The 214,875-nt window shown below is 41.2% G+C and overlaps 16 protein-coding genes and 2 non-coding genes across 22 annotated transcripts; 2 read left to right on the top strand and 16 right to left on the bottom strand.

Moving 5' to 3' along the window:
• Positions 1–14,450: 14,450 nt before the first annotated feature.
• Positions 14,451–25,179, bottom strand: atp6ap1lb (ATPase H+ transporting accessory protein 1 like b). The gene is made up of 8 exons (XM_054608705.1): positions 25,046–25,179; positions 24,625–24,711; positions 17,989–18,026; positions 17,356–17,438; positions 15,848–16,086; positions 15,410–15,460; positions 15,041–15,284; positions 14,451–14,687 (listed from the first exon to the last, which is right to left on the bottom strand). The coding sequence occupies exons 1-8, from the start codon at positions 25,177–25,179 to the stop codon at positions 14,451–14,453; spliced, it is 1,113 nt and encodes a 370-aa protein (XP_054464680.1).
• Positions 25,180–28,558: 3,379 nt separating this feature from the next.
• On the bottom strand, positions 28,559–35,277 carry b4galt3 (UDP-Gal:betaGlcNAc beta 1,4- galactosyltransferase, polypeptide 3). 2 transcript variants are annotated; one of them, XM_054609163.1, is made up of 7 exons: positions 34,995–35,277; positions 34,621–34,856; positions 33,789–33,979; positions 33,560–33,682; positions 32,608–32,712; positions 31,522–31,856; positions 28,559–31,121 (listed from the first exon to the last, which is right to left on the bottom strand). In XM_054609163.1, exons 1-7 carry the CDS (start codon positions 35,275–35,277, stop codon positions 30,955–30,957), a joined length of 1,440 nt encoding a protein of 479 aa, XP_054465138.1. In that variant the 3' UTR covers positions 28,559–30,954. The 2 variants fall into 2 exon arrangements, with proteins under 2 accessions (XP_054465138.1, XP_054465139.1); XM_054609164.1 differs by having other exon boundaries at positions 31,037–31,856.
• A 2,379-nt stretch (positions 35,278–37,656) lies between these two features.
• bgnb (biglycan b) lies at positions 37,657–52,002 on the bottom strand. Its single transcript, XM_054609628.1, has 8 exons — positions 51,762–52,002; positions 44,979–45,243; positions 42,127–42,239; positions 41,178–41,391; positions 40,936–41,046; positions 40,208–40,301; positions 39,508–39,646; positions 37,657–39,411 (listed from the first exon to the last, which is right to left on the bottom strand). Exons 2-8 carry the CDS (start codon positions 45,226–45,228, stop codon positions 39,214–39,216), a joined length of 1,119 nt encoding a protein of 372 aa, XP_054465603.1. The 5' UTR covers positions 45,229–45,243; positions 51,762–52,002; the 3' UTR covers positions 37,657–39,213.
• Positions 52,003–54,938: 2,936 nt separating this feature from the next.
• On the bottom strand, positions 54,939–67,285 carry si:dkey-32e6.6 (extracellular matrix protein 2). The gene is made up of 9 exons (XM_054608695.1): positions 67,199–67,285; positions 66,760–66,999; positions 66,441–66,657; positions 65,806–65,921; positions 63,378–63,510; positions 63,146–63,303; positions 62,821–62,960; positions 57,458–57,784; positions 54,939–56,600 (listed from the first exon to the last, which is right to left on the bottom strand). The coding sequence occupies exons 1-9, from the start codon at positions 67,283–67,285 to the stop codon at positions 56,423–56,425; spliced, it is 1,596 nt and encodes a 531-aa protein (XP_054464670.1). The 3' UTR covers positions 54,939–56,422.
• Positions 67,286–69,966: 2,681 nt separating this feature from the next.
• Positions 69,967–78,311, bottom strand: tktb (transketolase b). Its single transcript, XM_054608491.1, has 14 exons — positions 78,049–78,311; positions 75,480–75,597; positions 75,265–75,378; positions 75,053–75,150; positions 73,457–73,648; positions 73,164–73,291; positions 72,876–73,072; positions 72,448–72,612; positions 72,108–72,264; positions 71,854–71,984; positions 71,656–71,739; positions 71,428–71,524; positions 71,129–71,248; positions 69,967–70,849 (listed from the first exon to the last, which is right to left on the bottom strand). The coding sequence occupies exons 1-14, from the start codon at positions 78,153–78,155 to the stop codon at positions 70,677–70,679; spliced, it is 1,881 nt and encodes a 626-aa protein (XP_054464466.1). The 5' UTR covers positions 78,156–78,311; the 3' UTR covers positions 69,967–70,676.
• A 744-nt stretch (positions 78,312–79,055) lies between these two features.
• Positions 79,056–82,428, bottom strand: lrrc23 (leucine rich repeat containing 23). The gene is made up of 8 exons (XM_054608505.1): positions 82,269–82,428; positions 80,872–80,981; positions 80,640–80,760; positions 80,393–80,534; positions 79,955–80,085; positions 79,687–79,823; positions 79,368–79,572; positions 79,056–79,273 (listed from the first exon to the last, which is right to left on the bottom strand). Exons 1-8 carry the CDS (start codon positions 82,353–82,355, stop codon positions 79,247–79,249), a joined length of 960 nt encoding a protein of 319 aa, XP_054464480.1. The 5' UTR covers positions 82,356–82,428; the 3' UTR covers positions 79,056–79,246.
• A 105-nt stretch (positions 82,429–82,533) lies between these two features.
• On the bottom strand, positions 82,534–92,681 carry rbm10 (RNA binding motif protein 10). Of its 2 annotated transcripts, none has more exons than XM_054608485.1 (23): positions 92,591–92,681; positions 91,875–91,954; positions 91,259–91,790; positions 91,011–91,172; positions 90,832–90,901; positions 89,402–89,475; positions 88,382–88,468; positions 88,193–88,253; positions 87,924–88,082; positions 87,212–87,372; positions 86,894–86,991; positions 86,616–86,703; positions 86,281–86,482; positions 86,074–86,168; positions 85,911–85,992; positions 85,648–85,739; positions 85,332–85,526; positions 84,679–84,873; positions 84,394–84,450; positions 84,042–84,236; positions 83,806–83,853; positions 83,622–83,677; positions 82,534–83,339 (listed from the first exon to the last, which is right to left on the bottom strand). In XM_054608485.1, exons 2-23 carry the CDS (start codon positions 91,889–91,891, stop codon positions 83,261–83,263), a joined length of 2,805 nt encoding a protein of 934 aa, XP_054464460.1. In that variant the 5' UTR covers positions 91,892–91,954; positions 92,591–92,681; the 3' UTR covers positions 82,534–83,260. The 2 variants fall into 2 exon arrangements, with proteins under 2 accessions (XP_054464460.1, XP_054464461.1); XM_054608486.1 differs by having other exon boundaries at positions 82,535–83,339; positions 91,259–91,787.
• Positions 92,682–94,122: 1,441 nt separating this feature from the next.
• LOC129099319 (rho-related GTP-binding protein RhoA-C-like) lies at positions 94,123–97,414 on the bottom strand. Its single transcript, XM_054608518.1, has 5 exons — positions 97,335–97,414; positions 96,779–96,934; positions 96,159–96,279; positions 95,930–96,060; positions 94,123–95,783 (listed from the first exon to the last, which is right to left on the bottom strand). The coding sequence occupies exons 2-5, from the start codon at positions 96,932–96,934 to the stop codon at positions 95,610–95,612; spliced, it is 582 nt and encodes a 193-aa protein (XP_054464493.1). The 5' UTR covers positions 97,335–97,414; the 3' UTR covers positions 94,123–95,609.
• A 563-nt stretch (positions 97,415–97,977) lies between these two features.
• Positions 97,978–102,230, bottom strand: usp21 (ubiquitin specific peptidase 21). The gene is made up of 11 exons (XM_054608694.1): positions 102,075–102,230; positions 101,560–101,616; positions 101,324–101,441; positions 101,128–101,242; positions 100,759–100,878; positions 100,601–100,665; positions 100,314–100,501; positions 99,377–99,455; positions 99,188–99,295; positions 98,828–98,942; positions 97,978–98,679 (listed from the first exon to the last, which is right to left on the bottom strand). The coding sequence occupies exons 1-11, from the start codon at positions 102,228–102,230 to the stop codon at positions 98,586–98,588; spliced, it is 1,215 nt and encodes a 404-aa protein (XP_054464669.1). The 3' UTR covers positions 97,978–98,585.
• Positions 102,231–103,184: 954 nt separating this feature from the next.
• Positions 103,185–109,160, bottom strand: arhgef3l (Rho guanine nucleotide exchange factor (GEF) 3, like). Of its 2 annotated transcripts, none has more exons than XM_054608495.1 (13): positions 108,978–109,160; positions 108,568–108,616; positions 108,399–108,443; positions 107,774–107,830; positions 107,517–107,624; positions 107,275–107,433; positions 106,855–106,917; positions 106,606–106,702; positions 106,078–106,154; positions 105,619–105,876; positions 104,715–104,885; positions 104,029–104,221; positions 103,185–103,679 (listed from the first exon to the last, which is right to left on the bottom strand). In XM_054608495.1, the coding sequence occupies exons 1-13, from the start codon at positions 109,013–109,015 to the stop codon at positions 103,432–103,434; spliced, it is 1,563 nt and encodes a 520-aa protein (XP_054464470.1). In that variant the 5' UTR covers positions 109,016–109,160; the 3' UTR covers positions 103,185–103,431. The 2 variants fall into 2 exon arrangements, with proteins under 2 accessions (XP_054464470.1, XP_054464471.1); XM_054608496.1 differs by having other exon boundaries at positions 108,399–108,440.
• A 462-nt stretch (positions 109,161–109,622) lies between these two features.
• Positions 109,623–125,254, bottom strand: uba1 (ubiquitin-like modifier activating enzyme 1). 2 transcript variants are annotated; one of them, XM_054608482.1, is made up of 26 exons: positions 125,039–125,254; positions 122,014–122,130; positions 121,874–121,932; positions 121,592–121,760; positions 120,171–120,305; positions 119,971–120,077; positions 119,786–119,876; positions 119,522–119,654; positions 119,335–119,432; positions 118,930–119,076; positions 118,418–118,594; positions 117,846–117,953; positions 117,662–117,742; positions 116,888–117,040; positions 116,103–116,268; positions 115,775–115,971; positions 114,626–114,690; positions 113,840–114,035; positions 113,188–113,262; positions 112,891–113,080; positions 112,704–112,789; positions 112,481–112,573; positions 111,582–111,773; positions 111,103–111,204; positions 110,910–111,010; positions 109,623–110,810 (listed from the first exon to the last, which is right to left on the bottom strand). In XM_054608482.1, the coding sequence occupies exons 2-26, from the start codon at positions 122,128–122,130 to the stop codon at positions 110,675–110,677; spliced, it is 3,174 nt and encodes a 1,057-aa protein (XP_054464457.1). In that variant the 5' UTR covers positions 125,039–125,254; the 3' UTR covers positions 109,623–110,674. The 2 variants fall into 2 exon arrangements, with proteins under 2 accessions (XP_054464457.1, XP_054464458.1); XM_054608483.1 differs by lacking the exon at positions 125,039–125,254 and adding an exon at positions 123,533–123,800.
• LOC129100432 (small nucleolar RNA U6-53/MBII-28) lies at positions 111,323–111,443 on the bottom strand. Its single transcript, XR_008531666.1, has one exon. It is a non-coding gene; the product is annotated as a small nucleolar RNA U6-53/MBII-28 (small nucleolar RNA).
• LOC129100433 (small nucleolar RNA U6-53/MBII-28) lies at positions 111,946–112,066 on the bottom strand. Its single transcript, XR_008531667.1, has one exon. It is a non-coding gene; the product is annotated as a small nucleolar RNA U6-53/MBII-28 (small nucleolar RNA).
• Positions 125,255–125,754: 500 nt separating the features above from the next.
• On the bottom strand, positions 125,755–135,658 carry camkvl (CaM kinase-like vesicle-associated, like). Its single transcript, XM_054608487.1, has 10 exons — positions 135,556–135,658; positions 134,128–134,259; positions 133,722–133,796; positions 132,765–132,903; positions 131,382–131,502; positions 130,638–130,713; positions 130,328–130,464; positions 129,970–130,048; positions 129,788–129,875; positions 125,755–128,329 (listed from the first exon to the last, which is right to left on the bottom strand). Exons 1-10 carry the CDS (start codon positions 135,648–135,650, stop codon positions 126,851–126,853), a joined length of 2,421 nt encoding a protein of 806 aa, XP_054464462.1. The 5' UTR covers positions 135,651–135,658; the 3' UTR covers positions 125,755–126,850.
• A 40,206-nt stretch (positions 135,659–175,864) lies between these two features.
• Positions 175,865–176,912, top strand: LOC129099323 (thyrotropin subunit beta-like). Its single transcript, XM_054608521.1, has 2 exons — positions 175,865–176,040; positions 176,643–176,912. The coding sequence occupies exons 1-2, from the start codon at positions 175,879–175,881 to the stop codon at positions 176,910–176,912; spliced, it is 432 nt and encodes a 143-aa protein (XP_054464496.1). The 5' UTR covers positions 175,865–175,878.
• A 677-nt stretch (positions 176,913–177,589) lies between these two features.
• LOC129099307 (mitochondrial glutamate carrier 1-like) lies at positions 177,590–181,667 on the top strand. The gene is made up of 10 exons (XM_054608506.1): positions 177,590–177,659; positions 178,699–178,805; positions 179,162–179,287; positions 179,523–179,578; positions 180,003–180,093; positions 180,195–180,313; positions 180,422–180,617; positions 181,073–181,230; positions 181,327–181,402; positions 181,508–181,667. Exons 2-10 carry the CDS (start codon positions 178,783–178,785, stop codon positions 181,665–181,667), a joined length of 1,005 nt encoding a protein of 334 aa, XP_054464481.1. The 5' UTR covers positions 177,590–177,659; positions 178,699–178,782.
• A 2,948-nt stretch (positions 181,668–184,615) lies between these two features.
• On the bottom strand, positions 184,616–196,406 carry LOC129099315 (CD9 antigen-like). Its single transcript, XM_054608514.1, has 8 exons — positions 196,092–196,406; positions 190,375–190,477; positions 187,736–187,833; positions 187,512–187,586; positions 187,345–187,428; positions 187,185–187,241; positions 186,974–187,057; positions 184,616–186,879 (listed from the first exon to the last, which is right to left on the bottom strand). The coding sequence occupies exons 1-8, from the start codon at positions 196,158–196,160 to the stop codon at positions 186,814–186,816; spliced, it is 636 nt and encodes a 211-aa protein (XP_054464489.1). The 5' UTR covers positions 196,161–196,406; the 3' UTR covers positions 184,616–186,813.
• Positions 196,407–201,247: 4,841 nt separating this feature from the next.
• ngfa (nerve growth factor a (beta polypeptide)) lies at positions 201,248–204,003 on the bottom strand. The gene is made up of 2 exons (XM_054608507.1): positions 203,916–204,003; positions 201,248–202,313 (listed from the first exon to the last, which is right to left on the bottom strand). Exon 2 carries the CDS (start codon positions 202,300–202,302, stop codon positions 201,430–201,432), a length of 873 nt encoding a protein of 290 aa, XP_054464482.1. The 5' UTR covers positions 202,303–202,313; positions 203,916–204,003; the 3' UTR covers positions 201,248–201,429.
• Between the last annotated feature and the right edge of the window lie 10,872 nt (positions 204,004–214,875).

The following is a 214,875-nucleotide window of genomic DNA, read 5'->3' as shown; positions in this document are numbered from 1 at the left end:
AAAAAAAAAAAAACACAGAAGGTAGTGGGGATGTGGAGACTCTTGGTGGAAGAGGAAAAGTCCAAATGATAAGTCAGTTATGCTGCATAAAAGCTTGTCAATTACATGCACTTTGCAGCAGTGAGGATGCACTGGCAGTGTGTGGGCATATGGGCTGTGAAAGAGGATGAGAGCCCCCAGGCAAGGACCCCATGCGACGGATTGCATTTCACATAGAGTTGGAAACGACTCTGGCAAAGCATTGGAAGGGGATCAACACTGACTTAACAGCCTATCTCTACCACTGCAGAAGTGGTGCCCTGTTTATTACAGGCCTACCCTCGTCAACTAGTAGGGTCACATTTGACTTGCGTGGGTCAAACTAAGTAGAGTCAACATCGCATTTAGACTTTTCTAATATAAAACAAAACTGTGCATCGATTCTGCAAAATACGGTAGAACAATTATTTTTTGGGGGGATTATGTCTGCCAAACCTCTAGTGGCATATAATCATACAGGAATACATGGGATATTATGTATTCCATTTGTGATGTAAAATAGATTTAAATAGATAAAAGCAAAGCTTCTATTGAACCAATCACGAATCACCAATCTTTCATCTAACCATTGGCAATATACCATACACTAGTAATTTTCTTTTAACCCAACAACTGAGCATGTTTTAAATTGATTTAAACTGATGTTGGCCTTATTCAACTTAGGTTTGACTGTCTGTATGTCTGTGTGTGTGTGTGTGTGTGTGTGTGTGTGTGTGTGTGTGTGTGTGTGTGTGTGTGTGTGTGTGTGTGTGTGTGTGTGTGTGTGTGTGTGTGTGTGTGTGTGTGTCTGTATAAATATATATAATATGGAATATTTGGATAGGTCTATGCTGCAGAAGTGACGCTAAATGTGGGACACAAAGCACTAAATTGATGTATTTCCAATTATTTCTTTCCATACATATGTAATTGGGAAAATTCTCAACTCATGTTCATGTTCTGTTTTTCATGCACACGTTGTGAGAAACTTTGAGGTTGAATGTCCATTTTTATGGTGTTTACCTTCTTTATTCGGAGCATCATCTCTTCCTTTTGTTTCCGTCTCTACATGATCATACTGTATCCGGTTTTGCCTGGTGGACAGAGATTGAGGATGTGACATATGGCATACAGCGTTAAAGACAGGTTTCCTTATCCCTGCAAAAATGCTAAAATAAACACAAATATCAGCTATTGTAGTTGGACTGATTTTTCTTTACTCAATGGGAGTTTTTATCCACAAGGAAAAAGTCCACCCTGAGAGTTCCTGGGAGAGAAGTGTTATTGTGTAAAGGAATATCACTGAGCAAGTCCAAGGCCATTTCACTTGACACTACTATGTGTTCAGAATAATAGCAGCTACAGCAAAAGGATTGAATGGTCAAATAAAAAACTACTTAAAGTACAGGAAACATAAAGTAAGAAACACATATTTGCAGTTCAGTTCAAGGGAGTCCTTGGTATCAGGACCAAAGGGTGAACAGGATAAGTAATTTACGTCTTCCCAGGTTTTTATGTTATTTCCATCCCATCCTGGTCCTTTGGCTGTTGTCCCCTCCGGATCTCTTTCCTCCTCATCTTGTCTCAATGACAGGTAATTATCAAGCATTTGGAGAGTTCACACCAAAGGTCGGTCTGAATATAAGGTATCATTTTAAATGGAATGGAATAAGCCTTTATATATAGTTGATTTTTTAATTTAGGTTGAGCAAATTAAACAGCTCTTAAGTTAACAAAAGTCAGATGATAAGGTTATTTAACATAAATTCCTTGTCTCTTAACAATTCCCATGGCACCTTTTATTTCTGTCTCACCTCCTTTGAGAAAACACAATGTAATACCATTCCTGTCCCATGGGACCCCATACACCATCCCATTAGTCCCTCTTGGTTCCCAATCCATTGTAATAATAGCTTCTAGACGTGACCCAAAAGACACAATTAGTTTATAGAAAGATTAACATTGTGCCTGTGATAATATTCATTAACGTAAAAAAAAAAAAGAAATAAGTTCCAGTAAGAGCTAGGAGAGGGCTGCACGGTGGTGTAGTGGTGTAGTGGCAGTCGCCTCACAGCAAGAGGGGCCCGGGTTCAATTCCCGGGCTAGACGGCCTTCTGTGTGGAGTTTGCATGTTCTCCCCGTGTTAGCGTGGGTTCTCTCCGGGTTCTCCGGCTTCCTCCCACAGTCCAAAGACATGCAGCTTAGGTTAATTGAAGACTCTAAATTGCCCGTAGGTGTGGATGTGAGTGTGAGTGGTTGTCTGTCTCTATATGTCAGCCCTGCGACAGACTGGAGACCTGTCCAGGGTGAACCCTGCCTTCACCCAATGACAGCTGAGATCGGCTCCAGCACCCCTGCGACCCTTAAGTGGATAAGCAGGTTACGGAAAATTAATGAATGAAGAGCTAGGAGATGACATCTTTTCCACGTACTACCTAATGATAGATGCATGCACGTGAGCTATAGAGGCATGTCTCAGGAGATCTTCTGGATGGAAGGGGGGTTGAGGTAGGAGGCTAAAGTCTGGATTAGCAAGGGATTCTTTTACACACTATAGTCAACCTTGAAACCAGTGCGTATCATGCAGTCGCCATGGGGAGGTTTTTTTTGACGTGGTGAGCAAGATCTGACATTATTAGAGGACATAAAGAAAATAATACATTGATAGATTGATTTATTAATGTATTCATAGGTAATATAGTCCTGCACGTACACACTTTATGGAAAAATTTGCAGAGGGATAAGTCACGGGTCACATCAGAGGAAAAAACATCAAAGACTAATGACCCAGTCCTCCTTTCCATCTTCACACGCCCACAACCCCTCTTGTTTCTCCTCTAACCCTCCAGTTCCTCAGTTCTGAACGCTGTATTCGCACCTCATTTTGGAGAGCAGAGTGTACCCAAGCTGATGGTAACTCGGCTGTACCTGGCATTTCAGAGGCCAGAGAAACATTCTGACATTTTTGATAGTGCGCTTCCTTTTCCATCCAATAGTGATGGCTTTAAATCCCCCCATATGGCCCTTCCCCATGAAACAAGTCTAGGAAAGAATATTATACAAGCTACATGAGACTATAGTACGAGAGCTTCATCAGTATGGACATGTTTCTTTTTCTGATGTGCTTAGTTTGACCTAAGGCCTACCAGCTATCCTGTATCTCTGGCAGTTCATTAGCAACAAGGTCAATTTTGCATACCCCTAAAGATTAAAGGATCAGTGGAAAAGGGTAGGCGTCCTACCATGATTTAACTGGATACGCTGATACTTCAATGAGCATACAGGATTTTCCTTTTTTTAATCATGCTCCCCAAATATGCAGGTTTTTAACTGGATTTCTTTCAACAATCCTTTACCCTAAATTTTTGCATAATACCTAAATTTTTGTGGGATTTCAGCACCAGAGTGACAGGCCTTGATGATACAACACAGGGCTTTTTAGGAGAATTGCACTGGTCAAACTGAGCTTTTCCCAACTGTGGTCACCGTAACCAAAAGGATGCCACAGTTCCATCCTTCAGGTCTACAAACAGTACCTATTAGACATCTAGTTACTTATCGTCTATTCTAGCCGTTAAATCGTGGGAGGACGTTGTTGTATTTAATAGCTATTGCTGAGCCAAAGCATCTCTATCCAGGCTGGTTTGTATTTACACTAGAGGGCGGGAGTTTGTGTCTGAGCGTGAGCATTGATGTTCTTATCTGTATAGACAGTGATGGGCTCAGTCCCATTAGTGCCTGGGAATTTCACAGCACGCCATAAATAATTCTTTGTTTCCAGGCTGAGAACTCACCTTGCTCCCGAAATACTTCCCTTAATTCAATTAATAATGAGATCCCACAGTCTTTTCTCCATCAGCACTAGCAAAAAAAAACAGACGACTGTATTTGATGAGATGGAACACAGCTGCCTGTGGAATATGCACTGTCATGGATCAAAATAGCCACCGCATGCAAGATTCATGGGCCTCGGAAAACAAGGACAAAATGCAGCCGAGCTCCGCCATGATGAACGGCATGGGGCGGTGGCAACCCCAATGTGAGAGAGGTGAGTTTATGCCTGGTGTGTCATCTGTGAAAGCAGGACAGGGAGGTAAATTCTTTAAAAAGGAATGTTCGAGAAGATCGAAAGTGAATGAACGCATTTTGGAAAAATCATTCTCAATAGTGGATGTCAACGTGCAGTACACTCGGTTGAATATAGATGATTAAAAAGCTTTTGCACGGAGATTAACTTGGGTTCCTCAGATGCCGATGAAAGGTAGCCTAATTTCCAGGCTGGCATCTTTTCTTAAGAAAATTGCTGTGTGCCATTTTAACACATTTAGAAAGGGTGTGGAAGGTTTTCCCTGCATGTTACCATTCAGTCATATTTTGGGAGCTTCTCTTTATTTACTATATAAAATCTAAAATCTAAATTTTAGTTATTAAATAACCCTAATCCAGACTACAACATGTTCTATGTAAATGCATATGATACGTATATTTTAGTTTGTAAAATGAGAAGCAGTAGTGAGTGGCAAAAGTTCAGCAATTCCTCCTGGGATAAATGGTGCAAGAGACTCTCTATCATGGCTGATGTTCATATTTTCTCTAGAACTTTCACCTGAGGATATGTGCAAATCTGGCTTTAGGCTAAAGCAGAGTACAGTTAGCAGCTGCTTAATGCCCCAAAGCATCCAGGAGCGAGATATAAACCCGAAGTCCTCCATTCAGTTATTTTAATAATTTAGGCATTTCCGCTTCTTTTTTTTTTTACTGTTTATGTGTGCACTTCAGTGAACTTTACTGAACAGATATAATTCAGTCAAATCATCCGCTGCTTAGGAACCAAATGGCTTTGGTCATGTTTGGATTGGAAGTCTTTTCATGAAACACTCATATTCAACCTAACGTCTTCAAGCCTTGTAGATGTAAAAGAAGCTTTAACTCAAAAAGTCTGTATATCTTAAACCTTTAAAGTTCATAATATTCTAAATCTTCTTCTCAGGACATCTAAAAATATATATATATATATGTTGTATGTTATTATATGATTACATATTTGATAAAGGACTGAGAGGGGACACAGACCTGCAGAGTGTACTTACTGCATCGGGTGTCTTTGGACAAGTAGTCAATAGTGAAAGAAAGAAACAGCTTGTTCAGCAAAAGAAAAGAGTCGGAAATGAAGAGGGGGAGACATCCAGTGAAAAGCAGGAGGAGAAGAGAGTCAAACGAGTGCTTCAGGCTTTCTTTAAGGACACCAAATATTAACTTGTCATTGAAAAAATCTACAGAATGGGACGCATATTAGTGAACCTAATTGTGTTTAAAAGCAATTATACAGCAGAGATCCTTTTGTCAGAGATAAGAATCAGAACATTGAGCCATTTATGAAAGACAAATTACTGCACTATGCAGAAGTTGACAAAGAACATCCTGAGCCATAAAATACTGGCTTATTATTTTGTTAAGAATTGGTATAATCTATTTGATTCAAGGCTAATTTTTCTTGTGTTTAGAAAGTAATTGTACCTGTGAACCATGCTGAGCAGAGAAAAAGGATGCTTGGCAAACAGTCACACTGACCATGACCTTCACGTACATCATAGAGGCGACCAGATATAGTTCCCCACCACCAAACTGTGTGGCAGCTACAAGAACCTCAATTAGCCAAGTAATTAGCTCATATATCAAAACAATGAAACGCCTGGGTGAGGAGGGACAGAGATGGTCGTAGAGGAGATGGAAGAAGCACAAGAGGACGAGGTTAGATGGAGTTTAACGTGGAAAGGGGAAAACAAGGACGTATGGGGAGACGGAAAAAGGACGGAGTTGGAAAATAACTGGAAGGGAAGACACTGAGAGAGAGTGGAAGAGACAGGAGGGAACCATCTGCTTGTAAAAGGCTGAAGCATAAATGAGAGAAACAAGAAGGTGCTACAGGAAGACAGGCCAGGAAATTGAAAGCAACTGGAGCATGGTATGACAGAGGTAGAAAAAGAGGAAGATTTATCGGGACATATAATCTGTTTAGAGTGTGTCCTTTTGGAAATCAGTGAGTGTCATCCTGGTGACAAATCAGCATTGCTCTCCACACTTCTGGTTTGTGAGGGAAATGCAAAAGCCAAGCTGACTTCTGGGCCACCCCATGTGCACACTGATATCCACGTTTAATTTTTTAAATGTCTCACTACTCCTCTGTTTTTCTCATCATTAAAACATGAAGCAAGGAATCAATGACTTAATAATTTAAAGAATCTGATGCACATTCAGTACATTTTACTGTATAACATTTTTTTGACTACTTTATAACAAAAGGTATGTATGCCTGAATACACGCATGATCATTCATCCAGTCTGTCTCCTCTTCCCTTTTTCTAAACTGTCATGTCTGCACTGTCAGTCTGCTGAAGGCCAAAGCATCTCATAGCCCACACTTTACATGGTCCCAACATAAGGGTTGTGTTCAGATGCAGTATGTAAACAAACAAATAAAAACAGGGATTATGCGAGAAATACACACGCACACACACGCATATCTTAAACGACAGTGATACTGAAAGCACTATGACAACATGCATAATTAAAGGCACTCCCTAAAAATAGAAGGGTGGAAAAGAGAGATGAGTAAGAAACGAGAGAAAGACAGGACAGTGAGGGGGAAAGGAGAGCTGGTGGATGTCCAAGGCAATAGAGAGGTGAAGTCCCGCCCCTTCCAGTCGACCACCATGGGACTTTTTTTAAGGAACAAAATATATAAAGCAGCCAATGGCAACAGAAAAGTTATTGGTTGATCCCTTTTGAATTCTGTCATGAATTACACATATGATGTTTGTCAATTTAAAAGATGATTTTACAAGTCAAGAAAGTCGCATTTTGCTGTAAAATATTATATATAAGTATAAGACTGAAAATATGTAATTAGAAAGACTACACACCTTTGAGTCGCTTAAGTGACGTCTCTCGCTGAAGCTAGGAGTTTTCATACCGGGATGTACTCACACGAGCAACGGGTCTACGGGATAAAAACACACTCAGGATAAACACAAAAGGTAAGTTAACGGTACATTTGTGTGTGGAACATGGATGGCTAAGGTAACAGCCATGTTAGTGTTGGTGACGTACATTCAGCAAGACAAGATATATAGTTCACAGATCGGTTTCACACAAAACTGAATACTAAAAAAATCTATGACAAAATGCAACTTGACAGGAAATCATATTTGTAATTCATGGCACAAATCAGAAAGGATCAAAGAAATATTTGTCTTTGCCGTTGACTACTGTGCATATTCTACTCCGAAATAAGGCCACCTAAAGGGGCAGGAATTCACTTCTCTATAACAAGGAATAAAAAGAAAATCCAAAGCACAAACTGTGTTGATAGTCTGACTTTTGTCTTTGGGAGTAAACTTGCCAATTTCCTTTTCCATCATCAAACAAACAGTGTGAAATGACTCAAGCAGCTGTCTGATTGCTTGAAAGAAAAGACTTGATGGGAGAAGTGGCTTCATTATGTGGAGAAATAACAGGCAGCCGGCGAAGACGTCTGCGATATTTGCATTATTTTGTGTAGCAGATTATAACTGGTGTTAAAGTGCTCTACATTCACAACATGTTCATGGTTGATTTGCCCAAAGCATGCCATTCCATTTTACATCCCCCAGCCACTTCAATTAAAGAAAAAAACACCTTTCTGTTACAAGTCCTTTCCTTACCCCCATTATTTTCTGTCTCTCCTTTATTTCACCCTCCCTCCCATCGTTTATTTCAGATATGCAATCTCCTTTTTATCTTTTTTTTTGTGTCTTGTTGGCTGTGCCTCAGTGCACCTTATTAAAATGTATATTTCCAAATCATTCTTCAAAGGCAAAATGTTTGCATAGAAAACCAGGGTCCTGCCCCATGTTCCAGGAAATTACAGTGAGACTGAGCAGATAGCCCACCTCTTTCTTACTGCTTTCTCTGTATTGGTTTGCCAACATTGTGCTACACAGCTGCAAATCATGTGACAATAAAGCCTATTCAGTTATTATATTAGCCTAATATTGTTTCTTCAGATTCAAAAATGCAGCCCAAGCACTTGGGACAACTGTCGACCTATTTTCAGCAAACACGTTTCTCTACAGCACTCAATATGTATCCAAAAACCAAAACAAAATACACATATTCATAAAACAAGCCAGCACATCTTTAAACAAAATGACTGAACTTCTGTAGAGCGGCAATACAGTGAAACTCCTCTGATCCACCCTTGGGCTGTTTATTTGTTTAAGCCCCACAGCCTAGGCTGTCTTGTTGATAACCAACTCATTTGCAATGATAACATGCCCAAGAGGCTGAAGTGAGACAGTTCACTGCGGCTGTGCTGATAGAGGATGAGGAACTCTGTGATTGGCTTTACTGTGATGTTCAATTAATAGTCAACTCACTGAGTCCTAACGCGCATCAAAGTGCCCCCAAATCAATGATTGACACTGCAGAATAATCCCTGGCACCGAAGGGCTGAGCAATATTATCTTTAACTATTTACCACAGTGGACACACCAAACAAGAAATCGAAAAAAAGAGAAACAGAAGAACTTTGAATTGAATATTGAACAATAACTGAAGAAGCTTCATAGCGTAGTCTAGTCTCTATCAGTATATTTTGTACCAGGATGCTGCCATCCAGGTCCCATCCTGTAAAAAGCAAATGAACACAGATTCCTAAAAAGGTCGAACTTTACCCATATGCCATCCTTAGAATCCTTGCCATCTCTTGTGCTCGCAGAATGCAAAGCAGCTTAAACAGTGGGACCCCGTCGCAGTTTGGCCTCAACAAAGGAGTTGTGCGGAGTACCCTGTGGGCCTTGTGCTTTCTGGCTGGCAGCTTTACATATAAAACAGGCAGGCCTATCTGTCTCTGCACAGGCTGCGGCCACAAAGTCCGAATCCCCAGCTTGGAGTACTCTGAGGATCCCCGCTCTGGAGTTCTGCACAGGGAGAGATTAGCAACAAACACTAAACATGACTCTTCTGTTTATGTCCCAGAGAAAATGATGGATCACTGAGGGAAGTGTGGTCAAATAAAAGTCTCTGGCTTCACTGTCAACACAAAAACAATCGCTGCCCCTGTTGTTCAAAGCTGTTAATGAAACTTCTGTTGATTATTTTTGTACACTATTTGTTCAATTTAGTATGAAGCTTTGGCACTGTCATTGGCTTCTGGCATTCAACTAGATATGATGTTTTAGTGAAGTTATTGGGGCTTGACCAACTCTGCAGTAAAAAAAAGAAACATTTGAATATGTCTTTACTTTTGCTCTCATAATTGGCCACAGTAGGTGCAAATCCTAATGCATCATAATTCATGTATTTGGCATACAATATATCCAGAGGTGGCCAACGGTGACTGTGACACAAGCAAATACTGCCATCTAGAGCCTGTTATATGAAGTTACACTTTACTAAGATGTGAAGCACATTCAAATATAACTATTTGAGGAACATTTAGAGCAAAACAGATAAGGCTACATTTTTAACAATGACTGGTTGAGAAAAAAAATCAAATTTTAATTTTCTCATCATTAAATTAGACTCTTCAGTTGTGTCTGATAATATAGCCCAAATCTATCTGGTCAATAAGTAGAGGACTTTGACAAACCTTTGAAAATAACCTTCCACGCAATATTTAAAAATAACACACACCAGGTCCCTCTGTTTCTGTGGGACTTATGTACTATACCTTATGGACTCAGAAATGATAAAATAGACAACTTACAAAAACTTGCTTTTTATTGCAACTTTTAATGAAATGTGTTGTAATTTGTCAGACAATCTTGATCTGCAGTTGAAAATTCTGATAAAGTACAACACATAAAAAACACCATAAAGCACCGGGGCCCCATAAACAACATGGGAGAAATGTACATTTTGTGTCTCGTAATACAGAATGTTGTTCATTGCAGCACACAATAATTAATAGCTATCCTGACCTCTAGTGGATGTATCTAAAAAAAAACATGCTCAATGCATTTATTTGAGTCTCACAAGCGGTCATAATCCTTCTCAATCTGTACCACTGTCAGGCCTGCTGTCAGGATTGACCCTTAAATGAGGTCAAGTACAACAGTTTACTTACTGACCTACATCACTGATAATACACATGTTTATGTATGTACAGTACCAGTCAAAAGTTTGGACACACCTTCTCATTCAACTACTTTGAAGAATCTAAAATATAAAACATATTCTGGTTTGTTGAGCATTTGTTTGTTTACCACATAATTCCATATGTGTTCCTTCATAGTTTGGATGTCTTCAATATTAATCTACAATGTAGAAAAAAAAAAAAAAAATAAAGAAAAACCATTGAATGAGAAGGTGTGTCCAAACTTTTGAATGGTGCTGTATATGTTATATAAATGTATTGTTATCATTAAACCACATTTCAACTTGTCATCTGAAACTCAACCCCAGACCCAGAACAGACATGTTAAGTAAACTGCAGCCTCAGTTAAGCAAAAAAATACCTCACAAAAACCAGGGGCTCATGAGAGAAAGCCAGGGTACCAAAAGAACAAGAAAATGATAAGAGCAGAAAGGCAATGGACAATTTTCTGGCCAAAAAACATGTCCACTGTAAGTCAGCTCCAAAGCTAGAGTGAAGATAATGGTATCATATAAAACTAGACCACCCGGAGTGGGTGTGACTGAGGGGCCCAATTTTGAAAATGTTGTCCCCCCTGTCCATAATTCCTAATAGTTGACCTGGCAACTGAATCAGTGAGCAACTTAACATGTTTGATGTAGATCTAAAGCTCTGCAATTGATTTGTGTTCTTCACAGTCTCATTGTTTGCCCAATTAACCAATGGGCATTAGGACTATTTGATGTCTGGCTGTGTATATGTACAGTACTTGTGTTCACGGCATCCCAATAACTAATGCACTGACCAAGTCAAATGCAGTACAGATTTTCAAAGTCACTCAAGGATCAAACCAATTTAGGTGACCCCTTGACCAAAATACCATGGGTAACAAAAGCATTTATCATAGCACTTATCATATTGTACACTCCATAAGCTTCCCTCCGGCCCTACATTGAGCCCCCTGTGCACAATCTATTGAACATTTATGACCTAATCTCCATGAATTTGCAGGATATTCAAAAACACCACTTAGGTCTACACCTAACAATGATGCTGCTCCTTATTACAATGCATAGACAACAACCACACATCTGACCACCTATGAGCAGTGTTTTGGATGTAGGGACATCTAGGCCCAGAAAACTATCAACGGTTGTGTGAGCTGTAAGATTCTATGAGGGGGATTTTATTGAAAAGATCCACGTGGTGTTAGTTTATGATCAGGCATTGCATAGGTTTAGGGCTGTTATTATATCATTATAATTATTGGGAATGCTTATGTGACTGATTTTTTACAAAACTCGGGTGATTTGATTCTCACCAGCAGCGGAGAGAACACGAGACAACTTACCTGTAAACGGTTTTTTTGCCGCCTTCACGCACTTCCGGCGTCCCCTGTCGACAGAACGTTGAGAGGAGACAGTGACGTAACGCTACGTAAACCACGAATCCAACGGCTGCAAACAAACCGACCCCAGAAATATCGAAATAACAAATAACTCGAATAACCGTTAAGTCATTCATAATTTCGAAAAACCCGCACTTATTTTACTCTAATTGTTACTAAAACAAATAATCACGTTACTAAAACAAGTGACTACTTCCTGGTTACCAGGTATCACAGTCAGGCGCTGGTTGCTAGGACCAGTTGTAGCCACTAGATGTCGCAGCATAACACAAGCATGTCTTCACAAAATGACACTTTACTGGGATAACATGGGTGTTTAGATTCCGCCTATGAATTTAGTATTCAGTCCAACTACTAAATTGCAGCTGAAAACAGTATTTGAGGATTCAAATTTCAGTGGCTCATTGTTTTAGGTAGCATAACTGCAGAATCCCAAAATATCAGTAGGCTATGCTATTTATTTCCAACTTTTTTTTTTAGTTATTGCCAAACCTTAATAGGTCCCCAAAATAGGGCAAACCCTGTATGACACTTTATTTGGGTAAGGCTAGTAATTTCACTATTTGAGAAAACAATGTGCAAATAAAATACTTTTACAACTGTGCAGGGCCTTGGATATATATTATATGACAGCATCATGACCAGCAGAAGAGGAATGACACTGTGGCTCTGGTTATGAGATAACATTGCATATTGCCTATGAAGTATGCATGATAGTGTCTGATTGGACAGGAGCCTGCAGGTAAACTGTCCTAACATTTTAGGTCAGAGAGAATGTGAGAGGAGAGAGCAGATGGCACTCAGGAGGGGAGACAGAGCTGGCATAAGACCTGGACTCTGGGTTGGAGAGCTGCGGGTGAAGTCACAATTAACAATATGATCAACATTTTTGGAAATAGGCCTACTTCATGCAATTAAGATAGATTTGGTATCAATTTCATCACCGAAAGAACAACCTTAGAAAATAATATGTGATTTGTTTGTGATCCTGTATGCAGTACAACACAATTTAACATTTACACGCAGCACACTTTTCCTCTGAATATCATTTATTGTTCAATCTACATCAGTTGGTCCTTAGACAAACCACCTCTGCTCACTCCATAGTTTGTAGGATACATTTATGACCAAAGAACACATTTCACACTGCTACAGATTGACAGAACTGCCATATCGAATGTTAAGATATCTATTTACTGTCATGCTGTGTGGTTTTTTTTTATCTGTAGTAATGACTTACTGATGCTGTTACTGCTGCTAGTGTGGCTTCTGGCATAATAATGGCATCTATAAGTCCTGGTGGGTGGACGGCATTCCATAGTATCGTCCTCCTATGGTAGGAATTTGTACTGTAATTTACAGTTAGATGAAACTGGACCTTGCAGTGTCTGGTCCAGCTTAAAACAAATTGACAGTGTAATATGTTAATACCTTGTAGAAAAAATCATATGCATTGAAACTGTCACCAATCCTCATAGCACAATGTCCTACTTGTACCTATTTTTTATTAGTTGTGCAATATTTGAAGATAGTAAACAGCTATGATCGTATAGAGATCTTAATGTATCTACAGCTTTGTATATCCTTTTGGTTATGAGGATTAGCATAGTCATCCTGTACCTAATAGTATTTCATGATTACATTGTATATAAAAAAAAGACCTCCGCAGAGTGACACTTCTGTACATGTATGTGTTTTAGTTTTGTACATAGCTGTAACGGTTAGCTTCTATTTTCACATTGTCTCCCTCCGTCTCTCACCATATTTCATGGCAACTCCTATATAGCTTCACTTTGGCAGTCAAACCCAGTGGTGTGGATTGGAGGACCCATGGCCTCCCTTGTCCAAACGCTTGACTCTCAGAGAGTCATCGCAAGACCCGCTTTCCTGCCTTGCCCTCAGACAGGCAGTCTTGTGCAGCATAGTTCCTTGTATATAGTCTTTGATAGTTTTTTGTTAGCGCATTCGCAGCTAACCAATGTTGTGCTAGTTTGTAGGACCCCCTTTATCTGTCCTGTGGTCTGTAAAAAGCAATTTCACAGTTAAGTCCCAAGCAGCAGTCTTTGTTCAGGGGTGGGGTGAGAGACTCCAGAGGCTCTGAAGGGCCAGTGTTGCTGGACCATTCCCTCCAGCCAGATGCTAGACCAGTGGTTCCCGATACTTCTCTTCGCTTTCACTCAAAAGCTTTTCAAGCTCCTTCTACTTTGTGCCATATTTGATTATTTTAAGCTGCAACCCATGCAAGACTCTCTGTAATCCTTATTATTAGGAAACACTGTGCTAGCCAAGAGAGACCAGCCTTTTATGGCATGCAGCTAATACGGCTATTTCAGCTATAAAAAACTGACTGTTTGAAGTATATAATTCTTGCAGCGGTATCAGACAAAGTACACTGTAATGAAAGCTGGAAAGACAATGTGTGTGATGGAAGCTTGTAATATGACACTTGTGAGCCATGTAATACATACGTACAATGAGCATCTGATGTTAGCTGTATTAGCTACAGTTGCAAGCCTTTTGTGGTTTTAATGGCTGACTGGGGTAAAGGCCTGTATATGCTCTTGCCCCTCAGGGCCCCGGGACTGTCCTTGACCTTTGACATCAGGATCATGAACTACCTCTCAGGGAGAGGCTGGAACATCCAAAGGCCTTATTCAAAATCTGGATGCCAAGATGCAGGTCAAAGAAAAAAGAAGAAAAAGTATCCAACCACGGTCTGCGTTTACTTAAAGTAGTTAAGATGTACAAGGTTTTTCATATGAACAGGCAAAGTTGTCATTTTGTTGAACAAATATTCTGTGGAGGATACTTTTTCACTCTTGTATTCACTTGCACTCCCCTCTGCCTCGCTTCCCAGCTTCCCAGCTTTCCCCCTCTCCTGTCGTTCTCCAGCCCTCCTTTTTTCCTTCACAGGCTGTTCTTGTCTGGCAACTCGGCTTCTGGACTACGGGGAAAGTAGACGGTGGCTTTGTGCTCCTCGTAGCGGTCGATGTGCTTGAGGTGTACCACCATGTGCAGGGCATAGGCTAAGACGAGGAGAAGAATCAAAGACGTCACCAAGCCCATCAGGATGGCGGGCGTCAGGAAAGTGGCACAGTCACTGGCTGACGCAAACTTGTCCGACTGCACATTGAAGGCCTGTATCTGGAAGAGCACAGAGGGAAAGGTGGAAAGACGATATTAAGGCTAAACTATTGAGGACAACTGGCTCTTACTTGGCTTACCGGGCACAGAGACACTGGGCAGACGGACAGGTTGAGACAGCCTAGCAGATGGCTAAACAGACAGTGTACAGACAGATTGACAAACTGCCAAACAGACGGTAAACAGTCTGACCACGGACTGACAGCCAAACAGGCGGAACACAAAAGGAAATGGCTGGCCAACATACAGACACATGCTCACAAGTAGGAAACAGGGGAAAAACTATGACACAACAGTAAATGTGCAGACATTACTAGCACAGCAATGGTCGTGCCCCTTGTGCGACAGTGTACCTGGAAATCAGTGAAAGTGATGTGCCAGTTAGCGGATGTGTCAGTGTGAGAGCTGGGCACTAGCAGGGTGTCGTATTTGTGCAGGCTGCTGACGTGCTGGCAATGGTAGGATGAAGTGGCCGGGGCGTAGACCTCGCTGGCGTTAAACGTGGCCTCCTGGGTCCAGTTGTAGTGGATGTGAACACTGTCTAGTGTGAACCAGTTTTGACCAGCTGCTTCATAAAAAGTGTTTGACATTTGAAGCCTGACGGAAGAAACAATGTAGTTAGTTGCATGAACAGTCCACACGTATGCACTTACAATAATGGCTCAGTGTGATAAATTAGTGTTGGTCAGTGAAAATATTTGAAATAAGCATCTGCACTTTACCTGATTACCAGACCTCGCAGGTCCTCCACATCACCAAACCTTAATGAAAGCCTGCGGTAAAACAAAACCACACATTTTAAAACATCTAATTTCGCACAGTAACTCAGATAAAACCTCAACTGACCACAATGAATATGAAACTTATTACTGTCTTCTCAATACAGTACTTTCACACATTTTCTTAGATAATTGAATTTATATTTCTATATCTAATAGTTATAGCAAGTAATCGTCCTCGTCACATTTATGCCAATAAAGTATATTGAATTGAAGTAGTATCAAAGTTATGCTGATGCCTTTGCTGAAGATAAGTGAGCTTTTGCTATATTTGACCATATGTGTCAATTCTGTCTTGTGCAACAATTCACGAAAAAACTAAACAAATTCCTGGAACACATGTTTTACTTCTGACCCTGTCTGTCCACGGGGTCGACTTACGTAGCCTTCTCCTTGGTGCAGATGGAGCCTTTAGTGTCCACGGGTGAGTTGGTGTTGAAGACCTTCTCAGTCAGGTCAATAAAGGTATGGTTCCTGTAGCGGATTGCCATGCGCTTTGCCTTGAACAGAATGCAGGTCTTCCCATTGTAAGACACGCTCAGTGGGCCATAAGGCCCCATCAGAGACTGGAGCAGCTTCCTCTTACTGTGAGACATCCCTGGCTGATGCCAGTTAAAAGGCTGCAAACATATGAAGAGTAAGCGCAGGAGAAATAAAGAAACAGTAAACTGGAAACTAGCAGCACCTGCAACAGCAGTTTTGCATTCTTTGACTGTCCTCTACAGGGTGATCGGATTTGTATTCAGAGACATACTCATAAGCTTTGCCCCAGTTCAGGATCTGGATGTGGCCCACAAAATGTGCGTGCACTAAAGTTTTTGCTGATCATGCTCGCCCTTGAATATAAGCATCTAGCATCAAGAAACCCCCCAAAAAATCTAGCTGTTGAATAAATAATTTCTAAGTTTTTAACCAGTAAGTTAACCCCAAATTTGTAAAACCAGTCGTAAATTGACAAAGGTGGCAAACTAGTAGGAATTCAGCCTAGAAATGCAGATGTTGGAGGATCCAGCCAATGAACAGGGACACAGCAATAGAGTCCATACAATCAAGTTATCCTATTCCTCAATATATGTAGCCATTTCAGTCAAATTGTTGTTCTGTACCACTGATCCAAACCAAGCGTGGTTGGTATCTCTACCTCCCTTTTATGGAAGCCCAATTTTAAAAAGGGCAATTTAAGCCTGTCATTCTGACCTTAAAATGTTCAGTTTTCCAACCACCACTAAATCTCAAATGAGCATGGAGCCATGTCGTCTTCTCTGTTGATAACAGGAGCTTTCCGAATTTGCATATAATAGTGTGGTAGCTGTTAGACTGCATTTCTGCACTGTGCAGATAGAAACTGCCCCCTCTAGCTTTTTAATCTCTTTGCTCAAAGGCCACATCTCATTGGAGGGCATTTGGGCTAATCCAGCACTATTTTATAAGACATGCAAAGTGGCAGTCACAGTGTCTATGAAGTGATAATATGTTTGTTTGTTTGTTTGTTGGTTCATTGTAAAGTATTTGGATAAAAAATGGAAATGTGAGAGATGGAACTAAACATTTGAAAAGCTGCAATACTGAATACTGGTAGTTTAGCAGAGGTTACTGCAAGGAATCGGTTAATCCATATTTTGCCTGAATGCATCAGCTGAGGCAGCATATGGTTTCATTGCGTTTTCAGTTAGAGTGGTCTTATGTGTGTGGGTGGCAAGTCTAACCTCTGGTGAATGTGAGACCAACACCATTCCTACATCCAAGGTCAAACAGTGTGGCTGAGTGAGTATGCTCTGTTTTGTTTGTGTGCATCCCGCTGTGTGTGTCTGCGTGTGCATTTGTATGTGCAGATAGAGAGAGAGGGCTGATGGTGGAGATAGTGAGGGGAGAAGAGAGAGTGTGTGTACCTGCAGTATTCTCCTGAGTGGGTTTTCATCTTCAGGCGTCAAAATAACCTCTTCACTTTGCAAGCCGTACCCACCATCTTGACCTGAAAACACGTACACACATTACTGCACCGTGAAAGATTCTATCAGTACACACATTAAGCTGATTGCAATGCTGCAATGCAGATTGCAACATAATCATAAAAGTTCAGCCGATTTCACACACACCGCAGACTCACACACATAAGCAGAGAGAGATCCTGCGTACACCTCGGTGCCCGGGCTCCTATCTATTTCCAGCAGCTTTGCGTCATCACAGTGACTCATCAGCAGTTTATTTCAGTTACGGTGGTATTGTTCAGTGTTTACAAATACTGTTCCAGAAACATATGATTTGGAATCACATTATTTAAAGGAATGTCTCCATCTTTTTTTCTTACTGCATTTTTTCAATGAGCCTGAATAAAACACATCTGATTTGCTACTGAGGTGTTTGGATCACACACAAGCCACACTTCAAAATCCGTTGGAGCAAAGATGTCTCAGCATTAAAAATGCTTTTGTCAGAACTATCTATCCAACACATCAGCGTCAAAATTAACATGGCAGGCATGATTGAATAAGGCCTTGTGTCACACCAGATTTGTTACTTACTTGATGTGACTCTTGTTGCTTGTTTGGGGTTCTCTTTGCTGTGGAAAAGACAGAAGACACAATGAGGTCTGGGGATCACAAGATGCAAGGAAATGTTGGAGGTTTTTTCTTTTTTTTTGATAATAATAATGTAATGTACAGGATGCTTATTTAGCATTTTTCTTGAACAGGAATGTTTATTGTCTACTGATGCAGCTGCAGCAAACACAGGGACAAAAACAGCTTTAGAGGCTGGTCTGTATACAAAAAACACCTCTATGAATATTATATGTTGTAAAATGAATGTTGCAAACTTATATATATTATGTGGTTTTGAGTATGGCATGGCATTTATAAAATTTTGTTTTCCACTAAACATGGCATATATAACTTAGGATACTGTTCTAGTGAATATCTATGAAAGTGACCATAATGAAAAGATAAATAAACAAACTTTTGATTTGATTAACTCACTTATTAAATTAAACATTTTGCAACATAAACTGTATGATAAATAAAGGGATTATTTTAAAGCTGCAGAGCACTCAGTATAAAGTCACAGGACTTGCAGTCTTTTGTGTGGTCTGTTGCTTTTACTAAATGACCGATCTTTGATGTGCAACTGACCTACATTGTGCACAAGTGAAAGAGCAAGGATAATTTCCTCTTCCTTCACGTGTTTGCTTTAGCTGTGCACCTATCAGTCAAACTAAACCCTGTATAGCTGTGGACTGCTTGAAGTTAATCCTGATCCTTTTAACTGTCTAATTAAAGACGTCATACGCCACCAATGGGTTTATTGGGCGGCGCTGACATGGCCAGTTTTGTTTGTTGTGGTGTTCCACCCAATTCTCTGACTATGTGGTCTGCCCCAGCCTGTCCCCATTGGAAATCTGGCATGCTAATCTCCTCACAATAGCCAATTATACAAGATTTATAAAAGGTAAACCCTAAAACTTGGTGTGTCTGTTGTTTCATGACATCAGGATTGACTTCATTCTGTTTGTTCATCAGCTCTGGTCATTAGTATGTCAGATTATTTTATGAATTGCAGCACAACAAAGGCAATGTCTCCATAGATCTTTATCTTTGTTATCTTTAGTTGAATAGTAACGCTGTGATCTGGGAGGGAGGGCTTTTATAGTAGATGCATAAGATAGACTGAGGATGACCTGAATATTTATCAAACATACAAAAGCAAGTCAATAGCTGTGACTACTGTTTTCAAGAATTGCTCACATTTCGTTTCTCTGAACCACAGGACGGCTGAGCTGCACCATATACTGTACTGTAGTTAATGATCTATGAACTCCAACCTACATTTTGTTATAAAAAGGGAAATGGACAAAAATCTCTATTTTTACTACATTATTTGTTAGCTCAACAAGCCAGAAAGTACAGCCACGTGACATGTGAAGGTAGTCACATTTAATCTCAGTTTTTATCAGGCTTTGTTGTTGTTAATGGCAAAGAAAATTACCTTCTCATTAAGATTAAGTTTTTCTCATATTTTTCTTTCCATAATGTGAAGGGAGTATGGGGCTTTGTATCTTACAACATTTATGTTTTTCTCTAGCCTTTCATGCTCAAATTCCCAAACTGTTGGACTGGATTTGGGCCAGATTCAAGGAAATGCTGGATCTTTCTCTGACATTTTCATTGATTGGCTTACGGGCCGAATTGTAGACTCAGTCATCCGTTGATGCAAGGCACAATATCTTAGACCTAACTGTCATTCTCATATTTAAAAAAAAAAATCTTATTTTTCTGTGACAGGGCAGTGTAATCAAAACAAGGTTTACAGGCTTTGGCAGAAGCCAGTTAGCTAGTTAAAAGGTACTAGTGTGTCTGATAGGACTGGAAGTTACAGATTTTGGGTAGGTTGTCAGACAGCTCCAGAAGCGGAGAGGTTATCAACCCATCTGGTTCAGTTTCCACCTTGGACAATATTGTATAGTTTAATGCCAGATGGATTTGGATTAGTGGTAAGTACAGACCGGGTCTACTTGATCCCAAATATGGAGAGACACAGGTCCTGAACAAGATGAAGAGATTAAGGCATGATGTCACAGTCTGTGGTATTTTGGACTGTTCAATTACTAATTAAAACATCTGCAGTGACTTCCAAAATCGTGACTTACTGTTCACCCGTCCAGCAAATTTGAACTTTGACGGTGACTACTGTTATTAAGCTAATTTCAAATAGAGCAGTTTTAGGTTATTTACTTAAAGTTGTGTAACTGGTATCCCCTCGCCATATGTACTTTAAAAGCAGAGCATGTATTAGAGAAACAGACAGCTTGATAAAATGGATCAAATTCTGCAGTAAGACAAGCTCATGGTATGCAACGTGCTCTTTCATTGTTCTACATTGATTTTGTTTTTGTTTCAGGTCACCTATCACACAGCTGTAGAGTAATGTGGGTTTTTCTCAATAAATCAAACTGAAATTACTTAAGCTTCAGTCCAGTTCAACTGATAATGGGGGCTGTAGGTCTATAGAAAATATGGAAATATAGAGTGAATAAGTGATCAGCAGGGAGGTACTTTGCTGTCATTTCCTGTAAACCAGCTCTTCAACCTGGGCACTCCCCGATATATTTGTGTGCTGTGTGTTTATGTTTGTGTAAGCACATGCTGGCACACTCTTTATCTACTATTTCATGGGTAACACTATGACAGCTTACTTATATGGTAAATCCAAATATTTACATTTGCCAAGCTGAATGCTGGGTAAGTATTTTTGTATATGAAAGAGCTGCCAAAAGCACTATGCCTTTGGCAACTGGCAGTTGTGACTGATACCTCAGTGGCATGGTTGTTACTCGGACACTACTCACTTATCACCTGCACTTATATGTGAAACCTTAAAAATCTTATGACAAAGTAAAGATTTAAAAATCCCCCAAGACACCTCAATCTGATATCTGATTTACATATTAATGAACGTATGTAACCACTGCACAGCTACAGTTGTGCAATAACAACTGTTTGTGTCATTGTAAACACGCTGCATATGCCCCCCCTCTCTCACCGCAGCCCATCCCAAACACAAGTGAATAAGCACTCCTTTCCTCTGCACCTCGGCCCCAGCTGGCTAGAAGGAGCCAAAGGAGTCTGTGCGAGCATGAGTGCTAACTAAAGCCCAGCCGTTTGTTCCTGTGCCAGTTTCGCGAGGTCAGCAACCCAGGACTGCTGCGGCCCCGTCATTGGCTCAGCCTGTCACACGGTGCCTGGGTGCTGAACAGGCCCTTTATATAATCAAAGCCATGCCAGAGCCACTCCTTGGCTCACCTCGCTCCATTCTGTATATATCCCTAAATATGTGTGCACAAACATGCACATACACTTAGCATATGTCCAAATTACAAGTAAAAGATTGAACACACTATGATGATCATAAGTCTGTGACGATTGCAGTTAATTTTAGGTAAGTAAGTGTGAGGCTTTTAAATATTAACGGCAATGAGAATCATTTATGCCACTGGCGGTACCTCAGTCAGTACAGTATGTTCACTGGACGTCCTTATTCAAGCTAGTAGATGGATGGCTGATAACCATCCTTCATCTGTGCCTCTGCTGTGTGCTGCTGAGCAGAGAGAAGGTGTGGTGCCTGCTCAACAAACTTGTAAACAAATCCTCTTCTCTTCTGCTACCCTGGAGTGCTGAGCCACTGAGACTCTCTGTAAACCAGGATCAGCCCAACCGAGCCTCTACGTCTTACAACAGGGATTCAGTGCAAGGGAGTAATAGCTCGTTTTGTTGAGTACAGTAGTCATCTAACTCGTTATAAACTTCTATTTTCATTAGAAATATTAGAACAGCACTAAAGGTATTATTTAGCAATACAATGTGGACCTTTAACCATTAGATTTGGGCTTCTGAGGCCTAGAACCATTGTGAGTATCAATAGTGTATCACACTACAGTGACCTGTTTTTGTGCTCATATTTCCTCATATTTTGCCGACATGAAATTTCAAACCGATCTATGATAGTATTTCACAATGTAGCCTGCACGGTAAACTACTTTTGCAAAGTTATGTTGATCTCAGAGACAGTAATATTTTAGGGGTATATGTAAAATATATTCTAATAAAATTCATAAAAAAGTCCTTAATGTTTGGGGTTAACTATTGTGTCCCTGACATGGCAGGAATTTGTGTCTTAATCCCAGACGGTGCAGGTACTGGCCTATTAATAGATTTATTAGTGCAGATTAAGCTTTAAGCGTTTACTAAAACGCCTCCCACAGCCGTGCTGCCATTTTAGTGTAGAGTTAAATGCAGCTTCAAATTTGACCTCGGGTCAATTGCTAGAGTTATGTAAATCTTCCTACGCCTCCGAGATCAAATACCACGGTGCTGGTGTGAACAGTCTAACATCATGACTGCATTCAAAACGGGGAGTCACAAACATATTTCTACTCATGAATACTCGCCTTTGACTTGATCTTTTCTCACTTACTAATATGTGAATATTGTTAAAATTAGCTTGTGGTGTTTTTAACCCTTTAATCTTTCCTTAAAGGGGGTTCACTGATCAATCTGCTAATGGAAATCCAATAATTTGACCTCTAATCTGTCTATATTTGGGTCGGTTTGTCAGTGTTTAACAGCTTTAAAATAAGTTTAAGCACATGTTGACCATACACTGCGACGGATAAACCTTTGACCAAACAAATGACATATTCCTTAAACTTGAGACTGTGTTAATTTGCACTGCAGATCAACAAACAGGAGCAAATATGCATGACTAAATTGTGTAATGTAGTTTGTGTCTTTTAAGCATCTTTTACTTGTAAAGTGATTTTATTTCCAGAATTTCACAATAGTTCTGTAGCTTGAGAGTTATTATAGAAACCCTGTGGCTGACCCCATTCAGTCTTTGTAAATGTGTCCGGGGCCATTTTCATTAGATAGTGTGAATGATATAATGTAATTTGAGTCTGTTATAGCAGGCTCCAGCAATTGGGTTGGATCTAATTGACTTGCGTAACTGTTTGAGAAATTTACTGGGCCAGGTTGACTTAACGCTGGTTTCACTGGTAATTGAACAGGGATTTTAATGTAATTAAAATGTGTGCCTTGTGTATATAAAACTTTTTTATGTATTAGCGAAAACTCATTACAACATATGTGATCAGCTTTGTGTGACATCCATTTTATTTTCCGCTCTCTTCATAGCAACAAAAAAAGCTTACAACAGCATAATTAGTTTTCCATCAGCTAACAACTATAAACTACATCTGAGAAAAATTATCATTCAGTATTTTATCCTCATATGCTATATTTGCCTGCACTGTTGATAGACTGTTGATAGATGATTGAAGAAGTAATAAAAAAAAATTACAACTTTGTCTGCTTTTCAGCAGAAATGTAGAATGCTTGGATTATTTTACAAGTGTTGCTACAATAGACATTATCACCGTTGAATCATTTATGACCTCTTGAACTGCAATTATTTTGTTTCAAACAGGGAAAGTAAAAGACGTCACTGTTTCTAAACTGTACTTTTAACATACTTTCCTAGAAAGTATTTTTATGATGATGAATGGGGTTTTTCAGGCAGATATAAGGATACAGTCGGTCATCTCCGGCTAGTATTTTTTTAATAAATGTGTCATGTTCATGGCTATCAATCAAAGTCCAGTTGAATATTTGTCATAGTACCGCACATGTCAGTTACCACAAAAAATTAGGCTTACTAAGCATTTTCTTTTCACGTCCTTCTGCAGCCCCATGTCTATCAGCACTAGAGGCTATTAACTCTCTGTCCCTTTCCTTCTGCATTTCCAACCTATGTATTGCACCCTACAAGGCCTCTGAAATGAAAGGCTGATTTAATAGAATAGCATCTTGGAGTGTGTCAGAGCTGTGACCAGGGACTGCAACTGTTACGTTAGAGAGTTACGTACAAAGTTTGATCCGGGGAATAAGCTCGAAACCCCAGGAGAAATCAATGTAGCCATTCTCCGTCGGAGAGACTGCGGTGAAAAGTTAAGATAGGGATCTGTCAAGGGTTTCACGAACACCAGATTAAGCTGGAATGAGAGCAATCCCAGGAGACGTTGTATATTGAATTGTAAATCCAAGTTATCTGTGCCCTGCTCTTGCAAACATGTGTACAGATAATGTTGTTTGTGCAATAAATGAAAGCATGGCAGTCATAATCTCTCACTCTCCGAAGTGTATTACTCTCCTGAAATTTTATGAACGAGGCAAGTCATGAACAATGAAAAAAGAGCACTGTGTCAGAAACTGCAGCATATTATGGCTTTGAAGCATTTGCGCTATGGATAGTGTGATCCATGCGTGGCATAGTTTCAAGAGCCTTACATGGTTTTGCCTTGATGCCTCTATAAGCAGGCAGGAACTGGTGCTAGCAAAGGCCCTGTCTGATGCCCATTCAGTCTCGTCCCTGTGACACTGTTGTGAGAGCCTCCAGGTTGGAGCTCTGAATATTTTATCCAGATTTGACCTGCAGGACTGCATGTGCATTATGCAGACATGGTCGGCTAGAATTCCTTTCTTATCCCTCTCTCTCTCTCTCTCTCTCTCTCTCTCCCTCTCTCTCTCAATGACTGCATCAGTAAACAGACCCCAGCAGACCATCCCTGATGCATCCTCTCCTCTCCTCCCTGTCCCATCGTTGTTTACCTTCCCTCCGTGCTGCTCCCCCTCTTCTCCCCTCCGTCCTTGCCTCTCTCCTGAAGGCCCACGGCCCCAGCCTTATCTAGCTCCCGTCTGCCAGACCAACACCACTGTACAGAGACAACAGCCCCATCCGTGATCGATGAGCAGCGTCTGATGCAGTCCCCGAGACTGAGACAAACAAAGACTCGCAGCTCAGCGCTCTCTGATACACCAATACAACCTGCATTCACTATTTGTGATTCAACCAAGGTGGCATTTGGGGGAGAAGGGAAGGTAGGGGGGAAGCAGAGAGAAAGAAAGACCCCAATAGAACACATCAGCATCCCAGCATCTCTGCATGCATCTCCCCCCCCCCCCCCCCCCCCCACCCCACCACCTCCTCTACCCCCTCCTCTGTTCACAGCCATAGAGAAGATGGATTTACCTTCTGTCAAGAATTTTAGGCACTTCTTCATAGATGAGCCCAGGCTGAAACTCTTCCTCAGAGAAGGAGAGCCCAGGCCGGCTGAGAGCGGACAGCAAGGCGAGGGAGCAGAGGAGGAATGCGTGTGCAGCCATTGAGACAATGAAAGGAGACTGCCGCTGGTTGAGCTCCGCTTCATAATCTGCTCTCCTAGCAGTGCCTGACTCCCAGGCTCCTCTGACTGGCAGCCACCACGGCCAATCAGCAGCGGGCAGAGACGCTTAGCTTGCGTCACATTCCCCCTCACTGCACCCTCCCTCCTCCTCTCCCTCCAACCCTACTCCCTTCTCTGTCATCCTCCCTCTGCCTCTCACACTCTGCTCCCCCCCCACCACCACCACCACCATCCACTCCTGTGCTCTCTATCTTCTCTTTCTCTGTTTCATGCACACATAGCCGCAGGCAAGCCCTATGTATAGACAACGGCTCATTCATTTTCATAGCACATCTCATAATACCTATGCTACCTACCAATGAAAACATCCATACACATGTAGGCACACTCACACATCCATGTTGGCACATGAGCCAGCACACACACACACACACACACACAAACACACTCAGTAACAGCAGCTGGCTCACACACACACACCTCTGTGGAAAATCACCTGGGGATGTCAAGGTCAGATTGTGCAGGAGGATAGGAGGATGTTGACATGACTTTAGGGGGCCACAAAAGAAAAAAACGAGCCATGACTGCATGACCTAGATCTCCAGAACGCTGCCACAAAAGCAGAATTAATTCACTTGATCTATGTGTTGTTGTGAGCGCTGAGAGGGCCCGCGGCTGAGAAAATTGTCCACTGAGGCTGCAAATATGGATGACAGGAGCAGCTGAGCAGCCGTGAGATGAGACGGGACTGAGGGTCCAACCCTGACGACCCTGACGGCCGATCCAGTTTTCCTCCTCATTATTTAGCCCCCAATGCATGTGATGCCTCAGGATCTTGATACATCCTCTCACATCTTTTATTTTCGTATCCGATGATATGATGATTTTTAGAGCAGAACATTTAGAGTGGTTATATAACCAAATGTTGTGACCTATTATCATGTTAGATTTCCACATTGATGCTTGGCAGTGATTCACACTAAAAGAGTGACTATAGAACAATTTGTTTTAGCTTTTATACACAATTATATAAACATAGAATATAGCCATTGCCTGATTGTTCCAATGATTATTGGAAGTAATACCATAGCTAATATTGAGTTAAATATCAAAACCCAAAACATAATGTTGTTAGTAATTTGGGTTTATGCGTTACCCTGTAATTCAGCATACAGCAGCCTGTGGGTCTGGTACAATTATGTGGATAATGTATTGTGAAATACACTAACAACACTTTTGTTTGTTGCGCAACTAATATGCCACACAGTTATGAGGATCCATGTGTAATGTATTGTAGGATCACACTGTATATATCATTTTGTTTGCATGTGTTTGTGTGTGTGTGTGTGTGTGTGTGTGTGTGTGTGTGTGTGTGTGTGTGTGTGTGCTAAGAGGGTATTGCTGAGTGTTTGAGAGGTCAGCTATGTCTCCTAGGCCATACAGTAACAGGAGGTGACTAAAGGCTGTCTCAGCCCTCTGCATCTGCCTGCCACAGTCACTTCAACGGGTCAGTGTGTCAGTCTACTGGAGGGAAAATGCAAACTACACTGTCACTGCTGCCATCACACAGTGACTGCATCACAGAACATCCTGCGTAAAGATGTCCAGGTGTGACGACTTTAAAAGACGATATAACGCCATGATGTCTCATAACATTACGTCCTACATTACATACTGGATACACAGACAGTTTATCTCACTATCACCATGTATAAAACATGTGTATTGTATTACATGCTGTTTAACAACATGATTTAACTGTTATTCAGGTCAACATGTTACGACACCAGAAATATGGTTGGTTACAATGATTTAGCTAGAGGTGTGCCTCAATATTAATTAAAGTGAGATTTTGTAACTTTGAAAAGATTACATACCACAAAATGTATCTAATAAATGATAAGTTAAGTTCATAAGCATCCAAATATTCTCTACAGCCACTTCATCTGGTATGACTTCTGGTGGCTAATGTTAGCTAAAATATATTGCTGTGTTAGTAGACTATTGTCAAATACAATAGACCCGCAGTGTCAACAGTATACTACATTTGTGAAGCTTGAATAGAATGTCGCTGTAAATTAGTTTGCATTTTGGGTTTTTTATTAATATAAATCAAACATCCACTCAGGGAAACACAAGCAGTTAAAGACAGTGAAGCTTTTTTTCCTCTGCTTTTTTTCTTTTTCTTCTCCACTACAGCAAAAACTTAATGAAACACTTCAAATTTGTGATTAAAAAATCATGTTACAAAAAAAAAAAAACATTCCTTGCAAGTTTGATGAGGGAGGTTCTTGAGAGTAATTATTGTGAGGGGGGAGGGGGGGAGGAAAAACACACAATACAAAATAAAGTGAATTTAGTGCTGATGGGTTTGTATCACATGTATCTCACATTTTTCAGAAGTGAAGTCAACTCTGGAAAAATCTTGAAGATATTTTGAAGTTTTTACATGTCTTTAAAAAGGGTCTAAATGAGATAACAGACTTTATTGGAGACTTTTGTGTCATCACGCCGATAGTGTGCCTTTAAAGCCTTGTTGTTTTTATACTGCCTTATGAGACCAGAGGCTACTTTGTTTCTAGCCTAATGTTATTACTTTTTGCTATTTACTTCTGCCAAATGCATTTACACTTCAAAAATCATAAAAGTAGTGTTCGTTTGTGAAGTATCATTTACTCTCGTTTGCCACAGATCTGCTTTTCTGAAATAATCCATTATTGTTCAGGGTCAAAAACTAATCTATACTAAGGTTTTGTTGATACTATCACATGTGATATAACCACTCTGATTGAGGCAGTAGTCCGTGTTGGCTTTGCATTGGGATTGGTTGTAAGGTGCTCTTTTTGTCGACCCAGTTTTGTGATTTGCCCTGTCTCGGTGACTCATACAGCATTTTTAGATTATGAAACAGATCGAACATACAGAGTTTGGGGTTACTGTCTATTTATAGCTATGATCTCATATGCAACTTTTTAATCTTGCTCTTTATGCCCACATGGAGCACAGAGGCCCACACTACACAGGGTGATGTAACAGGTTAGTGCAGTTTTAGATTGCTCTACAGCATGTGTTGATGATGATATATGACTGCTAATCTACCAGCTAACACAAGCATCTGATCTCTGCTGTTAGAGCTGTAGCAGCATTAATCAAAATGCTAAAGCCTGTTTATTAAGAGGCCTTGAGTCTTGTGGGAGGGTAATTGTATCACTGCAAGTATTTATGTATATTTATAGTACAGCGTGTATATAAGTGTGGGTAGCTCCACATTTATGACATTGCATGAATGTGTTTGATAAAAGATGTAGAAGGAGGCACATTTTGATTATGTGTTTTTATTGGTATACATATTTGCTTTCTCTCACAACACTGTCCATCATATAGTTCACTGCCTCTGCCTTTTTTTATGACCTTACTCTCTACACAATCATACACATGAACACCCACTCACACGAACACAAACACACAATCACACACATGAACACATACACTCACAATCTAAGGTCAATAAATAAAGCAACGTAAGAGGATGACATGTATCATTGTATGATGCAAATATCATGGTTCTTAATTATAAGTGATGTTTTAATTATGCTTCATTTATCATGAATACATAAACATCCTATCCTTCTAATCAGGTGCTTCTCAACATTACATTGACACTCCTCAAATGTGTGTTAAATGACAGCATATTAACTCTTTAAATAAAAGAAATGTTGCCATGAAGTCCAAATCCCAGTTACCAATTTCAACAAACAAACACAGTATATATTTCCAACACTTGATGTGAAAACATCCTTTATAAAAACTAGCCTATTTATTAAATATAGAACAATCTCCAGGTAAGCACACAGTATGCTGATTAATCTGATGAGATTACTTAACGTCCTTAAAAGCTTTCAGTGTGTCACTGCTTCATGTCATACAGGCATTGTCCAAGGAAATATGATATATGGTGGATATATTATCTATTGATATGCAACTAAACTACTATCTAGTACAAAGCTAAGAAATTGGGCCTTATTATCTCCCAATGTACTCTGTCAAGACAATCGGTTCGCACAGCACTCTTTGTTTATAACCGGTAATATTTTATCATAAATAAACACGGATTCCTTCTATAAAACTATATCCATTCATAAACACTCACCATGTAGTTTTTGGTTATGTAAACCAGTAAAATACAGACAGTTCCAGTCTCTACACCTTTAAGCTGGCAGGATCAATCATGTGATATTACGCAATCGAGAAACCGTCCACACAGAGCAATGCAAAGATTTGATTGGCTGAAGCCTGTGAATGGCCAACATTTGTGATTAGCATTCATGTCACAACAATGCAGTTTCATTCAGTACTTGGTTCTTCTTGACTGACACAATGCCACCCTATACCACTAGAGGGCGCTCACATATAGCCCAGCAGTAAGAATTCAGTCCTTCAGTAATGGTCTCATTTCATGAGGCACAATGTTAACTTAAGAAACGTGGCGTATATAACATGGTATAAAAGGAACATAATCTGCTATACGATGGAAAAGGTCATTTCGACCCCTAAAACACAGCATTGAGTCCATCAGTCACTTAATAAATAAATTAATAAATTAAATACATTCAAATTAGCAGAACTAATACATTACTTGTTAGTGTGATAAAACTCAACTCCACACCAGAAAATGTGTGTAACAAAATGTCATTTTTCAAGCTTATTAATTACACAGTTCACCGTTTCCCTATTGAAATAGCAGCAAGAAATCCTACGTGTGATCAGATCAGATCAAACTAAGCTCAACTGATAAACTCCCCCTTTACAAAAGGTAAACTCATAATAATACATTCTGAATAGATGACATGGAAACAAAAACTGAAAATCTGTAAGCCGTGAAGTAGATGATAATTGATCAGCATAAATGACCTACATGCATGTCCTAATTTGTTAGCCCTCAGAATGAAATTATGACATTTTCTCTCTAATATGTCCTTCTTCCTTGTCTCCTTTCCTTTAAGATACAAAAGTGACATACAAGTAGAGACATACACTCATTTATAGCTTTTAGTTACATCAGGGTCTTTCTTATTATACTGAGACCCTCTGTGAAGACGTCAGGACTTCTAGTAAAAAGCTGACCTAGATCTATACACAGTGCTTTTTCGTTGCTATGACCTTTTCTATAATTAAAATACAATCTGAAACAGGCAGATGTGTAGTCACGTGCCTACAATATTGTCTGCAAGTTTGCTTTTTGTCCCATACCTGACTAATCTAAAAGAAAAATAATAAAATCACAGAGTACAAGCATTGGTCTATCCATGTATCAAGAGTATAGTCAAACTAGACAACAACTATCATGCCAAGTCTATGTTTATCTGCCAGGTGTAAAGATACTCATCATGATAATATTTCATCACATTGGTATGTGGTTGGATACAGAGTTATCTTCTTCCAATATGATTTGATTGTCTAGTAACTAAATTTCAGAAAGAGAGAGGCACCAGACCGTAAGGAAGGACGAGTTAAACATCTTGGAAAACAAATAAAGAAGTCTCTATATAAATATAAACTCTAGAATTGTCTGATAACTATTGGCGCTTTACTATGGGCACTATGCGCATTACTCAGCGCTTGACCAATGCACACATATATAAAACGGCAGTCCAGGAACAAATCATTTGTCCTGATCAAGGATCAGCTTTAGCCTCCCTGCCTTCCAACATTTGCCTGCGAGGCAGGAGTGGTAAAACTTACCCCAGGTCAGCGTCTAAGAGCAGCTACCCCTGTCTATAAAATGCGCATAAAAGAGAGAAGGCACAGAAACACAAACCCACCGTGCAGTGGGACGGACTGACAGCAGCAGTTTTTTGGGAACAAACTGGATGAAGCTGCAGGTCTGCTGGCAGCAGATGGGTTGCTTACGACTTGCGATGTCTGGAAAAGAGCAGAGATTTACATAGTTGCTGTCTCATTCTCTTTTAGTTTGTTTAGGACCTCTACGTGGATACAACTGAGTCGTTTATCATTCTTCTCCTGGCCCGATATAAGTCATGAGCCTCAGACTTGTGTCAATTACTAGAGCCAGAGTCACATATCAGTGGATGATAAACCAAGAGGTGACTCTATAGTGTTCCTGAATGCACCCCTGTGGACAAAAAGGGCTCGTTCAACCGATCCATTGCATAACTATCCCTAGCCTGCACAGAAAGCTGGTGTACTTTATGTCCCACAACAGAACACATTTACACAGCTTTCCTCCATTTTGTGTTTAAGCTCCAAATGAAGGGGGCAGCCACTTATGCTACAGATGAGATGCAGTCCTATTTCACCACACCTGTCTTCTCCTGTGTTGTTTGATTTGCTGCCTTTAACTGGGCAGATTCTGTCTTTCCCCCCGCCGGCTTAGCCACAGTCATGTTTGCCCCGTTGCTCCCTTGTCCTTTCTCCTGTTTGTTTGTGCCAACGGTCCTGCTGATGCTACGTTGGTGGACAGGGGTTGCTGTTTTCACGGGGATGGGTGCTTTCCCGTGGGGCAAACGGGGGTCTTCGCCAATGTCGACGGTGAGGTTTGTGTAGAGAGGCTCCAGCTCTCTGGAAAGGAGCTCATAGCTCAGAGAGTTGAGGCCGTCAGAGCGCCAGTTGAGTCTGGTCCTTTTCAGAAGGTCAAATCTAGAAAGACGTACGCAATATCACAGGTTTGTGTGTATGTGTGTATGCATTTCAGGGGCAAACTTTAAAGGTTTGACATTATGGGAAATTTGTTAATTTGCTTTCTTGCATATAATTAGCCACTCTCATGTCTGTGTGCTAAATATGATGCTACAGCCAGGAGACCGTTTGTTTAGCTTAGCATAAAGACTGGAGGCAGGTCCAAAAGTTAAACAATCTGTTATTGTACAGATTAAATTTAAGAGATAACACGTGTTAGGGAGCTCTAGAGATGCTAGTTGGAGGGCTTTGTTATCTTTGGACAGAGCCAGCTAGCTGTCTCCCCTGGTTTCCAACCTTTATGCTAAGCTAACAGCATCCTGGATGTAGCTTCATATATAACGGACAGACATAAGAGAGGCATCGATCTTCTCATCCAATTACCTGCAGAAAAGTCAATAACCACATCCTTTCCAAAATGTAAAATGTTATTTTAACAACACCATTAGATATTTCCACATGTTAATGTGACTTTTTACGCCAAGGCTGATTACAGGAGCTTGTTTTCATTTCAAGGAAATCTGCCCGAAGCATTATGGGCAAGAAAATTTTTGTGAAAAATAGAATGTAATAGAAAAATGTCACATCCATTATTGTTAACACATATTATTCTAATCCAAGTACCCAGTCAGAAACATCCAAATTGCCCCAACAAAATTAGATCAAAGGGTAAAATATCTCTTCTTAATTCTTGTGTGTGTCCATCTGGTACCTGCGTGGGTTTTGTTCATTGCCTCTGTCTCCTTTGTGCTTGATCATCTTGTAATGACCAATGGCCACTGGAGGGCGCATGATCTTCATGCCAGATAGACGTACTCTGGACAGGAAGCACACAAAAGTCAAAAGGAACAGCACATTCTCATAGTCAGAAAATTTAAAATAAACTAAACCTGGCACTTAAGTGGTCATGCTATTTTCGGAAACACAAAGCAACACTCAAACATTTAAAAGCAGAAAAAAAGCAAACACAGAATTGTGGGTGACATATGAGAATAACATACTTTTATGGTCTATAGGCGGTGGAAAACACTGTGGTTCCCTTTTTTCCATCTCTGGTTCTTGCGTACTACCCCAGTTATCTAAGTCAATCAAAACATGGCGTAATTTATGTCGTGAATGTCCAGTACGTGATACATTTTAAGTTGCAAACATCATGCACAAAAGGCAAAGTAGGGGAGAATTGTTCTCGTAGTTTTACTTCATGTAATAATTAGTGCAAGCTTTTTTTATTTTTACTTTTTATTTTTTCACTGTCAGATTAGCAAATGGTAGAAGAGCCAGAAAGTGGACAGAAGGGACCACAGCATAGAAATTAGATGAAAACTGCCTGACAACTTTTAAGCACGCAGCCCAGGCCAAATCTCCGAGCTAGTCCATGCAAACATACTCACTGAGCCCACTCCAAGAGACACACAGCAAAGCCACAGCAATGGGAGGAGACGTGAAGATGATAGATGATGTTAAAACAGATGAAATAAAAAACATGTGGTACAGTGGTTGTAAACATGAGAAAAGTAAGAAATGCGTAGCTCAAAAGAGATTAAAAAAGTACAAGAAGCGGAGAGGCTTAAATGGTTTTGCATGCAGTTCTGATCTGAACACCCGTGCACAGTTTTACAGTGCACTCTGTCATGCAGGACCTCTGCCCTTTTATCCCTCCTCACCTAGCAGCAATGTCATCATCCTCTCCGCCCCAGCCCCAGTACTGGTTAGGGAAGCCGTTCATCTTCATGTATTGGTCTGGGCTCACTGCAGACACCCCACCAAAATACTGTGGGTACGGCAGCCTGGGAGGGTCACATCACCGAAGTACAATCTTGAAAATAATGTCTCAGCACAATACACTATACGTGTAGAAGTCCATCAACTCACACATACACACTTTGCTTCTACCTGTATCTGAACTTGTCCATGGCCACAGACATGTGTGTTGGGAACTGTTTGTGACAGGTGTAGGTGTTGTGGTCGTTCTCGGGCAGCAGGTCAACATCGTGCAGGAAGATGCAGCTCCAGTCTTCATCTCTGAGGGCCTCCCGCACCCCGACATTCAGCAGCTTGGCTCGGTTAAAAGTACTGTTACCCCACTGAAGTCAGAAACAGAGACAGAGGGTAACACACAGCTAAAACAAATAGAGCATGAGAGAGCACAATGTGTGAGTAAATAGTGCGTTGCTATGGTTACAGTTTTGGTACATTGTAGCCTGAGAAGTTACAGACATCATGACTTATAAAAGACCTTAACAATATCATTTTTAATATCCAGTTAATCCAAAATTACGTAAAAAAACAACAAATTTTCTTATTTGGGCTATCTCTAAAAGCATCTACTGGAGCCTTGTAAGTAATTTGGGTTTTATTTGCTAAGGTTTTTCAGACACTTGTATCGGAGACTCACTTTTTCATAAATAGGAGGAAACTCCACGGAAAACTGTCATCATCATGCAATAATAATACATTGTAGTAATACAATAGTAATATATCACAGTGTTATTATTACATTATTGTTACATTAGTAACACCAATATTACAAAATTCTACTATTATGTCAGGAATTTTTACTTAAAGTATGACACTAATAATGTACTGACATCACACCAGCACAGCAGTATGCATTTCTCATGACAGGGACAATGCAAGCTATTGAATAACACTCTGAACACACATATAGATAATACATTTTTAAACCTGCATGCACACACAAACACACACTCATAGATAACCTTACCTGCTGTACTATATAGATGCTGTAGTGGATCTGCTGTCGTTGCAGGAAGGGGTGGAGGTGATAAAGGAGCGCACGGAGGTGGGTCTGCCGGTTCCGGTATGGTACCACTATTGCTGTGTGGTGGCGCGGCTCACAGTCAGGAGGCCGGTAGTGTCCGCCTCGCGACACTAACGGGTTCCTCTGTCTGATCTCCTCAAGGGACAGAGGAGAGGAGAGAGTGACAGACACAGGTCCGACTGGAGGAAAGGAAAAAAAGTGTTAGAAGGGATATAGATTGTCAGCTTTGAATGCCACACTATCAATCACTTTGCATTTTTCTGTGTGTGCATGTATTACAAACGACAACACACATTCAGCCCCTCTCGCTCTCTCACCCAGCAGTGGGGAAGGGATCTGGCAGTCTCTCAGCGGTGGTCCTGTAGGAGGGGGTCCAGTGCCAGCGTTGCGAGGCGGGGGAGGCGGCACTCCCAAATGACTGAGGTTGGTATAGACGTCGTGAGGTCGAGAGTAATCAAACTCTGGCTCTGTGGTGTGCACCAGGACAGACACCAGGCCTCGGAAGCCCCCAAGGGAGAAATAGAGAACAAAGGCAAACTGGAAGCCCACCAGCAAGGCCAGTGTACACGGGGAGTCCAGAGAGCGTCCGTACCAAGCCATAATAAAGTAAGATTGTAAAGGTACAGTGAAATGGAGAGATGGGAAGGAGCAAGTGGTAGCTGGATGAGGATGGTGGAGGGAGAGGTGGGAAATGAGTAAGGGGAGGCAGAAGGAGAAGAGGGGAAGGAGGCAGCGCTCAATAGAGACTCAGGCGTGCAGGAGGGGAGTGTCCATCTGTAGGAACGGGTAGTAGTGGTGGTGAAGCTCAGTCAGCACTGCCATCACCTCCTGACCACAGACGTCACTGCGAAGGAAGAAGGAACATTTTAGTTAATTGGATTTATTGCTTATTATCGTTTTTATAACCATTTCATTACATCAATCTAGTACCTGCTATTCCGACGGGTCTAATTAAAACCTGTCCTGGGCCAGGATGGGCTCACTCCACCTCTCTCCTCCTCTTCCTCCTTTCATTATCAAGCTTTCTGTAATCAAAAAGAGTGAGTAACAATGCAGCAGCAGATTTGTCTCAGTCTAGTCCCCAGCTTATTTTAGTAAGCTAAAATAAGCTGGGGAACGTCAAGCAGCTACAAACAAATGTCATGTTTGCTTCTTTATTTAGAATGGCTTATTTTCAGCAGTGACATTTCCATTGGGGCTCATATGGAAGAAATGCTGATGCCTGCTGCAGATCAAATTAATCCCACATCACAGTTCCCTGTTCGTCCAAACAATGACATGCTTTAGCAAGAGCCTTGTGGCAAGAATCACTGGAGGGAACAAAAATCCATTGCTATGAAAAATAGATCACTGTAGAGCAGAAGCAGCGCCATGGTTATCAGTACAGATCAAACTAGGTGATTAGCCTATCAACACCAGCCGTCCGGCCTGTGCAGGCTATTATGTACAGTATTTATGGTGAGTAAGGTGAAAATGTGTCAATAACATATATTTGGCTATAACGGCTGCTTCTGAAATGAAGGATATTTATTATAGGCTTCACACAAGCTCTGCAGCACAAGCCGACTCACCAGCACATCCCTGCGACATTTCAAATCCAGCCCCCGGCTTCCTCTGAGGATCGACGGGCCGTTCCCCCGAGTGGACGCGATGGACCAAAATAAAGCGGGTTTTTTTTCTCATGCGGTTTTTTTCTTCCTCCTCCTCCTCCTCCTTCTCCTCCTAATCTCTCATCCGAGGCGAAATGTCCCCGTAGCTGCTTAGAGAGCGCTGCAAACGCTTTGACACGCAAGAGCATCGCCGCGTCAACACAGGCAAGTGCGCTCTGCCTCATCCACACACGGACGGATCTTTGTGTCACTGAATCCGCCGGGCCGGGGCACCACCGCGGTGACGACGCACCGAGCGGCATATTTGAAAATGAAAATTATATTATGATATTGCAGCTAATGGTTAATTGATAAATGGATATATGTTTGACCATTCATCATTGGTTGACGTTATGCAGGAAAAAATGTATTTTCATTCATGCACCAAACATTTCCAAATATAACAGAACCTGCTTGGATAGGTAACATTGGAGAAACCAGCAAGTGTAAATTAGATTCAAACAATTATCCAAATGAAAAACCCAGTCCAGTGTTCCCAACTGTTTTTCCAATGAAAGCAGCAGTGAAAGCTCCAAAAGTCCCCCAAACAGGAGAATTTGTCAGAGAATTTGATTTATTGATTGCAATCGGGATGTAAAGATAATTTCAACAAATATACAGTACCAGTCAAAAGTTTGGACACACCTTCTCATTCAATAGTACTTTGAAGAATCTAAAATATAAAACATATTCTGGTTTGTTGAGCATTTGTTTGTTTACCACATAATTCCATATGTGTTCCTTCATAGTTTGGATGTCTTCAATATTAATCTACAATGTAGAAAAAAATAAAAATAAAGAAAAACCATTGAGTGAGAAGGTGTGTCCAAACTTTTGACTGGTACTGTATATATTTAAAAAATCTAAAATTCATCACCACTTTCAAAAGTTAAATTATAGAATTTCAATGGAGCTGATGCTGATCATGATTTTAATCAGAATTATGATGGAATGGAAATGGAATCAGAATTAAAATAAGAATGTCACCCTACATTTTAGTCTGCATGTTGTCATGCTTAAGTGAATATAATTTTGTCTGTGCGAAAATGTAGAAAACTTTATTAAAATGTCTATCAGTACGCAGGACTTTTCACTTTTTCTGCAAATTCCTGTTTACCCTGCTCTGCTTTGTTCTGTGTGTTACTGCTGAAGATGTGAAAGCACCACACATAAGACCTCTGGAGAAGAGCATGAAATTGTGGAAATTATTTTCACAATGCAGGAGGAATGTGACAAGAAATTGTGGTACAACCAGTCAAGAGAGTTGTTGTGGCAAAAAACTGTTGTGATGCACACAAAAAATCTAATTAAACAATTTTTATTCTTTTCATCGGTTAAAAAAAGACTCTAGTTCGGTGAAAAATAAGTGTTCTTAAGTTAAATGTTGCGATGTCATATTGACCCTGAATGACAAAGTTACTATTTTGACTTTATTTTCCATTTAAAGATGTCTGATGAAATGCTCATCAAAATTTGGGTATGGTTTCAAATTGAAGACAATTTATAACATCAAGCCATATTGATTAAAATATCACAGAACTCTCGCTCTCATAGGATTGAATCCCACGAATGTCCCAAGAATAAGTTATTGTCACGTATGTGACCGTGTTGTACATGTTAAGTGTGGACTCAGAATGTCTTTGCTTAGACTCAAATGTTTTCCACTCTTGATATTTCTTCTTTATTTCTCACACAGCATCCAACCCAGGGGCATCAGTTGTTCTCTGGCTTTATGCAGCAGGCTAAAAATGTCTTTATTCACATGCAGCAGTAGTTTATCAGATTACAGAACAGAGTAAGGACAGAATACTAATGGATAAAGTAGTTCCACATAGATCTATAATTGTAAACAGGCTAACCCTCCAAGCCCTGAAGCAGATAAAGCATAACAGAAAAAAACTGTGCAAAAAATGCATCAACACTACTATTGTTTGTAGCACTATGTGAAAACACTGTCTTCATTGTCTCAAAGCAAAGCGGATGTGTGTTTTCTCTAAATGGGGCAAAATCCCCACTACCACTGTATTTAAGTATCATACAGACAGCATAACATTTAGTAAAGGCACAGAATAGACTCCTTACACAGGCAGGCTGGTGGTTCCGTTACCTCGGACCAATAAGAAAAGATGGTTAGCACGAATGAGGCTGATTTTAAACTGTACTTATTGCCCTTTTTATCAGTCAAATGTTGTGATATGTACAAAAATGAATTTGAATTGGTAAACTTGAATAATAGTTTCTACACCATGTGCAGTTGTTTTTGTTTCTGTAATTGGTGTTAATTGCCTCAAATCTGTGACTACAGATGATTTAACACAGTATCATGTAATCACAGAGTTGAGGGCCAGCTGGCTTCAGACCAGTTTAACAAGGGCAACGTGATTTATCTCCCAAATCAACACACACACAAAGTCATACAGAGCACCTTTTTATGTATATAAAAAAAAAAACTATAATGCATTGCTTTTCTATTTTTATTTTACTTCTTAACCAAGTTGTTAATATAAAAGAGGCATCTATCACAATAAGCACTATTGTGTAAAAGTTCTCATTTTTATCGATTAGGGCCAGGGGAAAAAATCTTCTCAGACATTCTCCTCTGTTTTATCCATTTCAAACGGCAAAACCTTCAAAACCTTAAGTGAAGTACTGCCAGCACTTTGTTTTCCACTCCCTTCAAGTTATGTGATTGTATTTTTCACTTCTCTTTCTATTTCATCAGTTTATTGCCCATCCTCTCTCCCAAAACAATAATAATAAAGATAATGATCTCAAATATAAACTCCTGTCCCTCCAAATCCCTCAAGTGTTTTTCATTATTTAAATTATCTGCTTCTCCGCCTTTACCTTCCTCTCACTCTCTCTATCTCTCTGTATCCCCCTGTCTTTACTTTTTGTAGTTGCCAAACTGAATAGCATGACGATTGCTGACACAGCGAAACGTTGCAGGCTGCACCTCCCAGTAGTTGACGGGGTTAGCAAACAAGCTGATGCCATTATAGAAAGTCCTCTTCATCCCAAATCCTCGGGGGCAGAAGTCATTCACACCCACCTGGTCAATGTTGTTGGAATGGAGGTACACCACCTAGAAAGCAGGAGCGGCAAAGTAGAGGGTGAGTAAAACTTCTCGTGAACCATCCAATCTCAGATGGCAAACTAAATGTGTGCATGCTGGACTCACCTGAAGGTATTTCATATCTGGGAGGCCCCTGGGAACACGAGTGAGGCGGTTGTTGTCCAGATGCAGCTCTCTCAGCCTGGGGAGGAAGGACAGACTGCCGTTCTCTATGTTACGGATGTGGTTATATCCAAGGCCCAACCTGGAAAACATGAGACAAAGGTGGAAATGTAAAAAAGGCAGAAAACAGGCCACTGCACGGTCCATTTAGCTAAACTGTTTTACTGATGATCTGGAGTAACAGCACATTCCCTGATGAGTATCATTGCAAGAAAGGAATAATAAGCCAGGTGATAATTAGGGCCACAGCCTTAAATAGTCCCATTAGAGATAAGGAGTGTGTATGTAGGTTACAGAAAACTGGAGTGTAACAGAGCAACAATGTAGAGAGGAACACCTGCAGCTTTACTCCTGCTACGTTTTAGTTGCATGTCAATGTAGTTCATAATATTACCCCTGAGGGGCACTGCTGACCGGGGATGTTTTCTTTTTAATCCACAGTAATTCTTCAGCGATATACAAGAAAATCCCTCAAGGTGCAAGAAATCAGTTTAGAAATAAGTATAGTGTTGAAGTGTTTGTATGTGTGTGTGTGTGTGTGTGTGTGTGTGTGTGTGTGTGTGTGTGTGTGTGTGTGTGTGTGTGTGTGTGTGTGTGTGTGTGTGTGTGTGTGTGTGTGTGTGTGTGTGTGTGTGTGTGATACCTGAACAGGTTTTTGTAGCGCCTCAGGTCCTCCAGTTCCACAGCCTGGATCTGGTTTTGGTCCAGATGAAGCTCATGGAGAGTCTCTGGAAGATCTGAAAGACAGACACCAGAACACGTAAATCTCAATTTAGGCTGAGATTTGATTTCGTCTTAAAGGAATAGTTTGATATTTTGTGACAAGTTGCTTTTTCTGACTTAGATGAGAAGATTAATACCACTTATATGTCATCTATACAAGAAGCTACAAATTGCAGCTGATGTTCCTATTTTAGGAGAAAGATTGGATACAGGGGGAAATAGCAAACTTGGCTCTGTCCACGGGTAAACAAATCAGTCTACTAGAACTTCTAAAACTTTCTAATTAACATATTATATGTTGTTTGTTTAATGCATTCAAAAATCAAAGTAAGAGTTAAAATTAAATTTGTGGTTTTACAGGGGATTTTGGGTGGCCTTTTTCTCCTGGTCAGGTGCAGTAATTTACACCATTGTCTGGATTAAAGAAATGCAGATTCTTATACCTTTGGAAAGAGCCAGGTTAGCTGATTTCCCCTTGTTTCTAATCTTTGTGCTAAACTAATCAGCTGATCAGCTTCATATTTAGTATAGTACCAGAGTGGTATCAATAATGTAATGGCCCTATTTCCCAAAATGCTGAGCTATCCTTTGTAAAGATGAATTCATTGCAAATATGGTAGCATTTTAGCCACATGGATGAGTTGTTACCTTTTGGCACCCCAGTTAATTTGGACTCTGATATACGCAGATAGTTCAGTTTCAGTCCCTTGAAGGCTCCAGGCTCAAAACCGCTGTTGTGGATGGGGTTTGCTCCCATTTCTGCAAGATGAAGGGAATATTTGTGGCATGAAATAAAACACTGTCTCTTTAATTTTCTATACAGTGGCAAAGGCAGTGGTGAGCACCACAGGGTATAGCCTGGATTTGTTGAAGTCATCTGCATTTCTGACCTATGCAGTTCATGTTGGCCAGTCCTGCAAAGGCTCCAGCTTCCACCTTCTTGATGCGGTTCTCGTGGATCCTCATCTCAACCAGAGAGGCCGGCAAGTTCTTGGGAACAGTGGTCAGCAGATTCTTGGAGAAATAGAGCTTCTGCATGTGCTTCAGAGGCACAAATGTTCTGGGGTGGACTTTGGAAATAAGGTTATTCCTCAGAGACAGACCCTGGAAAAAACAGTAACCATGGAAAGATAAATTAAACACTTTAGCGCTCAGACAGTCAGAAAATGAAAAGTAAGTAAGCTTAAATAATACGCAGAAAGCATCCTCTGTCTCTACTGAATGTGTTTAAGTGAATTAAAACAGTCACAGTAGTCGATCTCGTCATAGCCGACTGTCTCTCCACCTGCGCTGGCTAAAAGATGGAGACGTAGGCTGGGACAAACAGACCCTTTATAGAGATGTTATTGTATAATGTCATGTTGCGAGTTTCCTACGCTGCCAGATTCAATATTGCTCTTGGTCCGTGCTCTTCAATGCGGGTCAGTAGTGAGCAAAGCCTTTCTGCTTAGAGAGGCAAGGATGTGAGCTTGAATACTTCCATTTGGCTTCAGGCTCGAATTTAATACAATTAAAGCTCTCAGAGCGAAGGGTGGTGGAGGTCGAAAAAGAAAGGAAATTAACCTCTAAATCCTCAAGGAAAAGGAGAGACATAATGATATTTCACACTACTGAAGCCAATACAAGCTGAGCTGAGCTGTTTACTCATCCTTGAGAGGTGCTGATCTAATGCTGAGAGGGATATTATGAATGTGACCAGACTGTGTGTGTTTCTGTGTGTGTTGTGTGTGTGTGTGTGTGTGTGTGTGTGTGTGTGTGTGTGTGTGTGTGTGTGTGTGTGTGTGTGTGTGTGTGTGTGTGTGTGTGTGTGTGTGTGTGTGTGTGTGTGTGTGTGTTTACATATAAGTTAGTAAGGCCTTTGAAGTCATTCTCTTTAAGCTCAGTGATACGGTTGTTCTGCAGGTCCAGGAACTTGGTGTCCGAAGGAATATTCTTTGGCACCTCAGTCAGACCTAAAGACGAGACCAATAAAAACACAGAAGGGAATCATGCTCCATTAAATGCTTCCATGGGAGAACCAACACCCTAAAGAACCAGATTGTTTTCAATGGGCAAGCTCTTAGGATATCTTAGTCAGACACAGACCGTGGAAAATAACTGTGTGTTTTAAAACCTCCATCGGGCCTAAACATGAACCCAATCACACTCCCACACAATCTCAAATGAGCACTTGTGATCTCCTCGTCTATTATTTTAATGAGAGGTGGACGTAGACACAACCATGGAGGTCACACAGGGACGTCAAATCGGCTCATAACTAACATTACGGGTTTGTCACTTACAAAGACATGCCAGATGGGGACACCAGATGTTTTCCATCTGGTTTTCATTCGACAGAAGTCCCAAAGGACGCGACTTAAATAACCATATGCAAAATTACACATCAAATAAAAGGGAGACGGGCACAACCCTGACACATCCACACAGAGAAATACAAGCTGTGTGTTAATGTGTAAGTGGTGAAGCTGCCGTGCCAAGTGTCTTAATTTTGGTTTCTCTGTGACAGGAACACCTGCTAAGAAGTCACGTAGAAGTAGAGAAAATGTGCAGTTAACATCATGACAAGCATAAACACCAAAAGCTGTTATGGTTGGGGTTGCGCTTGTCAACAGTTTACCAAGCAATACATTTCATAAAGGCTCTGAATGGCTTAAAATAGCTGACGGTGTTAAGAAACACACCTGCATTATTCAGTTCAGGGATCTTTCTGGAAAAATGACTCAGCACACGCACAAACACAGCAACCAGTGATCATTAACTAGACCACATCAGAGAGGACACGTGGATGAGAGTGTGTCAGATGTGGTCAGCGGCGCAGACAGGCCACTGTAAGCGAATCCCGACCAGGGCAGAACTCATCTGGATGAGGACCATGGTGCAACCAGACCTGATGGTGAGAGAGGACGCCAGCTGTCCCACTGGGATCCAGTTTGCCACCAACCACATCTGTCTCACAGGACTCTACCCAGAGCTGTCCATGTAGAGTTAAGTTTAGATATATGGCTTTGGCTGCACTGTGCCACACCCTCCATGTCACCACACAGGATCAAACCCTCAGCAGTTCTCTGACATTCTGTACAAACCACGTCCACACAGCGCTGAGAGATCTGGTGCAGTGGCTGAGGAGGCTTGGAACTTTATAGTGTATCCAAGAAATTAAGCAGATGTTGCCCTCTGAGATTTATTGGTATAAATTGAATGAAATAAAAATATCATGTTTTAAACAGATTTATAACTCTACGATTTTATCAAGGGTTATTAGGTTATTACAGTTGCTGTGAGAGAAATATGACTGTACCAGGGGACTTTATGTGTTAGGAATATTTACCTCCCAGTCAACACCTGCAGCTTTCGACAAGCATCCTGCTAGCTGAAAATCTCCAATTTTGTTTGCCTGCATCGAAGCTAACGTAAATGATAAAGAAAACTGAAAAAAAAATTCACCCACCCCCGTATTAAGTGTATCCCTTTTACCCTCTAAAACCCAAACCACAGCGCGTCACCCGTATCTGCCACAAATCTCAAAGACTTTACCACAAACTGACAAAACTAGCACCCTCCTAAACCCCAGCGTCCATCAACACAAATACCCGACATCATGCTGGGATGCACACTGAAAGGAGACAGACGCCACCGCTAAAATACATCTGTTCTAAATAAGCACTTGACATCTTGGAAATTATACGCTTCCACATTTACCCGCAGCAGAGAGACCAGGGACAGTAAATATATAGAGCTTGGAGTGATGATTTGACAGAAACCATTATGTCTAAACACAGACAGCCTATTAGAGTTATATACGCAGTATAATGTGAGGAATCTTTGTATCTGTAAAAAAGTCTGAGCGCAATTTATTTGGTCCTGTAAGAATAGAATTGCATGCACTTATAATATCCACAGGCAGGAAACTGCAGCATATGCTTATATGGAAACATGGCTAAAATTAAGTCACAGACAGACTACAAAAGCATCATGAAATTCATATTTCGAGGTAGATACATTGGTAGTTAAAATACGGAGCTTAATATTTTGTGTGTACTTATCAACAGAAAATTGTTTTTAAAGAGTTTTTTGTTTTTCTAGTGGAACACTGTGAATACCTGTGAATATTCGTAACCCTCACATCCTTATCCTGACATTCTCCTTCCATCTTTAAACCCCTTTAGGCCAACTCATTCTTCCCTCAATCCTCCCCTCCTGTTTGGGGTTTCCATTAAACATCCTGTCTACATCCCAAAAACAACATTTAAAGACAGAGAGGATATTGTAACCTGTTCATCCCCTCCGATCAAAGTGTCCCTTTTTTGTCTTTGTGTGTACCTTCCTCTCTCCGTCTCTTGATCATTTTCCATCTCAAAAATTTCCTCTTCCCTCCTTTCTTCTCTTGCCTCAGTCTTTTCCCCTTTACTGCTCAAACCATGACTCTCCTCCTCTCCCATTTAGTATCTACACACAAAGTCTGGAACACTAAATCCCTCATAGATATCCAGAGGGTGAAATTTCTCTCTGAGATAATACACCAAAGAGGGACTTTACTCTCTGGAGGCATTCAACTCACTTGCTTTCCTGTCTGAACCTCTTGACACACACACGCATACTTAGAAACAATGACGAAGCATTACAGACATGTATCTCTTTCTCTCTGTGACACACATAAACACATACACACATACACAGACACTCTCACTGACCGAGGTCAGAACACTGGACGACCCTGAGCTGACAGTGGCAGCCGAAGGGGCACATGGATATGTCAGGGGGGAGAATCTCCTCTACGGCCGAGCCTTCTTCCTCATCCCTCATCATCGTCATCATCCTGCCGCTGTCCATGCTGTCCATGGCAAAATCCCAGAAGCCTCTCTGCTCGAAGGGCAGGGCCGAGGAGGTGGAGAGCAGCCGAGCCACGCATAGCAACAGCAGGAGGGAGCAATATGGCAACATCTTTGACTAGTACACCTGAGAAAACACAAGAAGGAAGGAGAGCAGCATCAGTTTTATTATTCATTAATGTAAACACTTTTAGTAACTTGTTTAATGGTAAAGCAAGTTAAACGAATGCAGTCTAATACAACAGCCCTATAATAAATCCTATATTCATGATGGTTATAATGTTTGTTAAAACTGTTTTAGAAAGGTGTTGATTCAACTCTGTTGTCATTCTTGAGGCTTGAACTGATTGCAATGCTTATCATTATTTCTATTTCTTTTGTCCACTATTGAAATGCATGGTATGTCAAAATGACCCCAAAAAAGCAAGGAAAAGTGGCTGGATAGCCCTCAGACAAAGCAGGCGACTGCCCTGGGGCCCCAGACCCCCAGGGGCCCCAAAGTTTGTGCTTAATCAAGATATCCACACACTGACATCTGAACAGAATGGGGACCAGGGAGTATTCTCCAGCATAGACGTACTGGATGGTTTCAGGCATTAATGATGCTGCCATGTACAGTCCTCTGTGTGTATTGTACCTGGGAACATGTGGGCGCAGTTCACACCGGGGCTCCCTAGAAAGTTATGTGGACCAGGGCTTCAAATTCATAGCTAAGGATAGTGGTCAGCAATAAATGGACATTAAATTGTTATGAAATGGTCTGCCTATTCTTAATTATAAAGCCCTACTGTTTAAAACCACATAACAGGTAGACAGGTCTGGAGTCTGGTGAGGTGAAATGGACTCATTCCCCCGGGGAAACCTGCCAGGATTTAACTCTGGGAATGAAAGTCACTTAAACCACACCGACAAAATGTCACTGTCTGCTTCCTGCACACCAATTCCATTCCCATGAGAGTAAGTCAACATTTCTCACTGACCAATCGGATAGTGTACAGGACATCACCTCACCAGTGGAAAACTTTATTCCTGCAACCGAGAAGTTAAACAAAGCCACCATTCATTTAGAGGGGAAACTGGGTGTGCAAGTGTGAGAGTGTCTGTGTGCATGCACATGTGTTTGAGTGTGCACACATGTCATGAAACACAGACTCCATGATGTCATAGCCGTGCACACACACACTGCTGGTTGAGGTCACTAGACGTGTCAGCATGTGTGTCTGTGGTTTTCTTGCTGGCTTCATCCTGCCTGCTCTGACCTAACTAACACCTCACTGCAGTTACCCCCTCTGGCTTAACCTAAAATCGAATTCCTAGAAAAACAAATTTCTATCAGGCCAATTGATCCTTACAATGGGTATTTGTGACTCTTAACCTAAAGCTAATCCTATGAAGTAATGCTATTCCCTTCTCTGATCCCCGGTTCCGTAATCCTGCAGACGGCTGTGGAGTCTTGATGCCAATGGTTAGCGTGCAAATGGACTTCCAGGGAAGTTTAAGGATCCTGTGGGAACATGATCAGAATTTCTGTGGAACACAGAGGTGAGTAAATTTTGGCTTACAACACTATCAGAACTAGGAGAGGAGGGGGTGGAACAAAGAAAGGAGTGAAGGTTTAGATGTCATTGGGTGAAATTCTGGATAATAATATTAGAAGTTTGTACTACAATTCAGAACAACTTGAAACTGAATGCATATTGTCTTTTGATTACTTGTGTCAAGTCTATTCTACTAAATGCCACACCATTCAAACACTTGATCTTTGCCCTGCCTGTTTCACAAAATGTCCCAGGGTTTTTCTAGTAGGACAAACTGTTCACTAGACTTTGAAAGGCCTAAAAGGGAGAGACTGTAATAATAAAGCTTGTGAGCGGGTTTCAGGGGATCTTTTAATGTTGGGGAAATGCTTCTCATTCCACACTTAATAAAAAAAAGTTCTCTAAACTGATACTGATCCTTTAAATTACAAAAGTAGAGCCTTAACAAAAACACTCCACAAAGAAGAATGTGGTAAGAGTACAAACATCACAGCGTGTGGTCGATTAACTCACATCACATGCTTATCTACTCAATTTCAACACTCATTAGTGTCATTAAGTATTCGTAACCGTCGGACCTAAATCATGAGAAAATTATCCGTAAAGTTGCCTATGCAATCCACTGCAACTGTAGAGTACTTTAGCTCTTTTCTAAGGAATAAAAGTATTACTGAGGGACATTAAAATCTGTAAAACTAAGAGCCTGTGCATGAAGTGAACCTGGCCTGGATGCATGAATAACTGGCCCCTGCAGACTGCTCCATGCAATAAAAATAGCAGCCAAATTATACCATTTTGCAGAAAAGAAAAAAAACCACCACTGGCCTTGGCTTGGCCAGAAGAATTCAGCAAAAAGGACATGGCGGGGGCATATATAGACAGCATCACACAGTGACACGTACTACACAAAAGAGCTGTGATATAGAAAACTCTGGACTAAGCTATACAACTACAATTTCTGCAGCTTATGCTTTGCAACATCTTGGGAAGATCAGATCTAAAAACGTGGCACCCTTTCGCTAATCTGCGGAGTGTGCAGTGATTTGTCGGCCATTTGTAGATTTGTCAGCCATGTGGAAGTGGATGGAGATTTGCAGATAAGTGTTGGGGATGGAAAGGTAGACAGGAATAAGAATAGTCTATCATCATCCAGGAATGACGTCTAAAGCTACTATAAACAACATAACGACAAGACTAAACTACATCCCACAACCAAGGAGCCTCTCTGACTGTAATGACCACTTTTATCTGGCCCTGGTGTGTGTGTGTATGTTCATTTACAAATTCCTCTCCTCTGCCTTCAGTTAAGTTGTGAGCCGCCAAACATCCGGTCTGAGACGAAAACAAACCAAAGGCTTCAATCTTAATTGTTCTGTTCCTGTCCAAAGGCCAAGAGTGGTTTAATGGATGGATGCATTGCCGGCTATTCTTGCCTTGCTCACTGTGTTTGTTTGAATGGGGGTGAGAGCAGACTGGAGAATGTAGAAAAATGCCATTATGAGGCAGAGAAAAGAGTGGGAGTTGTGTTTTGGCCGTGGCGAGAAGGAAGATTAAGCGGTAGATACAGGTGTCTTATCAACAATTGCTTCTAAGGCCAGAAGTATATGGACACACTGGTGCAAATACATTCTTTTTTTGTCTGTTTTTTCAGGCTTTGAGCTAGGCCTTTCAGTTCAAATTGACATAAATTGTAGTACTATAACACCTTTGGCATGAAATGGAATGCCAAATGCAAGCAAGGCCTCATCACTAAACATCAGTGCCCCCCCCAATGCTCTTGAATGTGACAAAAATCTTGTAAAAGTACTTCTCAGAAGAGTGGATTCAGTGGAACTTATGTCCACGATTTTGAAATGAGATGTTCAACAACTTCATGTCGACAACTCAACACTTAAAAAGATGGCGGCTTCTCTGTTTCCTCCGTGGCAATCATTTACCCTCAATAAAGCAAAGAAGTTAAAATACAAGAGGAAGTTCCCCATCTGTGCCAAAGATGTGCTCACACGCACACCCATAATATGACTGAGGCTGTTATAACAGGCAACAGAAGACAGACACTTTTATGAAGATTTGAATTCCAGTGGTTTACTCTTGGATTTGAAAAAGGTAAAACAGGATTAAGGGGGGAGAAAGAGCAACAGGGAAGATGTGAGACAGGGTTCAGGGGTGGATGCATGAGTGGATGGAGGCCGACTAACAAAAAAACGCAGTGGTGTCGCTGAAAGCACCATCTGGCGAACAATCCATCCTACAGGAGCATCTGTTGTTTGAGTTTCCCACACCCAGCGTTTGAGATTAGCTTTACATTTCCTATACGCACTATCCATCAAGTGCTGGCTACTTGTCAGCTCTCACATCCACTGCAAATACTTTGATGTGTGTAGAGTTCCCACAACGCAGCCTCTGCCCTCGTCAAGCTAAACAAACATATATTTAAGATATATGCTCTTTGTGTTGCCAAGAACAATCATCTCAAGATACATTGCACAGTGTTTGGTCTCCCACGACCGCGGTCGAGAGAAAGGCAATCACTGTTACCTCCCACCCGGTCATACGCACAACCCCCACTTTATTTTGACTCATAGAAATGGCTGCCACCTTTTATTCACAGAAAAAAATTGGAATTGTTATAACTGAAAAGTCATCACAATGTATTTCATTACAGCAGGTTTTATTAACTGCTGCTCTTATCTGTGTCTAATGTCAATGTCAAACCTTTTGGCAGCACCATGAGCAGCAACTGCCAAAATGCATTAAGTTTTATGATATCAATCAAGACATCAAAAGCTGGCTGATTTTATCAGCGTATTCATATTCAGGAGCACATCAGCTCTGCTCCTTAGGCAGCGCTGGTGGAGACTCTTCTCTGCCAACACTGTCTAAGGTGGGGCAGAGAGCTCACCAAAAGTGCCAGCTGGCTCAACAACACTGGTGAATTGGCAGCCGCCACGTCAACACCCGGTGCCATTGAACATCACAGGGTGGTTGAAAGTGATCACAGTTCTGACTGAGCACAATATATTTGGCATGGCCTTTTATTTTGTTGTAGAGAATAAAATCTAATTTTGGCTTGAGGCCCTTCATGGTGTTTTTCTTTGTTTCAGTAACATCATGTTATTTTGAACAGGATCCAAGCTTCAATAAACTCTGACCCCCCGAAACAAAAAGTAAAACTCACAAAAATATTGGCTTGTTGGAATGCAAGCTGGACAAAACATGTATGTTGGTCTTAGAAATGTCTCCAAAATAATCTGGTCATTTGGCTGAGCTCCCTCACTTCCTTATACCATGTCTCCTTCCCTCCACACATCTGACACACACAGGCAGGCAGTCACACACACACACACACACACACACACACACACACACACACACACACACACACACACACACACACACACACACACACATACACACACCCTAAATTCATGTGCTCTTCAGACACACAGGCTGTTAGTGCTAGGCGTGTCCGGTAGGAGCGTTCGGGTGGAGTTAACTGCCTCAGTGACTGTAATTTGGTGACTGCAATCCCTAAAAAAAGGAACTGTTTGGCAGCTTCTCTGATGCCGCCAAGCTTGGATGTGGTGGCAAGCTGCTCAATGCTGCGGAGACGAGGCCTGAACAGAGCAGAGCAGAGCAGACGTGCAAGAAATGCAGAAGAACAAAAAAGGGCCAAATCAGACAACTTACCTGAGAATCCATGCCTGTGGGCAAATGAGTCTCTTTCAAAGAATGTGGACTATACCAAAGTTTGTGCTGGTTGAAACTGGGCTATGAATAAAGACCGTAAACTTTCTTTTTCATAAACCAAAATGAAATAATCTGCAAATCTAATTGTCAAAACATGGCAAAGACAGAGCTCAATTTAACTTTGACTTAAATTTAAATAGTAAGAATAAGGGACACACAGTCCTCTGCAGGGTGAAGATGAAGCTAAAGGGAAACTGTGAGTTTGCATTTAGAACAAATTATGATGAGACACACAGGTGGACAGACAGACCGGCAAAAGAATCACCAAACAAACAGAACAGCAGGTGCAGGGTGGTCAACCCACAGGCCAACTAATAGGCAGGTGGGCTAGAAGGTCAGGAAACAGACAGATGTAGACCATCATTTAAACTGTCTGACCATCAACTCCACAGCCAGACACTGTCTCCTCTGTCTCTTCACAGTTAGGAGACACTGGTACAAATCAATGTTTCATAGTTAACCATTGATGGACATGAAGTCATCAGCACAAGACAGAATGAGCCCACGGGGGGAGTACTCCATGTTTGTTTGCATCATTTTATGTGACATAGCAAAGCTATAATCTCCATGCAAGTTTCTCAAACCACAGTCCTCTCAACACATGTCAATCTGAGCGCTGTGTGCGGAGGCTGAATTAGGGCAGCGCAGATGTGTACCAGAAGGAGTGGACTTGATTGGCACGTTTCACTATTATTATTCCCCCTAAGTCATTACGCAGGGTCGTAAATGCCACGTGTTACATTTTAAGCTCTATGGGAAAATAGGCCGCGTTGATTTGAGGATAAAGCGAGCGATAAGAAAAGTTTCGCTCAATTATCATCATTAATGATCGCTCCCAGTGAGCAGTCTTTGGAGACTCGTTGCGCCATCTAGTGTTAATCCGGAATAGATATTACAGCATCAGATGCGCCTTGCAACAGGTTGCATTTTGTAGCTAGAAGATACGGGAAATTATTTAAAGATATAACAACCTTGAGAGGGGAAAAACATAAATAACAAACACATTCAATAGGTAACGAGGTGGTAACTGTGTAAATCAGTGTGACAACTGAAATATAAAAGTGAAACATAAAAAGTACGACATCAATTTCAAGAAAGTACTAAAAAATATGAACATGTTGGATGTTGCAGAGGAGTTCAAAGTTACTTGAATTCAAATTATATATATATATATATATATATATATATATATATATATATATATATATATATATATATATATAATATAATTTCTCATCGGCATGGTATTTGTATATAATTAATACAATAATAAAAATCAGCTGGAAGAAGAAAGTTGCCCCTGGCCATTTACAAGACTGAAAAGTACTTACAAATGAAAATAACCCATCACCCCTACCTTATGGATAAAATTAAGATATGAATTCCAAATTCCAAAACAGGTTGAAGTTTCTCCCTGTGTGTTTCAGATTCTCCTGAAGATTTTTTTCAAGTCCTATATTTTCATCACATTTAGGGATTATTGCAGTATTCCCAGCTGTGACATCCAGCTGCAGCTCCTCAGCCACTGTGTGCCACTGCTAACCGAGTCAGGGCACCGTGTGTGCTAGTTCCAGTCCCAACCGAGCCAATGACTGAGAGCTGGGGGGGTCAAGCCCATAAAGTAACAAGCCAGCCTCCTTTCTCCCCTTTTTGGATGGAAGAAGAAGAGGAGGAGGATGAAGGGGGAGAGGCCTGAGTACAGTAATTTGACATCATGCAAATAACATTGAAAGCTTTACAATATTATGGGAATGACATGGACATATTCCAAACATCATTACACCAGTAAGATATTACAATGTCATTTGAGGTTCCTTTGTATTGATGGGGGTTTCCTGTTATATTTGTACATCCATTATATATATATATAACTTTGTTTCTTAGGCTGTAATTGACAGGTTTATTAGCTTTTGAAGAACATTTAGATAAAAGGCTTTGTGATTTAGGCACTGCCAATTAAAACAGAAGCTAGTGCTTTGTTTGAAACATATCAGACAGACTTCCCTGCAGTAGCATCACAGTGACCCTAAGTAAGCTGTTATTGTTGCTCCTATAATAACATCTTACAGTAAAGAGCAACACAGATGCTTCTTTATGCAGCTGTATCAATACAGGTTATGTCTATATATCTGTCTGTCTGTCTATCCATCTCATTGGTGTGGTTTTTTTTACAATTGACTTACTTGGATTTAGATTTCTTTCTTTTTTTTAAACAACCACTCCTTAATTTCATTACACTGAGCAACACATTTCTTTGATTACTGAGCGAGAACATCGTGACACCACCGAGCTCCACCGAAATCATCCAGAAAAAAACATTTTTATTTCTGGGACTGTGATTATAAAACCTATGATTTTGCATCTTCTAACAGTTTTTCTATTAAATTTTGTTTTGGCAGGATGAAGTGCTCTTTCTCACTGACTCTCTGATTTCCTCTTCGTATTGCCAGCACCCAGAAAGAGGCAGCGAGTTTGGCAAGCCACACCATCTGGGAACTTTTCCGCCCCTGTACTAAGTCGGCCACACAAGCGTTTGCATTTATATACGAGTTATCTTCGGAATTTTAACAGCAAATTCTAATCATTTTCCTCATCCTCTATCTCAATACAAGAGGGGACTCACTATCCTGCTCGTATTAATGTTCATGTATATCCTGTCTTTCTCTCAAAGAGTGCAGTATTTACAGTGGTGGGAAAAGCATGCAGACCAGATCAATGCCCTGTAGGGGTTTTGGCAGGAGACAGAGTTTTGATAAAGGCCTTTGCAGATAACATTCCTCCTCTCTCTGCTTCCCCTCTCCCTCATTTTGTAGGTTTAATCTTTCACTCCATTTCTCACTCTTTATTTCTCTGTTTGCCCCTCTCTCTCTCTCTCTCTCCCCCTCTCACTGTGGTTTACTTAATTACGGTGTTGGTCTGTAGCTAGAGGGCTTGGCATCCAAATGAAACTCTTTTTGTCCTGCAAGTGCACAGCTAACTTGTTTCTAGCACACCCACTTGTCAGCTCTAGGGTAGGTGCTGCCATAAGAAGGAGTGTGTGCAACTTTTTTGTGTGCAAGAGAAGTGAATAGATTTGATTAAAGTGTCAAGTGCGTTTCTTGATTTGGGTTGCAGCCAATACAAGTTTACTTCATAGTCATTAATGTGGCTGGCTATCAGGATGAGCACATCAGGGGGGATGGCCGAGCAGTTAGCTCTCCTGCACATTCTTGTTGACCTCAAATAGTTGACCCGTAACACTGAAACTCAATCTCATGTTCTGACTTTACCCTCCAGCTTTCTCCTGTCCTCGCTTTATCTGCTTATGCCCATCAGAGTAATGAAAATAAATTATTTTGCTGGCTTCTCCGTGTGTGTTTTTGTGATCTTTTGTTTTATCAGCAACCCCTCCCCTCCTCCAATAACAAACACAGGAAGCTGCTGTCACTGGGTAGAACAGGCATAGCATGGGAGAAGTAAATCACCAAGTTTCTCTATGGTCAAGTTATCTATCAAACAGGCTCTGGCCTTAGCTTGACAGGATGTAAACCATCTGTTGGGTGTGATGGGACATTGGTTTAACAGTTTAGTTATGTCACACACACAGTATGATGGATGGCACTAAAGTGGCAAGCCAGTCAAAGTTGTTACAAGCTGCGGAGGGGAGATTTAAGGATTTAATATCAAAGCTGGAGCATTCATCTTTGCAAAACTACAAAGGAGGGAAACTGCAAAAAGAGGTCTGATGCAGTTTTGATATTCTCTGCCTGTACGTGCAGGAAATAGCAGTATAAATGTGAATGTGCAGTTTTCTTAGACAGTAATGTGCTGTTTGCAAAATGACTGTACAATTATGGAGACTGTACCACATGCACAAGACTGAAAGCAGAAATCTAACATGTGATTACACGCCCAGGCTGGGAGAGTGAAAAGTAAATATGTTTGTGTGTGTGTGTGTGTGTGTGTGTGTGTGTGTGTGTGTGTGTGTGTGTGTGTGTGTGTGTGTGTGTGTGTGTGTGTGTGTGTGTGTGTGTGTGTGTGTGTGTGTGTGTGTGTGTGTGTGTGTGTGTGTATTCATATTACTTGTTCAAACCATGCATGCACTGTGCTCTCTTAACCTTGTTCACTTTGTCAGCTGTTGACCTCTCAATACCCCAGCTTCATTTTCTCTCTGTTATTAACTGTCTTTTCCTCTCTGCCTCCCTCTGAGTGTGTTTGAAACAGTATTGTTTGCAGGGGACCTTCTGTTCTTCATTTAGAGCAGCAGAAACCCTGCTGTCTGATGAAAACTTATACCTGGAGCAACACAGCAAGTGCACCGCCTGTAAATTACGACTTCATACAGTGAGCACGACTCCACATTTTATCATTTTAATTATATGCATTACTCTAAGTGACATACTGCAGTGTACTGAGTCTTTGCACGGGTGGATTATCAAATTAAAGAGACTACTTTGCTTCCACCAGCCCTCATAACATATTTAGTTTGTTTTTGTGTGAGTGGGACTGCAAATACATGCAGATACAATGTTTGTTGCAGCAGTATTTGGTGTAAAGGGCCTGACTACATTGTTAGTTGAGGTGTGTGAGTTCACCTTAGAGTTTTGGGTAATAATACAGAATGAGAGGAATAAAACGTTGTTGTTGCAGTGAAAACAATAACAGAGAGTGCAACTGGGTTTGTGTTTTTCTTGACACAGAAATGTTGCAGACAAGGCTCTCATTCACTTTATACTCACATCAAAGAGATCAGGCAGCCGAGATCATAGATATGTTGAGACAGAAGAATGGTGCATTGTTTGCTATTTTATACGTAACTATGCGAGAGGACGAGGGACAACCAGCAGAATATGGAAAGTGAGATGAAGTTGTGCCGAAAGACAGACAGAGAGAGAGAAAGAGAGAACACTGCAGTCTTGGAAGTCACTTTATCAACAAGGTTGGCAGGACACCAGAGCTTTAGTGGCTTTAGTTCCCAAACAGTAAAGAGCTCTGAGCGAGCTCCAGCTCTCTGTCTCCTTGCCTTTTGGTCTTCTAGCCACATCTTTGTGGAATCAACGAGACATGAACTGCTGCTTTTCTCATCTTACACTAAACTCAGAGACTTTCTAAGAACAATCGCTGTATTGTGTCTTGAAAGGCAGCTTGTTGTTTTCCCCTTAGCTCCATTAACCTCACCTTTTCCCCTGTATTCCCTCCTGCTAACCCAGATAATGGGCAGCCCCAGTCCTCGCACATATACTTGCACCCCAATTACTGAACAAAATCCGACAGTGACTTACGTCATCCATACATTTTTGGAGGCCCGGACTGAGGCCCCCCTCACAGCTAGAGTGGCTTTATTTGCTGAGCGGTTGGTGGTGGATGTTTATGTTGGAAAGCATCTGGTGATAGGGAACCTGCGTGATGTTTATATTTTGCTTCCTATTGGGCCCCTTAAGTTCACACTTTGTCACCAGACATTTTCACCATCTCTCAGGGACCCCCATGCTGCAGTCCCTGGATTTGACTGCTTGATGACCAGCTGGTATCCCTGTCACATCCAATTTATTTCATCTTACACTGACAAAAGGCTCCGCCCACAAGCCCCAGACTTAGTCTAGAGACATAGGTTAATCCATTTCAGTCTTCATTCTCTCAAAAATATAAATTAAATACTTCATACTTAAATGAAATGATATGTGCATTGAGCGGTTCTGGATTACACTGCAGTGTACTCTCCTTTTTACACTTCCAAGAGCATTTTACATAATTATTATTCCCATAGCTGTGTAAATTACACATTTGCTTTCATACATGCAAACACATTACTGTCATTTTCCTAATCAAAGGTGAGATGTGAAAGAAAAATATCGGTTTGGGGATGATAATGTGATAGCACTGACTGACTAAGCAAACTACATGATAATGCTATTTTTCTGTAAACCCTGCCTACAGAGAAAATAAACAGAAAGTATTGGTTAGCTGTTTGTCACAATGACACACATGCGTATATTGTGGGTATGTATCTGTCCATGTAAATCCTTCCCACTGTGTGGTCTATTGGTCATGTGAGAGCCTCTGTTGTGGATAGAGGACCAGTCCCTGAGCATCAGTGAGACAGGAGAAAGCATTTGGGGGAATCCTCTCCACATCCAGTAGATTATTTTCCAAGTGGATTGAAGCCAAGATGGAGCCAGAATTACGAGGGTGGCACACTCCCCACTGCCTCACCAGCCTGCAACCACAAGATACGTACACTTATATTTAGAAATACTACATCTCAGGTCTGCATTTTCCTTCCACAAGTAGTGATTTGTTAGTTTCCCCAAATGCAGGAAGAAGTGCGAGCTGTAAAAGTGCTTTTGCCACCAGTGTTAGATCGTAGGAGACACAGAGTCTGGTACAGTTCATAGACGACTAGTGCATCTGTTTTGTCTGTCTGTTTGGAACTGGATGATTTCTTGGGTACTTAGCAATACTCCTTCCATGATATAGTTCAATTTCTAGAATATTGGCGTAATTTGGGTGCAAATCCTCATCCGAACATCGACAGACAGTGTCGAACAGTGTAACAGTTGATATTTTCGTGAGCAATGTGGGGTGAGAGTTTATTGGGGTCCCCTCTGAATACACTACAGAGTGAGTACATTAGGCACTAGAAATAAATACGTCCCATAGATCTCATAAGCTTTCAGTCAACACTGCACTTGCTTTGGTCCTCGGAAATAAATCCTCCAAATGTGAAGTCAAATGGATGAATGGTTGGCGATAAAATTAAAGGATGGACATACATACATATATAAATATAAACAGACAGACCGAGGGACAGAGACTCCATTTTAGTTAGATGAGGAGGACTGTTGTCTAAATGTTGGCTTGAATAAATGTTTTTTCATAAGACACTGAATGTGCCACGATATCCTTCTTTGCTGCTTTGCCAAGCTCCTTAGAGTCATTTCCAAAGGGAGCAGCACTAGCAGAGCTAATGGTATTAGGACAGGATTGGGTAACAAGTAAGGAAGCATTTAGCTTATCCCTGCATTTTGAAAATTACATTAAACTCTTTAAAATTTATGGAAAATGTGATTCTACCTGATCTGGTTGTTGTCCAGTCTCAACACCTGCAGGTTCTTAAACTGTCGAATGCAGCGAGGGACCTCACGCAGACGGTTGTTGTCCAATAGGAGCTCACCCAGTGAGCGGTACGTTCCAACAAAAGAGACTCGTTCAATTCCCTCATTGCTCAAGGCATTGTGGGATAGACGGAGGGACTGTAGACTGGACCGCATATGACGGAACGTGAAGGCGGCAATGTGACTGATGTTGTTGTGTTGGAGGGTCAGTTTATGGAGACGATGAGGCAGATTCATTGGGGCGGAGGTGAATTTGTTGTAGGACAGGTCCAAGGCCTCCAGAGACCTGAGTAGACAAAGAAGAACTATAAGATTGCGTTGATGAAATTCATGGTCCTCAGAGGATACATTGTACTACTTTGGCAATCCCCTGACTTTTTCCTCTAGCACCAATGGCAGGTCAAAGACTGGACATATCCTGTAAAATACCTCAAAATTAACAGGATTGATTGGCACCAAATGGGTTCCTTCATGGTTTCCCCAATTTTTCCTCTAGCTCCACCATGAGGTTGATATTTGATGTTTTTGTGTGAGATGTGTCAACAACTATTGGATGGATTGCCATGGTGTTTGGTACACACATTCAATTATAACAACTTTGGAGATAATTTAACTTTTTATCAAGTGTCTTTATCAGGTCCAATGCTTTGGTTTATGACAAAATACCTGAGGAAATAATAACATTTTAACCACCATCAGCTGTGCTTTGTGTTTAGAGTTAGGTAAAAAATACTAACATGCCGACACACTTAAGTAAGCTGGTGAACATGGTGAACATTACACCTGCTTGACATCAGCATGTTGGCATGTTTTATAGAGCTCTAGATTAGATATAAAAATGGATGCCCACTTGCACTCTTATTCCAAGGCGTTTAACTGTAGACTTCATGTTACATAGTTACTGGGCTCCTGCATAGCACTGTTGGAGAGGCAGGGAGTCAGGATTGCAGAGTGGGAAGCAAGGCTGCAGGGGAATAATGGGAGCAGCGGGGGGTAACATAATGGGACCTAAGGGGGTGCAATGTAAGAGAGAGTGGCAGTCTGAGGGGGAATTTGTGGCTGAGTGGTGGATAAGGGATATGAAAATGTTTGGTTTGTGGGAAAGAGAATGGACTTCCCCTGGAGGGAGTACCGGGTTTCAGGGGTCTTAGGTGAAGATGCCTTATAGGGGTTCAGTGTTTTTGATTTAAGATCCAACACAGCTGTTGTGAGTTTACAGCACAGCTCACCGCAGGAGAGGAACCTCATTTCCTGTCCATTCATATCCATCCGTAGACCAAACTAAACAGACAATGGGCGCAGAACACCCTAAGGTGGGCAGCCAATGACCACACAGAGAAGTGAAATTGGGACCAATGAGGAGAAAGAGAGTTAAGGGTTATGGATGTAGGAGACGCTTGGACTGGCATCTGTATGACTGATATTTGGCGCCTCAGCATTTCTGCTCCTCGTAAAGGTGACTTACAGTAAGACTTCTGCATTAACTCGCCTCCCTTTACAACTCCCAGGTTACATTAATCACTGGGGTTTTCGTGGGGTTTCTATTTCCATGAGATTAATGTTGTGTGTCAATGAGAAGGAGTTAAAATCCCCAAATCAATCAAAAATATTGCTACGTTAAGCAACTTCTGAGTATTTGTCAGAATCACAGTAAAGGTCATGGTTAACATGAGGCCTTCCTGGATCAGTTTGGTCAAACAAAGGCCACTATAGGCTTTAGGAAATCTGAAGTTTGTTACATGCCTCTCTGTTTAACAGAGGTGCAATAAAATGTCATAATAATATAACTATAAATGTTTTACTGAAAATAAAGTTAAGACAGGGGAGGGAGCACAGATTTAACTCAAAACACACAAACATACGAGCCAACACTCACCAGGCTCTTTGTTTTATTATAAGTATTGTGGCGGTTATAGATTTCTGTGAAAATGTGGTTTCTGCTTGAAATTTTAACCCTTAAATATATAATTTTATCAGCTTCTCAGTTCCAGTTCAGACCAGTTGTGTAATGATTCATATTCTAAATCTTTGCCAGAAAGCTCAACAGCAGTCCACCGCTGCTTAGAGCTCCACATGGTATTAATGAGAAGAGGGACACACAGGCCTCTCTTCTGAAAGTACTCCAGTCTCAACACTTCCACCCATTGGCACATGCACATGCCCACCGCAACGCAACACACACACGCACACACACACCCACACACACACACACACACACATGTGCGGCAACATGATGTGAAGAGAAACACAATGCATACACACACATGCTCAAAGACACAGAGAAACAAACACAAACTTATGAAATTGAAAATAGACACTGTATATACATTGTATTCAATCAAATAGGCACACACATGCACTCCTTTACCGAGATTAATTCATTTCTTAATTTCTAAAACAAATACAGAGAGGCACACAACAATTACACAAAAAAATGGATATGTCCTTCTTTTTGTGAAAAGCTTGGCCAGAAGTAATCGGGCTGATGGTCTGCTCATCCTCTGTGTGCTGGGTTCTAATGGGAACCAGCACACAGAGGGGTTTGTCTGTAGATGCAGAAGCACAATTCCATTGCATACATATACACATAGTGCCATCTGTGCTGAGCCCACCGTGCCAGCATCACACAAGTTGTCTTATGCACTTTGGAAACCCAGCCAGGATAGGTAGGGTAGCCAGGCAGAGTGGCTGTGCCAAGCAGGCTAGATGGAACAAGACTGAAATGACGGATGGATGATAGCGAAGATGAAGTCATTGATTTTTTAAGCCATTTGTCACACTAAATGAAAACCAAAGTTTTTCATTTATAACATCGATGTGATGCTTTGGAATAGTCGTTGTGTTTTTGTGTGTTGATATTTCCATGTGTGCTGCTTGCATTCCAATTTATGTAAGCTTATCACAAAATTTGTAATAAAGATCAAAGAGCTTTCACTTCAAGTCCTCAGGCTCATAACATAACACTCCCTGTCAAAGTGACACAACTACAAACACAAATGTACAAAAATTCCATCAGCCAAAGATTATTTCTACGCTGATGACACTTCTACAAGTCTGTATGTTACGATGTAGAACACGTGTAGCATGATGTACTTTAGGCAGAAAGTCCACATTACTATAATTTTCCCCAATGATCATATTTGACGACAGGAATTCAAAACTGCAATTGAAACATATAACTCATGAAATATATATTTTTGGAGTGTGTTTATGCAGCTTCAATCAGTGGAAGTAATGCAAACATGCCCCGGTTCTGTCAGTGAATTAGTGGAGTTGGAGTCAGTTCTGGTAGCTTGCAGCAGTGATTGCTGGTAAGGTTTGATCGACTGGAGGAAGAGCGGATATGGAGGCATTTGAGACCGTTATTTAAACTGACAGGTTCATAAAGAGCCGGAAGAAGATGCCAAACAAGCATGTGTGTCTGTGTGTGTATCTTTTTATGGGTGCATCTGTGTGTCTAGGGATGAAAGCTGCTGATTGGGCCCCTGAGGAGAGGCATCTTCAAGTTTTGTCAGCAAAATTTACTTAAAAGAGACTCAATATGCAGAAAATGTCAGCCGTTATATTAAATTTGTATTATCTAATCATAAAAAAGGAAAAGGTTGTTTTAAGATACTACAATTCAACCCTAACCCTAGGGCTGTGGTTAAAGTATAGCATGCATAATCATCATTCACTTAGTAAATACAAAATAACTAGTAACTAAAGCGTGGAATAATAAGTACAATAATTTAATAAATTATAAATTATAAAGTACCATAATGGTAACACTCAAGTTAAGTACAGGAACCTAAAAACTGTACTGATGTAGATTACTGAAGTAATCCCCCCACTGGTTGTTAAGCATGTGCTTATGTTTACAGGATGGTCACACATTGGCTGCAAATGTAAACACACCCAGAGGAACACAAACTAAAGACAGATCTGGGATAAGTTTACAAAGAAATGGGATCTGGGACACAGTAAATCTGAAACATATCCCAGGTACAAACTACCCTCCCCAGCTTCCTGTAACCGTCACTCTTACCTCCAATCACTGAAGCCCAGCAGTAGGCAGCCACAACACTCCCTGACATGGAACAGAGGCGCTCCACTAACCAGAACCAGCCATTTACTTCAGCCATTTACTTTTCACTGTGTATCAGTCCCTCTCTGTATATTTATCCACACACCTCTGCAGAGCCACATGATGAATACATTTTTCCACAAGTACTTCAGTGTGGACTAAATTATTAAAGGTCTGCAGATTAAAATATAAACCAACCACAGGGAGGAGTCTTGTTTTATCGCTAATGACCTCTGCCCTTTAAGTTCTCAGCTCCTGCTGTGGTAGCTGAGTTCAGGTCAAGTAGAATTTGTTACCACTCTCTTGTCTATGCTGTGCTGAAGGAGGCTTTTAAGATGGAGGACCAGCTAATAAGCCTGCAGTGCCAACGGAAAGAACGCTGCTGTCGCCACTAATGAGGTCAAGTGTCAGGTGTCAAATAGGTTCTAGTCAGAAGTCAAGCGAAGGCCCGAAGTGCTGCATAGCTCTATCTTAACTTGACTCAAACTCTTTCTCTCTTCACATGATCTCTCTGCCCATACTTGGGCAGGTTTTGTGTTTTACAGTTTCCATTTTTGATTAAAACATCTCATAATCTCTTTAGTCCAATTCTCCCAATTTCAGATGTCTACGTACACTTGCACATTATCATCCAGTAATATAGTGCAACCCAAAGTTTGTACAAATACACTTTCCTGTCTTTCTTCAGGAAAATGTTCTCCCTCAGTTTTGCCTGGAGCTCCCACTGTGGTTCACAAGGATCCCAGGGAGCAAAGAAAAAAAAAAAGCCCACTGGAATTCACTATATTTAAACAACAGGCACGCACACGCACACACACCACCATAGACACACATTGAGACTTACGTACACAAACAGACACATACAGGCACGCTGTTGCCCTCAAGCTGTCCCTCACACGCCTGCTCATCTAAGTACACAAGGTCAGCTGTCATAACTTCTGTGATATGTGTGGTATGTGTGTGTGGGTGTGTGAGAGAGAGAGAGAGAGAGAGAGAGAGAAAGAAAGAAACAAACAAACAAACAAAGAGACAAAGAAACAAAGGAACAAAGAAAATCTGAGAAATAAAAAGAAAACTAATTGTTTATCAGAAAGTACTGGTTTTTCACACATTTGATTGTGTAAATCAAAAATGATTAAGAGTTCATAATCTCAAACAATACCAGTCTACCCTCTTGTGGCTGATGGAGGAACTGCAGGTCATTATTTTTTAAACAATAGCTCTGGATGGATGGATGGATGGATGGATGGACGTACTTGAGCCGGCTCCAGGCGTTGGTAGCGATGCCTTGCTCATGCAGCAGGTTGTGACTCAGTCCCAGCACTCTCAAATGGACATTGCCCCTCAGTGCCTCCTCTGTCACCTCCTCAATCAGATTTCCATTCATCTCCAGCTCCTATGCAAAAAGAAAGACAAACAGTCAGTGATGTTCTATTTAGGACATAAATTATTGTCTTCATGTCTGGCTCTCTGATAGTCCCTGAGTACTATTCTGAATCCCAGCTGCCTCCTTTAGTTAAACCTAAGATTTAAAGGAGAAAGATTTTCCCTGAAATATTCAGTAAAGTGATACCAGTGCACCTGAAGAGAGGGAGGGAGGCCCAGAGGGAGGGAACGAAAGCGGTTGTTGTCCAACTGGAGCTTCAGAAGTCCCTCTAGCGATCTGAAGGCTAGAGGTGACACACTGCCCTCATGGAGAATGTTCTCATCAAGCTCCAGATTCAACAGGTTCATCAAACCTAGAGAGGAATACTGAATTATATCATTTTCATACCAGATGTTTCTCTTCCATGTAGACAGACACCACTCCTACCTTTGAAACAGTGAGGGCCGAGTGCACTGAGCTTGTTTCTGTTTATCTTGAGCTCCTCCAGAGATGGTGGCAGTGCTGGGATGCTAGTTAACTGGTTGCCATCGAGGTTCAGCTTCCTCAGAAAGGTCAAGTTCTGCATGACACGCAGCAAAAAGAGGGTTGAACAGGCCAGAGAGATAAAACAGTCAAAATGATACTTCACAATCCATAATTTTCCATCCCAACCAGGAAGGTCACAATCACAGAGTTTACAGAAATACACCAAATCTATGCATCTCTTCCATGTCGTCTATCATGTTGTATTTTAAGCAAAGCCACTCTGTGTGGCTCTTCAGTTAGAGCCATTGTGGTTGATCTGTGTCAACTAAAAGCAGTGGACTGAATCTTTCACAGGATCCCTCAAGCCAGTTCATCAGTCCTCTGTCATTACCGGGATGTGAGCAGAAAATGAGGAAAGAAAAAAATAAACGTCCTCCAAAAATATTTTGCATTTATTTGCCACGTCATTGGCTGCAGCTGTTTTCCAACAGGTCTATCGAGCCAATAGTGAGACAGTATGCTGGTGGTGGTGCGTAATGATTGGTCAGAGTGTGGTGGGCTGCCTCTGTGTGGTCAGGATCTGAGTTTGGCCTGTGGTCATTTAGAGGTTAGACCAGAGGTTATTCTTAGAAAGGATTAGTTAATGCAATTTTCAGTGCTCTTTTATTACTGTAATGATACAGGATACAGGCCCGCTTTTTATTTTAATTAGACCCAAAGTGACTTATAAAACTCATTCACATTTTGCAGGCTGCAGATTCTCCACAAGAGGGAGCTTTGGTGGGTCAGTATCACACCAAATCTAAAGAGCCTTAACTAAGCAACCCATAGGGTGAATGTGAACGAACTGGCCCTTCACATTTACAAAACTAAAAGTATTGTGTTCAGCTCTAGGAGTATGTTTGGGTGACCCACAGCTTAATCTGTCAATGTGAAGTATGGCAATAGAACAGGTCAAAAAGTTACTGGTGTAGTGTTGGATGAACAGTTGCCATGGTCTGAACACACAGTGACAACATTGAGACTAAAATGGGAGGGGGCATAGCAACGGCTAGATATATGCACTCTCACCTGTCATGGTTGTCAGTTGAAATTATACTACAACTATCGCCTTTTCATGTTTTCAGAAATGTAATTTAATTTTATGTAATTTAATCAGACATCTGAATATTTCTTCAACCAAGTATAAAACACATGCAACAGACATAAACATCACACAAGAAATGCTGGCTCAGGTGATTTGATACCTCCAACCCCCCAAAAAAACCTCCTCAAACGCACATTTATCTACCGTTCAGTAATGGCTTGGAACACTTTACCTGCTCATATTACTAATACAGGTAACAAACTGTCATTTAAAAAATGATTAAAGTCTCACCTAAGGCCACTGACCATATGACTAGAACTCCATTGCCTTTGTAGACTCCTGATACTTCATTTATAAAAGTTATGGAGGCATAATGTTTATGGTCGTTTCTGATACTACACATCCCATTCTCTGTACTTTGTATCCGACTGTACTATTTTAACTATTCTGACTGTACTGTTTTAACTCTTTATGTTACATCATGTATTGTATGTATTATGTTTTGTCCTTTCTGTGGACCCCAGGAAGATTATCGGCAGTCAAGGCTTCAGCTAATGGGGATCCAGTTAATTGACAATAAACAATAGGAAATGAAAATAATAGTATCTGCAGTATTTATATCTATGTTGAGGATTGATATTTAACAAGGTGTATAATACCACACTGGGAGTATTTTAATTGCCTCTCAACAGTTCTCAACACAGTGAGAGCTCGTGGCTAATGTTGCTAACACCACCAACATTTCAAAAATAGAATTACAAATCAGCTCATAGCTCTCAATCCTAATATTTAAGCTGTAAGAGTTTTTTGAACAAATGTATCATTATTTAAATTTTATCTTGGCATAACAAAAATCTCTTTCAGGCACTTGAACATCAGGCAATAGAGCTAGTGTTAAATCATTTTATTAACACTTAAGTTAAAAGTTTCCTCTGCCTCTCCTCTTTGGTTTTTCTCTTTTGGACAAATACATTTACAACATTAAACGAAAGAAAGGAAGTTGAAACACTCCCTTTCTCGTAGGTAGCGCTGGCTGGACTTGTAATTCTGGTCTGGAACTGCCGGTTAGAGACCGCTGGCATTACAGGTCTGGTTTGGATGTATCACATCAATGTGACACTTTGTGCCCTTTTGCATTTGTATTATACAGCACATACACTATGTAACATTGCTTCAAAGCAATAACAGGTATCCTTTAATTGAACCCTTACATAGTAGTGATATGTCCATTAAAGCACAATTAAACATGCAGAATACAACTATATTTTGAGACTGACAGTGAAGAAGAGAGGTGTTACTCACCAACAGGGGGTTTTGGCTGAAAGACTCATCATCCAGTTTGTTGTTGCTCAAGTCGAGTATGTCCAGGTTCGGCACACCAGAGAAAACTTGTGGACTGATGAATCTGATGTTGTTCTCTTTGAAGATAAATCACATGTTATTGTATATATACATGGACACATACATGTAGTTGAAGTACATAATATGGCTTATACAGCCATATCACATGAGTGTCATAGGGGAAATCAGTTAATTCACACTTCATGTAATGTTGATAAATCTGTGCTTGAACTTTTGTCTTGATGTAAACAATATAATCAGTCAATGGACTTTGTTATTTTAGTTTTCAGTTGAATGGTTTACCATCCTAACCTATACTGTCCTTGCCAAATACTATGTACTACTGTTAAGGCATATAAGTGGTTATAATTGTTAAAATAAGTAAATTCCATGGCTAGTGGCAACAAAGTTGGAATTCGAGCTAATGGAAACCTTAATAAATAAGCTGATTTAATAATGAACCAGTTCATATGTAATCAATATAACAGCTGTATTACTTTGTATAGAGTCCACTTTTATTCTGTACCATCCCACCAACATTAGCTCATTTTGTGTGATGCATCTACCACCACCACAACACACACACATACACACACCTGCCATGTCCAGATTTGTGGCCAGCGGGTTGTGGATGATTGGCAGGAGAGTCATGCCGATGCCCCTGCAGCTGATTTCTCTGTCAGCAGTCTGACACTGGCTGAGGGGAGACTCTGTAGAGCTGGAGTAAGTTTCTGTTTGATTGCTGGGAGCCTCAGTTGCCTCTTCTTCTTCTTCTTCTTCTTCTTCTTCCTCTTCCTCCTCCTCCTCCTCCTCCTGACACAAAAGTTAAAGAATGAATTACATGAGAAAAAGTTGCTTAACGGATGATTCAATTAACTGAAGCAAAACTGCCCTATTTGTACAAAAAAATCAAACCTCTTCCTCTTCCTCCTCCTCATCGTCATCATCATCATCATCATCATCATCGTCATCATCATCATCTTCATCATCTTCATCTTCCTCTTCTTCTTCCCCCTCCTCTTCTTGTGCTTTCCCTTGATCCATCAGCCGTTGCTTATCAGCATGAAGCTCCTTCAGTGCAGCAAAGAGAGCGCTGGTTTCCTCCTCTCCTTTTCCACGCTTTCTCCAGCCCGTCAGGGGTTTCCCCAAACCTGCCTGCAATAAGCAGCCGGAAGTCACTGACATGTTTCAACAAAGGAATAAATCAACGTATGTGGATGCACCATGAGGGCAGTTTTGTTTTTTATTTATTTATAAATATGCATTTTTATGTTCACATGGTAGAACAAGTGCCATACTATTCTATATGCAGTGGCCTCCACAGTCGCTGCGTGTTTCCTTTTCCCCCAAGCACCTCTTCTTCTTCTACCAGCCTCTTGTGTTTTAAACTCAACTCCTTGATGCTTCCTCTCCTCCTTTGCCTCCATTTGGAGAAGCTCATCCTCAGTCTCTTCTTCACCAGTCATAAAGCCGGGCAGAAAAAGACAATTAAAGAGATAAATAAATAAAACTTGAAACTTTGCTTGTATGCTTAATTTAGTAAAAGTATTTCAGTCATTAAAGGATTTATTAGCCAATATCATGCAGACAGAAACAGGCAGCATTTGAAAGATTAAAACTGTCATCTTACCTGAAGGTAGTGTTACACTTGAAGCATATGTATCCATCAAGGTCACTGCTTTACCAATGCCTGGTAGATGAACTGCTGCTGTTTCTAAGTCAGGTGTCTCAGAAGAGGTTTCCAAGTGTGAATCCATGTCATGCAAAGAGTTCAGGCTTTGTCCTGATACAACTGTCCCACAGAGACAAATGAACGTGATCCATGTCCTTGGCATTTGCATTGTTAAATGTTTACTCAGCTTAAGCTGTTTCAGTTGGAGAGAGAAGTCCAAAACTTCAGGGCTGGAGCGAGGATGAAGCAAATCCACAGAAAGTTCAGATGGTAATGGCAAAGGGAAGAAACTCAGTGAGTATACGATGACCTGAGAGTTTACATGAGAGGATACATCACTTAAAAAAAAGTTGTAGCAAAAGCTGTGGAGCAGCTTCTCTGTAGTGAATCAGCCAAAAGCAATACTAAACCATGCCCATGCCACTCAGAGTAAATGCTGAAATGAGAGGAAGAAGGCATGGAATATCTAGGAGACGGAGAGGTAAAAAAATAAACTCTCACAATGTTTATAAAGACTTTTTCATTGCACCATGAAAAACACAGACCCGCCCTGCTCCTCCTTGTCTCCTCACCCTCTCCTAACTGTCTGCTAACATTTGGTGGAAGGCAGATATTTGTGGAGGAGATGAAAGACGGACAGGAGGCAAAAGATAGAAACTGGAACACAATAAGTTTCATACAACGGTGATAGATTCTAGGCAGACATTATGACACATTCATTTGTGAACCACTGTCATGTTTGTGTTTTTCTCCTGACTGAATCAGACTGACCTTGGGCCTTTTCCAAACAAGAGACAGGGTTGGTAGAAAGTTCAGGTCGGAGCCAAACGCTAGCATCTATGTATGAAGACAAACACGTCTTCTGGGAAGCGAACAACTGGCCCATCTTTACATTCTGTACACACCATACAGTACTGTCTGAGAGCACATGCAATGCTGTGCTGAAACGTGTACTCTGGAGTTTGTACATCCCCACACTCACAGCTGAGCCAAGCAGGTGCCACTGGCTGAGTGTCGAGCCAGACTGGGATTTTCACTGTAGGGTGAAACCTGCTGACAGACCCACTTTATTTGCTCAGTATCCACATATACTCACACTAAATCTGTCAAAATGTGTGTGCATGTTCTCATGTACTAGACAACCTCCTCTGTGATTAACAAGGCCTGAAATATCAACACTTCTCATCATATCGGTCAAGTTGATTTTATGTTTTAGTTCTGGTCGGTTTAGTTTCTCTGCACCTGAAACTCATCTGATGAGGCAGAGATGACACAAGAATCCAGACTTATTCCAAATGGCTCATTGGACAACTTAACAGTAAACGGTGAAACACTCAGGTCCCAATGGTCTCTTCCAAGGTACATAGTGGTGTGTCCAAAAACCATTCATTTAAATCTCGACAGGAAGGTGCAGTAATCCACTGACCACACATTCAACCCCTTCCTTAACCTCAGTCCGACAACACCCTGGATTAACAATTTCCATCGCAGAGAATGGTGCAGAGGCCTGTGATTCACCAAATGTAAATACTTAAGCTGTAGTTTGTTCCAGTGACTGGTTTGAGACACACTAAAGACTTTTACCATCTCTATTGTGACCTGTTGTCCATTCTCCACTAACGTAGAACAACTTTACTACCTTGTTTTCTCACTCACAAGGCGTCCTAGACACTCTGAACACTGCCAGCTCTACAACATGTATGACAGGTATCTGTAAAAGCCACACGTAGCAAACCTAACAGTAATACCAGACAAGAAGTCTGAAGCCAGGATAGTAGCTCTGTGAGATTGCACTTCAGTACAATGGTTCATAGAGCTAAATGCCTAAATCAGCATATTAACATGCTGATGTTTTGCAGGTATGTTTACAATGCTCACAGTAGTTTGCCATGTTGGCATACCAACATTTGCTAGATAGCAGTAAAGTATGAGGCTGATGGGAATGGGTTTGTTTTGCAGCTAGTATTTTGGTCATATTTGACCACATGACAGAAAGTTTTTTTCTGAAAACCACAAACGTGAGACTCATGATGGCGCCAAGGTTTGATAAACACCAAAATAGTTGAATACTGGACCACATTTCATGGAAATCCATAGAATACTGAGATATTTCACTAAAGACCAAAAAGGTGGTGTTAGCAGAAAAGTCTGTGGATCAAAGTCATTAGAACACATGTGGGAACCATAAATGGCTGTACAAAATGTGATGCCAATTCATTGAGATGTTGAAAACTACAACCTGCTAGTAGCGCTAGCTCAGAGGTCAAGGGAACAACCAAGTAATTAGGCTTCATTCTTTGGGCACCATGAATATCTGTGCAAAATTTCATTGTGATCCATCAACAAGCTGAGGTATTTTAGGCTTGACCAAAGTAGCACCGACATCGCCACTCATAGAACCGCACTGCTAGCGGAGCGAGGAAAAATAACAAAAACAAAAGAAATTGGGTTAATTCTTTTTAATTCAGCACAACACAGGTACAACGGGATGACACCAGTGACCTGGAACACCAGTTACTTTACGATGCCGATGTGGCCAGAACACAGGAAGATGAATGGTCAAACTGCTCATAACTAAAACTGGTTTAAGCATCAAAAGTCTACAAAACTGATCTAGTGAATAAGACTTATGACAGAGCTGTAACAAAGTTTCTTGAAAATAAAAAAAGGTGGCATGAATGCCAGACAAGTGAGAAGACATGAGGCATGGTTGTAAGGAATGTGAAAAAGAAAGGATTGGAATGCTAAACAGAAGTAGTGGCCTGACAGTTTACGATGGATCAAAACCGGGTCTGCTTCCGGTATGGTTTTTAAATCAGTCAAATACCACATATACAGTATTCAGTGATGGTTTTGTATGAGCTGCTTTCAAGACAGTATTGTGAGGATACAAGAAAGGAATTGTTGCAGAGGAACCCATCGGGAGAAGAGGTGACCAGACGCTAAACTTTTACAACACTGCGCTCCTATTCCCATCCCTCTCAATCTGTGGTAGCGATGATAATACGGGGTTAACGCACTTCACTCGAGTCAAACCTAGAAGACGGCACTTGGGCACAGAAGTTAACAGGTCTTCACGAGAACAGGCCAAGTAGCTGTAAGTTGGGCAGAGAGTTGTTTGTGATGGAACAGAGCAGCAAGCAAGACTCAGGTGCAGTCCTTAGTTTGCAAAGGTCTGACGCACGGCGTCGGCAATGTGCTTGGCGCTGATTTTAAAGATGTCCAGCAGCTCTTCGGACTTTCCGCTGCGGGGAACACCGGACACTGCCAGCCGGGTCACAATGATGCCAGGCTCTTTGCCCACTGCTGCAAGAACAGCTTCACCAAGACCACCTGGACAGAGAAGACAGACCATAAGCTCAAAGCACCAAGGGATGACATGATAACGCCCTCTTAATAGACACTGGTAGATCGAGAAAAACCTCTGCACAAAACACCCCCCCCACTAAGAAACTCCGCTTAAACACAAACTTCGAGGGGCCAAACAGTAGCCGTTTGCGATTCTGGCCCTTGCTGTATTCTCTGGCAAGAATCAAAGTCTGCAAACTCTCAGACCTCATTGGTACACGACTAGAGAAGCCTGCAATAGCACAAAAACAGAAAACAACCTACCCTCCTTGTAGTGGTCCTCCACAGTGATGATCTGTCCCCTTGTGGCTCTGGCACTGGTCAGAATGGTGGCGGCATCCAAGGGCTTGATGGTGAATGGGTCAATCACACGGATGTTCTTCCCTAGAAATATTAATGAGGAGATTGTTACTCTGGGATATTTTTATTAGACCATACTAGCTAACCTAGAAACTGAGGACTTCCATCCCCTTGATGACCAAACATGAGAGTTGTGGATTGATGTTATGGATTGTCAGCTTCAATACCTCCATCTATCCACTAGAGGGCAATGCGTAGTTTACCTTCACTGGCCAGCATATCAGCAGCAGTGAGGGCCTCATGCAGAGTAACACCAGCTCCAACCACAGTCACACAATCGTTGTCAGACTGGCGCACAACCTGGTAAAGTAGACGTTTAAAGATATACAATCATTTTTCTGCCATTTATAAAAAATAAAAATAAATTGCTGCTACTAGCTACTTAGTGTACAAGTATTAGCATGTATAAAGATTACTGTAATGATCATTACCTTGGCTATTCCCACTTCAAACTTCTCATCTGGAGAGTAGAGGACTGCAGTCTCTGGTCTACTGGTACGGATGAAACAGATGCCCTGAGAATATGGAATGATGAGTTACAACATAAAAACGTTACTCTCCCATCATTGTGAAGACTGGATTTCCTACCGAATTACTGGACAAACTCTACCACCAGGTGGCCTACTAACCTTGGTGTTGGCTGACAGCTCAACAGCTCTCTCTGTGGACACTGCATCACTGGGGTAAAACACAGTACATGTTGGAATGGCACGGAACATGGCCAAGTCCTCTAGGGCCATCTGGGACGGACCGTCCTCACCTGAAAGTAGAAGATAATCAGTCGGGGGCCGGGAACACTCACTCATTCCCATAAAAAAAATGTAAAAAATAAAAATAATAATAAAATAAAAAAAAGCTAGTGATGCTTCAGCAGAAGGCTTACCAATAGAGACTCCGCAGTGGGAACCCACCAGGTTGACATTGGACTGGGAGATGGCTCCCATACGGATCTGGTCGTAGGCTCTGGAGAAAAAGGCGGCAAAAGTGCTGGCAAACGCTACCGTGCGGTCACGTGTGGCACAGCCAATCGCCACTCCCACCTGCAGCAGCAAGTAGAGATTGGTATTAAGGATTAGTCTAAACTGATCACAAGTGAGTAGTAAGAGGCTGGGATTATCATGCTAGAGAATAAATAGTAACAGATTAAACCTATTTGGAGCAGATTATGGTAGTCAAGAGTTAAATGTGAGCTAAATGGAGTTAAAGAGTGAATTATTGTTTACCATGTTCTGTTCAGCGATGAAGCACTCGATGTAGCGGTCGGGGAAGGCCTTCTTGAATGTCTCTGAGAAAGTGGAGTTTTTGGTGTCTCCATCGAGGGCCACCACCCTCTTGCTTGCCTCACCAAGTTTGGCCAGTGCAATGCCGTATGCACGCCTTGTTGCCATCTGACAGGACAGGAAGGAATGGGTGAAGACGGATTAACACGGTAATTAAACACAGCAAAACAATCTACATGTAGGTTAAACAGTTCATCTCAGTAGCTGATATCAGTAGGGGCAAGGCACCCACTAAGAAAACAGTGGTATTAGTAAACTTTCATTGACTGGTAAAAGGGGATTTGTATCCATTATTCATTATTCAAGTCAAAATGTAATCAATTACATTAGCTGGCGTTCAATAGGAGCGTAATTAACAAGTAAAAAGGTACCTTGTCTCCCTTTTTGTATGCTGGGGGTGAAGGCAGGGAGATGGTGCTAAGGTCTGCGGGTGCGGTGTCGTCTTTGGGCAGCTCCGGGGTCAGGGACTTGTTGGGGACCTGGATCAGGGCCTGCAGGTCTTTCAGGACGCTGTCCACCTTGTCCTTGGGGATGGGCTTTCCATGCCAGTTGTCAAGATCCTCAATATCTACAGCAAAAGGATGAACAAGTCTGAATCAAATTCAGAGAATCAAATAGCTCGGTAAATAAAATATTCACCACATGAAACCCACACTTACTTTTGAGTCCTTTGCCCTTAAACGTCTTGGCGACAATGCAAGTGGGCTTGCCCTTCACCTGCTTAGCCTGCCAGAAAGCTTTGCACAGCTCCTCCACATCGTGTCCATCAACAACAAATGTGTTCCACCTAGAAAAATATGGCTCAGTTTAGCAGCATGAACACACATTACAACAAATTTAAAATTTCAAACAAAAATTTGATAGTGTATTCTGAGACATTTTCAAAACCGGCATTGGCAAAAAAATGCTTGGTAGGAAATTAGATAAAAGTGGAAGAATGTTTGGTACTGACCCGAAGGCCTCACAGCGCTTGCGGTAGGTGTCCATGTCGTGCTTCAGAGGTGCAGCTTCACTCTGACCGAGCCGATTGACATCCATGATAGCCACCAAGTTGTCCAGCTTGTAGTAGGAGGCAAAGGCCATGGCCTCCCACACCGAGCCCTCTGAACACTCGCCATCACCCATCATGCAGTACACACGGTATCTACAACACAATGCAGAAACAGGGAATATTAATGTTGCTCTCCAAACAATGAAGCACACAATGGTTATTACATGATTCAAGTCTGTTAAATTCAGACTGGAAGTAGACTACCCAAGGGGAAAGAAAAGGAAAGTTTTGCCCTTTGTCTCCAAAGAGTTCAGTTCAGAAAAAAAAAAAAAAAAAAAAAAAAAAAAAAAAAAAAAAAGACTGGTCTTGAATGAAGAACTATTCAGTCAATCTGTCCGGTTTATAACATCTTTCCATTTATAGATTATTGGGTTATTATTTTCCTTAGAATCAACAGTCACTCCCCCTCAGAAAAGGTAAATAAATCGTTCAGTAATATTTTTGCTACTTTGAATATTACTCTGTTGCAGCAGTGCAAAGACCTTTTGAACTCAGTGCAGTGAAGCCGTTTCAGGCATCCCATTTTTTTTATTTTTTTTTTTAATCATCTGACTGCCCTGTTAAAAAAGGCTCTTTGTTCAACTAAACTCTTGTTGACTCAGGGTGGCTTTACACGACAACGCTCCCGGGTGAAACCGACAAAATATTTTATCAGATGTGCCTTTCGTTTAGACGGCGACAGCGTTTTTGGGGCTTAAAAACGAGAGTGGAAATCTTAAAAACGCTCCACCGTCACGTTCCCGTCTAAAGGGTTGAAAACGCAAAAGTGTGCTCTGAGCTGCGCACGCTGGCTATCCTTGCCTACGCGTTGACGTCATACCCATGTGCAGTACAGCCAAACACCAACAAACATCAGAATCAACATTCGGTCCATATATCCACATATTTTGTCTGACAGGACTCCCAGTCCACTCCCTCTTGTGCCTTTGTGGCTTTGTAATCAACTGTTGTATGCAGCAATAGCTCAACCTCCTCGTCTGTCCAGACAAAGTTTTCTGTTCGCTTCTTTGCCATGTTTTGGTTTTCCGAATTTCGATTTCGCGCTAAGGAGAGAAGTAGAAGGACGTTTCAACGCATGCGCGCGCTCTTGGTGTTGTTGTATGGCAGTGCTTCACAGTACCACCTAGCCACCTGGCATGCATACTACATCAAATTTCACACATTTTTGCGTCCCCGTGTGCATGCAGATTTCCACCCAAAGTCGCTCGTCTAAACGCGAAATAAAAAGTGGGAACGCAACGCCACTTTTGCGGTTTGTGTTCAGATCGTTGTCGTGTAAAGCTAGCCTCAAATTATTTAACAAGAACTACACTCAACATGAAGGACATTTCAAGAACTACAGAAACAGTCTAGCTGGAGTGTAGAGAGCCCATGTACTTAAGCAAACTAATTCAGACTTAATGTCCTATAAACAGGAATCAAACTAACGCTGAAGAAAAAAAACAGATAATGCAAGTCTTTGAATCTTAATGAATATCCATATTTTTTTATACATACCCTGATTTGTCAAAGTGTTTGCCAGTGTATGCCATCCCACAGGCAGCCCCAAGACCCTGTCCCAGAGATCCTGTAGCCACGTCAACAAAGGCCAATTTCTGATAAATAGAAGAGAAAATATACATTATACAAGATATAGAAAGTGACGTGAACATGATATTCGGTTTTCAAAGGAAACATGACCAGAAATGAGCTCAGGGTTTTGATCTTACTGGTGTGGGGTGCCCCTCCAGGTCACAGTCAATCTTGCGCAGGTTGAGCAGATCAGACTCCTTCACGAAACCAGCCTCTGCCCATGCAGCATACAGGATAGGTGCAGCATGACCCTAGAGACAGCAGCAAAAGTCCTTAAAGACGGTGGTTATACCACATCACAGGCACGCTGGCCAACTCAAGAAAATTCTCTCTCAAAGAGATGTAAGCCAACCTTTGAGAGCACAAAGCGGTCGTTGCACTGGTTGCGAGGGTCGTCTGGTTTGTAGCGCATGGTGTTGAAAAAGAGCACCGACATGAGCTCCGCTGCACTGCAACATGATGTGGGGTGACTGGGAAGAGAAAAATGGAGACAAGTCTAATGAGAACAAATCACAACGAGAAAAAGAAATGACTCAAAAAAGAAACATCCACATACCATGCATGCATGCATGCGGTGGTACATTCAGGAATCCTCACACCCTTTTTAGTTTGACAATAAGAACAACTTATGTACCACAATTGGTCATTCCTAATAAAGCATTTGCAATGCAATTAGAGATTGTAAAGAGAGCCTTCTTTCTCTTGGGATTAGGAAAATCTATTTTATCAATAGATTGTTAATCTGCAAAATAAACACATCAGTCATGTTTCCACACTTAAAGACACCCAAAAAAAACTAAACTTGGGAAACTGTTAGTTGCTGCATAGTGGTAAGAGTATTGCAATATTCAGGTTTAGAAATCCCAGGTTACTCAACAGCATCTCTGCTTCCCTACGTGGGTTAAATTATAAATGGCATCATTTAAACCATGCTGGAACACACAGAGTTATCTTAAACAAACACACATCACGGTCACTGTTAAATTTCATAATAAAAAACCCAGTGCTCCGTTTACCCCTTGTCCTTTTGATGAGGGATAACCTGCTGAGAAAATAAACTGAAGGCAATCAGATACTCAAGTGTAATGTTCCATATCAATCAGATAATGATAAACAGGTGTTAAGTTTTGGTGTCAACAGTATCAGCACATCAGATGCCACAGTCAGGACATCCAGGATATAATCCATCTATTTCCTGGTAGGAAGTGAAAATACAGGTTTACCAACAAACATTTCCTTCTTAGAGGTTGCAGTTGGGCAAGTTAAAAAAAAAAAAAAAAAAAAAAAAAAAAAATCACAATGGCAGACATCTTGCAATGTGAATACAATGAAACAGTGTGCTGAAACAACGGTGATGAATTGATTGGAATTTGAAATTGAATGCGATATTCCTGGCAAGGTGATTGACATACAGTACCAGTCAAAAGTTTAGACACACCTTCCCATTCAATTGTTTTTCTTTATTCTTATTTTTTTCTACATTGTAGATTAATATTGAAGACATCCAAACTATGAAGGAACACATATGGAATTATGTGGTCAACAAACCAGAATATGTTTTATATTTTAGATTCTTCAAAGTAGTTGAATGAGAAGGTGTGTCCAAACTTTTGACTGGTACTGTATGCTCCATTTAAAATATAGGAGTTGTGGTCCTAGACTGCATAATAAATAAAATAGAGTTTATTACCCCCACCCATTGTCTCGTTTGAATTTTAGATGCTATAAACAAACAAAACACACACAAAATGAGTTGCATGAATAGTCTTTTTTTTCTACGACAAGCTAAACAATAGGGGGAAAAATGTAAATCCAAAACCGTCCCTCAGGGGACAAAGTCAACAGATAAGTGTGGTGGAACATGTGACATATAATGATAATTGGGGTTAACTGAGAGTTGTTTAAATTAAAAGGCATTTATGATGCCTTCTGAGTAACTAGATCAGTGGTTCTCAACCTTTTTTCAAAAAAGGTGTAATACACAGCACTGTGCCATCAGCGTCTGATTTATTAAACTGTCAACACTGAAGATTGCATTGTTGCATTGCATTCAGTTTATGCACTCACACTTATATTTTATTGAATATTTATTAAATAACTATTTTGAAAGGATTTTTGAATGGATGCTAATTTTAAATATATTTTTTAAAAATCTCACGTACCCCCATTTGAGAACCACTGAACTAGATTGTGGTTTCGATGCTGGGTGTGTACACAGATATAACTATAGAACACATGAACAGAAGGAGAGGCCAGAATAATCTCTAGATTGCATAACCTATAAAATCACATTCCTGTCAACAAGGAAACTATTCAAACTCTTCCCGCTTGGAAACTGGTTCCACCTACAGCGACTGTGAAGAGGAAGACTTTTCCAAGAAACTTCTCGGACTTCCGCAATACTACAGGTGCTCTCCTGTCGGCCACTTTATCAAACTCTGCTAAACATTCCTGGAAGCAATCACATGTTATTTATGCATCTCTCCGGCATTTGAGCACGCAGCTGCAACTTTAAATTAAAGCCTCAAGCCCACCACGAGATCTCCCCCTTTGGTGTGATCATGTGGTGGCAAGAGTTCAAAGTCCCGTCCTGCGTAATGGGCGTGCATGGCTTCTCAGACAGATTGCATGGCTTCCATTCATTACACATATTGCCATCTTGTGCTAATCTGAGCATGGACCATGCACTCGAGACAAATATACCTCACAAAGTAGCTTAACACGTTTAAAGTAATAGTGGTTGCGATTCCACCGCGTGAAGATAATCTGCAGCACGTGCCACCGGGCCCCGCAGGTTAAAAACGTGCGTCAGATAAAAGTCACAGTGACGTTACTATTACAAAATATTGTACATTGTGTTGTTTTTTTTGTAGCCGTGTACTTTGAATGAACTCAACCATGCAGTACCACGCACAGCTTACCCAGAGTTAGAGGCGCATGTCGCCTTGATGGAGTTGATCCTGAGCTTATTGGCGGCGTCTTTCAGCCCCTGCAGGGTTTTCTCATCGGGCTTGTGGTAGCTCGTCATGCTTCCTGAGTATTTATTTTTTCCTCCGCTTGAATAGTTTGATTAATTGAGTTGCACAGCTGCTTCCCCGGGGTTCGTAGGTTCAAAGGTGCGCAACGCCGCTGCTTAGCTGTCCGATGAAAGCACAACCGAGGAGGAGGAAGCGCAGAGAGGAGGAGGAGGAGGACTTTTGTCTCCTCTGCAGACACGCCCCCCTGCTCCGATCATTGGAGGAACAGAGGTGGTACTAGTTGCGCAGGACATGGTCATTTCAGGACATTAACACATCTATAGGGGCTTATTCTTATCATTTCCTTTTTTAATGAGCAAATCGAGAGTGTGTAGGCATAATGCACATCATTGCAGCCGGTCACAAAGTAGAGAACTGAAGCTAATGATATGACTTGGTTGTGAAGTTATCAGGGAATACGACAGAGATTGCACACACAGCTTTGAAGATGAACTAAAGGGCAGTATTTCCAGTGAGGTGGCTTCATGGTTGTCGCAACATTATGATGTAAGATGTGGACATATTATTTGTAACTTCAGAATACAGCTATTAGTGAGAAATATTTCTATTATATGATACAATTTGCATACGCTGTGCTCACAGAACAGCATTTCCCAGTGTACATCTCGGGATTTTTCCCCATACATTCATGTCGCTGTTCCTTTAAAGCTGAAGCTGGATGGCTGCCAACACGGAAATGGTGGCGCATTTTGCCTTCTCATCCTTACTCAGGGAAACACAGGACAGCTTGGCAAGAAGCACGAGGTTATCATACTCCCTCGTGTGTTCTTTATCACTTTCCTTTGTAACATGCTGATTATCTGCATTTGTATGTCAATGGATGCGACAGAAAAAAAAACATTAAAAAAGTTCTATTGTTCAAAAAATAGATAGGCTGTAATAGTTTAAGAACATGACATAAGCAACCCTTATATACACATTTTACAGATACAAAGTGAATCAGACAGATCACCCGATCAAGATTTAGCTTCATATACTTTTCACACAACACAATCAAAGTCACCCACTTACACACTAAAGCCTGTGTTTTCAAGGAAGTCAAACACTTCTTCATTTTGGCCATCATTGCAAATACTATGGCTCAAATGACTTCCTCTTCTTTAAGTTCCTGAAAGGACATATATGCCATTAAAACAACCAATAAAAGAGCAGCTTATGTCTCAACATTCCACAAACAGAAATAAGATGTTTGTTAGCGTTACCTTTGATTCTCTCCCAGGCCTCGGCCATCTCCTCGGGGAGACGGGGTCTTTGTCAAGTCGCTCCAGCTGTGGCAGGAGAATCAGTACGCTCAGCCGGTAGTCCGTTGTTTCCACCAGAGGATTGTCAGAGAGGACTAAAGCTCGCAGAGTTTTTGACACAAGCGCAAGGCTTTGTAGGGCCTTCTCATCGACGATTGCATTTCCTCTAAGAGACAGAGACAGAAGCATGTGGGATATATAATCTGGTATATATCAGTTTATTGATTGATTTATTGATATTAAAGGCTCTGATCTGTCCTGTCGGGATACAACTGTGTACCTGACATTGAGGTATTGGAGACACTTCATGTTGGGGCTGAGGCCATCCAGAGTATCTAGCTGGTTGTCTCGGAGGTGAAGGGTGGTGAGGCGCTCCAATTTCTCTAAACCCTCCAAAAGATTGATGCCATTTTGGGCCTGAACAGAGAGCAAGGATACTTAGAGGCAGCCTGTTCTCTGGGTCATTATGGGTTATTAAGGCTGGTGTCAAATGGTCAACCTCATCCAGTGTGCTAGTGTTATTAACCAAAAATGATTGCTTTTATTACCAGATATAATTGCCGCAGGTTGGGAAGGTTGATGCCATCAGTGGTTTCCAATTTGTTTCCCCTCAGCTCCAGAGTTACCAGGTTGGCAAAACAGCCACTCTGGAGACCATTCAATCTCTGAATACCGTTACCTGCCAGAGAGGTTGCAAAATGTCACATCAAGGACTTTCCAAAAAAGATATATTAGGCACAACATATGTGATTAATTGCTGATGGATAACAGCTTGTTATAGACTGATTGATAACACATGGGATAGTAAACCCCCTTCTTAACAAATAAATAACTCCTTTGATGTTATAACTTCCCTAAATTCAATTTATATTGATAGTTAACTCTTACTTATTTGACAGACCTCTAAATTAGCTAAATACATCATCAATCATTCACATAGTGAATTCAAAAAACCCTTTTTCCGGATATGAAACCAACAGATCAACCTGCAAGATTGAGGCTCTCCAATGCAGGCCCGACCAGGCCGTCCAGATCTGTTAGCCGGTTCATTGCCATACTCAGACACTTCAAGAAGGTCAACTGAGCGAAGGGTTGCCCTTTGAAGCATTTCACAGCATTATTGTCAACCTATAGAGGAAGAGATGCATTCAAGATTCACAATCAGTTAGAGTGATGATAAAGACAGCTCCAGAGATGTCCTTTTCTAAATGAATAAAGTAGAGAGGTCCTTGCCTTCAGCCAGATCAGCTGGGTGAGAGATGCCAGAGGAGAAAGATCAATAAGGTGGTTGTTGGATACATCCACAAAACGTAGGTGAGTATAATTGCTGATCGCAGCAATGTCGTTCAGTTTGCTAAGTGGTACAAAGACGTTGAAGTGAAAGTTAGTATAAAATCGAAGAGATTGTTAGAATTAATGGGCGATAGCAGCCAATTTTGCTTTGAATGTATTTTTGCCATCTTACTTGTCTTTTAGGTCGAGTTTGACAAATGCATGTCCAAGTCCATTTCCTGTTTGGCACAGCAACGAGAGCCCCCGACTTATGGTTTCTTTGGTCAAATGGCAAACCTGTACCTATTAGACGGAAAGACACCACAGGATTATGCCGTCAAAATTGTTTGTGGTGCTAAATCACAGGGGAGTAGATGTACAGGACCCCATCAGTGTTTACGTGTAAGCATTAGGCCCTGCTCAGACACAGGCCCCTCTACACCATAGAGCTTCACTACCACCTCTGTAGTGTTTAAGCCATGAATTGAGTCTCCAATGTGGAAGTTACTGTGAAGTACTTACAAATACTGTGGTAAAACACTCACTTGCATAACAGTTTACAAATAATAAAGTTAAGTAATGCTTAACTAATGCATGACCAATGATGATTTAATGCATGGATTAAAGCAGGCTCATGCATTTTAACTTAATATGATTTGTTTACACTTATTAGATCACCACTTAAGTGGTGTTACTTTATTACTTCATACTTAAATTGTTATGCTACAGAATTAATTGAATTCCAGTTACATAAAAGTTCAGACTTATGCATTTACTCAGCCTTTTCTGAAGCAGAATAGGTATTATTTTTATAGAAATGTGAAGGTTTTTTTTTGTTAAACTGGTTGTCAAATGCCACATATACAACCTAGAAGGTGGAGCATGAGTTGTTTATACAATATTTTTGTTTATGTAAATAAATTTGTAACTTTAAAATAACATTTCTTAATTAAATGTAAATAATCCCAGTCATAGTGACTTGATCACTTTAATCTTGGTGTGTTTAGTCATGGTGTGGAGTCATGCATGAGCGAAGCATCACGTCATTAGTTTATGTGATTTTTACCCATAGTATAAAGCGTTAACAAGAAAGGCAACTGTAAACACAAATACAGTACCAGTCAAAAGTTTGGACACACCTTCTCATTCAATGGTTTTTCTTTATTTTTATTGTTTTCTACATTGTAGATTAATATTGAAGACATCCAAACTATGAAGGAACACATATGGAATTATGTGGTAAACAAACAAATGCTCAACAAACCAGAATATGTTTTATATTTTAGATTCTTCAAAGTAGTTGAATGAGAAGGTGTGTCCAAACTTTTGACTGGTACTGTAGGTGGGGGAGTCAAACTTGATCTTTCTTTTTGGAGTAGATAAATTATGGGATATCTTTGATTTTTAGGACAATATTTAGTTTACTCCTCCTGTCCAAACCACAAACCCATGGAGTGCTCTAACATAAACTGCATTAAACTCCCAGGCCACCATGATCCCAAATAAATTGGACGCACAGTTATGACGTCATCCGTCGTCTGTGTTCCATGTCTTCAGAAGCGACCTCCCCGGTGAACTAGTCTATTATACCTTCTCGAGATCTTCGGCTCCTTGTTGAGGTGCTTCTTCCTCTCCCTCCACCTCCGACAATGGTGCATCCTCATCCATTTCAGACATGTTGGTCAATTTGACTTAAGTGTTTTTCACAAAAAGTAGCAGGACACTAGTTCACGTCTGGCCGGGCAGACAAAGCTTTTGTAGTTTGTTGTTGCCATGGAAACTCAGCAGCCTCAACATGCGCACAGGTGTCATAAGCGCGTGAAACACATCCAGGGAGCGTGCTGTGCAACAAAGTGCACAAGATGTTGCACTATTCCTCTTTCTTAACCACCGGTTTGCAAAAACACGGCTTTAGAAATTCAAAATGGTGAAATATTAGCAACTGTTTACTGACTTGCCAACACAAGACATTAATCAAAGATAATTATGAAAATGTTATTCTGAATTAACATGAGCTTAATGAAACGCAGTCATATTATTGAACACATACAGAAATAAAAAATAACTTTCTCCAGAGATAACGATGTATTACATTGTGAATGCATATCTGCAACATGACAAACTGAGAAACTTTTCATGTACACCCTAGTTTTAGTGGGACCCTGTCCAGTTCATGAGATCTCTTCTAAAATGTATACAGTCCATGCCCAGATCAGTCATTCATTGAATGACAAGGCATATAGCATTAAATAAAATAAAAAAATCTATGGTGCATAGACAGTAATATTAGAAAATCTCAAATGTTTCCCAACCACATAAAGCTTGTTTATCACACACAAGCTCCGAAGCAAGTGAGAACACAAAACTGCATCATTAAGGAAGAAAGCAAAAAAGTGCATTCTGTGCAATATCCCGACATCCACTGCTACAGGATCAGTTCATGAGTGTATTACCACTGTTGAGGTAATTGTAATTACAAACCAAAATTAAGAGGTTTATCTATATGACGTTAACGGTGATGTGTTGCGTGCCAAGCTTTGTCATTGTCCTGGGTCAGGAAGTTGAGATTTTAAGGTGAAGGCTCATTCCACTTGCATATTGCGCAATAGAAGCCCTTTCTTCACTCCTCCCTGCAGCATCCTGGCACCAAGACTACCGCCACTTAAGAGAGAAAGAGAATAAAATAACATTGCTCACACACACACAAACTTAAGTAAGCACACAGTGCAAAGCAACAAGTCTTACTAGAACAGTCAGTACAGACCAATTAAAAAAACAAGACTATCACCATATAGAGAAATGTCTAAAACAGTACAAGAGGAACAAGGCTTGGTAATATCCAGTATTTCGTAAACCACCACTTCTGCACACATAACACACACTGTAAACCTCAACCAACTATAAAGACACAGAGGGTCTGTTTTTTCCTTCAATGCTGCTTACATGGGGCTAAACTTCCTCCTCTTAGGATCAGGAGGCTCAGGTCCATCTGAAAGTCTCTGCAACCAAAAACAAAAGGAAAAGGAATGAAATGAAAGGACAATGAAATGAAAACTACATCTACAAACAGAATAAGTCTATGCAATGTTGTTTTACTCCTACAGACAGATGCGGAGACATGACAAACCTCTCTCCCCGAAGATTCCTGCTGTACTCGTCTCTGCTCCAAGTTTTGCTGAGAACAGACAGGTAAAAGTTGAGACACTTCTGCTATACTTTTGCACATAACAAATAGTTAAGACAACAATGTAACAAATTACACTGAAAACAAGTTGGCTTTTCTACCAGGAGGGAACAGATATGTCTCATTTATGCTACATTTGCAACGGTGTGAAGTTCGATTCAAACTGTTTTTGTAAGCACCTTATGTAGCTCAGAGAGCTGCTGGTGCCTGATGAGGGCCTCCTTGCTGGGGAACTGCCTCCTACACAGCAGACAAGCCAGTTTAATCCAGTCAGTCATTCTCCCTTCCTTCTCTTCTTTGTCACCTCCTTCTTCCTCGCTGTCAGTTTCTCCGCTGTAGGCTGGGACCAGACCCTGCTGCTGAGGAGGTGAACGCTACAGAAATAGGATGCACGATCAAAAACTGAGGAACAGATAGGATAGTAGTAGAAATAATGATAGTATGCTTGGAAAAACAGGGTGTTATAAAAACTATGAGGAAAACAGACCAACACCCACAAAATAAATACAATCACTTTGACCATGTCCTTACTTCTGCACTTTGTCGGATCTGGTCCAGAAAAATCTGAGGCCGTTCAGACAGTGCACCCTGCAGAACAGAAAAGCAAAATCAGAAGGATTACTAAGTCAGTAAGACCTTATCCTACTCAGACATTGTCTTATCACTGCAGTGGGGCAGGATGAGGACGGTTGTAGGAGCCTAGGCCAGAATCCTCTGGTTGATAGACATTCTCCTCCTTCATTATGGTTCACTGCTGCCCAGAAAATACACCTGTGTTTAAAGCTAAGAATTTGTCTCTGTGTAAGGGTCATGTACCTTTTTCTCTAGAACAGCATAGCCTGCGTCAGCACTAGCAGATTCTCGGCGGTCGTCTAGGCGACTGTGGCCTGGCGTCCGGGTATAACCAAGTGGCAGCGTCGTGGAGCCGACGGCAGGGGAGGAGGAGACCGACCGCATGTTCTCCTTGTGTCTGTTGAGACTCTTAGCCCAGCGCTCCATGTCTTTTGCAATCTATTAATATAAAGCCCAAGAGATGTAAGTCAGCCATTTATATGGACCAAACAGAGGAAGAATTACAATTGAAAAGTCATCCACACTAGCGGTGGCAAATAACACCTGAATAAGAAAACAACAAATACGGCCTTGGTGAAGTCTAACATTTCCATTAAATGCAAGAGGTGTTAAATTACCATGGTATTTTTGGCAATATAGAATGGTATAGTACATTTTGAACTGAACTGTATTATATTGTAAGGTATTGTTATTTCACCAACAGATGTTTTGAATTATACATACTAAAATTTAACGTCCGTTTATGTTTATTGTGTAAGAACAAATGTCCAATAAACAAGGAACAAAGCAAGCAAAATAAACTTTATGATGGAGTTTCACTTTGAAATCCAAAGGTAAATTTAATTTTCTGTATACATCCATCAGTACATGAGCTTTAATTCAGTGTGTGCAAATACCTGTTGAGCAGTTTTATTCTTGGGTTTGTCTTTCTTCTCCTTGCTGCCGAGGTTAGCAAACGGTGAGTCTGAGGGGGCTTCACCAATGCCTGTGGGAGCACCTTCAGAGTTTGACTGTCCAGCAGCAGCAGGAATGTAGGTGTGCTTCTCTCCATCCCAGTACATGTACTCCTGCGTTTGAGGGTTGTAGTAGTACTGCAAAGAGGAAAGGCACACAAAACATGACTGAAATGCTGAAGAAGACGACAAGTAGACAAAGATATTTCAAGGAGTGCATGCTTGACATTTAGACTCATGTACATTCTGCACACTTTACCTGAGAGTTAGGGTCATAGTAGAGGCCTGTGAGAGGGTCGTAATAGTAGCCAGAACTTTCGTCATACTGGTATGTGGACACATCTGGCACAGCTATAGTCAAAGACACAGAACAGTTAGCTAAGGGGAGGTTTTCAAATGTAATAACCTTTAATTGTCCGTAGAAACTAGGTTGAAAGAGTGGCTAGACTGACATATCTGTCACAAAAGGTACATTTAATAGAATCCCAATCTATAGGCAACAATGGTAACACAAATCCTTACGGTATTGCTGGAGCTCATGTTCAGTGCCTGGGGTCGCAGGTTGGCTGGGAGCAGCTGGTTGTGGTTTTCCCACTATCTCAACCTGTAAAAGACACAGAGATCAGTGCTCAGCTTAAATAATGGCATGAAATAATGCAAAAACACAAAAAACTAAATATGGTACCTGTGTAACTGGTGTGTTAGCTGTGGTGATGAGAGTAGTCTGTGTGTAAGTTTGAGGCTGCTGCAAGATTGCTGATCCAGATGTCAGTCTCTCAGCTGCAACATACAAACAGGTGGCCTAAGTTGACTCAAATTCAACTCAAACGTAAACAGCTGTATAGATCATATGAGGAATATGCTCTATATATTTAGCATTAGTAATACCAACCTGGGGCTGCTCCTCCTGTGTATGACCCCATCTGGGCTGCTCCTGCGCCGGGCAAAGCAGCCCTGCCATCGCCCTGGACCTTGAAAGTTGTGCCATCTAGCCCAGAGTATTCATTACCTTCCTGGCTGTACGTTACTGCTGGCCCCTGCTGGTACACTGCTGTATCTATACTCTGGCTTGCACTTGATCCATTCTGAACCGTCTGATTATGAAAAAAATAAAATATATTTTTAAACAAAAGAAAAAGACATGAACACAATCATGAATATACACCATTATATTAAAGAGGTGTTACACCCTCATGTGTTCTTTGCTGTGATGTAAAACTCAGTTACCTGTGTGACGGCCCATTGTGCAGCAGCTATTGCTGTGCTGGCCACTGTAGCAGCACTCACTCTGCTGCCATCTGTCAAGAACACATCACTGGCATAGAAAAGAGGCACACAGAGGGTTTTAATGAGTTTCTGGTGACCAACATTTAAAAGCTTTTAAGTGTTGATGCAAAAGTAGTCACTTTTTGGTATTATTAATATTCTTTTTTGTGCATTAGCAGAAATGTGTAATTGTGTCTTGTGGTTTCTTTAAAGCACAGTTTGGTCATAAGGTTTTTTACCGTTTGGAGCCTTTGGCAAACTCCACCACAATTGCTTTCCCGTCAATAGAGAGAGTTGGCTGGAGAGCTTGCAAGATCTGAAGCAGCTGAGATGCTTCCTGTTGATCAAACAAACATAGATCTGTGAGTTAGTGTGGGTGCATCTGTGTGCAACGGCCTCTGTGTGAATGTATGTTGAGGATAAAGCATATTTCAAAATCATCAGTACACAACAATGACAAAATGTATAGGCTATGGATTAATCTATGGATTCAAAGTGAATGACAATTCATCCGTCTAGCAGTTGCATGCGTGTGTCTGCCTCATCATGTTCCTCACCACTATGGTGGAGAGCTGTAGAAAGGCAAAGCCCCTGTTGAGATGCGTGTGCTTGTCCTTGATTAGGCGAACGTTGGAGGGGGAGAGAGTGGCGAATGGAGCCAAAGCAGATAAAATGGTTTCCACTGCGGTATGAGGGCCGAGGTTTCTCAGTATCAGAGCTGGTGCAGGAGAGGATGAGAGAACGTTATATTGTTTAATACTTTATTTAAGAATTTGGGTACCAGATAATATGCAGTGTTGTAAACGCACGTATCCCATGATGCCCCTTGCTGGTTTGCAAGCTATAGCTAGGTAGTGAAAAGTGCAAGAATTTGCCTAAATCCATACTACACAATATTTCCCCAAAGAACACACACATAAATCAATCGTTTAATAAAATATACAGTTGTAAAAAAACTAAAAGGTTAAACAAAAGTAGCTATTTTGTAATTAGTCTTAGTCCTGTATCTAATGTCTTTTTAGTTTTCATATCTAAACCTCAACCTTTTTTATTTTTAGTCAAGTTTTAATTAAATTACTTAATATCTTAGTCAAAGAAAACTGTAAATAAGCACAGGAAACGGAAAATAATAAAAAAAAACAGTAAACAACACTTTGCCTCTTCTTTTTTGGGAAAGAAAATGGAAGGAGGATTTAGTTGAGTTTTGATTTTTTAAACTACATTTAGTTTTTTTTGGCATGGTGGGAAAAGATCAACAGATAGACTTACTGTCATTGGCAACATCTGCCTGCTGTGTAGACTGTCCTGGATTGACAGAAGGACCGGAGGAGTGGTAGGGTACCGGCAATGGCAATAAGCCCTGGGCTCCCTCCTTTTGAAGACCAACGGGCAAATCCCTCTGCATTTGGGGCAACTTCAGCTCAGCCTCTGGGGAAAGAAAACATGACATTCATGTATTATAATACGACACCAGAGAGCTTGTGTTATTGTAAGAGGGAGAATAGATGATATTCACAGTAGCTGTGTTCATTTCTTACCTGATTTAGGCACACTGCATTTGAAGCACTTCTCTCTCCTTTTAAAGTTTTGCACGCCACACTGTTGAAATGTTACATGCCCTACTGTTAAAAACACTAGATTGATTGATAAACACGCATACAATTCACAAATAAAATGTAGACTTCCATATTTGCATGACACACAATGCAAACACAGACACACACAACCTTGTTGCAGAGCCAGTCCTCATTGGCACGTGGTTTTGGGTCACTATAGTGCATCGACACTCTTTGTCCCAGAATCAACAGCACTCCCTGAAAGAAAAAGAGAGAGAGGGAGGGGGAACAAAGAATGATTATCAGCAATAATTAGGCCACACATGCCAGAGAAAGGCCTCATCTCACAAGAGATGAGAGAGAGAATGAAAGGGACGAGAGGGAGAGGGGGACAGAGAGAGAAAGAGAGTAGAACTGAGGCTGAAAGAAAGAGGACACCAGAGAATTGCAACCTTCAGCTTTAGGAAATTGGGACGGACTGAGATGGTGTATGTGTAGTGTGTGGGTGTCCATTTTTAAAAGACACAATGTGTTTTATTCAATTGTGTTATCCCTCCCCCCTTAAGGGGAAACCTTTTCACAGTTTTCCACACATCCCATCCCACTGTCACCACCTTCATCCCCTAAATAGACAATAGATCCATCCTAAAGATGTAATAATGGTAGATGACCCAGATATGAAAGATTCAAAAACAAGAAAATGAAGAACTATATTGGTTCTGATTCAACGTACAATAGGCCATGTGAGAAAACTGTATTCACAATGTCTGCAGACTGAAGACTTTGGAGAGAGAGTGAGAACATGTCACTGAAGAAGAGGAGATCCCTATAATAGAGGAGCTTGCATTGGGCAATGATGAGCAAATGTGACTGGGAGAGTTCAGCTATGAAAACTATGCAGTTAGGCCACAGACAGACAAACGTCAGCATGATGTAACACGCATTTGCCTGTTTGTGGAATTTTGTATAAGTAGAAAGAAAAAGTGATTTTTTTTTCCTCAAAGTACAAAGACCTACCTACCTCTGGGACAAAAAATTATTTTCCAGTGTGTGTTTATACCATACTGGAATGCATCAGGTGCACATGACAGGGTGCTATGATGTGACTGTACATTTGTCCTGATGTGAACCTATATGTCCCATTGTAAGCATGTATATATGTGTATTTGTGTCTGTGTAGGGGAGAGTGACCTGGTTGGTCTCCATCCAGCGGGTGGCCTCCTGTATGACATTAAACTCGACGAAGGCGAATCCTCGGCTCTGACCTGGACACCGCCCAGCGCCATGGTAACCGAACAACAACAACAACAACATAACAACAACGCAGTGAGGGGTTAGTGCTTCATGTCCAGAGGAGAAAGAGACCCTGTATCAGCACTTATAAAATAAAGCATTGCTTCCTCTCTCCCTTGGTAATGACACACCTGACAGCCAGTTGGAGAGCCACTGTCAAATTCTCCGCAAGGGTGGGAGGACGCAATGTCAAGCATCTCAACAGGGTCAAGGAAAGAGGGGGAGAGAGGGAGAATCCTACCCACTCATCAGTTTGAGCCTGAGCTTTTTGGCTTTGAATGACGAAGCACCCAGGCACCAGCAAAACAGACACACACAGATCTCGGAGTGCAGTCTGCAACTATTAATATAAGTGGAATGCTCCATATTCTGTCCATGCATTACTATAACGGATTGAGAACACATTATGCAACATATTTAGATTGATATTATGTTTAACAACACTGTACATGGTATATCAGTGCAATCAAAAAAAAAAAAAAAAAAAAAAAATCATCATTAAACATTAAAACTAAGAGGGACTTGTTCTAAACAGTGATGCAGGAGGGAGGTGAGAAAGACATAGCAGTGCAGGGGACTGTAAGTGTGCCTGAGCTAGATAGGCACACCTTACAGACAACCAGTGCGTTAGCAAAGGGGGGAGGCCAGTGAGACAATGACCTTAATGGAAAACCGTTGGAAAAAAGAAGAGCTTTTCTGAGTGGTATGGATGACGCTCACATAGCTTAGAGGTAGCTGCAGCATTCATATCCCCACACTTGCACACTCAAAAATAGCTACAATGACAAACACCATCAAATGCATTCTGCCTCCGCTGCTTATTTCTCAGTTGACAGTGTTAGTTTGTGAGCATTTTCAACAACTCAAGATGGATGTGACAGAATCATGAAAAGGGTAAAGACGATAAGAGTCAAGTGGAAAAAGAAAATGAATGCCATGGAGTGAAGATCACTGTGATCACTGTATGCATGCATGCTTTCTTGTCCTGAAGGCAAATATGGATAGAGCTCTTCTATGAAGCGTGCATTGATGTTTTGTTGCCCTGTGAGCACTAGCCAGAATTCAGACACCAGAAGATCAAAGAAATCAAAGCAGAAAATGCAGCGAAAGCCTGCATGAGTCTATAAATATAAGTGCATTCTTTGCATCAGCAATCTATCCAGCTGTCAGAGTATGAAGAAAGACAGTGATAGTAAGAGAAGAGGATAAGGAAAGGGAGAGCGCTTATTAATAAGAGAGAGAAGACTGAGCAGATAAGGGAAAGTCACCTGAGAGAGCAGTGGAGTGGAAAAAGCTGGTCATGGTCCAGGCCATGAACAAGTTCTCACCTGAGGATTTGTTTCTCATGAGGCGAACCTCTCTTGGCTGGATCCCCTGCTCCTGAAGTTGTGCCCGGATCTATGAACGTAGATTCATTGCATTTTAAGCCAACTGACTGTAAGACCCATGCATCATCAGACGACTGTTGAGAAAAACTCACAAACATGCGCAGGAGACATACACTTACCTCATTGGTGGTGACATTGGGTGGCAGCATGCGAAGCATTATGATATTGCTTGGCCTTTGGTTGAGGTCTAGATCCGCACGGTAGTCCTGGTCCCTCTGGTCCAACTCCTCAAGGGACAGGTCTGGAGCAGCACTTCTCTCCTCTGCACCCACTGGAAAGGCCTGCATAGAGCCGTCACAAATGATCAACAACGAAATAAAATTGAAGCAATTCTTTAAAAAGGAGGGCTGGACTTCTAATGGCTTACCCTCCTCTTCACTGCCGCACGGGAGAACCTGTCCTCTTCTCTCTGTCTTGCAGTATTGTATTCCATCTGTTCCGAAAGAGCACCACCATGACCCCAGTTGCCATCCCTACCCCCCGAATGAGGGGCACTGCTCTCGGGAAAGCCTCTTCCACCTCTCCCCCGCCCTCTTTCCTGCGGGCCAGTCAATAATTGCTCAAACTCTCGCCTGGATCCCTCCTCCTCCCTCTGAAGCAACGGAGGGGCTAAATCAGGCTGCGACTGAGAGCATGGAGGCCACAGGAGCCCTTTCATCCCACGCCCATCTCCTCTCTGTTGAAACCCTGGACGGTCCTGTAGACGACCTGGCGAAAAGTCACGGGCACCCAGTGGTGGCTCTTCATGGCCGTATAGTCCGTCCCCCTCTGCTCTGACATCATATCCCGCACCTGCATCCTCATCCTCCTGCCCATAGCCTCGGTAGTCCATGTCACGAAAGTTATGATCGTTGTGGTTGTTGCCATAGCGGCCTGTGCGGTCACCTCGCCCACCCCTGCTGACCATAAAAGACAATGTGAGGGACTTGTCAGATACATGTCTCTTGAAGATGGAGAGGCACAAAGAGGAAAGTCTAACTCACCTCCGCTCATAGTCCATGCTGATTCACTGACTCTGCTCCTTGTCTGCCCTTTTTTCTATTTGGTTAGAGCATTGGAAACCCTGGAAGTACATCAGCAATTTACTTTATTAAATGAGATAAAATAATCAGGATCATCTTTGCTGGTTGACTGATTCACCATCTCTGGTCTCTGCCTTATTTCTATTTGACAGCAGCATGGAAAGATCATGGAAGTAACACCACATCAGCAATTTACTCTTTTAAATGAAAAAGCAATAATCACAGCAATTGCAGTAAACACTTATAAACAACTGCTTTACAGATAAAACTAAATCTCCAACCTAGATGCCTCCTGGGGTGCATAGTAGTGCTTTGCATGGTGTGCGTTCAATAGAGGCTGCATGCATGGGATTTATTAGCTGCATCTTTGAATACTGCAGACTTCTTCACCTTTGACTGATATTACAGCTTTACACATCAACACCCATGAATAAAACGAGTTGAGGCATGACCCTGCATCACTTATGAACAAGTGTGCTCAATGCACATGCCTGACCTTACTACTCAAAAAGGAGTATTTAACAATGACGTGTGGCGGTCATCTCTGTTAGCGGACGAGCTAACTATTTTAGCCTGTGGTCGTCTCGCTGGTCCAGGCAGAGAAGCTGTCTCCGATGACGGATGTCAGCCGCTGTAAACGCACCGACAGCAGTGTTTGAAACAGGACACACACTTACCAGTGGCACGTGTAGCCAAAAATAGTTATCTTAATGTCACGTCGAAGCCCAGGTGAGAAGGGTGTTTTATTTTTCACTGTGTAAAATGGCCACAGCAAGACAACAATTTGGAGGGGGAGGGTTCAAATACCCGACTCTGGTATGTGATTAGTGGTTGGAGAGAGAACACATCAAAGTCGACGGTGATTGGACCAGACGGGCCAAACCAGAGCCGTATAGAGAGGGAGTCGTGTCAAGCGCTCGATTGTCACGTGATGCACTTAGACTTCAGATGGCCTCAGGTAGTAATTGGCAGGAACAGTACATTTAGGAAGGAACCAAAACAAACAGGGAAATGCTAATTGGTAGTCAATAAATAATTAATTAATTAATTAATTAAAAGTAAAATTGGCTAATATTTGAGGATTAGTAAGTGTAACAGTTAAAGTCACCTGCCTTGTTGACATATTTTATCCTAAAGTGCCCTTGTTCAAAGTAACAGATATTTAGTTCCATCTAGTGGTGATTTTGCAGATTGCAAGCAACAACATACCCGTGTGTGGGTGTGTTTGTAAACTGTGTTTTTTAAGAATAGTTGTGTTTTTGTTAGTTTAGAAAAAAGCCTTTTCTATCTACATAAGGAGCGGGTCCTCTTCCATGGAGTAGGCCATGTTGCACCGCAATGTTTCTACAGCAGCCAAGAACGAACAAACTGAACACTGGCTCTACCGAGAGCCTTTCACATTTTTACATAAAATAAAGGTAAGGATGAGTACTGAAAATCAGTATTAAACAGGTCCCAGTGCTTGATTGTTAAAGAGTATTAATAAGCCACAATGTTACTGGTGCTTTTTATTAGTACTTTAAAAAAGGAACAGTGTGTAACATTTAGGGGGATTAATAGGCAGAAATGGAATATCATTTTCATAATTATGTGTACATTTTCTATAATAACCTGAAACTAAGAAACGTGGTGTTTTATGTCTACACAGGGAGCGGGGCCTCTTCCACAGAGTGTGCCATTTTGCTACAGCAGCCCAGAACAGACATTGGCTCTAGTGAGAGCTTTCCCGTTATCCGAAGGTAGGGGTGTGTTCCAAACCACAACATTAAACAGGCCCTGGTGCTAAATTATTAAAGATCGGGGTATTGATGAGCCCTGCCATAATTGGTGCTACTCTTTAGTACTATGTTTTGGTGTTGCACATCTCTGCCCTGCTCACTGTCGGTCTGAGCTCCTCCGACTACACACACACAGAGCGAGCAGATAGGCCATGTGGTGAAGTGAACCAGGTGAATTGAAGGATACTAGAGTTAGGCAACTATCTTTGTTACTGTACGTGCAATAAAATATTTTCAAGTAAAAAGCCAATACTTTATCATACGTCTTACCTTTTAAAAGTCCATCACAAAAGGTCAATTCTGCTGCAGCTTTATGGAGGGTGCTAGTATACGCTGCTAACTTCCAGGAACTATTGAGAGGAAACTATTCAGAGGCGCCATTGTTATTAATGAATAAATAGAAAGAACACATAAATACATTACAACAGAAAAACCCTAATATCAGCTTTATTTGAGGGGAAAAAAATGCATAAACAAAAACCATAATATATCACAATACAAAAAAAAGAAAAGAAAAAAGGCCCATCTCCAAAGAATTTCAGCCTTGCACCCCAAGCTTTAACTTCAATTAACTAAACAATACGACGGTTACAATTTATCATTTAACTGACAAAAGCTGATCATAACAGCAGGATTAAGTAAACTGATTAAAATATACTAAGAAAATTACGATAAAAAGTTATAGTACAATAATGACAATATCATTAAAGAAGGAGTTGAGTAAAAGGCAAATTTGAAATACACGTTAACATGTCCTTACAAAGCCATGTAAGACATACAGTACATGGTAGACATTATAGTAATAAGATAAGCCTATCGTCTATCTGAAAGAATATCCAACTCATCAACTACACCACTCATGATTTGACCCACTGATTAACACATCAAATGAATCTCTGGTACACACAAAAAAGGTCCTAAAAACTCATATGTTTAACCTGATTGTGCCTCTAGATATAGTACAATGCCTTCCAGTCAAGTGAAAGTTTTTATGTCACTCTGAGTAGCTATTAATTCCATTACCCATCTGAGCCATAAAATGTGGCCATCATGGGTAACTTTGGCATGGAAACAAGGGGGTTAGGTCAGTAACGCAGTAGACCTTTCCATGCATACAGTACATAGACACATATGTTAATACACACCCACACAAAATATACACACATTCACTGCATGCAGACCTGCACTGGAGAAAGCAAACCACCATACAGTTGCACACACGCACACACACACTCTCTAAAGTACAGGTAAGTAAGTCAGTATGGGAAAATATCTCATACAATCTAGTTTAGGCATACCCCTGCATAGCGCCTGAGTCAAAATATGGGCCTGAAGGAGCAAAGCCAATGACAGGGGGAAAGCATTCACAAATGTGATGTGTGGACACCATCAATGACACAATAATACCACATCTTAGTTATGAATCCCTAACTCCACAACTTACTCTTCTTGACCGCTGCTCTCAAGGCACTACTGTGTAAAATCCACTTCGACATGGTCTTAATTCAAACCAATTCTATGTTCATGTATTTTGTCTTTATCTGTCTCTCTCTCTCCTTTCCCCATTGTCTTTGGCCTGGTAAGGACCCTTCTCTCTTCATTCCCATCATGGCACATTTTAACCCTGTTTACATCTACTCAACTGAAAATTGCTCCTCACCACCTGCTCATAGATTTGAAAGTTATTTTGATAGGAGAGGAAAATGGCACATAATCCAATATATAGACCGAGGACCAAGGTGTAGGAGCCTATCAAATAATTTAAGACCTGCTTTAATTTGCTGAGGATAAATGGTTAATAAGAAATTGAGCATTTGCAAAACGTTTTTTGGCCCCTCCCCAATTTTTCCCTGTCAAATCTCGTTGGAAGCTGCCCTATCTATCTGTGCTTGAAGGCAGCTCCCTCTTCACCCAGGGCCTATAACAGAAGGCAGTTGGACTTCTTGCCACGTTTCTTGGCCTGCAGTGCTGCCCTAGTTGCCATCTCAAAGACTTCCCTCACACCATCTTTGGTTTTGGCAGAACACTCTTGGTAGCCGTAGGCACTGATGCGGTTCGCCATCTCTTTGCCATCTTCGTATTTAACCGGCTCCTGGAGACACATGTCAGAGAGAAGGTTAACATTTGAACTTTTGAAAGAAAAACTATCTGCTACAACCTGATAGATAACATCTCTCCTGGTTTTATATAAAAGGTTAATGTTGCAAAATCCAGCATATTTTGAACAAGAAAACTGACCTGTTTCATTTTGGCAAGCTCTCGTCTGGTGTGATCATCATTGCGCAGATCTTTTTTATTGCCCACCAGAATAATTGGAACATTTGGACAGAAATGCTTCACTTCAGGGGTCCACTTTTCTGGAATATTCTCTACAACGAGTAAAGAGAAAGAATGTAGTAATTAGAAACATACTTCACAATCACAAGGTGTTTGATACATAGTGGTGTGAATGTTGCAAAGACAATACCTAAACTGTCAGGGCTGTCTACAGAGAAGCACATGAGAATAACATCAGTGTCGGGGTAGGAGAGAGGCCTCAGTCTGTCATAGTCTTCCTGACCTGCTGTATCCCAAAGTGCTAGCTCTACCTGAGAAAAGAGAGAGATACATGTAAGACAGAAGCATCAATAATGGATAAGTAAACAGGGCTATTTGAGCATTTAAGTTGAGTTAAATTACAAGATTGAGAGTTTATGTAAATAGTTATTCTATCTGTATATATAATATTTCAGTTATTGTGGATTCTTTACTTATTTTTTTACTACTCGTTTGCACTATACCCTATGCTGCTGTAATCCTGTAAATGTAATCTAATAAAGGATTATCTTATTTTATGAAGCGTACCCATTTTACATTATTCTTATACTTTAATTAGGAAGACAGCAGAGAAAAAAAAAAAGTGATGGCCTATGCTGGTGAACATATGAAGACTCTCACAATAGCAATGGCTACCACTCAATGTTCATTACGCTGAAGTTTTTTTTTTTTCTAGTGAAGGTCAAACTGGAACTACCAATTTCAAAAAACATTTGGGGAAATATGTGGTTATAATCATAGTCTCTGCACCACCTTTAAAATGTGTCTCACCTGTTTCCCATCCACTTCAATGTCTGCCACATAGTTCTCAAACACAGTGGGGACGTAGACCTCTGGGAACTGGTCCTTACTGAAGACGATGAGCAGACAGGTCTTCCCGCATGCTCCATCACCAACTATCACCAACTTCTTCCTGATAGCAGCCATCTGTGGAAAAAAAAAAAAGTCCAATGCAAGGAGGCACTTTTATACACGGTTATCACAAGTCACTCACGTGCTCTCTACTAACATCAAACACCCAAATATAACATCCTCAATAGCAAACGTGAAGGCTTCCTCGAGGGTAGAGGGTGTAAACGCTCCTTATTTCCGTGCTGTGTTACCACTCCTGCTGAGGGCTGTGCAGTGTAACGTTAGCCCGGGCCTGTCAAACCTGCTACGTTTAGCTAGCACGGAGCTAACGGTGTTCCCCGTGTTTTGTTATACTGTCATTCTGTGTATTCTGTCTGTAATTGTAACCGCAGCATTCGTTGCACTGCTGTGGTGCTTTAGTGACTGGAAAAAACAATAGGCATAATGTTTAAAGGCTATTGCTGAGTAAGATTACCTCTTGATGTTCTGTGTCCGCCTTTCTCCTCTTCCTGACCGATTGGAAAACTCCGCCCACTTGTTCTACGCATGCGCGTGTCTACGTCACTCGGTTGCGGCACCTTTACTTACCTTAAATATATATATACAGTACCAGTCAAAAGTTTGGACACACCTTCTCATTCAATGATTTTTCTTTATTTTTATTTTTATTTTTTCTACATTGTAGATTAATATTGAAGACATCCAAACTATGAAGGAACACATATTGAATTATGTGGTAAACAAACAAATGCTCAACTAACCAGAATATGTTTTATATTTTAGATTCTTCAAAGTAGTTGAATGAGAAGGTGTGTCCAAACTTTTGACTGGTACTGTATATATATACCTTAATACATATTAACATATTAGTAATATATTCAAACACTACAACAACCTGAATAATAATAACTATTATTAACTACATGAAATGTTCAAGCCTTATCATCACACTTTTTCATTAGTCTTTTATTTAGCTTCAAAAATCAATAATGCAATAGGCTACTTTCAATTGTAAGTCATAGAGACAAATGTAAAAAAAAAAAAAAAAAAAAACATATATATATATAAATACATATATAAATATAAACATAGAAATTATAATTCAAGTAGAGGAAAAATATAGCCCATTTTAATGTTTTATGGCCAACTCTCCATGTGTAGGGAGATTAGCATAAAATGACAGCATATATATAGTATTGGCTACAGATATTTATGTATAGAGTTTAAGTACTGTACAATTTCACAAAATTGTAGCTTATATTGAAATCCTATGTCACAATTGAGTCATCAAATGTTGCCTAATTTCTATTCCACCCAAGATTTATTTTTGTATATTTGAGTTTATGTTGCATCGCAAGCATGACTCACAATTATCTTACATAAAGCGCTCAGCATCATGTGCAAGTACACCGCTCACTCCTGCCAGACAAGTATGGCACAGAGACTCTTAAGGCTGCACTGCAGTCTTTCTGAGCTTTCTCAGCTCTCTCACTGAGACTCTTCAAAAGCATCTTCATGACTCAGGAAGGGAGATCGCCTCTTCAAGCCCCCTTTAAAGTGAGTGTTGCTTCGTTTTCCTCCTCTTTCGAGTTCATTTGAAGGCATGCTCACTGAGATTGAGCTGTTCATATATTCCAGGGTTACAGCAATGCTGCTTCCATTTGTTTCTATGGACACTGGAGGTAAAGATGCTCTGATTGGCTGATTGGCTCAACCAGTCTCAGGTCTATTTCCTGACTGTGGCGGTGCTGTTGCTGCGCTGGTAGAACAGCACATATGCTTGATTCGTCTGAAGCTGGTTCTCTGAGACTGGAGTCACACTGTAGTTGGGTAGATGGAGAGTAATAATGAGAAACAGCTAGAGGTTTATATATGCGTTTTAAAACAGACACAGTGGGCTTTGTAAGTAGCAGATTGCAGGGCATTGCTTGTTAAAACACAATAATTTGGGTGCAGGGTGAGCCTCACCTCGAGTCATTGTAGAAGCACCAACCATTTTCGTCTGAACAGCAGGCTGTGTAGTGGCCCATGTTCACCGTCCCAGCGTGGTTACATATTGCATATAAATCATACAGAACTGGGCCTGTGGAGACATACATAGATATTATGACTTACTTGTTCCATTCTTCATAACTTGTGTTGTGTCCATTTTATTTACTTATAGAAATCATGTATTATCTACTGTGGACTAGCTGATGATTATATGCCAATATGTCACTGTTTTTATCTTATATTGTATTTTAATGGGTTGATTATCTAACAACCCACAAGGGTCAACTCAAGCAAGTAAAAGGAGAAAGTGCATGGATGGTGAATTGGTTTTGTTACCGCAGTCGACGGGCCCGTAGCGTCCAAGGTCCAGGTTGGTGAGTGGGAAGGACACGTACACTGTGCTTTTACTAATAGACCATCGTGACGTCGTAAAGCGGTTCAGATCTGAACAAGCTTGTTAAGCATCATAACGTCCTACACAAAAACTACTGTAAGGTTAATATTTCAAGTTGTTGTCAAGGATACGGATAACAATGACCTGGGGAAACCTCTGGATGGAAAGCCGCTTGGTGCATTCTGTATGCCTGTTACACCTCTCACACATCTTAAAGACACAAACAAACACACAGATATACATTTTCCAAACATTTGCAATTACACAAGTTCTATTTTAGGCAAAATCCCAGTACAAAACAGTCCATGACAAATGCTGGAACATTGAGTAACGTGTTATCTGCTATTCTTGTTATTTGACTTTGTATAACAGCTTAATTGATCCATATATAAATTATTGTAATAATGTTTAGTGTGATACTAACTCACCCTACTTTCCATCCATTTCAATGACACTTTAAATTCCAAGAAAGTACTTACGAATGGTATTCAGTTTGTTTAAGAAATTAAATGTAGGATCAATGTATGACATCAATACCTTTACAGATGTGTTTATGTATAAATTCACACCTTCATTCAGATCCTACCAGGATTTTTATTTATATCACGATATGGAGGTGCCTCTCCTTGTAAAAATTTGAAATCCAATCCAATGTCTACAAGAGTCAGTTGAAAAATAAAAATAATGTATCTGTTTTTCATCTTTTCTGTTAAAAGCTCCCACTTTTATGTTTCTCTCTTCTGCTGAGTTTTTTTTTCTTGCATTGTCTGATATTTATGATTATATTTTATTGTTGATTACTTGTTTTGTATTGACACTGTATACGCTCTTTGGCTTCCTTCCTCCCTTTGCACATATTTACTGATGATCAATTCCTGTATTTCTTTTTCACCCTGATGTTTAAATTGTGCAAAAAGTACAGGTAACAGATAGATAGAAATTTAGTTTTTTGGACTAAACCATACCTAGTTAATCGTGTCTGCATCATTGACCTTTGACCCCAAAGTTAGAGACACGTTGTTGATGTGTTGTAATCCATTGGTAAGTGCGCGCTCTGTGTTAACTTACTGGTGAGTTTTCCTTGTCCAGTTTCTCCTCCTGAGAGAAGAGGTCCAGGCATTCCCTCAGCGTGACCCGCCCAGAAGAGCTCCTCTTGGGGATCGGTAGCGAAAGATCACAGAACACATCGAAAGTGTTGGAGTAGTGGGAGCACACTGAGCAATGCAGCGAGCTCCTCAGCTGGCCTGAGAACAGGTCTGTGAGAAAGGTTGAAAGAATTATCAGTGGGTTGCCTTCATTGGATGTATGATGAAGATGAGTCTGATGGATCACCAGGACTGGATTGCTCTTCTCACCGACTATTCTGCTGTCATCTCTCTCCAAGTGCTTCTTCCACATGGCAGCTGCCTCCTCTGAAATTCTAAGGAAGGACGAGAGACGAGGGAAAGTGTGATGTGGTCACATGAAGGACATGAAGATTCAAGCACAGAATGTTTTCTACATAAACACAAACCTAAATCTGGCACATTTCTGTTCAGGCTCCTTTCCTGTTCGTCGAACATAGGGTCTGCGGTTGATTTCTGTGTGCAGCTTGTCCAATAGGAACCTGAGGAACTCCTGCGCATCCTGTTGACTGGGTTAAACACAGAGACAAAGACGTCTTTGTGTCACTGATACAGGAAGCTATTTCTATACGAGTCTCAACTTCAAAACCAATCTATACTCGTGGCAAGGAGGAAAACTAATTTTAAATAGTCACAGTTCCTCTCTTGTCTTGAAACAGTGGGGATGACACAGAAGTAGATATTGTATTGCACTGCATTTAAGTCTCATGGAAAGATGCAGTTAACCCTTAAGGAAATAGAAACATCTATATTCTCACCTGTATCCACTGAAGTGAGGAACCGCTTCTTTAAAAATACTGTAAAACTGTCGTGGATTTACAACTGTGTCCCCTTCATTTACATCCCAAAGGCCTGACAGCACCTGAGAGAAAGCTTGAACAGGAAGAAGGGGAGCAATGAGAAAGATGGAAACATAATAGGAAGAGGAGGTAACAGCAGGAGAGAGGAACATACCCTCCATGAGCTTGGCCTCCTCTTTGGAGAACTTCTCAGCCCTATAGGACATGATGAGGCTGTAGTCCCGTAGGCTACGTGTGTGAGACAAACACTGGACTACTGCGTTCAGGAAACACTATGTTGGAGACAGAGTATAGCAGAAAGCATGCATGTTCATGACAAAAATGTTTATGGTAAATGTATTTCATTAAAGGACTTCTTTAAAGCACATTACTGGATCATTTAGCACTTACTGTGTTTCCTATGTTTCTAAGGCCAACCCTTCCACTTCCTATGGAGAGTTGCTCTTTCTGGAAAATAAAGAGAACTGATTAAGCTATTGACCCAAACTATTGATCAATTACATCTGCAACAATACAGCCTGTTTACTCTGTAAACACTGGTTTACACTGCATGTGTGCCCTAATATTTGACCCCTGGCAAAGTCTGTACGACATGTTACGGTCTATCTTTGTGTGCAGCATTGCTAGACCAGATTTAGCCTTCTTATCCCATTAGGAAAACAAGAGAGGCTAAAAGGAGGTCTGCCTGAAGCATTCATCCTATTAGAGACGAGGGAGTGCTGACAGGTGCTTAAACACGTGTGTTGGTGTGTACTCTTCATTAATTACTTTACACAATCTCACCCTGTCTGTTTTTAGGTTTGTCTCATGAGTATCCCATGAATTCTACGTTAAGAACAAACTTTCCAGACATCCAGACTGTGAGGATTGACCATAAATTGAAGGTTTATAATTGTTTTGCACACCTCGTTGTCGGTAACCAGAAGCAAGCCCATCAGTGAGGTGTAGAGAACAGACTGGGAGATGTCGGCCGTCTCTCTCTGGAGGCCTTTCTGGGAGACCAGGTTTCGACACAGAGCCTCACAAGAGCCCTCAACATTGACGCCACTGGCTCCGGGCATCCTATTTTACTGGAAAACCTCAGCAGTGTGTTCCACTTATTCTGTGACAGATAGAAGAGGGTCCCAAAGAAATGAAAGCAAGGCGATTTGCACCTCAAACTGGGAAGGTTGCACCACCTCAGCTTTTTCCACATGCAGTGTCAAGTTCAGCAGAACGTGATGGTAGCTGCTAAGAGAGAAAGAGTCCTCTCTTTTTCCAGGCAAATGATGAAGTTTGTCCTTCACAGCAGAGGGGAACAAGAATAGTATTGATTTGTTGAGCAGCCCCTTAAGGTAAATCCCTATCTTGAATAGGTTGAGTTGATCCACATAAGCAATTTTCTCTCATAATTACAGCACGCAGGTCAGCTCGGAAAGTCAAGGTCTGTCAGAGAGCACAATGAATCTAGATATTTACATATCAGCGTCAGGGTACATATCTACGACAAAAAAGAGACTTTTATCTCAAGTGTTCACTGATTAAAGAGTCAAGTAAATAACTTGTAACATGTATGCAGAATCTCACAACTGTTTTGAGTTGTTATCAAAGCAAAATCTACAGTCTCACTGCTGTTTTCCACAGGTTAAGAGTAAAATCTTGCAAACCAATTTAGTTTGCAAGTAATTCCTGATAAACATTCCAGCATTAGCAAATAAACAGCCATTTGGACTCACCTGATCACTTGGCCACTCTATCTGTGAACAAAGTGTCCCAACCAAACTGTTCCCATCCCCTGCTGAGCTGTTAAAAATGCATAAGGGCTCGTCTACTGTTTCACTGTGTGTCGGTAGGCTAGAACTGAAAGTCTATCTCCCTCCCATGCCCTGTCGCCAGTGTCAGAGGGGGAGAGAGGGCGGGAGTGAGAAAGGGGGAGGATGGAGGGAGGATAATCATCACTAATCTTTTCTTTGTAGATCTGGTTGGCTATACTTAGACTTGTGTGTATGTGCAATGAGTTCCTAAAAAACTTCTATATGTCAGTTTATTTAAAAAAAACAATTTTTACATTGTAAATCCACATTCAGTAATACTGTTCTCAAGCTGTACAGCAAACATCACCACAATCACACAATCCATCAGCAAATGCATGAACAGACAAAATCCATGTAGGTAATTCTATATCTGTCTAAGCACAATCCCCTTTCACAGTCTTTATTTTATTCTCTCTGGTGTCAATATCCAGTTCACTTCCCATGCCTCCTGATCATCTGTATGACACCGTCAGCAACAGGTATGATCTGCCATTTCTGTGTCCGAGCTGAGGCTGAGCTCGGCTATGTGATACAGGGCGGGATCAGGGTGGAGGGAGAGCTGCGCCTGGCTGGTCTGAGCGGTCCTGTCCCGCGACTGGACAATGGCTTGGCGCAGACAGGTGATCCACTGCTGCCTGCTGAAGGAGTCGTTGGCCTGCAGGCAGTAAGGGTGAAGTTTGGAGCGCCCTCTGCTGCTCACACGGAAACAGTTTTTCACTGGGATGGAATTACAGAGAGGAGAAAGGAAATTGAGTGGAAGCAAGGTAGTAGGTTTCACTTTTACTGAAGGGGGGGAAAGGGCATTGCTTTCTCTCAATCTAAGGACGAAGTTAGAGCCTAAATTGAATCTCTTTTAACCCTCCCTTCTCCTGCATGAAACAAAACGTATAAATAAACCTTAAAATAATGATGTATACATTACTGTGGTGCTATTGTTTAAGTTATTCATCAAGGAAACCAACTATCTGCTGGTTGAAGCTTCCAAATGTAGACCATTAGCTGGTGTCCATATCAATATAATGATCCATAATGGAAATAGTTATTATATGTCCTATGTTTATGTTACCTTTATCATTTCCTCCAGTGAAGGCTCCCCTGAAGGTGCCCCCTCCAGCAGCCTCCCCATCTGGGATCTCCTCCAGATTTATCAAGGCGTTCGGCAGCGGCTGTCTGTACACATTGAACATCTGACCTCCCGCTCTGTCCTCCGCCGGCCTAGTCAGCACCAAGGCCAGCTCAAACAGGAATACATGCAGCCGCTGACAGAGGAGACGGAGACGGAGACAGAGACAGAGACAGAGACACACACACACACACACACACACACACACACACACACACACACACACACACACACACACACACACACACACACACACACACACACACACACACACACACACACACACACACACACACACAGAAACAGGCATTCACAAAGTTTAAGTAAAAAATCAACTATTATTCAGATATTTAGGTACAGGTCTTGTATCGTACCCTTTGGCAGGGTACAATACAAGAAGAAGATGCTACAAAGTTCATTTTCAAAATAGATGGTAATACATGGTTAATTTAAATAAGGCCTACAATCAAAATCAGAGGAGCAAATGTCTGTAAATATATGGATCCATTCTGTCTTAGAGGCAATGACCTTTTCAGTTAAGATACAAACAAATCAACAACGTCAGGAGAACCAAAAGGTCAATCAAAGGATCTTTGGCGCAGTCAAACATAACAACAGAGAGCCGTTACCTGGCCCTTGTTGTTCTTGAGCTCTCCGTGGCAGTACAGGAAGCGGGACAGCTGGATCTCTTGTAGTCTCTGGCTCTCTTCGAGATATGCAAGGCCCCGCCTGTAGAACTGACACTCGGCCTCTCCTGTCTTCTTGTTTACCTCCGCCACGATGCTCTGGACCAGCTCCAACTGAACAGAACAAAGTTGTTTTACACAAATTGAATGTATTTGATGTGTCATTTTGATGATGAAGAAAGTGTCCCATCTCCTCCATTTGACAGCTAGGTTGGGTTCTGAATAGGATTTAACTCACTCTATGTATTTAAGTAAAATATTTGTAAAATATGAAGTATGTTTACTATGATAGCATGCTGTCTCTTATGAAATGCCTTGGTCTTAATGGTATAAATTAATTACACACCAGCCAAATTGGGTAACCATGATGTCCCGTCACAGGATCACTGACTACGGAAGTTCATGTTTCATAAAACAATTTTCTCTTGCTGCCATTTGGAGGCGCCAATATGCAAAGTATTTTAGATTTAAAAAGGAAACACAAGTGTCTGGACTTTCCACATCTTCAGTCTGAGGAATTTAAGAATAAGGGGGATAAGCTTGTAAAACCTTTAAAGGCTAAATGTCCAACATTTATTTAATTTTATAATTAGGAAATGGGCCAGACAAATGCTGATTTTCTGACAACCTATAAGATTTGGGAAATAATTAAATGAGTAGCAATAAACAAGAAGGGGTTTTACTGTGTAAGTGTACGAAGTGTAAATGAAACATAGTTTGAGCAAATTTAAAAGGAAACTCAGGTCCATCTAAAAAGCAGCTCACATTTTGCATAAACATCCAATGTGGAGATCATTCAGAACCTTTTAGAATAACATGAACGTGAATGTGTAGGACACCAACTCACAGCATCAGGCAATGTGTCCTCATCCGGGTGCTCTGGAGGCGTGCACTTCTGAATCTCTTTCAACAGAAGGGGGTATTTGACCAAACGGCTTCGTGGGAGATCCAGGAAGTTCCACAGGTCCAGTTTTCTGCTGAACGAGGACTCCTGACACAGACGCAGGAAGTGCTCAACTCTTTTCTCATGCTTTTTCTGGTCAAGCAAGGCTTTAGCCCCCACCTGGTTACAGCAGTACGTAACATAGGCCTCCAGACAAGGGAACTGCAGAGGGGAAGACGGGAGGAGCAAAGATGTGAAAAATGTGCAGTCAGTTTAAAGCGAAGATGCACATAGACTGATCTCTATGACTGTGGTTTATAAAATGACATAATAGAGTAAATACAGGAACTATAGAGAGTGAAAGTGTTTTGTGTCCTTTTCTCATCTTCTTTCTCATTCCTTGGTTTCCATGGAAATACTCACCCAGTTCATCAGAGTAGGCCCGACCTGTCCGATTGTCTTCTCTGATCCTTTCAGCCGCTCAAGACGACTCAGAAGATCTGGAAAGAAATAAAGATAGAAACACTCAATCTGTTAATTTCTTATTGATCTGTGCCGAATAAAAAACAGTGTTACTACAGATCAGAGACAGAAGAACAGAACATTTAACAGATTCAACCTCCTGCTTATAGGGCTTCACAACATATACTGTATATCACCATATGGCAAACATGAAAAATCTGTAGTCATAATTAATGATCATGTAATGATTTGTGGTCCACTGTTATACATTTTATCATAGAAACCGATCACATATGTAGAGCAAAACCCTCGATATGACAGTTTCAAATTTGAATTTTATTTGACTCATTTGTTTGGACGGAACAGTGTGAAATGGTGAAAGTCATCCAATGATAATATTTATTGTTCACTCAGCGTTACTTGCCGTATACATGATTATGAAATGAGAAGGTTGATAATTGGAGAGTGCAAAGCAGAGAGACAGTTTACCTTGATGGAGAGGAATGAGAGAGTCCAGTGTACCAAAGATCTGCCCAAGCTCACTCTCTGTCAGGATGTCCAACTTCAGCATGGGCTCATAATACACCTGGTAGCACCCAGACACCAGAAGGCAAAGGTGAAGAAAGAATAAAAGCAGTACCAAAAGAGGCGTAAGAAAGCGTTAGAAACTTAAATCAGCTGAATTTTTCCTGATATATAATAATAGAGGTCAAATGTTATTTTTTAATGAGAAAGTACCTTCTTGACCAGACTGAGGTCTTCAATGAGTTGTCTCTCACCCTGAGTCAGCTCATAGATCACCTGCAGAATGAACACCAACATGTTGATGCAAGCACAGGCAATGCACACATGCAAACACACGCTCGCATACGATGTAGAAAACACAGAAGGACAGCGTGAGCTCTCACAGCTGATTATTAAATAAAGGAAGTTGAGCCTTGAGTGCCAGCTCACATCCTCTTTCAAAATGCCCGTGAAGGGTAGAGCTGCCTCTCCGTCATTAAGAGTAGGCTCTACTCCCCCCCGCCCACACTGCAAACACAACCCAGAAGCCTGACCCACTAACCCCTCCACAAAAAAACATTGCATTATATTACAAAAATCTGAAAGTTAAGCTTCTGCAGCTGAACTACACTTAAGCAGGCTTTCCCATCGCACCTCTTGTCGTTTGATCTCCTTTGCAGTGAGGTCATGGCTCTCCACAGTGTCACTCCAGCACTGGCTGTTGCGCCGGCGTGGATACGACGAGGCCTTTGCGCGATGGCGCAGGGGAGCCGGGGGCAAAGGTCGAGCCTCCGTGCGAAAACTAATAGACCGCTGTGTAAAGAGCAGAGAAGTGGAGAGTCACTGGCGGTTCATTTTGCATAACAACAGGTATGAGTGTGTCTGTGAATTGTTACCGAAATAGACTGTCCAATGCGTTTCAGAGCAGGGGTCTTCACCGGGGTTATGACACCTGTTAGGCTGTTGGACTTTACCACAGGTTTGACCCTTTTGTTACTGGGTTCCTAAAACGGAATCAACATTACAAACTTTGAATAAAATGGTTCCAAAGCGTCTCAGGTTGGGTCATTCATCGAACTATTACGAGCTGTACATTAACAAATTTAAAACACCTGAACATATATCTGGCAACTGCAAAAGAGGATCAACTCACCTCTGAATCCCTGATGTGCTCGGACATCATCTCACCCTCCTCATCTTCCTCTTCATCCTGATAAAACACAACAGGTCACACAACACAGTGAGCATTAGGTGAGATTGAGAAAGACATAACAATGTTCAGGAAGAGGAGATGTCGAGAGGGGTGAGATGTTGCATGGTGCAGATCTCTCATTTCCTGTGTGACTCTTTCAAAGAGGAAGGAGGTTTTAACCGTGCTTCTGTAGTAAAATACAAGATGTCTGCCTGTTTCTGCCACACTAACCACATCAGCTGTACATTCAGTGGAAAATCAGAGTGAGATGTATTAAAATACCTGTGGTAAAAATGTATCTGTTTATGCGTTTATGATACACATGATGAAGATGACTGTAAAGCAGGTAAGCTTGAAAAGTGAAAAAAATAAAATGTGACAAGATGTCATGGAAAAATAATTTAGAGGTTTGTGCATTCAGAGAGAACATAGAGCTCACATCTTTTGTTAACACTGCACTCAGCATTGTGGTCACAAAGGTAAGGTTGACTAACTTCCGCTAGTTACAGAGAGAAACAGACAGACGTGGAGATGAAGTAGAGGCACTGGAACACAGTTTTAATGGTGCATGTCAGATGTCACTAACCTCAATGATTCTCACCACAGGTTCTGGGTCTTGTTTTCTCTTCTTCTAAAAAGCAGAAATGTAAGTGAGATGGAGTTTCTTGTTTTATTTTTTTGCAAGAGAGCCCCCCCCACCCTCACACATTGAGAGAAAAGGAGGTAAAAGAAATAAGGTAGATGGAATGACTTACCCCAGCATGGTCACAGGGGATGGAGTTCGTCTCTCCCAACACTGCAGTGCTAAAAAAGCCAAAAACCAAGCAGCCATGAACGGTTATGTTATATTACTAGTTATAAACCACCCAAAGTAGCTGGATGAATCCTAGTAGCACGTTCATACTTGTCTAAATCGGCAGATATTGCCTCAAGTTATACAAAAATATTTCATTGATAGAAAAGGTTAAGACTTACGATACTTTATTGTAATATCAAAGTGTTAAGCGTTGTTACCATGACACCAGATGTATACCAACTTAAAGTACCGCTCACATGATCCTGTTGGATACGTGTTAATCACTGCCTAAGTCTGATCACAGCATTTATATCGTTTGTGGCACCTCAAGGAATGAACAGTTAATGGTGAATGTAAAATATGTCATACCAGGAAGTCCTCGTTTCACCAGACTCTTCCACGTCCATCTTCAATGCATCTTTACAGAAGCATTAAACTTTCTCAAGAGAAGGGTATAGATAATCCTCATTCACACCGCTTCCTTCTGCGTTTCAGTAACAGAGTTGTTTGCAGGGAGCTCGTCAGAGTTCAGTGTACTCCTTCCTCCTCATCTCACCCGACCACATCCTTTAGAGTTGCACATATTCATGTATCCGCTCCTCTCGCAGAGGAGGGTTCAAAACTCTTACTTGTTCTGACAGATCTCATTTTAAATAACCCTTTACAACCCAAAGGACCTTAGTGGAATAATTGATATGCTCTGACATGAGGAAGTTAGAAGAAATGTATAACAGTAAACGATTCATTAAGAACCCTTTTGAATCAGCAACTATAGATACATTTGCAAAGTCTTTTCTTACAATCTGATTAGCCTTTTTTTTTTTTATATTGCAAGTTCACAGGTAGGCGTTTCAGACTCAGGCTTCCCGGATATGTTTGATATTGAAACTTCTGATGAAAGAGCCAGAAGCGAGTCGGAGGAAAAATACCACAAATTATACACCACAAGGGACATAACAGGTTGACCAAAACTACCTCACAAAAGAAAAAAAGAAAGAAAGAAAAAGACACAAATTCAGGTTTGTTTTTACATGTTTATTCACTATCACACTAAGTGCTCCCATTTCAAGATGCATCTCATTGCCTTGCTCTTACACTGTTATGTCGTTTTGAGTTAACAAAGTAGAAAGAAGGCTGTTTATGATCTAAAAGGTGTGTGCCAAAACCATCAGCCCCCTCCCCCTCCCACACCCAAAAAAATATAATAGAAAGGACCAAAATACATGAAATATAAAGAGAATAAAGAGAAAACTGATGTCATGTGCAAGAGCCCCTCCAAGCCACAGTGCTAGATGAGGTGGGTGTAGGGGCGCCTCAAACGACAATGGTCATTTTCTAGTCAGGGGAGGCTGTTGACTCAGGTTTAGCTGGGTCTTCAGGTGCTTCTACAGTTGCAAAATTGGAGTCTCGGGTATAATTAAGGGCAGTGATAAGGCCCAGGGGAAAAATGGATTCTGAATACATGTGTCACTGTTTTTGGGATTCATAGCTGAACTTCTTTTTATTTAAGGGAGGTGGATCTTTGAAAAAGAAAACAGTAACGTTGGACCGGGTCTACTAGACAGGGGTTGGGGGAGGCAAGGGAGCCAGTAGAGTGGAGGGGAGACAGTTGGCTGGATTAAAAGATCCCTCCTTTAGTGCTGAAGGCTAGTACAGAGTTTGAGGATGTTTCAGAGAGACACTAGCTGGGTTTAGGAGTACCGAGAGAACACTAAGGCTTAGAAATAAGCTGAGCAGAGAGCTTCTGAGGAACATCAAGAGGTCCTGTATACATGCTCCCCTCCTCCAATGACACCCCCTGTTCCCACAGCCAAGAAACAACTGGATCCCTAACACACATACAAGTATCCTTAAATCCGCTTACTGGGGCTATGTACACTCAGGCACAGGCTTAATCAAACCACAGGCCTAAAAAAAAAAAAAAAAAAAACTGATTGATCCAACAGAGCTGACCTGGATAAACCCACCCACCCCCAATCCCCACATCAACTCCTCACATAGAACACCCAACCCTTGTCTCCCCTCCTGCAATTCCCAGCCTCCTGTGGGTGGGTTCAGTGTGGAGCTCAGCGGATGGTGTATCTGACATAGGGCACTTCCACATCTTCATCCGTCAGGTCGTTACAGCACAGCTCAAACACCAAGGCTTTCACATGCTTGCCCAGCTTCTTTTTGGACACCTTGGTGACAATCTCCGTCATCCTACAGGACACAGAAGAACACATTTATGAAAATGAATAATACACTTAAATTTGATGTTTCTCATTCTAAAAGAGGTGCATCTACAATATATACACTCACGGCAAGTCCAGTCTCTCTTTGAGTTTGGCAGCAGGCATGAAGAAGGAATAGAGCATGGACACTCCCTGAGAAAGCATGGTGATCTCCAACTTATGCTCATTCTAAGAGAACACAAAAACAAAAATAGTGTTTTGTTAATTGTGCACCAGAAACCATGTGGCGGTTAAGTATAGAGAAGTTGATGAGAACGTACTTTAAAGTAGTCCAGGAACTGTCTGAGGGTCATCTCCTCCCCATTGGGCTGCAACCCTGTGACCTCGAAGCGATCCCACAACGTCCAATCAATTTCGTAGTACTGCAAAAACAAGAGTATGGATGCCAATGATGTCAGTCACAGAGAGACCAAACAAACAGCGCCCAGTTATTGCTGCTCTTTGCTAAAACACATTAAGTATAATATATATATATATATTTCTCCTCAGCACACACTGATACCATCAGCGTGAGAAGGTCAGTTGCACTCACTTACACCCAGGCAGACGAACTTCATCTGCCTGGTGTATCAGTATTAGCATGGCGGGATCATCATCGGAGCTCAAAACATCCTGACAATATTAATATAAACATCTTGAGTATTAAAGAGGAAAACATTTTCCTACAGTAAGGACACATGATATGTCATCATATAGACACCTAAGCAGCCCAAACATTGATACACAGGCAGCTGCCTACCTTGTGTGTTGGAGCAGCAATGGGCTCAGAGAAGGCAAAGAAAGGCAGGGCCAAGTTCATGAAGCCATTCTTGTAGGATTCCAGCTTCTTGTGTCCTCGGATAATCTTGATGAGCTCCAGGCACACCAGACCCACCACTGCGGCCGTGGTAGTGGCGATGGCAGGAATGATCTTGCCAGCGATCAGTTTGCTCTGTATTGGACGGTGATGAGAACCAGCATAATGAAGAAAGAGAACAGAGTTAATTATTGTTTCAAGGAGTTAGAATGTGCTAAATACCACCCAGTCATTAGTGCCGTTTATTCAAAAAGACATTAAGAGCAGGGTATAAGTCACATTAAAAAAAACAAAAAACATTTATATTTCTCCTCAGCCCACACTGATACCATCAGTGTGAGAAGGTGAGTAACACTCACTTACACCCAGGCAGACGAACTTCATCCGCCTGGTGTATCAGTATTAGCATGGCTGTATCATCATCGGAGCTAAAAACATCTTATGACAATAAGCAACCCTCAAAGCGACAATAGAAGTGCTATTGATAACACTGTTATCATTCAGCCACTAGATGTCGCACTTTTCCTTCCCCCAATCTATTGCACTCACGTCACAACAAGTGTTTGCCAGTTCTGTAGAGGATGTAGGAACAAGTATCTAACTGATTCAAGTAAACAGATTTGGAAGATAAAAATGTCCCCCCATGTTCTGCTGAGTTACATAATAAATGAGATAAACAGAATGACGGCTCACTACTTGACTAGTTTGTTACACTAAATTATTAATTCAATCAGCACCTTTCTAAAAGCTCTGTGGACGCATCTTTAAAATAAACGACATAGTCACACTTGTCTACATTAAAAAGTTATTAAAGTCAAACCCATAAAAATGTGTTTCCCCACCTTGTGTCTGTCTGTGGGGGGAATGTCGTAATTCTCTGCTCTCAGGTTGGATGATGCTACAATGAAGTCCATGTGGAAGTTGGTGTCATCATCCTGTTAACATAGGGTGCACAACCGTCACAAAAACAGGACTACAATTAGCGCAGGTTGAGGTTGCATTGAGGACTAACAGCACAGTTGGAGTGTTTACAGATAAATGTAGATATAGGAAGAAAGACTGTACCTTCTCAAAGTCAATGGCGCAAAGTTTGAAGTTGGAAGTCTCAGGAGAAGGTAGCTGGACCTTCAGCTCCTCCAGCCTGGAGTCATCTATATAAAAAGAGATCAGTTGGTCATGTGCATCACAGCATCTGTAGTGACACCTGAATTAAACTTGTAAGCTTGTACATACACACATTTGCATATCTTACCAACAGAGGAATTGCTATTCTGCAGCTCCTGATCAGAGACATGGATTTTAACCCCTGAACGAGGGATGAAGGTCGGCACCTTGACGTCCTGCAAGATCTTAACCACACCTGCACGATCAGTGCTGCCTTTCATGCCGTATGACTGGGCAAACAGGTTGGCTCCTGCCACTACATAGTCCATGTGCAGCTCCTACACAAGAGAGAACTTCTGTCATTATGTTGTGACTAGATTGACAAGTTCAGAGCAGATAATAGTCAAGCAGGAGTACAAAAGAAACATAATTGACCCATACTTACATTGCTAGTGCTGAAATCTAAAGGATGAGGACACCTTTTTGGGCCAGACCAGAAGGGGGCACCGGAGCTGGTTAGCTGAAAGACATACAAAATAAATGAATCATCAAAATAGTCATTAAAATGCAGAACCTTAAAATAAAGCTGGGGTTGGGAATGAATATTTCATGATTGTTCCATGACAGTTCTCATTACTTATGAAAATTGGATTGATTAAAATTGTAAACCTTTATTAGATTGCCAAAAATAAAGAATTGACAGGGGATGAGGGGAGAGAAATGAGAACATGTAACAAAAGGTCTGACACCATCCAGGGCGTTGTGGTTGATGGTCGGTGTTAACCTTAATTCTTAACATACTTATCCAGTACATTCGCATCATCTCAATTAAAAAAAACAGAGCTCTGAGTCAAGGCTGCAAGTACACCCGCAGGAAAATATTTCATCAGTTACATGCCTAAAGCCCTTTTCATAACAAAGGGTTGTACTTACATAAAGTAAATGTGGAAATAAAATCATGCATTTCTCCTTATTGTGCATTGATATGCAGCACTACAGATGGCTTTAACAAAGTAAAAGGATAACATTTAGAATGTTTGACTGCTAGCACAACCAGTCTATTGTGATTTTCATCATGCAGTGAGTTCAGTATGTACCTGATCTGGAGGGAAGTTGTGCAGTAGCTGGCGGATGTTGTTGCTGTATTGGCATTGCCAGTGGTTGCGTGCCCAGGCTACACAGTCAGCCCAGCTGTGGGGGCAGTCTGTGACAAGACTCTTGTAAACAGCCTCCAGCACCTCCACAGGCTGAGCGCCGGGGAGTTTCAGAGTACGCTCCATGAATTTGGGATCTCTGTAAGGACAATGATCATAAACCTCATAAGGTGGTTACAAACAATTAAAGAGCCGTCACATTTTGTTTATGTTGTTTACCCAGCAGGTTCAGTTATAGATTCATTTTAAGCATTGGGATTTTGTTTTTTATCAGGGTTTAAATATAGTCTGTAGTTCTCCAAAAAAGCTTTTCAATATCGAACCTTAGAAAAATAAGGGGACCCATTTTAGCCCTTTTACAGATTGAGAACAGACATGAGGCAAGCTTTTACAAGTACTGAAGAGCTCACAAAGAAATTCCACTAACACATGACATTATCACCAGCTCCAACTATTAATGCAAAGAGAAGTCATTTTGCAAATCTGAATAATTTTCATGATGAAAAAAAAAGCATGTCATATGAGGAACTACAATAATATCACATAATCACTACTGAAGAGCTCACAAAATTCCACTAACACATGACATTATCACCAGCTCCAACTATTAATGCAAAGAGAAGTCATTTTGCAAATCTGAATAATTTTCATGATGAAAAAAAGCATGTCATATGAGGAACTACAATAATATCACATAATCACTTTCATATGAAAAGGAAGGCAACTCACGTCAAGTACTGCAAGGCATTCTCTGGTGGCTGTTTGAATAGTCCCTCAAACTCATCGCGGGCCCACTGAACAAAAGACATGGTTGAGGAGAAGATCATTCATACACTCAACTCACTAAATCAGAAATAAAGTATGTGTCAAACTAAATCATATTGTGTCAATATTGACCCTTTGCTAAGTCTCTGCCCCATAAACAAAGACTGGCCTATCATAGCGTAGCATCACTTCAAAGCCACACTAGCAACTGACATTACACAGATGCTTCATTTTTGTTACAGTGAGTAAGATAAAGGGTCCCTACAGATTGACCTTTTTGTTTAAGAGTAAAATATTTTTTTGTTTAACCAGAAACCGCAGCAATATCTCTCGCTAAACACACAAGACTCCATTGACACAAACAGTAATTTTACAATGTCTTATAAATGGAAAATATCTACATTAAACCCACCAAAACTGCCTGATTTCATCTTTACACTTTAACTATCACAAACTCAGGTTTTTTTTTCTAAATAAACCCTTCGTTCACCATGTTAGGTGAAGCATCAGAGAAGCAGCTGAGGGAATCAGCTTTTGAGGCAGAATTTTTACACATCCAATGTTGGGTTCATTTTGACCAAAGCATAGTTGGTGGAGAGACTAACCAAGTCAGGTTAGATTTTTTTTCATCTCTGTCAACCTCAGATTTAGTTGTATTTATGATACAGTAACATTACTGTTTTTGGAGTCTGGTGTATTTGGCAAAAGCAATACAACTGCTGTTTGGTTCAGTTAAACAAAGGATTTGACCCTTTCACAAAAAGGTCCATCTCTGTAGGGTCCTTACATAATGTTGTCAGACACTTATTACAATCAGCCTGTGAGTAGCAAATACCAAGCACTCATGGTGTGGTTGTTCACGTCTGATCTGTAACGTTATGCTTTAACTTCCATGTTGATCTTTTTAAATCAGTTTTTTTAGGCCGAGTCAGTTTGACATCCTTGGTTTATGCTTCTAACGCATATTGTAGAACCTTTTGCCTGCTCCTTTCTGAAATCGCTTTCTGTTTTACCATAAATTAGATAATATTTCTTCAGGGAGTAGCTTTGACAGCTTGACACAGTAGCAGTGGCGGCAGGGTTAAGCAAAGGAGAGATTGTGGACCTACTGACCTGCAGTGTGTGTTCAATGGCATTTGGGAAGTTCTTGAGCGTACAGATGGGGATGGACTTCTCAGGGGGGTCTTGGCTGGAGCTGTACGACTCTGTGAGGAAGGGGATCACAACCTGGACATTGCCTTTGGTACCCAGAGTACCAGACTCCAGTAAGGGTTTACGGTAGTACACACATCTCCGATCCATGTACATACCTGTACAATGGGCACAAACAATAAAGAGGGTGGTGTATGGGTTCAAGAGTCAAGATCATGAATTACATTTATTAATTAAACAGTCAGTTGTCGAAAAGATTTGAAATAATTAAAATTTCTGTGTCCCTTACGTGCATCAACATTGTCCAGTGCATTAGCCACGCCATCAAGGCTTTCAAAGAAGTCATCGTCATAGACCCTCTCTGTGTCGGGGCCCACCCTGTTCTGGTGACCTGTGATCCTGATGGAGGGGTTCATCTGCTTCACTGCAGCAGCTGCTGTGTCACTCTTCATTTTCTGTTTACACATACAATTGACATTAATAGTGACAACTTCTGTTGACATTCAAACATCAGTTTCACAACTTACCACCTGAAAACCACTACAGTGGTCATATTTTATTGACTGACTTGTGTCACACACAAAAATACTCTTTGCTAATACTAAGTTTTAGTCCTTCAGAATGAAGATATCATCAATAACGACATTACAACAATACTTGTGGCCTACGGCATGCGTCTGGCAGTTAAGGGTTCCTCAAATCACAATTTCTTTGTAACATAATGTCATCCTTGAATGAACTGAGAGCAATGCCATGTATCAATGATAGTGTTCCGATACCAAGCAGTAACTTGAAAGGTCAGTGCATTTAATTTAGCACCATGTAAAATAACCAATACACTAATACTATGACAATGAGCCATTATGACCGCAGGCTTGTTGTTTCCTGTTTTTAATGTTGTATCATGACATCATCCATCTACAGCAATTGAAGCAAGTGAACTCAGAAGCAGTTACAATCAAGAGGAAATCCATATCCAGCACTGCTCGGAAACATGAAATTCAATCGATAAATGGCCAACTAATGTGCACTATAAACTATATCTACCCTGGATTGAGCAAAAATGATACTGACCGTAACATCGGAGGGTCTGAAGAGGAACTGTCTGTTGAGGTTGGACTTCTCTATGGTGTCCATGTCTGTCACAATGACCTCGCCCTCCCCACCTGCCAGTCCAATCATGGCAAAGTTTTTCAACAGCTCGCAGCCAATGGCCCCAGCTCCAACCTGGAATGATAAAACCCCTCTCAGTGAGTAAAGCCATGTTTCACCGTATGCGCCATTGGAAGACACCATTTATCAAACGACATCCATTTATATTGCATAATAGAAAAATATTAGCCTTGAACTATAGAGACGGAGCATGCTTGCGGTACACCTAGGTCAAAACATATTAAAAATATTCAAATATGGTAAAGTGAGAGAAGTGCAGACTAGCAGCCGGGGCAATGTGAAAGAGGCGTGATGTCTGCAGACAGCAGCCTCAAAACTTTGCCTTTCAGGCAGAAGAGGGCTTGAAAATGGTGGTGCCACAGATCATTAACTCCCGGTTCAGATTGTATCACAGATAAGATCAGTACAAAAGAAAAAAGGGAGCAAATATAACTTTTACTATCACAATTGTTTGCCATTGACACTAATTGCCAATCATTGATGATCCATATTGGCATATACAGATCCTTTGTTGTTCGTTACACCATTAGGTCAGCGAGCTCTGCAGGTTTAGATGCTGATTTTGGTATTTTCGTGGAATTTATTGACAATAAAATGTATAGATTATCAACAGACTCCCTTAGCAACAGGACAACAGAGTAGTTGTGTTGGAAAGTTTTCCATTGGCTGACTCACCAGGAAGTAGCGCTGTTTGGCAAGTAAATCCTGCAGCTTCGTGCCAAACACTGCAATCTGCCCATCGTATCGGCAGTTCCTCTGGGAGAAAACGATGGAGACAAAGAAACAGTTTTACACCATTGTTTCATCATCATGTGCATCTGTCCTCAGTACAAGTGTGTGATGTGCTCTGAACACCTACTGGGGCACACTCTTCCTCTGTGAGCTCGACTCCTTCCTCTTCAGTCAGGCACTCCAGGGCATCAAAGTACAGCCACTGCATTATGGGCATAAATTTTCCAGTGCATGCCTAAAAGAAAAATCATTTCAACCACTCAGAAGTCAGTGTAAGCCATTCAAATTTCTAAATGCTATCCCTTTTTTGTTATAGTCATCTATAATGTTTTTTTCTACATTGCAAACACACAATTCAAAGAATAAGGTAATAAAAGTTTGTATTTTTATTGATTAAAACAAATGTTGTCACTTGTAGTTTAATAATGTATTATAAGCTGCTTAGTTATTTTAAATACTATATTATACAACTGTAGAAAAAATGCAACACTACTTTTGTCTTATGGAGTTAAGTTTAAAACAAGTTAGTGCAATACATGTCCAAACATGTCTAATCGAAAACACTAAAACAGCTTCACAATGAAACAGATAACCCACCTTACATAGCGATATACCTAAAAAGACTAAAAACAAAAACACATAACTACAGCAGATACTGTAAGACTGAAACCACCACAATTTGCACAGTGTACCACTGACCTTCATCACTTCCTGTGCAGCCAGACCGCCAATGAAAGCATCGACAGGGGCGAGGTCACCAGCAGCAACATATGACAGCTTTTTGATAAGAGCTTCATCCATCTGCTCCACTTTAGCTGACCCTGTCTGGGCAGCATTAACCTCTTTGGCTAATGTCAATAGCTCCTCACCGTCAGCCTGGAATACACACAGCTCAGCACGTTACAAAATGCTAAAGAAATCTCAATGACTAATGCTAATCGAGTGTAAATGTTGCCATGCAGTTCTGCACAATTATTCATAAGTAATCCAACAATCATTTTTTGCTTCAGGATGTAATGATAGAGGCTAAATTATGTTATTCACAACAACTAACTGAATAATACAACAACACTTGACTGTTACTCTGCCTATTAAAAGCCATTATCAAAACATTGATCAGATAGTTGTGTTTTATCAATACTAATTAAATCAAATATCAGAAAAATCAAGCCACTGGTGGTATATATAATAATAAAATGATCAAGATTTACCCGGTTCCAAGGTGCAGGAAGGTGGTTGTGTTTCTTCTGGTAGGCATGGATAGCCTGGAAGCCCACATGCAGCTGCCCTGGACGCTCGAACTTGGCAAAGTCTGTCAGCATGAACTCTGGCTCAGCCATGGAGGAAGAGATGGATTTCTGCATGGGAAAGACAAACAATAGTGAGGTTGAACTCATTTAAATATTCCTCTGGTGACAGCATCATCAAATAATGTTGTGGCACTAGTATCGTGATGATTAGATGCTGTTTTGCTTATCGGTGGCAATAATGGGGGGGGAAACGCTTCAAAGGTCTATAATGTAACCTTCTTAAAAAAAATATGCTTTTTTTATATAAATTTACTCCCATGTCAATGTGCCATAACTTGGGAAATTGTGGAAACGGCAGCCACTTACAAAAGTGATCTTCTTGGGCATCTTGACCTGGGAGACAATTCCTCCTCTAATATAGTCTGTAAAACCAGTTGTCTCACAGATGCTGAAGGTGTAGGGACCTGGACAGAGAGGAAATAATGTAAATTTGTAACAGTTATAACCACACTAGCCAAAACTTATTTTTCCCTTAAATAGAAATAGGTCTTACCCAGAACTTTAATTTCCACTGGCTGGCAGCCATTGAGCTCTGTCATACCCTGAACCTCTGTGAAGGTGACATAGTCTCCACTCTCAAAGCCATGACGAGCCTCGTCAAGACATGTCACAACCCCTTGATTGTCCTGGAGAAACCAAAAGTGAACAACGTTTGGTTTAAAACAAAATCTGTCTTGAAGCTTGTCCTCAATCTTAATACCAGCGAGTGGTTGGAAAAAAGAAGATTTTTTTTTCTTGGTCAGACATAAGGACTTACCTTGGTTATCATAGAAATCATGGCACTCAATGGCTGCTCTCCATTGCTGTCAAACACTACCATCTCATCACCAAAGTCACAGAACAGCTGGCTACAAAACACAAAGTGAAAATGCACATTAGACACTGACAGACTGTTATAAATCCATGTGAGAGGTAAAACCACAAGAGGAGTCATAATCTTACCCAAACAGACCACGCGTGTCTGCAACAATCAGCTTGATTCCCTTGCTGTGGCATATCTCTCCCAGTTGCTGCTGCTCTTCCAGGGTGGAGTTAGTCAGTACTACCACCTAGGTCGCAACAAAAGACAAATTTAAACACCAATTTTTCCCCCTTTCTTACTGCTGAACTGAAGGGGCACTAGTTTCTACCTAAATTTTTACCTGGAACTTGGTCAGATAGTCTTCAGTGAGTGTTTCGGTGTAGGCGGTCACAGGGACGTAGTTGTTGAGTTCAGCCAGACGGTGCTGACTCACCTCTGCTCTGTTCTTCCCCAGGTCCTCCTCCCGAAGGTAAAACTGAAAACAATATAGATAGAAATTCAGGAAATAACTGATACCCAGTCAATCAAGCTCACGTGCCAGATATGGTAATAAAGGAGAAGAGACACCATGTCCACACAAAGACACACTTTGTGAAAACAACTTCTTTCATACTTAAATAATTTTGGAAGGGTTCTCCATTCACACCGAAATACCAAAAAACACAAAAATATGCTACATCTTTTTTTAACTGCTCCATCTTTCAGTTGATGTCAAATTTTGGAATCATTTAGTCGTGAGAGGCTACCACAATTTAGTCACTCCACTTGGTTTGAGCAGTTTAAACATTTTTTTCTCTCAGCTCTTAATCTACACAATGATTTATTTTGTGTTTCAATATAGTCAAATACACAACCAGTAGCCAACTGGCTCTACTGAGATTCAAAATAAGTGTTCAGGGCGAGTAAGGGAAAGTTAGTTTTGTCACAACTCTGCTGAACAACAGCCGGACATTACTTTGCGGGAATATATAAATATTTAGGAAAATGTGATCCAAAAATAAAAACCATTGACTGTGTGGAAGAAAAGACAAATCGGAGGTAAAGAGCTGGGTTTTTTTTTTTTTAAATGTGCGGACATGGCCTCAGATTCAGATGATGATGATTAAAGGACGCTTTAGTATAAAGATGGACAGCATGTCAAATAAGCCTCAGAAATAAAAATAGACTTCTCTAATTTAGCTTGAATGAGTAAGGAAACTAGGGCAAATACCAATGGCTAAAATAGAAATATTTAAGGGCACAAGGTTAAACTAGGACTGGATGATTACATATGCAAGAAACACTTCTGTAAGGTCACAGAGATCTGTGAGCCTCCTCATTGAACACCTGAGAAGTCTATACACACACACACATGCATCTGTCTGGCCCTAAATAGACACATCAGATTTCAGGGACGCAGGCTGGCAGACCTAAACAATCTCTCCACTGTAATGATGCCCTAAAACAGGCTTTAGCTCTTCTATGATTATGACCCAGAGAGAGGCCACCAACTGATAAATCTGGGTCAGCCCATGGTTAGCAAGGGTGGGGGTGGCTGCAGGCGTCTTTTTGGATGGCAACAATACAACACAACTACTGACTCATAACAGATAGAGCAACACTGCACTTTGGAATCAAGCTCAAAGACAATTGCACATTAGATGTAGCTCCAATAAAGAGGAATGGCTGAGTGAACCACTGTCTGCCTGACTGATTACAAACAATAAAAAGAAAATGCTCTACAGTTGCAAAATTAGAATATCTATGCATGGCTCCACATACCTGAGAGGAGAGGTCTCTCCATTCTGCAACTCCTTGGTCATGCACAGTGACACTTCTAACTCCTCCGAGGATGACGTTCTTGGCAATCTCCACTCCAAGACCTCTCATACCAGAGACAAGGACATTGGAGTTCTGCATTCGCTTCATAGCGTCATGGCCTAACACATAACTACAGAAAGAGAGAACGTACCATTAGTACAACTATGCATTGTTGAACATCTGTGTTTAACAACACAGTCAGTTTTCCTTCATTAGGGCAAAAAGTCCAGAGATAAGACTTACAGTTGTCTGGAGTACAGGCCTTCATCGATCTCAGCATCATTGCCATTCTTAGCCATGCCCTGGGGAAAACAAAGAGGGTTTGCAATCGGTTTGTGCAACACGTTCTACAAAAGTTGTATAGTGTATATGTTAGTACTTACGTTGGCAGGTGTGTGGGACAGATCAGTTCTGACAGAGTTAGATGAGGAGCAGTGGGATCCCGTCTTCGTCTCTGTTGGTGACAAGCGACGCTTCTTGGACAGCGGCGAGCTGGACATCTGTGCATCAACACACACTGTTAAGACTGTCCTATCAGGCACAACAAGCTGCCCCCACATAGACACTAAACTTTCCCCCTTTTCAAGTTTATAATAATTAATTAATAATGATAATATGACTACCTCAATGATTAAATAAAGCAAGCAGACAGGGCAACTTTGTGTCCCTACGTTTATTTAACACAGGAGGTTTTCAAAAAAGAATAAGTTCAAATTAATTTACAAATTAGTGAAAACCCCATGACTCAATGCCATGTTCCATTACTAAAAGTATCCTAGCTAAATGCTACCCAATGCTAAATGCCCCAATGTTGAAGAGAGGATTTCTAGTCCAGGGAGCAGCTGGGCTGGCTGCAGGCCAAACACAAATCTGTTAGAAAACGAACAGAGCCTGGGAAGAGCCATGAATAGCAGCATTATCACTTTTCATGGTCAGAGACGGGCTTGGCATGTTCACTGCCATTGTTCATTATACCGGCATTTAAGGGCCGCAAACACGGTTTCAACAAAAACAGCTGAATCATTAAAACTTCACTGCGGTAAAGTGAGCAACACCTCATGACGGCCTGCAGGTGTGGACACAAGGGCCTCCTCGGTTAAAATAGGATTATATTATCGAATATATATATTTTAATAATACCAGGGTAACGTTACATGATGATTAACGAGATAATCCAGGCAAATCCGGTCACTTGGGGGTAACAAGTGTAACAGGCCGCAGTGCCTCGTAAACATTTCCACCGCTCGGTGAACAATATCACCGACAATTTCCGCATCCAAAGCAGCTCCATTTACGACCCAAAACTCAAACTAAACCGTGTATAAGCCGCCTCACAGCCGACAGTGGGAGCTGGACCAAGCCTTGAACAATGGCGTTAAAGCCGGCTGGGATAAAATAAGGTCACGTTTATAACGGAAACGGCCGTCGAGTCAAAAACGAAAATGAAGGCTGATAGGACATGATACAGCAAAGAGGGCAGAGCTGTGGCCCTCATCCACAACATAACACTCATAACAGAGGATGCGACGTGTGTCGTCCTTTAAGAGGAGGATACAGCAAATAACAATCTGGTTAAAGTGAGGCTGTGTGCCACCAATCAGTCACCAGAGAGTCGGGACATTAATAACTTAAGCAGCAAGAAAACACCAGCCTGCAAGTCCCACCAGTCAGGTTACCAGCCCGGCCGAGGCCTGCACGTCCCCTCACCACTTCACCAGAGAGGAAACGAAACGAGGGCTGGATGCAGACGACACCCAGCGACCCTGCTTGGATTAAACACACAGCTCGACGTGTCAATGCGTGGACAAAAAACACCAGTTCAGCTCTCAATGTAAGAGAGAGAGAGAGGGGGGAGGATGTGTTAGCCATTACACTCGTGTCCACTGGTTCCTCCTTCCTTACCAATAATCCTTCTCGGTTCCTACCCAATGCGAACCCGCTCCTCTCCCGCAGTGTCTAGACGTGAGGAAGGCCGATGGGTTAAACTCGACGACGGGGCACAAAGGAGAAAGAAACGCGCTGCGGGGCTACAGGCTGCTCTATACTGTCGAGTCACTACGTCGATGAGCAGAGAGTCTCCTCTGGAGTTGCGTTGCTGGCTTCGCGACTGCAGACGGGAACAAAACCAAAATGGCAGCTGGGGAGAGAGAGAAAGGGGCGGAGGCTGAGTGACGCAGGGGCTGAGACTCTCAACAGGGAAGGGTGGCGCTGAGCACGCTGCCCACACGGGAGGGCCGCCCATTGGCTGCCACACATGAGCCTCAACCCTCCCTTGCAAGAAGAAGATGCATGTTACTGTACAATGAAGCACAAGGAGAACCGTGCACACATGTATGTAGCAATTACTCTTAAAAAAACACTGAGTGTTTTAGGTTATTTTCAACATAAAGAGCAATTTAAGGTGATTTAAATGTGGTTTAAACTCAGGGGTACGTTGACACAATGCATCCTCACATGAGAGGCTTTAACCAGACTAGACGTGATCTCTGCAACCACATTTGGTCTATTGTGGTTTGAAGAAATCCTGCTTTTCCTGTCTCCAGACACACACATGGGCAGCTGGCGGTGCCTCAGTGACGGCAGACAGGTACGGCACTAGGCAGGCTGCTGGCCGGGGTGATGCTGAGCGTCGGGCCCGGGTACGTTGAGGTTAGGGGTGAGCTCTCCTTACAGAGGAGGAGGGTTGGGGGAGGGGGTGCCTTGCAAAATGACAAAGGCCCAGAGAGAGAGAGAGAGAGTGGGCCGCATATTCTCGGGGACACATGTCGAGGGGGGTTCCCCCTTTTATACACCATTGCTGAGAGATGGAGGAAAAAACAACACAATTAATCCATTTTATCGCATTAATGTCACTTCTCAAGTTGCCAGGAGGAGAAACCAGAAATGTTACGTTACTGTGGCAACGCAATCACCGACAGCCCTTATTGTCACGTTCAACAAAACACAGCTATCGAGGTGAATGTGGTGAGTGGGCTCCAGGTACGAGGCAGCCCGTGTCTGCCTGTGAACTGTTCCCATGTAAGTTGGTGTTTGTAGCCTCCTAGCTGCTCGGCTAACGGTCTTCATCACACACACACATCCCCACAGCAGCTTCTACACATGGAACGTTCAAATTCAAATTTATGGTTAACGGCTACGTTCCATTGGGTTCTAAGCGACGGTTAGCCGAGGCGCACGGGGGAAAACGTTCAGCTAGGCAGCAGCAGCTCGCGCTAACGAGTCCCAGTAACGCAGATCAAACGACTGCGTAGTTGTTAGCTTGTGTGCGGCTAGCTTTGGAGCTATCTAGCCACCCAACCACTTTTTCCCTACTTGTGCCCGCTATGTTAGCTAACTAGCTAATGTTAGCCAACTAGCTGAGGCTAACACTACCAAAGGCGAGAGCTTACACAAGTGTGCAGAACTTACCACATCCGATATTACTCGGCCTGATCTGTAGTATTAAAATCGGCTTGTATTTAAAGCAAGAAATCTGACAAACAATGTGAGAATTCAACACTGCCGCTGATTGCGAACTGAGCCGTGTGTCGGGGTGGCGGGCTCTGTGTGAGTTTTTTCCGCTGGACGGCTGCCTGACCGGCTGTTCCAGAACCGTTTCCCCTCACTCTATTTCAGCTCAAAGCAAAGCAAAGCAGCAACATGTGCACGTTACAGGCACAACCACATCCCCGTCCAGAGGGTCCACCGAAAAGTGTTTCCAATTGATTCATGGGGGGAAACAATGTCATCTGCTTCTTTAATGTTCAACCACACCTCAAAGAAGGCAGAGTGTATTGAGTTATACACAATTAAATAGTTTAATCGCATGTTAATTGTGAACGGACATTTTCTTCACCCCCGTGCCTTTACGATTATAGACTAATCCGAAATTCACGCAGGGCCCGATGGGACTTGTAGTCATGGCGTGATAATTAATACGTCTGTGTTAAATCAACGGTAAACGGTGTTTTCAGCGCCAGCACATACGAAACATAGTGATATTTACCCTTGCATTGTACATTGTTAACAGACAACCGTTTTAATGTGATACCACCTCAGGTTGAACGGCTTTCAGCCAATGAAACAAGACAAGATTCATCTTATTTTTTTTACTTTTATTGAAAGACTTGCAAACAGAGCACAGTTTACATAGGGACAGAATAGTGGAAGTCTAGACTTGTTCAGGAGAAAAGCACAGAACCTGGTATTACATAGATCCAAAAGCAGAATGAACTTCAGAAATATATATATTTTTTTGTATCAAGGGGAAATGATAGACAGAATTCCAATTGGCAGTAGGCCTACCAAATGAATGTATCGACAAAACAGGATAAAAATTAAAACACTTTCTGGGCTAAACTTTTGGAGAACTTTGAAAAAGTTAATGTGAGTGAGTGTCCGTGTTTTTTGTGTTATTGCAAAGCATTTACACAACATGTTGTGTCTTAAAATCTTCCTCAACTCTTCAACAGTTGTGGAGCAACTCACAAGACTTTGAGTGACAAATCAAGTTTAAATACACTATACAGTTAAACAAATCCCTATCTTCAGCAGCCAATGGGAAGGCTTAATCAGCTCAGTTTCACAAATGTCTGTACAACTCTGTGACTGCAAGCTTATGATTTTGCAGCCTCACTATAGAATGAATAGCTACATAAAAAAGGTACAATAAAATAATGAAATGGGATGAGCTGTTTTGAAAAAGTAAATGTCAGTTTGGATGTGAGAAAGTTTACAACATGGGAGCACAGCAAGAGTTAGGAACCTAGTTCTTTGTGTGTATTTACAGTTTTTAGGGGATAATGCAAATCACTTCCTAGCTGTAACTCTCACCATTAGCTGAAGATTTAACCAAGCTATTCTTACTTTTGTAGATCCATCATTTGCTACCTGCGCTGAGTGCTTGGATTCCAGCATGAGAAGGTTGTGTGGTAAGCATTCATGCACACAATCTGGATTAGATCAGCAAACTCTCTTTCTCTTTGCAGCTGTCCTACAGAGTGATACAGTACCCTATGTTACTCCCCCAACACTCCAGTCATGAGAGTATTTGAATGCCTTCGGGAGTTTTCTCGCAACCACTATTCTCAATATGAACACACAGCCAAACCAAACAACGTTGCATGGTTTTCCTTTGGGGAATAAGTGGATGAAAACTCTGGGAGAGAATCTTTAAAACCTCACAATTAAACTATATATCCAATGTTCCAGGTGTTGTGATTTGCATCATGGACACCTGCTTCATAGCCCCCTACCCATCCCAGCTCTGGGGGACTGGCTGGAACGAGCAGCATCCCTTTGTCCATCCGTGTCTTCATGCTCTCCCGCAGCCTGGGCTGAGGATTGTGTGGGTGGGGAGGGTGGAGGATAGGAGGGTGGAGGGATAGTAAGGCGAGGGATAGATGGCAGCGCAGGCCTGGGAGAGGTTGGGAGAGGCGGAGGAGTGGCTGAGGTTGCGGTCGTGGAGTGCTGTGAGGAGCGTGTGCGGGAGGTGGCAGGTGAGGCGTGTGTGCTCCTGGCACGTGGTGGATCAGCGGAGCAGTCACTGATTTGCTCAAGCAGCGAGGGCATGTCTCCCTCAATCTTCTCCAGCACTGCGGCCATTTGCTTTTCTATCTGCTCGATCACACTGTCCATTTGCCAGTCGCTTGTAGCGCTGCTCCCGCCTGCTCCATGTGGTAGCCCAGTCCCATACATCCCTACCCCTCCTCCGCTCGTATACAAGGAACTGTATGGACTACCATAGCTCCCTGCCATCCCCATCCCTACAGTGGCAATTTCTGGATTGTATGGTGTGGCATGACGGCCCAAACTAGCAGAGCTACCTACGGTATAACAACCCTGTCCTGTCGTGGGACCTGGCCTCGCAATGCTAAACTCAGCGCTGTATCTGTCTGTTGTCCTGGCCTCTCTGTCCCTTCTAACCAATGGGCTAGCATCATCCCTTAACCTAACTCCTGGTCCTACATCCACCCCAGTTCCAGGCCCCATTGCTGGAGCGACTGCCACTGACCGCTCTGCCACTGCCTCAGGTACTTGTGTCTGACACCAGCTGCCGTCAGTCTCATCCTTCTGCTCCTTCTGTGTGGCTGGCCTCTTCTCTGTTGAGCCGGTTCCAGCTGCAGGGGCTGTGGGTGAGAGGCCATGGAACGTTGCAGCCATCTTACGTTTGCTGCTGGGATCAGGGGAGGCGGATGTGTGTTTTTTGTCAGGTATAATGCCTGATGAACTGTCCGACAGCTTGGAGGGGTCAGGTGTCATCACAGGGGTCGCTTTGGATTCTGTAACAACTTTATTTTGACCTAAATTGGCAGCCATTTTCCTGGTTCCATCACCTGCTGTCTTCTTTGCACCGACCTTATCAAGCTCCTCCTGTGTGAGTTTGGGGGCTGCATTTGTTTGACTTTGTTGACACGGAGGCTCGAGAATATCAGATGGGCGGATACTCATCTTCACCTCATCCTGTTTTTCTCCAACCTTACGCCTCCCCTCATCCTGGTCCATACCCACCGGGGTATTTTCAACAGTAACTTCTAAAGACACACTACTTGACGTCACCCCTCCATCACTTGTCCCTTTGTCTCCCTCATCACTTGTCCCCTGGGACACACCCCCTTCACCATCTCCTGCCTCCTCACTTCCCTGAGCCTCTGCTGAACTGTCATTCAGTGCTTCTGAATTCTTTAATCGTTGCATGAAGGTGGTGACACGGATCGCTTTCTGCAAAACAGACAGAGGCAAAGAAAAAAGGAGAGAAGGATAGCGATGTAAAGAGAATTAGATTAACAATATGTTGCTTTTTTCATTAACACCCATATTGACTTGTTTCCCTAAAAAAAGAAAAACGTTTGATTCTATAGTTGGTTATGGCAAAGCATAGAAAATAAGCTTCGACGACAACCACGGCACCATGATTTAGCATTATCATACTTATGATTAGTGTGAAGTGACAGCGTAGTAAGATTGGTGCCGGTTGTTTACTTCCAAGAGGCTATGACACATTGTACCCTGGTTTAAATCAATCTCTAGACTCACTCTCTCCAAGTCACTCCTTGACTGCTTGTTGTCCATAAAAAGGTAAATGAACACATCTGACATCTTTCAATCTACAAACACTTAAGGAGTTAGGGAAAATGTGTGAGCTTAGAAGTTGTTTCTAAACCAGGGAATTAATTCTCTGGAAGTGAAAAGCCATTTTAACACAGAAATGTCACTGAATACAACATGGCTTAACTGAGAAGCTTCTGTACAGCTTCAATAATGACTTGAATGTAACACTGAGGTACAGTATGGGGCAATGAGCCAGGATTCACGTAAGAGGAATGACAGAAGGCCTTATGGTTCAAATCACTGCTTCAACAGTCCACAGTGGCCTATATCCCTTAAATCCTTTCCATTTCTCCCTCTCCTTATCTACACAGATACAAAAACTACACAAGCAATGAGCAAACTCTTTGCCCTGTTACTGGTCATAATGTTGTTTTTACCAATCTGGTTTCATAGACTAGTGCAGATGAGGAGTAAGAAAGGAGCAGAGCGGGCCACTTTGAACATCTGGGCCTTAATCCAATGAAGAAAAGTGGGGCAGAGTGGATGGATCTCTTCTGGGACAGGACAGGAGTGACAGTGGGCAGGAACAGAGCCTCTGAGGAGAGTTTCACCGGCCATAACATGGTCAACACATCTCAAGGCTGATTTAGGCTTAACTGAAGTGTTTGGCGATTGGTTGATTACTTTAGACACTTTGCCAATAGAAACCTAATTCAAGAGGTTGATCAGCCATTAGAAAGATGTTTTGTTATTGATTCATGCCAGACTGAAGGTAAGTTTCTGCCCATGCTCTGTCCTTCCACTCTCCCTCTTAATGAACTACAATACCTTCAACTCCTGGGAACCACATGGGGAAAGAGAGAAGAGGGTTATAACTGTTACTCATGCTGTCAATCAGCAGTGCCATCTCGATTTCCTCCTTCTTGTTCTTCAGCATTCATTCCCTTAGGACATCCCTTTGACCACCACCAAATAATTTGCAAATTTAAAACATACCTCTCCATACTGAGCTACAGTAAAAGCACCTCATGTGCAATCATCATTACATATATACCGATTTAATGCTGCTTACCAGGCTATAGTATCACCGACTCTATTTACTGCTACAGAAAGAGAGTGAATTCATACCCGCCATTTGGCCTTTGCAAAGTTCTTCTCAAACTGGGCACACACACCATCCTTTAGGTTCTTCTCTGACGCACCATTCCCTGCAATCCTGTCACATGTGACAGACAGAAAACAAGTGATTATAAACCCTGTGGATGTGTGCCAAAACATTTTTGTGCTTGTGATTATGTGCACACAATTACCATTCATGCCAAAGTGCATCCTGTGCGGTGATTCTCAGCATCTGGTCCACCTCCATGAGTCTACAGACAAGCTCCTTAGCTGATAGAGAAACAATGAAGACCAAAGGTAAATTTAAGTGGCATCTATGATGAGGTGAAAAATATTGTTATAAATATTGTTTTTCTTAGAACAAACTATGTCAATTTTGAGAAATCATGAAGGATGGTTTGGTTTGGTCGTGAATAGGGAGATATAAGTTTGTCATTTTGAGCTATGTGACGTTAAATATCTATACTTTTCTCACTGCCAACGCCGATGCCTCACGTCATTGGAAACTCAACTGTGTATGTATTGCCATCGTGTGGTAGAGCTATGTACCTGCAGGTGAAATATCATCCCAGTACGGAGAATCAAACTCAAAGTCACCAGCAACAATGCGACAGAAGATGATGCGATTATGTAGATCTGTGTTCTCCTCCTCTGTTTCATCATAAAAAGGAGGGTTACCTGACAACCTGCAGGGAAACAGGGAAACATACATAACGAGACAGAGAATAATAAATTATTTTTAAACCATACAAATAACTCGATATATCCTTCATAAACAACAAAGCAATTATTCAGATATAATTGCAGCTCAGTTTGTATTGGCCTGCTTGCTTTGATAGCTTTCTTGATAGAGACTCACAGTATGAACATAATAACACCCACAGCCCAGCAGTCCACAGGACGACCATAACGGTGACGAGCCACCACTTCAGGAGCTGAAAGACAGCAAACAAAAGAGCAGACATAGAGACATAGAAAAAGAGAGATTTGAATGGCTCGGATTTTTCGATGGGAAATAACATTTCTTTTTACAAACAACACGAACAACACAAAATGAAAAGAAAGACTAAACGTTGTTTTTTCATAATGCATATTCATAATTCCACCGTGCACAGACAGGAGCTCACTTTTTCACGTTCCTTTTCTCGTCTGGGCCTCTGTTCCCTTTCCTTATTTATTTGTCTAATTACTCAGCTGAATAACTATCCTGACCTTTCACTGGAGAGAACCAGGTCAAGTTCTGTACTCTAAGTTGCCTTGCATAAACCTCAGAGAGAGGGAGAGGGGAGCGAGATCAGAGTACATGAAAAGAGAGGAGGATGAGAGTTAAGTGCCTTCAATCTTTGTATGTGGTTCACTGGGTTTCGTGACTGTTTTTCACTATAACTGTTTATCTCTGACAGATTTTCATCTTCAAAAGCACATGAAGTAACGACATCACATAGGTAAAGTATGCCCGCAGTGCTATATTCTCAAACAGCCCTGCAGGCAGGAGGCAAAGCTAATGGAAGGATGTATGAGTGGATGAAAGATGGAGAAACCAAAAGCAGTTAAGTTATACTGTATGTAAAAACAGAACTACAAATAGTGGAAAGTATCATACCCAGGTATTCTGGTGTTCCACAAGGCTCTGTGATGGGTCCGTTCTCAAACCGGGACAGATAGAAATCTCGCAGAACTACTTTGTTGTGGTTGTTTTCTGTGTAGTACATCAGGTTTTCCAGCTAAATAAACGAGGGACAAATTAAGTGTTCTCATCCAAATACACACTACTGAAGTGGTTCAGTGCTGCAAATATATAGGAACTGATAATTAGTCAATTAGACAGCAAATGATAATACCATTGCAACCTGTAAACAATCAATAATGGCACATGTTCTTAAACTCAACAATTACCTTTCCTATTATTACTTGGCAATTTCATTACAGGTGAAAAGAACAGATCAATCATTGCCACAGAATTGTTAAACTGCTTTCTTTTACACTTTTAGGTTGTGGAAAGTTGTCTTTATAAATATATATATATATATATATATATATATATATATATATATAAATATAAATATTATTTCGTATAAAGGGTTTGAAAAAAGTTTTAAGAAGCTATACAGTGGTTCAACCAGACTGTTCAAGAAACAAAGATCCCTCTGAGCAACAATTGCATAACAATAGATTAAATCACCAGTCATTGGTTTTAGAAACTGGAAGCTGATCATCAAAATTTGTGCCGATCTAAATAGGAAGTTCAGGTTTTAGGGTCAAGTGCACAATAATGCAGCATATAACAACCTGTAAACTGCCGGCAAGTAATGGATCATCAGGTAAATCATTTTAGCAATAATACTGTAATATATTTTAAGAAATAATCATATGTAATTTCTTCACAAGGCAGTTAGGTAAAATAATTACCAGAAACATGCCTTCTTGATTAAGGGAAGCCCCCAGACTTTTTATTTCTGTGCTGTTATGAAAATGTAATTTTAAAATCAATTTCATGGGTTCAAAGGATATTTGAGTCCAGACCATGTAATGTATATACAATATCGACTGAAACAAATCCAGCTTCTACCAGTAGGGGGAGTCTGAAGCCCAAGACATGATGTAATCCCATCCTAATGGGTCGTTAATGGGGGCTAAAGATATGAATCTGTCTTGCCTGTATCACATAATATTGCATTAAGCAATAAAGACTGTGTTTACTCCCCTGCTAAAAAGGTTATCAAATGTTGAGACATTAACTGAGATGCCAGTGCAATGCTTTTATGTGTCTCCAAAGAGATTCATCTGACTATACCCTGAAATTACTTTCTTGGATGTGATGAAAAGTTGGCACTCACTCTGAAAATCGTTTTGTAAATTTCTTCCTGTATATCTATAGGCAAGTCACCAGTCTTTTTTTACATGTTTGTTGTAATGACACCCACCACACACATCCGCCTGCACATGCCATAAGGTGGGGAAAGGGAGAAAGAGAGTGAGCATGTACCTTCAGGTTCCTGTGAACTATGTTGAGGGAGTGTAAGTATGCCACAGCCTCGAGGACCTGCCTAATGACATTGGAAGCGTCTCTCTCCGTGTAATTCCCTTGGTCCAGAATCCAGTCAAATACATCTCCTCCTGTGGCTCTGCATGCAGTCAAACACACGAAAACATCAGCACCCACACCGCAATATATATATACAAATAAAAAGCTGGTGGGACTGTTTACCACATGTTGCAGCAAAGTAATTCACTTTAATCTTTCAGTAACACAGTTATCAAAAGCCTTGTGCTCTTGTTTTTTTGTCCATTAGTAAGGCAATCTGCTTCCACTAGCCTAAAGCTTGCACTGTTGAGCAATTAAAAATCAGCGTATTGGTCATTACTCTAAAAGACTTGGTTAACTCTAGACAGTGTATAAGCCGAGTGTGATAATCTTGTATTTCCCTCAGCAGGAGGACTATTGGCTGGGCAACTGGTGAGCTATGAACAGACACCAACTCATAAACTAAGTGATCCACAGGAAGAAGACCGCATCACTTATCACAGTAACAGAAGGGAAATCATTTTGACACTCAGCTCCAATCAATGTTATTGCTTTCAAATAAAGTTGCTAATGTGAAAAATGCACTAGTCACAAGTGACGCAGATTGGGCCCATTCTGACGTATTGATCCCGAGCTCTGTAGAGATCCTATAATGGCAAAGCAAGTGCTTCAGGAGCACTGAGTAATGTTGAGTGTTACTAAGAGCAAATACCTCATAAAATCTAACACCTTCCTCTGTTGCTGAGGGGAGCAACAGAGCACACAGTAATAAGACGGAAGACTCAACCCCGACCCTCTAGCTGATGGATTGTATTGTGCTAAGGCACACAAGGGCACATACACAATTAGGACATACACGCTTAAGTAAACATTGTACAAGAACGATAACTAGAGAAACAGTATAAAGGAAACACTTACAGTTCCTGGATGATGAAGTATTCTTTCCGGGTCTCGAATGTGTCTATCAGCTGCAGGATGTTTGGATGGTTGACCCTGGAGCAGCAAAAAAGTGGTCACAGACTGTAACCTTAAAACAGGGAAGAGTCACACATGCAACTGAAGGGTGATAACATAATCTGGCCTTTTAATAGCCTAAGATACAAACAAGACTGTGTGGGCGTAAATCTCTTTTATCAACAACAGTGCAAGAGGAAGTTTCAACACTTGAGTTTACGTTTTTAACCAGGGTTATTGCATAGATTGTGTGACTGGAAATGTACATATCATATATATTCAAATAACAAATCATTCTCTCATTCTCCCTCTCTCTGCCTCTCTCCATCCCTAAATCATACATCCATCTGTCCACAGACCAACTGCGTACAATTTCAGGATCATGATTTCGTTCTTGGCAGCCTTTCGGACTTTCCTGCCATCTTTCTTGAGGAATTTCTTGCAGACAAACACCTTGTCTGTCTGTCTGTCCTTAGCCAGGCACAGCTCGCAGAACTCCTTCCTACGCAAGAAGAAAAAAATAGAAAGACAGACAGACAGAGAAAGGCAGAGAAGGTAAATATAATGTTACGGCACAAAGTAAGTGAAAATGCTTTTGGAAAAAATGTATATGGATATTTTTGATCACATCTGAAAATAAGGCCCAAGAGAGACACAACATAGGGAGACAAAGCACACTGGATATTCTAGTGAAACACAGTGAAAGACTTTAATTGGGTGAGTAGTCATTGCGTAGGATAATTGGTCATGAATAACAATCCGAAATGGGTCCATCGCTGCTATGAGCCAGGTGTCGTTTGGTTTTGAGCCTTTGGGGCATGAAGTGCTTCAGCCAAATGGATTTTGAGAAGCTGTGTGATGCAAAATTAAACTACACATTTCATATTTAATACTTACATGCCCACTGGACATCATCAGATAAATTCAATGACTCTCTTTCTTTCTTTATTACATAGACTATTCATGAGTAGCCATACTTTTTCAAATATGTAAAAATGCACACTTTCTTACAACACATTAATGTTGATTGAGCTGACATTTTATCTTTACCACAACCTTACCACTTTCATCTTCCTTGTTTTCATCAAATTAAGAGCATATGTACAGCAAATGTGTGCACTTAACTCTGAGTTAATGTTCGTGTGTTTGTTTGTGTGTGTGTGTGTGTGTGTGTGTGTGTGTGTGTGTGTGTGTGTGTGTGTGTGTGTGTGTGTGTGTGTGTGTGTGTGTGTGTGTGTGTGTTATATAAAAGATGAACAGAAATCTCTGAGGCCAGATGCTGATGTTGCCATATGGCCTCTTACGCTGATTGGTATGAGTGTGTGTGCGTGTGTTTGTGTGTGTGCCTGCCTTCAATGTGTAAAAGAGAGGTGTTCATGAGAAGACAACTTTCAGTACACGGTCATTCAAGCAGCAGTAATTCTAAGAGCTCTTTGAAAACAGGTCCAAAAGATTCTTTGAGCATTACACAGAATATTTACACTGAATAAATTATAGACGGCCAACAGTGTGTTTCATGAACTGTCATGATCAAAAATATACAGACAATTGGTTGGCTAAAATTTGAATAATGTGTCTCTTTAGTCTGTAACACTAGCTTCATGCTATTACCCTCTGTCATTTCTTCAGTGAAAGCTTTTGATATGCCAAACCAAATCTGCAGGGAAAATGATCCAATTTGAAATAATTCGGGAATAAAGACCTTTTGGGATTACTGGAATGTGTCCATGAATTCTACATGGGAGAGGAAAGGGAAAAAGGCAATAGAGATCAATGCTTTACGCTTTATGGTACTTACGCTCGGAGGACCTGTCCAATCTCATATTTGTCCGTGACATCAGACATGCTATTGTAATTTCGCCCATCTCGCAGGGCAAGGCACCCGAATGGCATAACGGCATTCACCTAAGAAATAAAGACAAATACATCTCAATCAGTGCACTACAAAGGGGGAAAGTAAAGCATGAATTATTTTGATGACACCTTTAGATAACAGATAAAGGGATTGCAGAGCAGCATGGACCAGCATGTTAAAGAGGAAAGGAAGTACTGATGAAACATCATGAAAGCCTCCAGTGGTTGAAGACAGAGGTCCCAAGGGAGGTACTATTAGCCTTGAAAATATACAGTGTATTAGAGAACCACAGATACAGCCAAGTCCTTTTCTGAACGAATCTGGATACTAACGCTTCTGGCAGCCTGGTTGCGTGCCAGCCCTGTCAACAGATACTAAGCTACCCACTGAGCTTCTCCCCACTCTGCTAAAGTCTACAGATTCTGTGCAACGTCTGTCAAGTTCAAGTTAAACTTTATTTATAAAGGGCAGTGTCCCTGTGTCCCTCAAGCAGCTGGCTTCCTCAGCAATCACTGGTGGCCTGAGTAACACTGATGCTGGGTTTTAATGACAGGAAAATTAGTTTTTTTTTGTAATGTGTGTGTGTGTGTGTGTGTGTGTGTGTGTGTGTGTGTGTGTGTGTGTGTGTGTGTGTGTGTGTGTGTGTGTGTGTGTGTGTGTGTGTGTTTGGATTTGGATTTTTTTTGATCTAGATCAGCACTTCATGACCTTTTAAACTTTCTAAACTTCCTGTGAATGTGAATGGATTTGAATTCATCCTGAAAAATGAGAATGTGTCTGGAAAAAATATATTCCAATAATCTATTCCAATGATTACGTCCAATGATTACGTACATACATACATATATATATATATATATATATATATATACACAATAGTACACATTATTTGTATCATGTCTTAAATAGCTTGTGACCCCACAGGAGGTCCCATACGCCCAGGTAGAAAATCAAGGATCTAGATAGTGAATCAGCAATCGATATACCATCTCACCACACTCCTCAGGCAATCCTCACCCACATCCTTTAACACTTCATCTACTGTAGGACACAGATTTCCCGGAAGCTTCAGCCATCTATCCTGAATGTCCTTCTAATACCTGACAAAACCCATTCTGGTGGATAATTAATTTCTATTGGTTCTCTTGACTTTCACTCAGTGGGGATCTCTTCCTCCAGTCTATCTGATATTTATCTATATCAAGGCAAACCCATGGAATTGACCAAGTCAGGAAATATGTGATAAGAGGGAGTGGGAGCTGTTGTAAGTGTGAGTGATGCTATAAGCAGCTGTAGAGAAGAGGACTTCAGGATAGTGCCGTGTGTGTAACTGAGAGAGACAGAGAAGGAAAGGAACTGAGAAAAATAGAGAATATGCTGTGATGACTAAGAACAGAGAGACAACAGAAATCCTCCGAGGTAATGACATTTTGCAGGTGCTAATTTAGGATTAAGGAATGCAAATCAGTGAATCACTCTCTTTGTATCTCTCTCTCTCTCTTTCTGTGTGTGAGTGTGTGTAGCATCACCATTGTAGATGATAGGGGCAGAGGTGCTTCTGATCTATGGTGGAGGCGGGGCTGGAGAGTACTGTGTAATCCCAGTGCTGGCCCTAATCTCTAATCTGTACCCCTAATCCAGAGCGCTGCGATACACTGTTTGTGTGTATTTGAGTGCATGCATGTGAGTATGTGTCTGAGCAAAGTGCAAAGGTTGATGCGGATATGTCCCGTGCAGATAGGAGTTTGAGCAGAAGGCTGTGCGTTTGTGTGTGTGCACATGTGTGTCCATATGTGTGAGCGTAATGCCCAGTGAGACCGAGGGGAATATAGCAGTGGATTGAAAAGGCCTAGTTCTGCCAGAAGATTATGTAAGCACAACAACATTTCAATGACATGGTCCAGGATGGCGAAGGTAATGCTGGCTTGATGTGAAGGGAGCGCCACCATCCCTCTGGTAACAGAGAGTCCCCATAGACGTCTTTGACAAAATGTCACCACTGTATGCTCTTCACATTATGTTGATAATCTTAGTTTTTTTCTTTGAATGTTTAAACTCAATTTCTGGCCAAATCTTAAACATTTAAAATGATGCTCTTCCCTTTTTAATATTAATTCCCTGAAAGCTTGACTGTCTTCAAAAAGAATTTCTGCAAACTGTATGTAATTTAAATGTCAACATGTGAATGTATCACTCTAGATTGTTTCTCGCCCTTAAAAGCACCATACCTGCAGAATACTGAGTTAGTACAAATCCTGAATCTTTAACAGGGAGTAGGAGGCGATAAGGGAGGATATGAGAAGAAAAGAGATGAGAAAGGGAGAGAGGAAAAGATGGGAGATGAGGAAAGAGGTGAGAAACGATTGGAACAGAAAGCAAAAAGGATAGAGAAAAATAGTGTACCTGAGAACTACGTGGAAAACAGGTGTGCAGAGGCAGATTGAGAGTACCTCTCAACCTCACAGCTTCACAACTATGTGCCTGTGAATGTTTTCACAGGTGAATGTGTGTGTACGCATGTGGGTGCATGTAGGTATGTGCCAACAGGCTATGTGTGATAATGTGTTGTGTGACTCATTTTAAGGGCTGTCCCAGATGTCAGATAGCATTTGAAGGCATGCTGACAGGGCGACCTCTCTGCAAAACAAATTCATAGCACTCGTTCTGAATATCTCCTGGGTAGGTGGAGGTAGCTTAATATCAGAGATAAAATGAAAGCATTGAAGTACAATGCAACATTTCAGCCTGACTCAGTGACACCACCACTGATCTCTCAGCAGCAGGTGCTGCTTTGAATCACTAAAACTTGGCGCTGTGTTCTGTGTGCTTTAACATTTCAGTAGCAGTAATTATTAATGTTTTCAAATACTATTACATAATTTTTGCAGTCATACATTTCATCCCTCCTTTTTTTCATCTGTTTAAAGCTGCAATATAAAACAATCCACAATTTCAAAGATGATGGAACATCCTGGGTCATGTTTGTTTGATTCATCCTCATTGTTTGTAGTGAAACTGTCAAAAGTTGATCAGGTAAGGTGACAGTGATTATATTATTTTCTTAACACAGGACTTTTGTCCAGGAGGCCGCTGTTTGTGTCCCCTTCCAAAATAAAAGGAATTGTTGACATTTTGTCAAGTCAATCCTTAGTCACGTGAGTTCTTAGTATTATTTGTGATGTGGCTTATGTGAATCGCTTGTCACGTGACTTGCTTGTCAGTGAAATTAACGTCAACCACTCCCTTTTCCTAAACCTAAGTGGATTTGTTGCTTAAACTTCCGAAATGCTTCTTGACATTGCTACTGATTGTCAAAAGTGGTCCAGACAGCCTACCACTCAGACATGATGAATCAAAACTGAAATGAGAAATATTTAATGGATTCAAATCATAAAGTTTTATCAAAAAGATGAAGAATGGTGTAGGAATGCTGTAATGCAACTCAAAAATGTAGGAATGTTGACAATTGCATGATTTGTTGAACATTTGAAAGCACATCCATTAACACACACAGGTATGCACGGTCTCAGGTGTGAATGCACACCAAGATATCACACTTTATCTTCAGCACCTTACATCAAATAGCTTGTGCGAGTCTGTGTGTGAGTGTGTCTGTGTGCTTGTTCACAAGTGTTGTGTGTAGGCTCAAAAATGAATCAAATGGAATGGAGTCTCTTTTTATCAGCTCAGAGCGGAAGTGTTTCAGAGGTTCTTGGCGTCAAGGTTATTCTAAGAAAATCTGCTTTTTACTGTCACTCATCTCTTTAGCCATCCTGTCCTATTAAGCCTGTGTTCAGTCCAAATACCTGAAAAAAAAGAAAAAGAAAAGAGGGAAAAAAAGCTGTCTTTTATAGCAGGGTTATGTTCTGTGTGACAAGCTGGCGTGACTAGTTTGGCTTTTGATGTGCCTCCATTACAAAAAGCAGAGAATAATTGGAAATGATGTTAGGTAAATATTTCACAGACTGCTAAATTGTCAGTCAAGTGTTAGGTGTATCGGTGTGTCCTTGTCACTGTCATACAGATTCAGCACAGCAATATTTGTAAATCAACAACACTTTATCAGCATCACCACGATTAAAATCCTGATATCTGCTCAAAGCGATCAAGTAAGGCCCAATCGACTTTGACTTGATAGGTGACACTATCTGCGGTATGATAAGATAAACAACTAGATGTGTGTGAGTGTGTGTTCATAAAATATATATAACAAGCGTTACAGTTTGCCTCGGGGGAAGACTCAGAGGAGCAGAGGGTATGTGGCTGAGATGACAGGCCTCGCATGTCAGACTCCATGTGAGCACGAACCACACACTTACAAACAACTGTGCAACCTCCACATGCGTGTACATCCACACGTTAACGCACACATTGTACAGCTCGGTGCTCGTCACTATATGCCAGTCCTTACGTAACAGAGAAGCGTACTGAACATATCTGTCCCTCATTAGTGTTTGACATGTCACTCTGTCACGGCTCTGTCACGGCAGCATGGACACAGGTGTGTGATTCTACAAGGTTATCTTTTTTTTGCTATCAATCAGACAGCGGGATCATGTCATCTAAAGGTCTCTTTGTCTTTCCCTGCTTTCTCCCTTTCTTTTTTCATGTTCCACCACCTGCAAATGGCTGCCTATATTTGGCTTTCATCTCATCTTTTTGCCCTCACCCATCCCCGTTTTAGTAGAGCTCCAGTCTGAAAGGTTTAATCATGACAATTCCTCTCCAAGATTGGGGAGAAGAACATCAGGGGTTATGACTGATGTGGCAACCCCTGATGTTCAAACTGTTACACTAAAGGGAATAACGAGGAGAAGGTGTGTGGACACGTTTGCCATTCCTGCACTTTACAACCACTAACCCTGTTACACTAGCCCCCTCGGTATGTGTGTGGATGTGTGAGCAAGTCAATTAAATGAATGCATTTTAGATAAAACTCACAAATGCACACATACTGACAGTATTACAGAATGACACTTTCTGTGTCCAAAAAACCCTTATAGGGGTAATTAAGCGCATTACAATCAGGTTTTATTAAAATTTGCAATAATTATTACCATATGTGCCCTGCACTTTGTTGTTTGTGTGTTTCTTGTCTATGTCCTCATCTATGTATAACAAGACATGACAGTTGCAGCCTGAACCTTATTGATCATCAAGACCACCCATGATTTACTCGACTAAACACAAAAAAACATGGCCAAAATTGACTTTTTACCCAGCATGTGTAGTGCTCAGGGTTTAGAATTCCTCAGATGGCATTTCATTAGATTTACAAACTTATGTAAGAATTGCACCGGGTGTAATTAAGAAATAATAACAAAATGAATATTCTAGGCGCAGCTGAAAGCACTTTCATTATGTTATCAATATCACTCGGCCTTTCCGGTAAAAATATAATGTCGTTAAACAGAGATCAGTTCACTCATTCCAACTGAGCTCATTGCCTTAGTTGAACCTGAGTGGGTTCAATATTGAGTGGAGCATGCAGCAGCATGAGGTTGGTCCCAGCCCTTATTAGTGTGGTGTGGAATGCTCCCCAAATAGTGATTGCAGCATAGGGTGTAGTTTTGTGAACGCAGACCTCCTCCCCCGACCAATTCCTGAATCAGGGCCAGCTTATTAAGGCACCTGTTGGCATACCCTCATTCTTTTCTGGCCCCTGTGGTGGCTCGTAGTGTTTCGTGTTACAGAAACTCTATTGTTGTCCTGCTTTCTATGAGTGACTGCATATGATAATACCGCATATATGAGGTGGTTCAGTGCTGTTTTGCCACTGTTTTACCACTGTTTTGCCACTGTTTTACCACTGTTTTGCCTTGATGTTTGATTCATTTTTATTGTTAAACCAACTGGCTTTGTTTACTTATTTGTCTTTTATCCTTTTCGGTATTAGTTTCATTTTTCTTTATGGTGAGGTAGAGTGCCATTGTTGGGAGGCTAGGCACCCGTGGTGAGGTCCCTACACCTTATGCATGCATTTACAAACACTGGGATACGAGTGCAGACTGCACCATTTCTTTTGTGAGGATTGCTGAGTTGCACCTGAGGTGAGTTACCGGTAGCACCCCAGGGCGCTCCTCAGTGTAGTCTGCCTCCCCACCGTTGGACTCAACTTAAATCACGCAGTTTTGGTTGTATAAAAGAAAATATTAGAACAATTTTAAAGATTGTGATGTAGTTTGAGTATTTAGTAAGTCCTTTTTTAGCTAAGCATGTAATAAAGAATTATTTCGAATGCCTTATTGGTTTGAGTAATTCTCATTTGTCAATTATATTCTTTCCTCCCTCGCAGCTTCCATCCCAGCAAATTTGATTATTTTTGATTCCTTGAATAAAACCTTTGGGTTCATTATACAAAACACATCTCTGTCTCATATCAGTAACTAATATGTTTGCCTTCTCAAAACAATATCTCTAGGTTCTTAAGATTTCCTGGTGGTGGGGTTGGTTCACTCTCACTTTTGCCCTAAGGCCCCACCACATTCGAATGCTGTGATGTGAAAGTGGGACAAATATAAGAGTTGCAAGGAGGAGACAGAGTAAACAGCTGAACTGAGAGAGATGAAGACAAGGAGCAGGTAAAGGAACAATTGTCTGAATTACTGTGCTGGTAAAATGAAATGTACTAGAGGACTCAAGAGTGAAAAAGAGGGTGAATGGAATTCTAAATATACACACTCTTGCATTAAACTTACAGTATTACGAGTTAGACATGTGTGGATACCACATAATGGTTAGTATTTGTGTGTGTGTTGCATCAATACCTATTACATTTGCTTCTTCCACTGAGTTCCCAGTATGGGGTCTTCTCCCTTTGCTTGTTATAAACACTAATTCCCGTATTGCTTACAGAGCAGTTCACATCTAAGGTCTGTGTGTGTGTGTGTGTGTGAGAGAGAGAGAGAGAGACTGCAAGCATAAGGACAGAAACAGGCTTAATAAGGAAATGCTCTAATGAAAATTCATCAAATCTGCCCAGGTAGAGAGAGAGAGAGAGAGAGAGAAACCCATTTTGAAACAGACACATAAAATCTACCAAATTCATGTATCGCCACACACACACGCAAACATACACAGAGAATAACCCAGACACCTCACACACGTGAACACACAGCACATGAATATTGCCTTATTATTCTAAATTATAGGATTCGTGTGTTTCTAAACCTTCCACCAGTCTGTCAGAAATACTTCCTTCCTCACCTCTCTCTTCCCCCCATGTGTCCTCTGTTTCCTGTCCCCTCATTAGGAGAGTGGATCTGTGCAGGTCTTGCACAGTAAGTGCGTCCTCAGGGAGAAGGGCTACAGTACCTCTTCTTTATTGTTTTGACAAAAGTGTGTATGTGTGCATGTGTGTCTGTAGCTTACGTAGAATGATGCAATATGTGGCTGACCGACTTGCTCTTCCTGACACCAGAATAGCCGGAGGCAAAACCAGCAAGCACACACATACACACTGCATGTATCTAATACACAGACTGATACATAGTGTGTGCTTTTTGTGAGTGTGTGTGTGAGTAACCTTTGGTGTGTATAAGTTGAATAGACACTCATACGTACAAAATCTCACAAAAAGTCACAGAAACAAGCACTTCCTCTCCAAGTTGGACGTGAAATCAAAATAGAAAAGCAGATCCCCACATGACAGTTAGCTACAGAGTGATGGGGGGGATCACAAACGAGGAGAAAAGGGAGACAGGGAGATAAATATATTACATAAAGCTATTGCATAAAGCATAAATGTTCATTTGCGTGTTTAGAGGATTTTTCTCTTGTAAGACACAAACTGTAGAACTATTTATGAACAAAAGCATAAGCCTGCATGAGCCAAGGTGCAAATGGAACAAATCCCAACCAACGCCATTGCCCTGCAACAAATCCCACATTTGTAAAGCCTCTCTTGATCAGTTTTTCTTGAGATTGTGTCAGTGCGGTATTGATTTAACTCTTTTATTGCACTGGATTGCACTATATTGAAGGGGTGCACATAATGTTTTGTCCCACCCATATGGATACAGGATATAACTAAGATGTGTTATACGAGGTGTACCTGATATGATATTTTATCCTCAAATTGAACATTAAGGGAGAGGTAGTATCCAATAAAATAGCAAGGCAATCCTATTTTTTTGTACAAAATTGTACAGGTGTTACATTTATTGCATCCACATCCCGTATTGATGAACCACACCAATCATTGTTGAGCTGTGAGCACATGAGCCTTCAGAGAATTGTGTACTTCTGCGTAGAACAAGGACATACAGTAAATACTGCCAATGTACAACAGTGAATTTAATAAAAAATAACAATATGCCCCATTCTTTGTGTCACTCCAAGTGTGTAATAGCACGACTCTCTGTGTGCTTAAATGATCTCACAGTGCATGTCTACTCACTGAAGCAGCATTGCACCTGTCTTCTGCTTACAAATACTGTTAAGGAGCAACCTAGCTGTTGTCTCCAGTTGACCATCAATCACGAATCAATGTATTCCCCTTTGCAATCATTCGAAAACAGAAGAAACAGAATGGAGCTTGTGGAATTGGTAATTGCATTAGACTACAAACATTTTCTTGTACTCTAGGAATTACAGTATGGATAATAAAGAAGGTGTGTGACACACTCTTTTTTATCCAGTTTGCCATAATGGGAAATTTTTAAACAAAAGACAATCCCAACTCTGCAGCAACAGATATTTTCTGACTGTGATCAACTGATTCAACTGTGAATTCTATATTCTGCTAAAGTGTATAGCACTTTCAAGTGTGAGGAAAACAATGCAAAATATCTTTACTGTTAATAATTATTGTATTTATAAACCATTCACCTTTTTTATAAACCGTTTTGTGCTTCACTCATGCATGCAGGTTGTGAAAAATAGATTTCATGCGAAAAGTTTGTGAAGCAGAAAAAATTGCCCTGCCAGGCAGACATGACATGGCTCTCGTGTCAAACATAAAACCACTGAATTAAACAACTACTGTCTCCTTCGACACAAGTGCATCTCACAGAATGCCACATAAACGTCTTCCACAGACAAAAGGACAGAGAGAAGGAAGCAATGTTGCTAATGTTTTAGAAGTTTGAGATCACTATAAAACATTCAGAGGATATGTAATACTCACGGGAAGGAATGTGGAAAGCTGATGGCAGTGTCTACCTATTAGTGTGTGAGTGTGCATTATACATGGGTGTTTGTGGCTGGGGTCAGTGGAGAGAAACATCCTTCTCTGCCAAGTGGTTTCCTCCCCTAGCACAGGGTTGAAGAGCTGAGTGTGTGTGCAAAAACACAATCAGACGTACACGTTTCAATGACTTAAAAATGCAACTCCCTTCAGGTCCATGAGCTGATGCTACTTTTTCAAACAACCTAATTTGTGTGTGTGTGTGTGTGTGCTTTGGAAGGGCTCTTCTGGTTACACTTAATTCCCTTTTTGACGCTTGAGATACACTTGTGTGGAAAGAGAATATACTCTCTCTTTCACACACACACACACACACACACACACACACACACACACACACACACACACACACACACACACACACACACACACACACACACACACACACACACACACACACACACACACCACACCTATGTTCACTCTCTCTGTCAAACACATACAGACACTAATGCACCTACCCACGATCCACCTTCACACACAAACACACACACACATTCAATTCATGCACAGGTAAATATGTTGAGAGGCTCAATCCACACCTCAGTTTGCATGCACACACACGAACACACATCAACATAGTAAGAGTGAAATGGGGAGAGACACATTCAGATACACTAAATCTGACACTCAGATACAAGCTATCACATTTCTCTAATACAGCCCTCACAGTGTCTCCCCAGCTGGGATGTTAAGCTAATCGGCAGCAAGGAAAACTCCCCCATCTCACTACTTTTACTCCATTCCTTCACTATCTCCTCACAATACACCTCTCTCTCCCTTTATCTAGTCCGTGTGTCACATCTCCCATTCCCAATGACTGTACTGAAGCAAACCTCCATCGACATAAAACTTTTGCAGGGAATGTGTAAGACAACATGTCGTGAGCCTGAACCGCTCCATTGACTGCAAAATAAAACAATTTAAAAAGCTACGATCGGAGCAGCGTCCTGGTGACTCTCCTTTCTCTTTTTTATGAAACATACAGCACAGATTGTCAAGTGTTTTGATGCCTTGTGTTTTTCACCACTGCCTGTTGCACAACAAATGCCTGTGAATGTGGATGTGAACTTATTTCATTCCAGTAACCATTTTGTCACAGTTTCTCAAATGGTAGATGTTGAACTTTTAATTTAAATATGTTTTCAATTCATCTGGCTGAATAAATGGTCAAATAGAATTGCACCCAGTACTGTGCATAATAACAATACAGTCGCTAATTCCCCTTTGGAAACAAAAAAATAATAATTTATTCTCTCCAGATTGACTTTGAACCCAAGGCTTACTGATAATTGAATTTCCAATGTTCAGCCATTTTTTTTTTTAATTTCAACATAATTTGGCTGCTCATTATACACTTCCCATAAGCTGCCTTTGAGTTATAAGGGACAGCTCTGCAATGTGAGGATTTAGTCAGTTTGTGGGAGGTGGCCGTTTTTGTTTTAGTCACATCAATGATGATCGACACAATCTGAATCCAGAAGGCTTTGCCTCACACACTTATGATCTAAAAAAGGAAGCACAGGGACTTTGGTCACAGCTGTTACAAATAAACACATATGCTGCTATAAGGTGTAAAGCAGACAGAGTCCGAGCAAATGCACAGCTTTTGTTATGTAGGAAGCATTTAAAGGGATATTCATAATACGCACTTTATGGTCACAAATTGTGCTACTTCTGCACCAGCACCTCTGCATGTTTGCATGTTTGCATGTTTGCGTGTGTGATGAGAACAAGCCTGCTCAAGCACGAGTCTTGAGATGAAAATGAGGTCATTTGGTCTCATGGGAAAGTTAGAGTGGGGGAGAGACAGAGATAGGGCAGGTTAAGAGAATGGAGAAAATCTATGATGAACACGGAAAACAGAGAGAAGGAGCAGTAAGGAAGAGGAGGAGGATGAAATAACGAGAGGGAATGCTCCAGTTTGGGCATGTCAGCTGCACTTAATAACAGATGGAGCATGTTCACACACATACACACACAGGCCAGGGAATTACTTTCGAACCACCGTTTTGAACTAGTGGTCCACTCAAGAATTCCAATTTCCAAGCACTTCATCTTGAAAGCAACGGCAACATTTCTTCTTTCGCAGAAAGTAATGCAAGATGAGTGTGGAGTGGAAGTTAAACATCAATTTGTGGTGATAAGACCCTCACAAAATTATATTTCAGAATTGTGGCAAACTTATATGTTGAGGTTTTTAGGTTATTCGTAATCCCTGTTTATATTGTTCACTCTAATGTTCATCATATCCCCGTTGGTTAGTTTCAACTTGTGGCCACTGGTCCTCTTTGTTTATTCAGTGTGTATGTTTTTCTGAGTTTGGTTCCATATAACATAATGAATAATACTGTGTTTTTTTCATCAGAAAAGCTTTGACTATTAATGCAGATCATCCTGTCAAAATGTGGAGGAATAGCTTTTAGACTTTGATATCCCGTCAGAGAAATACGAAAGTACTGGTGCTGCAAGGTGGGTGTACTCCAGATGTAGTCTGCATCTCTGATTACGCTCAAATAGACAAACAAACTGTGGCTGATTTCAGAATGTCACAGTTCACAGTGAGTGTAGACTCTGGTGTAACTAGCCGGAGGCTACTGCAGGCTCTGTACACTCTAGGGTGTTATCTATGGTGGTTTGCTGTTGTGAAGCTAAGTATGAAATATCAACCAGGTCCTCCAATTAGACTTCGTTCCAAATGTCTCCAACTGTATTGTGATACAAAGATTAAATGTCTGACTTGTACGAACGTCATTGGAGTCAGAGAAAGAAGATTAATGGAAAGCAGAGGAGGGGAAATGGGAAATGGTAGTTCAGTCATTACGGTCAGACAGCAACTGTTTCCTATATGAGATGCCTCCAAATGCTTTACGGGAATTTTGAGAGGTGATTGTTGTTCTGAGACTGGATTAGAGACTCAGAGGCATTTTAAGAACACACACAGTAAGCAAGCTTTGACTAACACTGATGATGAAATGAAGAATCAAATTTTCGAGACAAAAGCGTAATATTAAAACTCTGGGGGCTGAATGACCAGGAGACACACAAACACTAAGGCTATTGAATAGACCTATCCGGCATACCACATAAATTATTCATAGATGAGGAAAAAAACATACGCAATCTTCATTGATGCTCTTTTACTCTAACATTAGATGTGTACCTATGAAAAGTAAGCTAAGAAAATTACTTACGAGAACATGTGTTTATAACATGGTTATAAACACTTGTGGGCTGCAGTTCTATAGGGCCGATCTGTGCAGCGATTCCTGTATAAAAGCTTCAACAGTGTGTAGAACAGCTGCTGGAACTTTAGGTCAACCCTATTGACTTGGGACGTTAACCTTATGGCAAGTCATTTACAGCAATGTAGCTGAACTGACCCGATAACTAATTAGTCACAGGCTGAAACCAATCAGTTTTTACACTATAGGCTGCATTATAGATAAACAAAGCAGGACGATGGCATACAGGCCAAGCAGAGAGTGTATTGATAACAAGGAGTGCAATGCTTTTAAGACTTATATTCCAAATGCATTCCTGGAAAAGTCGTAAGAAGGGGGGACGTAAGAAAGTAACTTGTGTTAAAAATAAGAGTGGAAGAAGCAAGGAGTTTCGGTTGAGGGTGAGAGCAAAGTGAAGGGGAATGAAGAGAGAGGTCTGGTGCCAGAAAATGAGGAACATTCAAAGGAGAAAAAACAATTGAGATGAAGATGACTAGAAAAGGGGAAGAATGAAAGACGGAGACAAAGCATGGAAGACAGATGTGAAGAGCGTGAGGGAATGAAAGTGAGAACGCTTCCGTGAGAAAGCCAGCAGTGTGTGTGTGTGTGTGTGTGTGTGTGTGTGTGTGTGTGTGTGTGTGTGTGTGTGTGTGTGTGTGTGTGTGTGTGTGTGTGTGTGTGTGTGTGTGTATGGGAAAAAAAGTGCTTTTGTGAAATATTCAGTGTGATGGAAGACTTATAGAAGCAAAATCCCCTCCCTGGAGAGAAAGAGAAGAGAGGAATAAGAGGGAGGAGGAGCAGAGAAGAGGAGGAGAAAGGAGCAGTGATTGAAGTTTTGGATAAGAGTCATAAGGCTGGAGACCATTTCAACGGAGAGGTCTCTGCTGGGAGGGTTTGTGTAGGACTGTCAGGACCTTCTCTATTTTTAAACAGTGTGTGGGTATACTGCTCACACCTTATAGCATCCAGTATACCTGTGAAGCTCGCTGAAGGTGAGCTTATGTAGAATTTTCTTCTGGGTAACCATTTTAGTAGGAAAGCAGCAGTCTCTGGTTGTTAAATAATGATAAGATGAACCTTTGGTTGTGAAATGGAAATTGTCTTTTCACCGGCCCCGTTCGAGTCAAAGGTGCATGAGCAACTACAGTTCCGTATCCATGGAGCTGGTGTCTTTACTGCCTCAAAGCCTAGATTTCATTTTACTGCTTGCAGGTTTTAAAAGGAGAAAATAAACATTTGGAAACTGGGCAACTGGGTTTATATGCTACTGATTGCTTTGCTAAATACATATACACAAGTAATAGTTGTCTGAGTTACATTTATTGTCAATATTTTAACTGTGACATCCTTATACTACACAGACATCCGACATCTTTGACATCAAAGACCTTTAAGACTTATGCTGTTAAAAATGTAGTAAAATGTAATGTAAATTCTGAAAAAAGTCAACATGTCTTGTGATTCAAGTAATGGTTGACTTTTAGCCACACTAGCGGCATAAGTCTGGATGGCAATGTCGGTCAGTCAGCCACTTTGTTTCAGGCCAAAACTATCTGAGCAACTATTGAACAGATTGGCACAACATTTTCTACATTTTCTACAGACACTCATGGTTCTCCTACTACTGATTCTGGTGATCTCCTGACCTTTTCTCTATTAATGTCAACCTCACAAAGAACTGTTACAACTTTCTTGCTGCCTTCAATTTCTCAAATACTTTTGTTTATGACCAAATACCTCTGATAGTAATTATTTCTAATGCTTCATTCTCATTAGCCTCAGCTGTAGTGTTCGTGTGGTGCAAATTAGCAACTGTCATCATGCTGATGTAAGCACTAGCTCAAAGAACCGCATCAGTCATGCTTCAGTTGTCATGGAGAGGACATTAACATTTTTTTTAAAATAACTCTTGTTGCGTTGACAAACAGTAGAAATACTATTTGTTTGGCCTATGCAACATTTTTCTGGATGATGTCGCATTGCATTGCTGCAAAAGTTGAGCCCTCTGGCATCCCCGCTAAATTAACGGACAGTCCTCATTTTAATGAATTAGAGGGGTTGTCCACACACGCAGAGGTAAAGTTGGTCTGATTGTTGCTTAATTGCTTAAGGCACCTGTCATTTAAGCCAGCATGTCCCAAAGCATTCCCTTTCTTTAAAGATAAAATGTTTTAATCATTTTAAAAACAAGTAATTTCCTTTTAGAGCTTTCTTGGAACAAGCATGGCGTGGCTGTCAGAAAAAGTGTATGAAATGGTGCTTCAACAATAGTTCTATCAATCAGGCTTAAGAAAATACTTCTTGTTGCAATACGGGGTTAAAGTGGGTCTTTTTGTCCCTCAAACAGTGATATCAGACCCCCTGCCCCTTTATGACATGGACTTATGCATTTACTCTACAAATATTTCCACACATAGAAAAAAAATCACATTCATATAGGCCTACACATCGGCTTACACACAAAAACACACAGCGAAAGGCTCTATAAATACAGTGTGGAGGTAATGTTCATCGTGTAAAGTAGGCGGATTAACTGGAACCAGGTCAGAGCAAAGGCAGAGCATGCTCTAGCTTTTTTTCCCATTTAGCTGCTTTTTCTCGACTTTATTTCCGTACTATTGCTTTTCTAGCTCTTTTTTTGATGAGGTAGACTGGAATGGTTATCTCCACCAACCTCACACCCTCCTGCTCCCACACCGACACTTGTTTTCCAACCTCTCAGTATGTAGTCTCTTCATAGGCAAGCAGAGACCGCCTGTCAGTATTTCTGGGGGGTTTTGAATATTGTGAGCAGATTATCTATCGAGCAAGCTGATATATATTACCTAAATAAAAGTGATTACTAGTGTGTATATAATGGAAATTTAACTGTAAAAAAGTACAAACAATGCATGCTGCCCATGGTGAAATTTGGAAGTTGGACGTTACCAATATGTCAGCAATAAAACGGTAAACTTATGAGTGAAACAAACAATATTATCTGGTGCTACACCAGATATTAGTTCCAGTTTTTTATTTTCTTAAAAGACAGGATTTTCAGAGAAGACCATGTTGCGCTTTTTTGATCCTGCCTGCGGTACCTTGTCTGGGCTGGTATTGTCTGTAAGAGCATCTGGTATAAGGTGAAAAAATAAGTAAAGGTATAAGTGAAAGACATTCAGACTGAGCATATCTATTAGTGTCCATACATTTCAAAAGGTTTGTCTTATATATGGCTAGATGCACCTAAGCTGTCAAGGGGATGCTTGTGTAACTGTACCAAGAGAAATAGAGAGCAGGGAGAAGAAAAGGGGAAGTAAAGAATAGGCAAAGGACAGAGGTTAAGAAATTGTAGGTGTGGTAGAATCGAAGGAGGACAAAGACAAGAGAGAATTGATTTTTCATCCACGAGTCAGATGGAGTAAAGAACACACTTCAGTGAGGAAATATGCCTTTGTTTCTAACCACCTCAGTATTAAACTCATCCATCCTGAGAGAGAAAGAAATATGCAGAGAGGAGGGAGGCAGGAGGAAGATGAGAGAGAGACTGAGAGAATCTCTGTCTGCAGAGCAGTCATCCTTCACCTGTAGCTAGCAGAGATCTTGGCTTGCATAATGCAATGTGAGGATAAAGCCTCCTTTATGACCAGCTGAGCCAATAAATCCGGATCAGTTCTGACCTCTTTTTCTTTCCCCCCTTTTATCTCCTCCTCTCTGTGGTTATCTTTGCTATATAGCGGGCAGATAGATTTAGCTGCTGAACTGTCTACAGCACAAAAACTCTTCCTGATTCCTATTTCTGTCATTGCTTCTTGAAGTAACATCGCAACATAAATTACTTCATTCATCTCTTGAATCCATCCATGCATTCAACCAAGGAGGAAAAATGTGGAGAACCTTGACACTAAGGCACTTTCCTGCTGGTCCAATGAAAAAAAGTATTTCAAATGTACCTTATTATCCCAGTATGTTTAATTGCCTGTATCTGTATCTTTCAACACTAACCCATTCCCTCTTGTGCAAAGTCCCTGCCATAATAGTTTTCAATTTAAAAAAAATGCTGTGCCGCAGATGTCCTTAGCTTGCCTTAGCTACATTATATCGCTGTTCAGGGGAACGACTTCCAGAAGTTGAGGGGTTGTAGTTTTGGCAGCCATCGTTATGATGCGATGGGGAGCCACAGTTGAAGGCCTGATAAAGCAGTGGCTTGTTGGATCCATCTTTACAACAGCTTGGGGTGTTACGTAAGGGGTGATGTAGCCGGGGCTGATGGAGGAAGAACAAATGATAAATCCCAATGACGAATATAACGGGCAAGCAATAAGTGGCTGCTACTCATAAAGAAAGCGTTAATGCTTAAGTTTTAATTACTTCTGCCCTTCTGTTTTTTTAATCTTCATCATTTTGACAGTAATCAGGATTGCACTCATGTATTTGTGTAGTATTTATGTCTTTTAATTTAATTTGTACCTTTTATGTCATTTTGTCTGATCTGTGTCCTAGTTACTGTTTGCTGGCCCAGATTCTAGCCCAGTTTTAGCCACACTTTTTTTGCTGAACTCAAAGAAACAGTGAGCCAGGACAGCCAATAGTTCCAAATTTAGCCCTGTTCAGTCTGGACCAGCATGAGGAAAAACCCCAATTAACAGGTGAGTGGACACAGATAACATGAAATTGGGCCATTTGGAGTATGTTAGAGTAGCTTCGGCTGCCTGGCCTCCGGAGGTCTATTTGCAGGAAGGAAAACTATGCCAGGATGGTTTCACTGTCTCCTCTCTCTGCTCAAAATTCGTCCGCTACAAAAGGCAACCGCAGTCACTCACACAAGAAACTAATGCCAGAGATAAAACATGGAGAGATGGAGAAAAGATGACAAGACAGAAACACGAGGAAGCAAGAGATGGCCTGAGAAGAAGGAGAAAGGTGGCTAAGACATAAAGCATTAAGAAAGTGAAAAGTGTAAAAGGGATGGGAACATGGAGAAATGACAGATGAGGACGTATTGACAGAGAGGACAGCATATACTGGCAGTGGTAGTGAATGCCACTTTAATGAAGTACCCTCGATCTCCATTGGTCTTTTATGCCTCTAATCTATCCTGTCTTTTCTATTCACTCTCTGTTTCTCTGTCACTTCCAGTATCTCTCTCTCTCTTTCCTCTAACACGATACCATGGGGATAGAATAACTCATTATTAATTCATTGTTTCTTCCCACATGTGTTTACAAGTCCTTGAATACTGGTTAATTCAGTATCCTACAACAAAGTGCAGACAAAAAGCTCGTCTTTTTTATCTCCGTCAATAGGCTGCCTCCAAAGTCCCAGCTATGGAAGTGTCTCTCGTCTGTTTTTTGTATCCCACTGTTCTACTTTTGCAGGTTTAAGAGCAGAAGTCTGACACCATTGAGCAAAGGTCAGCAATCAATAGCTTTCTTATCCATCTGTCAAGGAAATTGGAGGCAAACTTTTGAAAAGCTGTAAAGAAATTCGGTGCAAATGACATGCAGGGTGAAATAAATAGATTCCATAAATGTCAAATGAAGCTGCATATGTCTGAAAAAAAGTCTTTACATTGTGTTATTTATTTCATGTTCTACAACCTTTCAAGTGGAAAGAAAGCAATATTGTTGGGTTTTCTTTGACATTTGCTTTCTCATTCATCCTCTCCATAACTTTGCACAAAAATGATTGGCAACATATTTTTTATAGCATGTAGAGCCGGGAGTCTCTACCAAAACACAGCTCACTTTACATTCCAGTAAATTGTGGTTGCATCTATGTGAGCGCATACCAATGTGTATGCAATGCTTTGTGAAGAACTTAAACTGGCCTTGGCTGAGAAAATGAAGACTTCAGAAGTTTCATTCATCCTTAGCTGTGATGTGTTGGTACATGTTGCCTGGGGGTACCAGATTCATGGCATTTAATGCATTGCTTTAATCAGAGTTTGTAGTTTTGCAGCTCTTCTACAGTTAGGCTCTGGTGTTTATTGTCCCACTGAAATAGTACAAGTTAAAAAAAACACATTTACTGTGTGTGTTTGTGTGAAATAGAGCCATGGAAGTCCCTGTGTGTTAGTGTAGTAACACATGCTGAAGTTCTTTCATTGCCTCTGCCAGTGAAGTTGGTCTCTGTCTGCAAAATATTTCAAAAAGTTACAAATGAATTTGGCAGAAATTTGGTGAACAGATCTCTGGCCCAAGGACCACTTGATACATTTTGGCAGTGACCTCGATCTGGGAATCCTGCCATTGTAAATGTTTTGTAGCTTTTACTGTGATATTGTTTTACGTAATACTGGGAAAGTACAACAACTGGAAAGAGTTTGGTTCACACATTTATTACCAAATATTGTCTCCAATTGCAATACAGCTATACAATGGCTGCTCTTTTGTGCAGCTGGGGAAGGTCAAGCAAAACATTGGATGTATAAGCAGCTGTCTTATTCTGCTACTGTTAGCAGGTTAGCAGCTTCCCACTTAGACTTACAAATAATTACTAACGGTATAACTGTTTAAAAGAAAGAGTTACAATAGCTACTAAACGCTACTAGCTCGCTTCTGTGGGCAACAACTGTTAGCTTCCACTGGCTAAATAGTGGGTCTACGCAAAGATTATCTATAACAAAGATGCAGCAATGATAGCTAGTATGTCTATTACCAGCTTGTATCTTCTGTTTACATGTATGCCATCAGCTAACTGGTGTTTCAATTGTATTGGTTTGGATACCATTTTTATAAATCACACTTCCACACAACTGTGGTGGAATTTCTGATCTCTATTACTAGAGAATGATTCTGCTAATTTACAATTCTAATGTCCTCTCACATTCATCATGTTTATGCAAGTCATTCAGCACATCATTCTGAAATAATGATCTGGTAAAATATGCCATAAACATGTTTCATGCAATTTATGAATAAGTAATGTTTTTTGGCTTTTTGCATAATGCACTTCAATAATAGCCTACATCAGTGGGAGGAATAAACAAGTTTATAAGCCTTTGTGGCATATGTCTGTAAATCTATTGATAACTAGACAATTTAACCAGAAAACATAATTTTTTTACTACCTTATTTTTACAACCACAATTTTTCAGGTTCTATGATATTAACCTTGGATTCTTCCTTGTTTCTCTTTTCTGGAGTACTTGTGGTGTTTTGTTTTTCCCTGCTGTTTGTTGATTGATTAGAGAAGATCTATTTCAAACTTGCCTGAGGAAGATCTTACTGATCGAAATGTTGCCTTGAAAAGAGAAAAGAGAAAAAACTATTAATTTGAGGCTTAACAGTGTGCAGACCCCCTTTGTGCTCTGCAGGAAATGAAATACATGACATGCTAACTCAAGCTTTTTCTCATACCTCAAGTGGCGCCACCTCAGCTGAGTCAGTTGTAGAGTCTACAGTGCCTCCATAAGCAGGTATTATCTCCAAACTAAATACTTAAATGTAATGTGCACTAGGCTAGGAAACACATTTGCAAATGTTGCTGTTGTAGGACTACCACTTGATTATTAGACCACTAGACTAAAGATTATTTATTTTCTGAGAGCACCTTTTTGATGAAAATTTGAAAATGTTTACTTTACTGTACTCTACTTTACGTACGGACAGACAGACAGATGGCTAGATATATAGACAGATAGTTTGAGACAGAATGCATGTTGGGGGTTCACCAGGGAACAGAAGGCTCAGCTGGTGCAGACGGAGCAGATGAGATGTGGAGTGTGTGAGAGCAGGAAGGCAGAAGATGAGCAAGGAGGACAGGACATGAGATACCTCTGGCACCAAACTCAGTTAAGGGAAAAAACATATGCTGTGTGTGCAGTTTATCCTGAAGCTCATATTTATGTAACATAGGTGGTGATGTGTGTGGAAATAAGGAAGGAGCAGTTTTGATTAGATTTTTTTTTTTACTCGTGGTACTGATGGCTCCGCTGGCCCAACTGCTACTTTTGTGTGCATCTTCATCCTCTCCTCCTTAATTCTTTCAGCCTGGGCAATATTTGCCAAGTCCTTGTCAAAAACAGCATTATCTCCGAGCCCCTGGGGCACATGATGATCATTACTTGCCATCAAATACGGGCGGCAGGGAGGGAACACTGTGTCACATTGCAGAGATGGCTGAAAAGTCATGTTGATGGATCAATGCGCCTTGTAATCTCCTACAGCCACCATCTGTAACCTATCCTGGCTGCTGTGATGCAAAATCTCTGTGGTGGTGGACGTGGTGATTGCAGATTGCAGCAAAGCCTTGGAGTCTCTTCCCCGTTCCTCAGCAGCAGAAAGAAGAGTGGGAAACAGCTACGTTCAACCACAGAAGAGTCAGAGGGTGTTTACTATGTCCACTGTTAACAGCCATTATGGCATTGCATTACATTCTAATGGGATAATGATGCCCGCATTGCACCAGCATCTACACAAACCTGGTATTAGGCTTCCTGTTGATGAAATCATAAATAAAAAAAGTGGCCATTCCTCTGGGCCTGGGCCGGATATGCTGCCCTCTATCTCTCTGACATCTTATCTATAAGCATTATTCAAGTTGTTCCAGCCCATTTTCCTGTTTTTTGTGTGTTCTAAATAGTACATTTCCTTCAACCCCTCTGTTCAGACTGAAATGAGTCAACTCAAATATGTGGGCTGATCAATACCAGCAATGTTACTGTAAACATGAGCATGATCACTCGTCTCCTCCATCCTCATTCCTTCTTTTGCTTTTCCATCAAAAAGTCATTATTTCAAACCTACTTGCATTGGATCAGTTTTGTAATAACTACATACTCCACCCTTGATGGTTTGGTAAGCAATAGAAGTGATGTTAAGAGGCTGGTGTAAGCAGACAAAACTCACTCTTCCATTTAATTGAGTTTAAACCGTGGAAATGTAAAAGGCGGTCTTAGATCTTGCCTACATGAACATATCAGCATTTACCTATTTGCTGAACAAATCCACCCTGCCAGTGAATTAAATCTATGTAAAAATGTTCAACTTTTTTCAGCAAAACCAATGAATATACCTTATATATTTTTCAAGAAAGTGCAGTAGTTCAAAATAGCAAAAACTGCCAAAAAAGTGCCTAAAATGAAAAACATATATATATATTTTTTGTTGGCCAATGTTGTACAGTGACTTGCCCCCAAATGTAATCAAAATCTGTATTTTTTGCACAAACTAAACAAATGTGACTAAATCACTGAAGAAAGTCCACACCAAGCAGATTTCACTTGTTGTTCAACAACAAAAAATGTGTTACATAAAACTACAGATTTAGAAAATTGCGGATATACTTTATCCTTAAAATGGTTTTGACTGAGTGCACAGCATAGGTCAGTCAGCTGAAAGTCTCCAAAACATGAATCCCAGACTTTTAACAGACAGCCGGCTTTACTGTGTGTATGAGGGTTACTGTATGACCTCAGTTGCATCTTCGATTTGGACAGAAAGAACACGTTGGTGACTACAAAACATACAGTGCATGCACACACACCTGAACACACATATACAGTATATCACTGAAACCATCTTTGTTTGATTATGCGTTTTGTATTGGCTTGTGGTTATCTGACTTGTCCAGAGAAATCCAAGGACAGCTGATTTTTGTATCTTTTTTGTTCACCATGCACAGTACACAATGAAAAAGCATACAAATAATTTGAAAGCCTTTTGTCCTTTAGGCTGTAGCCTTAACACAAACTCTCTAAATGAGGTCTCCAGAGACGAGTTCAAACCTAAAAATACTGCTACTTACAGGTTGGCTTGAAGGACAGTGGCCACGAAGAAGAAGGGAAAAGAGGCTGATGAAATAGATGGACAGACAGATAGAAATTAGATAGATAGATAGATAGATAGATAGATAGATAGATAGATAGATAGATAGATAGATAGATAGATAGATAGATAGATAGATAGATAGATAGATAGATAGACATGGAGGTTAATGAGTGGTAGAATTGAGAATTGGAAAGATGGGAGGCAGATTACTGTACAGGTAACACACAGATGGACTAATCCGGGTGAAACCATCATGTATATTGTGATGCTGACGGCTCAGCAGGCAGGTGTGAACTATGAGAGAAATGTTGTCTGATGGAAGGTTCTTCTCACCCTGTTGTGTCTGACGTAAAATCGGAGCAAGCTTTTCTTCCCCAGCTTTTCTTCCCCAGCTTTTCTTCCCCAGCTTTTTCTTCACTCAATTTATTTCTCGTCTGCCCCCCTTTTTGTCATCCCTAGCCTCTTTTACTCAGACACTTTGTTCACCTTCTTAGTTCAGCAACCTCCTTTAGTCTCTCTCCGGGATGCAGTAGTAGCCTACACTAGATTTTCTGTAATGTTTTATTTTCTCTCTGCTGCTCTTCTCGTTTATCAAATTGCACACGATCATATAAAGCAAGTTAATGGGGCCAGTAGGGGGTGGACTCAGCAAAAAAAAACATGTTATATGACATACTCTCTGTTGTGGCTTTGATAAACACTTAATCACTTTTGATGTGTTCATGTGAAATTATTCAAACTGTAGTTTTACAGCTGCTGCAACTCTACCATTAAAGCAACATTAACAATAGCATCTCTTTTAACATCTGAGCTCACTGTGCTATCAGTTATTTCAAATGTCCACTTTAAACCTAAAAGCCTTCAACATAAGGCTGCAGTCAACATGCTGACCTCTATGGAGAAAGTAAAGTGGCTGATGCTTCTTGACTGTTTAATGCATAATTAGCAAGTGAATAACTGGAAAAGCTGGAGCTAAATGCAGCTTCACGGAATCAGGCAGCGAAAAGAGAAGGTGTGAGGAAGAACATGTGAACAGCTTTCTTTGCTTTTACTTCAGAGAGGACTCCTTTTTTTTCCCAAAACTATTAAAGACACAGCCAGTAACTCTGTTTGGAAAACTTCTCAATGAGACAAAATGATTGCACTGCGTGTAATTGTAAAATGACTCTATTTGATGGGGAAAATAAAAGCTGCCACTTTAGAATGAGAGTCTATCCTCACCATATTTCTTTATACTGTTATGCTGCGCCGAAAGCCTTGATGTTAAAGGAATATTAAAAAAAAAAATACAATTTTGGCTGCAATTAAAATAAAAAGAGCACAGTACAATAATTTCGCTGCAATCGCTCCATTGATGACTACGGGCTGTTTTCACCAGGCAAGCCCTCAAAAATTCAACAAGTCAGTTTCCCACATAACTAATTACAGACGTTAAACTTTGTGTTGGCACGATGAGCACACAGACACTTTTCACACTTTCTCGGTGCCACTTCAAATATTTACACTGCAGCTGTTTTACGCGCGTTGGTCGCCCAGCGCGCAGCATCAGCATCAGCAGGAGCAGCACGGCTCAAAGCATCTCTAGTTCTATCCCTTTGTCAACTGCTTTCTACCGCCAGCGGAGATTAAATCAAGTTGGTTAGGCGAAATGTAACGCACCAAGCTTTGAGTGTGTACAACGTGCCTTACCTTGAGTTGTCGCGGCTTGGAGAAGTGGGGCTGCGTGCGTTTCAGCCCCCTATCCAAAATGGAAACTCTTGTCCCGCTTGGTAGCCTACCTGGAGTCGAGGAAGAAGAGCAACACTTAAAACGATTTTTGGTTAATGTGCACAGAGTGTCAGAGAGGTGATTTAATCGCAGCTCCTGCTCTGGCACGACTGTCTGCTCCTCGGTGAGAATTAGTTTGCTTGTTTCTGACTGCCGCCCTCCCTCCCACTCACTGTCTCCCACCCATGAGAAATACATAATCTTTCATCTCTCTCTCTCTGTCTCACACTCACACACACACACACACACACACACACACACACACACACACACACACACACACACACACACACACACACACACACACTCTCTCTCTCTCTCTGTGTCTCTCTCTCCTTCTCTCTCCTTCTCTTTCTGCGTGCCTAGCAGGTGGGCATATTTGAATAATGGGAGATCGTTATTAAAGGCTGCTGGAGGCCCAAGTGTGTGCGGTTCAACAAAACTGTCTGTCTGTGTGTCTGTCATAAGAGTTTGTCCGGCTGGCAGCCAGCGGATTGGGAGTGGTCGGGATTAAACCGTGGGATTATACCTCAACATTCATCTTTTCATCTCACACACTGGATGCACACTGGTGGACAATGACATCAGCCTTTGGCAGACGCACACAAACAGACAGATTCATGTGGGTAGGGATGAAGAGGAATAGGAGAGAAAGAGAGGAAGAAATGAGAGCACTATGGGAGGGGAAACCTTTAACCTCTTGGATGTATCAACGAGAAACTAATGCTTCATGTTAAAACCACCATGCTAACAGCAGGGCAGAGAGGGTCACCGGGATGAAGTATTTCCTCGGTGAATGTGTGTGCTTGTGGATATGCAACGTGTGTGTTTATGGAGTTGATGCATACACACAGCCAAGTCGGTGTACTTGTGCCTGCATACTGACAGATGGCTACTGTAATGACGCAGGAACTAACTACTGGGTTTCTACGTGTCTGGGAGGTTGCAGGCCTGTGCACATGCTTGTTAGTGGATTGTGTGTGTGTGTGTGTGTGTGTGTGTGTGTGTGTGTGTGTGTGTGTGTGTGTGTGTGTGTGTGAGAGAGAGAGAGAGAGAGAGAGATAGAGAGAGAGAGAGAGAGTTGGATGCAGAGGCAACAGATATCTCTTTCCCATTCTATCAGCCTTCTACCAACAACAGACATTCAAAAGAGACCTTGAGTCTGCTGCAGCTTTCATTTGCTGAATATACCTTTGTTAGTGTGTGTGTGTGTGTGTGTGTGTGTGTGTGTGTCTGTGCTCTTATATGTGTTAGGAAACTAGAAATCAGAAAAATATGAGCATAAAGTCTCACCAGTGATTTCTTGTGTTTCTGCACTGCATGGCTACACCCAGCATTACAGTGCATGTTTAGGCTAATTGTAATCAAACATGGGCGTATGTGTGGTGTGTATGGGGGCCAAAATTACCATAAGGTTGGATTAACATTGACAATCTACAAAGATTTACATCTGTATGCAGGGCCAAGGCTGTATGATTGGATTGCCTTATGCTATCAGCTTTGCCTGTTCATCTAATGTAGTGTAGAGTCGAAAGTACAATATCAAAGTTTCAATGTATAAAGTAGCAGAAAATGGGAAATACTCAACTTGAAGTATACTTAAGACAGTGCTTGAATATACTAGTTAGTTTTGACCACTGGTATTGGAATGATCAAAAAGCATACGTGGACATCAGGTAGTGGACATTTGTCTTCTCAACAACCTTGGAGGACCGGATACGGCCAAGACGGCATCACTGCACAATTCCTAACTGGCAAGCGCAGAGGTGTGAGATGACCATTATGTTTCATTATGAATCATCATCACGAGTCACTGATTTTGTAATGATAAGCACTGATCTTCACCTCCATGAGTGCATCAAATGCTGGAAAACACACTCACGGTTTTTAGACCCTCCACTGCTGGACAAAGCCAGTTTTCTAGCGAGATATAGAGGAGAGGTCAGCCGAGCAGAAAGCACAGCTGTTGGGATAAAAGTAAAACGCATCGTTGCTCTGAGGACTCAGAGCAAACATCCCTGTGCCAAATGTGCCATTCGGAGTTGACAGGCTTCAAGGCCTGCAGCCATCTAGAAGGAAGGCTCACAGCCTTGGCTCTCCTTCACTCACTTTGTCACATTCTGCCTCCCTTTTCTCTCTCACTCTCTCGACTCACACAGTTTTATCCCCATTCCTTTGCTTTCTCTGCTCTGCCTTTTTGTCACACTTGGCGTCAACCAGCGAATGTGTGTGTGCTTGTGTGTTAGTGTGTATCAGCTATTATGATCCTCACCGGCTTGAATAGAGGTTGAAAAACAATTGATGTGTTTTAATAATTATCACCGTGACCTCGGGCACACTTAGTTAAGTTAAGTGTGTATGTGCATCTTTACAAGTTATCATGGCACCCACTCAGTTGTCTTTACTCTCTGATTTAAATGCTTCTAATTGTTTGTGCTTACATACAGTAATGGTTTGGTACATGGATTTACATGCACATTTTCTCCTTAGAGGCTTAATTTAGAATTAAATCCCTAACAGCCTGCAATCTAGCCTTCTAGCCTATATTTCAATTTTGGCATCGAGTAATATAATGCTATTATTGCTGTGACCATCGACTGCTTGCACTCCCTTACAACGTTATTGCTCCAACATGTTCAGGGATGCATGCACGCACACACACACACACACACACACACACACACACACACACAAATGCACTCACTCACCATGCGTTTTACTGGATTGTCTCCCACTTCCTTTTGTCGGAAGCTTACACTCCCTTTCTCCCTCTGCCATCCTGCTCGCCTCCCATCCTCTCATCTCGCCTGCCCTTTTCTATCCTTCTGTCACTCATCAGCATCCCTCACTCAGTCATTTTCTTCTCTAAATTTTTCCTTACTCTCCGCTATCTCTTTTTCCTATTTTCTCCCATTTTTTTTATCACTCTGTCTCATAATATGTCTTTTTTTGCTTCTTCTTCTCTGTTGTTGTCCCTCCACAGGTCCTCCTAGTTGGGCTGCAGGCCAGTTTGGGTCAGAGGCAGGTTGTAATTACTTCCCTCCTCCTCTGACAGCCAAAGTGAAGGAAGCAAGAGAGAATAAGCAAGAGATGAAGAGAGAAATAGAATAAAGAAAAAGATAAACAGACTGATTATTTAGTCTCACTATAAGGACTTAACCCTCTGATCCATTTATTAATTTTTTACCTTTAAGGACAAAAAATAATGTGAATCAGATGCATTTCTGTTATCCCTAAAATCTTGTTCACATTCATGCATGATCAAATGAAGTGTGCTGTGCCTCACCGAGGTTCCAGCTGATTTCATCCACCGATAAGGTGCGTGTCTGTATAGTCCAAAATTAAGAGATAAATAATACAGCAATGAAGAATGAGTTCTCCCACATGCTTAGTGTAGCAAAGGAAAGTTGCTTTTAATTGGTGCAGCTATATTTGAGTTGTGATGTAAAACGGGCAATGCCTCCTTGACTTCAGCACTGGGTCCGGAAACATTTGCATACCTTTAAAAATCAATAGCAGCCCGGAAAGATTTTCACCAGACGTAATGGACTTAGCATGAAAAGGAAAAAGAACAGAGGAGGAAAGAAACACGACTTCAGTGGATTGTTTTTCATTAAATGTGTCTTTTAGATCAGATTTGGGTCATGCTACAGTTTCCCATTTTTTGTGTTCTAGTGACAGCTTAACTGGCAGGATAACTCATTAGTTAAAGGTTGTAACAGACCGGGATAGCGATTGTTTGAAGTTTCAGCTGCATGCATCACTGTGAACATTGTCACTAATTACCCAAATTAGATGTTTCCAGCGTTGGCCATATGCCAGCTTCCAGATGCTATTCTTATCCTGGATAATCAATGATATTTCTTCAGCTGTCTGTGGGTCAACACTTACTGAGACAGGGGCCACCATTTACGGAGCACAGATAACCTTAAATGTCACCCTTTTTCAGGAATTAGGCAGCTTTTCACACACAAACACATGCGTGAGTCATCCTGTGTTCAAATACATGCATATTACTGTGAAATTGTTTCGTGTATGCAGGGTATCAATTAAATACTTATTGAGTACCTATATGTAACTACAAGGGAAGGAGGCAAATGGGGATTAAGGTGGGTAACAGCGGCTTTCAAGGGAAATTACCTTGTAAGTATTTTTTTAATTACTGAGTTCCTATTTATTAATTACTGTACAAGCTAAAGTAGTATTTCTGCTTAGCAAGGCGGAAACAATGACTTGACGGTGTTGATATGAAATGAAACATTAGGCTTAGAAAATAATGGTATAAATGTACAGCTTTAACTTTAAAAATAGGTTTTAGTTGTATACATTGTGTTAATGCTTTCAAAGTGATGATGGAAGTTTTGGTTGTTTTGAAGTTTTGGGTGACACGTGTAGTTTTTCTTCTTTTCAAGACATGGCTGTTGTTCTATATATCTACATTGTAATTAAAAAGTACTTAGAGTGTAATTAATTTCTAGGTCTGCCCTAAGCATAAATTTGTTACCACCTTAACAACAAATAAAAACACAATAAAACAAAGGAAACCCCTACTATTAGAGAAGTGGGACTAAGGAATAATGCATGCCAGCCCACACATTTATGAAATAGATTATTGAAATGAATGGCCAATACTGAAAAGAAAAGACACCTCTGAGCCCTGAGATGGCTGGCATTCCTCACACTCAGAGGGAGACAGGGAGCAGTGAAAGGAGGGAGTGGGGAAGAGAGCTACTGTACACGTTACTGGTAAGCCCTCCTCTCACAACTAGGTTGATTATTTTAAGCTCTGTCAGATTGATTTTGAGGCCCTGCGGGGGCCTTGCAGGTCTGTGCGGGTAAAAGCAAAGGTACACGCAGACATAAAAAAGGAGGAGGAATAAAAGTTAGGACACGGAAGATCACAGCTGAGGGGGGAGGAGGGGGAGGAGCAGAGGTGGTCTCCAGGTTCCTGAGGTTATTAATAAGAGTGTGTCTTCAAGGACACCAATGATGATTTGGGTCAAACTGTTTCCTTCTCTTCCTGAGGTGTACCAAGGTCACTCAAAAAATCCCCCCAGAAAGCTCCCTCTCTCCCTCCTTAAAATACAATTTGAAATAGGCTGCCTTTGTTTTCGGGGAGCAATAACCCTGTGGATGACAGTACATTTTGATATCCTCATAAAACACAAGAGCTTTCACCTTTCTTTGCCAGGTAATTGGCAGGTGAAACAAATGTGTTTGGTGTGAGAAGAATTCTATGAGAGACAAACAGAAAACTGACTACACTGTCCTTGATGCTGCTTCACTTTACATGCACTCTTGCTTTGTTGATATCCCTCTATGTGAAGAGGACCTTACCTTGGCAACTTATTATATGACCAAGGCTGCAGGATGTTCACTGCCGCCCACGGAGCTGTCGTGAGCATGTGTTCGCGAAGCTGTGCGGTTTGATTGCGGTTAAGAAAATGAATTCATTCCCTCATAAGAAAGGACAATAAATACCTTACCTGTGGGCTAAGGACCAAACATCTTTACTCGCCAGCTGTGACATCTGATTGTGATCATTTTACATCTGTCACACTGAGGTTTAATGTGAGAGCTGAGGACATCTCCTTGGATTATAAAAAAAATTCTGTTCGGCTGAGTTTCACTGTTCAGTTTACAGCTGCCTGTGGAAAAAGAAATTGATGAAATCAAAACATGCATGCACACAGCATCCCATGATTGGGCACTAAATGTGAGATAGTGTTTGTCTACCATCTAGTGGTCAAATGAAGTCATAGCAGGAAGCATTTGTGAGAATGACTGACTGAACTGTGGTATCACAGTTCCTTTCACTGCCCTGTAGGCTAGCACCAGAGTCTTAAACTGGATGCGAGCTCTTACAGGGAGCCAGTGTAGAGAACGGAGAAGGGAAGTTGTGTGGGAGAACTTGGGGCGATTGAACACAAGACGAGCTGCAGCTTTCTGGACAAGCTCCAGAGGTCTGATGGCCGACGCCGTGGCTCCGGCAAGTAGTGAGTTACAGTAGTCCAGGCGGGAGATGACAAGAGCCTGGATGAGCACCTGCGCCGTCTCGTCAGTGAGGAAAGGGCGAATCCTCCTGATGTTGTAGAGGAGGAATCTGCAGAAGCGTGTGACCGATGCAATGTTTGCTGAGAGCGACAGTTGGTCGTCCAGGGTCACACCCAGATTCCTCACAGTCCGAGTTGGCGTCACCACGGTATCATCAATGGTGATGGACAGGTCTTGTTCCTCATGGGTGTTTTTTTGAGCAAATTTAGAGTAGAGTAAATATCACAAAATGCTGTGACTGTGGAGGTAGGTCTTGTAAAAGCAAATTCTGTGTAATCTTTTTTATTTTTACTTCTTCTTTGTTGCCTTATGAGTGATTTCAATGTTTTGTAATGTTTTGTAAAGCTTTCTGGACAAGCTCCGGAGGTCTGATGGCCGACGCTGGGGCTCCGGCAAGTAGTGAGTTGCAGTAGTCCAGGCGGGAGATGACAAGAGCCTGGATGAGCAAATAGTTCTGGTGAGCACATTTTTAGCAGGAAGACAGGCAAGCCATCCAGCCCCGTTAATTTCTTATTGCATACTTTACTTAAGAAATGGTCTGTACCTGCTGTGGTTCAACTTTCAGCCAGAAAAAGGCACCAGTAGAACAGAATTGCACAATAAAATAAAATATATTCATCTAAGGGGCCATCCTGCATTCCAAATAAAATAAAAACAAAAAATGTAATAGTGAATAAAATAACCATATTTACCTAGTCCAGCAAAGTCAAAGTCAAATAAATGAAATAAAATACGTGGCACAAAGTGACATGGGTATATTTTGTTGCATTGTTTAAATGAAACACAAAAATGTGGGAGGAGAGTAGTCTGAATTGGGTTCTGGAGCTGTGCCCCACCTCATACATCGCACTCATTCGCCAGCCGCGAGCGATTCCAAGCCTGTGAGAGCCACATCCGCCGTATGACGCTGAGAAACTGCGCCACCTGGCTTCTCCTGCGACAGCTGCTCACGTAGCCATTATTTTCTGTTCACTCGCTCACCCGTGTCAGGTGATACCCTGCTAGGGTAACTATTGGCTCTTGTCTCAGACCTTCCCCGAGGTAATTGGTGGAGTGACGAGCACTCTGCATGTGACCTCTACAATGAGCTTCCACCCACGGAAGAGAACTAGTGGGACACATCCTATAAATATACTCACAGATAAAACAGTAACCTCGATTATGGTGCAACTAATACTGAGCTTAGTGATGTGAAAGAGAGTCTGACTGCAACAAACAAAATATTGATATCGTAAAATTGCTCGTTTTGTTTTGTTGTGTTGGCTCTTTGTGTTTAACGTCTTGCTCGGTTAAGAGTGACAAAGACTCCCGTGGCATGCTGGGAAACAGAGCCGTTTTTATTAATCTCTGTCTTCTCTCACGTACATCGGGGTGCATTTCTGCACGTAACATAGTCTACTACCTTTCAAAAAAACTAAAGTAAATCACACAGCTGTATTACAAAGAAGATGCTTTATGTGAGCTATAGTAAGTATTTGTTTCATAAACAATGTAATCAGAGTTGTTTTCTGTTGAAAACTAGACGGATTGTGTGGGATGTTTGTTATGGTAATTTTACGCCAAGTAAGCCTAATATGAAAACCCCATATGTTTGGTTTCTAAAATGTCAATTTCTTGGACAATAACTAAATTAACGTTTTATTGTATCAGTAAAGTTAGTATAACAATTACAAAAAATTGATCTTTCCAAAAAACTAAAGTAAATCACACAGCTGTACTACAAAGAAGATGCTTTATGTGAGCTATAGTAAGTATTTGTTTCATAAACAATGTAATCAGAGTTGTTTTCTGTTGAAAACTAGACGGATTGTGTGGGATGTGTGTTATGGTAATTTTACGCCAAGTAAGCCTAATATGAAAACCCCATATGTTTGGTTTCTAAAATGTCAATTTCTTGGACAATAACTAAATTAATGTTTTATTTGATTTGACATTCTTGGTGGCTGTCCCGCCAGAACCTAAGGGTGGCAATCTCCTTTTGATACACAGAGACTAATCTGTTTTAAGCATGTTTACTGTCACTCTCTAAACACTTCATTTCTACAGATGTTAAAATGACCAGTTTTGAAGTTACATTACATTACATTACAGTCATTTAGCAGACGCTTTTATCCAAAGCGACTTACAATAAGTGTATTCAACATAGGTATTCAAGAGAACTACTAGTCACCAGAAGTCATAAGTGCATCTCCTTTCTTAAACAAGCATCTAAGAGCATAAACCAGAGCAAAAGTACAGTGCAGTAAAAACGTAATGCAACAAACTAATATGAATACAATAAGTCCAACAAACTAATATGAATACAATAAGTCCAACAAACTAATACAAATACAATAAGTGCAACAAACTAATACAAATACAATAAGTGCTACGAGGAAGGCTCAGGGTCGTACTTCTTGAAGAGGTGAGTTTTCAGCCTGTGCCGAAAGATGGGCAGCGACTCTGCTGTCCTGACGTCGGTGGGGAGTTCATTCCACCACTGAGGGGCCAGGACAGAAAAAAGCTGTGACCGGGTGGATCGGCCGCAGGGACCTCAGAGCGACGGGGCAACCAATCGCCCTGAGGCAGCAGAGCGAAGTGGTCGGGCGGGGGTGTAGGGCTTGACCATGGCCTGGAGATAGGAAGGAGCTGTTCCTTTCACTGCCCTGTAGGCTAGCACCAGAGTCTTAAACTGGATGCGAGCTCTTACAGGGAGCCAGTGTAGAGAACGGAGAAGGGAAGTTGTGTGGGAGAACTTGGGGCGATTGAACACCAGACGAGCTGCAGCTTTCTGGACAAGCTCCGGAGGTCTGATGGCCGACGCCGTGGCTCCGGCAAGTAGTGAGTTGCAGTCGTCCAGGCGGGAGATGACAAGAGCCTGGATGAGCACCTGCGCCGTCTCGTCAGTGAGGAAAGGGCGAATCCTCCTGATGTTGTAGAGGAGGAATCTGCAGAAGCGTGTAACCGATGCAATGTTTAATGAGAGCGACAGTTGGTCGTCCAGGGTCACACCCAGATTCCTCACAGTCCGAGTTGGCGTCACCACGGCATCATCAATGGTGATGGACAGGTCTTGTTCCTCATGGGTGCTGGCCCCTCAGTGGTGGAATGAACTCCCCACTGACGTCAGGACAGCAGAGTCGCTGCCCATCTTTCGGCGCAGGCTGAAAACTCACTTCTTCAAGAAGTACTACCCTGAGCCTTCGTCTTAGCACTTATTGTATTCGTATTAGTTTGTTGCACTTACTGTATTTGTATTAGTTTGTTGGACTTATTGTATTCATATTAGTTTGTTGGACTTATTGTATTCATATTAGTTTGTTGCACTTATTGTATTCGTATTACTTTTTTACTGCACTGTACTTTTGCTCTGGTTTATGCTCTTAGATGCTTGTTTAAGAAAGGAGATGCACTTATGACTTCTGGTGACTAGTAGTTCTCTTGAATACCTATGTTGAATACACTTATTGTAAGTCGCTTTGGATAAAAGCGTCTGCTAAATGACTGTAATGTAATGTAATGTAACTTCAAAACTGGTCATTGTAACATCTGTAGAAATGAAGTGTTTAGAGAGTGACAGTAAACATGCTTAAATCAGATTAGTCTCTGTGTATCAAAAGGAGATTGCCACCCTTAGGTTCTGGCGTGACAGCCACCACCTCCATTTTTAATGTTAATAAAACCAAATAACTGATATTCGACCCCATGTTATTTGAAGTGAGAGTCCATGACCCTGGACATCTTATCTCAATAATGAAGTCAAATCAAATAAAACGTTAATTTAGTTATTGTCCAAGAAATTGACATTTTAGAAACCAAACATATGGGGTTTTCATATTAGGCTTACTTGGCGTAACATTACCATAACAAACATCCCACACAATCCGTCTAGTTTTCAACAGAAAACAACTCTGATTACATTGTTTATGAAACAAATACTTACTATAGCTCACATAAAGCATCTTCTTTGTAATACAGCTGTGTGATTTACTTTAGTTTTTTTGAAAGGTAGTAGACTATGTTACGTGCAGAAATGCACCCCGATGTAGTGAGAGAAGACAGAGATTAATAAAACGGCTCTGTTTCCCAGCATGCCACGGGAGTCTTTGTCACTCTTAACCGAGCAAGACGTTAAACACAAAGAGCCAACACAACAAAACACAACAAAAACGAGCAATTTTACGATATCAATGTTTTGTTTGTTGCAGTCAGACTCTCTGTCACATCACTAAGCTCAGTATTAGTCGCACCATAATCGAGGTTACTGTTTTATCTGTGAGTATATTTATACGATGTGTCCCACTAGTTCTCTTCCGTGGGTGGAAGCTCATTGTAGAGGTCACATGCAGAGTGCTCGTCACTCCACCAATTACCTCGGGGAAGGTCTGAGACAAGAGCCAATAGTTACCCTAGCAGGGTATCACCTGACACGGGTGAGCGAGTGAACAGAAAATAATGGCTACGTGAGCAGCTGTCGCAGGAGAAGCCAGGTGGCGCAGTTTCTCAGCGTCATACGGCGGATGTGGCTCTCACAGGCTTGGAATCGCTCGCGGCTGGCAAATGAGTGCGATGTATGAGGTGGGGCACAGCTCCAGAACCCAATTCAGACTACTCTCCTCCCACATTTTTGTGTTTCATTTAAACAATGCAACAAAATATACCCATGCCACGTTTTATTTTATTTCATTTATTTACTTTCATATAAAAATATGATTAAAAAAAGCTTAATTATTGACAGCTGGACTAGGGAATTCAGGTAAATATGGTTCTTTTTATTCACTATTACATTTTTTGTTTTTATTTTATTTGGAATGCAGGATGGCCCCTTAGATGAATATATTTTTATTTTATTGTGCAATTCTGTTCTACTGGTGCCTTTTTCTGGCTGAAAGCTGAACCACAGCAGGTACAGACCATTTCTTAAGTAAAGTATGCAATAAGAAATTAACGGGGCTGGATGGCTTGCCTGTCTTCCTGCTAAAAATGTACTCACCAGAACTATTTGCTCATCCAGGCTCTTGTCATCTCCCGCCTGGACTACTGCAACTCACTACTTGCCGGAGCCCCAGCGTCGGCCATCAGACCTCCGGAGCTTGTCCAGAAAGCTTTACAAAACATTACAAAACATTGAAATCACTCATAAGGCAACAAAGAAGAAGTAAAAATAAAAAAGATTACACAGAATTTGCTTTTACAAGACCTACCTCCACAGTCACAGCATTTTGTGATATTTACTCTACTCAAAATTTGCTCAAAAAAACACCCATGAGGAACAAGACCTGTCCATCACCATTGATGATGCCGTGGTGACACCAACTCGGACTGTGAGGAATCTGGGTGTGACCCTGGACGACCAACTGTCGCTCTCATTAAACATTGCATCGGTCACACGCTTCTGCAGATTCCTCCTCTACAACATCAGGAGGATTCGCCCTTTCCTCACTGACGAGACGGCGCAGGTGCTCATCCAGGCTCTTGTCATCTCCCGCCTGGACTACTGTAACTCACTACTTGCCGGAGCCCCGGCGTCGGCCATTAGACCTCCGGAGCTTGTCCAGAAAGCTGCAGCTCGTCTGGTGTTCAATCGCCCCAAGTTCTCCCACACAACTTCTCCGTTCTCTACACTGGCTCCCTGTAAGAGCTCGCATCCAGTTTAAGACTCTGGTGCTAGCCTACAGGGCAGTGAAAGGAACAGCTCCTTCCTATCTCCAGGCCATGGTCAAGCCCTACACCCCCGCCCGACCACTTCGCTCTGCTGCCTCAGGGCGATTGGTTGCCCCGTCGCTCAGAGGTCCCTGCGGCCGATCCACCCGGTCACAGCTTTTTTCTGTCCTGGCCCCTCAGTGGTGGAATGAACTCCCCACCGACGTCAGGACAGCAGAGTCGCTGCCCATCTTTCGGCACAGGCTGAAAACTCACCTCTTCAAGAAGTACGACCCTGAGCCTTCCTCGTAGCACTTATTGTATTTGTATTAGTTTGTTGGACTTATTGTATTCATATTAGTTTGTTGGACTTATTGTATTCATATTAGTTTGTTGCACTTATTGTATTCGTATTACTTTTTTACTGCACTGTACTTTTGCTCTGGTTTATGCTTTTAGATGCTTGTTTAAGAAAGGAGATGCACTTATGACTTCTGGTGACTAGTAGTTCTCTTGAATACCTATGTTGAATACACTTATTGTAAGTCGCTTTGGATAAAAGCGTCTGCTAAATGACTGTAATGTAATGTAACTTCAAAACTGGTCATTTTAACATCTGTAGAAATTAAGTGTTTAGAGAGTGACAGTAAACATGCTTAAATCAGATTAGTCTCTGTGTATCAAAAGGAGATTGCCACCCTTAGGTTCTGGCGTGACAGCCACCACCTCCATTTTTAATGTTAATAAAACCAAATAACTGATATTCGACCCCATGTTATTTGAAGTGAGAGTCCATGACCCTGGACATCTTATCTCAATAATGAAGTCAAATCAAATAAAACATTAATTTAGTTATTGTCCAAGAAATTGACATTTTAGAAACCAAACATATGGGGTTTTCATATTAGGCTTACTTGGCGTAACATTACCATAACACACATCCCACACAATCCGTCTAGTTTTCAACAGAAAACAACTCTGATTACATTGTTTATGAAACAAATACTTACTATAGCTCACATAAAGCATCTTCTTTGTAGTACAGCTGTGTGATTTACTTTAGTTTTTTGGAAAGGTAGTAGACTATGTTACGTGCAGAAATGCACCCCGATGTACGTGAGAGAAGACAGAGATTAATAAAAACGGCTCTGTTTCCCAGCATGCCACGGGGGTCTTTGTCACTCTTAACCGAGCAAGACGTTAAACACAAAGAGCCAACACAACAAAACAAAACGAGCAATTTTACGATATCAATGTTTTGTTTGTTGCAGTCAGACTCTCTGTCACATCACTAAGCTCAGTATTAGTCGCACCATAATCGAGGTTACTGTTTTATCTGTGAGTATATTTATAGGATGTGTCCCACTAGTTCTCTTCCGTGGGTGGAAGCTCATTGTAGAGGTCACATGCAGAGTGCTCGTCACTCCACCAATTACCTCGGGGAAGGTCTGAGACAAGAGCCAATAGTTACCCTAGCAGGGTATCACCTGACACGGGTGAGCGAGTGAACAGAAAATAATGGCTACGTGAGCAGCTGTCGCAGGAGAAGCCAGGTGGCGCAGTTTCTCAGCGTCATACGGCGGATGTGGCTCTCACAGGCTTGGAATCGCTCGCGGCTGGCGAATGAGTGCGATGTATGAGGTGGGGCACAGCTCCAGAACCCAATTCAGACTACTCTCCTCCCACATTTTTGTGTTTCATTTAAACAATGCAACAAAATATACCCATGCCACGTTTTATTTTATTTCATTTATTTACTTTCATATAAAAATATGATTAAAAAAAGCTTAATTATTGACAGCTGGACTAGGGAATTCAGGTAAATATGGTTATTTTTATTCACTATTACTTTTTTTGTTTTTATTTTATTTGGAATGCAGGATGGCCCCTTAGATGAATATATTTTTATTTTATTGTGCAATTCTGTTCTACTGGTGCCTTTTTCTGGCTGAAAGTTGAACCACAGCAGGTACAGACCATTTCTTAAGTAAAGTATGCAATAAGAAATTAACGGGGCTGGATGGCTTGCCTGTCTTCCTGCTAAAAAATTGCTCACCAGAACTATTTGCTGAATGGTGTCCTACTTTTCAACGTTCAACTGTCACACTGTAGCAGTTCTCTGGAAAAAGTCCATAATAATTTCTGTGCCTAAAATGACAAGCCTATCTGCCAACAATAACTTCAAAACCGGTAATTTTAACATCTGTAGAAATGAAGTGTTTCGAGAGGGTGACAGTAAACATGCTTAAAACAGATTAGTCTCTGTGTATCAAAAGGAGTTTGCCACCCTTAGGTTCTGGCGTGACAGTCACCACCTCCATTTTTAATGTTAATAAAACCAAATAACTGATATTCGACCCCATGTTATTTGAAGTGAGAGTCCATAACCCATGACATCTTATCTCAATAATGAAGTCAAATTAAAAAAAAAGGACAAAATGACTTGGTGGTGGTGCAGTGTGACCTCTTGACCTAGGGGGCATAGCCAGGGCAGACCCCTTACCAAAAGGGATCATGTTTCTGTCTGTCCCAGTTCAAGCTCCTTATCAGAGCATGTAGAGTTACTCGTACTGTACAATCTGAAACAGAGAGCCACTTAAGAAAAACCACAAACAACATCTGTAGATGTCATGATAATAAGGAAGACAAGGGAAGGGTTGAACAGAATTCTGTCTATGTGGTGACGTTCACTCTTAACAAAACAAAAATATTTAATACCCTGTGCCATCTATTACCTGAAGGAAATGGTAAGTATTATTGAAACCCACAAAGGACATTAATTATGCTTATTTGATGATTATAAAGTTTAACACATAATTTATCAAACAAATGTTTTGCCTGTGGATTCTATGTCTTTCAACCATTTTTTATATGATGTGTCTGTGTGATTTGTGTCTCTGTCTGCACAACCAGTTGACTTTTTGGGACAAGTCAAGTGATTGTTCCTTGTTTTGTTTTTCTTTTTGCTTTAAATCCAGGTATGACCCACCAAGTATGGTACCATGATTTGTAATGTAACAGCTGTCTTGCCTCATGAAGCTCACATAAAATAATAATCCACCTGTCCGAGAAAAAAGCTGGATCTGTGTCAGGGCAGATAGTTGATGAACTGACCACGACCCACTTTTTTTGTAATTATCTGATGGATTTGTTACATGTGACCCAACATGACAAAGTCAAGCTGAATAAAAGAAAAAGGGGCCAGGTCAGAAGCAGAAAATGGTGGCAAAACATCAAACTAATCAGGTTATATGGTGTGTATATGTAGACTCATTAAACTGTCACAGCTTTTCTGTATTTTAGTTTTGATTTACTTCAGTTTTCTAAAAGAAGCCTGATCTGTGTTTTTGTTGACCATACAAATTGTAGATATATTGACCTCTGGATAAAGTCAAAAAATATTCAGTTTATTTCAAACAATCGTGATAAAAACAAGCTGGCATCAGCAAATCTGAGGGCATGGCCACTCACATTAGGAACAGATTGGAATAATAGGAGACTTAATGGCTTAAATAGGAGGGCGTAACCTTTTCCCGAAGGTAGAGACAGAAACACGTGCGTGCTGACCCAGCATCAGTCAAATGTGATCGACTATTATAGTTTAATTTAATTTAATCAACCTTTTTTTGTCATTTCTGAAATCCATTCTTTAATGGTTTGGATCACATCTCATGTCCAAGAGGGAAAACAGAAAAATATATATTTTTTATCATTTGCTATTTTCAATTCTGTCTAAAAATCCTCATGTGTTTGAAATTGAATTATTATATATATTTTTTTATTATGGACATATTGACAGATGTATTTGTTGTTTTATTTCACATTTGATTACTGATTGATATTTTTATTACTGATTTCATTTTAGCAGGACTACTTTTAAGCATTGGCGCACCTTTTAAATCGTGTTGAATCAACCTCAGGGATCAGGTTGGATCAGCCGCACAAGTCAGTTGTTCAACTTGTATTTGGTTTTCAAAGATATTGTCTGTGTCATCCTAAACCTGCAGGGATATTGTGTAACATCCCCACCCCCACCTCACCTGCATGACAAATGGTTGATCCCATATTCCTCAATATGACCTGTGAAAATGAACCCTGCCCATTCATGCACACACACACACACACACACACACACACACACACACACACACACACACACACACACACACACACACACACACACACACACACACACACACACACACACACACACACACAAACAAACTCCCTACCCTTGTGTTTTGAGACGGAAGTTTACTGGGGCAGTCGGGGAAGATAAAAGAGGATGGACACCCTAGACCTTTTCATATATTCACAGAGGAGAGGAACAGGACAGAGTTGGAGAACTCAACGAGAGGAAGAATCCAGACAAAGAATGGTCATCTCATTTTTTAAACGGGAATATAGATTTATTGGATAACTGAAACAATTTCCTGTGCAATCAACTCCTTCACACTTAAATACACACTGTTGTCTTTGGACATCATTGTCATTTCATGAACAACAGGGGGTCATATTTCAAGGTGTGTTTTTTTTCTCTTCAATTCAGGTTTTCATTTAACAAATCAATATTGTTGCAATGATATTCTTCTGAGTGAATCGACTGTTGTTTTTTTATTATGATTTTCAGAGGGACTGTCTCACTGTCTGCACTATCAGCATGCCTTTGTTACTGCTGAAATGCATACTGCTGTGTGCGTTGATGCGTGAAGCGGTGTGTGCCTGTATGCTGAACAATCACACCTTATGGATTGAGAGACGCGACTGTGCCCAGTGTGTCGCCATCAACACGACCATCTGCAACGGCTACTGTTACACACAGGTGACTACACACTCGCCTACTGTTCATGTAGATATTTAAACAGTGTATGATTAGGTGACGTTCATGTGGTGATGCTCCTGATAAGAATACTTGATGCAACAAACTGCAAAGGGAATTTCATTCAGCATCCTGAATTTTCTAATACATGATTTTGCTAAGTTGTAAATTCAGGTGATCAGTGATCTGAGTCAGATCTTTTACTTAAATAAAAGTGGTGATACTACTGTGTAGACATGCTCTGTTAAAAGTCCTGTATTCAAAGTATTACTCAAGTAAAAGTTCACTTTAATGTTGCAGCTGGTAAAGGTGGAGATCATTTTAATCATCTACAAATATAACATATTGTATTAGTTGAGATTATATTTTGTATTTATAATCTAAATCTGCAAAGTAACTAATTATTTCAATTTCAAAATAAATGTAGTGGGATTAAAGTTCAATATTCCCCTCTGAAATGTAGTGGAGTAGATGTATAAAGTACCATAAAATGAATATTCTCAAGTAAAGTACAAGTAAGCCTGCCTCAGTATATCTTTGTTGGGTCTTTACATTGAGGAAGTGATATGGGGAGAAGTGTGACCAAATTCCACTCATGTTTTCAGGACACCAACTTGAGGGGACGTTTTGGGAGGAGTTTCGTGATCCAGCGCAGTTGTGTGCCTCACTCCCTGGTGTACCGAGCCGCCCACGTACCAGGCTGCCCTCAGGATGTCAACCCGCAGCTGTATTATCCTGCGGCCCACCGCTGCAGCTGCAGGCGCTGTGACACGCGCACGCACCACTGCGTCCGAGCCAGCCGAATCTCCAACGACCGATGCACCGTGACCCTCGGCGGCGTGAAGAGCCAGACCCAGCCCTCTGTAGGAACCTGACAATATGCTTACATGGGCAATGCACATGCATGGCAGATGATACAGCTGATGGACCAGCTGTACTTGTTGATGTTATTGTTGTACATTTGAGCTCCTCAGCAGCTCATGTTGCTTTTTTTCTAGTTAGGTAAGGTATTTAAATAAAACACTGTGTTGAACATGCATTGTAACTTGATTGTGAAAAATGTGTAAATTCAATAAATGGGAAAAATTGTAGGCTATGGAAATCAATTAGCGCATAATAGGTGTATTTCCTTATTAAAGATTGTCTATTATGATAGGCATATTCTTAGTTTGGGAGGAGACTCATTTTGTTTATTTGAGTGGACTTACCTATAGGCATATAGGCTGCTTGTTTGCACAAGCCTATATGCATATGTCATACAAACCGCCATAGTAGTAAATAACTCCTAACACTGTTGGCCATACGTGTTGTGTGCCAGAGCCCTGCCATGTCATTATTTAATGTGGCCTATAATTAGCCAGGCTACAGCCCTGTCTGTCAAACCTATGAGAAAGGTTTAGGAAGAGTTGCATCATGCTCACCTGTTTGAAGAATGTTCCTGTGCACAGTTGGCCCTCCCACTTTACAAATACACTGTTTTCATTGGCCAAGTTTCCCTGGCTGTTTGCGCTTCCTTGCCTCCTTTCCTAAAATTCATTCATTCAGCCCTGCAGCACTAACCCTAACCCGGAGACGGCGCTTAAACTTTGCACAGAAAGCAATACATAATCTCAAATCTTAAGGTAGGTCGTGCATGTTTTTACCGACATATAGACCATAGTCTATTGTAATCTTTAGTTTTATTCCAATAGTCTGCTGCATAAACCTTATTTTACCTTGCAAGTATCCTTGTCAGTGTAGCCTACTGTAGCCAACAACTAGCTTGTTAAAATAGCAGAGCAGGTGTGCAAATATGCAACTCTAGCCAGGTGACATGTCTGAACATATTTAAAGCAGACACTGTTTAAAGGCTACCTCAACAGAATTAGCGTTACAATTTATTAGAAGTTCTGCTACAATACCAAAACTCTTTACTAGCTGTGAATTAAATTAAAATATCAATGATTATATTAGGTCCACCAATGTTCAATTAACTTGTGATTGAAGAAATAGGTGCCAGCACCCATAATGTACAAACATACGCCTTTTATTCAATTCATTTATTTCACTGTTTTACCATAGTACCATATGCCCCAAATGCACAGGTAATAGATTCGCTATTTAAATTTTTTTTTTTTTTTTACAAAAAGACCACTTTAGGTGCGTTTGAGCTCAACCTGACACCTATTTAGACATATAAGCAAAAAGATAAAAGTTTGAAAGAAACTTTTACCTTTTTGACAATGAATGTGTCTCTTTACATTATTCAAATTAACAAGACATTGTATGGCAGCACCTTTTGCATAGCCGAAGTCTTATCATCTAACTTGTCCGACTCCCTTAACTCAAGCAATTTGACTGCTCCAAGTTTAACATGGTGGTAGATAATACATTTATTTTATTTTAACCCAATCCATGAATGTTTACTTTTGTTATCATGAGGCGTTGGACAGAGGACTTGTTGGCAGCTTCCCTCATAAGTTAGGGAGATGTATCCCTGGGAGCTAGTTGGCTTGTGGCTTGATTTCGGTATGGTGTTGACTAACCATGGCTCCAGTTCTTGGCTGGCAGTCCCAGTGGGTGGAGGGTAATGTCACATTTATCCCTGGATCTGCAGGGCTGGACTTGCCTCTCTCTCTATATATATAAGACTGAGCCTCCTTCTACTCTTGCCTTGCTTAGTGTCTCTCAGGGACTCACAGCCTGCCTTCCCTCTGCGGCCTCCTTTGTGCGGACCATCTTTTGCACTCACAACAACCAAGAACCATGGCCCAGCAACAGCAGATTAGGTATGAACCTGCTCTTTCCATTGGGACAATACACAAAACCCTCCAACACGATACAGTATATAGGCTGCTCCAATAGCAAATAGGAATAAAGCATGCTTTGATTATTTATTGCATTAATGTCATATAAAACTGTTCTTATTTGCCATTTGTTTTTTTTTTAGAGCTAACCTGGCAAATCATAAAAGCCTTAGGGTGTGTAATGCCTTCTGTACGTGTGTATGTTGTATGATTTACTCTGTCTACAAATTATTTTGGGGGAGCCGAGGCAGTCACTCTGTACCCAGTTCTGTTTTTACAGAAATGTTGTGAGAAAGGGAATTATTGTTCCATGTCTGTTCTGACTTGTCGTTAAACAGCCTCCCAGCCAAACTGATTAATGGAGGGATTGCAGGCATGGTGGGAGTCACCTGTGTGTTTCCAATTGACCTGGCCAAGACCCGACTACAGAACCAGCGCAGCGGGCAGCAACTCTACAAGAACATGTAAGAGCCACACCAGCCAGGGGGCCTCCTCCCCCTTCTCAGTATTTACCTTTTAATAATTACCTACCACCCGTAATTTGACACCCATCTCCTTGTATGAAAACTCTTCCCAAGTTTTGATTTTCCATGCCCTAATTGTATTTATTAATGTTCACTTATTTATATTATGTATAAACTTGAGGGTGTCCTTTAAATAATTTGCATGACTATCAATGTCTGTGTTTTTCTCCTACAGGATGGATTGCCTAATAAAGACAGTTAAATCGGAAGGCTACTTTGGCATGTACAGAGGTAAGACTAGTCACACTGTCCAAACCATACTGACATTTTTAAGATGTGCCTGAATAGTCTCCTTGAATAAAATATCAAGGATATCACATTTGTTTTTGAGACCTGTTATTCACTTTGATTGGCCTAAACCAAACCTATCCAAAGAAGCATGCTGTTCTGCACAGTTTCTTAATTTTTTTTCCATCTCCATGGCTCAGTGCTTGAATCGGAATTTACATATGTTAACCAGTGGTTTATCTTGTTGACCAGTGATCAAATCACCACACCTCACTGCACTGAAGCAATGGACATTTTATGTCACACATAAACCATTTCTGCTTTATCTGAATGACAACCTCTGTGATTTGTAATTATTTTCTATTACAGACATCTTGCTGCATCAATGGCTCATTAGTATTAAGTTTGTCAATCCTTGTTATTGCAGGCGCAGCAGTAAATCTCACCCTGGTAACCCCAGAGAAGGCAATCAAACTGGCTGCTAATGACTTCTTCCGCCACCAGTTGAGCAAAGATAGGTGAGTAATACCAAGGATTTCGACAGACTCGTGTAAGGCAATGTCATTCCTTTCTTTTTTTTCTTTTTTTTCTTTTTTTAACCCTGCCCACTTGTCTTCAGTGGCAAGCTGACGGTGTTAAAGGAGATGTTGGCAGGATGCTGTGCAGGAATGTGCCAGGTCATTATCACCACACCCATGGAGATGCTCAAGATCCAGCTGCAGGATGCTGGCAGACTAGGTACTTACAAGGAAATCAGCAGAATAGAGCATCAAAAAAATGCTTTGAAATACTCTTTACGTCCTGGTGAAAACGGTTAATATATAATATGTTTCCTCTATCTGCCAGCGGCCCAGCAGAGGGTGGTGCCCAGTGTAGTAACGGCTCTGAAGATGGGGGGGACCAGCGCCGTTCTCAGCCGGTCCTACAACACCAGTCTATCGCCTCAAGTCATACGAGTGTCCGCCACACAGATCACCAGAGAGCTGCTGAGGACCAAAGGAGTGACAGGACTGTACAGGGGACTCGGAGCCACATTGATGAGGTGAGATGGGATTTTATTCTTGCTCTTGCTTAAAGCCACAGTTGATGACTATAATAACAATCACATTTTGTCATATATGCTCAAACTGTCAGTATATCCTGACAGTAGAACATGAAAGAAATCAGGTTAATCTGCCTGAAGAGCGATCAGCGCTGGCTAGCTTAATGGGTTCATGAGAAATGAATGACAGCTGAGTTAGACTCTTCGGCTCTGATCCGCTTGATTCTTGCAAATGCCATAAGGACCCCAAATGGTGGCAAAGTAAACTAGATTTTATTTTTTTTTTTTTGTCCAGATTATCTCTCTCATGCACTACTGTCATGATATAGTGACAGTTTGAATAAAAGTGAAACATTTTTTTTCTTAGAGTTGTCAACCGTAGCTTAAACTGGTTTTCCATCTTTGGTCAAAGGTCTCTTAATGTGGCTAACCTGCTTGTTTCGTTGCCTTTCTAGGGACATCCCGTTCTCCGTTGTGTATTTCCCTCTTTTTGCACATCTGCACCAGCTCGGCCAGCGTTCGTCTGAAGACCCATCTGTGCCCTTTTATTGGTCCTTCATGTCTGGCTGCCTGGCTGGATCCGTTGCTGCTGTGACTGTCAGCCCTTGTGATGGTCAGTGACTCAATCAAGACAGATAATGGACATTTTAAAGTTGTTTAACAGATTTTTATAACTTCTAAACTAATATGCGTTGTATGTCTTATGCAGTGGTCAAGACAAGACTACAATCACTCAAAAAAGGAGCTAATGAGGAAACCTACAATGGAGTGGTGGACTGTGTCAGGTAAATAAGTCATGCAGTCATCAAACATTATGCTTTTACCTTCCACAGGGTTTGCATGAATGGCACAGGTTACATGCTGACCCTGCACACTCTCTTCCATTGCAGAAAGATCCTGAGAAAGGAGGGTCCTGGAGCGTTCCTCAAGGGGGCCAGTTGCCGGGCCCTAGTTATTGCCCCACTCTTTGGCATTGCACAGGTTGTGTACTTTGTAGGAGTCGGAGAGTTCCTGCTTGGGTACACACCCAATAGCATCTACTCTGCATAAACAAGTCTACCACCTTATTAAATTTACAGGCAGCTATGCACTGGGCATAGCCATGGATCTAGTTATCTACTACTGTGTTCCTTCTTTATTGTTGGAGGCTTCCAGAGAAAGAAATGCTAAAGGGACCAGAGAGATGCCATTTTTATTTCAAAATGGTTCAATTATGGCTTTAGCATGACTTGGTCTAATTTAAGAGATTGAAACTTGTATTTCTATATGAGAAGAAGCAGAATTGCTTTCCTCACAGAGGGACTAGATAGTCCAACCTTCACCATTGCACTCAGTTCAGACTCTAGACCAGTCGCTCCAAACCTTTACTGTGTTTTCTTAGATGAAGCCCCTATCCCTTATTATGCCCCATATCAATTGGCCTTCACTCTAACCCTAACCTGTATATCCCCTCCAACTGCCCCATCTTGGAGACCAGTAGGCCTAATGACTGTTACATGGTGTTGCAAAAGAGACCTTACAGTGCAAGGGAGCGTCTACTTTGTAATAATAAAAAGTGAAATATTTTAACATTACTTGAATAGCTTCGATCCTGTTTTAAAGGGTTACATGTGAAACTGGGCCATGGATGTTGATCCCTGTCTATGTATATACTGTAAAGCAGTTTCAATTTGATAAATTACTTTCCTGACAAAATATTTGTCAAGTGTTTTCCTTTGAACAACCTGTTTTCAAAAAAGATCTGGAAAACTGATTGTTTAAAACGTCATAGCTTTAGATTGAAAAAACATTTGGACTTCCTGTTCACCTGTATGCCATACTGGAATCCTGTGTTGAATTACTTTCCTTGCAAGGAGTGACTTCCTGTGGAATTGAATAGATTGCCCATTCTCTTTATCTACACTGCTTTATAGTTGGTCACTAAACCGAAACTGGTCGTAGGTGCTTTCTTGTGTTTATTCAGGACAAAGTTATTGAGGTGTTTGGGTTTTTTAATGGACTCTGTGGACAATCTCTCAGCCTACAAAACTCTTTATGTAACAAACAGGCTTGAAGTTCATGACTCAATAAGGCCTTCTGCAGTTAACTTTGGAGACATGCTTTTACCCTGAAGGAAATGGTGTTTGTTGGCGGTTAGTCACCCCAGACCTTTCACTGTGGTCTGGCTTAGCACATTAATATTCTGCTATAGGGGAAAATGCTCTGGCTTGTATTTCTTTAAACAAATCAAAATTTTTCTTGGGCAGCACTAAGCAGAGGATTCAGCGATGCATAGATAGTAGAAGGAGAAGAGAATGCTGGCAGATATAGGCGGCCAATTGTTGGCTTATACCACAGTCTACATGAGTGACATGGCTTTATTCATTTCATTTGATAGGCTTTTGGGACCAAGTCTTATGGAAAAGTTGTATCTTGACCTATAAATAGCCACTTTCTCTTCATTGACAGTGGTTGTTCATGGCTGGTCAGGTTTTCTTATCGATTAGAGACACAGGAGCCCACACAAGTATATTATGAATTAAGAAGCAGGGAGTGCAAATTTGGGCTGCACTCACCCTCTCATGGAAAATTTCATAGGTCAAACACTTTTATGTAAATATGTATTCTGTATTTTTCTATTGTCTAAAACTTTGCCAAGTTTAACTCAAATTGAAAGCAGTTTTTACCATTTTAACAATTTCAGTTGAGAGGATAACTATTTATTGTTTAAGTTCAATGTAGAATAACACATGTAAATATATTTCTAAATGCTGAATAAATATTTATGAATGCAGTGTTTACTTGTTATTATTGGAGTTTATGTATTCTCTGGTATGGCTGTAAGAAATAGACAGTGTAATACTTTTTTCAATCTCAAAGGGTGTTACCCTGCTCCTCTACATGCATCACTGGCATGGATACATTTGAGGCTGTAAAAATGCTCATGCTGCAGTGTTGGGGTAACTCTATCCTGGGGAGTCCTGGAGCCTCTGCTGCATCACAGGCATAACTGAATATTCAGCTGTCCTTTCACCTCAAGCGCAGAAAGGTGAAACTCTGACATGAAACTCATGCGACCAGATCTGGAAACCTATTTAATCAGAAGGGGATTTTAAATCCTATCAGCTGGGAAGGAATAAAACATCACGTTATGATGGGAGCCATGCCTATATATAACTCATTCTTAGATCTCGATCACACTATTCCCAGTACCGTATATTTATGTGCTACAGTGAATAAGTACTGGCTTTCCTGGGGATCACCCGATTCTTTTTAATACCGACAACTACTGTAGACCTACCACTTTGGAAATCTAATACAGATTTAGCTTTGATTATTGTGTGCTGATGTGGATTAACTTTTACTTCCGTAACCAATAATTGACTCTTCCTTTTAGGCCCTTCCTCCTTAATGTTAAGTGTAAATAAAACACTGCACCATTTTGAGATAACATCTGTTGAAAGTATCAGCCTGTATAAATTACATTTAGCAAGGTGGGTAGGTTTTATTTCAGTATTGGGAAGGACTCAGTGTTTGGTTTCAGCCAGTGGAGTATGTGCCTAAGGCTGTGTGTGTAATGGAGTTTGATATCACGACTTAGAAATGTATTGGTGACAAGGTCTAACAAGTTATTCAATATAAATCTCAAGCTACTTGTCAGAATCAGAAACATGCAATGCAAAATCATTTTGATTTTCTTTTTGCGCAGCACCCCACCTTCCAAACTTGTCCAAAAAGCAGGTTTCCTGAGTCATCTGCATAGCTTTACTGAGAAAAATACACAACCCCCTAAATCTGGAACAACTGATAAGAAATGGCAGTTTTGTGTTTTTATTAGCAGTCATGCAAAAAATAGCATCACTATAGTCTCATCACTAATAACTAATCTGTTCTCGTGTCAGTTCCTGTGAAAGATTACTAGATTTCAATATAACACCCAAAAAATATAAACTATCAGAAATTGTAAACCTCTGTGGTATATGAAGACACAGGAAACAATGTAAAATTTAAAAGCTTTATTCAACTTCAAACAACTATCTTCCTGAGAAGCCCGGAATGGTATCAAAATAAATTAACACACAATCAACTACGAAAGGCTCGTCTGTGTACACAGTGTCTTTTTATGTGCACAGTACATTACATCTCCAGATTTGTTCAAACAAATACAACTGAGAAAACACAACAACAGCTTTGTGGATTGACTCACACTTTACTGTTCCTAGTTCATCCTACTTTAACTCCACAGAGCCTGTGAAGTAACAGTCTAGTGACTCTGTTAAGTTTCTCCTCAAAGTAAACAACGCCTGCTGGAGTGGGAAGAAAGCCTTTTTCGTATCCTCACTTGTCACATTATACTGAATTGTAAATAAATGACCAAGACGTTTTTGAAATAGTTGGCAGAAGAGTTGTTGCTATCACCACTCCAGCTCTCTTGGCAGAGAACAAGTGTGACACACCATAACAATAATGGCAAATCGGATGTGTGTGAGGATTACTTGCAGTCCAACTCTACAAACATATGTACACTTTTGCTACAATCTTTTGCTACGTTCTGACAGCCCGTTGTTCAAAAATAGCTCGTTATCAAAGAAAGGCACATTAAGAAGCTGTTAGCCGTGTGGATTTGCCTTGACTATTGCGAACACTGTCATGACTACATGGACATGATACAACTACTGCAAGCTTCTATCTACACACAGCTTGTTAAATAGTGACTACCACATCATCCACAATAACGTATAACTACAAGTCACATATATTTACATACCAGAGTCCTGTAATAAACCCTACAGAATTAACACTGCCTGAGTGAACCTGGAAAAATAGAAGTAATTGGAGGTCGGGCATGTCTGTCCAAACCTCTGCTGAGGTGAAGAGATGAGAGGAATACAGGGGTTATTTTTCAGTTTCTGTTTTGTTTAGGTTGGTGTACTTTTAAGGCACAGAGGGGAAAGACGATTGTTGGGGGAGAGATCCTACTGGTTTGAATAACCCAATTTCACAGCCCGACTTGCTATTCTCAGATGACTGGCGAGCATATATTTAGCCTGTAAACGTCCACATGTGTCCACATGATTTTCTTGACATACAGTCAACAAAGACTCAAGGATACCCTCTTATGCAAGAGAGCACTTATAAACGAGGAGCTTTTACTTCGTGACGAAAAAGGAAATTTGGCTTTTATTTCAGCTGGTGTGTTTAAGATTTTTTAATTTACATTTCCGCTCAAGGCAGTTTATGACTTTTGAAACTGGCTTGAGTTGTGTAATCCACCACATACCCACATTGTTTAAAAAATATAAAGTACGCATGATTTGTTGTAAATGGACAAAAACGTAAGGAATAGTTGGGAAATATACTTATTAACATTTTTGCCAAGAGTGCGATGAGAAGATAAATATCCACTCTCGTAAACTCTCTGTAAAGTAAATATGAACTACAGCTAAGCTAAGCTAACCGTCTGCTGGCTTCTCCTCATTTAACTCTCTACAACAAAGTGAATATGTATATTCTCCAAGACATTGAACTATTCCTTTAAGATAACTGCAGATTTTTCTTGCAGAGACAAGTCTATATTGATTGTTAAGTTCACACAGAGTTTGCGAGTGAGTAAGAGCACTGGGGCTGCATGATGGATGCATACCATAAACATTCACTGGCCGTTCCCTCTAGACATCCCACTCTGATTCCACCAATCAGGATTCCCTACAAGATTCCAGCCAACTTTTTTTTAAGGCTGTGATCTCATGTAACACAACATTGCCTTCACTTCTCCGGTTTGCTCTCCTGGGGCTAAAGTTTCCCACAGTCGAGGGGTCGGTGTCAAGGCTGTGTGAAAAAAGCCTTGACACTACTGCGACAGAATTTGGGTTAAAATGTATAATTGTGACCAAATGGCCATGAGAAGGAAAACAATTTGACAGATTATCATGTCAATATCAGAACTAACACTGACCCTGCGGTCTTAGTCTTATCGGAATGTTACGGAAGGTACAGGGTGCTACTTTGCTTGTGAGTGTAAATAATAAAGAAAGAGAAAATAGTCGTAAATCAGGCCAGGAGAGCTGGTTTGAGCACCATAGTGGAAAGGATATTAATGAACATGATCTATTTCCTGGGTCCCTGGATGGATGATGGACTAATGTTGACATTTGATCTGAAGGCAGTACAGTCTTTCGGGGCTGGGTGCAGTGGAGGTAGAGGTCAAGGGTCGAGCTTAGATGACCTCCCTGCTGTTGCGAATGGCACAACAGAGCACCATACTGAAGATCATCCCAATAATCTGTTGAAGGGAAACAGATTTTGAACAAAATCATTGTCGCTCACAACGTGTGTGTATTCTGAGTGTTTTCAAGTCTTCTCAGATGCTGACTCACCATGACTCCAGCGATGCCAATGCCCACGTATCCAATGATGTAGAGTTTACTGTTGAAGAACTCCTTGATGCCTGTCTCACAGTCCTGCAGACCAAAGATAAGAGTGTAAAGTTGTATTGAACCAGGATGATTTGTACGACGCCATGACTCGTTCATTTTAGGGGCAGATTTTTATTTCCCCCCTGAGAATAAAGCTGGTGTCAGATCTTACCTTAGTATCTGTCGGGGGATCAGCGCAGGGGCTGTCCATGGTCCCACAACAGTTGAGCTGAAAATGGGAAGAACAATATAAAATGATTAATAGGCTTTTATAATGATTTTTTCTGCATTAGGAACAAAGCGTTACTCTAAAGATTTTATTCGATACTTACTACTTTCTGGTATGAGATGATCAATGTGCTGTTATTGTTTTCATTGTAGGTTGTTGTGTAGAAGGTCTGAACATCTTTGACGATCTGTAAGAGATAGGACAGTGAATGATGTCATTAGGATTCATTAAAATCAATTCACCACTCAAGCTATCAAATATTAAACCTACCTTGTCTTTGTTTAAGAAGCCAAACACTCCTGCTGCCACCTCCGCACCAAAGATGATCAACAGACAGGCAAAGAACTGAAGAAATCCACAGAAACAATAAAGAAAGACAATAAACAGGCAGGTGAGATATATGTCTGCTTAAAGATAATTAAAGGGTATCCAAATAAGACAAAAGCATTTCAGTTCAGATTTTGCCCATGTGGTATGTATGCATTTGTACTCACTGAACCCAGCAGGCATTGAGATTCCCGAACAGCTCCACAACAGCCAAAGAAACCAACCAACATCACCAGACTGCCAGCACCTATCAGGATATAGACACCTGGAGGAACAGGGAAAACGGCACCGATGCAATGATAAACAAAGATGCAGGTAAAACAGATTTTTAATGTCATGAGGTAAACAACAATTAGAATACCTTTTAATTTGATACACTCTATTCATCAACATCATTAAGATATTCCAGCTTAAAAGGAGCTGGAATTTTTTTTTGATTCCCCACAACATCTCTGGCAACATGCTCAACTTCCCCATCTAGTTTATCTGATAATTATATTCTACAGAAGCACCAGCAGGGGGCAGCATTGAGCTAGAAATGTTAATGTAAACGGTCACTATCTAGATTGGTGAGCAGACTAGCTATTTCTGTGGTTACAGCTTAGATCTTTTTATTTTTTTATTTTTTTAGAAGTGGACCCAAATATTGTGCCTTTAAATTTTGTCCCAAATTTGAGTTGACTTGTAAATAGCCTTGTTTCCAGCAGCCTTATTTAGGTGGAGCTCTAACAGGGACCTCCTTAGATGCCCTGATCTCCCAGGGAAACAGATTGGTTCTGCACTCATACAGGTGGGGTCTTGTTGCCAGGCGACAGCTCTGCAGAGGATGGGGTGAGAGAGGACGCGTCAGCCCCCAGGTGATACATGCTTAGGTTGAAACAGGAGAGGAAGACCGTTCATAGGACCCTGATGTGTCAACAGAAAGACTTGATGTGACACAATAATTGAGTTGGGTATGTCATTTCTTTTGTTTGTTAGGAAAGAGAGTTTAGTTGCCGCCTTAAAGTTGCAGTCAGTGATTCTAACCGAGCCAATCAGCCACAGGGCCGTCTGTGGTCATGCACATGACGGGTAATGTTCCATGGATGTATAAAGAGAAAAGCAGTGGGAGGAACAGTTAATATGGTGGGATAACTTTGTTTGGATGTTGAGTTCAAATATCTTTCAACAATCTTTCTCCAGAATCACTGGCTCCATCTTTTGGTGTCTTAACTATCAATTAGCCTGCTGATCAGCAACAAGTGATGCCGCTACATTCACAAACTGAGAGAGACGCTGTTTCTCAACTTGGTTTTCCCTTTAGCACTTAGTCTGTAGTTGTTTGTCATATTCTTATAATGCGTCATCTCAATGTATAAAGAAAAGGGGAGTATTGTTTGGGCTTGACGCCATGGGAACGGGACATAGCAACTGTTGAGCGCTCTCAGCTGTGTCTGTGGGGACAGCGCTCTCACTGTCAAAGCCATGTGCAGCACTAAACTCTCAGAGGACCTGACTTCAAGAAGCCAACCATCCTCAGTGAAACCACATGGACACCTGAGGGTAGGTTCACATACAAACACACAGAAAAAGGAAACGAAATACCTTGAATGTATTATAGGCTTTTGTAAGAAAATAACTCTCACCAACATTAGACAACTGTTTCAGGTCTAAACTGGCTTCAGGGAACAAAATACAGTACAGGAGGCGGATGGTTTAGTCTGGAGATTGTAGGAATAACTGACATTATCATACGTATCACACTGATTGCTGGAAACAGAAAGAGGATTTGGAAGGATATTCCTACACAGGAAAGCTAAACAACTTTTTCTCTTCCTTTTTGTCATTTCCATTGACGTCCCATCTTGCTTTTCCTTCAAATCTTTGCCATGGATCCCCATCAGTTTCTATGATTGACCTCTTCCAAATGCTCTTTTAACTGTCCCAACACTCAGTGTCTCCTCCTCCTCCATCTCTTTCCATCTGGGAAGGGTGACTGATTGAAAGGTGGTTAGCAGCCCTGTGGTTTCCCTCATGCCTTTAAGCTCTATGTACATCAGTCATTTCCTGTTATTCACACTCATCTCCTGCACGAAAGAAGCAGACATACGCCTAATCATAAAAAAAGCATTACAGCATGTTGCATTCTGACATTTCACAGTGCATGGCAAACTTGGGTCGACACCCGTTCAAACTATGACCCTCACAACACTTTTGCATTTACACATAATAGGCCTGACTGGCCTAGAAGCACTCAGTACTCTCCCTATAACACAATTTCTGTGCGTTTGTGGGATTTCATATGTGTGCGTGGAGTGTGTATTTGTGTGTGCGTGATGTGCATGGAGGCCTGTGGAAGGAATATCCTCTCCAACATAGAAACAGACTTTCATTCACAGGCAATGAAAGTCTGTTTCATTGCATGTGTTGCACTGAAACGTGTGATTAAACATATTTAAAGCCCCTCTCCAGAATGAGAATTTGTTATGTTTATGGTACTAATGTGTGTCTAGCATATTTAAAAATGATATTATGCTACTTATTTGCAAAATTCATGGTTTGTTTGGAAAATACGTTTTCAATGCTGCAAAAATAAGGACATGTGTCATCAATTTTAATTTTTAATTTAATTTTAAGTCTTACTACTGATACTTTTAAGTGAAACAACTTGTACCATTTAGAGTGGTTTCTGAGCAGCATCAAAAAGACAAACTAAAAAACAAAAAACAATACTAGCAACAGCGATACTAACATCATTTTTTTTTACACACCTACACTGTGTGTACATTGACTGTGGGGATTACTTGAGGTGTGTTATGGTACTCACCGATGAAGAAAGTGTCTGGAGCCTTGTCACCATTGAGAAGAGACACAGTTTCTGGGTCAAAGCGCAGCCACAGTCCCACTGCCAGAACAAAGGACCCCATCAACTGCAAAGAGAGACAAGAGATTGACTTATTATAAACTACATAATGACCACTTATTTCAGACCAAATGCATAGAACAACAAATACAGGACCTCTGTAGACAAGACCAATGAAGGCTTTAGCTGTAACTGAAATCTAATAAATACAAACTATAGATGTAATAATCATTGAAAAGTCACATGGTTGCAGACGCTCCTCATTACAGTGAGTAAAGCAGAAAGTCATTTTTCTTGGTTACAGCATTCATCACTAGTGCAACACTCTTTTCGTCCAAAGCACAAGAGTAGAAGTGCATGATTTTCAGGCCTTCAGAGGGCTTGTTCTTTTGCTCTCCCTAAATGTGATTTTCCACATAAAGCCAATGGTGCTGTGAAGTTTCCACTCCGACCCTCCACCCTTCGCAGTTCGGCAACAGAAGTATTACTCTGTAAGAGTTGTTAGGATAAAATTGAATGTTTTTTGTCAAACCAATAGGTATGATTATTTGTCAGTATCATGGTTCATCATCTATGTGTTCGAGATCCCAGCGAAATGTAACTTTGAAACAACCCGTAGCGATTCTTGAGCTTAAACAGGCTCTCCTGTTTGTTTGGAAATGTGGCTACATGTTGCTCATAGTTTCCTTCATCTAAACCACCATCAGCATACATTGAATAAAAATCATACTCCCTGCAATGCTTATGCAAACTCACTGCAACAAAAAAAAACTTTTATTCTCTAAGTGTTAGGAGACTTTGAAGTAAACATTTTGTTTTCATGTGATCTGAGATGCTCTCAAGGGCAGAGACTGTGGTGGGCCATCCACTGACAGATCAATACTGAGGGGTTTTAATGATCACTGAGCCCATACCCCCTGAGGATTATGGAGTCTATAAACCTTCAGAGCTGAGCTTCAAAACAACACAGTGTGTCTATGTGTGTGTGTGTGTGTGTGTGTGTGTGTGTGTGTGTGTGTGTGTGTGTGTGTGTGTGTGTGCAAGGAAATTAAATGATTCGTCTAACTGCAGAGTATTTAGGAGAGTTTGTCACATGGTCTCTCTGTGTCCTAGATATCAGTATTTATGTCGTGCGACTGTTAGTTTCTGTGTCCTCTGGCTCTGTTAAGTGAATTTATTCCGAGGTTCAGACAAAAACAAACGTCTGTCCACTCAAATCCACTTAAAAAAACATGCACAATTTTTCTTGTTTCCCTGCTTCCATTCTTTATCTTCTCAGTCCTCACTTTCTACACGCCTCTCCTCCTCCACTCCAGGTCCACGAGTTATATTTTATAGTGTTGGTCTGAAGTAAAGCCAGTAGCTCAGTTATAAAGCATCGGAATAAGACAGGTGTTGGGAAGCAGGCTTCCTCCCAAACTAAGGATTTAGTGTCATGCGTGGTGATGTATGGGACAGCTGAGCTCTTGGGGTTTCAGGATTAGCAGGTCCAAAGTGATAAAGCACATTAAAGTGAAGGCTGCAGATATGTAGACTTACTGAACCAGGCTGGATTAGTGCGCAGAGGGGCTCTGGATCTATTTTACCCCAGTATTTTGTCGGAGCACCCGATGGTGCGATGGTGTTGTTGGAGGTGTGAGGCGAGGACTGCTGCCCACTGAATGGTGTGGATATGCAACCAGCGCTAAGTGTTGGTGTCGTCCCAAGCTAGGTGGTGTTAGTGGTGGAGGAGAAGCAGGTGGTAGTTTCACAGTTGTAAAGAGCTCAGAGCTCAGCCAAACCTCATTACTGTTATGGCTTCATTTAAAAGCCTTTTCGAAAACCAGATGGATTGAATGGATACCACACTGAAAGGTCTCATTTTTTTTGGAAAAAGGCATCCAACGCTGCAGGCGGTAGCTGACATATTAAGTACATTCTCAACTCCGGCACTCAGTCATCCCAAAGGTCCCATTAACCCCCTCACTGCTTACATACCCCCTGCTTTTTACCCCCACCACTTCGTCTGCCACCACCATTACCCCGTCTGACAACAGACACACCCCTCCCTTCTCTCGGCCCCTCTGCCTCTCAAATCTACCACCCCGCCCCCTGACTTATCTCCATGTATCCCCCTCCTCTACCTAACCTAATCTCGCCCCCCCCTCTCCCTCGAAACCTCACCCAAAGGACAAAGACCCACTGTCTCCCTGTGACTATACGTTTTGGCGCACAATAGGAGGGAAACAGACAGACACAATGAAAGTGAGAATGAAAGAGGGGAAGAGGGAAAGAAAAATAGAGTGTAAGTCGTTAGACGATCCATCTTTTTATTTTTGGCCTCTGGACACAGAAGACAGGGATATCTTATTCAGAGACATAGTTGAAACGCCAACCTGTGGTCTATATAGGTCCTGTGTAGCCAATGTACCTCTAAAACACAGATGGAAGTGAGAATAGCAGAGTTACCCTACGTCCTCTCTCTATCCTATGACACCTCTGAAGAATAGTTTATATGATTGTATATTTCTAGACAGGGATGAAGATCTCACTGTCGGAGCTGTATTGAGGTTCTTTTACAGTAACAAGGCCTACTTTTTTTTAACAGCGCAGTTAAATAGTGTTTTTGTGAGGGGAATTTCCATGAAACAGGGGCTGAGCTGACACAGGGCTGTGGTCTTGGTCAGAGACAGTCTGAGGCATTATCCACTTTCTAGGTTAGACCTTATTTTTCAGGGAAAAAGATTATAACAAAAGCAAAACATCTGTGGGCTACTTCTTCAAACCCAGCAGTAATTGGTAAATGATTCAAGCTTGTCAAAAATAGTCTTTCTGTCTGGCACATGTTTGGGAAAACATATGCAAGCACACATTAAAATGAATGAGCAGAAGGAAAGTGTGAATATGAGGGGGATCATTATGGGTGGAGTAAATCCTATTGTGCTCTTCCATAGGGCAAAGGCGGGGGAGTGTGATGGCAGACATCAACCTCCACAACACAGACAAGTGTGTTTGTGTCGTGGTCCTAGGTGTTTTTGTTATAGTTTCTTCCCTGTTTTAGTTTAAAAGCCCTCTCCTCTTGTGTCTTGGTTTCTGTGTGATTGTCTGCCCCGCCCTTATGAGTTTCACCTGTTTCTCATCAGCCTGGCTACGACCTGTCCCTTGTGATCGACCTCTTTTTCTAGTTAAATTTGGTCTCTGTGCTTCCATTGTCTCCTGTCAGATCATCTATGTTGCATCATTGCTGTTTGGAGCCTTGTTTTACCATTTTTTAAATTTTTGCCAGCTTTTCCTGCCTGACATTTGGACTCTAAGCTTTTTTTGTGCTATTAAAATATCATTGCTGAATCTGCAAGTCTCTGCGTCTGCATTTGGGTCCTCCCCACCGTCAGTTAGTAGGGCTGAATATTGTATACTGCCAATATTGATTTTGAAGTCAGTACACTTTACCAGAAATCTTCAAAATGTTGGACGCTTCTTCTAAGTATCCACACTGTGTCCATTTTGAAAGTAAAATAATTTCTTACAATAGACAAACACAAATTCTAATCATTTTCTCAAATAATCTGATTTTACCTTATTTGTTTTAAAAAATATATCTTATTTTCCTCACAAATTAAGTCTACATGGACTCTTCTACTTGGACTTGCCCCAAAAGTGTATCAAACTGCGACCGTATTATGAAAGAAATTGGTTCCTTCGAAAGATAATTTAAAATGCTGTTTGGTTGTATGGGAGTGTGCTTTTGGAGACAAGGTTGATCATTTTTTTGATTAGAAGAAAGAACACTGGTATACGTCACACTCATCCCTGTGAAGTAACGCTCAGCCCTCACTGTTAACCTCCCAGGCTTTTTGACTAAATAGGGCAGTCGGTGAACTACAGCGCACAAACACAGGCCAGAGGAGCCAGCAAGGTATTGATGTTCTGTTGTATTTCGAGCTATCAGCGTAACATATACACGAGTGTGGCCTGCATTACGTTGACAGTTTAGCATTGGAGCAGGAATTTCATTTGAAGGGAAACATATCTGCCCCTCCTCCACACACACACACACACACACACACACACACACACACACACACACACACACACACACACACACACACACACACACACACACACACACTCTTCTCATCATCTCTCACTCCACAATCAACAGAGGGGGGAGATTGGGATGCGGTGATTATGAAGAGAGAGTGATCACTGTTGGTTTGCAGCTGAAAAAGTGCAGGGAATGTGCAGAACTCGTATGCAGTCAGCACCAAAAACAGTGGAGGAGCACCCGTTTAGGTGTTTCCGTGGTCCTGTGTGACATGTAACTCTCACACAAACACAGACATCAACAGAATATCCCGCTATCCTCGTACTGATCTGACTTTCTCTCTTTATCTGGGTCAGCTGTCCCTGTTTTGCCACATGAGCGCGCACACACGCACGTTGATATCCCTCTCAATCTCCCAATGACCCTTTTTCTCTCCCATCACATTTGCTGTCTTACTTTTCTCTGTTTTTCATGAACATGTCAGTCAGGCAGTCACACATCCTCTTTTTCCACCTGTCTGTCACCTCTCTGTCTCTGCAAGTGCCCCACATTCAATCAGATGTACTGGGGGAAAAAAGAGATTTCAGCAACAGCCACACCCATCCTGGATGTGTGGATAGTGGTAAGTGGAGATAGAATAACTTAATAATGGTGGGACCGGTGGGGTCGCTGCATTAAAAGGGCTCCGGCAGGCCTGATGCTTAGCCAGGCAGGAGCAGCACACTGAAGTTATGCTATTGTCCCGCTGTCACAATGGATCCATTCACGCTGCACTCAGCGCCTGATCCACTCCACAGATGCTTGTTGGAAACTCTCTCTCTCTCTCTCTCTCTCTCCCACACACACAGTCACACACACACAAAGGCTGTCCCCTCTGAGGAGTAAGAACAGTGGAACAAAATATATCCCAAAGTGCGCTTTTACACACATACACAAGGTTATCCACCAACAACTTGTAGATTTTATGCATGTTCATTTATAGTGTGCACTGAATATAGTTTACAAATAGGGCAGGGTTTATTGCAGGACACACAAACACACCTTTCACATCCACCTGACAGTTGTCTTGATTAAAGTGACTCTGTTTTGCCTCCTGAGTGCCCAAGTGCTGCTTTCTAAAAAAAGATCTTTAGTTGAGGATCTTCTGCTCCAAAGTGGTGGTTCAACTTCACTTCAACAATCACTTCTGCAGCTCTGTTTGTTAATGTGGCGCAGGGAGCCAACTGCTGAGTTTGTTTTCCGTGCAGTCTCTCAATCTCTCTCTCCCTCCTCTCTCTCTCTCTGTCTCTGTCTTTTCATTCAGTCTTCCTTTCAAAAACACGCGTCCCCGAGAAAATAGGGGCGGGTTTTTTCCCTCTGTGGAAAATCTGATTTAAACCCGGTGAGCCCAAACTAAAAAAAAAAAAAAAAAAAAAAATACTCTGGATGTCACCGTTTCCGCGCCACGCCGGATTAACAGCAACTTAACAAAGCACACGAGATAATGAAAGCAAAAAACTGTGAACAATCTAAGCATCTTTACCGAAATAACACGTGGTGTGAAGGTCAGCTGTGCGGAGTGAGCAGTCTGCGCCGCTGCACTTGCTCCAGACACATTTACGCACAACTTCAGCACCCCGTCAGCACACATGCACGTACAGACCCAACTTGCACTTACCCAGAAGATGAAGTTGAAAACGAACAAAAGGTATTTGACACATCTCATTCCTCCTTCCACTTTCGACATTTCGGCTGGACGTTTTTTTTTTTGTTGCCTTTATTCCCCGTTAAGTGGTCTGACGGTTGTGTCGGCTGCGCGCACTGTGACAATAACGGTCCGACCCGGTCACAACACTGGTGCACCGAGAAGCGCCGTCACTGGAGCTGCTCTCTCTCTCTCTCTCTCTCTCTCTCTCTCTCTCTCTCTCTCTCTCACTCTCTCTCACACACACACACACACACACACACACACACACACACACACACACACACACACACACACACACACACACACACACACACACACACACACACACAGCAGGATCTCAGACTCTTTCCAGACCGCCCCTTTCAACAATGCAAAGGGGGGGCTGAAGGGGGTACCGAGACTACACGATGAGGTCTTGGCAAATGTTGCCAAGTGTTTCTCCTGCAACAAAAAGCCACTATTTACCTAAAAGCTGATATTCACTTTTTTCCGTTTTTGTGGTTAAATCTTGCCTATAAAAAAAAGAGATTAGCAACACAATAAGAAAACAAGCATGTAATTGTAAACATTTACACTATGCTAAGATTTTTAAAATGTGTGTGTGGTAACCCACTAATTAGGGAGTATGTGCTGTTTTCTTCTGCTTGTTTATCACCATATTATTCTGAGATTGTTTTTATTAGTGTTATTACAAACCACAATTTCTGTTCATGCTATGATTTGTTCCCCCAACTGTGAAACAGTGATTGTGCTACTTCAAATTGGAACCGCTGTATCGATTCACCTTCACCCATCAGCAAAGATAGAAACCCTTGAGGTATTTGTTATTCCTATACAATTAAAGGACCTTTTTTAAGGTAGTTGTAATAGTTGACTATTTTTTTTTTTTGCATGCTTATCAGATTAAGACATATCAGGCTAACAATCAAACATGTCATCCTGCGCATATGAAGTATGTATTCTGTCATAAAATATTATGACAGAATTACTGCAAAGTCAGACCTCATACACAAAGCAAATAGCTATAAAGACTAAACAAGGGAAAGCCCAGCCTCTATGAAGAAATGAGCTGGTTTGTGTTGTAATCACATTATTTGATAACAGGATATACTCAATTTCCTTTTACAAGATAAATAGCCTTACCCAAGCCTTTCCTGTTCATTCAAAACAGATTTGTAGCAATTTAAAAGTCGCAAAGATTTTTAAAATAGTTGACTAATTCTCAACGGATGGATATTGGGAGCTTAAATAGTTTCCACTTATATCTCTTTTTCTCCCCATGGCACAACATTTTGTGCTGGAGTGATGAGTAAAAGATGAGTTTTACCCGGCTTCGATGTGTCCTTGGGCAAGACACTCAAGTTGCTCCCGAAGGCTCGTCCACTGTCATGCTCTTTCAACTAAATCTCTAAAGTTCTAATGAAAATAGGTTTGAATAAGTTATTTCCCTGGAAAAGGTCAGGCTTTTTATCACAATAGTAGCCAAAGTTTCTTTGACAAAAAGAGACATCACACTAAAAATCACTTGACCCACTGATTTTAATTGTTTTTATTTCACTTAGTTTGAAGCATAATTGACCTCTTATTCCTAAATACATTGCCCAACCTTGTGCAAAGCATCAGCTAAGTTCAAACAGACTACAAACTAAATATACTATTAGTGAAATGGAAAGAGTAGCCCCTGATGTCTCCCCTCAGTGTCATCAGTGACTGGGAGCATGAAACTCAGCAGCAACACCCGGTTCAATATAAATATTTTCCCCACAACCATGGAGAGCAGGAGAAACGTCCAAAGAGTAGTTCATTTTATCACCAGGAAATTAAGCGCTGGTTAGAAAATGTCCTTATAGAGGAACAAAATGGTCTGCCAAGCTCAACGCTAGACGGAAGAAAGAGTCAGACAGGAATGGCACGACAGAGAGAAGCAGAGAGGGAGAGAATAAATGCTTAGATGATGAATTGCACGTGAATAATCATCGGCACGTGGCTCTTTTCACACACATGAACCGACTCTCAGAGCAGCAAAGTTTGTTCTGTGACACTCATTAAGGGTACCGTGCAGGACAGAGAGAAAACAGATAAGGTTAAGTTTGGACGTTAAACAGAGCAATGCCTTAAAAGGAAAGGCAGATAAGACTGGGACAGGAGCACTATGTCCCCGTTTGTTAGTTGTTGTTGGCCGTCGGTAGCTCAGTTGCTATGTGGTTCCAATCATGTGAACAAGAAAAAATGCGCGCAGGTCCTAACCCCCTTGAAAAAAAGACAGCAAATGGCTGCCTGGATTGAATTACCGCCCAACATGATGCTTTAACAGGTTTATCTTAGGGTTGGCTTTGTAGCTCCGTTCTTTTAAATTAAATTTGATTTACTTGTGACCCAGACACATTTAAACTGTTGTGTTGGCTACTGTAAGCATGTAAAAAATGTGAATGAAGTCCTGGTTTTACTCTCTTGAATGGGTGGCAACAGTAACAGCTCTTGTTATTCTGTGTTACACCCATGTTTTGGTCAGGGCCTGGACCTTTTCCCCCCGGCTCTGAGGTCATTATAGATGACAGACGGTGATATCTGTCGGCTGTGAGGGTCAGTGAGTGAGTCTCACTTTGTCAGGAGGTGAATTAGGCCAAAACTGAATTGAAGCTACGTAGAATTGTTATGCTATATAAGATGTTGAAAATAATATTGATAATGTCTTGATCATGTTGCTTTGATTAGTTAATACAACAACAAAGTGGCAGTGGTAGAGATCTCGATCTGTGGCAGCACAACACCATCTACTGGTCACACTGCAGACATTGACTGTGTGGTAATTTATTATCAGTGAAAGTCACCTGAGCAGATGTGCTCTTGGTTCATATACTGGGAGATGAGTGGTCTCTGTGGCCAAATGGGTACAGAGAAGCTGGGGACTTGTTTAAAGGTTATTTGACAGTGAGCACTATGTATTCACTGCATATTCATCCATGTCCATATTTGCCTTTTTGACCTGGAAACTATTTAGAAAGTATAAGAGATGGGATGCAGATTTTGCAGCCAGAATTCAACTTCCTCTTTCTCTCCTACATGCAGGTTACTGCTTTATATGATTTCACACCTACTGCAGCAAAACTGAGAGCAAACTGTAAACTGTTAACAAACCACACCGCTTGTTCGCAGCTCGTTCGCAGCTCCTGCCAAAGTGAGAGGTTATCTGAGGTCCCCTTCTGAAAAACCTTCGATCAAACTGTCTTGCTGCAGTGAGGTTTTTCCTGGCAACCAAACCAGATCTGAATAGTCGTGTATGATCTGCAGCATTAGGGAAGGTGAAAGAACAGCCAGCAACCTGGGGAGAGTGATGATGTGAGGAGAGGTGCGGAATCCAACTTTCAGTGAGAGGAAAGCAAAGTGAGAGAGAGAGAGAGACAGACAGAGAGACAGAGAGACAGAGAGACAGACAGAGAGAAGAGAGAGAGAAAGGAAGAGAGCGAGAGAGAAGGAGAGAGAGAGAGAGACAGGGAAAGAGAGTGTGAGAGAGAGACAGAGAGAGAGAGGGAGCGCTTTGTCATACTTAAAAGTCCTCATTTTCCTCGTGTTTATTTCAGCATGGTTAAATATAGTTTTCAACTTCACCACTAGAGGGTAGCATATTCTTGCAAAACTTGACACAGACGTCCAAAATAAGACTGAGATGATTTGTATGTCGGTAAAGATGAGACCCTGAGGGCCTCTTCTTCACTGTGTAAGTTGGTTTGTCGGAGAACATTTGATTATTGAATTACCACTTAAAGAGAGTCAATAGAGGCCCAAAGCTGATTGTTGTCAATGGGGCGCTCTAGTGGAGTATATTTATGCATATACTTTACAGAAGAGTACATCCACCATGTGTTACAAAACACCAGTTTTTGTTTCTGTTTTTTTACCAAATCATCACTTAGTTTTAATACTGTGTTAGATGAAATCAGTGATATCCATGATATCCATTTTATCTTGGTTGCCAAGCACTGCCCTGAATTTCACTCTACAGCTTTACATCTCTACACGTTTATTTTAAATTAGAGCAATAACCTGAATAAGTGAGTGGAGAAACATAGCAAAATGCTTCCATACAGGGAAAGAGGAATTACTGAATGGTTTGATGAGCCTAAAAAACATGTGAATCATATGCTCACAGCCCTCACAGTCACCAGATCTCAACCCAATTAAACACCTATGGGAGATTTGATAACCTTTTGTGTTTGTTAAATGTTATGAATCAAATTTGCAACCCTTTTAGGGGCCCAAAGAGTTAACTAACTAACTAGGTAGCTATTTAACAGGAAAGAAAGCAAGATTTGAGAAAAGTTAAAAATAAAAGTTTTTTTCTTACCACACTAATCATTCGAGACCATTCATCATTTTTTTTTGGCCTTAAACACAATCACATATTTTGCCCTCATAAGGTTGATAAGCAGTTGCTCATTTACACATTGAGCAGACACAGAGCAGCATTAGCATTTACTTGGAGTTGTGTCTCTGATGAATGTCCAATACTCACCTTCCTCTCTACTTTGGGGGAATATATGGCTCTTTAGCTGCTAAATCTTCCACCTTGTTCACCAGCTAATAGCTTACTTTGTCTATCTGCTGTTTGGTGTTGGGCAGGTATTGTAAAGTTGCTGCATCAGACCTTTTCACCGGAAACTAATGCCTGTTGCATTTGAAAACAATGCTGATAAGAGCGATGAGACTGAACTAAAAAAAATTAAGTTGCGGGTCATAAAACCAAAACAATGAAGTAAAAGATAACTACAGTTAAGGGGAGCTGCATAGTTGTGTGATAATTCTCTGTGGGTTTGTCACTGCGAACAACCTCTTTCATATTTCAAATGGTCCTTTAATTCATTATTTCTATGAAAATATTGACCAAAATTTGAACATCAACGTTATCTTGAATTGACACAAGAAACCAGGCAAGTACTGAGGTGTTTAATAAATAACAGCATGAACAACACAACAATAACAACAACAACATTAAAAGCTTGAATTCATTTTTGTATATATACACATACTGTATATATTTTAATATTTGACTGTATAAACTATAAATATGACATGCAGTCCTCATAACTTAAAACAACCAGGACTTCTCAGACTGAGGTAGGGTCAGGGGCCAAAAGGGTTGGATGGATGAAGGTGTTTCTGTGTGTGTAAGTGTGTGTGTGTGTGTGTGTTTGGAGGTGGGGAAGAGGATTACAGTATTGGCAATAAAGCTGCAGTGGCTGTTTAGTAGAAATGTGTGTGCTTGGTTCATAGTTCAGTGGCCGGGAGTCGTCGTCCCCCTTCCCCCCAGTCAGTGCCCTAGTCTTCCCGCCCAAGACTTCCTGCTGAGAACACACACACATGCAGCGTTGATGCGGATGAAACGCCAGGCTGTCCGTTCCTTGAAGGTAGTCAGGGCGCTCACGAATATGTGTGTGTTGGTGCAGTAGGAGTTCCAGTGGCGACTGTCGATGCCGAGACAGCCCGAGGTGCCCGATCTGGAGCCCTGTTTGCCACCCCGTCCCCCTGGCCTTCCCCCGTTTGCAGTGTTGGAGCCTCTGTGCGTGGGGGACCGGCAGGTAGTCTCATAGAAGAACTGTTTCTTCACCACGTTGTTGATTGTAACGTTGGGCAGCACCGTCACCTCATTCCCAGCTATGTCTGTGGCTCGTGTCAGGTTGCCCACCCAGGTATTTATGCTGTCACATACTGAGTACTCCCCTCGGTGCATGGTATGCGATCCTACTCTACGCCTCACCCTCACCCCCCTCACCCCTTCAATGTCATAGCCCTCACCTTCCAGGGCATCATGTGACGGGGCCACCTCGCTGAAGACAACACGGGGCGAGGAGCGGTAACGTCTCTTGGAGAAGAGCTTGGGGTCGACTACTGGGTTGAAGGGGTCTGGGGGGGAGTCAGACGTGGATTGCCTGACGACGGGGCTCCTATCCTGGGTGTATGAAGCTGCCCGATGGGGCCTCTTGGTCCTGTGGTGGCTGGTCCTACGATGCTCAGAAAGGTGGTCCCCCGCTGCTGTCTGCTGCTGTCCTGCTCTGTGATTGGCTGCCGTCTGCTGTCCGACTTTGTGGTTGGCTGCCCCGGCGCACCGGGCCAATCCACCTCCCATGTTCTGCACAGCCTGGACGCCGATCAGGAGGAGCAGGACCAGTGGTGACGACCTCATGGGCACACGTCCTGAGCCGAGCACAAGGGGGAAAAGAAAAGTTCACATAATGTAAAGTTGTGGGTCATAAAACCAAAACAATGAGCTCAAAGATAACAACCCATGTACAGTTCAGGGAAACTGCACAGTGACACAAATGATCATTTAATTAATTATTAATATGAAAATAAAGACCATAATTTAAACATCAAGACTATTTTGAACTGAAACAAGAAACCAGGCAAGTATTGAGGTGTTTAATAAATAACAGCGTAAACAACCCAACAATAAAAACAACATTTAAAGCTTGAATTCATTTTGTATACACATACTGTAAATATTTTAACATTTGACTGTATAAACTCTAAATATGACATGCAGTCCTCATAACTTAAAACAAGTTATGAGGAATATATGTCTTGTCATGAAAGAAGAAAAAACTATCTTTCATGTTTTACTTGTCTCTAGATCTTACTTATTGTTTGAGTTTTTATTTATGTTTTTACGTATTGAAAAACTGAATAGAAAAACTTATGAAGTGAGAATATCAAACATTTTTACAAACACAATCCGGGAACTCATATGTGAGGATTTGCTATACAACTTTTTGAAACTTTGTCTGTCAAAATAAGCGATTTCTATGGCATTTATTATGGCTTTAAAAACCAGAGATGAGCTGACATTTATCTTTAGCCCACTTAATGAAGCAGATCAGCACAGTCGCGCGTGTCCTGGCTGATTGGCACCAGGTCTTTGCAATATGCGTCACAATGATTGGCTCATACAGAACATGAACAGCCCGGTTATTATAACATGTTTCTGTCAATGTGTTCTGGTTAGGCAAACATTCATGGCCTGAAAAGTCTCATGTTGGATTACTTGATTAAGGTGCAAATAATCGTGTTTCACCGCGTGCTATTTGCAGTCCGCGGTGGTCGGCCAGTCAGCCGTCGGTTTAGATACCAGGACAAAACAGTGGGAGAAGTTTTTCCTGGATTTGCTGTAGGACCGAGGCAGTTTACGTCCTGGGACACTTCATCGGACTTGGACTCACCATTGTGCAGGGGCCTAAGCTATGTACCTGCTGCTGTGCTTCTTGTGCTTTCACTCATATCCAGTGAGGGACATTGCATTTGTTGGCGTGTGTTGCCAGGTTGTGTTTGCTTGGTAATGCCAAAAAGATGCGGCTGCATTGTTGTTTGTTGTAATGAATGAATTATTATTAGCATGTTTGTCTTCTGCTTGCAGCTGATGATGGATTGCTGGCTGTTCACTTTACTATGCTTCTGAGTCTGAGTATTGATTTTAAATTTCTATTGCAGTGTTGGTTTGATTTGCAATGGATGAGTATTTATTTGCATTTGGAATTGTGTTTATCCTCGGTGCGAATGTCCTAAAATATCAGTTTGTTTACTCAATTGTTTGTTACTGTTGTCTTTTAGCTCATGTATGCTTTTTTAGCTGATCAATAAGTATACTTTACCAGCTATATGAGCAGCAGAATCCTTGAGTACTTTAGTTGAGAAACAAATGTTTAGTCCATTTTCACCATCACACAGGGACATCTTTGGTCTTTGAACTTGAAGGTGACTTGTTTTGTGTGTTGCCGTGCTGAGAGTTTATGTGTAGCCTACCTGTGGAATGTGTCCAGTTGAAGTGGGAGCCCCTGTGGACTCTAGAGCCAGACTCCAGTGCAGGCCGGGCCCCTCATGCCTGCCATCTGGACCCCCTGAACTACAGCTCTGTAACACACACATACAGACAAAATTTAAACAATCATTCACGATTCAGCCTTTCATATGCAGCAGTTGTGGGATCGTAACCAGTTTCAGTTTTTTACTGAAACTGGTTACTGACACAAGAAAACAAAAATGGAACTTGTTTTCTATCCTTGAGATGGCACATTGGACATATAGTGTATAGTTTGCTTCTTTTTAGACTGACATACCGGTCAGTTCCAACAAGTGGTAAAATCGTGAGTAAAGTACTCACTCAAATAAAAAACTCATACCTTCTTCCAGATAACCACTGCTATCACAGACATACACAATTTACTATTGTCTGACCTTATCTCATACAAAGTATACACACACTCACCATGTTTAACTCTTAGAGTTTAGACTTGCCATACATTGGAATGTGCGGCATTTCACACCTCCAATTTTTAAATGTGTGTGTGTGTGTATATATATATACTTTTTGAGCGTAAAAACCCTCTAACATGTATCATTAATGGGGGACGTTAACACATACAAACAGTGTTTTCCTCAGACACATGTGCCATGCATGCGCATGTAGGAAGGCATGTAAGGTTGCTTGTATAAATAGTTTGCATTGATGAGTATGAATACACATGCCCTCTCTCACAAACACTCTGAAGGTCACTGAGGCGTGTTGAAACTGGAATGTCAGTATTTGTACGTTATCTCCAATGTTCTTTGAAACTCACCTTGCTTGTACATTGTTGGAATACCACAAAGTTTATGAGTGTTTGAAATGTTTAGTTCGACATGTCTTCATTTTGCAACCTTGTTTTGAGAGAGAGAGAGGGTCCTGACTGGATATAAAATCAAAACAGGAAGTAAATGATGGTCATGTTTTACTTCAGGTAAGATGAAACATCCTTTTTTTTTAATTTAGTTTTTTTGTGGCACTCGGGTCATCTAGATTTATGACTCTCATTCAAATCCTCAGAGGGTAGCACATAACAACCAGAAGAGGGCAGTGTTGCCTGCATCGACCACAAATCAAGGACAACGGACAGGCAGATGAGAAATATCAGGATGTCATTGGCCCTGTTACCATTAGACATAGAAACTTGCATGCATGTGAACAATGTAGTATCTTGTATCACTCTTTAGTTATTTTCCCACAAACCAAGAGTACTTCTTAGTCTATATGGCAGTGGTAGAGCGAAAGTCTAGTAATATGTACATGTTTTCTAGTACTGCATTTCAAGTAATGCAGTTTACTTGAGTATTTAATGTTATGATTGCTATGTTATGTTTATGCTTCTTTTCCACTGCCTTACTTCAACCCCTATACATTTAAATAAAACTATAGTTACTGGATACGATTTTTAAGACAGCATTCAGCTTTTCACATACATCCCATTGTTATATACTGTAGGTGATATATGTGCACGGGTATTTAGAAAAAAGGAGATGCTGAGAGCCATGGTTTGAAACTTTCAAGTGATATATTTTGGCTTCAATAAAAACAATCGTACACATGCAAGCCTACACACTCACACACATATGGAGCTGGTCCAAACAGGCAGTGAGTTGATTGATCCCGGCTGACTGGCAGCGCACTATTTACATGGCCCAGGGTGAGCCTGGAGGATCCTAATGTTAAAAATATGTGGCTTGTGTTTAATGCCAGTGGAGCCAGCGTAAACACTGCAGCGTAGGAGCACAGGGGTCAGAGCGGTTTAGAAAGCACCTTTTGATTCATGGGATTACGTCAGCAATGGATCACAATCTGTCTGGCTATCCCTCTGACCCCCTCACACAAATACTGTATGCAAAATAAAAAATACAAGCTTGTGAGATGCTCCTGTGGTTTTCAGTGAACAGGGCTTAGACTTGCTCCCAATATTGTTTGTTTGTGGTATTGTTTTGCGGTTTCTGCTCCATAAATTGGAGCCCCCCCCCAGTTTGATATAGGATGTATGCTTGCATGTAAAATCCATTGCACTATTTCATCTAACATTTCCTATTCCAGGCCAGGTCTTCACCCTGAAAAATGTGGCTTCCATCCATATGGTACTGATAAAACAGGAAGTCTCAGAGTTCTGTGTGAGGCTCCCCGCATTTTGACGTGCACAGGACAGTAAGCTTTTTTTCCTCTTTATTGTGGAGGCAGAATTTTTTTTTCTCACAAATGCACAAGGGAGATGCCCCGACGAGTTGGAGACAGCTCTGCTCACATGTACCAGCCAAATAATGACAAAGGTATTCCAAACCATATAAGCAAATACCACAGAAATGACAGACATAATATGGTTCATATTTCCAGACACTGAACATACTGTATTAATTCACATTGGCATAAACAAAGCAGACGTTGGATTTCCTTTTATGATTCATGCCTTGTACAGTTTGCATCACGGAGGATGTTTATGGGAACAGACTATGTAAAACGGCCTCATGGGGCTTGCTGGTGGAGCGTCCCCTGCTCTAAGAAGGTCCCCTTTCTCACAACAGGCTGATCCCCCCCAGCTTTGCCAAACTGTAAATCAAGACCATCTCTGATGAGTCATGTATCACTTTCAAATGCTACAATGGCATGAGCGTTCAAGGCCCCACATGACACTACCTGGTTAAACAAGCTTCCCAAAGCTGATGAAAGTATGTGAAATGAATAGATGCGTCACGCAGCTGCTGGGTCGTGACCTGGAAAACCAATCATTTAGCAGCATGAGAGGGAAAACACTTCAGACGGAGACTATTTACTTAGCCCAAGGCAGTGGAACCCAGCCACACATTTACTGGTACTGAAAAATATTTGCCAGTAATACATTTTCATTTAGTGTGCTGCCAGTCCACAAGATGCTCCATTGATCAGACTCTGGTACCTACAAGCTGCCAAATTACAGTGTGTGGTTACAGTACAATGTGTTGAGTGTGATGCAATGACAACAAGGTAGGTGGGAAAAACATGAGCAGTTTAGGAGAACGTTGCCTGCCATCAATCCGAGATTAGTTTACATTTAGCAGGGGGCTTCTTCCTATCTGTGTGATACATGAGTAGTCCTTGTTAAAAGATGTGCAGGAGCGACACATCAACAGTTCTCTCAAACAAACACACACATCTCTCTATTGGAGCGATGACAACGGCATCAGATTATGAGGGGGTGAGAAAGAGAGACTGACAGCTGCGGAGATGGAGAGAAAGGTGATGGAGGGGAAAACAGAGCAAGGTAAACACTGTCTCTCATCAAGTCAGTGAAGTGCAGTTCCTCCTGCTGTCATCCACTGGAAATAATTATCAAAGAGGGACCACTGCCAGGTCAACTTGCTCTCTTTTCTCACACGCATCCAAATGTTCGAAGATATATTCATTTCCTCTAAATAAATGGTGTTTAAACTCGTTAATCAATGCTTAAAAAATGTCAGCGACTTATAAGGATCGGTCTTTTACGACCAAGTAACTCTTACGCTTGGAGAATTGTTTCACTTCAAATGAAACCGTTGAGTTAAAATTGAGGGATGCAACAGAACTCGCATGTGCATCAGATTCCTTTTTATATTAGAGCCACATTCATAATTGCAATTTCCCTCCATTTGTCATCTAGCCACTGTTTCATTCAATGTAAGTGAAGCTTGTTATCTATTGAGAAACAATCTGCTGGTCACAGTTTAGACAAGCCAACTCATGAAACTAATGCAACAGCCAAAAAACAGCCATGAATCAAGTTTTTGTCATGCAAAATGATGTCATACAGCGTCTGTTCAAAGTGCAATGAAGTTACTCTTGAGAAGCTATCAGGGAGGCAGGCTATTCTTTGAAACACTTTAAAGGTCTCGTATGTTTAAAATAATTATTCTTTTCCCAGAAAATCTGTAAATATCCAGATAGTGCTCATAATTCTGCTTAATTTGATGTCACGCAGCCATTACGTAACCATTTGAAGAACCAGTTAAATTTCATTAAATGCCATTCTGTGGTTAAAAAATCATTTTAACATAATTGCACTTTTTAAAGCAAATACACAGCAGTCAAATTAGGAAAGTGAAACCAACGACGCCTGATTATTCCACTTCTGACAAGTTAAGCTTACGTGGAAGTGTCTTAAAACTTGCATTCTCTCTACTGGCCAGCAGTGACTCCTCTGGTTGCAAAAAGTAGTGATAGTATGGAAGTCTATGAGAAAATGACCCTACTTCTCTGTAAACATAAGTTTATGGTCTGAATTGCTAGTTTCAAGTCATCTTCAATACAGCATGATGTTCATTTAGTAAATTATGGTCTCATTTAGAGTAAAATAGACCATAAAGCTGAGTATGCTTTAGGGCAGGCTTACTGTGATTGAAAGGTCGCTGACACTACCATAGATGTATACAGCGTCTCTACGTAACTCCTCTGCAGTCCAAATATGGTAACTTCTGTTCACTGGTACGTCCACTTCTTATACACAATATATGGATTATTCTTATATTTCCTAAACTCCAACTTCACTCAGTTTAACGAGTATTTCCAATTTGCCATGGTGCAACTGATTGTGGCTTTAAGTGAGGATGGTGACAACTAATTGTTCTATATCACATCAAAACATGGTAGATAATACTGTGGATACAGGTAAAAGAGCCTGTTAGCTGGTGGAAAAAATATACAAAAAGTGAACAGCGTAAGACATAAGAAATGTGATAGCTGTAATGTGAGTAGCAGAGACGAAGATCAGCCTCTGCCCTGTCCTTTCCTCTCGTCTTCATGTTTAAAATACATTTTCTGTGAGAACCAAGGCAACTGTTGTCCATCAGGGATACTTCAAACAGTAGAACTCTGCTGCTCTGGCCTCAGGACACAGGAAGAGAGTGACAGGCACACATAACCTGTTAAAGCACTTGACTCTGCAGTGCGATGACAAATAATGCAAGATATGCCGAATAAAAGAACATTTACTGTACAAACTGTTATAGTATGAACTAACCAACGGCTACAAAATAGAAAAAAGAACACATGGGCAATTTTGGACATCAGCTTGTATTTGCTTGATGGTTTTACTGGGTGCTGCAATAAAATATGCCTGGCGTGTTTAACAAACAGGTAAAATGTCTTTCCAACTTTCTATAAGAACAAGTATCTTTGAAAAGACTGACCTTATATTCAACTTAGCTGGCTGATACTGATGTATGTATTTATGTATGTATGTAAAATGTGTGTATCTGTGTCCAGGGCATGTTGGCAATAACAGGGAAGCAGGGAGCCAAGGTGTGGAAATTACAAAGAACAGACTTGCAATGATTTATTGTCTTTATCCTGCTGTTTTGTGACTTTCGCTGGTTCTCTAACTTTGTGTGAGTCTGTCTCTCATTTATCCAGGCTCCCCTTTTCTGCTCCTGGAATCTGACCTAATGTTCGTCCAGAGATAACTTCCTGGATACATTGGTCATTTCTGTGTCTAGCAATAGGCCTAACAGATTTCAACACTGTGCAAGAGCATGTGTGCAGGTGCAGAGCACTGCTCTTGTGGATTCTCTCTATCATTTCCTTGTGTTTTGGGAAAATGACACAACCATTTTCCGATCATATCCATAGACCGTGTCAGTGGGGATTTGAACTCCACCCAAGTCTTCGAACCTCGCCGTCTCGATCCAATGTTGTGTGTGAGTGTTTTTTTCTTTTTTGGTTGTGGGCTACAAATTATTTGCTACTGCTACAGAAGCTGTAAAATTTTTCTAAAGACATGCCAAAAAACAAAAAGATTTCATTAGCATAGAAGGATTTGTTTTGGAAATGGCATAATTCAAACTGTTGGACTTGTGGCTGCATATGGCTCCACTTTTACTAATGCACACTGTCAAGGTATTAAGTCAATAGGGGAAAGGTTAATATTATATGCCTTCTGAATTGGTACAATAACATGCATTATGTATGTGAATTCTAACTCACCATACACTCTTAATGTCTTGCTTTCTCTTAGATATAGCAAGGCTCAGAGGAAGTTCAACATTGACAAGAATCCTATTCCTGTCCAAGATACTGAAACCCAGTTGCAGGAACCACAGGCTTTAAGTTTGGCATAAACTGTATCTTTCTGGGCTTTATCTGCTTTTCAGCGGAGACGTTGCACGTCTTCAGATATGCATTAGTGCTACATGTGGTAAAACTTTGAAGTCTGCTCTTGGCACCGTATTCTTTCCAGTGTTTTTTTTATTTTATTTGCAAGGGTAACCCTGAGACAAAGCAGAGACATGACTACAATGTAACCCCATCATTTTCCCTGTTGTCACACATTGTCCTACAGTAAGTCTAACAGTGATTCATCATAATAGAAAGATTGAATCCTTGTGGTGTTTGTGAATGGAATCCAAAGTAAACAACATTTTAGCTGAGAGCAAATTTCAGCAATAATTGCATTTGGAAGAAAGGGATGAGTAGCACATATATTTAAACTGAAACAATGCAGCGCTTTGTACACAGAGGAATATCATTGTTTATTGTTTAGTTTTGTTTAATAATATGGTTTCTAGCTCGTTCCCAGAAAAAAAAAATGCCCGATATGTAATACAGATGTTTCTGTAGATGTTCATGAACAGGTGGGAAATATGGTGTGCTTGCATAGAAAATTATTAAAATGTATTTAGTTAAAAGGTTCAATGATTGAGTCCTTTCCTCTAGCAATGGTGATGCAATTGGCTTGAAGTATTGTGAATTTATATCACAAGGCGTATTCAAATTGCAGCGGAAAATTAAGGGATTACCGCTTTGTGTTTCATGTTGGTCAGCACTCCCAGCTGTACTAATTGATGCTACAATGTTTATGTTGCTAGCAGTTGATTGCTCTGTTTCAGTGGCTCAAACCGTGTATTTGTAACAAATATTTTGCCAGCCAAAATTGTATTTTGTTTGGTTTAGATATGAGATCTTTTTCATTGTACAGTTCTGGAAATTCAGAAAGTTTTTCGGCAATCTTTCAGTCCAAGCAGTGGTCAACAATGATTGGCTTTGCCCACAAAGATCGGCACAACTCGGGGCAAAGTCAAATCTTTTTACTTTTGGAGCCATCGCAGCACACCACGTACATAGATATGGAGAAGGCGTTTTTCTGCAATAATGTGAACTTTGAACTTTGTGTCTGACACAAATGCTGTCATTCTTAATTCTACTTTAAAAAGTTCCTCACAAACAATGAATTTCAGTGGTAAAATGCTGTAAAATGTATTTTAGATAATTGACTCTGATATCTTTGACCCCAGCAGAACTCCAGGCATGAGGTTCTTCATTTGGCAATAGGGGAAAACCGCAGCCAGAAAAAGGTCTTCACCCCCCCCTCCCTAAAATCAGGCCTATCCCCAGTCAACCCACCCTCTCCCTGTGCTGGACCAGCAGACGTGGGAGGCCACGCCTTGAAGGCAGGATGAACACAATGATAAACATGTTTTCCAGACCCGTGGTTTTTATGACCTTGACATTCAACAATCTTCTCATGACAAGTGGTTAATCTTTTGGCATGGTCGTGGTAATAACTCCCCCTTCCTGGGGAGAATCTAACATCTCACAGTGGAGCACTGAGACGAGGAGGACCAGAGGCAGGAATGCCTGTCTGGCCATGGAGAGAGATGTGGATAGAGGGGATGGAGAGGAAGGAATCAGAGACATCAAGGGATTGGGAGAGGCAACAAGTAATGGAGGGTGGGGTACAGATGGGCAATGAGATGTCTTGGGAATTAGGCAAATAAAGATGTGATACAAATAATCAGAGCATGGAAGTACAAGGTTGTAGAGGGGCAAAAAAGGAGACACGTGGGAGTTCAAGGACAGGGAAGGAGGGAGGAATTAAGGCTACGGGGAGTTGAAGAGAAAGAGACACATGGAGTTTCATTGCTGTGTCTTTACTCCCAATAACTTTAACAGACAACATTTCTTCCCTTTCAGCTCCAGCAGGCAGGAAACCATCTGTCACAGAGGTGCTCTTGCTCATTTTCTCCCAGGGCCTCCACTGAAGCAGAACTTCAAAAGCATCTACAGTATGTTGTCAAAGCAGAGGTTCACTCATGTTCATAATAATCCACCCCTAGAGCACTTCAGCATGCATGTGATTGAAATCGCTAACACTGATCAGGTGAAATAAATCTCAGTTGTGTGTCTGATAAGGATCACTGAATAATGTTGGAGTGAGTCATTCAATTCATTATCTTTGAGTTATATTTGACTCATCTTACGGTCTGATATCTGCCCGAATGCATCATTCACGGCTCATAACCTCGACGAAATTGAGCATATAGATTTGCATGTGACACTTTGAGTGCATGGCGTCACAACAGCAAAACAAAGCGATTGTGAGTCACCCAGGTAAATTTGCTGCAGAACATAAAGTGAAACGTGGGCGTAAATAGACAGATGTACTCACTCAGACACCCGAGTTTTTCCATTACGCCTCACTTGTGCTGCGTGTTGAGCATGGGTGTTGGCCCATAGACACATGTTGGGTATATGATGCGTCAGACATTAAGATATGCATCTACAGTATTACTATTCTCTTAGTGAAAGAATGCGATACACAATAAGCATATGAATATTCTCCACATCTGAAGGGTAGCCGGGGAGGAGTGCTAAACATTGAGAGAAGTTCTATGACGAGAATGAGCTAAATTTAAAGCTAAATCTGACTGTATTTGAGATGAATAGTAAAAAATGTGCTCGCTGCAGGCTAATCTTGAGCTTTGCCTTTCACTTTAAATTGGTTTAACATGGATTTGATTTGTTCAATTTAATTCAATTTTCTTTTGGCCAGATTGTTTGGGGTGAAGAGTCCGCCAGCCAGCGCGGCACCTCCTGAAGCATGTAGAAAATAAGTATCTCACTCCAGGATACTAAAGTAAAATAGGTAAAGACCTCAACTACATCATGCTGCCATGTGGCCCTAAAGAGCTATCATGCATAACTATCGGCCTCTTTGCAGTAACCTCAAATCCTGATTTTGCCGTTATATTTAAGCCATGCTAGCAGCTTGGCTCAGTGAACAGCAGTGTTGGTTGGTTGCGACTACAATATCTCAACATCTATTGGTTGGATTTGCAATTACATTTTGTGCAGACATGTATGGTCTTCAGAGTAAGAATTATCACTTATGTTAAATATCTTTATGCTTAAGTTTATAACCAAATACCAGCAAAATAAAAATCCATTTCCATTGGCCTCTGCTGTACTTTATCTTTTTTATCTTAGCGCTAACAGGTTAAACATATCTGCTTAAAATCAGCATGTTAGCATTGTCATGTTGAGCATGCTACCATTGCTGAATCCGCTTTGGGTCTAAAGCTTCTTTCTCTATTTAATCAAACAAAACAGACTAGTGCAATCCACTCCAGTACTGAATCCTCTGCAGTGTGAAAAAATGCAATCTTGTCGTCACCTCTAGCATTTGTTTGATTACAGTCTCACCCCTCTCACTGAAGACTTGAGCCCTCTGCCTTTTTCTATTCTGTGTGGTCTGAACATCGTTCTGTCATCTCTTCCTCTCTGCTTCTGTGTCTCTCTGCCTCTCTGTCTCCCTCAGTCCATTTCTCCCTCCCCTTCCCTACCCTCCCTCCCTCTCTTCCCCCTCTAGCTGATGTCAACCACCTGTCTGCTTGGGACCTCCCAGGCCCATCCTCTGTCTGTTAGCAGCATGCCATGTTCAGCGTGTGAGCAGAGTTATGGTGGAAGAGATTGAGTGGCTACTTTCCAGAACGACTGCGTTTGTGTTTGTGTGTATGCGACCTGCAGCGGGGCTTTATATTAATTCATTTTGTGTGGAGTTTGATGCACAGGCTTTATCCAGCTGAGAGAAATGGCTTCCTACAGCGTCATCCTCCCCAAAACTCCTCCTGACACAACATTAATCCTCGAGTTTTAACTAAAACATAACTTGATGACGGATAAAGCAGATTGTTTGAAAGCAGAGGTAGCAAAACATTTTTGTAAAGTCCTTTTTTGTGATCCTGTCTGGCTAAAACAACTGTAAGAAGAATGACTCCATATTCATTTCTGCTCAACGACCAGTCTGTTATGACTAGCCAGTGGCTCATCCTCCTTCATACTGTGCATTCCCAAATAAGCATAATCCGAATAAGTGCATAATAAGTTACTTCACTTGTATCCTTGGGGCTAAGGCGTGTGTGTGTGTTTCAGTATCCAACATAAAGACATGTAGACAGATATAAATATTAAAATAAATAATAAATATATATGTATACACACACACACACACACACACACACACACACACACACACACGCACACACACAGACTATTATATGGCTAAAATAAACATTTTTTTTTTATAACTAAGCATCTGATAGCAGCTGCTAATTTTGAGGCTTTGGAGTGAATTCAAACTCTTGAAAGGATCAAGTATTCTTGTTCTGTTGATGGCAACGAGAGAGAGTTTCATGTCCGGACAAGCTATAGACAAACCTACCAGTGGGGATAAAGGGGAAGGAAAGTGAGAGTGAGACGGTGTCATCACTTCAATCCAAAAGTACACACACGCGCACATAAAAAGTTGTTGCAGTCAAACAGTTCAAAACACCCGACGTGCACTGAGTCAACAGATTAAGACCACAGCACTGTTATTCTTATTGTAAAAACAGCCGAGGTAATTTGGTGATTTATCGGCTACTGTGTGTTTGGGCTGCGTGCACATGCATGAGAGGAGAGCAAGCCATAACTGAAAGTCATAGAGGCATTTAATGTGGAATGAGCAGGCATGTCTGCACATTTAGTTGTAATTTTTTGTATCTATACACATTGTGTACACACACACACACACACACACACATGTAGAGCCATAGAAACAAGCCGACACAGACAAACATAACCCTTTGATGGAGCACCTGTGGAAATCAGATCTGCAACACAAAGACTGACATGCATTAAACAGTC

This window comes from Anoplopoma fimbria, chromosome 12 (genome assembly GCF_027596085.1).
Source record: "Anoplopoma fimbria isolate UVic2021 breed Golden Eagle Sablefish chromosome 12, Afim_UVic_2022, whole genome shotgun sequence".
NCBI classification, from domain to species: domain Eukaryota; kingdom Metazoa; phylum Chordata; class Actinopteri; order Perciformes; family Anoplopomatidae; genus Anoplopoma; species Anoplopoma fimbria.
The sequence above is the reverse complement of the archived record's forward strand: the minus strand, read 5'-3'. Positions and strand labels throughout refer to the sequence as shown.

Bases quoted from the DNA above. Each gene is read 5' to 3' on its own strand.
- si:dkey-32e6.6 (XM_054608695.1), bottom strand. From the start codon at position 67,285: ATGAGCTTCTCCAAATGGAGGCAAAGGAGGAGAGGAAGCATCAAGGAG. The intron at 66,658-66,759 runs GTTTGATTTTTT...CTTTTGTGTCAG, and splicing joins AGGAGGAGGAAGAGGAAGAG to GAGGAGGAGGAGGAGGAGGA. The intron at 65,922-66,440 runs GTGTGTGTATGT...TTATCTTCAAAG, and splicing joins CACAAATCTGGACATGGCAG to AGAACAACATCAGATTCATC.
- rbm10 (XM_054608485.1), bottom strand. The intron at 86,992-87,211 runs GTGAGGAACATG...TTTGATCAACAG, and splicing joins TACAGCTCTCCACCATAGTG to GAAGCATCTCAGCTGCTTCA. The intron at 84,451-84,678 runs GTACATGACCCT...TCTGTTCTGCAG, and splicing joins ATGCTGTTCTAGAGAAAAAG to GGTGCACTGTCTGAACGGCC.
- camkvl (XM_054608487.1), bottom strand. From the start codon at position 135,650: ATGCCATTCGGGTGCCTTGCCCTGCGAGATGGGCGAAATTACAATAGC. The intron at 133,797-134,127 runs GTACGCAGTTGG...TTGCTGCTCCAG, and splicing joins GAAATCATGATCCTGAAATT to GGTCAACCATCCAAACATCC. The intron at 130,465-130,637 runs GTGAGTCTCTAT...GTTTCCCTGCAG, and splicing joins GGTGTTATTATGTTCATACT to GTTGTCAGGTAACCCTCCTT.
- usp21 (XM_054608694.1), bottom strand. From the start codon at position 102,230: ATGCCCGGAGCCAGTGGCGTCAATGTTGAGGGCTCTTGTGAGGCTCTG. The intron at 98,943-99,187 runs GTAACAAAACCA...ATGTCTCCACAG, and splicing joins CTACGGGCCCGTCGACTGCG to GCCCAGTTCTGTATGATTTA. The intron at 98,680-98,827 runs GTGAGGCTCACC...ACCCAACTACAG, and splicing joins TGCTTCTACAATGACTCGAG to TGTGACTCCAGTCTCAGAGA.
- uba1 (XM_054608482.1), bottom strand. From the start codon at position 122,130: ATGTCCAGCTCGCCGCTGTCCAAGAAGCGTCGCTTGTCACCAACAGAG. The intron at 120,306-121,591 runs GTATGTGGAGCC...TATTGTTTTCAG, and splicing joins GGAGAGACCTCTCCTCTCAG to TTTTACCTTCGGGAGGAGGA. The intron at 117,041-117,661 runs GTGAGTCAGCCA...TTATCATTCCAG, and splicing joins CCAAACAGCGCTACTTCCTG to GTTGGAGCTGGGGCCATTGG.
- atp6ap1lb (XM_054608705.1), bottom strand. From the start codon at position 25,179: ATGGCTGCACACGCATTCCTCCTCTGCTCCCTCGCCTTGCTGTCCGCT. The intron at 24,712-25,045 runs GTAAATCCATCT...TTGGTCTGGCAG, and splicing joins CCTAAAATTCTTGACAGAAG to ACGGGAGCTAGATAAGGCTG. The intron at 16,087-17,355 runs GTACACACACTC...ATATGTTTGCAG, and splicing joins CACTCAGGAGAATACTGCAG to CCTTTTAACTGGCATCAGCC.
- LOC129099315 (XM_054608514.1), bottom strand. From the start codon at position 196,160: ATGTCGAAAGTGGAAGGAGGAATGAGATGTGTCAAATACCTTTTGTTC. The intron at 190,478-196,091 runs GTAAGTGCAAGT...CTCTCTTTGCAG, and splicing joins TTTTCAACTTCATCTTCTGG to TTGATGGGGTCCTTTGTTCT. The intron at 187,429-187,511 runs GTAGGTTTAATA...TATCTCTTACAG, and splicing joins GCTTCTTAAACAAAGACAAG to ATCGTCAAAGATGTTCAGAC.
- LOC129099319 (XM_054608518.1), bottom strand. From the start codon at position 96,934: ATGGCTGCTATCAGGAAGAAGTTGGTGATAGTTGGTGATGGAGCATGC. The intron at 96,061-96,158 runs GTATTGTCTTTG...TACTCGTTGTAG, and splicing joins AGACAGCCCTGACAGTTTAG to AGAATATTCCAGAAAAGTGG. The intron at 95,784-95,929 runs GTCAGTTTTCTT...ATGTGTCTCCAG, and splicing joins AGCTTGCCAAAATGAAACAG to GAGCCGGTTAAATACGAAGA.
- lrrc23 (XM_054608505.1), bottom strand. From the start codon at position 82,355: ATGTCTGAAATGGATGAGGATGCACCATTGTCGGAGGTGGAGGGAGAG. The intron at 80,086-80,392 runs GTTGATCTGTTG...CCTCTCTGGCAG, and splicing joins GGAGAGCCTCAATCTTGCAG to GTAACGGTATTCAGAGATTG. The intron at 79,824-79,954 runs GTAATAAAAGCA...CTCTCTGTTCAG, and splicing joins ACCTGCGGCAATTATATCTG to GCCCAAAATGGCATCAATCT.
- bgnb (XM_054609628.1), bottom strand. From the start codon at position 45,228: ATGTTGCCATATTGCTCCCTCCTGCTGTTGCTATGCGTGGCTCGGCTG. The intron at 41,392-42,126 runs GTAAACACACAC...TGTTTTTTCCAG, and splicing joins AAGGCCTTACTAACTTATAT to GGTCTGTCTCTGAGGAATAA. The intron at 39,412-39,507 runs GTGAGTCCAGCA...CCTGCTTTCTAG, and splicing joins CAGATATGAAATACCTTCAG to GTGGTGTACCTCCATTCCAA.
- b4galt3 (XM_054609163.1), bottom strand. From the start codon at position 35,277: ATGGCTTGGTACGGACGCTCTCTGGACTCCCCGTGTACACTGGCCTTG. The intron at 34,857-34,994 runs GTGAGAGAGCGA...CCTTTCCTCCAG, and splicing joins GATCCCTTCCCCACTGCTGG to TCGGACCTGTGTCTGTCACT. The intron at 31,857-32,607 runs GTACCAGATGGA...ACGTCTTTCTAG, and splicing joins AATGAACAAAACCCACGCAG to ATTTGACCTTCTGAAAAGGA.
- arhgef3l (XM_054608495.1), bottom strand. From the start codon at position 109,015: ATGGACGTGGAAGAGTCTGGTGAAACGAGGACTTCCTG. The intron at 108,617-108,977 runs GTATGACATATT...TGGCTTTTTTAG, and splicing joins GGTGAAACGAGGACTTCCTG to CACTGCAGTGTTGGGAGAGA. The intron at 106,155-106,605 runs GTAAACTGTCTC...ATTTCTTTCCAG, and splicing joins TCTCATTCCTCTCCATCAAG to ATCTTCTGAGTCGTCTTGAG.
- LOC129099307 (XM_054608506.1), top strand. From the start codon at position 178,783: ATGGCCCAGCAACAGCAGATTAG. The intron at 180,314-180,421 runs GTACTTACAAGG...TCTATCTGCCAG, and splicing joins GCAGGATGCTGGCAGACTAG to CGGCCCAGCAGAGGGTGGTG. The intron at 180,618-181,072 runs GTGAGATGGGAT...TTGCCTTTCTAG, and splicing joins CTCGGAGCCACATTGATGAG to GGACATCCCGTTCTCCGTTG.
- ngfa (XM_054608507.1), bottom strand. From the start codon at position 202,302: ATGAGGTCGTCACCACTGGTCCTGCTCCTCCTGATCGGCGTCCAGGCT.
- tktb (XM_054608491.1), bottom strand. From the start codon at position 78,155: ATGACGAGCTACCACAAGCCCGATGAGAAAACCCTGCAGGGGCTGAAA. The intron at 75,598-78,048 runs GTAAGCTGTGCG...TTCTCTTCCCAG, and splicing joins ACATGCGCCTCTAACTCTGG to TCACCCCACATCATGTTGCA. The intron at 70,850-71,128 runs GTAGGTTGTTTT...TTCTCTGTCCAG, and splicing joins GGAGGACCACTACAAGGAGG to GTGGTCTTGGTGAAGCTGTT.
- LOC129099323 (XM_054608521.1), top strand. From the start codon at position 175,879: ATGCCTTTGTTACTGCTGAAATGCATACTGCTGTGTGCGTTGATGCGT. The intron at 176,041-176,642 runs GTGACTACACAC...TCATGTTTTCAG, and splicing joins ACGGCTACTGTTACACACAG to GACACCAACTTGAGGGGACG.